Consider the following 288,358-nt stretch of genomic DNA (forward strand, 5'->3'; position numbering starts at 1 on the left):
CAAGTTCATTCACTGTAATTATTGTAACTTTATAGGTCAAGTTGTGATCTTTGCACAGAATATGCGAAGCATCATAAGATATATAATAGATGGCTTCATAGAAAGATTCGCTCATAGAATGCTTTACTGAAAATCCTAAATTGACCATCATACAAATGTTTCTTCTAATCTTGCTATAAGCCTCTCTGACACCTTTTCTTTAAACTAGCTACAATAAGTACTAACTAACCATAATCTCCCAAGCAATACTAGTTTCATAACAAGTTGGATATGATGTCATCGCCATCTTATGCAAGTAGAATTAATGACAACGAGCCGTTTGAATGGCCTCTCTGAAGTTGCCAAGACAAATGTGCAAGCAGTTATGCTAACCAGAGACTCGGCGTGTTCATTCCATCTTCAAATTCATTGCTAAAACAGAAGCTGCTAAATGGAATAGACTCTGGGAATACAAGCCGGTTAGTTGTCACTCGGCAATTGATTTTGCTGTTTACAGTCAATTCCTCAAGTATTTGCTAGTGTGATTATGATTAGATCCTTTTAGATAGTGGCTTAAAGAATTGTTGCCGATAACTAGGCAATGACTGTACATTCGAGATCATTGCTATGGGTCACTGCCAACGAGCCTATATAAAGGAAAATTGAAAAAGTCTCGGCTGGTGTGAAGGAGAGGCGATAGGAAGGTTAAACAAAACAAGAAGGCTGACTCTATAGTGCACCGGCAGCAAGCTGACAAATGCCTGAGAGTGAGAAACAGCCCCCTAGAATCATGGTGTAAGTTTGTAACTATCTTAACACTGTTAGCTTTGTTAACACACGTAATGTTATGTACATTAAAAATGTACATATATAAATTTATTCCAAGTTTGCTTCAAGCGGTAAGTACTTATCAAATACATAACTAATACATTGCATGTCGTAAGTTTTTAATGACTTGTATTTTTCGAGAAAAACATGAGGCTTATTCGGGCAAAATTTTGTATACATAACAACATCGAGGATATGATGAAACATGAAAAGCTACACCGTATATCTCACCCACTTGAAGTTTACTTTGAAAATCAAGACAGGCAAAACTACCAGTGTTAGACATTTCTACGAGACATTCCAACTCTACAATCTAGGTCAAGCTGGCATAGAAGAATTTCGCTAATCTCTTGAGCTCCTTATTCTTGCCAAACACTTTGTGTACAGAGCGATTGTGACCTCTCTAGGATTTGCTTTTATCACACGCATCTCTACCTTTGGATATCTGATAAGCCAAATACTCGTGGCCCTATAATCCGTAACGATAAGAACAATAAGATAGAAGGTTCCATCAAAGCGTAATCCGAGTCACACCTTGAACTGGACAGACAGTGTACACCGAAACCTGACCTTGTTATGTTTGCTTTTAGCTGATTCTTGTTAAAAGTTGGAAAGTTTTAATGATTATTTGTTTACTATGCCTGGGATGGCAGCGTTATACTCGGTAGATTTGTAAGCAGGCTTGTGCAAAGAAGAATGAGGAAGCTACAAAATAGTTCATCATACCAGCAATGCTATTTGGTCACTGTAGTTACTAGTAAGCAAATAACTAGCAGGTTCTACCCGCTCTCTCTGTATGCACAAGTCACATACTTGACTATACTAGCAATTTATTGATATCCTATAATTGTAGCTGCAGTATTCCAGAGTCATTTCGTGTCAAGTTTAAGTAAATGCCGGTGTTACTGGCCTTACTGGTCATACCGGTCTGACTGGTGCGACCAGTCTCGCTGGAATTACTGGTGTTGCCGGTGTTAAAGGTCTCACTGGTCTTACCGGTATTATTGGTCTCACTGGTGTTACTATATCTGTTGTTTGTGGGGAAGGTCAGTCGGTCTCTACTCGTCCTTATTAGCTTTGATCTGAAATGCAGCCTTGCCACATCTCAAAGAATGAAGAAATAGGAGACATTCGTAAATAAAGTTAGTTATTAATACGCAGTGACTCAAGATTGTTGGCTAGTATGTGGCTTCATTAACTACAGCTGTAATCAGAGGGTACTGATTTTTCTCTAGAACTTGATAAATCAACACTGCATTAGTGGCCATGTCTCTCAACACTCTAACCAAACAGCCGGGTGATTGATCGATCGCCATAATTCACCAACATTCAGAGCTATGCAAGCGCTCAAGCAGTAAGCCTAAATACGGCGACTACAAAGATAATGGAATGCTGTCCAACGCCAATTGAACTGAACTCGGTTCAAAATCTGTGTATAAACAAGCCATCCAACTTGACATCCTCATTCTATTGTCTGTCTGCTATACACAACCCATCCATATAGCATTGTAGCCAATCCATATAGTATTTAGCTGTTCTAACGTTATGTAACTAGATATAACACATGAGTGTGTTTACAGCACGGCAATTGCAGAGTTTGTTTTTCCGAGGAAAGGCAGTTTTTTCACTGCTTAAAAGATTTGCTAGTGTAAATGAAGAGAACTGCTTGCATCACTGAGGGTCAGCCAAACTGTGTGTGTCTCAAGAGAGCTATTGAGCAGTGGATAAATATAGATTCAAACTAGAGTATTTCAATAAAATATTTTGTCTGCGACTTAGTCAAATCTTATGAGACCAGGTCAGGCCCCTTCCTGACCAATCAGAAGCTTTTGTATGAGTTTACCAGTTTCATAAGACGGATATTTTTATTGATGCGAGCTTTCTATTTTGCTGATTTCGAACAATTTGAACCACTGCCATTTGGCAGAAGAGAAAACTTTTTTGCAGCGCAAACATGTATAGGGGGTGCTGCCTGATCTCTTGCATTCAATCAGAGCTATTTATATATTCTCCCACCCTATATCGATATGATAATAGCATAAAGTCATCGCCACCCAGGACATTGTTTTGATACGAGTGCAAACATGTTTACTACAGGACAACATAGATTCTCCCTACTGACCTTTATCAGGAACTTGTATTTTCATTAACAAATTCGTGTCACAATGGACGGAGGCCGCCTTATCTCACTTAGCTGTTATGATCGCCATTGCTATTGTTATATGCATTATAGACTTTATTTGCCAAAGCCAATTGCCTTCAAATTCTGATTCCATAACAATGAAGTGTTCCTTGCTAATTCAAGCGAGGTCATTTTTAACGGGAATGTGTCGCAACTCACCAGTCTTCTTAGGGTGAAGTATTTTCTGATAAACAGGATCTAGAGCATGGCTGTTTGGGCAAGCATTCCTCGTAAAGATATATTGTAAGCCTGCCTAGATAATGCGTAGTTTTTTGTGTTAAACTTTTGATGTTAGACTGGGGGATGTGTCATGCAAACTAACTGAGAACTTTCTCGCGGCATGACTACCATATTCTTTAGCTTGTCACTAACCTTTACCAAAAGGTTGGAAAAGTGAGCATCGCCACAATTAAGTTATTTGATGAAAAAGTGCCTCAGTTCTTTCATTGCCTTGTAGAGTTAAGACGGGTTTCCAGAGGAAGCCCAAACCATTGTCAGTCAACCTCAAACTACAGATGAACCAAAATGAACGACGCCAAAAGTCGCTGCTCAAACCGTTACCAGGTATCAGGACCTCTTCTACAGATATGGCCACTCCCCCGTCCATAACGACCTTCACCTCTGATTCTAGTAAGGTAAGAACCAAGAGAGTTAGTCCAACAAGTACTCATACTAATCGATACGTTGTACGGAGCAGTTTACTTGTCAGAGGAGTTTGTTTCTCTCCAAAAATCTTATCCAAATGAAATATAGCAGTTCTGACCATCATCATCATCTTAAAAACTAACAAACAGTGCATACAGTAAATAGGTTCAAACTAGAGCCCGTTTAAATAAATTAAGTTGTCTGGAACAAATACAAATCTTATTGGATCAGGCCAGGTTCCTTCTCAACCAAATAGAACGTCTAATAAATAGAGGATGGGTCATGAGCGATTGCCAAAACAACTATTATATTCACAACTCTACTAAAGGAAGAGGAATCAGGTTAGACATAGACTGAGATAGAAAGATGTAGCAAAGTGTAACATGAAGTTGAGGTAACTAGACACAAACAGATGACAAGAGAAGGCAGAAAACATAGCTGTATGGAAGTCAGCGATAAAGCCAAAACTATAACAGTCATTGTCGAAATGACTGACTGAAAAAGAGAGAGAGAGAGAATAGCTTAGTGATACACAACATAAAGATGCATAATAATTTATTATGAGAACTTATCAAGTATTCTATAAGTAGGCTATCAAACTATCTTATCAAAGATAGTCTTTAAGAGACGAGGTGGTCACAAAATGAAACTACTAGAACTGGCCTGACAACGGCTAACTTAATTCCTTAAAGGCGTTAATTTTCGATAATCTTTACTACAATAAGAGCGGTGTCTGTCTGTCTGTCTGAAGCCAGAATAAGAGGTTAGGAAAAAAGAAAGCTTTTAGCGGGATTTAAGCTCTCAACTTTCTGCTTGCTAAACCAACACTATCAACTTCACCAAATCAACCACTTTGAATAATTGTGCAGTTAGTTATTACACCTGCCGGTCTCTCACATCGCAATAGACTACCAGGGGGCTAGACTACCAGGGGGCTAGACTACCAGGGGGCTAGACTACCAGGGGGCTAGACTACCAGGGGGCTAGACTACCAGGGGGCTAGCTATTATAATTTTCAAAGTTTCCTTTCAAAGATGTCAGTTTTCTGTTCATCGACTGACCAAATCATAAACGGACCAGAATGCAACGAGGTGTATACGTAAAATGCAAGCAGTAAAAACATCTCATACTAGACTATTACTAACTCCTTCAGTACCAGGTGACTTTGCATCCGATGCTTTCATCAGGCAACCACTAGTATACATTTGCAGAGTGTCGTATCCTACTGCGTGATACGACATAATCATAATCATTTGCTAGCTGTGCACTTTCAGCTGAGAGGAAACACATCATTGTTTTTTTGGCATGTCCAAAATAACCCCCGGAGTCTTCACTTGAATGAGCACACATACCTAAACGTATGCATTTAAAAGATTTGTTTCATCTTCTCGGAAGTGGACCAAAGTGGACAGTAATGTCTACTCTAGCTCAGGTCGCCTACCAGAAACCTGGGAGTTTGAGCGCTCAAGTTTTTAGCCCTTCAATAGCATTTTTCTGCAACTCAAGTGCAGGTAAAACAAATAGCTTAGTTGCCAAGGTGTGTATGGTGATCATGAGGTCCCAGGTTCAACTCCTATTAACTGCATTTTTGCATGTCTATGGATCTGCTCTTCTCAGAGAGTGCAAATACTAATGCCGTATGTGATTGGACGCCATCGATCAAACAATGTCATTGCTGCCTGTAGCTGAACCAGGCAGCTACAAATGGGCTACTGGTTCAAAACTGTTTAATACTGCCGGTACATAGCATGAAATTATTCAAAAAATGGAGTTGAAACCCCTTTACACAGTAATTAGAGTTTCTACCCATTTACTTTGTTGACATGATAGCCCAACAGGCATTCAGTTTTTTCATCCATATTTCAAGAAATATTATTGATTGATTTGACAAACTCACCGCACCTTAATTACACGTAATTCATAAAATTAATAAAAAGCCTTACACAAGGTATCTTGGGAAAATAAAAATGGATTAATCACTAAAAAAAGATATATTTGCTAGATTTATAGACCTAACCCTAACCACTGTCATTGATTGCTTTCTCTCTACCCTACAGGCCCTTTACATGAGCATTCTTTGCTAATTAGTCAGGATTATTGGTTACGTCATGGCAGCTGCTGTCAGACTCACAGATATGATTTATTGCCCAGCAGATATTCTTTCTAAAACTATGAAAAACGTTCCATGAGTTTAACAGACTTATTTGTACAAACTCTCATAGAATGAACTTCGTTTTGTCAAATCTGTGAGTTATTTGTTCAATGCAGATTTATGCAACACATGGAAGATCTAGCTGCAAACGGATGGTAAAATAATCTTGCTGGTATGCGAAGTCTGAAGTCGTATATCTTATCAATGTGAAGGAATGTAGTAGCTGGTGATCCAAAGTCTGGTATTGCATCGTAATATAAAACATAAGAATAACTAAGTAAAATAACAATACATAAAATAAATATCTGTAAGCAATCTTTACTATAATTAGGAGCATGTTTGTCTGTCGAAAGCCACGATTGGCGATTGAAAAAAGGGTTGCATCATACAGGACTTGAACTCATGACATACTGCTTAGTAGACTGACACTCCCAAACCTGTGTGAATTGACCACCTCCCATTCTTGTATATTTTTGCTATAAAGAATTTCATACGGGATCATAAGGGATTTGAACCCGCGATAACTGGCTTAGAAGCCAGAGACACTACTCTCTACACTAATCGTTCATACACCATGATTGTGGAATAGTTATGGACATAATTATTCCTTGCGCTTTACCAACACACCTGAAGATCTCTCGAGGCACATCAGGCTGCCAGAGGATTAGCACAATTAATATGATTAGTATAATACATTGTATCACAGACTTTATTCTCAAGTAAAGATGTTTTGTGACAAGCCAAATGAGCCAGAATATATGTAAACGAATCCAATCTTTTATACAATAGTATTGAGCAAAAGTCCAACTAATTGTCCAAAACTCCCAAGTGTATACCAGCACTTTTTGTGTAGTTTTATGGGTCAATGGTATGATTTTAAGCAGGAATGACAAGTTATTAAGGAAACTCAGTTCTTGTGTACATGAGGTAAAGTGACACCCAAGCAGAGAGTTAATTAGAAACCTAAATACTAGACTCATTAGTTTAACTTTACGTACTGCTTGGGCTATTGAATATCAGACTAGAGATGCAAACGAGAACGGGTGAGGTTAGTCATAGAAATAGATTGGTTTGTTAAACAGATGTTCGATTTTTAGCATCTTTCCTCGTCTCGTATGAATAACTCCTTTTTATACTATAACTAACTGTACAGTCGACCTCCGCTTTGTCGTACTTCACTTCGGCAGACTTTCAATTGTCCGTATCTGAACGACATCGGAACGAAAATTGTTTGTCGGATCTGAACGATTTTCCGATGCAGCTGTGTCGATAGAATGACAACATTGATCGATAGGTGAAGATAAACGAGTGATTGAGTGCTGTCCTGTAATTTTCGTTTGTTATCATCGCTGTTATTATTATTATACTGTATCCTATTGCATGTATAGCCATATATTACTCTCTCACGTATACTGTATATGCATATTGTACCATATTGTAGTCTAGAAGTATATATGTGATACAGTATTCGCTGTTTAATGTACTGTACAGTACTCAATTTTCAATGTCCGATCTTTTTCAATGTCGGACGTTTTTCAGTCCGTATTAGTTTAACAACGAGGGCCGATTGTATATGTAAGGCAAGACTCGGCCTTGAATAACTGCTTGTGTTCTCTTTCATAATAAAAACGACAAGATACGAAGCACCAATGATAAATAAAGTTTGTTATTCATGCTTGAGATGCATATTTGGCAAGTCATTACCATTATGGTTTGATGTACAGCCTGCATCTTTCCAGAACGCTATAAAGATTTTGCTTCAATATTAGTATATGGCTGTATTTGAGTTGGTTTAAAAAGCGGACAACTGGTATAAATGATTATATAGTTGCTGACGGCTTACCTAACATATACTTGAAGGCTTCCTCTTTGCCCTGATACACCCAGAAAATAGCTTGTACAATAAAGATGGTCACATGTGATAACATCACTTTTGTGTGTGCTCTTATTGTGAGACAAGCTATCTACACATTGACACGCTGGCTTTAAAGAATGGTTAGTGATATGAGTTGTACAATCAACACATTTATCATAAGGTCAAAATTTAGCCGCTTTTTATATAGAGTATTAATCATCGTTTACTGACTTAGATGGAGTGCGCCACAATCAATTTGATAGATTGTACAATTTCCACAAGTTCCTGCGACTGAAGAATTAAAAGATTTTCATCTGTTCACCCCATTTATTTTGACACGAATTGAAAGTTCCACCGGTTGCTTAACCACACTAAAGGGCTGCAGATGTTATAATGTGTGTGGTCTGGCGATCAACAGCGGCAGCGATATGCACACTAAGATATGTTACCACACTCAGATATGACTGCTAAAGTCATTTGCCGTACTCGAATGCTTTTCTGTGATTCAATTAAATTTCGTCAAGATACTCAAAATCTTTTAAAACGCACCGGAAAGACTTCTGCTATTTGCAAGGCATATTGATCATCATAGCAAACGAAAATCGAAAATCGTGACTCTTATCGAACATAAACAGTTGCCAAAGTTAATATCTCACAATCAGGTGTCACTCCAACTGCTGACAGTGTCATACCACTGAGGCTTAATCCTTGATGAAGATGACACGACATCGCTGCCAGAATTATCAGGAATTGTCACTTTTTGCAGCGAATGGATTGTGACATTCAGCATGTCAGATTATTTATTTAGGAGACCTCATAAATTACTAGACTCTTTCTCAATAGACATTTCTTTTGTCCTCAGCTTCATTTCAACTAGCAGAGACTCTTTCTCAATAGACATCTCTTTTGTCCTCAGCTTCATTTCAACTGGCAGAGACTCTTTCTTAATAGACATCTCTTTTGGTCTTCATCTTCATTTCAACTAGCAGAGCAAATAAAAACAAAAAAATTGAGCATCACAAGAAATACGCAGGCAGCGTATCAGCTGACTTCCTCAAGGTCTGTGGACACAAAGCCATGGATCACATTGCTGATAAGTGTTGTTTTTATTAAGTTGATTTTAAGCAATTAATTAGCAAGTGCCTTAGTAATGGGAGACTTATGATTCATGCTTTGAGAGGGTCTCTAGTACAATACAGTCCAACTTTTAATCACGAATTATTTAACATCGATAAGCATTAATAATCCCCATTTTGTTATTGTGTGTTTGTATGTGTCTGTGTAAACTTTGTTTTTGTCCCCATTTTTGGGCCTTACGCCAGGTCGTCAAAAATATTTGGTTTCAAAATTCTGTCCGGCTAATATAGTTTAATTTTGTTTTGAGAGGCTTTGCTGTGTTTTGATGGTATCTTAAAATGAAAGTGCTGCATTTACTAGCATTGTATTCTAGTAGTTCAACAAACTATGCATACGAACAGCGAATGGCAGCTCATAACGACACCCGCTGATAAGATGACAAAGTGCAATAAATATTTGTTTAATATCAACCGACATATTGGCTTCTGAAAGCATGTAAACCCCATACATAACAACGGTTACAAAGAGTAGCTATTTATTCCCCCAAGCTTGTAACGTATTTATGGTGTTATAGAGGAGTACAAAGCTCACAGCCTCAACCTACCGAGAAGAACGCAAGCGGAATGACCAAATCAACGCCTACCTCAGTCAGTCAATCATAGAAACGAGAAATGCGATACGGAGCATTACAGAGGCGCAAGAGAGGAACAGCTCTGGTGAAAGCATTGGTAGTAGCAGCCCTACATCCCTCCTAAGCTTCTCATCAGACAGCTATACAAGCAGTAGTGAGGTAGGTAGACAACTCCTACTCAATATCTATTAGCGTGCTTGATTTGAATTGTTAGATTATAGCTGAGAACATATTTTTGCTATCAACTAGGCCAAAACAAATAGGTAGTCTTGTGAGGATCACGAGAGATGATGGTTTCATAATGAGCCAGTAAGCTTTACATAAGGCACCTTATGAAACTAGCGCAAGCCTCAAGGTGTGCTTATGTAATCAAAGACGTGTGACTCTATAATGCAGATAATGCGATTGGACAACTATTCACTGACATGAAAGCATTTCGATTGAAACATGTTGAAGCTCATGTGGCTGCGGAGATTTCCGTTTTAATAATATTCCATGATAAGTAACTGACAACTAAGTATACTAATAGAGTACTAATGGCTTTATCGTATCAGTATCAGTACGGGTGGACTCTGCGTTACCCTTCTTTTTGCTGTAGCACTAATGCTACAACCTCTGCAAAACAGTAAAATTTTGCCCTGTTGACAATTTACTTTATGTCATGTCTCGAGGCATAAATATGAGCATCACGACAAGACAAGGGAGAGGTGTATAGTATGCAGCAAAGGGGGATAATATGCAGGACTAACCATAAAACTAATAAGGAATAACCATAGAGCTAATAAGGAATAACCATAAAACTAATAAGGAATAACCATAGAACTAATAAGGAATAATCATAGAACTAATAAGGAATAACCATAGAACTAATAAGGAATAACCATAGAACTAATAAGGAATAGCCATAGAACTAATAAGGAATAACCATAGAACTAATAAGGAATAACCATAGAACTAATAAGGAATAGCCATAGAACTAATCAGGAATAACCATTGAACTAATAAGGAATAACCATAGAACTAATAAGGAATAACCATAGACAATCCTTAGAATTTTAGACATCAGTTTAGACACGTCTATCAATGCATGACGATATGTGGATGAATTAAGGATAGCTGGATGTATTATTAAGTGTGATATCTATACAATGCTGGAAACTGTATTTGAACTACGATGTCTATGGAATACTGAAGACTGGTAGGTATGATATATTAAAAATATGATGTCTATGAATTGGTGAAAATGGATTGATACGACATGCAGTATTTAAACTAACATTTATGGAATGCTGAAAACTGGTTAATATAATGCATTTCAACTTTGAAGTCTGTGAAATGCTGTGATCTATTAAAAATTTGATGTCTATGGAATGCTGGAAACTGATTGATGGAGTTTCCTAAAACTGCAACATTTGAGGAATGCTTGAAACTTGTTATGCAATCCATTTGAACCCGATGTCTATGGAAAGCTAAAATTAATGAGTGGCTAGTTTTTAAACTATGAGTTTTATGGAACCTTGGATATTGATTGATGCCAATTGTGTCGATTTAAATGTCTATGAATTATTAGAGAATGACTGATGCCTTGTATTTGAACTTTGATGCCTATGAAATTTTAGAGACTCAGTTTGATAATATTGAGTTTGTACTTTTGCCTTAATATAAAACTCTATAGTGTGAATGGGAATAATATGGGATAGAAGAGAACATCGAATTGCAAGTCAGAAAGAAAATGGGAATGATTAAAAGAATAAAGATATACCCATAGAGTTATCTCCCCCTAGAGTGATAACTGTGCATTCAACAACACTAGCGTTTCCGGTGCCAACAAGGAGCGTTTAGGCCACGCCCCTTTTTTGTGCTAGTCAATCGTAGTGATCGACAGAACAATAACGTCAGCCATGAGGATGATCATGAATTTCCAGTTAAGATAGTAATTATTGCTCATATTAAAGAAATGATGATTATAGTTTATTACTCTAATATATGCTTATTATTTAAAGAAATTCAATACCTACATGCATTGAAAAGGCACTGAATAGATGGTGTTAAGTAAGTGAGTTAATGCAATCAGTTACTCCAATGATATACAGCCCCCACACATGAGGGGCTGTATATCATTGGTTATTCATAGATAAGATAGATAGTCATACTGGGGTTGTATTACATTGGTGTGATGGGAAGCTAATCGACTGCCATCAACTGAAAGTATTGACATTGTATGGTGATAGAGTGATTCATTGTCACCTCAGTTCACAAACAGCCCTTGCATATAATCTTAGATTTCAATACATATCAATCAAATACATAGACTAGCTTGAAGCAATGATGTCCACTAGTTAGTGGACATCTTTGCTTGATGTAAGCAAGCAAAGAGTTTGAAAGTTAGAGTGGCAAATGTTGTTATATGTTGGATAAAAATAAATTATACTTAATTATACTAAATTATAATTATTTAAAAATAAAATAGACTTTTTATTACTTTATTTATTAAATAAAGTAATAAAAATTAGCTATGATTACAATAATTTTTTATTGTAATCATAGCTAAACAGACTATAATTAGCACTACTTGCTAATTAATTTACATTTAAACACATTTGCAGTTTCATTTTTTTTCCTAATTCATTTCAACAAAAAACTTCTTTCATGATATGAAATTTAAAAGTGGTAGTTGTTTGAATAAGCTTGAAAACATTTACAGTTGTTTTTATTTTCTCTCTTCTCTTCATTTATTTCAATTACACAAAACACTTTTCATGATATGTTGTTTGAAAGTTAAAGTGGCAAATGTTGTTATATATTAAATAAAAATAAATTATACTTAATTCTAATAACTATAATTATATAAAAATAAAATATACTGTTTTATTACCTTATTTATTAAATAATTTTTCATTGTAATCATAGGTAAACAGATTATATTTAGCCATTACTTACTAATTATTTTACATTTAAACACATTTACGGTTTTATTTTTTTCCTCATTTATTTCAACAAAACACTTCTTTCATGATATGAAATTTAAAAGTTGTAGTTGTTTGAATAAGCTTGAAAACATTTACAGTTGTTTTTATTTTCTCTCTTCTCTTCATTTATTTAAATTGCACAAAACTCTTCATAATATGTTGTTTGAAAGTTAAAGTGGCAAATGTTATATATTAAATAAAAATAAATTATACTTAATTCTACTAACTATAATTATATAAAAATAAAATATACTTTTTTATTACCTTATTGATTAAATAATTTTTCACTGTAATCATAGCTAAACAGATTATATTTAGCCATTACTTGCTAATTATTTTACATTTAAACACATTTACAGTTTTATTTTTTTTCCTAATTTATTTCAACAAAACACTTCTTTCATGATATGAAATTTAAAAGTTGTAGTTGTTTGAAAAAGCTTGCAAACCTTTAGAGTTGTTTTCCTTTTCCTCTTAATTCATTTAAACTGCTTAAAAATATTTTCTTATGATATGAAGTTTAAAAGTTAGAATAGTAAATGTTATATAAAAATAAATTTTCTGTCCAAATACTTTTTTATTACTCGGGCAACACCGGGTAGTACAGCTCATAGTTGAAGGCAGTTGATTAGCTTCCCATCACACCAGTGTAATACAACCCCAGTATGACTATATATGTTATCTATGAGTAACTGCTTGCATTACCTTCACTTTCACTCACTATCTATTCAGTGCCTTGGTGAGCCATGTAGGTATCAGGGATTACGTGTATGTCACTATTTCCATTTTCATAATTCATTTCCATATTATTTCCATTTCCATAATTCATTTCCATATTAATTCCATTTCCATAATTCATATCCATATTATTTCCATTTCCATCTTATTTCCATTTCCATAATTCATTTCCATATTAATTCCATTTCCCTACTTCATTTCCATAGTATTTCCATTTCCATATTATTTCCATTTCCATAATTCATTTCCATTTCCATAAAAGTTCCATAATTCATTTCCATATTAATTCCATTTCCATAATTCATTTCCATATTATTTCAATTTCCATAGCATTTCCATAATTCATTTCCATATTATTTCCATTTTCATACCATTTCCATACTTGTAAAATAAAATTTCCATATCCATTTCCCTAAAATTATGGAAATATTTATGTTTATGGAAATGAAAAAGTAAACATTTCCATAATATGTTTAGCAATCCCTGGTAGGTATTGAATTGCTTTAAATAATAAGCATATATTAGAGTAATAAACTATAATCATCATTTCTTTAATATGAGCATTAATTACTATCTCAACTGGAATTCATGATCCTTGTTTAACCCTTCTTATGGCTGATGTTATTGATCTAGTCAATCACTACGACTGACTAGCACAAAAAAGAGGCGTGGCCTAAACGCTCCTTGTTGGCACCGAAAACGCTCGAGTAGTTATCACTCTAGGGGGAGATAACTCTATGGATATACCTTACAAAATGAGTAGAGTGTAGCTGTGCAGAACTGGAGTTGTGCCCTCTCCTAACCTCAGCTAGTCTTTATTTAACCTCTGATAAACCTAGTAATACACACAATAGTACAATAGGGCAATATAATTTCTTGTCAGTCTGGTCTAATGTTCAGTTATTATTGTCTAAATTTTCAAGTATTATTATTGGTACTCAGCCTAACATGATGTTAGGATGGCGTTAGTATCAGATCAGGTCAGAACAACTAACTTGGTAGATCCAAAACCTTCCTTAGGATTCTAGCCAATCCCAGCAGTGCAGCAAGTTGCACTGCTGGAATTTCCTTCTTGTTAATATTCAGTTTGATCAACACCTGATGCCCCAATCTTTATAGGGGTGGGGCACCTGATGCCCCAATAGGGACAATAGTCACAGTTGCCTTCCAGATCTTCTTCAACTTTTTTGACAAATCCTGTCTCCAATCTCCAACTTTTCCGGATTATTGTTATTATTACTGTTGTTACTATTAATTTAAGAAGCTGATGAGATCAGACATGCTAATGAGGTAATATATATATATATATATAATGTGAATGTCAAGCAACAATTCACATAAATACTAGCTCTTATTAAATACATGGGACTACGTAATAAATTACCACTCGTTTAGATCTCTTGGAGAAGAGGTGAAACCATAGCCACGGTTCAATAGAATGTCAGGTACCACACTATCTGTTAAAGCTGTTAAGATTTAGGGGCGTGTTGTTGATATTGCAGTCTTCTTTTCTTTGATTAGCTGGTACTAATGCTGATCTTTGTATAGCGGAGAGGAAGCAGGAGATATTGAAAATGCTTAATAATTGATCAATATAATATCAGATGTTCGTGTAATCCTGCCAGTCTCTTTGATGTGTTAGACTCCTCTCCCTATGCTAGCTCATAATTATAAAACCTACTAGACATGCAGCATGAGGAAACATTGTTATCTAACTCGATCAATCTCTTTAGGTAGATGATCTATTAGGAGATATAATGCACTTGGACGAAGTTGAGCCCAAGCATGGAGAAACCGATTTCTCGAAAAAAGTCATAACTGTCACAAAAGTGGTGAGTAAAGGTTAATGCTTTTGTCACTAAGAAGAAAAACCTCATTGTAGTTATTCTCACACACTATGCTTTCATTGTGCGACTTGGAGTTGCGTGCACGTTGAGTTACCGTGTGATAGGTCTTTCAATGAACATTCGCGTATTGCGGATTAACGCGGGTGCTTTGTTAAAAAAGATAAAGAATTTTACTCTGAACGGCGTCATGTCGTAACGGTACACTCCTGTCTTGTCAAATAGGAATGACTAAAGTGTGTAAAATGCTTGAAATGGAATAGCTTGCGTGGCATTTTTTTGCGCATCATTCGCAAGACTAAAACATTTGGTAAAAATCTGTGAGTAACAAAACTCGCTTACTTGCGGGTTTTTGTCGTTTCTCTCTTGCAGATAATGTGAACTCACTGACTAACCGCATTATGGAAACATAATGATATAATATATTTATATAAACATGGTAATATAATAGCCCGAATGCTAAAGCGGAGGCTAGTTCTGCATCAAGACATGTTCAAGCTGAAATTTGCGGAGCTCCCGCTGAACGAGACGAAAGTCACAACTCTTACCATGTTATGGTTTACACAGAAATTATAACGAAAATTATAATGACACAACTATTCAAGTGAGAAGCGGAGAGTTCGCGGCCTACAATTATCTATCGACAGCAATAGGTGGTCCCTTATATGTCCTTTGACATGATGAGAATATCTGTGAGACTCGTAGACCCGGTAACGGACAATTACCATTTGGCAGCTGGCGCATGCTTGCGTCTGTAAAATTACTTGACGGACGCTATTGTCAAGTGTCACACCAGCTGAAGGGATTACTATACTTCCAACACATGTTTAGGGAGGCAGTTTTTGCTCAAAATGTCGTTTGCACTGGCGGGATGGCTGCAGACGTAGCCACGAGGCTGTGGTCAGATATATCATATTAATTGAACTAACAATGTCGTTAAGTTGAAACAGATTACAAACTAAATATCAAGATGATTTATAAGACAGAAGATAATCGATCAGAGTTAATCGCTTGAACAAGTGCGACAGCGTTTACTAGCCTCAGACCCTCCGCAAGTCTCACCAATATTTAACCAACATTGACAGCTTGATCGACAGCAACAGCGTGTCTGCTCTTCGAGCAGCCGGTAATGACAGAGTTCAAATAAACTTTACGGAGTTCCGATTTCAATCGCTTTCATTTGCTTTACGTTTATTGCAGGAGCCCCACAAGGTTGATGCAACAATAAACAGAAAGGTTGCTACGTCGCCTCATGCTTATATAGAGTTTGACGATGATGACGAAACTCCACCATATCATCTTTCCGAGTCAGAGCTAGTAACTTGGGCCAAAGATAGGCAGAAAAAAGATACTCACAATCAAGGTGAAAAATCGCTCTCGTGTTTTGAGTGGTTGTGCTCAATATAATAATATAATATAAAATATTATAATAAGGTACAACATAAATAATAATATTATTAATATTATTATTTATGTTGATATATAATAAATAATATAGCATAATATAGTATAACATAGTCTAATATTACGAAAGTCAATGGCTATGTAAAGCATATATATTTGTCAATGTCAAATTATATTGTCAATTAATGTCAATATTATATTATCATACAATATAGTAATAAAATCAAATAATAATGAAAGAAGGTGAACATTTAAAATCCTTCATCCTTAATTGTTGTTTCTGCAGTGGAACGAAGACGGAGGTTCAATATAAATGATCGAATTAAAGAATTGGGCAATATGCTTCCGAAACAGAGAGACCCGTAAGTACCCTTTGACCTTTAACCCCGAACTAAACAAATATTTCTATGAATATGATGATAGGTCTGTGTAAATATACAGTGATTTGACAAGCATCAGGCATCACTTGTGTGCGCCCCTTATTCACATTTAAAGGAAGACTATAAGAGCTCTAGAGAGGTTTTGTAAGCATATCAAACAGGATATAAAACAGAAGCATCTAAATAGGGCGGTAGCACGATTGCTACTGAAATAAAAGCGTGATCATGAGATCAGTAATTTAAGCTCTAGATTTATTTTGAGAACTCGTAAACCTGTCGGTCATTCTTGTGACATTTTATATTACTACAGTAGTAATAGTATATTACTAATATATCACTAGTAATAGTATATTACTACAGAGTTACTAAAGATGATGATCACATAAACAATGTTAAATTTACATTTTATTTTCATTGTTGAGAGAAAAAGTGCGTAGCTTTGGGCATCGCATTAAATGTTTTACCTGTGATGTTTAGCATACTCACCAGGTCTATGTCTATACTTTTATTGGGTAGTACATAATCATTATTATAGAAAAATGTTTTACATATGATGTCACAAAATAAAATAAGGTATAAAAAAGCTATGTCCATGTAGTGTCATAAATGCACAAACAAAATTTTATACAAGGAATACTTGAAACTACTAAGGCACTAAGGCTATGTATGTATACATCTTACCTCTTCTGACACAAGTTTAGAAGGCCTAGCGATACAATTGTTGAGTGTATTTTTGTTTAAGTACAAAATAAAACCTTCACGTTGTGGATATCTGGTATGTGAGAATTGAAGCATCAGTGATATATGAATGAGTTTATATGAATTCAGTTTTTTGAATGAACAGGAAATCCGACAACATATGCTGATACCAAATGAACGAAAAAAGTCCTGACAACGCAAAATAGAATTTCAGAATGTGGTATCGAGATGACCAGAGTAACCTTTTGACCTGGTACTTTAATTTGTTTTAATGTTGGTACTTAGTTCACCAAAGACATGATTATAATAGATAATGGATATTCCATGCCATGGAAAATATCCATTAAAATTTTCAGTCAATTTCTCCGTTAATAAAGCACTCTGTAAATATACATAATATATGTGGAGTAATTTATTTGATTCGATGTAATTGTTATTCGCTTAATTGATATAGCATAAGCCGCGTGCACTGACAGATGGGCTATGAAGTCATGAATGATGAAATAATACGGATGTGTATGCGGTACAAAGCCGCTTGGTTGTTACTCAATTTTTGATTGATTTTATTTTAGAGATTTTCGAAACAACAAGGGTTGCATTTTAAAAGCATCAGTAGATTATATTAGAGACTTGAAAAGGGACCAGCAGCAACTTAGAATGTTGGAGGACAAACTGAGACAGACAGAACGACAAAACAAACTGCTAATGTTGCGGTTGCAGGTATGACGTCCTAATAATAGTCATTTACATATGACTTTTATAGACTTGACATTGACCTTTGGCATTTGACATTGACCCGTAAATATGTTATCCTTTACAGAGCGAGTGACTTTCATAGTCCTCTATTGTTCACCTTTCCTTGACACTTACATGCATATATGCTATACTTTCCATGTCTATGAAATATCAAATCTATGAAAGTCACTGTAGAAAGAATATTTTTTTGTATAAAAATATTAATTACAAAAACTAATAAACAAATCATAATTATAGTAAATTATAAAATATTATTACTAGTAACTTCAACTATATATTTTTACTGCTATTTTGTTGCTATTTGGTGCTCATATCTACAAGTAATGTATAAATGAGTATATTATAATAATAAAATAAAGATATTACCTTATTGACAATAATTTCATTTCAAACAAAAATATTTTTTAAATTATGCCATACAAGAATCACAAACAAAATTAAGGCAACAGTTAGCCAATAAAATCAAATAGGTGGTTTTACATACAGCATTTAAAATACCTTTCTCTACTAAAAGAATGGGTATTAAGTAGAAGATTATTAAAGTAATGGATATAAAAATATGATATGAAGATAATGGATATTAAGTGGAAAATTGTTAAAGCAGCTAGCAATGATATTTTCAAAATAATTTCAAAAAAGAAACCTTCAGTTGTTGTCAAAGAACTATACTTTGTACATTATATTTCAGTTTAAAAACCTTCTGATACTACAACTTACAATTCCCTACCCCCCCCCTCCTCTGCTCAGCTGCCTCAACAATACTGTTAGATTACCAGCTTTTAATTGCCAACTGATTTTTGTCTTTTCATCTTTATTTCTTTTGGCATCAATTTGTTGCTAATTACCATTGATTATTCTTTGAATGGTAATGTTTACTTGAGCACCATAATATTTATGCTTATTTGTAATATATATGAACATTAAACGTATTCATTCAATATTTCAGCAATGCGAAATGGTTGTTAATCAGACCGGCCTTCCACAAGGATTGTTTTCCATGTCCCAGCCAGAAATTAGTGGCATCAAGTTGGAGAATGATGCATTGGATGACCTTGGATTTATCGGAGACCCGATGCTATGTGACGATTCACTAGATATGACTATAGAAGATATATTGAACACGATTAATTGTTAGTTTTGCCATCCCAGTCATTAATATTTTGTGTAGAGAAGTTATCAACCCATTTTGCAATAGCGGACAAATCCAATAGTGATCTTTAGTGCAATAGTATTGTTTCTTGCCAGAAATCATTAATATTAGTTGATTGCTCAGTATAAATGTTACGAATATTCCTGCAATAATAAGTTTTAAAAACTATTAGCAATTTTACGCGCACTTTATCATAGTTAACTTTCTTTTACAAACATCTCTAAGAGCTCAAGAAACAATATTCTATTTAAATTACTTTGAAGGCATCATTGATGATGACTGCTGAGTGTTACAGAGACTGGCTTTTTAGCTTATGAGGTGTACACTGTGTTACATGTATTGATTTAAAAACTTAGTTTAGAATCTGAAGCTATTCCAACCTTAGCCATCAAGATTTGCTATGCTAGTCAATCGATATATAATGCTGGTGTCTGTTGTTATATTTAATCTAGCAATGATATTGATTAGTGTGTTATAAACTGGTATTACTTTATCACATTCTGTTATTGTTATATATATAGTGTGTGCTTACTGATTACATATTTATATATATATTACATATTCATCAATGTAAATGACCTGCATTATCATTTGTTGTTATTATATATATGTTACGCATACATAGATAACCTTCAGTGAATGTCCCTACTGCCAAATACCGTGTATATAGATTCAGATGTATATGATATTATCTTTCTTAATATATTGACATAATAACGTATGAACACTGTACATGATCTATAATTAAATATACTCACTGATATTGACTCAATTCTGTAATTTTTTTATCACTTTTTGTTAGTTGTTTTACTGCACCTTACACAAATGACTAACATCTTCATCAATAGAATTGGCTGATTGATTTAAAACCTATAATTGCAGAGTGCTTAATGTTTTATTTCAAGTATATCATACAGGATTTGGTCAGATGCAAAAGCTTCTTCGCACTTCTAATACTCTATGGTTCTGGTCGAGGTGTTGTATGATATATTGAGGCACACTTTGCAGTAGCCCGTCTTCTTAATGCAGTTTGTTTAAAACATCAAACTACAGATATACGTAATATCTGTAATGAGATTGACGGATAACGTGTGAGCAGCGAAGGAAGTTATTTTAGGTGTCTACTGGGTAAAAACGTTTGAGTGAGGTTTTGAATACCAAAGCTGCCCCGGTCTCACTCATGGAAAATTGTTATTGCGGTTATTGCTAGGGTAATGGACCGGATTGTGGCAGTTTTTGAGCACTAGTTTGCTCTGAATGGGCTTATATCCTGAGATATAATGACTGAAATCAGTTGACACAAAGTTTCTGAACATTGCTGAGCAACAAGTACAGGCTTACAAAGTAGTACTCTCAGGACCTTACACCTAATTTACTGACCAGATGTATGCGACTAGGCAACATATTCTCAAGCCTAGAAAGCTAGTCACTCCAGCTGACTCGCCATTGTTGTGCAGCAAAGCAACTCAGCACCAGCAGGACTTTTGTGGAACAGTGATAATAGACAACTGGATTAAATATTTTTGACCACTAGAGTTGTCTGTCCTTTATTGCAGACCTAAAGGACAACTCCTTATAAACTAATCTTAGCAAATCTTGACATCATTTTCTACTATTTTAACATTAACTAAACACAAAAAGGTTGTGTGATGAATATTATTTAGGAATAATTGTAAACAGTTCAACATAAGTACAATGCGGGTTCTGTATCTGAAAGGAGGTTTTAATCAGCCTACCAATACTGTACCCATTAGAAGCCAATCAATCTGTAGAACTAACTTTTGTGAACCAATCTAAAAATTGACTCTTCTATTAGGAGCACTAGATTAAAAACTCTAGCATCAAACCATGTTTATAGTGCACAATTCCTGCTAACCACACTAAATATACTGCACCTTTCAAGAAATATTTTCAAATATTCTGTATGAGATGGATTTTTCGAAAGGGAAGTATATCTAAAACAAATATGATTTAACTAGATCAAAACTATATCACATTTCATATTAAGTTAGATTATAGACAGAAAATCAGTATTCAAATAGACACTAAGGTTTCAACAATTTAGAGTTACAAAGTTAAAATATAACCTTACATATCTGAACACTTGACAGCATTGAGCTGCAAAAAGAAAAACTAATGAAAGAAAATTAATCTAAGAACAAATACTATAAAAAATAATATGCTTGCTACTAGAGAGCGCATAATCGCATCCATTTTTATAATCATAACTATTTTACTAAATCAGCTTTGCAAAATTTAAGTCATTGTTTTCCAAAGCACTTTTTTGGCAGCGCACGTGTTTGCAGACTCGTCTATTGCCAGGTATAGGCTAAAATAAAGAGTTTTAGACAATCAATAGAGTGATCTAAACAAAAAATAGAGCGATCTAAACAAATCAATAGAGCCGTGCAAACAAAAAATGTAAAGTTAGCAGTTAAGTTCAGTTCATCCTGAAGAGTCGTAAATCACTAAACTAAGCAATTGAGACAAATACATGCAATTATTCATTAAAACTTTTATATCCTTCATTTATTGTTAAAAATATAATAAAAATTTTGAAACAAGCATTGTCTTTTTTGCAGAAAGCTTAGAGCAAATCATAAATTTGTGACAAAAATGATTATGTGAATCTTAATCACAGATATTGAGAAACAAATTTATTGCTGCCAGTTGACCTTGAATCTGTTCTTTGAACCTCACAATAGTTCAAAATGGTCAGTGAAGTTGAAAGTACAAAAATCAGGAGTTGGAATGCTATAAAATAAAAACCACTTTGAACCTGCTACTGATAAGCTAGAGTGATCTCAGCACAATACGAACTTATTAATACAGCTCTTTGGAGTCAGAATGAGTTTTCTATATAAGGTTATTTTCTTTAAAACTTCTGAGATCTTTATACGAACTTCTGTATATAGTATATAGTATATAGTATATAGTATATAGTATATAGTATATAGTATATAGTATATGATATAGTATATAGTATATGATATAGTATATAGTATATGATATAGTATATAGTATATGATATAGTATATAGTATATGATATAGTATATAGTATATAGTATATAGTATATAGTATATGATATAGTATATAGTATATAGTATATAGTGTATAGTATATAGTATATAGTATATAGTATATAGTATATAGTATATAGTATATACTATATAGTATATAGTATATAGTATATAATATATGATATAGTCAGTCAAAAATAATCGCTGTAGCTTTATGGCATTCATCTTCCAGTGATCTCTTTGGTAGGAAGTGTACATTTGACTAATTAAGAATTGTCTTACTTCTCCAGTATAATGTAATTGTAATGACAACCTATACGCTACTGAACCTTTTTTGCTGAAAAATGGTTTGCTGTAGTTTGAAATAAACTCTTAAAACTCAGTACTGAAAATCTTTTATGCAATGAATCAAGCCATAAAGATATTTCACTTCAATATTATCATATACACATGTAGGAAGGAAGTGTGGCCAAATTATAGCCTATGTTCTTCTCAACGTTTGGTTTTTTAACTTGTAATACTAGGTTCAACAACTTTTATTCAAATTTTTTTCTATCTCAATATTGAAAATTACAATAGGAATTTAAAAAATTTTTTGCAATTGTTTACGCTGTAGATTAACACATTGCAGCTAGCAATCGTCGACAAGTGCATATATGATCAAAGGAAATACTTAGTTATTCATTGGTATATGAATAGACAAGTAATTATATTCAATAACAAATCACTCACATCAAGGATGTCCGTGGAAAATGTGTAGGCTTTACTGCAACGTGCCAGATAGTCTACAAGGTCACTTGCAACCAGCAGACAGTCATAAATTGGTATGTAGCATTTCTGAGTCTACCGAGATCGACCATATATAACCAAGCACTTATGGCGTCATAAAGAGCTTATTTATCAATTACCGCTAGGTAAGTGCTCTGCTGCTCAGTGTTCCCTAGTTCCCAATCTTTACTATAATAAGAGCCATATCCGTCTGTTCGTTTCCCTGAAGTCACAATTGGATCTGACGACATTCAGCGACTCGGATACTGTAAAACATCCACCAATCAATCGCTTTGCCACACTGTAGAATAATTGTGCAGATAGTTATTACATCTGATGATCTCTCACGGCGCATGGACTGCCAAGGTAATCTATAATATCAACAGTGGTCTATAACCTCTATAATAATCTATAGGAAATATATTAATACATTAGTAAAGGTAAGAACAATTACAATTATATGCATAACCATGTTTAGAAATTAACAATAAAGTGTTTAGTATTTTACTGTTTAAATTTTGTTGACACTGTTTAGCATTTCCTGTTTAGCAGTTATCGTTGATGATATAATACTTAATGCCTTAATTTTAGCACATAGAGTTTAATGTATAACATATCGCCTTTAACGTACAGGTATATTATATAGCATTTACCTTGTACCCTTTAACGGTAAACATTAAATGTGTAGTATTTAGCATTTAACATTTAGCACTAGGCAGTTAACAGTTGGCATTCTGCATCTAACATTCAGCAATTGGTGTATAGCATTTAGCATTTTGCAAAGCAGAGGTGATCAAAAATCTGTATTTTCCTGCCTTGAGAGTACAAATAAATCTATCTATCATTCTGCTGCTGCCAATGATGTACATGCAAGTCGCATATACATCAGCCAGCAACAGCTAAATCTATATATGTAAATCTCAAAGTATGTGTGTATGTGTGGAGTTTGGTTTGTCCAGCTATAGCTATTAAAATTAAGGAATGAAATATCCGTTTCATGCTGGATTTGATCTCGTAACCTCCCTTCCGCCAGGCAGATTTCTTACCAATTCTTCAGCTACGCGAGATGCATTGAATTCTTAGGCAATATATGTCGCTATGTGGGTGAAAATACCTATACCGCTCTGCACAATGTCATTTTATGCTTGCTCTCACGGCTCTTGTTAGTAAGTACTCAAAGTACTAGCTTACTCAAATCAGCCATTGGCAATGTTCCAGGCTAATGGCAAGTGGCAGGCAACTACATTGCCTGTCACTGTTTATAAGCTGATTTTTAATACCCGTGCAACACCGGGAATTCTCCTAGTATACTATATATGCAAGTGTGAGTCCAACTCTGCCCTTCTGAGTTTTATAAACAATGACAATGTCAGCTCAGCCATGAAAATAATACACTTCACTTAAATAAACTATATATAACCTAAATATATAAAGAAGTTATTTCACAAAATAGTAACTAGATTTAATAGCATATGATTTGAAATATTTAGGAATATTTAAAAATATTTTATGAACAAAATACTGTCTTAAAAAGTTGAGTAGCTTATGTTGAAATTAAATGTTAAATTCTAACACTTCACGACAAGCATTTATTCCATTGGAAATAGATTGATCTCGTATTATGGTTTGTTCTGTACAATAACATAAAACTTTGCTTATTTCTAAGAAAGGTAGATTATTGGCTTATGTTGTCCTGTCTGGTCTGTGATTGGCTAAACTATCTTATGCTTCAGTTAACTGTGGACAGGCGAAATCAGGATATAAAGTGCTTATCAGACTCGATTCAATCACCATGGTGATGAATGGTTTACAGGCATTGCGGGAATGCAGACAGATCACAAGAAGTTGAGTTACTAGACCCGCTCACCTTCAGCCAACACCTATCATCAGTGGCTCTGTTAGATCAACTTGGATACAACTATAGAAAGATGAAAAGTTCTTTCTTTTCCTTTCTCCTCTTCTATATAACTATCTTTCACACCGCCGGTAAGTACAGATAATCTTGTCTTCAGTATATTTACTTACCGTAAATTTGTTTTTAGTCATGTATGTTCTGGGAATTGTAAGAGTGCTACTTTGAGAGAGCTTACATGGCCTCTTGGATAGAAAGTTTATTTTTATTGGCTTTATTTAAAAGCCCTTTTTGTTAGAAAAAAAGCGTGTTTGGACATGATGAGTCATGGCATGTTACATAATGTGTAATATTTCAAAGTCTGTGTTATAGGTACTGTAATAGTACGTGTAAACACGTATTATATAAATTTGTGTCATTATTTGTCATATTTTCACTCAAATATTGTCTTTCGTGACCTTGCTAGATGCATTTTGAAAAAATGAAATTCTTGTCAACCAAGTTTTACAACAAATTGCAATAAAACACTTTTTAAAGTAGATTCAGAATCCTAAAAGATTCACCTGAAGTTTACACAAGTCTGCATGTCGAATCCTTTAACAATGACCGTGTTGCTAGTCTTGTCTCAGCATCTGGTAACAGTAAACTTCTTACGAGTGTCTTGAAGAATAGAACCACCAGCAACAGAGACAAATACTAGACACTAATCAATTATTTGCTCCAGATTATTTTGATATTGATATATTTTGACAAATACTCAGTTATTTGCTGTTGGTGACATTACCTTACGTCCAGTAAATAAACAATCTAGCTAACACTGAACCAACATTATCAAACAGTCTAGCTTTATATGAGCATATTCAGCTTCAAACAACTCTAGTTAAAAGTGTACTTGATGCTTTTAATACATAGATTGTTACAAGTACACAATGCAGACTATCATATTATGTTGTACATTATTATAAGCTTTCTTACAAACATGTCAAGATTTTTTAGCTGTATTGATTAAAGACGAAATTGAACATAGACTTCTAAGTTAAAAAATAATTTTTACCATCAAACTTATTGTTATGGTCACCTAAACATACGAACTTTCCTGCATTTAATGTAATATTTGACAAAAGATTTGGTTCAACACCAAAATTATATATTTACTCGCTTGTGCAAAATCCTGCTCCAAATGATTAATTATAATAACAATAATAAGAAAAAACAATAGATAAAAATAGAGACCTACAGTTTTATAAAGTAACTATATATAAATAATTAAATAGTTTCATTTCTGAAAGTGTTTCTGACTAGAATCTTATAACATATTTACCAAATTGCGCTATTCATCAATATATATCACTGCTAAAAAGAGTCACTTTTTATCAAATGTAGCAGATAATGGCAGCCTATAGCAAACCATAATAAAATATCAGAAGAAATAAAAACAAAGACACTAAGTTCTTATCTGGATCAAAGTACAGGAAAGGTCAGCAATTTGGAAATAGCGGAAACACCAGCAAATATTAATAAATTCATCAACAACTTTCACAACAGAGTATGAACTCATAAAGGTCACTAACTAGGTCATAAAGGTCACTAACTAGGTCATAAAGGTCACTAACTAGCAACAATAGTTTTTATGTTTTATGCTGTGCTGTTTCATGTCAGTCATTGTTGACACGCTGTGCGATATAAACATGTTACTAACATTAGAGAAATTTTAAGGTTTAATTGTTTTTCAACTGATAAATTTATCATCTTTATATCATTATGTTATTAATATACTATAACCATAATTGCTTATTAAACTAAATTTCCATCCTAGTACATTTGTGACGGTATGCCACAAATCGCATAGAGCAAGGTGCAAAGGTCGGAAACCTTCATAAAATGTTAACATTAATAACAATAGTAAGTAACAAAGTAACATTAATAAATCTGTACATCCAGCAAACAGGAAACTAGTGTGCTGCCATATTATACTAATTAATAAACTTATAGAGTTTTAAGCGCTATTTGTAACAGACCCAGAGGATTCTTTGAAGGTCTGTAAAGCTTAGCCAATATGTAGTAGTATGTGATTACTATAATAAGGGAAGATAAATAATAATAAATAGTTATATTTAATAAATGAGTAAACATTAGTAATAAAAAACGACGATAATTTTAAGTGAAATTGTAGTAATAATAGCAATGCTGAGCAATAATAATAACAGTATTGAATAACAATAACTAGTAGCAGCTGTCAATAATAATAATGTTAATAATAATAATAATAATAACAAGCTACTCCTTGAAGTCAGCAGATATTATAGAAAAGAAGTTTAAGTTGAGTGGTTCGCATAGCGGAGTAGCATTCAGCAGAAGCTGTGAAATAACTCTATGATATTAATAACAGTGGTGGTAGTGATACAGCAGTGATCAATACATTCCCAACTCATGGTACCTCGAAAAACTTGACTGCGTTCAACCAAACATCACAGCTGGAAATGTGTGAGATCACCTAGAAAGTGCTGCAAATCTAAAGATTTCAGTGAAGGGCTGCTCTATGACCCAATACCATCATACCCAGTCTTTGGCTGTGCTCTGACAATAATAATAATACTAAATAAGTAATAATAATCAACAAGTATAGGACAATAATAAGTAATAATAACTGCAAATATACAATAATAATACCAAGTAATATTAAGAAATAATATTAGACAACATGTAATGAATTGTAATAAGTATTAATAGCTGTTGTTAATAATAATAGTACCAATAATGATAGTAATAACGGAAGAAATGTAAACTTATAGTAAGTTATAATAAACAGTAAATAATAGTAAGTAATAGGAGCCAATGATTCACCTAATTTTATAACAGGTAATAGACGCAAGTAGTAGGTACAGTGAAAGCCTTTAGTTGAGAGACTCAATAAGTTTGCTAATATAATTTAAGAGCCCCGCTGTAAAGTATACAGTGTTTGGTAGTCAACGTTTACAGCATTTGATTACCAGTAGACAGGCGGGTCTGGTAATATTGAAAAAAATGATGGTCAGGAGAGATTAAAACAAGTGCAAACTGCTTGAAGAATATCAATCCAGATTATAAATTTTAGTGGTTTATTTAGCTTCAGACAGGTAAGATAATGATTGTACATGTATTGTGTATATCTCACCATCGGGTGGGTCTGCGTGTTCTTTAATGTATTACCACATAATCCTGTTATTATTAGATAAGAAGGTATTGTTGAAACGTTTCAACATCTCTCTAAAATGTATGCTGTGAAATGTAATTATCTGCGTGTCTATAAACTCAAACCCAAACACAGACATCTATGATGAGCCTACTGCTAGTTCGTATGTTCTTACATTGAATTTTGACGTCATGATAGATAAATGTTATCATATCACTGGAATGTTTGGCTATTTGCACTTGAAATTGGTGAAACTGAATATGATTGATGCACGCTGGTTTCAAGATAACCTCATGCCGAGGTTTTAAGGCCTGTTAGCTAACCGTCATGAGAAATGAGTTGAGTGCTGGACAGGGTATGCTAGACAGCGTTAAATGTTAATGCTTGCCTGGAAATTTGTGTCAAAAGTGGCAGATATTGCTTGAGTTCGATGCTCCCACAGTTTCTGTATCAATAACTTTTTCAAAACTATTTTTTGTAAATTTAAGTTCTATTATCATTTTACATCCCAGATTCAAGAGAAAGATTATAAATTATTCATTAAACCGGCTTTATTAAATTTTAATATTTAGTTAGCAGTTTTAGCTTTGTGCTGACTTGCATGTTGGTAATGTCAGCGCAGAAGAATGAGATAGAACAGTACTTGTCTCTGATCTCATAAACGTGATTAAGTCTCATTGCAAAATTGTAAAAGCTCTCTTATCCTTTAAATATAAGATGAGCAAAAGAAACTTTATTGTTGGAACAACTTACATAATAAACAATAATATTAATTAATTATTTTAGTGTGTAAAACAGTTTCAAAATGAGAAGTTGTGTGCACAATAGCGTATTGATCAACAACTGACATTTGATAGCAGCTTGTTGCGCTACTTTTATTACAAATTAAAATAGACATTATTATTAGTTTTTCATTAAAATATAACTCTAACACCACAAAGTTAATATAGTTTCTACCAGTACAGGCAGTATAAACCCAAATACTTTGAAGCATTCAAGTCACGGAATCTTTATGAAGATAACCACACAATGAGTATTTTTGAAGCTGTAGCAGCCGTGTGCGAAACAACAGGAAGCAGTTGCGCGGAGCCCGGTCCCCAGGCACCTATCGGGTGCACAACTCCCAGCATATACTCCGCGCCAGATGATTGTGGCTGTCGGCACTGGCATTGTGCGGAGTTGCCTTCTACGAGTAAGTGATATTATCCTTGCAAACAGCTATAGTTTGGCGTTTAGATCCTTCAAGTATCGTTGTATCTGATACTTACTGTTGTCAGTAAAATAGCAATGACCAATAGGTCAATAGGATTAATAGGCTTATGATCAGTAGGTCGGTGGCTGAGTCATAGAGGGCCCATCGTTAGTGTTAGGAAAGTCTTCTAACCATAATTGCTTCTGTGCCGAAACTCATGGCAAACGATCACAATAAGTCCTCTATCATAAGGAAGATGATTTGGTGTTGACCCCTAACAGGCAAAGCCAAAAGAAGAAGACTCCAAAGTCAGATTTCTTTATCAAGCTAGGCCTATTGTTCATGCGTAACTTTGTATAAATGACCTAAATATTTTTATCAATAGTTTGTTTTAGGAATGTACAGCTGTAGATTTTTAGTTCAGCGAAGGTTTGACAGGAGTAAAGTTATAGTCACTTAGCAGCTGGGTGCTAGGACAAACGTGTAATTGGCCACTTGCAAACCAAAAATTTTTGTCGTAAAACTAAAAAATTTGAGATGGATAACATGCCTTATATGAAGGATTTTCTCCTGAACGCTTTTACATGTAAATCTCAAGGACCCCAGATGACAGAAAAAGTACTTAAAGACTAATATATACCTGAAGACTATGAAAGCAAGTTTATTATTTATCAATCAGTTTGAGTTAGCTTGTTTAGAGGCTTCAATATACAGGTACCTACTGCTTGACCATTTCTCTTGTCTGACTTTGGCGTGTCAACTGTTGGACCATTTCTATTGTTTGATTTTGGAATATCTACTGTTGGGCCAGTTCTCTTGTCTGACTTTGGCCTGTCTACTGTTGAACCATTTCTCTTGTCTGACTTTGGCATGTCTATCGTTGGACCAGTTCTTTTGCCTGACTTTGGCAACTCACAAAAAACAACTCACTCTATGATCTTTGACTAATTTCCTTCTTCTTCTCTGCTATTATCTTATCGAAACATGGATCCTCGTGGGTAAGTGAAATGCATGGATCATTTTCAGAATTGATGGCGTTAGGATATTTAGTCATGAATGAGTATATCACAGATCATAGATGAAAGTCTGAATGTACATAAGCAAGTTGTTGCAACAATAAATACACATTCTTCGTCTTCCTGCACCCCGCAATCGGCAGCTCACTCCCTTTAGGGGTGCAAGCACCTTAATCGGAAAGCCCTTTTTAACTTGAACACGCATGCTGGCGCATGCGTGTTCAAGTTAATAAAGGCTTTCCGATTAGGACAAGACAAACATTTGCAAACGTAGATCTGTCATCTCATAGATACATTTGAAACCATAAGCAAGATTGGTTGCTCACTCTATGTAAAAGATTTTATACAAAAGCTAGTTAAATTGCGGTAGTGTGTTGCGTGTTGGGATGAATAAAAGCAACATTATATTTTGTGAGTTGCAACACCTGTTGCTGTTGTCATTGGTCATTAAGATGAGCTAATAGCATTCTTTTAATAAAGGTAATTTTTGTTTGCTTCCCCTTTATGTTAAGTAAGGTGCACTGCGGGCCATGAATTACATACGGCCATCAAATGGTGCAGTACTTGATCAAAGAAACCTCAGAATAGAGAGGAAATTAATATACCTTGAAAGGTCTGTAAGTAGTTCTATGCAAATTTGTGTCTGGGGAGGATAGCGGCCTGTACAAAACGTAAATGGCTTAAACTTTTGACTTCTTACACCGCTGTTCCAATTACCAATAATATTTTGTACCTGGGGTCATTTCCCACAATAGGTAATTAGTAGCAGTCGACAGACCAGTTTTTCATTTGTATTCCGTAGAACTAAAAGGAACACGACAGATAGATAAGAGCCGCATTGTCATTGGTCAATGCTGATGCTGTTCAAAGCAAATTAGACCATAAGACAAAAATTAATCAAGAATACGAGAAAGACCTTGTATTGTATTTGAATGTAAAGATATAAGTAAGGAAAGCTTACTACAAAAGATGAACACTTCGTATATAATAAGACGTCAGCTATAGTCTGCAAACAAGTACTAAATTGTCTCCTTGTAGCTACTTGTCAACTTGTACTAGTCAGCAGTACGCTGCCTTTGAGCGAGCTATTCATAACTAATTTAAAGGAATAGCCATACAAGTTGATTGTACACACGGATGCTGCTATCGATGCTCTCGAAGCATGTTCTTGTTGGTCTTGCTTGTTTACAGCTCTTTTGTGGCACTCATTTCCCATTGGCTAATAGGTCTAGGCTAATTGGTTAATACATCTAGGCTTATTTCCCATTGGCTAATTCTGTTGGTACTTTTGGATTGTTACTAAAAATAATAAGCCTTTTATTACAATAATCCTTTTTTTGGCTGACCCCGATCACTAATGACAAAAATTCTTTGGCCAATGTGTGGCCTGAACAGGCTTGATTGTAAAATAGATATTCCGTAGAATGCAATATGAAGAAATGGCCAAACATAGAAGTTCAGCCTGATGTCCCTTAGAAAATGCACATACCCTAAGGAATCAATCTTTATAACCACTACTTTGAAAAAAGTTTTGTATCAAGCATCGTGAAAAATCCTGCTTTGTACGCTTGGTCAAATACCTTTGCTCAACATGTAGTAGGTTCCCGAAGATGCGGACCTTTCCAGCTTCAGTTAAGCATTAGTTCCCTGAGAACAATATACAATTCCTAAATTTGGTTGCGAAGTTTGAGCAAGTGTCTGTTCCTTCCAACTACTTTGGAGAAGTTGCTAAATTTATTGTTGTTCCAATGATGCTGTTACAACTAGCGTAGTGATAGCGCACCCTAACATTGCTCTCCAGCTAAAAATGACTGTCAATGCTACTTCACTTTTTTCACAGTTGACCAAGTACAATGCCCCACTGATTGGACTAGCTACAGAAACAGGTATGCATGAGTCACCCTGTTGTCATATTTTGTCATATCGATTCACATTACTGTCCTTGCTTGTCATAAACTGCTTGTCAAGGTAATTTATGACTGGTGTGATTGTCAGTTATTAACCTAATTCAAAAATACTTGTCACTCGGCTTAGAAATGCAAGTTGTGAAAATATCGACTACTAGAATCTTATGATGTTTAAGGGCTGGGGCAGCATTCTGCACAAAAGTCATAAATACGGAGGTGACATGGAGGAGAGCTAGTCTGTTATGCGATGGAGAGGGTAACTCCAACTTACTCAACTCTCGTCGACTAGAGTTGTTCACAGAAGGTGACAGCGTCCTCCTCGAGACGATATCGGATGATTTAGAGAGAGCCAGTATGTATTATGTACAGCCTCGCATGGGTTCCACATTTATCCTAGCTTGTGCTCCTCACACTTCCTAGTTTGTGTCCTACTTCCAGCTTAGCTTATGTTCCATATCTGTCTAGCTTGTTCCACACAGATCTTAGTTAGTATCCTACTTACAGCTTAGATTATGTTCCACACTCAATCACGCGTTTGCGTTCTGTATTCAGCCTAGCTTGTAATTCACATACAGTCTAGCTTGTGTTCCACATACAGCCTAATTTGTGTTCTACATATAACCTAATTGCGCTCCACTCACATTTTGGCTTGGGGTCTGCATGCAGCTTAGCTTATGTTCAACATAGAGCTTAGTTTGTGTTCCAATAATAGGAATGACTAGATATACTGAACATGTTTGCAACAGTTGTTGTCACTTGACTACTCATAACTAACCACTATTTGTACATGTTGTGTCAATTCCAAGGTAGAAGTTCCTATAAAAACATGTGGTATAGCTTATACTAGACCAAATGCAGTCCAACTTAATTTATACCTTTTCATATTTACTTTCCCTAGCTGTCCCACCTATACATATAAAACAGCCAGGTGTTGACAAACTTTGAATGTCGGATGTTGGAAGACTAATTTGGAAAAATATTTGCTCATATTTTTTACCGTGTTAGCAGATTCTTACTTAAAGGAATTGTAAGGTTTGATTGTGATTTTAAACTTACTAGTGGGACTCTTAGTAAAAATTTGAAACTATAATAATTTGTTTTTAAACATTTGCTGTTTAAAATACTAAAATCGTATGTCCAATCTGCCTGACTATCCATTACATTCCTACTTCCCAACAAGAATCACTACACCTTATACTAGACACCAACACCTTGCTCATTTACATTATAGAACAAACTTACGCAAAGAGAGCTTTTCTTTCAATAAACACAATTTTATTATTTTTATTTCACAGTCTAATTTGTTTTAAACAGCCTTGACCAGTGTAAATAAAGATAATACCTACCTACCTATATATCTATCTACCTATCCATTTATATACTTACCTATCTACCTGTCTATCTATGTACCTACCTATCCATTTACCTACCTACCTATCTAACTGTCTATCTATGTATTTACCTATCTATTTATCTACCTGTCTGTCTATGTACCTACCTATCCATTTACCTTCCTACCTATCTACCTGTCTGTTTATGTATTTACCTATCTATTTATCTACCTATCTATCTACCTGTCTATTTAATGTATTTACCTATCTATTTATCTATTTACCTATCTATCTTGGTGTCTATCTATGTATTTACCTATCTATCTATACATCTACTTACCTAACTATTTATCTACCTGTCTATCTATGTATCTACCTATCTATTTATCTACCTGTCTATCTATGTATCTACCTATCTATTTATCTACCTATCCGCATACCTTTCTATCTATGCATCTACCTACCTATCTATCTATATGATCACCAAACTGGTCCTTCTCTTACATATAAATGTCTTTTTACTCGCTAGCGAACCAACTACCTCATTGGAGTGGATTGCACATGATTCTTGACAAATTGTATTGGGACGACACAACACCGTTCCCTGACAGGGATTTAACAGCTGAAAGGTTGGTGAATGTAACACCAAGTCAATATTTCTAGAAAGAGAAGTATTTCATCAACCTGGCTGTGTGGGGGCACATTGTTTGGCGTTGGTTAGATGTACCACCAAATGCTTTGGCTTCCATCAGCACTATTTTTAGAGTGTGACAATATGAATAACTTTAGTCTGTATTACGTGCAGTAGATAATTTTGGTTCATAGCGGCTGGTTTGTTCCGGCTCTTTGATTCACCGTTGTAATAAACCAAATGATAAATAGCCGGTTAAACTGACTATCCCATAATACCACATAATTTATAAACAGTCAGAGATTTGCATCAGAAATCTCGCAAAAAAATATTGAATGCTGATAGTTTTATTGCTTGCAGAAGGCTAGAGGACTTATACAAATTAGATAAGTATGAAGAACTTGTACAGTTTATATGCTTCATTCTGTAAATGTTTTGTTTTAGAAATTTTGGCTACAGCAGCAGCAGGTATCACACTTCATAGCCACTAACTGTTTTTATTGACTGTGTAACTCCCCATTCCTGCAATTCTTTCTTTCCATCTTCCAAGCCTTACCTTGTTCACTTTCAACCGCCACTTTAATTAGTTCTCAATTATGCGCGCTGATTATATTTCTATGTATTGTTTATTATATAATTGGCAATTTCAGCAGATGGTACAAGTTTTTTTAAAAATATTTTATCAAACCTCAACAGAGAAAAGCCCATCGTGACCTAGGCAGTTTTTGGCACCTTAACTCCCAGGTGATGGTTTCCTTCTTTTAGCTAGAAAACAAAAACTTGAAGGTCATGGTATGAAAGCAATAAGATTAAATCCCTTCCAATGCGTATTGATTGGTGTGACATCACAACCTCATATCTGATTAAGTAATCAAATTTAACTTGCCATATGAAAGTGTCTACAATAGGCCTGCTTTTGAGGGTGGAGGAATCTCGACATATTCTAAAATAATTCCTATGCAGCTGCCACACATTACCATATATTGCATTTCACTACCATACATTGCCACGCACTACCACATATTGTCCACACACTATCATACATTGCCACACACTGCTATGGATTGCCATGCTCAGCTACGCATTGCCACACACTACCTTTCTCCCTTGGAAAGGTAGAGTGCGGTAATGTGTCCCAAAATGCACACAGTGCATATTGCACTGCCGTGTACTAACATATACACATATGCACCTAGTTACAAATGCTTGAACATATGCATAAAGAGTTGTGTGCTTATACAGCTTGCAGGAACTCCTACGTTTACAAATATGTATACACTCCGTACATAAGACCTACCGGTATATCCATACATTAGCCTACAATCATGCTCCTTCAGCTTGTCTGTATCTGAGATACGACTTTACTCTTGTGTTGCCTGGGTTACAGTCAGTCTATAGTACAGTTCAACTCAGCTCAGTGGATTGAGTTTCAAACCGGCCGATCTTGCGTAACTTACAAATCGCAACTCGCTGCTGGTGTCAGCAACAGAGTAACGCTACAACCTGAATACTGCTCCGGTGGTTTCCCTTTCATCTGTGCCAAGGAGTTGCCCACCAGCACCAATTCATTCTACAAAGCAACAGACAGTAAGTATATACCATTCGAGCTAATAATGATCTCCATAGCTCTTAGTCTAAGATACACTCTATAAATAATGATGATATAAATGTAACCTTAGCTCTCAATTCATAGCTCTGGCTTTCCAAGCCCCAAACCAGCTTATATTTCTAACTGATAAAATAGTTACCTCTTACCAGGCAGCCTTACCACTCGGATAGATGTCATAGACATAGATATTGGTTTCAAAGACACTTATTGAGAAGCCAAATAGAATCTTTACTACAATAAAAGCCAAGCCAGTCTGTTTGAAGCTGCGGTGGGCAGTTGGAAAAAGATTGCTTGGCACAGGGATTTGAACTCACGACACTCGCATTGGTAGACCGCATACTAACACCTGTACCAAACAACCACCTTTAAGTAGGCTAGAATAATTGTGCAGGTAGTTATTCTCTGTACAACCTGACTATCTCTCACGGCACACTAGACCGGTCAGAATACTAGTATATATGAAATAGAAATAAAGCAGAAATTAGCTTCAACTTACAACCTGACAGTTTATAGCGTATTGCTTACAAGGTGCAACGACACCTTAAAGATATATTCGGAGTAAGCAAAAATTTGTGGCTACTTTCACATTTGGTATTTTCATATACGTATTTCGTGAATACCAAAAGTATTCAACTTTTTGAGTTGGTTGATTAACAGTATGGTTGAGGGAGAGAAAAATGTCGATAAGGAATTAGTTGCAGATGAGATTCCCTAGAATTTTGCATTACTTCAACTCTCTGCTATGTTGCGTGCCAAGTAAATTCTGTTCCACAGCATCAGTTTTATTGCTTACTCAAATTGAGAATTGATTCTATGAATCAGGAATACAGGAAGTGGTTTTTATACAAAATCCTTAGAAGTACACAAGCATCTCTAAATAATGATTCAAATAAAAAAAAAGAAAAATTGTTTCTCCCCTGTCGCCAAAGCTGTAAGGTGTTTCAATATTAAAACACATAAATATACAGATGTTGGCTAAATGTCAGAATTCTTCCAGCTTCGGAACAAACTTTCTTGTCTGCAACAATAACAAACAGTACATGAACTCCGTAATATAAGAAACGAATAATTTGTAAAAATTTATGTATATTTTTCTAGATCTGCTCTGCGGTGGGCAAGAAGGCTGGTATGGCAGCGAGAACAGCGGTTTATGCTATAAATATTTCACAGACCTGGTATCCTTTGAAGAAGCACAGCAAGTGTGTCAGAGGAACAAGGCAGCCCTGGCTGACCCTCGCACCGCCATTAAACAGGTCAGTGCTTCGCTGCCGGGATTTTTTCATCAGGCGCCCAAGTCAGCAATGAATAAAAAATGATTAATTTGTGTAATATGTAGATGTTTGCGCCCTCTGGTCCATAACATATATACTGTATAAATACTGCTATGCTACTAACATGTAAAGAATTAAAAAAACAGTATTTAGATGTGCAAGAATGAAACGTCATTCATGACAGACAAGAAGGGTGTGGTTAGATTAAGTTTTGCTCGCGGATAACTAGGAGTTTTGCTGAAATGTCACAATAAGACAAACCATTAATACTCAGGATTAGTATTAAGAGAGACTTTTGCAATCGTCTCTAATAGTTTCGAGATAACCTAGATCATTACTTACCACAACCCTGAGAAAAAAGTACATTTTGCAGAGGTTTCTGATTGGCATGCTAGACGGGCTTCCCGACAGCATCGCTCCTCTGACGGTATATGTTGGCATGCAGCAGTTAACCAATCAGCAAGTGCAGTTTGGAACCGATGACATCATAGCTGTTAATCAGCTCTCCGATTTTGCTATATTGAGTCAGCCGACAGCAACGGGTAAATGCGGTGTCCTCAACAACCCCTTCTTCGCTGAGCAGAGGCTAGATTCTGGAGCAGTGCAATTTGGAGATTGCACTGGTCAACGACCTTTTATTTGTACCCGTGGATTCGACAGTCAGATAGTATCAGGTGAGTTGAGAGCTAATGACAGATCTTGTCATATTGCTTATTAGAGTGGAAACACAGGGTTGACTAATAGCATTTACTCTGACTCCGAGATAATACAGTCAATTATATATTTACCTCCTAAGGACTGTCTGCATGGTAGCCAAACCAGGACTCAAAAGGCAGCATATCTCATGTGAAGAACAAAGTGACCACATGGGTCAGAAACGATGTTCATTCTCAGCCATAGACCTATTAACTATACTATTAACTAACTATTAGTATAGTTAATAGGTCTATGTTCTCAGCAAATAAACAATAGTTAAAAGCGGCTAATAATCAGCAAATTAAACTCACTGAAAAGCATCGCTGTCTTAAAAAAGTAACATCATTCTCCAGTTACATCTTCACATTTCAGTTTTAAATAAGTAAACAATCTTAATAATTCATAGTGACGACATAGTGACTGAACATCTTCTTATCCACTCAACCTTCAGCTTTAGTTGTGTTAAAGACTGGTTCAAACTATATCCGCTGTATGTCGGCAGTAATCCCGCAATACTTCGGTGATCGTGTGTGATAATAATGTTCACATGATCACAACCCACCCTCGTTTACATCAGCGAATAGTAATGCGGCGTATTCATGCGGCTGCGGAAATGATGAAATACTAGTCCCGCAGTAACTGTCATGAAAGGAAATATGAATCAAGCCAATCCGCGTCAGCCAACCACTATCGCCAAAGTAGTACATTGTACATTGCACAGGCTGTCGAGGATGCTAGGCAAACTATCGGAAATGTTTGACAACTGCAATCTTTCCTGATGTATCCACACTGTCTTGGACTCTTGGTGATGTAATCGGTGTACTGTGCACATAGTTGACGAATAATCACTGAGAGGACAACTCCGACATATGGTGATGTAGGTGAACCAGCCTTTATTGAACCGAACTGAGCATTACTACGGTATTCAGTCTTAAGTGTTCGGAACTGAGATGCCAAAAGTTTTAGTTCGATTGTCATACGGCCATGTTTATTACTAAATCAGAGTTTTTAGTGACAAATATTCTGGATGTCTGAATAACAGTTGTCTATTATTGCCACAATGGATAGGTGCTGCTAGCTAGACTGCGGCAGTAATTCATGTCTTGTGAGTTTGTATCTTTGTTACAGAATTTTCAAGTTGGAATGTGACAGTGGTTAGAAACGGTTACCTCCTTACCTGTGAGATGGCAGGATTAGAAAATGTTCCCGGTGTTGTCATCTGGAAAAAGGATCACCAGTACTTTCCCAAACAGAACAACTCTCAAACACTTTCCCTGACTAGCCAAGAGTACAAGTACCTGATCGATGACAACACTGACAGGTAAGCGAGCTTAATTTTAGTCACTCTTTTATTTTACAACATTTGTTCAAGCAAAGGCTATGTGAGGGATGCTCACTCTTTTGCCAAAAGTGGTGCAATATTGAAAGGTTGATGTTTAATGAAATATCCAGAGCTGTTTAATGGCATAAGATGACAGTAAATGGCATGGTAAATGATTCATCAAGCGCAACCAGAATTAGCAAAGTCTTGGCACTTTACCTCTCAGTCCTTTGCAAAGATAAATCATAAGTGATAAAATGTATTAAGTCATACACATTGTGAGTTGTCATGGTACCGACATAACTCACTTCAACAAACATGCAAAATAAAGATTACTTACTGGTCCCCAAATTTTACTACCTTTTAATGTTACTATTACCAATCAGAATTTGGTTGGCTTGCTCTAGCCTTGGGTGGTGTAACACTATCAGACAAGCTTATCCAATCAAAGTGCACCATAAACAGACTGATTAGCTAGCTAACTGTCTAACTGACTCACTAGCTGATGATCTAACCGACGAACTGACTGACTAACTAATTTACTGTCTGACTCATTGGCTGACTAACCGACTCACTGACTAATAACTCACTGTCAGACTAACTAACTTACTGTCTGACTAACTGACTCACTGGCTGATGAACTTACTGTCTGACTCATTGGCTGACTAACCGACTCACTGACTAATAACTTACTGTCTGACTAACTAACTTACTGTCTGACTCATTGGCTGACTAACCGACTGACTAACAAAAAAGAATAATTATGCGCAGTGTTAGGAAGCATTATTTTATTAGCAAGACGAAAGTAGCATAACAAATACGTACTGATTTACAAACTGCGGTATTTTAAGAAACGTCAGATGTCACATGTTGGAAACTACATTGTAGTTTGAATGCTGAGACAAGTATTGCTCAAACTTTAATCTGATGTTATAAAACTCGTATGTTAAAATCTTCAGTTGAGATTTGACTGTATATTGTGTTTGTGGTTCGTTGATAAGAGTTTTAAGGCGTTTGTGAAAGGAGGTGAGAATAGACCGAGGAGTTTAACAAATTATAAAGTTGAGCTGTAAAGGTATGCTACTGATGCTTTGTACAGCTGTAAAATCTGGACTGCTGCATATGGCCTTTCTAAGAAGCATTAGTCAATATAACCAGTTGGTGAAAAACCTATGCCACGTAATCCTTGCCTTTTGCTTTTTCTTCCAAGCGTCAAATTTCTCTGTATGTGTCATGTGCAAACTAACCTATTGGCATACAGCGACTTCTCAATCTTTAGTGCTCTTATTCTTTTTATATATTTATCATTGTTCCTCTATTATGTTATCGACTCAAGTTGCTATTAAACATGAGTACATAATTCACAACTTTGCAAGTGTCATAGCATATATTTATTTCAAGATTATGCATTCCATTCCGTTTGAGAGTAATTGTCTTAGAAACAGCATTTTACAGACAGCGGTTTACCATTTTCAATCACCTTCCTTCAACTCTTTGCATCATGTATGACTGCATTTACATAGCAAGTAAGGCACCATAATTTTAGTTTTGTTTGATATGGCCGAAAAGATTCTGGAAAAACCACTCAACCTCCTAAAGGTGGTAAGCACTGAACGCGGAAAAATTATATTTATCTGGCTGTTAGAGGAATGATAGCCTATTAGGAATACAGGCTTTACTGCATTGCCCTGAACTTAATAGAAATCGTATGGCCATAAATCACTGCCGCGTCTCAATTTATAATTTCTTGGCCTTGAGAATACTTTGTATTTGTATTGCTGCAAAACATTTGGAACAATACAACCTTATGTGAGTGGATGTATCCTCAACAGAATACAATTTGTGTGCAGTTATGCTACTGTTGGCATCGTAGCAACGATTATAAAATTGTTTCAGGTGTTTATCAAAGTAAGTCAAAGAATGCATTATGATAAAATATTTATTTTCTTGTTAAATATGATAATCCATATTAGTATAATGTATATATATAATAATATGACAATTTTTTCTCTTTGTCAAATTTGTGACAATTTTTATTATATTTGTAGCCCTGTTTCAAACATAATTTGCATAATTCATTAGTATGTCACAATCTAATAAGTGTCATTTGATTATAACAGGTATGGTTTAATAATACTCAATGACACTGAATACATAGACTGTCTACCTAACCAACTGTTATCTTTTGTAGAGCCATTGGACATGGAGAGTTGGCAGGTCTGTACGCCTGCGAGTTTTGGCAGACCTTCCCAACAGGGCAATACAAGTCTTCAGACCTCGCTGTCACATTCAATGGTTAGTTTTTGTTGTCATCCACATTTGGTAAATTTTTTTCACTTACAATTTTTATCTTCGTTGTCTATTTGTGTTGTTTGTTGATATGTCTGTTTTTCTCTTTTTATTTTGGCCATAATTTCCTGTTTCAGTTCTTTCCTTCATGTTTCTATCACTTCTACTAATTCTTCTTTCTTATTGTTGTTTGCATAACTAGTGCAATCTGTTTTAAAATTTGATTGTAGTGAGTTTTGCTAAACTGAGCTAATTCTTTGGGTAGTTTGCAAAAAAATTGATAACAAGTAAACTACAAAGATATAGGTCCTAATGAATGCTTCATTATATCTTTGTGAAATTGCAACGAACTAATAAATGCGTATTCAGTCCAATCTTTTTCAAAAAACATGATTGTAGCGTAGGTGGTTATTCTATTTAAAAACTAAAGCATTTAATGTAACAAAAGAGAATTGACGTTCAGAGACAAAAACAAGGAGTATTTGAATTGCTAATGAAGGCAATTTCTGACTGCCTTATTTATTATGACTGACCATAAATTGCGTTGGCTTGTCAGCTCATAAAACTTGTTAAATGAGAATCAAATTAGGTTTTTAATTTACCTGGCATAGTTATTACACCACGTGAGATAGTCTACAATTACATGTCACTGAATGTGGTAGAAGCAACTCCGGGAGCGTCTCAAATCGGTGTCACTGCGGTAATGACCACAAGTACAATTATTTTGTGATTCCTTGACAAGTTGACATTTTCAGGACTACCTCTTTTTATCCTCATACCGTAAAATATACCACAAGGAGTGGCTACTAGGAAGGCTTGGTAGACTAACAGCCATAGTTTTCTATACATACAAATACATTAATTTTGTTTATCAGGCTAAGCTTTCAATATCTGTATACAATTGGTGGGCGTACTAAAGTTCCGGTACGAATGACAATCAGGCCTTTTGCTATTGGTTGATGTAAGAATCTATATCATCTTGAACGGGAGGTATCGATGTCGGCAAACAAAACAGAGATTAACTTGTATTAACGCAGGTAATCCTAGCTTTTTATACACTAACATATGTTTGAGAGACAAAAATAATTTTGAGATATAGATATTAAAAGGCTAAACCACTAGTAAACTTTATGATGCAAATGCTGAGCATGAGATATTGTTGCTTCTGCTAAACCGGAAGCGCGAGATCGACTTTACAAGCATCGGTACTAGCAGACGAGGCTGCGTTTGTGGTTACTCAAACGCATTGGATGGGTATGCGCTTTAAATTTAGCCATTGTTCCACCCTACTACTCTATTGCATTCCATAAACATTACATAGTGTTAAAAACCAGCTTTTTACAAATCTGATTCTTTATCGATAACTTTTATATTGCGAGCATTGCATTTTTAAACCTGCAAATTTTAAAGTTATGTTTGTACATGTAAAACAGTTACTTTAATTAAAAACAGGTGAGTGAATTGTATTGTCATCTTATACCATAGCTTATTAAAACCACACAATAATTCTGGATGATAAAAATACACACTGAGAGCTATTAAAAATTGTTATAATCCAGCATAAGCAAATTTAAAACACAGGAATGTCATTTCACAGTTGAACAGCATGGAGGTTGAAAAGTTCCATGTGAGACGATATTCATCTAATACTAATTAAAGTGGTGGGAGGATGTAGAATGGGGACCCAATGGGCTTAGTATCATTAGTCAAGTGGCGTTTACAAAGTTCATATAAATGCTTATAGAGTGTTGGCAAAATAAGAGCTGTCATGTCCTTGTTGTAGCTAGATTTTTAATATTTAAGAGACTACAATACTGTATTTTCTCCAAGTTTTTGGTAAGTTCATGTGCTACCTATACCCGTGCTATACAGGGTAACGCAAGGTGATTAATACCCAGGCATTCAAACGATATTAACAAAAAATGGTTTACTTCCTCTGGTGATAACATTTTTTTAACAAACCATATAAAATAAACAATAAGAAAACTTGTATCATAAACAATCGCAATCATAAACACATGTGCACAACAGCCTTTGATGTTGGCTAGTAAACAGGTGAATTGTAATAGATGTATGTAAACAGTTGTAACAACTTGTACGCTGTACAGATAGCACCAGCCTCAGGATGTCAACCGTGTTGAATGGTACTAACTGGAGCGCAGAGCTGGAGGCCTTCAACTATAGAGTCAGTCACAGGGATGAACTGAGTCCTGAAGTGCAAGCTGTCTATAATCTACTGCTGTCAATGGTGCAGGTGACTCTCACTCCATTTTCCCAGGCTTCATTGGAGTATGGCATCAACATTCTTTTTCTCAGGTTGGTAAATTGTGTGTGAATTTTACAGGTGCAATAACACATTAATTTTGAATAAATCTCAGATCTGGAGAGATGCCAACTGTGGTCGCTTTTATGGTCCTATTACATCTGCAAACACATAGGTGACTTTTTTAGCGATAACGCCAACTTGAAAAGTCCATCAGTAGGATGTATTCAGCTATATCAAACCAGTATGGAGCCAAACTGTGTCAACGGTTTAGCTTCCTAGTAGTTCATACTACTATTCTTGCCAACTACGCGAACAACAAAAAGCCAACTGTGTAGCCAAAGTATAACATGTTGTCTAAGTTACAATTGTTTACTTGATTTTGGTCTCAAAAATAAATGCTGATCTAACTGTATAAAATGGCAAAAAAATCTTGTAGTGAAGCCCGTGTGTATACTTGACTACCTTGATATGCTGGCCAACCATCCGCCTTTGGCTATAGCCAAAAGGTTTACATCAAAGAATCTATTTTTTTGTAACCACAAGACTTTTTGGTCTGTACTTTGCAATATAATATCCACTTATTACAACATACTGGCATTATATCAGCTAATTGATTTTACTGATACATGTGATATTCATCATGTCTATTGGAGTCTGGTGAATAAACATTTAAAAGTGTAAAGTGGAGCTTTTATTTAGAACAAGGGATTTTTGCGATTGACCAAATTGAACAGACATTTCTAATGTTAGCAGACAGGAAACCGATGTGCCATTTGCAAGCGCATACTAAACTAGCAGGTGTTCAACATAGCTTATTAAACCAGGCAACAGGTTAGAGAACATCAAATATTTTAAAGGAGATCATCCAATAACAAGGTTGAAGTCGACTACAGAATTACTGTAACCGGTGATGAAGTAGCCAGTTCTCAGTCAACTAATGCAACAAGTTCTGATGGAGGTCTGTTGGAAAGCATTCAGAGAACTCTTCTGGCTTCTGACCTGTCGTCAGATGCTGCACAGAATCAGTCTATAGATGGACAGTGTAAGTTTCCCTTATGGCCCTTATGGCACAGCTCCATAGTTAAAGTTATGATACTAGTCACCTACCATTATCTTGTACATGTATGTTGATGAATGGGTTGCAAACAAGTAAAAAGTTTTGAGCATGCCAAAGTGACGTGGCTAGAAGCATTCTCTGGAGGCAGTAGTACCCAATAGCAACATAACTAATATCGCTGTTTTACTAGTGGCAGCTGTTATTTTCAGACTATATAATTATGTACGGTCTTTGAATGGTTAAAAAAAGTTTTCAAAGTATACATATGAAACATATTAGACATAGAAATTATAAGTTGGGTTGTAACTTCAAGCAATTTAGTATGTTTGTGTGGTTGTCAATGCTTTCTGCTGCAATGGTATGAATATTGGTGCAGTTTTTACATGGCGAGTTTATACAGTACATGGTCAGTTTATACACGGTCAGTTTATTTATCTATGGTCAGTTTATACATGGTCATTTTATACATGGTCAGTTTATACATGGTCAGTTTATACATGGTCAGTTTGTATGTGCTACAGAGTACCAGAAACTATAATATTTTACTTTAAAAAATTGAGGCATCTGAACTTTAACAAATTTGGCTAGCCTGAAAATTATTCACTTTTGGGATGAACATCTCATAACAGCATAAGATAACAAGAAGTGCTAATACTACATAAATGTTTATTACATTTATATTTATTTACCAGAGATGTTTATTACATTTATATTTATTGCAGTTACATGCTTGAAGAAAACTCTGACACATCCCCAAACACTTGCCAACCTGACTTTACCCCGAACACCGGATGGTTTTCGTGTAATGATATCAGGTGGGTGCGGTGGACGTATGATAACTATGCTTACCGCAAAATGCCAATACAACAAAGACCTAAGGCTGTCTAGATGGTCTAGCATAGCATTCACCAACTGTTCCACAAGCTGCCAGGGAATGACTATAACACACTCGCTAACAAGAGAATCCTTTCAACTGCTTAGTGCTCAAAATGGTGTAACACAAACATTCACTGGAGTTTGTGGCCATCAGGAACAAACTATGTTTTCAGCGACATGTACAGACAATTCTTGGAATGTAGTAGAGCATCAGTGTGTGCTGATGTGCCCAGCAGGCCAGCTGCATCATCCACAATGGTCAGAACCGCTGCCTGAAAATGAAATAGCCATGAACAGCACATACCAAGTGGACATGCTGTGTGATTCTACAAACAAGACAATATTAACAGCCAGCTGTGAACCCAACGATCAGGGTACGAATGGAGTTTGGAAAAACATTAACATGGAAACATGTGAGGTGGAGTGCAATGCAAGAAGAATAGTTCATTCTGCTGGTACTATCTGGAACTTGAGTGAGACGCCTTTAGGACAAAAGGTAGAACTCACGGGACAGTGCAATGGCGTGACCACAAATATTGGTGCAGCTGCATGCATTGGAGATGTCGCTAATGGTGCTGCATGGAACATTTCACTGATTTCCTGTAGTGTCACGTGCCCACCTCAGACATTTATTCACCCTGATACCTTAGCTTCCATAGCGTTGAGCATGGGAGAGGTGAATGAAACTGTAGTAGTAGACCTCTCTTGTAGTGGTCAGGTCTTACCAGTGGAGGCCGAATGCCGTGGAAGTCTTGCTCTTGGCGCTAACTGGAGGCTGAAAAACATGCCTTCCTGTAAACCTGTGTGCCCGCAACATGAGTGGTTTGACCAGATAACCAACCATACCTACTCTATTCCGGAAACTGACTATTTGTCTCAGTCGGAGGTTGAGGGTTCGTGTGGAGGCATTGATATGACTCTCATGGTCGCCACTTGCACAGGTGACATTATTAATGGCGTCTCATGGGAGTATGAGATTTTTAACTGCACACCTTCGTGTGAGGCATCTGTGCTTTTACACCCAGACACCATGGCTAATCTTACTCTCCCTATAACGCGGCATGGTCAACTCGTCACACTCACAGGACGTTGTAGTGGTGAGAGCAATGTTCCTTTGATGACCGGTAGGTGTGGTGGAGATGTAACTGAGAATCCAGAGTGGGTCGATTTGCAGTTTACCCTATGCACAGGATATTGTTCCTCAAAGGTTATAGATTTACTTGATACTGACAGACATTCATATGTCCTTGCCAAAGGAGAGATTGGTGAAACTGTAACAGTCAATGGAACCTGCGCTTTATTGCCATTTATGGCAGCCACTGCGCAGTGTCTTGGCAATGCTGCTGATGGTGGAGAATGGAGCTACACAATCAATGAGTGAGTAAAGCATGATACTAGGATATTATATAATTTCAAGGTTCAACTAATAGTTAAAAAGTACTTGTCACAAAACATATGATTGATCTGACACACACCTTGAGCTCATTACTAGCACCAAACACCCAATCGATAATTCACAAAATCAGAGCTATTAAAATACATCAATATTAGAAAATGGTCTATCTAATGCTTATTTACAAAGTTCTTAGTGCAGACATGGATTTATTGAAATTTTACAATTGTGTGTATAAAAAATTTATTTCCTTGAACAGCTTTATGACACTAGCTAACAATGCAAATCCCAGGAAGAACAATGCAACTCTTTTAAAGAACTTAATAAAAAGTGCACTATCTTACAGCGAAATATTTATCCTATTCTAAGAATTCTACTACAGTAACATGTTAAGAATTCTACTACCGTGACATGCTAAGAATTCTACTACAGTAACATGTTAAGAATTCTACTACAGTAACATGTTAAGAATTCTACTACAGTAACATGTTAAGAATTTTACTACAATGACATGTTAAGAATTCTACTACAGTGACATGTTAAAAATTCTACTACAGTAACATGTTAAGAATTCTACTACAGTAACATGTTAAGAATTCTACTACAGTAACATGTTAAAAATTCTACTACAGTAGCATGTTAAGAATTCTACTACAGTAACATGTTAAGAATTCTACTACAATGACATGTTAAGAATTCTACTACAGTGACATGTTAAAAATTCTACTACAGCAACATGTTAAGAATTCTACTACAGTAACATGTTAAGAATTCTACTACAATGACATGTTAAGAATTCTACTACAGTGACATGCTAAGAATTCTACTACAGTAACATGTTAAGAATTCTACTACAGTAACATGTTAAGAATTCTACTACAGTAATATGTTAAGAATTCTACTACAGTGACATGTTAAGAATTCTACTACAATGACATGTTAAGAATTCTACTACAGTGACATGCTAAGAATTCTACTACAGTGACATGTTAAGAATTCTACTACAGTAACATTTTAAGAATTCTACTACAGTAACATGTTAAGAATTCTACTACAGTAACATGTTAAAAATTCTACTACAGTAACATGAAAAGAATTCTACTACAGTAACATGTTAAGAATTCTGCTACAGTAACATGTTAAGAATTCTACTACAGTAACATGTTAAGAATTCTACTACAGTAACATGTTAATTTTTTAGATGCTCTACCGATACCAGTTGTCCACGACAACATTTTGTACATCCTGATACCAAAGCCAAGCTGATTGTGGAGAGTTCCTTAACAGGAGCTACAGTCTCTGTGAGGGGCGAGTGTCATGGAGTTGAAGTCATACTGTTGAATGTCACATGTCAAGCGGTGGCTGGAAATCGAGGAGTTTGGACAGAAAAGTCTTATTCACCTTGTAAAACCAACTTGACGGACCAACTTACTAATTTATTAGACGTGAGAATGACTTTTCCTTCCTTACTGTACATACCCTGATAGACAATTCTGTGGTAGTATTTACCTAAAGGTAGTATTAATGCTATACAAGCTACAATTGGATTTCAGTATAATACAACCTCTTCTGATTGCAACTTTTGATTGAATGACCAAAGCTTTTCTGTAAGCAATGATCAATTGTACATCATCAACCGTAGTTAGATGTCTATGGGCAATGTTTGCTAAAGTCAATGTGGATTTTAGTTAAATAGCCCATACAGTCTAGAAATCACTAGGGCAGTACGATACTAAACCACTCAATTGTATCAGTGCGTGTGGCTAATCTCTCAGGTTTAGGTCTCCTTTGCTTACTGCAAGCAGAGGCTAGCCCTGTTTTAAGAGCATCGTTGCACAAATTGTCTGTGAATTTGTCTGGACATGTGTAAGCCCAGTAACAAGGGAACTTGACGACTGGAGACATGCCAGTTGCAGAGAGCAATTTAAGGATGGATGCCAGTCCTGTCAGCATTGGTGTCCTTTTTAGGGAATTGAACCCCAGCTCGCTGTGCCCAGGTCAGGCATTATAGACCAGTACGTCGTAGTAAGTCTGATGCAGCAGTATTAATCTACGCTGACTGATTGTAGAACTTCAAGGATAACCCATTGGAGCTCATGTCGCTAACCGCTTCCATATCAAAAGATCTTGACAACTCCACTGATGAAGCGATTAACTTATTGACGAATATAGTTGAGTTCGTGGCTAGTCCAAATACATCCAAGTCTGTGGAGGACGAGGGAACATTCTTCTTTGATATCATAGACAACATGTTGAATGTAGAGTTGAACGCGGAAGAGAAGCCTGACTCTACAGAGGATGAAAAAGGGTCTACAGGAAATAGGTAGATAATTATTCAAACTTTAAAAGCTCCTTAAACTCACTTTATAAAGCGGTATTGGATAAAATTCTAGTAACATATGCATGCTGTTCAAATTCTGGTCAAAGAATGCCGAAAACAATAAAAATTTTCCAATTGTAAATATTCTACATCTAATTTCCGAAGCTCAAACTTTATAGGAATGGAAATCAGTCTTGCGTATAGTTATATTAAACCCAATCAAATTGTTAAGAAATTTGTAAGATATTTCCTAGCTGGTGATTGTGGTGGTTATCCTTACCTGCCACTCATGACAAGCTGTAACAGGTGACAGTGGTGGTTATCCTTACCTGCCACTCCGTGGCAATTTTACAAGTACATACTGTAACGGGCACTAATTGAATTCCGCATGGTTGATTAGGGAAACACAATCTTCAATGACTCAGATCCAAGTCAACTCAGCATTGTCTCCTCCTTTGAATGCCAGATTGCTTTAACCACAAACTCATAATCACCAGAAACTAACTAATACTTAGTCTGCATCCTTTTCAACCCAAATGAATTATTATTCAAATTTGTGGATCCGTGGCTATAAAGGACATTTGTCTCACAAGACAATCATAAATTTTTAAGCGAAGGTAATCTTACCTACAACTTCACGCTGTCTAAATGTTTTTGCAGACTGGCTAAATCTGTTGAGGAATTTTTGGATTCAGCAAACTCCAACACATCTCAAATAAGTATAAACAAAAGCAACTTACTCATTGAGGTAAATAACCAATTATTGTATTCATATCTAACATCTCTCTCTTACAGTCAGTCAAGGCAGTTAAGACTGTCTATGACTTTGACTTATGGTAGCAGATCTTCACTCAGCTCTCAGTTACTAGTGATTGTCTGCCACAAGTTTATATTGATCTGGTTCCATTCTAAATCTTTAGCTACATAATTATAGCAGAGTCTAGAGACTCTAGACCTTCTTTGATTTCATTTACCATTACATAGTTGTGAGTATAATAGTTGACGCAGGAGCCTGTCTTATTTCACCTACTGTCAGCGTATCTTATCACTGACTAAAGTGTGAATTATTACCTTTCAGGTGATAGATACATCATTCCTTGACGATGAGGAAGACATAGCGCTCGCTACAGGCTCATTGAATCTCTCGCTGGCTCATAACGTTGTAAACGGTAAGCATAGCCTAATAATGTAAAAATGAAGTTGGCATCATTGTTAAACCTACCATTCTTGAACCTGAAGTATTTGAAGTGTATCATAGAGTTCCTCCAGGATTGTACAGGATGGATTAACAATTAATCTGCGGTATATGTTAGTCATTGGGCAAAGCATTGCTGGTTCAAATCTGTTGCTTAGTAGGATTATCCAAATTTCATTCATACCTCTTTCATGAGGTATATGACAACATGTTTCCCCACTTCTGTTGACACCGAGTTTTTTACCGATGGTGTCCTTGAGTATGTACTTATGCTCAGGAAATTAGTTTAATTATGTGGGCATCTGCCTGCATATGGTGAGAATCATTGGCTAGACAGTGAGCTGTGTGAAGGTGAGCTATTGTTAGAAAGCAAAGGTCTTTTACGTCATTATCCTTACAGTCTCTTCCAGAGCCTGCTCATTAGTATCCTGATTGACTGCTTAAATTGGGGTATACAATTATGATGCATATTATTGTTATTATTATGATGCGTATGGTTATGGGTATCGAGTAATACTAATAATGAGGCTGGTCAACTGTGCAGTAGGCCTACTAGCTTTTGAATTTTATTCCTAGTAAAGACTTCCTCCAGTCACTATAATTCCTGATCATATGTCGTATACCAATAAGAAACACTATCAAAGTTTGTTTTTGTTTTTGTATACTGTACCAAAATTAATGGTTAAGGAATATTTTTAATAATCTAAATTCTAGGTAAAAATGAATGTTGATTTTATCTACAAGCAAAAAATAATAATTTCACTGGTTGAAATAAACCTTTGTGAAAATTCTTATAGCATTAATCAAATGCCAGGAAAAGGTCTTTTCAGCTCTGCGGAGAATTGGCATTTTTGTAATGTTTTGCGGTTGAGGTCTGTGATAGAGCATTCATATGGCTTGAATATTTAAATATTCAACAAAGACATTTTCCAAAATTTAAATATGTTAATTAAAAATCATACTTTCTTTCCTTCATATCTCCTGCATATTCTAAAATCATGGTAGCTAGGCGCGAGTCATCCAGTCGGTTATATAGATGAACACTCAAACATGATAAACAAGAAAATGATAAATGGATATATGACGTGATAGAGTTATTTGCATTAAGAAAACAAACCATTTATTGAGTCTTATGGTTTGCCTGCGATTATTTCTACTGACTCGTATGATTGATGAGCATCGTACTTGGCAACTTTTGTAAAAAGTATATGGCCTTGGGGGATAAAGAATGAGTTTTCATGACATAATTTAATGGAATATAGACTAATTCTGAGCAAAGAAAATAAATTCACTCTCTGTCAGTTTTGTTCTGTTCATTTATATATATTTTTATATTTGATTGATTCCAAGCACAGTAAAAGATTTGTAAGAGAGAATGTGATTGGTCGTACAGTACGGCTACTTTGCGTTGATTGTAATGGGCTAGCAGCAAATGTTTAATTCTTTTCCTTGTTTATAAGTGCAGGTGTGAAGTATTAATACGGCTTTGGTAGCATGGGATCGTAAGTACTACGTTGTTTAGTAACGCTTTTACACTATATGACGCAGGTGTGAACCATGATACTAATTTTGTCCAAAGGGCTGTTTGAACAAATATTTGTGGTGATAATAATGATGCGTTGGCGTTACTATTGGGGTTAAATTGTAGGAGGCAGACTTTCGATAAGGAAGTAATTTGTGTATTTTAATAAGTAACTTAATTTTACTCGTCAATGATTCGCTAGTTTAGATATCTGTGGGTGTTGTACCGACACAAGTCAGGAAGCAAGGAAATAATAACGATTTATTCTAGCAATAAAAAGGGTGACGCCTTTATTCCGGCTAAGACATGCTATATGTTACATAGTTTGGATTACTATTTTAGGATCTAAACTAAACTTTGTCAAGTACAGTCGGACAGCCATGTTTTCTACAGCGGAACGTCTGCTAGGAGACACGGTGTTTAGCGCTTCAGTCTCGCATAGGACGGTTGAGGATTCCACTAACGCAATCACCTATGTCATGGAGGTAACAACCAACTCCCTAGGCACTTGCTTTCGGCTTATCGGATTATGACTGATGAGATTTCAATTACCATGATTCTTTAGAATGCTTACCATGAAGAATGTGAAATGTGCAAAAAATAACTAAAAAAACAAATGAAGATAAATAGGAATTGATTTGTTGAAATCCATCGAGCTTTATAATCATGCATTGCACACAACGGACATAACTCTAATGGGTATCATTTGATATTGTGTATGTATTCATGATCCTACCACTCCTTAAAATAATAAAAACGATAAAAATTGTATAATGTTTGATTAAGCTTAATTTTGGATTTTATATCTGTGCAAACAACTACCAGTGCTAATAACTTAAGCATGCATATTCACCTGTATTTAACAGAAATAAAAAAAACGCTTCTGAAGTCATATCACAGGCAAACAAAAAAAAACCTTTTACACAAAATGTTAACATCTTACTGATTTCAATCGGATTTGCTATTCATGGTTAGGATTTGCTACATCTGGAAGAGGCACGTATAGTTTTGTTAAGCTTACCTCCTTTTTATGTACATCCAGTTATACTAATAATTGTTTGTCAGATAACACCAAATGACACGCTTCTTGGGAAAGCGGTATGTGGATACTGGAACTTCTCAACATCAGCTTGGTCGACAGAAGGGTGTAGCGAGACAAAAGGAAATAATTCTGTCAAATGCACTTGCAACCATTTGACAAATTTTGCAATCATCATGGTAAGTTTGAATGGCTTTTATATAGCCACTGTGCTTGTCGAAAATTAGGTTGATATTTTAAAATAGGTTCTTGCTAAAATATAAAATGTACATTTGTCATTTGGTCTTCTGTCCGACCTCTCTAAATCAGTCTTATAGCATCTTGTTCTATGTTCTTGTTCTATGACCAACACAGAGTAAAGGCTATGTTAAACAATGTCAAGGTCAACAGCACAGACTGCATAATTTCAAACTTATTTGCGCTTTTGTGTTGCTGTTCTATCTTTTATCAAGTACGTTGGCATTCCCATGGGCCGTGCGTGATTGTCATGTGTAATCGCTTCGTGCAAAATTATTTTGCGAAGCTGCAGAGGGGTGTGGTGGTGTAGTTGATAGTTTACTTTGCTGCAAACACTTAGATATCCGAGTTCAATTTTGGGTCGAGGCAATTTTTTTCCTAACTCTTATAGTGGCTTTGGATAGACGGATGGACACAGCTCTTAGTACAGTGAAGACAAGCTGAATGCCTGGTGTTGCCCGGGTAATTAAAAGTCTTTGAACAGAAAATATATTTTTATTTGACAGTTACCGTTCTAACTTTTAAACTTCATACTATGAGAAAGGTGTTTTGCGCAGTTCAAATAAATTATAAAAAAAATAAAACAACTGTAAAGGTGTTTAAATGTAAAATAATTAGCAAGTAATGGCTAGGTAGTCTGTTTCGCTGCAATAAATACAAGGAAAAGTGATTTGACACTGATACAATTATTACGAGCTGAAAAAACCAAATAAAAATCATGAATATGTTGAATTAATAATAACAACGATTACATAGAAGTTTGTGTATAAAAAGGTTACTGTTGTAATCGAAGTTAGCTATCTGACCTTTACTGGTACTGGTACAAACGCAAAAATTAGATATCGGACTGTTTTTGTCTTATGTGTTGCCTGACCGAAGGGAGAGAGAATGTAAATGCTCGAGATACAAAAGTCCAGGTGTAAAAGCAATAAATTTATTAGTTCTTAGCGATTGTTAAGAACCGGAAATTGGAGCTGGTAAAAGGACATTTGAAATTGAACACATTTGAAAATTACAAATTAGAAAAGTAGGTAATGGATGTTGAAATGGCTTTTAAAGATTTTTAAAAAGCAAAACAAATGCAAAAGATAATATTAATGACAACCACCAGATTGACGTATCAGGACAGACTTGGTAATAGCTGTTGTAAAGCGATCCTTAATCCTTAACAACCCTTAACAGTCCTTAACAATGTATCGCAAAATTGCGCTGATCTTGCTATAATAGGTTTTAACTGATAAGGCGTCAGTCCATGGTTATATTTTTACCAATCTTCTAATAATTATTTTCACCTTTCAGTGATCAAATTTGGATCAAGAACAGAAGTTCATTGGTGACATCAACAATGTACATATTATTTTTTTGAATCAATATTTTTCAACCAGGAGGCTCATGCTAATCTCAGGCTATAGAGGCGCTATGCTTGTTACTAATGCCAGGAGACTTAAGGGATGATGTTCTATTTTTACTGATTCTAATCTTTTGACACTCCCGTGTTCTTTAATCTATTTCCTTGCAAAAAAACATAATCAGTTGCAGATGTTCGTTTATAAAAACAGATCAATAAAATGAAGCAAATTAACCTCTGCCCTTTAGAAAATCTTCAAAATACAACGCGGTGAATTTTGATTAACAATGTCGCTCCACTCGCCATAGCAAAAAGCTTTGATAGCTATGCGTAAAGCTGAAAAAGGTAACTTTCAATGCAGGCCTTTTTATATATAGCATTGCATGAAGGGCCAGTGGCTTTGCCACTTCAGTCTTTTCGGTATCGTGTAAGAAGCTTACATCTGGAGGTTAAAATTTGTATAATCTGAAGTTTTTAAACCGGAGCGTGTTTTAAAAACGTACCTCTAATGATTAAAGACCATATACTACATATTATTGTCTGAATATGACTAAAAAAAGTCATTTGCCTAAAAAATAAATCCCATAAAGAAATGCTAAAGTTTTTGATAACTGATTTTTGTTAACTTGGTTTATTATAGCCACAAATTATTTAAAAAACTTGTTGGCAGTAAATTTAGTATCCCGACTATCTTTAACATACATGTTATACAAACGTGAAGGTTGATTGAATGTCTTTGAGAGTTACTCTTTATTTAAAAACAAATACTACATTTCAGATTAATGAAGGAATAGTGTTTATTGTTTGCTATTCTAGGATACAGCGGGCCAGGATCGCTACATAGCAGACGAACATCACCTAGCTCTGACCATTATTACAATGACAGGACTTGGAATCTCAGTGGTTGCTTTGAGCCTACACCTCATATCCTTCTTGTTTATTGAGTAAGTACCCTGACCTATAAATGACCTTTGACAGCTCCTCTCCTTATCAAATAGTAACTACCTGAATATTATCGAAAGGCATCGCTAGGTGCCTGAGCAGTGACTGCGCGGTCAGAACAATTGCAAGATGTCGGCGTTTATATGAAGTCAGTGTTTGTCCTTCATCTTTAATTTGCAAAGACCATCTTTGCAACATAACATACAATGCATAGTATCAATACCAGTACCCTGGCAGACTAGTGGGCTGTGAGAGATTGTCAGGTGTGCCAATAAAGTACAGAGAATAAGTATGTACACAATAATTCTAATACCTGAAAGGTAAATGGTTGGTGCAGGTAGCGGGACGAGCTGGGAAGCGGTACGGCACAGGTTTGAATCCTGTATCATGTAATTTTTTTCCCCAACCAGCTGTGTCTTCAAATGGATGACCAGGGATCTTATTATAACAAAGAATATTCCATGTCATCACAGTATGTGCAAATGACGTGCTAAACACCGGGATTGATCATAACGCTGCACAGCTTCACACAAGGGGTTTATTTTTCGCTGATGATTCCCAGAAGTCTTTTAATTTTTTATTGTTATAAATAGATAGTCTTAGTATCATAAGTATTTTAATATCTTTACATTTTACTCCCGATGTCATGAGCAGCACACCTAAATGAATTTAACACCATTCTTCATCTTGTATAATACCTCATATAATGATTTAATTGAGCTAACTTGGTGCAGCCAAAGTTTTGTGTGGCTGACTTTTGTGTAAACCAAATCATCAAGTTCATCATCCCTCAGCTAACTTTGTGATCCCGGAAGGTAAATTTACAGCAGTTTCCAGGTTAAAATCCTGATAAAAATGCGTGTATGTATAGTAAAACCTACTTTCCTATTTCTCCTCAACAATCAGATGCTCTATTGCATGTGGTGTAAGCTAGTAGAACTCGGCCTACCTTAAGTTTGATCAAGCTTCCTTTATCCTCACACTAGACATAGTGTAACCATTGATGAAATTGAAAACTTCACTCGCAAAGTTATGCATTCGATGCAAGTTTCTTTTATGCTGATGATTAATAACAGTAACTTGTTAATAACTGTTAACAATAACATGTTGATAACTGTTAACAATAACATATTAATAACTGTTGACAATAACATGTTAATAACTGTTGACAATAACATGTTAATAACTGTTGACATTAGCTAAGTTATTACATTTATTGTCTCTTGTGAAAAATAATGTTTTTCATCAATGAGAATGCCAATATATTTGGGTCATGTGATAGTGTGGGTCATGTGATAGTGCTTTGATGTCTCAACAATCCATTGAGTGCTTAGATATGTAAAAACAGGCTTCACTAGCTTTTGCCATAACCGCTAGCTATTCAAATGTTTAGGATTGATATGATTATTGCAGGCCAGGTGTATTTGTTGTCATCATTCCTCATCGTTTAGTATTAATGACCGTATGACTATTTGTGTGTGCCAGTATTTGCTTTACTAATTATTCAATTTTAGATGAAAGCAGATATACCAATTATAATGTAAATAAATGGTGTAGATAAATTATATTTGTATTTCCAAACTCAAGGCAATTTTTAACTAACTTTAGCACCTTTGAGAAATTTCTGTTAGCAATAAAAGGAGGCTAAAAACTTAAACATAAATTTTGGGATCATTTGTAGATAAGCTACCGTTGTGTGTAACGCTTGCAGCTTAAAAATCAATGAAATAATCCTTAGAGTAGCCCAAAGATTCTGACTGCTCCGCGGTCTTAATCAATGATTTGTGAGAGAATTCATTTTGACATTTAAAAAAAATTAATTAAGATGCCAAAAGTAGAACGGTTGCCAACATGTCAGCTAGTTATGATATAAGATGACTACAATTGTGATATTAATACTGATCATAAAAGCTGTCTCCCCAAAATGACTCATTCATAGGAAGACTATGCCAATGTCATATATCATGCATATATTCATATATATTGTTGTAGCAAGATTTCAGACACCAACCTTAGTATCATTAACATTAGATGCATCCTTTTACTCAAAATTTTTTATCATATTGTTTAAAGCTGCAATCACAATAGCTAGCTTTTTAATTTGCCCAAACTATTGCATCTATCTTTCATTGGCAAATTAACAATATTTAGCTGATACCATAATTTGAACTTTTGACTGCTCTTGGTAAATCTTGCCAAAAATTACCTATAAGCAAACTTAACTCTGGCAATGTCAAGTTAAAAGGAATATATTAACTGTGACAGTTCTGTGAGGGCTTGAGAATCTGATTAAGTATGGTATGTTTATTTTATTGTATCTTGCTTAAAATATGTGGCATTAGAACCCATGCTTCAGCTTAGTGTTCGGTTGACCTTCTTTGGCAAAGAGCAACAAATAACAAACAGAAGCAGGGCCTCAACAATAAAGAAACATCAATAAGAAACAATAAAGGAGCATAATTTAGTACCTGCGTTAAACCTTTTATCTCTCGTGCTCATGCATTGCTTTCCTAGTCTCACCCATTCACAATGTTCAAATTTTTCAACACATTTTCTATCATGTTGATATGCCATCACATGCTTTGTAGATATGTTATTATTCAAGTTCACTCACTGTAACCATATTAAATACATGGTGGTACGACTTATTGTAGAAAGTTACGAAGAAATCAATTTCAGAAGGTGCTGGCGAACTTAGCATTTGCAATCCTTGCATCCAATTTGGTGTTTTTGGCTGGTATTGATAAAGTGACCAACCCGACAGCGTGTATAGCTGTGGCAGCTCTCCTTCACTACTTCATACTGGCATCATTTTGCTGGATGTTTGTTGAAGCTTTCATGCAATACAGAAGGTATGCACTAGTGTGTTGTTTATCATTAAACTTGAAGAGAAATGCAGACAAACCTTCACTTACAATAACTCTACATACAAATGCTTCGACATAAAATTTGAGCAAATATTGGTTTCAACATGCAAAGTGCTTCCATTTTATAAATCATAAAATTGGTTTCAATTAAAAATAATGATGAAAGAATGCATAAAATTTAAATTGTATCTATATTAATAATTCTTACTTTGGCGTTGTTTGTCTGTCTGCGTAAACGCTTTGCACTTTCACATTTTTTTGGCCAATTTCATCCAAACTTTCCACGTATGTGCTCCATGCCCTTCGTCAGATTGCTAAAAATATTTGATTTCAAAATTCTGTCTGGTTCCTGAAAACCAGCTTCTCAAACACCTACCTGCGGGCTGTCCTACCTGCGGGCTATCCGTCTGAGAATGAAGGAAATCCCTGGGCATCACCTGGCTTACTGATAATATGGTATACATTGGTGTGCACTAGATTGTGTATTTTAATCACTCCACCACTATTTGGGTATGGCCGAACCTATACTGTTGGTCACGTGTCTCTAATTTATGGTAACAAAATATCTTCTTATTGTATATTACTTTATTAATATAGTATGTACATATAATTCAGGTCTTCGCATGAAGTTCTTACCTAGTTTTATATCATATATTTGTTTTAATGCTACAAATGATTACTTGCAAAATTTATAGTTTTTTTAGCTCTCGAACAAATTAAACGCAATACCATGCACTGTTATAAAAATATTTGCTCCAGCATTCAACAGTTTTGATATATAAAGCAAATATCTGAACTAATCAACTTTGGTTTATCTGTAAAAATCATCACACTTCGCTAGGTTAGTAAGTGTTTACTAGTTGATACCAGTTGATATGTCCTTCAAGTGAATTATGTAGAGATCTACCTAATTTAGTCAGTGCAATACCCTGATTAATGTGTCATGAAATGTCCAAGTTGTGCCAAAAAGTGCAAGTTAATTTTCTACTCGAGCATAATTAACAAGTTTATTGAGTGATGTATCTGTTTTTGGTAGATTTGTGAAAGTTCTTGGAACACACGTGACACATGTTCTAGTGAAAGCAGGGTTACCGGCTTGGATTATTCCCACAGTTCCGGTGGCCATCGTCTTTATAGTGGATCCACAACTTTATAGAGGAGGTGCCAAATTGTGAGTCAGATATACATATTATTTTAATATAATCACTATTACTTTTACCTATGCATCTCTTTTAGTAAAAGGCTGTAAAGTAACTAAACGTAACATATACTCAAACTAAAAAAACTGATCCCTCCGTCTGCTAATAAATGTTTGATGAAAAACTTGTGTTCTAGTTTAGAGGTAAAAGCTAAAAAGATGGAATGGGATAAAATACACCACAAAATAAAAACAATTACATGATATGCAGCAATTGTTCTTATTGGCCATCCTGGAAACGGTACAGAAAAAATTCTTGGTTTATTATTAACAGTGACAGCATACATTTAGACCTTTAAAAATAAAAATTAATGAGTATGTTTGTCGCTCGGCCTAAAATATCAAAACACAACAAAGACTTGTTCTTGCTTGAAAGAAAGCTCAAAAGCTGAGGAAGGTAATGCTACCAACTGTACATGTATGCTTACCATATCCTATTACAAGCACCGAATCAGTTAAGAATAAAGTGATTAACAACATTCAGAAAGCATGTAATTTGGACTACTACTTTTGCAACTACTATCAAATCAATTAGTCCAGTGTATTCAACTTTTACTGAACAGCTCTACTGATTCTGGGATAGTTTTTGGTACGTAGGGAACAGCTCTAAAAATATAATAAAACAGTTATCTACCTATTATTTGGCAATATTTTTTTGTGTAAGAGAAATAGTCTTTGACTGTAGTAGTCAGCGTATGGTTTTTGTTGTATGCCCTTCGAGGACTGTTTATTTCTCAAATGTATCAAAATAGTAAATATTGTTACAAGGATGTTGATGAGTAATAGATGCTTATGTTAAAAAGCCGCCATACAAGCTACACCTACCTTATAGATCTTTCTAGAACCCATTGTTATGGCCCATACCCACTTCTTCACGTTCCTTATGATGGTCTCTTTAAATTACAATCTAGGCCTCACCTTATTGCGGTTTACAGTTTTCATTTGGAAGTAACAGTTCTTGAAGGAAGCAATTGTGCGCCATAATTAGTCATCTCAAATTCTATTCCATATGGATGGCTTTGAGTGATAGTGTATCTCCATTCGTTTGAGTGATGGCATTCCTGTTCATTTACTGCCTCAGTATTAGTGATCTTTTCTTCCATGAGGTACCCATCATCTCCCATTGTTGATGCGGCTCTCCATAAATGGTTTTTATACATGGTTGTGAGACGCCTCCAAGAAACTTTTTCAGCCTTTAAAGGCACTCTATTATTAATATTGAGATTGATTTGTTTTGTAGCAGTAGAGCATCTCCTTAGATAGCTCGTCAAAACACTAAGTCTTGCTAACACGCCTACATAGTATAAATAATTTCTTTTCTAGTTGCTGGATGAAACGAGAAGCTTTGTATTATTCCTTCCTCTTCCCTATCGGCGCTATAATTCTGGCCAACATAGTCCTGTTCACGCTAATACTGCGGGGCCTGACATGCGCCAGACCTAGCCAGCTTCGTACAAACAAGAGTGAAAATCATAGAAGAATGATGTATTTCAAAGCTGGTTTGGCAATTTTTACCCTTTTAGGTAAGTTCTTATCTGATGTAACCTCCAATCAAAGGGATAATTTTATCTTATGGCTTGCAGTTATTTCTTGATAAATATGCTGTAGCTGAAGTTTGTATTCTCAGTAAAGCCCAATCTATACACCATATACTGTATCACTTGCAAATTGATCCTACAAGGCTAAATAGTTGCGTGTCTACAAATCTTTTTTTTTTCTAATTTGAATGTGTACTGCTTGTAGGAATGACTTGGGTCTTTGGTTTCTTCGCCGTGAGTAGCGCAAGGCTGGCGTTTCAGTATCTCTTTTGTATAACTAACGCCTTTCAAGGATTGGTTATATTCCTCTTACACAACGTGCGAGATCCAAAAGTGATGGCGTGGTGGCGATCAGTACTTCATCTGAAACCTCTACCAGCATTTGGAACATCACGAGGAACGAGTGCGTCGACGTATCTTAGCAAGAAAACTGACTACTCGCGCTCAAGTAGCGGAGATGACTGGAACACTGAGAGGCAGCGAGCCTTCAAGATTAAGCCTGCTGAAAAGAATGAAAATAAATTCAACTTACCGTCATCTGCTGAAACGCCAGTTAAAAAGACTACTTTGAAACGCCAGCAGCTGGAACAGAGTAAGGTGATGCACAGCAGCACCGAGTCAGAAGAAAGCGGTACCACTCAAAGCAGCGGTGTCACTGAGCAAAGTGATTTATAAGTCATGTGTAGAAAACATACCATAGTTCAGCTCCGTCACATCATCAAGTATATGTGGCTTCAAGTAACTAACTTGGCTATTTGCATCCGATTATATTCTCATGCCTTCTGTATGCATATACTCTCTATTTTTGTACTGTAAAAACTAAAATACCAAAGATTATTTTACCACATCGCCCGCTGTTCACATTGTTACATAGTATTTATTTAATGCTACTTATAATATGAGTGCTTATTTTATCCAGTTTACCCCAACATGTTTGCAGATGCTGCTTTGTAGATGACACAAGAGATTCCCAGTTTTCCATTTTGAATCTCAAACTGTTAGACTTTAAAGTATTATTTTTATATCCTTTGCTTACAGATAATCTGTTTCATATTTTAAAATAAACGATTATTTATGCATTACCTAGAACACAAGAAGCATTTCACAATACAGCCATGGTTGCATTTGACAAACTTCATCTTACTACTGAATCGATAAGCCAGATCTAGTAAGGCACGTCCTATGATCAGACAAACTAACAAAATATATATTAGTCCTAATGATCTTGACATCAATTGAATGTAGCCAAGTAACAAAATTCATAATTTGAAACAAACTGATTCATTTTTGTTACAAAACTAAAACGCGACTCGCTTGGTAAACAAATTGACAAAGGAACTCGTAGGATGATTTTATCCACTCCTTTGACAGCAATTTTTGCCATGGTTTCACGTGGTGTAATTCATATCAATGCATTAGCACACATTTACATTAATGACACCCACTGCTGGAAAGTGCATTTATTTCAGTAAATAAATAAGCTAACAAAATTGCCTAGTACCAAATTCTGTCAGTTCAAACTGAACTTTAACCAATAAAAAATGAAAAGAACACAGAGATCAGCATTTTTGGAAAGAGGTGACTAGCGAGAGGTGACTCACGTGGCTACTTCTGCCGCAACACGTTTATTCAATACACACATATACTTCATACATACAAATAATATAAAAAAATTATGATACTTCGAGATTTAACCGCAGAATATATCTGCAAAAAATTAATCGAGCTGAACTCCAAAAAAGGATGCTAAATATCTGTTAATGTTTTTTTGTTATAACAAAAGCAGGGCATGTCAGTGATTTTATCTCCTAGGATAGCCATGCAAAATTAATCTCAAAAGATCATTCTACTAAAAAATTGAAGGTTATACAAATGACTTGAGGTGAAAATAAACTTTACACGCTGAAACAAGAGATAATGATGACAATGCAGACAAGGGAATGGATATCGTGCTACCGACTTCCAAATGTGCTCAAGTATAACTATATTATAGCTCACTTAAGTATAACTATATTATAGCTCACTCAAGTATAACTATATTATAGCTCACTCAAGTATAACTATATTATAGCTCACACAGTACCATGATTTCCTTTAAACTACATTTGTCTCCCCACCTAGCGAATCCATATCATCAGTTTCCAAAAATCTATCAAATGCAAAGGCATTAAGGTCCACTGTTCTGTACTCTTGGTAGTTAATAAGTTCTGTAATCGCTCTACCCATGGCTGGAGCGTGCTGGAGCCCGTGCCCACTAGATCCATTTGCGAAGTACATATTTTTAAAGTATGGATGTGCTCCTATAATTAGATTCTGATCGATGAAGTTATAGTCATAATAACCAGCCCAAGCCCCTACAACTTTTAATGCCTCAAATGCTGGCATTCTGTGTGCAAGCTTGGGCCAAATATGTTCATCAAAAAAGTTATAATCAACCGTGAGATCTGAATGATCATGCTCCATATCTGCTGGTGGAGACATTCCACATATATAGTTGTTACCAAGCCCCTCTCTTCTGAGATATACAAAGTTCTGGGAGCTGTCTGCGACAAGGGGACAGTCTAGGCCTGGACCATTGACGCAGTGTAATGTATAAACATATCTTTTGCGAGGCTCCACAGGCAAAGGAACGGCACAGACTGCGCTAATGTTTTCGTCTCCAATGCCAGCCATTTGCGCTACCTATTGCAAACCAATGTACATAAGAAACAGAAATTGTCATGAGAACCAATCTAAATAAACAAAAATGGCAGTGATTTTTATCTGAGAGAGGTTTGTGACGGAAAATCAAAAATTACATGAAACAAGGGAGAACACAGACCGCACTAATACTTTCGCCTCCAATGCCAGCCATTTGCGCTATCTATCGAAAACCAACATAAATACAAAATTTAAATTTTCATTACCTCAGAGCATTAAGTCATAAACTGAGTGTAAAACAATACAATTTAAAGATGTGGTAATACAGCAATACATTCAAACTTCTATTACAATTCCTTTAACAAACAAAATGTTCCACAAATAACTTAAGGAAATCTTTGTTTCTACACCTGAAGTAATTCTTAAAGGTTGACTTGCAACAAAATTCACATTACAGTTATTTGGTATCAAAAGATTCACCCTATCTTACTCTGTTGTGTTGTAGGTGCAAATATGTGAAAATGTGATTACAAGTTATTAAAAGCTCAAAAACGAAAAGCCGCCGTAGATTGGAATCAGTTTATTTCTCTGACGTTGTCATTACATTTGGTTATTGCTTTGTCACGTGATGTTCTCACGTGAATTGAAAGGCCAATAAAAGGCTCAATATAAAACTTCTCGTAGCACTTGTTTATGACAAACACTTTGAGTTTTACCAAAGACCCCGTATCAAATATAGATGCTCGCTACTTAACAGTTTTGTTTCGAATTGGTCTAATCGTATCCTGATCATGTGACCCAATACTTCGCGAATAATTTCTGCAGCGATTTTCGATTATCACAGGTGACCGACAGGCTCATCATGATTATCAGACAATGATATGTACTCCTTCGAGCTAAGATTAAAAAATTAAACGGATTTTTACGTTAAGTTATAAGATATCAGTGCTGAAAGTGACAGCATTACAATGACGACAAAACAGATGTGTAAGAACAATAAACATGGTTTTATTGAATGCGTGAAGTATATTTGTGAAAATATTTCGACGAATGAGGTTGCAAGAAAATGTAAACAGAAGCCATCTTGTACAACTACGTTCCATTTGAGCCGTTTTGGAAAAAGATTCTAATCTACAGCGGTTTTGTGATGGCGATGATTAACTGTTCATTTTTTAGCATTTAGGAGCTTGCAATCACATTTCCACATATTTTGGACCTACAGCACAACAGAGTGAGACATGGTGAATATTTTGATACAATAACTGTAATGTGAATTTTGTTGCAAGTCAACCTTTAACATGCAACTCTTGAAGTTTCTCGAAACATCACAGCTTTGCAAGTTAAACCCAAAGCCTGAAGAAGTATTAAATTATAAAAAGTAAATTGATGAACAATAAGATAAGTTGATTTAAACTTTACCTAGTCTTTGCCTCCAAACCTACACATCTCTGAGCTTCGAACTTTGTTCACCTACCTTTAAGGTAAAGTAACAACAATACCAAACCTTTTTATTGTTACTACAGTATTAATGTATTTTTACCTCTCCCATATATGCAACTTTTTATTTCCATCTATAATTATTTCAATTTATAATTATCTCCAATAATTATTGGATATTTATTGAGGATTTCGGGCCGCGGCATAGATCATTGTGAACTCTCAAGGACATATCTGCCCCAGAACACTATGGTTTTAACATACGAAGCAAACCCCCAGAATGGATTAAGGAGAATAAGATAACCACTATACCAAACTAAAATAGCAGTTATGCAGATGTCCACTTTGAAATCAATTACCTCTCCAGCGTGCGGACCAGTAGCGTTCACAAACAGCGCTGCCCTGACCGGTTGTACATCACCATTAGGAAGTTGTACCAAAGCAAAGTCCAACTTGTGATACCTTTTCTCGCCACTTAATCTAATCTACAAAACCAAGCAGCACCTTCGCAATGCAAGCCTTGGCAATGAACACTTTACATGTATGTGGTTATTCACCAAAATAAACTTTCTACCAAAGACACAAGAAGTGTTAGGAGCCTGCGACGCACATAGCCAGTCAACAAGTATCATAACAGCGGCACAACTAGTCCCTGTGAACCTATGAGTTTACAACAAGTAAGGTGCTAGAAACTAGTCAATCCATGCATAGTAACAAGTCAGACCATAATACAAACTAGTCAATCCATGCATAGTAACAGGTCAGACCATAATACAAACTATAGTCAATCCATGCATAGTAACAGGCCAGACCATAATAAAAACTATAGTCAATCCATGCATAGTAACAGGCCAGACCATAATACAAACTATAGTCAATCCATGCATAGTAACAGGCCAGACCATAATACAAACTATAGTCAATCCATGCATAGTAACAGGCCAGACCATAATACAAACTATAGTCAATCCATGCATAGTAACAGGCCAGACCATAATACAAACTATAGTCAATCCATGCATAGTAACAGGCCAGACCATAATACAAACTATAGTCAATCCATGCATAGTAACAGGCCAGACCATAATACAAACTATAGTCAATCCATGCATAGTAACAGGCCAGACCATAATACAAACTATAGTCAATCCATGCATAGTAACAGGTCAGACCATAATACCAACTAGTCAATCCATGCATAGTATGGTAACTACTAATAAGCCAAACCATAATACAAACTGCCACGCCAAAGGCGAACCGCTATAACCTACAAACCTTCTCATACTCAAACCCAATGACTTTTCCATTGACGTATGGCACATCTTGTGACCTGTTCTTTCCTCTAAGACCAGAAAGCAGAGCGGCAGGATCAAACCAGCCTTCACCTTGGCATCCAACTGTTGCTAGTTCTATACCATCAGTATTTATCCATGGATACTTCTTTTTGAGCATGTCAGCACTAAGTAGGGTACTGACAGCACCACATTCTGTCTGGATTTCATGATTTTTGAGCATTGTGTCGGCGTTATCTTTATCAGCTAATATCAAATAACCTGCGTGGTTGAACTGAACATCCGGAGGTGGCTCACCTCTAACTGCAAGCAATTGACTTGCTCTTCGTAAAAACTCGAATCCGAATTGAGACATTTCAATGTTTTCTCTGCGTGAAAACTGTTGTCTCATACCTGCAAATAGAAACTAAAACAGTCCAAAGTGAAAAATTTACTTATCTTACTTACTTATCTGACGAATAAACCATCAACATATAGCGTGAGAGAGTTTTCCCCTATCAAAATACGCGTGCTGAAGTAATAAAAAGGTTGCTCTCATTATATTGATATGGCTACTAACTAGGTAAACAGTTAGCTACATGAATATCCTATGACGTATGTACACCAGACAAAAGGATTGTAAAAAAGCACCTCCAACTGAAAGTAGAGCCGAGGCAGAGGAGTAGCTGCTGTCTGCCTCAACAACCATTACATTCAGCTTGTTTTGTTGTTCCTTGAGAAAGTAGGCAATGCTTGAGCCAACCACACTACCTAAAACGATGGAATTCGAGTTGCTTAATCTGTCAGCACCTTATCCAGTAACCAAATTAGTAACATAAATGTATTATTGAGCCATAAGAAACATACCGCCTATTATCAGAACATCACATTCCCGTGGACAGGGAAGAATTTTATCCAATCGACCATCCACCAAATCATGCTTTAAAATCTTTAATGGATCTTTAGCGTCTTCAACGGAAGGGAGTCTTACATAATGTCGGATGCTCATCCATGAGCGCCGTGGAAAATGTGAAAGCAATTTGCAGAACATTTCTTACCGCTTGATTGTCACAAAATGGCCAAGAGTTGCAAAGAACTATAGCAGCGTTTGCTACAATATCTGTAGTTCATCTAAAATAAACTAATGGTAGTTGCTTCAAGTTAGGGCAAAATCGAAAAGTCAAATAGACATTTAGTTACAATGCTAACAACGCAACTGTGTTGGATGTTGAGTGACAAGTTTCAAACCTATAAAAATTAACTCATCACTATCATTATATAGAGAGTTATATTTCCTTTAATATATTAATTATAATCACATATTATACTATAATTAACTATTGTTCATAGAGATGTCATCTATACCCAGCATTCCTTTTTTCTTTTCCTGTTCTTATGCCCCCATGAGTTGACAATACGATTTATTACTGCAATACAAATCTGATGGCATCTGCACCTTTAACAGGTTATGGGCAAATGTCTTGAGTTATATTTAATGAGCACATGGCTTCTTACAATATTTGGGAAACTAGATTTATTAACTACCTCTATACCTAAGTAAAGGTTAGTCGGATGAGGCGTTAGTAAAGGCTATTGAATCAAAACAATCAGATGCAGCTTTGATACAAAAAACAGGAGAGCGTACACCGAATTGACTAAAGTGCTTGAAGAACGAACATTGGAACTAATTATGACTGACTGCAAGAATGACAGCCGTTATTCACTAAAGGCATTTAAAAAGCAGCAACAGAATCTGGTGCCAATGCGGTATTCACCAGGAGTTGCAACACTATCCACCAAAAATACCCAATTTGACATCTCTGAGAGCAACAAACTATTTTACTTACCAACTGGCCGACTCTGACACTACCCACACTACCAGACATTACAAAGCTGGCCTACAGTGCTCGGCCACATGAATTATGAAGATATAAAAAAACTCCAAACTGTTACTAATGGAATGAGAATCTTTAAAAAGGAAATCAGAAAAGCTATGTAAGATATATAAAAAGAACAAGCTGAGCAGACTACCCAAATCCCATGACATACCAACCACCAAGGCTACAAAGTTGTTGGAGAGAGTACATAAAGCTATATGCGGACCAATCACACCAATTGCAAAAGAAGGCTACAAATATGTTATCAACTTTGTCGATGAATTCTCTAGCATGCTTTTTGTTCACTTTTAAAATTCAAGGACAAAGCCCACAATGTACTTCACGCATTTCTTGCAGATATTGCACCTATTGGTCAACCATTATCAATTCACAGCGACAACGGATGTGAATACACTAGACATTAATTGCAAGCTACCCTGCTAGATCATGGAGAAAGACATTAAACAGCTGCTTCATACCACCCATATCAAAATGAAAAATCTGAATGAGGATGGAGGAGCATAATGGAAATAGCTGGATGCCTTTTGGCTGAACTCTAATCTTTTTAAACTGTATTAGACATACGCCGTGAGACATGCACACTATCTAAGAAACAGAAGTTACGAATGAAGAACAGGCACTGCCGCCTTTAATCTGTTCACTGGTCATCAACCTGACATGAGAGCCATACATGCCTTGGGTTTACCTTGTACGTACTATGACAAAGGACCTAAAACTGAATTAGATAGGAGAAGACTCAAGGGAACCTATCCTGGAATTAACCCCAAAAACAAAGGTTACTACATTTTTACAAAGAGAGATCGTAGTGTCATTACAACACGCAACGTACGTGACGTAAATGACTTAAATGATATGACACCTACTATACAACCAAGAACACAGTCACTTACCAAGACTGAACCAAACGAAGACAGAGAAGAACCAAGTGAATGCCCTCAATGTGAGAGAAAAATGGCATCATACTTACTTGACTACTTGGTATTTACAACTACTGAATATGCTTACTTGTCTGTACCATTCGTACCCAACAAGTATAACCAGGCAATAAATTCGCATGAAGCTGAAATGTGGAAAAGAGCCATAGATGCCGAAATAAACACAAAAAAGAAAACATAGACAGTCAAACCACTTCCACCTGACAGAACAGAAACAAAGCGCAGGTGGGTATATACCATCAAACAAGGAAAGACAACTGATCAAATGGATTATTTTGGATTTGAGGATTTTCACAGATCCCTAGTTTAGACTTTGACAAAGCCCATTCACCTACAACTCGACTGACGTCCATACGTACACTCTTACAGAAGGCTGCTAATGAACAACTAGTATTACATCAACTAGACATAAAGAAAGCCTATTTAAATTCCTCCATTGACAAAGACATTTTTGTCAATGGAGGCACCAGACAATAAACCATTATCAGGCAATGCTGACACACGCCTGAATTACCATTTACATAAATCACTATACGACCTAAGACAAAGTGGTCACAACGGGCATGAGACCTTTACAACCTACTTTAAGGTACTTGGTTACTCACTTAACTTGGGTGACCCATGTATGTGTACACAAGGCAAACAGGTGATGGTGAAGTTATATTATTATTTTGGGTTGATGACATCCGAGTCGCAAGTAACAAATCAGAATTGTTACAAGTCAAAAATGAGCTAAATGATTGATTTAAGGTGATGACCGTGATTAGTTGGGGTAGTTCTTGGGAATAGACTTAAACAAGAAGGCTATCGAATGACGCAAAAGAGATATGTTGACACCCTAGTGAAATGGTTCGGCATGATGGATTGTTAGCCAGCTGCTACCCCAGCTAAAAAGGAGCTGCAATTACGAATTGCTACAAATGAGGAGAATAAGGTTAAAAATTAACCAAATCAAAAGGTCATTGGTAGCTTGCTATATCTACTACGGTCCAGTAGAGGACACGTTCAAAGGGTACACATCCTGTACTGGACCGTATCAAAATATTACAAAATCTGGGCAAACCTAGACCGTAGCAGATTTCAGCTAAACAACTGTTTTGCTACATCAAAAGAACAAAACCTTATAAACTGTTTTATACATCAGCCAACAGTCGATTTACAAGCTATACTGATTCTGACTGAGCAAGTAATGCAGAAAACAGGAGGTCGACTACTGGATACATAATGACATTAGGAGAAACTCCAATTAGCTGAAAAACCTGAAAGCAACCCACAGTAGCATTCTCATCACGCGAGGCAAAGTACATGGCCATGGAAAAGGGTAAAAGGAAGAGTTGTGTCTACAAGCATTATGCAAAGCTGTCAACATCAGCAATAGTTACAAGACTGTAATTTACGCGGAAAATGAGAGAACAATCACATGAGCTAGAGGTAACGCAAAGCATCATCAACAAACCAAACCTATTGATATCAGGTACAACTTTATCCATGAAAAGAAGAATATCTGCTATGACTATACACCGAGCTGTGACAATCCCGCCAACGTTTTTACGAAGCCGTTGAGAAGCTTGCAGCATAATGCCGCGAATGAGGTTCTCCACTTGAGGGACAAATTACACAGATCTATAAAAATTATTTTATCCTTTATTACTTACATTATATAGATTTATCTTTCCTTTAATCTATCAATTACTATTGCATATTAAAGTATAATTAACTATTGTTTACAGAGTTGTCACATATGTGTTGTCACATTATACTTATACTAGCGAAATGTCTGGCATTGCACGGGTATTAAAAATCAACTTAAAAACAGTGATAGCAACGCCACACTTATGAACTCAGCTTAAAAACAATGCCACTTGCCATTAGCCTGGCACATTGCCAATGGCTAATTATCTATGGCTCCTACTAATACATAGAATGGAGTTGCGCCATAACGGAGAGCGGTAGGTATTTCCACCCACATAGAGACATGTATCGCCCAATGAATCCATCAATCTCGCATAGCTAAATTAATAAGGCATTTGCCAGGCGAATGGGAGGTTCCGAGATCAAACCTTCTGCGATATGAATTCTTTATTCCAAGATTCTATTAGTTATAACTGGACATACTAGACTACTCAAGTACACACAGACCAACTTTGAGATTTGGATTTGGAGTTTGGAGCTTTCCTCTCATGTTGAGAAGACCGAGATTTGACCTCGGAGAACAGAGCGTTGTCATCTGCGCTTTCATTGAGAATTATAAAATAAATCTGTTGTTGATTAAACTTTAATTTTGAGCTATATATAGTTAAGAACGATCAAATACTACAACTTATACCCAGCATTTCTTTTTTCTTTCTTCCTGTTTTAATGCCTCTATGCGTTGATAATATGATTTATTACTGCAATACAAATTTGAGGGCATTAACACATTCAACATTGAACAAAGCGTAGATCATTTGATTTAGTATTTTCCAGGCCTGTATTGCCTGGTTGCAAGTTGGGGCGGCAAATGTTAGGCGACTAATTATGAACATCTGGGTGTCTGGAGGGGGCGGTGTAAGCCCCCTCCTCCAACAGGTTTCTTTCATGTAGGGCCTCAACTGGGCCTCTCAGGTAAAGTTCTAAAAAATTTTACCGGAAAGTATAAATATTTTTTAACCCTTTGCGATCCAAAACCGACATTTGTCGGTTTACGAGCAATGTCTCAGTGTACCAAAACCGAAAAACCCGACATTTTTCTGTTTTCGATAGATCTTTTTTAAAACGTTTTTTTTATTTTAAAAATAGCGTTAAAATTTAAAATTAATATTTTGAGCAATTTCAGTAGGTTTTTTACTGTTTTAAGGCTATAAATAATCTCTTATGCGCATGTGCAAAAAGAACATGTAAAGATTTGATCTTTTTTTATGGAAAGCTGATCAACAAAGACAGACGCGAATATTTGAGCTCTGCTAAAAAAAATCGTTTAGAGGAAGACATCGACTGGTTTAGAAGTTGAGAAGAGGATTTCAGGTCAGAAAAATATAGGGAAGACGATGGAAGTGAAAAAGAAGGTCAACAGAGTGAATTGGATTGCGAAAGTAGGATTGAAACGGCCGGCGTTGAAACAGGGAATAATGACGGATATCAAAGAGGAGCTGATTTAAAACCAAAATAATTACATTTTGATGACAGCTTGGCAGGAGATAAGTTCGAATTCTTAAACAGGTAAGTATTTTTTATTATTTGAAACTTTTTATAACATTGGTAATTATAAGTGTAATATTTAACGAAACGAATAAATATGGCTTTCAAAAACATTGCAATGCTTCGGAGCCTGTTGATGATAAATATGTATGGCGAGTTATTGGTTTAGTTTTACATATAGGTATTCTCAAAAAGCCTACTCTGTTGTCTTACTGGTCCACAATCCTTCATTATCTACGCTGATTTTTAATAAAATTGAAAGTAGAAAAAAATAGAAGCAAGTTTACCTTTTACTGACAATTTTGAAGACCCTGCTGGCAATAAATTGTTCAAGTTGGAAAATGTTTTTTCCATGATATGCGACCGGTTATATTCTGTTTGGCTGCCTGGTAAATTTATATCTATAGATAAAAGCTTGCTGGCATGGAAAGGACGGCTCAACTTCAGACAGTGTATTCCATCTAACAGATTTGGAATAAAGTTATTTGCTCTCCGATGCTGTCTCTGGCTATGCGCACAAGTTGTCCGTATACATGGGTGATGAGCAAGAGCAAGCTGAAGGTACCGGCAGCAGATTCTCTTGTGGAATATCTCTATGCGAGTCATAATTTGATCCCTACCATGCAAAATAAATTTATTTACAAATTGTATTTTATTAAGTTTCTGCAAATGCTTCCTTGCTTTGTATTGCTAGCTTTTGTACATACGTGCGCTGAAATGTCATTATCTATTGTATTTGTTGTGTATCGATATGTTGTATTTGTTACCCATTGCCCTTATCACCCACCTAATCAAAAGAGTTCAGTTCTCATATTGTTTTGCCATCTAGCAGAATTATTTCTCCATCATTTGCTGTATCTGCTCATAATAAATGTTGCTTCCTGTCTTTTGCTGCTTCACAAAATGTGTGAATACAGGCTCACCACTCAATTCTTCTTGTGCACAACCAGTTAATCTTTGCTGCAGCACACATGGATCTTAGCTGCAGCACACCTGAATCCGTGCAATGAGTTTATATGCAAAATTGTTACTTAAATCTATAATTTCAAGAAATGCACATAAATCTGCCAGTAAAAAATCATATCTGTGAATATATTGATGTCGAGTTGCAGTCTTGGCAAGCTGCTTGAAGGAAAATATCTCAGCTTTCAGATGCATATTCATCTGCAGTCTTATGCCAATTTGCACGAGAGTTATAGCAGAGTTTGAGAAGCCATGTCAGGTAACAGTTGCACTGCTTATCGCCATGGCGTCATGAGCATTTTGAAGGTCTGCTCCCGCAATGCACAGAAGCACCCAACTCAACTTTTGATGCGCTTGGATAACCCAATTTTTTTGCAGACTCTTGTAAACATATGACACTGTGCAGATGCTTATCATAAACCGGTTTTGGCAGAGATATTGCTTTTAAAAAATTTTTTGTAATCGATATTTCATGATAGAGAGGTGACAACTTTGTTGAATCAAAATTTTGACTAGTGTTCACAGTCGAGTTGCAGGGAACAAATGGCTGTCCGTTGAGAAATTTCTAAGCTTTCAAATGCATATTCATTTATAGCTCCATGCCAATTTGCATGCGAGTTATAGCCAATTTTAGTTGGCCATGTCAAACCTCCGTTTTTCGCAGGTCGCTTGGGTCACGCACTGAAAATTTTGAAAGGCGCTCCTGCATTGTAACGGAGCTCATAACTACACTTTCAATGCTCTTTGACGACCAGTTCTTTTTGCAAATTGTTGTGAAGATATGAATCTATGCAAGAATTATTTATACAACACTGTCAATTGCCTTTATTAATTAGAAAAATACAATTGAAAATGTCATACAAAAATAAAAAATTCATCGTTTCAACAAATTGAGACTTTTGTTGGTAAATATTTGAAAGCTATCTACATAGAAGAAACATCAGCTTGTAGAAAAATTTCTCAGCTTTCCTATACATGTCAATTTATGTAACTGCCACAATTTTGATGTAAGTTACTGCAGTTTTTATGCGGTCGTGTCGAAAGCTCAAATTGCGCAAGTTATTGCCTGGTACGCTAGTGGTTTTTCCATCGTAACCTCGCGGTCGCTAAAGGGTTAATTATTTGAGATTTGTTTGTTTTAGGTGATGTGACTGCCAGGACGTTTTCAGATTAAAATAGGCTTAACTTGATCGCAGTTAAAATGCTCAGAAAAAAGACATCCTTTTCTTTTGAGCATTTCAAAAAAGATCAATTTTACCGATTTTCTTCTAAGTTCATCCGAAGGTTTCCACGCTTTCGATGGGCCATTGCCAAGCGGATGTTTGGTAAAACTTGACCTTTTGCAAACTTTTATACAAGCCTCTAACAAGAATATTTTGCCGATGATGATAATAATGACGTCTAAAAACGACTAAAAGTTGATGTTTATCTCTATGGCTTGGAATAAAGTGATATTCTACAGCGATAAAAACCGTCCCCGTAGCCGTTGGGCAAATAACTGTTCGAGTTAATGATGTTGAGGTTGAGTTATTTAAAGCAATTTATCATTGTGTGGGAGCGGACCAAACAAATCCGTTCGAGTTAACCATGTGTTCGAGCTATCCGAGGGCAAGTTATCCGGGTTTGACTGCACTTACCCGCCGAAAATTTCTAAAAAGTTGGGGCGGCTCAGCCGGCCAGTAACCCCAGGGAATAAGGGCCTGGTATCTTCACATGGTTCACACTATCCTTAACTGAAAATCACAGTTATTGGTGTATAGGCTACAGTTTGCGAACTACATACTTTGGAATAGTGTGATACTGTAAAACTTATGTGCAAATATATTTCTGCCTTATGGTTATATTAGTCACATTAAATGCTGCTGTGAAATTTTGACTAAACATTAGATCAAGAATGGATTCAAGGCAACAAAATATTTTTTAGGGTAGCTGACTAAATATCTGTTAGGATGGCTTCACATCTTGTTTTTTTTTAATTTTTAGGTTTTAAATTAGGGAAATAGTAAAGTACCCCACATATATCGTAAAAACATGTTTCATCCAAGTTCCTGTTTTGCAAATCTGAGTTTTGAGGATATTGTCAATTTTGACTGGATAATTCATTTGAACACGACCAGAAAACATGTCATAGTTGAACATTCTGCCTTAGAAACTACTACTTTGTTGAAGCTTCTCATGCCTACAGCACTTTATAGCTTATTAACATCTAGAAGCAACTAACATCTTTTTGGAATGTACTTAATTTTACTGGAATTTTCGCTTTGTTCACACCAAACATATGTATAAAACTGTTATGTCGGCTATTGGCTATCACTTTCACCAAAATACAGCTAAATGACTAACAAAGCTGAAATGGTTCCAAAACTGAGAACATTAACATGTGTTACAGCCACAACCCAAAGATTGCAGTTGAAACACACAAACAAAATATTGTGTTGGATGTACTAAGCTGAGCTTCTTCAATTACTATAAGTGTTCAGCTATTCTCAGATTAGCCTTGCAATTCAAAATATAGCTTGCGTAGAAAGCCCATGGATGAACACTCAGCACTTGCTATATAAGCAAAGGTGCTCCATTGTTCAGGAGAGAGCAAAGAGCAATTAATACGGACTACGAGTTACAAAACTACAAGACTGAGAATTTTTATGCTTATAGAGATTGTGTAATAAAATGCCATACTCATTCACCAATCATCTTGCTTGCAACAATTATAGCTGTGCATGATAACTATTAATCATAACTTGTACGCAGAACCAACTGCAAGTGGCTAGTCGTCGCTGACTTCGACAACAATATTTACTATGAAAATTTTCAACTCGTAGCAGTATGTGTGCAAACGATTTAAAATCCATGAACTTTTTATAACAGTGTTACAAACATGTGCACGCTATGCGCAACAAAAATGGTTGAGGAAGATTGTTGTTCCTGGAGAAAAAGTTGGATTCGCGAGGATTTCACGTTTCTTGGTACGATTTAAAAAAGATTACTACGTATTTGAGCCTCGTGTAATCATTGACAAAATCTGAATCGCTACTCGATTACGAATACGTACCACTGCGACAAATATTATGCTCATAACGCCAGATAAACTATGATGTCTTTGAAAAACTAATCATTGCAGAAATATGTCAGTGTCTCGTCTATAATACGAATAACAGTCTTTAAGTCAATGGGCAATTCCGTTTCTAAGCAGCATGCGCACGCATAAAACCTGTTATAATCAGGTTTCCGGTTTAAAATGATTTGGAGAAAACTACCTGCTTTGTTTTACAGCGACATCGATGCAAGCTTTGTCTAAATCACCGTGGAAGCTATAGTTACATTGTAAACTTATAACAAAAAACATTTACTTTAAAACATAAGCAACAATGATTAGAACCACCCGTTCACCAGGAATCATCTCAGTGTCTCATACTGAAAAAAATGTATCCAGCCACAACAACGACGACGAAAGCCAGCTGCTTGCTTTGCAAAAAGGCATTAGTAAAAGACCTAGTGAAACTGATAGCCAAATTGAAAACGACTCTGAAATTTTAAAAGGTATTTTTACAGATTTAAATTGTCATTCTTGTCTTAACAATAATGGTTGTAACGTACCCTACATATTTTAATTTTATTACAAACCCGATCGATTGAGTTGTTATTTGTGTGTTGTTGTTATAGCTGCTTCTACTAAGAAGATGTTACTGCAAGTAGAAAAAAAACCTAGTTGCACACTTACAAATGTGGTCTCCACATGTGTAAATAAAGCCTCATCTCATCTGGAGCTTCTTCAAACACTCATTGAGGAATGGTTTGATCAAGCTTCTTTATCCAAGTGCTCTGGCCATAACAAAATCACAACAAAAGGTTAGCAAGTTATACATGATTATTAAAAATACAACTAACTGCTTACTAGAATATATTGAAATTGTATGCAATGAGTTATATGCTTTTCTGTTTTATTTGTATTCATGTAGATACTTCAGCTAGATCACAAGCGAGATTCAAAAATCAATCAGCACACTCTAACCGCCTTTCTATTGATGGCCAAGGTTTTCACTCAGGTAGTTTATCTACACTTTTATTATTGTCTCTGATTTCTGCAATAGTGCTCTTTAAACTAAACTCATTTTTAAAGATGTTTGAAAGCTCAAAACTTTTAGTCTTATATAAAGTAGGAAATTTTCAACTACACTGATTCATTTGCTTGTGAGCAACATTTCAAATTTATTGAACTAAATTGCTGTTACACTGTGGAGAAAAACGACCAGCTCACTATTAGTCCTTATTACATAAAAAAAACTTGTCAGACTGAAGCTCATATTGTTTAGCAGAGGCTTTGACCGCTATTTCTGGCACAGTTTTATAAGAATGTGGCTTTCATTCTTTTAAAAGATGTTTTACAAAACTATTAAGAGCTCTATAAAAAATAAAACCAACAAGAGAACTAAGATAACCAGGCTGATGTAACTAGGGATAAGCAATATTCAAAGTTTGGGAATTACATTTATTGAACACTTCTTTGTGTAGATAGTTGAAGTGGGAAAGACAGCTCAGTTGATAAAAAGCCTACCAAATATTTTTGTTTTGAAATAACGATTGACATTATATTATTTTTCGGATTTTTTTAAATACATATATATCAAAAGGTTTGTTCACTTAAACCCTGCAAGCCTGACCAGTAAGCAGGCTGAAAGAATCAAGCCAATCTGAGGCCAGTATTTTTTTTACTCGCCAGTAGTCTTAAAAAGACAAAAGCTGTTGCAAATACTTGTGTGTATTATTGGCTTCGTATTTGCATGGTTATCGGTACGGCAATCATTTTTAGCCAGCCAGGTTGTTTGGTCTGAACAGTTGCAGAATAAATCTTGTTGATACCCGTGGGTTTTGGATTGACCTTAAATTGGTATTGCCTGGTTGTTTGGCAATTCTTTTTTTTAAATGAATTAAAGTTCTCTGCCCTCTCTTAATGAGCACAAGTTAAAATAAAATGTCCAGTTTCTTTCTGGATGCTGTATCTAAATCAACGTCTGCTATTTCTTTAGCTGACTAGCAAGTCAAGCGCTCGCTCAGCACTACAAATCTAATGTTTGGTCACTTTGCTGTCTTGTTTCCTTTTAGCTTAACTGATATTTAAATATCTCCTTCGGTGTAACGGTTTATAGCACAGGTAATAGGTCGATTAAGTAAATGTATAGCTTACACCAAGCTATGTTTACTATAAAATTTATACATGAGTTCTTTTTTACAAAATATGCTATCAAGGATGGCAATGTTGTAACATCAAGAAAGTAATTTAGCCAATCAAAAGACATAACTTTATTCACCATGTCGTTTGATTGGCTAAGAATATTTGTTATTAGGTTGACCAAAATTATGTATTAGTTAACTTTGATGCGCAACAGCTATTGCTTCTTAACCTCTATGATAATCTTGTACTTTGTATTTTTTAGAAAGCCCTCATTCAATTGCAAAGGAGTTGCCTTATCTCGGAGGAATGGAAGTGATTGCTGAAGTGTTTGCATTGATTGAGAGGCTGGATAACGATGTTCAACAAACTCAAAAAGAGTTGCTACAAGAAAAGCACCGAGCTCGTTTTCTACAAAAGAAAACCAACTCTCTAGCACTGAGACGAGCTGTTGAGTTTCCGATAGCTGTTCAAACTGGTAAAACAAACTATTTGATAATATGTTAGTTTGATATGCTGTTTTTTAAAACACTTTACTGTGCCATAGATCTTCTGTAATGACCATTAATTATCCTTGTGCAATTAACTAGGTAAAAACCCAGCTCACTGCTAAATTGTAGAGCATGACGCTGCTGTGGAAGATCTGAGTGAACTGAACTGGCATGTGACCTACAAACTTCGAGCTGAACAAAAACTCAAAGATCGAGTTGAGCATTCGAACACTCTGAATAACCGACTTCTTGATGATATAGCGCATGTTGAAAAACACTGGTAGGTGTCACCATTCATTGTCGTTGTTTTTCTTATTATTTAACTTTGTATCTGACGATTTACATAAGTCAACAGTAAATAAGTGAACAGTAAAACTTCAGCAAGCGTTTTGCCAAATTTATTGTGTAATCTATAGATATATTTCCCAAAGTTTGTTGATATGTGTGTCATTCCAGCTCTGGCTATAGCTATTGAACACGCTGATTATTTTACCAATGCGGCCATGCGTTACGATAACCCTGTTCGAAAAACATTTTTCGTAAAGTTCAATTACTATATCTGGAGTCACGGCTAATTCATCTCACACAGACAATTATATTGTTTTTGTGGGAAGAGCCTTGACATTATCTCTTCGTTCGGTTAGACAGAGACAATACGATATCTCATTTTAAAATTTCAGTCCGGTATCGAGAGGTACTAGTATCGTCGTATTCAAAGTTTTGATGGATAGCTTCTGGTGGAACAGTAACCTTTTTTATACACACACTTCTATGCAAGAATTATTATTATTAATTCTACATATTCAGGATTTTTATTTTGTTTTCTCAGTTCATATTAATTTTATTATTACCGAATCAACTTTTATTGTAATCAGATCAAAACAGACTCAATTTAGCTATTACTTGCTAATTATTTCACATGTACATCTTAACCTTTTGATAGTCGTTTTATTTAAAAAAAATTTATTTGACCTGCACGAAACATTTTCCTCGTGATATAAAGTTTAAAAGTTGTTTGACAAAGTTTTGAAAACCTGTACAATTGTTTTTATTTTTTTTATTCAATGTATTTCAGTTACACAAAACACTTTTCTCTTGATATGTAGTTTGAAAGTTAGAATGGCAAATGTTGTCATATGTTAAATACAAATAAATTTTCTATCCAAAACTTTTTTATTACCCGTGCAACGCCGGGTTGTGCAGCTAGTTATTGTATAATTATAATAGTTAACGCTTTGACAAGCACAATGTTTTTCTGTTGGTTTGAAATATGTAAAAAGAGGTGTCACTTTGAATCCTGCACTTTTGTACAGACAACTGCATTTTAGCAGACAACTGTGATCTCAGGGTAAAAGGACTTTTTTAGCAAATTGAGTATGTTAAATCTGTTATAGCTTTTACACATGGCATTGACAGACAACTATTTTGATTTGCTTGTTAGTCCTTTGGTGAAAGAGAAACTCTCCCTAGAGCTACAAGCAATGGAAAAAATAAATGAAGCTCAAGATCTGACACAGACTGAGCTGGAGCAGACACTGGATAGACTTGCTAAGACAAAAATAAGAAATGAGGAAGCTCATATGAAGGCTGAAACTGAGCGAGAGAACATGGCGAAGGAGATAGAAGACATCAAAAAGGAACTTCAACTAGCGGTGTAAGGAGTTGCTTATCACATGGCGTGACAATTCCAAAATACAAAATATACTTAAACTGTTTGAAATATCTATACATTCTCAAGTAGATTTTACCACATTTGCTAAAAAAACTTTTAGTATAAAGCACATTCTGAAAAGACTTGTAAATTGCGAACTTGAGGCAGCTGATCTGAGACACTAATCTATCAAATGCACCGTGCTATGTTACAGGACAGAACTAGCAGATTCTCGGAGACTTTGTAACACGTACACCCATCAAACCAGTGAGACTCGCATACAGATATCTGAGAATGTAGAAGAGAAACAAGTACTGCTGGTTAAAGTTGATAATGCAAAAGTAAGGCTTATCACAAAGAGGTTGAGCAAAGCTTTCTCCGCATTGAATATTTAATTTTGTATAATATATGTTAAGTTTGGTAACCACAAACAATATTGTTGTAGATGGTAGAACAAATGCAAAATCGAAAGGTGGACGAGTTGACCAACAAAATACGAATGGTTGAATCTGAACATCACCGACTAGAAGAGGAGGCCTTTAAAAAAGAAGAGGAGCTGACAGTTACGGTGAGAACATGATTCATTGGAGTTGCTTTATCTCATCCGTTCTCTTCTAAGAACTCTGATTGAATAAATCTATGGGATAAAGAAATTCCATGCTTTTTAAGTTAGAAGAACCAATAATCTTTTTATATACTTGTATGAGGCGTTGTAGAAAACATACTTGCAATAACTTCCTACCATCAGAGCTAGAGGTTGAATCAAAAGAATCATTGCGTTTTTATACTTTGAATTGGTTAGGAGTTGCTTCTACTCCGATTCATAAAAATGGTCAAATTCGAGTGCATCTGACCCCATTTCGCGTCACTAAATTTGTGCAAAGGCATTCCTTGTAAAAAAGCGAGTGCACTTTAACCAGTTTTGTTTTTCAAGGATACATTGCAAATTTTGGAAAGATCTACATGTATAGTGAAACTCCGAATTGTTGAAATGGTAGGGCATGAATTCGTCGGCAACGGGCAACTCCAAATCCATTCAAGACATGGAAACAGTGGTTGATTTTTCATCAGTTCCACCACTTCTGTCCATAGCAGAGATTAATGACATAATTTTAACTGATGATATTTACTGTTACCTAATCATGAGTCAAGTATTTAGTGTACTTAATGTAACTATTTGTAGAGGAACACTATGGAATCTGAGTTCTCAGGTTTGAAAACAGCTTGTGAGCACGAGGAGGTCGCACTTAAAGCTATAACACAGGAAGTAGAGAACCTCCTTGTAGAAATTGATAACTTGACAAGAAAAATAGCCAAATGGTTAGTACTGCTTTTTCATACTGTTATAACGCTTAAAATTGTTAATTTGTTTTTTTTTTGGAAAAAATATTTGATATGGGAAGAACTTTCTTGGACTGGATGTTTGAGCTACTACGAAACTGTCTTGCAGTTAAAGAATACTTTGCTTTCAAACACAAACTATCGAAACTTTCAGTATTAAATAGTGCTGATGTCTGTACACAGACAGAATGATATTGTGTATACTAACTGTTAGTTTCACTTATAAAGTTTCTTTTTTGATCAAAATTAGCCTGTTATTATTTTTATCTAAAATTAGAGATTTTCAAGCATTTTTCGAAAATTTGTAGCTCTTTCAATTAAATAACTTACTTTTTTTTGCTGTTGTTATATTTGCTGGTTACTTAAATATTTTCATCCAGTAAGTTTTGAGAGCAAGTGAACCAAAGTATGTTCAAATGGCTAGTGCCATTGCGAAGAATTATGACTATTATTATTAATATCATTACTATTATTGTTGTTAGCGAAACTGGCATTGCTGAAGATGAAAAAGTGTTGAGACGTATGAACAACCAGATTCACAACACGGAGATGGCAATGAACCAAATGTTGGATGAATTTACCAAAGTGCAAGTTTTTAACTCCGTTATCAAAGACAAGCTGCAAGAGGAAAAAGAGAGAATATCTCAGATAGAGGAAGCATTGAGAGTAAGTAAGCTCTACACTGACTAAGTGTTTTCTAGCTAAGAATAGCCTCTGTTCTTTGGTAATATTGCAAAAGTTGGAAATCCAGTCTTACCCGTCTCTCAAAGGAACCATCAAATGGCTACTATTTACCAAATTTTTAAACATCTATTTTAGGAAGGGTTTCCAGTAAAAAGGTAGATGATCTAAATTTCTGCACAGCAATTTTTGGTGTCACTACATCCTACTCAATGTAAAAACAAGTTCAATGCAAAATAGTTGAAGTATATATTTATAAAAAAGGTTATGTTCATATTTCTATGATTATGGTGGTAAAGCAGCATACTAATCATCTCAATAGCTGTGAGTTTATAATATGGAGTGACATGTTAGTCATCATCTTATTTCCAAGTTTGTCATAGAATGTGGCACGTTGGTCATATTTTTATTTTCAATTTTGTAATATAAATTGGCACATTAGTTATCTTTATATTTATAAGATTAAGATATAAAGTACCATGTTAGTTAGCTTTATATCTCAAGTGCTTTGAAAGGATCTATTGATAAAATAGGCTTGAAAGATTTTGTTTTAAAGGTAATTTAGTAGTTACTGTTGATTTCATAAGAAGTAAAGTTTGCAGTGTTTGAGGATTTGAGATCAGAAAGTTCTTGGATATAAATGAATCTAGACCAACCACGTAATCTTCATTTATCATTTGTTGACAAATATTTGCCAAAAATTTACATATATGAGGTCTGATTCAAAAGTTCCAAAATGGCGACCTATCTGGTTAGTCCTCTTCAAAGTGCTTCCCTTGACCATCAGTCCCACCAATGCTGAAAGCTATCAATATCGATGCTGTTTAACTCTCTTGTTGTTGCACATTGAATCAACTCTACGCTGTCAAATCTGGTTCCTTTCATAGTACGTTCTAACTTAGAAAATAGCCGGATTTCACCTTGAGCCAGATCTGGTGAATATTAAGCGAATAAAAAGTGAAGTAAATAGAAAGTGATTAAAATGGTATATTGATATTAAATATGGTACATTTGTATACCATTTTTAATCCCTTTTTTTTGTTCAAGCTCGAAATAAAAATAGTCTAATCTCGGAGTTGTCAAAAGCTTTTACAAACATCATATATTAGCTGCAGATCTCCAAAACCTAAAGAAGCTTATATATGAGTATTCCCTTCTTCACCTAGTAAAGATTTTTTTCCTTATTTAGAAATCTATCGACCATGTGACAACCTTATTGCATATACTCTCTACAAACAAATCAATCTACGCATAATTACAGCTTACTCTTGAGACCCTGAGGAAGCAGTGTAAAGATGAAATACACACAAGAACAGTTCTGCACACTCGCATCACATCTGATGGCACAGAACTTGTCAAGTCTCAAGCTGAGGCTAAGCATAAGAAACAAAAGCTTTCGAAAACTGTCGTCGAAATTGAGGAACAGCTCAAGGTTGTTGGAGCAAAGGTTGAAAAGCTGCGAGATGTGTATGGCACTAAGCAACAGGTACTTATTTTGATAATGGTTTTTTTAATGTAGAAATCAGATGACAGAAAATCACATAAAAAGCTTTTGTAAGAACCCTTCAAAGATCTCTTTTTTTTAGTTGATTTTTTTGCTGGAATATTTTCTGCATTATATTTGCGTCATATTAAAATTACAGTTAAAATTATTTTTAAACAAATAGATAGGTTTGCTTATTATATTGTAGCAAATCACGTTGTTTTATTTTATCTTTTGAAAAGTGAACAAAACATTTCTCAATGTGAAATCTGAACACAGCACATTTCTATTAGCAATTCTCTATGCAGCATGTCATCAGCTCTGTTAACAATGCTATTCAAATATATCTCTCAGAAACAAGCATGGATGTGATACACCTAGATCTCTGTACAATATGGATGCAATACACCTAAAGATCTGACCAAATATATATTTGATACACCTAGTCATCTATAATAGCATCTATAGTTTATCTTGTCTACTAATATTTAACATTATTTCAGCAACTCGATGATCTATTGAGTGTTAAGAAGGAATTCAACGGGGTAATCTAGTTACTTTATACTAATAATTTATTCTGTTCTGCTTCTTTCTCCATGCTGCTAGTTGTATGAGACCTTGTAGAGAGATGACACTAAGCCACTGTGATGTTTACCCTGAAATTTTAGACAGTATTTGTCTAAAGTATTGAAATTCAACATTTATTTAATAAATGTTATTTATTGATTTTAGTATTGATAGCATATCAGCTGCACCATTTAGTAATTTTATTATTGTTGCACGTTTTTGTAATTAAAATACAGCTAATTTCTTTTATTTTTGTAATAAAATAAAATAAATACTTAAAGAGCATTGCCACCATAACAAACAGGTTCATGTAGCTAAAGGTAACACTGTGTTGTTTCATTTTTTCAAAAAATGATCATAGCAGTTATTAGACAAGTCAGACTAAAACCATAATTTTTTATTGTTTGCTAGTTTTGTTGAATGTACACAATTGAAATAATAGGTTTGCAATCCCTTGAAAATCTATAATTTTAGATACTTGATGAGCTGCTTACCGAAATAAAGGACACTCAAGAAGCAAAGGACACGGCAGAAAAAGAGTTTGTCGAAACCAAAGCAGAGCTCAACCCATATCTTAAAAAACTGAAGGTAATAACATTTATCTTGAGCAGGAACAACTTGACGGTTGCTGTCAATTGAAGAAACAACCTGTGGTTGGCTGTCAATTATAGGAAGTCTCGGTGGGTTGCTGTCAATTATAGAAACCTCTACGGGTTGCTGTCAATTATAGGAAACTCCGGTGGATTGCTGTCAATTGTAGGAACAACCTGCGGTTTGCTGTCAATTATAGAAATTCCCGATAGATTGTTGTCAATTGTAGAAACAACTGCGGGTTGCTGTCAATTGTAGAAACAACTGCGGGTTGCTGTCAGTTATAAAAAATCCCTGCGGATTGCTGCCAATTGTAGGAACAAGCTGCGGGTTGTTGTAAATTGTAGAAACAACCTGTGGGTTGCTTTTAATAGTCTCAAAACACTCAGTGCAAGCTTTTAAAACTGCAGAGGGTTTTTACTCAGAAAACGCGGCAGGGCTCACGTCATCAGGCGCATCATGTTTATTAAGTTATCCTGGAAGTGCTAGCTGTTGTATATCTTTAAATATTCTGGTTGATTAATTTCCAATTTTTCAAATTCTACAGCTTGGATTTGGTACACCTTCACATTTACCACCCGGGAATGATAACAGCTATAACAATACTAGCGACCAGTCAACTACACATAACCAGTACGGTTCCGCAGCTGCAATGCATAAAAACTCAAAAATTCCACCAAACTTTCTAAATACAGATTTTAGTCAGCATAAACAGTTTGGGTCATCAATGAGCAACCTTTCTCCAATGATCATGAAAAAGATTTTATCAGCGACATCTCTTGAAGCCGATATCTCTGACAAACAACAATCGGATGATATAGCGCTGTTTAATTCTAACACTCAATCTGGACATTTCTCTCCAACTTCTAGACACCCGAGTCATTCAACCAAAGCAGCGGATGAATCTGCAGCACCGCAACATTCAGATCAATTGATGCCTCAGGCTGGTCAGTTGTCGACAGGGACGGAAAGATTGTTAGCAAGAACTGGACAACTATCAACAGCAGTTGGCCAGTTGGTAGGAGCAGGCCACCAATCGGTAACCGACCAATCAGTATTTGGCCTATCAGCGGTTGATCAATCAGTATATGGTCAATCAGCTGACCGATCAGCAGCTGATTTCTTTAGGCAACAAATCGGATTCAACCAATTACACACACCACCAAGTCTACTCCATCAAAGAACTAACCAATGGTCAGCTGGAGCTGACCAAGCATCATTTTACTCCGGCCAGCCTCCAATCAGATTTGACCAATCAGGTTTATTATCTGGACAAACTAGTGGGCGGTCATATGGAACTGGCCAGCTGACTGATGCCGCTGGGCCACGTCTGCTGGAAAACTTTGTAATTGTGGCGCTTATCTGTGTTGCTCTCCTTTTGTTCAGTTAGTTCCGTTCTCTGTTCTGACTTCTTAATTTGATTGCTTGATTGTTGCTCATACTTGTTATTGCTATGAGATTTAGTATCTGACATAAGTTGGCTGTTTCCTGAATTTTGAAGTTGGATGTATGGAGAGATAACTCCATAAATATAATCACTTTTGTGATCACCAGTGCATGTTAACTCAGATGCTTTAGACAAAATAGCTATTTTAACTTGTTAGCAATTAACGAAGATGATGTAAGTATTTTTAGACTTACTGCGTTGCAGGAAGACAGCAATGATTTGAAGCAGCAGCTGGCCAAGTTAACGACACAAATGGAGATGATGGCCAGGAAGAAAGATGAAATGGATCACACAGCAAGGATTCTCACTAAGAGCATTAGGCACAATGAAACAGCCGTAGAGAGACTGAAGTAAGTGAAGACAGACATTACATCTCCAAAGGCTTTTGCTGAGGCAAAAGGTTAAATACTTGAAACATCTGCTGTAAGTCTAAAAGTTTACTGTTGTTAATTAGGGACTCTTTATATAGGTAAGTCATTTTTTTTTAAATAACAGAAAAGACCTGGAAGAAGCCAACATTCAGCTTGAAGCTAAAACCAATATTACCAACTCCCTGATCAGCTCAAGAGATGACGTCGTGAGGAGATTAGAGACTCGAAGTCGAGAACACCAACAGCTGATGACTGAACGATCTGTTACCATTCAAAGTCATACAGTAAGGACTAGCCTGAGCTCCTGATTTACACATTATCAGTAGTAGTAACAAGGCATTTAACGATAATAAAGCGTGTCTGATATTTGCCTTGCAAAACTCAATTACTAGATTACTAGCTAGCATCGAATTGCAGTGCTCAATTACTATGCTAGCATTATTGTTAATATTTGTACAATATGAATGTGATACACCCAGACATATCTTCACAATATGTGTGATACAGCATTTGCTAGCTAACACTATTGTTAGATAGCAAATGGTGTTTGCTAGCTAACACTATTGTTAGCTAGCAAACATCCCCAGAATTGTTCTCAGCTGTTTCTGATCAAATGAATACATTTTTTATTATATAAAATATTGTACAGATCAGGATGACTACCAGAAATAATACTGACTGCTGGCATATTTACATTCATCATTATAGTGGTACTCCTGACAAAATTAAGCCAGTTGTAATGTTATTTGTAAGCGTCGTCTACAAAAGCTGCCCAGTTTGTTATTCATTGAGCACATCTCCTTTAGAAAACATTACAAACTGAGCTGAGCTTGAACAAGGGACTCGCCATGCGCTACAGGCAGCTACAGGGTCAGCATGTGGACATGAAGAGTAAAGTGATGGATATGTTTGATGAAAGAAACAGACTAGAGGCTGGCATAAAAGATCTTAAACAACTCAAAGGTACCCGACTTTACAAGAAGCCCAAATCGTATGTTCTGTTGGGCCATTCTACAAAGTCTAAAATGTTAGGAGACTGTTCCTCGGCATAGCAAGATATATTTTACACTTTTATCATTGCAAGTTTGAAGCAGCATTATGCTCAGCTTGTTATATCATACACTGATTCCATGGCGGCATGATGCATGAATAGTAATTATTTGTAGTTGTTCCTTAACAACAAAATCGTTTACCATTGTTATACCATGTTAACTGCTTAGAATTTGGTGTGATATATTATTTTAGTATACTGCACCAAAACCTTCCTTTTTAATGCTATTATCTATTTATATATGGTTTTTTGCAAGTCTGTAATCACAAAAGATGTGATAACAGCAGCTGCTATGGACATTATTCACAATTACAAGTTGCTAGTGTTATGTTGGTAGGCTTGCAGAGCCGCATGCATAGGGCCCTGGAAACCTATTACAAGTTTCGAGGAATGTTTAACTCTGGTGAATTGGAAAGGGTGCAAGCTGAAAACCGAATTAGTGGTAAGAAACTCGCCAACCTCCAAGAACACTTCAACCAAGCTGTAGGGGGAATAACAGGTGACAAATAACACTCTTTTATTACAACTTTTTAAATAAAAGTGTAGGCCAAGCAAAAATATGGAGTTAATTATATATGACTCTTACTGACCACCTTGCATGAATGATATAAAAATGGCCCTTTGGTAGGCTAACCTCTATACTTTGGAAGCCCTGCTAACCGCTGAATACCATGTTTACTCTATTCACTCAGTCTTCTTTACAAAATTGATAGATGAAATGCAAAAACTTCATTTGCATATGTTAGCAAGTCGAGGGAAGCAGAGCGGTATGCCTTCAGGAAATATTTCACTGAGACTATTGCTTGTAGAATTCCTGCATATACAAATGAAGGTACTGGATAAGCGGGACGTAGTGCAAGAATTCCAAGCGGCCAGAGGACCACCAGCTTCAAGTTCCACATCACATACAACAGTGTCTATCGCTAGCTAAGCAGCAACCGTATGACCACCTTAATATCGATACTCATATGGACTCCATTATGATTTCATTATGCAAACTTCACTGTAGTCATCAATATGACAATAGTTACAAGCAAACTGATTGTATGCAGTGAAACTTGTCTTTCAAACAAAATTTATTTTAATATAAATCTTCATAAATACATGATGTAATGTCAGCCCTTTCCTCAACTCTTGTACATTGACACTCTCTGTATCTGTGTCCATGTTTTCTCACACAAGGCTCGTTATTGATCAAATCCCAAGCTCTACTCTGACAGCGATCATCGCTTTGCTGCCCGCTTTCCTTCTCCTTTTTTTGTTTTTACTTTTCCCCTCAGAGCACGCAGCCTCACCATCTCATCCTTGAAGTCTGCATGCTCATCCCTGGATAACACAGAAAACACTATTAAACTGTATTGTACGTTGAGCCATGAATAAGACTGGAGATACCCATGATGCACCAGCAGAGTTCTTGATAGATACTGGGTGTCTCCTTCAGTTGCTGACAGCCTGGAACAGGTTTAATCCTGCTGTTTACTGTCATGCTCAAAGTCATGACTTTATTTCGGGCTTTTATGTGCAATACCTCGACTCAGGACCCCTCTACGTGTAGCGTAATATTTGTCTAGGCATATGTATGTAATCTCCATAACAAAATATCTGAAATTTTCAAAATGTTTTGCAACAGTAAAAAAGCTGGTAAAACTACGCTACAAAAATTAAAAAAACTCTCACCCAAATTTAAACTATTATCTAGTACAAGATAAGTAACACCGCACATTTCTAGCACTGACTCGGCTACCAAACTTAAGCTATCCCTAGCTTACAATGTCACTCGCATATCTCTGAGGCAAAGTAATGACAAAACCACTTGACCGATTAGTACTTTATAAAGTTTTTGAATTTAGATTTATTACATAATTTTATAGAATGTATTCGTTTTAATATTTTGTTTTTTTGGCCTTTGAAATGATTTGAACAAAAAACAATGTGTACTTATAATAATATTTACTACGACATGCAACAGTTTCGACATGCGAAACAAATATCAGAACAGATTAGTGTCACAAGTCGAGGTTAGACTAACTATACATGCGCGGATGATCATATCATATCATGCTGCATGTCGTTACTAGTACTCAACAAATATGTGATGGTTTTTTCAACTGCATTAATAAAAGCTGACATTGAATTTTAGACATGGAACCATAAGTGCTAAGATAGAAGCAGAAGTCAGACTATCACATAGCAGTTAGAAGCTGTACACTAGAACACCAATTCGAACTCTGCTAGCAATAGAGCGTAGCTTGATGTAGGTTTGTTTGTAAGTAAAAACACAGCAACTCGGAATGACTCAATGAAAGCCGAACTAGCAACTCTACCACCTTGATACCCTACTCAGCTCTCCTCTTACTAGAAGTCCCTCACCAATACAAAACAGTCTATCCAATCGCATCGCAAACACTTCCATGGTGTTTAAACTGTATTAAGGCAGCTCTGAAGCCTCAGCCCCTACTTACCTAAACAGGCCAAGATATCTGAGACGCTCAAGGATGCCCGAGAGCTCAATGTGTCTTGGATAATACTCTACAATCTCTGGTCTTTTATCTAGCGGCTTTTCAGCGAATATTCTCACTACCTGTCATATAAACATTCACCGTACAATCACATTACTCCGTTTACTCATTCTATGAAATTTGTACAAAAGAGAATAACTCCTTATTGACAACTATAGATGGAGTGGAACTTAGTATGAAATTAATTATCACATAGAAAACATGAATTCAGTTGCAAATGCGTTAATAGGACTGGTTAGAGAGTTTGTCCAGGTATTAGATATATATCTTTTCAGATTATCCTTCATTGGTCCAGTGATCCCCAACAAGTTGTGCTTGTTGGTTGAAGTTGTAGAAATTCTCTTTATAGCAATGTATAAAAATCATGGAAACAAAAAGAGCACAGCAAAAGGTAAAAATGGACTTGTTGAGAGGTTTGTAAGTTATCTTGGCCCTAAAATCTCTATTATTACAAATCAACAACCAATTACATGTAGTTTCTGGTGAATGGCGGGACAATGGTACGATCCAAGCAACCACACCAAAACTAACTATGCCAGCAATATATTTTATATACATAACATGTACCAGATACGCACTACATGGTTACTAACAATCCAGAAACTACAAAATCTAGATTTCCTGTCCAACTACTGATAAAAAATTTTTTTAGTATAACAGATGGAATTCTACATTTTATTTTTCAAATCCGTGCAGTTTAATTATCGAAAAGCATGCAGATTAAAATTAATTAAAGCCTTTCGCAGCAGAGCTTCAAAGCTTGGCCAGTCTAACCAGTATAGAGTCAAACCTTCAATTTTAAATTTTCTTCAGCATACAACGTGAAATTTTAGCAATATTTGCCTGCACAGATGAAATCATATTCAACATTTTCGATGTTCAAAGTATCTTGAAACATTGCAGTTGTATAAATGCGTACATATGTACACCAGTCGACATTAAGTAATTTTATTCTATGAGGCTAGAATGAATAATGAGCTATACTATTAACTCCTTTTTCAAATTCATGGATCCCAAGATGACTGATGGAAGTAGTCATAGCTGTGATAAAAAGAAGGTAACGCTTTTTGTAACCTTGAAACGAAAAAATTAAAAAGAAAACAACGCAAAAATCTGTGGATAAACTCTAAAAAATCTCTGAAGCTGTCTAGTAGTCATCTCAAAGAAGAAACTGAAAGTGATTTGAAAAAAAAAGCCGGAACAAGTGGCAGTGGCAATCAAATATAAAAGATATCAAATATAAAACCAGAAGCATGAATACATAAATTATAAAGCTTATAACGTTCAGATATTCTAAATTAGACTAGTTTCATATCTGTACTGTGAACCCTATCTATGTACCCTCCGTTTGCTGTATGATTAAGGCTACACCTCAACTCGCATGCATTTTATGTTTTAGCAGTGTGGTAATAAAAATTTCCTTTTATTATTTACTAATTTAAGTCCTTGCAAATATAATATAGTCTTTTACATAATTCTATAACGCTTTATATGTGCAGCTACTGGAAGTATTTATTATTGCATTCGCTTGGGATATGGAATGAATTACATAAAATAAATTGTATTCTGATAAGAATCATAGCTTCAACATACGACGGTGTTGACATAGAAGAAAATGTAAAAATAAATTAACTTGTTATGTCGACATTCAACTGTACTTCCAGCTCGTCAAACAATTAATAATTATGTGCCGTTGGCCATCGGTATTGGATGAACATATATATTGGAAAGTGGTGGTTTGCATTGATGAAATACCTTTGGTTCCAGTCCAGACTTTTTGACCAATCGATTGGGAGGGACTTCTCCAAATATTCTCGCTGAGAGTCGAGCCATTCGCTGCGCATAGGCTGACTGCGCCATCATAAACAACCTGCATGAATACTAAATGGGTCAACCATCTAGACTGCTACTGGAGCTGCCAACACCATCCATTGTCACTATTAGTACTGTCAACACCATATATTGTCACTATTGGTACTGCCACAGCATACATTTTCCCTATTGGTGCTGCCAACACCATATATTGTCACTATTGGCGCTGCCAACACCCTGCATTGTCACTATTGGTACTGCCAACACCATGTATGTCACTATTGGTGCTGTCAACACCATGTATTGTCACTATTGGTACTGCCAACACCATGTATTGTCACTATTGGTACTGCCAACACCATGTATTGTCACTATTGGTACTGCCAACACCATGTATTGTCACTATTGGTACTGCCAACACCATGTATTGTCTCTATTGGTACTGCCAACACCATGTATTGTCACTATTGGTACTGCCAACACCGTGTATTGTCACTATTGGTACTGTTAACACCATGTATTGCTACTAATGGTACGTCATCAACACCATGTATTGTCACTATCGGTACTGTCAACACCAAGTATTGTCACTATTGGTACTGTCAACACCGTGTATTGTCACTATTGGTACTGTCAACACCATCTATTGTCACTATTGGTACTGTCAACACCATGTATTGTCACTATCGGTACTGCCAACACCATGTATGTCACTATTGGTGCTGCCAACACCATGTACTGTCACTATCAGTACTGTCAACACCATGTATTGTCACTATTGGTACTGCCAACAAAATATATTGTCACTATTGGCGTTGCCAACACCATGTATTGTCACTACTGGTACTGTCAACACCATGTATTGTCACTATTGGTACTGCCAATACCATGTATTGTCACTATTGGTACTGTCAACACCATGTATTGTCACTATCGGTACTGCCAACACCATGTATGTCACTATTGGTGCTGTCAACACCTGTATTGTCACTATTGGTACTGCCAACACCATGTATGTCACTATTGGTGCTGCCAACACCATGTATTGTCACTATCAGTACTGTCAACACCATATATTGTCACTATTGGTACTGCCAACACCATGTATTGTCACTATTGGTACTGCCAACATCGTGTATTGTCACTATTGGTACTGCCAACACCATGTATTGTCACTATTAGTACTGCCAACACCATATATTGTCACTATCGGTGCTGCCAACATCATGTATTGTCACTATTGGTGCTGCCAACACCATGCATTGTCACTATTGCTACTGCAAACATCATGTATTGTCACTATTGTACTGCCAACACCATGTATTGTCACTATTAGTACTGCCAACACCATGTATTGTAACTACTAATGCTGTCAACACCATGTATTGTCACTATTGGTTCTGTCAACACCCTATATTGTCACTATTGGTGCTGCCGACAAAATGTATTGTTACTATGGGTACTGCCAACACCATGCATTGTCACTATTGGTACTGCCAACATCATGTATTGTCACTATCGGTACTGCCAACATCGTGTATTGTCACTATCGATACTGTCAACACCATGTATTGTCACTATTGGTACTGTCAACACCATGTATTGTCACTATTGGTGCTGCCAACACCATGTATTGTCACTATCGGTACTGTCAACAATGTTTATTGTCAATATTAACCCTACCAACACCAAACATCATTAACCACTGTATTCTTATTTTCAAGGCTTGCAGCTAAAAAAGAATGGCGCAGGTTTTATGAAGCAGCAACCTTCTAAGTTCATGATTTACTCTGAAACTAAATTAGAGTAGCCCTTTTATGATAGCGAGTTGAGTAGCTGCCAACAGGCTTATTTATGGTAGCAACAGCTAATGCAGTTTCCATTTTCTTACTCTGCAGTCGGCAAAAATCTAAGTTTCCACATTTCTTACTGGTGCAATATTTAAATTGTTTTAATTAAAAATCATAAAGAATTAACGAGTGAATGTGGGTATTGATGTTCCCGGAATGCTAAAGGTAGAAATCAAATTTAATTTTAGTGAACACTACAACACATAATGATACTAGATAGTGCAGAAGGCCTTCTAAATGATCCAAGATAAAAATTAATAGTTCTGGAAATTTTATGATCTGAACTTTTGTTTGAAGTTGATCGTATGAATTTGAACTTTCCGATATTATGACATGCCATAACACAGCATATGGTCAACTACCGTTTACATATAAAGTATTTTATGAAATTTTATATTCTTGATCATCATCATTTTACATAATATTGTGATTATCTTTCTAATTCATCAAATGCTCCAAGTATAGGGTTTTGATTGCATTCTTTGACAAAAAACTTAGTTATTTTTTATTTATTGTCATATAACTTTTGAAGTATGCCAAAGAGCTTAGATTTATTAAGGGCTGTTGGGTAGCATAGTTATAATACGAGGTCATTATAGTTTTTCAAAGATGTTCTTGACACAAGTGATCTCTGAAAATTATTCTTCAAGTGATGAAAAGATCTTTGTTATATAACTTTGTATAATTTCTGATAATATATCCATAAGATCTTACAAAGATTGGGATAGTTTTTAGCACTTTTACAAAAATTGGTCTCTATTCGTGAACACAGCGTCAGATATGTTCATTTCTCTTTTTCGTTCTTGATAATTTTTAACTGACATAAAGTCAGGAAGAGTTTGTTTTAGCGATGAATACATAATCCATTCTAGAAAACTCCAACATTTGAAGTCATATTTGAAGGTATATTTGAAGTGCAATCTAGGCATTGTTAAGTTCAGTCTGCAAGTTTTTCAATAACTGTACAAGCCTTCAATTTCATCAACACATTCATCTCAATCTACTGGCAAGTTCAATCTAATGGCATCATTTCCATGCGAGTTTCACATCGACTTGCTAGACATCAAGTCAATTTAAATAATCGCATTCGTCCCAAATGGGGCATGTGAACGATATCTATATTTAAAACATGAGAATATAACTTTTAGTTTATATTATATATTGAGCTTTTGAATTTATATAATAAGTTGGTGGTAAAAAGTTTTGGGAAGGGATTAAATGAGAGAGTAGAGAAAATGTGAATTAATTGTTAAGGGTCGTCACAAAAAAGGAATGTTTTTTTATGTTTGTGTTTATTCTACCTCTGGTACTTTTTGTGGCGTGTATAGTGTAGGTATGCAATAGAGTAAAAATCTACAGAGATTGCAATTTCTTCAGTAATGATTTTATGTTTTAGGTTTTGGTCAGAAGTTCTTCGACACTCTGCAAGAGTGGCCCATGACCACTCAGACATGAAGTCAAAAATCATGTCATTTTTATTAAGGTCAAACGCCCACTTAAAAGCTTTCCTATTCACTGATTCGAGCGAGTTAATGTGCTTTGATAAAAATGGGGACCAGACAGTTGAGGCATACTCAAGGACTGGGAAGCATATGGTTCTAAAAGAAAGGGTTTTGTTTTGAGTGAGCAACTTCTTAGGGACCTCATCAGCATGTATAAGCTAGATAAAGACTTAGTTATGGTCTTTTCTAAGAGGAGGTTAAAGTTGAGTTTGTTGTCAATGATAACTCCAAGGTAATTAAAGTGAGTGACAAATGTTAGCTGTTGGTCTTTTATTGAGTATTTGTGAAAAAAAGGGCTCACGAAAGAGGATCTGGTATCTTGCAAAAGAAGATGTCTCACATTTAGTGATGTTAAACTCAATTTGCCATTTATCAGCCCAGTCTATGAGAGAATCAAGGTCTGATTAGAGGTTTGCACAGTCATTAGTTGACTCAATACGTGAATATAGGAGAGCATCGTCAGCAAAAAGTCTGAGTTTAAAGGTTTTTACGGCTGCTGACATATCATTTAAAAAAATCAGGAAGAGGAGGCCTAAAACAGATCCCTGGGGCACAACAGATGAGACCGGACATTATAGTTGACTATATATGCTATATATAACCCTGCTTTTAGTATGACTTACATTGAGAGTATGCGGTTTGGAGTATGTTTCATTGATAAAAATGGTTGGTGTACAGTTTTTAACCAGTTCTCGACCCAGGCGATAATTGAGCTATCTAGTTTGGTTTGCCTGAGTTTGACTATAAGTTTGTTATGGGACACTTTGTCAAAGGCCTTAGAAAAATCAAGCATAACTTCATCTGTTTGGACCCAGCATCAAAAGAGTCAATAAGGTCATGTGTTGTGAGGATCAGCTGGCTTTTACTGCTTCTTTTGGAGTGAAAACCATGCTGGCAATCATGGAAAAATCAATGGAGTCCAAAATGTTATGAATGGAATGTGCTACTATGTGTTCTGTGGTTTTCGATAAAACACATGTCAGAGAGATTGGGCGGTAGTTATATGGCAGGTGTCTGCTATTTTATTTTTAAAAATGGGTATGACAGTAGCAGTTTTCCAATTCTTCGAGAAACTAGCAACAATACTAAGGAAAGACCTATTTAACATGTAAATCATAAATCACACATTTTCAGGTCTTTAACGCTTGAAGGTTACCAGTGCACACATACAAAGCTACAGGTTTAACCTGAACGTGTACATTTATTCCGAATAGCCAGTGTGTTAGCCATAATTTTGCAACTCTCAACTACTTACGACTTACTCGTTTTACCTTATGCACTTTAGTAATTCAGCAATACTCCAGATGTCGTCTTGACTATATATTCTACAAATAAATTTCCCAACTAAGCAATGTGTGAAAAATGTAAAAAACCAGCTACTATCTATCTATCTCGATAAAATATCTCTTGTGGCCCGATAAGCCTTTAGAGATAAGATGCGACTATAACGATAAAAGAGATCAGATATTCTTGCAAAATCGAGAGCTAAATAAAATCTGCTATTGAGCTTGTTCCATATATATATCAAAACTTTATGACTCGGTTAAAAAATGAGAACTTCATGGCATCTGTATTAATAGTGTGCCTAATATTAGACCCACGAGTAAAATAGGCGGAGTTGCACAGTGTAAACTTTTTAAAATCGACCTTAAGGTCTTGATTTAAAATTTTCAGTAAAGTGTTTTTATCCTTAGTGCATCTTCTCTCTTCAAGAGTGTGCCAAGACATGTTTTCCATTGAAGATGTAATACTGTCATACTTTCTAAAACCGTTTGCCCATCTGAACGCTCTTCTGTTTATGGCTTCTAAATCCCTAATGATGTACATAAAATGTGGATTCCACACCTCTGAAGCATACTCCAGTAAAGGACGACATACACTAAAATAAGCCGTTCTCTTAACAGCATGGGAAGTTCCTTTGAGAGTTCGCATAAGCATGTAAAGGGTGGCATTAGCCTTACGCATAATAAAATTTATATGATCACTAAAATTGAGCGATTTAGAAACCTGTATGCCCAGGTATACAAAGGAATGGGATGAAATAAGCGGAGTGCCTCCATAACTGTATGTATGCAAAAATTTAACCGGCTCCATTGACGTGGATGTGCATTTAGCTACATTAAATTTTAGCTGCCAAGATCCGGCCCACGCAGCAACTCGGCTCAACTGGTCCTGCAATGCTTGGCTGTCGGACACGCAACTAACAGGCCTGTAAAGGATGGCATCATCGGCAAATAAGCGTATAGATGTTGATGGACAGTTTAAAGCATCTGGCAGGTCATTGATGTAAATGAGAAAAAGTAGTGGTCCGAGCACTGAACCCTGAGGCACACCCGAGGTCACCTGGGTCGGCTGAGAAAGACAACCATTAACGATGACCCTGAATGTACGACCCGAGAGCCAGTCTCGGATCCATGCCACTATGTTTGGATTTAGGCCATAGTACATAAGTTTATGCAATAATTTATTGTGAGGGACCGTATCAAAGGCTTTACTAAAATCTAGAACTAAAACGTCTACTTGAGTATTGTGATTGTTATAAGAAGCTAGGTCTGACATTGTATGAATAAGCTGTGAATCACAGCTGTGTTTTTTGCGGAAACCATGTTGAGTTTCACTTAGGATGTTGTTATGATCGAGAAAGTTGCATATGCTGTGAGCAATAATATGCTCAATTAACTTCGACGGGACGCTAGTCAGAGAAATTGGCCTGTAGTTAAGCGGTGCTTTTCTGTCGCCTTTTTTGAAAACAGGTACGATGTTTGCACATTTCCAGTCTCTTGGAACACACCCTGTATTTAGGGAATGTCTAAAAATTAGTGTCAAAGTAGGAGCTATGTCTGTAGCTAAAAAATTAAGTAGTGCAGGACTGAGATTATCCGGGCCTGAGCCTTTACGGCGGTTGAGAGATTTCAGGATGGCCAGAACACCTTCCTCACCAATATCAATATCTGCCTGCGAGTCAACAGCCCTATCAGACATAGTGGCCGAGACCTCAGAAGTGAGGCCGTCATCGACAGTGAAAACGGATTTAAAATTCTCTGCGAAGCACATTGCCATATCTGAATCAGTTACACAATTGTGTAAGTGATTTATGTTTGAGCTATTTCCCCCCTTTGCTGCCTTGGATACGAGTTGGAAAAGAGGCTTTGAGTCCCCATTATTAAGGCTTTCAGTAATGTGTGATTCTAAAAATTTGTTATAATCCCTTTTAATGAGGCGTTTGGATAAATTGCCAATCGCTTTTAGTTGTTGTAAATTGTGGGGGGTAGGGTACTTTTTGAAAGTGTGGAAGAGTCTTCTTTTCTTACGACTCACTGTCCTGGCCTCTCGTGACAGCCAAAATCTTTTAGTTTTTGGTTTCCGCTCTGGGATTAGTGAATTAGCTATGTTTAAAATGTTGTGCTTAAAAATGTTCCATAAAAAATCTGTTGTACTTGAACTCACTAGAGCTTGAAGATGGTTATAAAGATTTGCTGTTTGTTCCCTTATGCTAACTACTTGAGCCTTGCCAAAATCAAAAAGCGTTCTAGTCGTGCGGGAAACCTGAGGAACAGTTTGTGGCAAAAAACTAGAAAAATCATAGCACAAGGTTGTGTGGTCCGAGAGGCCAACATCGGCATCCTTAAAAATAGGGCAGGGTTTAAAATTCGAAAAAGTCAAGTATATTGCCTCTGCTATGGGTGGGAAAAGTTACGTGCTGCGCGAGATCATATTTTGAAACAAAAGATAAAAACTGTTTGGCTAGCCCTCGGCCACCTTGCGAAACGACCGGCTTATCAAGGGTCCATTGGATCTCGGGAAGATTAAAATCACCCAGTAAAACAAAATTACTATCTGTACTATCCTCAAAAAATTTAAAAAGCGAACTCATTTGAGTTGAGTTTGGAGGACGATAGTATGCCACGAAACAAACACGGATGCCGTAAATGATCAACTTGACAACAAGCATTTCCTCAAGGGGATCAACGAAGGAACTCAATACTTGGACATCTTTAGTTAATTTTATTGCGACTAAAATGCCATCGCCTTTTGCTGGCCGATCTCTGCGAAAAATTTCGTAATCCCCTAACTTTAGCTCATTGCTAGAAACCAGTGGATCCAAGCAAGTTTCAGTGAGTACGATGACAAGTGGACTGTAGTCTCGGACAAGGGTTTCCAAATAGTGTGTTTTATTTCGGATACTATTGCAGTTCCATAAAATCAATGTCATGGCTGAGTATTTCTAATGGTCTCCCTATTTGATAATTTTTGGAGAACCCTCTCAAACAAAGGGCAGTCACCGTGGCTCGTTGCATCATGATCCAACGACCCACAGTTACAGCACTTTAGAGGGTTAGTGCAATTTTTGTGGTCATTCTCTGGAGGGATTTCCTCACTGCAACGGCGACAAATTTTGTCAGAAGAGCATTTTGATGCGAGATGGCCATACCCCCAGCATTTGTAGCACTGAAGAGGCCTTGGCTTGGGTGGATGGGCCCTCTCGACATTTAGCTTTAAGCAAAGTTGCTGGATATAAATCCCATCCTCAATTGCATTGTGCAGATCATTCATTTCCTTAAAAATAAATTTTACGGTACCGGAAGCTGTTTTGTTCCTAGACATAAATCTGACAACCTTATCACAAGAAGGGTGAGTTAACTTAACATAATCGAGTAATTCATTTTCGGAAATATTTTCAGGGACCCCAAAGCAAATACCTTCCATGCGCGGTGAAGGTCTTTGAGGGCGTCTTAGCTTACAATTTTCAGTTGTGGGATTCCATTTTTCCAGTAGCTGATCAACAGATGAAGATTTCTCAAACTGTATCATTAGTTTAGGGTCGTTTTTGTCATGTTCAAACCGATTCAAAAACATAATAATCGGATTGTCTAACAGGTTGCTGATACTGTGCCTGATGGCCACATGATTGAGCGCCAGAGCTTTGTTGCCAAAGCTATGTACAACAACACATTTGCTGGGATCAAAATCCACTCTATTAGGATGAAGTTTAGCCGTTTTTGGATGGCTCACTAGTGTGGCATCAGGCTGATTTGGTGATTTGACTACTGAGCTAAAAGTTTTAATGTGAGCAGAGCCGGTGCCCATGGGCTGTTGTTCTGTCTGAGTAAGATCAATGTTATCATTAGTGCAGGAATTCTTTAGATGTTCTATGAGATTGTTTGTTGCATTTAATTGAACTCTGAACTCGGTTAGGGTAGTAGCAAGTTTTGTTTCTAATGTTTCAGTGATTTGTTCTTTAATTTCAATCAGAGAGGTACCAACTTTTTGTTCAAAATCCTTCAGCCCATCAACATCTATTAATGATTGGTCGTGCTGTTGGGAGCCAGCTACGATATTACTTTACACTGCACCAAATAAAAGCCAACGATATCTACTATGATGTCCTTACTATTGATTGAGGAATGGGCCAGGAATGAGCATTCGAAATGTAATTGAGCTTGTGGATTTGCCAATTCGAACACGTGAGAGCGCACAATTGCAGTAGCAAGGATCGAGCTCTAACCAGTACACAGTGTGTAATCTTAACATGAGAATTACCTCAGCTGCTTGACACAAATACAAATGATAATACTAGCGAATCTTTTGTCGTATACGTTATAACGAACGAAACCCTGCAGGCATCTCACACACACCATGCGACCACTTCAAGTGGATGGCTTTACCTAAATCTTGGAGCCAATAATCAGAAAAAACGTCTCGATAGGTTTGCACAACAACCGTACAAATGGCCTACGTTATGGCCTGCTGCTGTTATATGGAAAATAACTCAATTACGGTATTCAATTTTCTTTAGACTAATTTTTTGTGGAGCTCCACGTAATATACATTATAGACTTAACCATCTACGCTTTTCAAAAAGACTACTTTGAAATCGTCTAATAATCGAGAACTTCGATTTAATGTTCGAATCTAGACGATGCTGTTAACGTCTGAGTGTAAAAGTCTTCTCTTTCTTTTCGGTGCCTAAGATTCTGTTTTGGTGACTCACTGTCATAACCATAGTGAGCGCAGTTACACAGGTCTTACTGGCAGTTGGAGAGTCTTTCTTTCATCGAGCTTGCTGCAAAAACAAAAAGGCAGCCATGAAGTTCAAGTTTAAGCAGGAAAATACATTAGGTATGTTATCATTCAGTAAAGTGACACGGTTTATTTTTGTTACTCCGGTAAGAGAGAGGAAGCGTTCGTGTTGATTTAATCTATATGGCAATAAACTGTTTAAAACTATGTAAGCATACGTCTACTGTACGATTTAAATGAAACTGGTAGCTTAAATTTTTTTGGGTAGGGTTTCCAACCGACAGATGAATGGAAAGATTGTTAGAGGTTATGGTGTTAGGATAGTTTTGGCTTTTTGATAGACACCTTCAATGCTGATCAACTTAACATTATAAGAGGAAGCAGTAAGCTGGCCTTCTGTCTTAACGACTTTGGCAGAAGGTATAAGTTTATTTTAGTATTCATACCAAAGCTATTTGTCTGGATTGTTGCAGAGTTCAGGCCAAACCTTATACTAAGGGATTGGTATCTCTCAGATCACTGAGACGTAATTCGCATTGATTAAGGTCAGATCAAATGATTGAAGTCCAATGTTTTTTAATTCGCAAGTTTGAATGGTTTGACGCTTTGAGTACACACATTTTACAATACGTCGGTAAAAATATTTGTGAACAAACTTGATTGTATGAGGAGCCTGCACTATTTAGCACTAACCTCCATTAGGCCTAAGGCTTGACAAGCTCACTAACATCAACACAAGTCACATTTGTGTCAAATCTCACAAAAGATTTTGAGCAACCCATAGCACAAGGCATGTAAAGTTGATTCACTCACAGATCTGTTTCGTATGATATTAACGTCACATACTAGAGCAAAATTCTATTGAAATACACTAATTTGTTATCTTGTTTCATAAAGATATGATAACTCTTGACTAAATACATGTACTACAGATTATTACATATAGCATACATCACAAATAAATGCGTAATATAAAACCATGTAAACACATGGTATTTGTAAAATAAATTAACAAAGTAAACATGAAAAGAGAAAGATTAATGTGGTTACTTTACTTTAGAGATGCTTCAGTAAAAGTGTAAGCTCAGCGATAAGTAAGTTCAGAGGTAATGATAGAGATATGCAGTGTAATGTACTCTTGCCTAAACTCGGCGTAGTTTGTTGATTGCTTTGTTGCCGTTTCATGAATGTATCTTATTGTGACATTGCTGCATTGAAAGTAAATGTATCAAATAGACACAGATATTATATGTCAAGCAAAGGTTTGCTTTTGTGTTGCTTGTTACTTCAGGCGAGACTAGGAAAAACCAGGGTTGTGACAAAGATATTGTTGACTTATTGGTACTTTTGAATTAATGCTTTGAAACAAAGAGTTTTAAAAAGTAAGGCATCCTTTTGATAATTGCCTAAAAATTTTTGTAAGTTGTTGCACAGTAATATTTGATTATTATTTACAATATAACGGGTTTAAATATTCCAAATGCCGAGATACATTTGTGTGTTTTTACATTGTAGTGGAAATCCATTCCCTAACCATTTTCCAGTTAGCTTTTTCTTTGTTTCAGTCGAAATAAATCGTGTTTTTATAAGCATCTGCATTTTATTGATCTCTGATAATTAACAGTTTCAGCCTTTATAATTACTAACAATGAGCTCTGGTATGCGAGGGCTGGTGATATTCATCGAGCTGCATTTAACATTATTTAATTGGCATTCAAAAGGTCGCTTGACCAGGTCGAAGAAGCTGCAGTCCAGAGTTTTTTTCATGTCGGAAGTTAGTCGTTTTTGCATAATGGTGTGGTGACAGTTTTGTCCTATGTGCATTACTTCATCTTTTTCCATGAAGCCAATCCTGAGGTTTCCACTTATTCTCTTCTAAACTGCGCTTTCCAGCTATGGATTTATAGATGCTGGTTTAACAATGACTATTCTTTCTTCAGCTGATATTATCCTCAAAAGTTAGTAGCTATATAGCTACACAAACTAGATTAAGCCACATAAATCCTCTTTATTTGGAGTAAGAAAGAACTATAGGCTTTATCCTTTGTCAAAATTTTGGCATTCTATAGAATATTTCTGATGCATTACATAGGAATTGATGGATCAATAAGACCGTGTTAACTGAGGCACACTTTGCTAAACTGTTCTTGTCTGCGTATAAACATCTAATAATCATTGTATATGTCTAATCAAATAATTTGATGCACCAAAACCATAAGAACTATTAAACAGCAATAGATTTATGTTCACACATTGAAAATACATTCTAAATTCACACATTCTAAATTGGAAGCATTTTCGAGAACAAAGTCTCTGCTTGTTGTTTATCAGCCATAACAAATTAGTGCTTAAGGCAATCATCTCAGGAGTATGACCTTGGGTTAGATATATTCAAACAGAAATTGATAGCTATGATAGAAGAGTTTACTTGAGCTGAAAAGTTATATGAAGAAAACACCCTCCACAAAGAGCACTGCATGTGTTTACGGTTCATCATTCACTGTTTCCATAATGCGCAGTACTTCGGAGTTGCGCTCTCTCCGAATCATGGAAACGGCGTCTTCGCACTGATCAGTGCAAAGCCAGTGCAAATTCGCAGCAAAGAAACGGCAGTTGCGCAGTGGCTGCGCATAGCTCTCTTGTTGTGGAGGCAGATTCATTGAAGACCATAAACTAGTACAAAAGCTATCCCGCTTATCTTGTTTTTTTTTTCCATTCCGATTTTCTTTCACTTAAATTTAATTATAGTCTGCACCCATGAGGATCATGAGATGATTACATTCCTGGACTTTGTTATCGATGCCAACACTTTTCGAAAAATAAATGGCAAGTCCTATAGTAACATTTAAATAATATATTACTTAAAGATACCTATTAAAAATATATCACTTTGTAAAAATTGTGTTAAGGTTTGTAAAACCTTGTGAATGTGTATTGTAAATAAAAGTATTATGACGACAAAAGCATAAAAAGACCGTTTCTGACGTTCGGTATCCATGATCGATTCTACATGTATGTCTCCATCCGGTGATTCGATTTATACATATTCTCTTCTCTGGCTAATTTGCTGAAAACCACTGCGCAGCGTGTAAACGTACAATCCCCTCGACATCGGAGGGGGCTGCATCGAAGCACTGCGCATCATGGAAACATAGTGATTGAGATCCCATTTTATTTTAGAGTCTCATTTATCTATGCTTCCTTTCATTAGCAAACAACACATGAGTTTTTCTGTCTTGTAATGTAATCATTGGTTAAACACCTGTCTGTCATCATCAAGATTATTATGGAAAAAACTTGTGGTCTGTTACTTTGTGGTCTGTCTTTTACTGTAGAATGTTTTTCTTTAATTCTATTTCTGTAGCACAAAACTATATGATTGTATCAATAAGTCAATAATTGATTTCACACTGTAGGGATTTTGCTTCTACTCTAAAAGGTTGCATTCATGCAACAGTTTACATGTAGATACCTGACTTGCACAAGTTGCTTACCAGATTTTGAGTGTTGTAATACTACTCTTGAGGATTACTTTTCACAATTTCTAATAATCACTAGGGGATTTGATAGAATCACCAGACGATTTGATATTGCAAATTTGTAATATCGAATAGTGATATATCATGAATCTTCTATTTATAGACGATACGCAATATTACTATTATGTAAAAATAACTTGTAAATTTGTGTTAATATATATTTGTATATGTTAACTTTAAAAGAAACAGTTTTGTGTTTTCGATAATTAGAAACATTTATTTTATGAATGCCCGTGTGTATGGAAGGTCAAGGAATCAGTGTATTATAAGATTAGAAGGTCCGTGGGTTTTAGTTCGAGTACCACTCACTCTGAAAATTGTCAGGTGTGAGATAAATCGCCATTAAACGATTATGTCGTTTATCATGTTATCTTTTTAGATGCTTTTTAGATGGTGGCAGTTTTCAAATCCTCTACTTTTAAAACCTCACCAAACCATTAATTCGCCAAATTGTGAAGCTCTATTCTTGAGTTTAAACAGATGTACACCTTTTTGCATGTTGTTATATATGTATTGATTCAATGCATATATATATATATATATATATTATGCTTATGCATTCATGAAAATTGCAATTCTTAAAAAGCCTGCAACACAAAAGGGCTTCCTACTCTTTAGAGTCATCTAGATTGCAATTAAAAGTCATTAATTATAAGCTCATTTATTGAATGGCTAAAGGTGGCTGCATTCTGTTGCAAGACTATTTAACAAACAAAATTCTACACCATTTTAAATGCAAACAGCTCAAGGTTAAATTGAACGGTTCTGAGATAGTGCTGGGCATGAGTACTTCTTGGTCAACGAGTTTAGACTATATACTTGCCTATATTTCCGTTCGAGTATCGGGTAGCTTGTAGTGCTTGGCACGAGTGCTTCTTGGCCAACGGGTTTTTCAGGTATCGGGTTTGTTGATACGGGTTTTATGTCTAAAATTTCTAAAGATCTGACATCTTAAAATTTACAATGCAATTATAAATATATTCAGTTGATTTATTATTTTTTACTATTTCCTATCGACCGATATTCGTGCTCGCAGCCTTAACAGGCGGGTTGTTAAACAGTGCTTAGAGCTCATGTCACAATAGACCGAGTTTTAGTCCACTCTACTCAACGAATTCGTGTACCAAAACCCGAACTCGCAAATCAAAACCCGAACCTGCAAGACCGAAATACTCAAAATTTTGATTACCTGAGACTCGAAGATAAACCCTCAAGTTCAATGAGTTTTATTACCCATGCACAACAATATTCTGGGCGTCTACCTCCTACTATACCTACCATCTTTTCACTATGGCTAGTGTATTTTAGGACACTTGCGTTTGGTAAGGAACATCTTGTTGGGTGTGTTGGGAACTATGTTCGTTGTTTGACATTGCTTGACAAGAAATTGCTGTTTTTCACTGTTTGTATTGGCTGTATCTTGGCCGATGAAGTTATCAGCTCAAAAGTACCAATTTTCAAAAGGTTTTATTAGTTATGACCAGAGTTATCACAATGGCTTGTCGTTTGGTAACTGCACTTCTGCTATACAAGTAGTCAGTGAGACTGTGAGACACAAGCGATGCAAAAGCTCTGTGAACATGAAGAAACAGGCCGAGCATAGTAATATCATGCTATGGGAAACATGCTGAACACATTGGTGTTTGCATCAGTGCAAAGCAGCCTTTAGGACAACCAGTTTTGCATCGCTTGCACTGGTGGTTTCACAAACACTCATGGAAACTATTTATCTTAGTGTCTCGGCATGGTTACTGAGATGTTCTCTTTGCAGAATATATTTAGACCAGCTCACTGGACAAAAGTTACTGATAAGAAAGTTACTAGTTTGACCCAGTGTAGTCTAGCGCTGGCCTGACCTTCCATGTCTTGTTGACCTGTTTGCCTTTCTTGTTGCTGTTATGGATGACATTTGTTGCTATTTCTAACCAGGGACTCCAGACTGCCTCTTAGTAATTGTTCTTATAGCTAGCAACTAATGAGTCACAGGATTCCAAGTGTCTAATCGACAACTATGCAGTTACTTTCACTGGAAGTTCGAAGCAAGCCACTAGTGATAATGCAATAACACTGTTACTGATATAAACAATGACATCACACAACAGATTTCAGCCCTGGCAGTCTAAGGTGCGCCGTGTGTGCAAACTAACTTGAGCCGTCTCACGTATTTGGTAAAACTTGAAGTTAGTTATCAAGATGCATTGTATGCTTAATGCAATGCTTAAGTAAACAGCCCTTGATATCACTGCAATCTTATCAGCACATCCACTGATCGGTGCAGAGATACTAGTCAACCTGCCATATCACCGGCATGTTCATCAATCGGTGAATGATATACATGTACACAGAAGAGATTTTTTCGATGAAAAGCTCTGAATCACGGTGTTTCTTTAATGTTCCTGCAGTGTGTCAGTGCAAAACTATTTGAATGTGTTTTAAGTAAGCTAACAATTTTGAATCGATTCGACATTGATGTTATATCTATAAACGCTGAAGGCCTTATAATACTTTTCCTCAGTGATGTTCTACAACATACATGTATTTGATGGTTTGCATGTAGTGTGGTTGCTATGGTTAAGCTGTGATCTGCGATTCAATTTTTGGAATCACTGTATCGTTATTGTATTTTTACACATAGTTTATATTTTATAACTATATATATATCGTCATATATTCATGTAGTCACCATCTGGTATCTAAATTGTACTATATATGACCCTGCTTTTAGTATGACTTACATTGAGAGTATGCTGTTTGCAGCCTAGTGGTAGGATTTGATTATTTTTTAAGCATTAGAAATTGATTGTATGACAATGCTGATATTTTTGTAATCAGTGTTGTCTTTTTAGAGGACAGAATGAAGGAGTCTGCAAAGATTAAAAGTAAATATCCTGATCGAATACCAGTTGTGGTTGAAAAGGTTCCCAACTCTCAAATACAGGATATAGACAAACGCAAGTTTTTAGTTCCCAATGACATTTCAGTTGCACAATTTATGTGGATTATTCGACGACGTATTCAACTACCTGCTGAAAAAGCCATATTCCTGTTTTTGGGCAAAGTTCTTCCACAATCAAGGTATGCTGCTATTTTTATTAGGCTAGCTATCATAATTGCGATTAACGTATTGGTATACGCGCAGATTTAAAGGTATGCAATGATCTGTTCTTTGTTTGCACAGCACCAGCATGAGCCAAATCTATCAGGAGCACAAGGATGAAGATGGTTTTTTGTATATAGCCTACAGTGGAGAAAACACCTTTGGGGAGTAGTCTACCTTTTCATTATGCTAACTTTCCAGTCACAAGAGATGTTGTTTGAACCTTCTATCTGAACATGGGTTTAGTAGAAGTATTTATCAGTGATTTTATGTTAAAGTAAATTTGTGCATTATTTATAGTTTGTCATAAATATATATATATAAATAAATGAAACAGTTTGTAAATGTGACAGCTTTATTACAAAAATAGTTTTAATATGTACAGATGAAATTGGAGGCGTAAAGTGATTTCATGGTTTGTTGAATTGCTCGTTAGCAGATTGTGCAGCTATCGAAGAAACAACCCCCAAACCCATTCCTCTATGCGTATGTGTTGTAATTCTAGCTAATGCATATTCCTGGTCTAATTGATTGAATAGTTCGCTTTGCTTCCTTCTCTGTTCCTCAGACATTTCACCCACAGCAACTTCTCCTTTGATACCCATTAGTTTTCTATATTTCTCATCAGCAACCACTTCAGTGCCCTACAATAAAAAAACTGAACTGTGAAAACAAAGATTTTGAGATATTTCAATGGCATATGGGTCACGATCACAGAAACCATGGTTAAGTCGCAAATCACGAAGTTGAGTTATCCGACTTTAAAGTTGCACTAACTGAATTTATAATTTTGGTAAGGATTTTTGTAACACGTGCTTCTGGACCAATCAAAGAGTGATCTTTCTGAATCTGAAGTCAGTTTAGATAATAAATGTCTTAAAACCTCGGAAAACCCCTTAAAACCGTTGCTATGCTAAACAGGAAGTACTGAAAAATGGTGTCCGAAAAACGTAATCGTTTCTCTTTTGCCGATTTGAAAGATAATTCTGACATTTTGGACACTTATAATGAGTACTTTGGTATTCCAACTGATGCCAAAAGCAGTGTAAGTAAAGGGAATGACCATGATATATTCCTAACCATTCTTATAAGATTTTTACAATATTTAATTATAAGAATAATTATTCGATTTTATAAGATTTGATTATAAAAAAAATTATTCGAATTTGCAAGATCAAAGTATAGAGTGACCGATGATGTGCAATATGTTACTGTTATTATTTTGTTTAACATTTTGTTGATGATACTACGGTTGTGCTCAATATCGCGGCACTGCCAAGCCGTTTTTAATATCTCCAAAATTAGGTAATACATTTTCTTATAGATATACAGCCATTTCTATGACAACCAGCTAAAATCTGTTTAGATTTTTAAATTCAGCATAATGTTTTTGATATATAGACAGAAATCTAGATAAATATCACAACCTCTTAATATTGGTTGCCATGACGTTTTGAAATGTAAACAAAACTGTGCATCGGTTTTCGTTTCTCAGACTTTAACACCAGTTTTCTCGGAACTAGGTTTTCGCACCGATGGTAAACATGCATTCAGTTTATTGACCATAAAATCTGCTGTAATTAAGCTAGAATCAAAATTTTTTTGCAAAATAATTGTGAGAATTCTCTCCTTCTGTTAATGCAGATAACTCTAAATCTTATAATCCCGACTTAACCATGGTTTCTGTGATCATGACACATATCTCAAGCAGAGGAAACTCACAGATCCTCTCAAATAATTTTTTGACTGTATTAAAATATTTAGGCAGACCAATCGCAATCAAATGGCACCCAATCTGATCCATATTCCAACATGCTGTCTCACGATGGATGGTCAAATTATGACAACACAGTGCAATGTAAATAATGAATTCTTTGTTAGAGGAGTCTGCAATGCACCACTTGGTATGCTGTAAAATTACGTGAGACAAAAAATACTATTGAATATAGTAAATGCACCAACAAGTTAGCAAATAGAAAGCATTTACCTGAAACTTCTGTAAACTTTGCTCTTTGTTTTCAGCAGCTTTGCTCCATAATAGCTTCCTCTTTTGTTGCTGCTCTGCAAACTTAAGTGGGTTTATAGCTGCTGGATTGTAAAATTTAGGCACCTCTACTCCGGTAAGTTCCTGTGCTTTCGCATGCATGGCTGCCATTGTCTGTAGCAAAGCTTGCTGTGGTGTAGCTAAAATGTAAAGACAACCACATTTATGTCGACAACATGTCATTGACGGTACAAAGCAGTCAATGGCCTGAAGTTACAAGTTGTTGAAGAAATAGAGAAAACATTTTAGTGGCATATCATGTCAAATTCTACAGAGAAATTTAACATTGTCAATATTGACAAGGCTAAGCGATAGTTGTCTAACATTGAATTGTTGTTCCCTGCATATGTATACACTTGGAATTAGCTATTCTTTATATAAATCACATTTAAATGTAAATTGAATGCAATGGTACGCATTAACATAATAGCTCATTCATCAACTGGAGTTGTCATATCATATGACATCTTCCAAGACCTAAATGAAAGTTGAGGCAGTCAAAATTTTCTATCATAAGCAAATCTGCAGACAATAAGGACTTTGAAACAAATACACAGTACTACCCCAAAACTGACAGTTGCCGTTCAGCATTGTAGAGACAGCGTTTTGTAGATAGGTGATATTGTGTATAACCATCACTGTATAAAATTTTCATGATGCGGAGTTTTAGAATGTTTAAACATTGGACAGTCATTTAGAGCGCATAACTTACATAACTTTTTTATTATACATTTCAATACATCACAGTCTTGGCTTTCGAATGAGCCATTGTTTGACATGGTGAGACAGACGTTGGTTGGTGTTTATAGGTTTTCCCCAGAGCTCTACCGCAGAAATGTTCAATGGTAAAGGCTCGAAAATTGTGACATCACAATTTTCATATTCGGTGTTGCGTGCTCTTACTGCTTATTTTATCGCTTACCGCTTATATTTATCAACTACGATAATGACGCTAGTGGTAGGCGAAGGTAGGACAACTCCAGAAAACCAATGAAGATGACAAAGGAATCAGTGTCATTAGCTCTCTATGTACAGATATTTCTTTGATAAATAGCTCAGATTCCAAGCACCATACTATGTTTTCCCGATGATATTATGCACTAGCCCTCTCTTTTTATTGCGATGTTTAAGGGCGCGACTGAGACTAATTAATTTTAAGCATTGCTGATCTCGCGAAAGTGCGATTGACTTATAGTCCTAGGGCCACGCAACTGCAGGTCACAATTTAATCGATGTGATTTCATTACCTTTATCAACGACAGTATATTTACTGAAGCATAATTAATTAACTCAGAAAATGTGTTTGTATTGGTTAGTGCTGGATAACGATTCGAGTGCATTCGGTTTTTCGATAGTTGTTCTCTCTCGGTTCATCGATTCAGAAGGAGAAAACAACTGCGTATGAACCGAATTTTACATGACGATTCGATTTAGTGTTTGCGCATGCCCACGCAGCAGTTTCGTGAGAGCATTGTTCGGTCAGCAAATGTGTTTAGAGTTTTTTTTTTCATCCAAATAGTAGCAACAGTCTTGACTCTTGCCAAATGAACTCATGTGATGTTTTGTAGTTAAGAGACTCATATTTGTAATATCTTATTATAGTATTAATCTACATTGATCGTATTTGTCCTGAGCATATTGTAATTTTTTTATTTATATTTATTCAATTGTTTTTAAATTAATTTGATGTTGATTCATTAAATTTTAAAAAGGATAACATTTTTCCAATTGTATTGGTTAATTAATATAATAGAAAATGACACCATTAAACATTTTTTGCAAATATTAATTATTAGTTTACTATTTATTAATAAATAAACAAATCTCGGTTCGATTCGGTTCATAATGCCCATATGAGCAAACCGAAGTAACAAATGAAGATTCGGTTCCATTCAGTTTTCAGGAGAAAACAACTCTGAAATTGAATGCATAGTGCAGGTAGACATCGAACAGCTCTAGTATTGGTCGGGCGTTGGCATGATCTCCGGGCGTTGTTGATTATCTAGAATCCTAGTTTATTATTAGCGCTCTCTGGGTTTAACAGCACCGGTTGTCACAGAAAAGCGCAGCCTCAATGGCAGCGAAAGGGATCAACTAGCTAAGGCTAAAAAATAATTATGACATCACATTGTGGGAACCGCAGCCAAGCATTTTTTTTATTGCAGGACATACTTTTGACACCATGTTTTTCACAGTTCTATTATTCTTTGTGTATTGAATATAGGCTCATTCGAAAACCAAGACTGATGTATATTATATAATGATGTCATTATATAATTGATGTGCTTTAAAGCAGGTTAATAAGATCTTTTCACACAAAAAACTTCGCTTGGTTGACTAATGAAAGTTGTGTAAATTCAATGGCAAACAGATTTCACTATAAAAACAGCTTTTCCTGATAATTATAAAACAATCGCCTGATGTATAAATTACCCGCAATGGCGCCAAAACGATTTTTATAAAATTACAGAAATCTCATGCGAGTAACACTCAAGTATTTGCTAAATTCTAATTACCGCTGGTGACAGTTTTAAAAAAGTGCTAATTACCGCTGGTGATGTCGAGAAAGTTTGCAGCTGTCAAACTTTCCTGATATTTCGCCGAGCATCAACGACCGTCTTTTAAATGCGAACCATTTCGACAATGGTAACTCACGCTCGCGGATAGAGTGATTTATTCATATCCGTTTACGATAGTGGCGGCGAGACTAGTTTTTGATTCTAGCACACGAAAACAAAGAAGTTTCTTCACGAAAATTTAAAAAGATAAATGAAAACACTACGTCACGGAGCATTTCCAGATGCAAACGCGGATGGGTATGTGATAGTGTGAACATGGTTATCATCGACGATCACTGAACAATTGTGGCATCAACGCCGAAATATGGCGATAGTGTGAAATGGCCTTTAGGAAGAACCGGAAATGTGAGTGTGACGGCACATTTGAAATTGAAACATCGGAAAATTACAAATTAAAAAAACATGTAATGAGTTTTGAAATGGTTTAAAAACCTTTCAAAAGAAAAACCAACACAACAGGTAATATTAATCAATAAAAAGTACATATTTGGTGCATGCAATAGCGATAAAGATAGTTGGAGACAAAAAGAACGGCTTGGCCTAGTTTTTATGCGTGCTTATTTGTGAACATGAGAGTTAAATGCTGCGAGTTCAGTTCCAGGGAGGGATTTGTTTCATTGGTAAATTTTGATCGCTGTAGCTAGACATGGGGACAAACAGATAAACACATCAACAAAAGACAAACACAGATTTATAAAAGTAGATGAAATGTAGGAATGAGATGTGAGAGTGCTATATTACTTTATATATTGGTATACTTAGCATATAATAAATAATACAGGGGCCAGTAGAAAATTTAGTTGGCTTATAAAAAATTAGAAACATTCAGCACTTGACGGAGTTAGTTACTTTCATAATATCCCTAGCATCTGTCTACACGATTTTGTAACCCTATCCAACACTTGAGCCCACATATGTAACCACAATTTATGTGCAATTTTTTAATCACAAGAAAATAACTACAAAGGTTTAATGTGCTAAAGGACAGCTCAAATTATAAACAACTATACACGCTGTGTTAGACGCTAAATGTGAGAGTGCCTAGCGATAAGCTACAAATGGATGGAATTACAAATGAGTACATAAATAATTTAAATTTGTGATATAGAACAAAGCCAAGTAAAACTAAAACACCTTTATGAGAGTTGATCGGATCAAAAGGTTCGATTTTGCCACAAATTAACCAGAAACATGTAAAAAAGAGCATATTTAAAAAACTTCCTCATTTTAAAAACGTTAAATACACTAAATAATAGAAGCTTTGGGTCACACCGGCAACTCAAAATCCAGATAAAATTTCACAAAGATTTGTGTACACATTGGGTGATGTTAAGTACACACCAAATGGTGATTTTTAAAACATAATACCACATGCTGTCTCTCATAAAAAAACAGCTCCATGTTTTCAGACTCTGTAGTGTTGTCGGTAGATTTTGATTACCATTTATCGGAAAAAACACATGGTATATTTTGAATGTACAGTAAAACTCGGCTAACTCGACCTTCACGGGACCAAGAGAAAGTGTTCGAGTTATCAGAGCGTTCAAGTTATGAGAACACTGTCACAAGTGCATGTATTTATCAGTACATATACAAACTATATATAAACAAAAGCATAGATTTCTTGTTGCAAGTTAAGGGGCCTCTCATGTAATGTTTTAACAATTTTTGTTAGGAAGTATAAATATTTTCCTATTACTTGAGATTTGTTTGTTAGTTTTAAGTGATGTGACTGCAAGGACGTTTTCATGTTAAAATAGGCAAAACCTGATCGCGGTTGAAACTCTCAGAAAAAAAGACATATTTTTCCTTTGAGCGGTTTAACAAAAACCAGTTTTGCCGATTTTTCTTTAAGTTTATCTGAAGGTTACCTCGCTTCTCCTTGCTTGCGGAGAGCTATCCCCAAGCGAATGTTTGGTAAAAGTTGATTTTTTGCAAACCTTTAGGAGTCGTTAACGAAAATATTTTGCCGATATTGGTAATAATGACGCCTAAGAACTACTAAAAGTTGTTGTTTATCTCTATGGCTTGGAATAAAGTGATATTCTAAAGCGATAACAACTGTCTCGGTAGCAGCCGTTGGGCAAAAAACTGTTCGAGTTAACGAAGTTGAGGTGGAGTTATCTAAAGCAATTTATCATTGCGTGGGAACGGACCAAACAAATCTGTTCGAGTTAATCATGTGTTTGAGCTATCCGAGGGCGAGTTATCCGAGTTTCACTGTATTTTGAAAAGGTTATTCAAGCTAAGAGATTTTTCAACTGAATCGTTGGCACATTATTTGACTAGGACAAGGATAAATTAGACTTTCATATGCAACAAAGATATCTCTTGCAAGATAATATTAGATACGCTGAATATCAACAATTTCATGGACCGAATGACCCTTCAAAGAATCCGCTCAAGAAATGAAGCTCTTACAAATCTGTTTTCAAAGAATAAATAGAAACTATGAATTTTTAGTCAGATTCATTTAAAAACGATGTTGATGTTTGTAATCAAAATCAAGCTGATACCAAATAGCACAAGTTTACCTTGTCCTTTTCCGGCCATTGCATCTTTGGCTGCTTGCTGTAACTCTCTTTTCATCTTTGATTTGAAATCCTCAGTTTTTGATGGGAGAGCAGCATGCTGTTGTTGAAGAATGGCAGCATACTGAGCTTTCTTGAGTTCCTGCTTTCGCTCCCTACTATTGGACCTCCGCCGTGATCGCCTGCGTCTACTCCGCCGATCTGCCAACAGATACGTTTTGTTGAGTGGTAATGAAAAACAATTGAATAGTGGAAACATTTGGAATAAAGATTGCAAAACTAGTTAACAAAAGTAGTCATACCTGACTTACAACCACCTCGATGCATAATTTTTCTCAACAGACCATAAAACTTCTAATTAAATGCCATGGCACTGTATTTTTCAACCTTTCCCATACTACGGCATTTTACTAAAGATGACCTTTAAATAAAGGGTAACGTTATATTATTTGACAAGCTCTTCAGAATTTTGGGAAGATAAAATTAACCCTTTTACGAAGAGATGCTAAAGTCACCTATGTTTTGCGCTCTCCTTCAGGTGGAGCGACAATAACGCCAAGAGTCTCAACATTTTTGCTAAACCTTCTTTCCTATGAGTTGAAGTACTTGACTGAGTTAAACAAGGAACTACTTTGAGTAAAGATACTAGCCGGACACAGTTATTCATTATTTCAATGGTGTCGATTTCAAAGTTTTAAACAAAAACCATAAAGCTTTCAATTTCGATGTGCCATAGCAATGGCTGCCATTATGTCATACAGTGTTCCCGAAGAGTATTCTCACCATTCATCAAAACGCTTCGAAGCCTTCAGATCAGAATTTAAACAACATTATGGACAAATCTGAAGACAATGGATATGATTTAGACCTTAGTGACTTTGAATCAGAGTGCAGTTCTGATGATTGTGACGATCGATCTTCGAACTAAAACCCTAGCAACCACTATAGCAACAACAGAAATTAATTGTTATTGATGTAACTGAGTCACTATTAGTGTCGTTTTGTGAACACTTGTCTGACGATTTTCTATTATCGGCTCATATAGATCAAAGAATATGAAAGTGACGGTCAAATGGAGATGGCGTTCAATTGCAGGATAGCAATGTATTTTTCAACCCTTCTCCTATAATGGCGTTCTATTAGAGGCGGTGTTCAAATAAAGGTGGCTTTCAAATAAAGGTTTTATGATATGTAAAAATTGAAATCCAACCAGATATTTTACATTAGAACTGAAACAATATTCAACATGTGTCCAAAGTTTCTCGGAACATCGCAGATGACAGATCATCAAATCAGTGCACATGTAAGCAGTTTTCCTTCGCATAGTTCAGTGCTATGACATTCTAATGATATTAATCAGCGCTTCACACCTTCCTTTTTCAGTTTTCAAATCATGGATTAAAAGATGACTGTGTGAGTGGAGACAGCGATAAAAACAGGGAAGCAATACTTTCCTTAAAACTAAAACAAGAAATCATGGAGAAATGCGCAAATTATCTGGACGAATTAATTAAAAAACTTATAAAGTAATCTTAGCAGTTATTGTGATAAAAGTGAAGAAAAACAGCCTGAAATGAGAAAAGGGGGACAGACTTGATGAGTGCTAGGTTACACTAGCTTGGTACATTGGTCCTCGCCTCTACCTGCACACAGGCCATCTCCTGTATTGCCACGGTTACACTGTCACTTTTTTGTCTTAAACGACAAGCAAAAAAAAGTAAAAATCTATTTATTGTTTTTTATAACTTGTTAAGTTTTCTCCAATGCATGACAAAATGGATAAGCTTAATATTGTGGGGTTAGAATGTAAAAATGGTAGTATAAGACCCCAATGCTGCTGTATAAAAAGAAGATACACAGCACTTAAATAGTTGTATCTCCAACGTTTAGGTGCCATGTGCGTTGTGTGTCCAAATGTTTTGCGAATGGCAAATAATTAGCCAGCCTTTTTAGGTCATTCAATGATAGTACTAAACAAAAAGAAAAGCATTACACTTGCGTTTGATACATACTTCTGCCTGAGTCTCTCTCCCTAGCTCGGCGACGTCTTGGCGAGCGGGACCTGTGAGATCGTCTCCGATGTCTTGAGCCTATATACAAACAGATGATGTAAATTTCTGTGAATGCATCATACCCGCATACAATGACACATGAGCAGCTAGCTGAAATTCTGAAAAATTGACATTTGCTAACATTTATGTAACTGACACCAGTTTATATGCCAACCTGATCGACGATGATGACGTCTTCGCCTAGAATGAGATCCAGACCTACGCCGATGTCGCCTGCTTCGTGAATGAGATCGGGGGCTTCGTGATCTTGAGCGACGAGACTTTGATCGCGACCTGTGTGACCTAGACTGTCTTGAGCGAGAGCTAGACCTGCGCCGACTGCCTCGTCGATCAGGATTCATCTCTTCTAAACGTTTTATTGTTGCAGCTCTGCTCTCTTTACTTTCCACTTCCTTACTATCTTTATCTTTGTCTGCACAAGCATAGGTGTATGCAGTTTTAGCATAAATATTAACTGGAATCTTTAGATTTTGCAAAATACTTTCAAATAAGGAATTGAATCTAAAATGGAAAGCTAAGTTAATACTTGAAAAAAGTTTAGTAGGCAAGAGGAGATAGTAATAAATACTAACAGCTATGTTGTTTGGAACCTGCATTTTATAAAAAAAATTGTAATAGCATATAACACTGTAACTAACTCGAAGCGAACAAAATAAAGGGCTAATTAGGGAACCATAGAAAAATCCCTTGTTATAACTATCGTATATCCCTGCATATAAGCCAATTCTAGAACACAAAATCTTTTGATAGTCCGGCTAATACACACATAACTCTGATTGAAAGCAAATGAGAGGACATTATGTTAACTTAATTTTAACAACTACAACTCGAACCTTTATTGACTCAACTTGATTAATAAAAGTAAAACATAATAATGGTTATCACTATAATTAACTCTTTTGCTACCAAATACATTTTTACGAAGACAAATATTCGGTAAACCAAATATTTGACATTGGCGCATATAAGTTCTCATAACATTAGCCGAGATTAATTATTATAAAATTGTACATCATCTGATGCCATAAAAAAGCCACAAACGTGTTGCAGAATCAATTCGGCCACTTTTTTATCCTCTGCATACTATCAATGTGGACAAGCTGGGCATGCTCCAGGTCAGACGAGATACCACTATTACAAATGCTTACGGCCTTATTATTACTGTTGAAAATATATACTCCCTGTCACTACTACTATAGACCAATCGATAATCATTGGACGTCCATTGATCTACAATTTGTAAAATCTATGTGGCTGTAGCTTCTGATCATCGCGAAGAAATTATACTACTATACTACTATAGACCAATCGATAATCATTGGACGTCCATTGATCTACAATTTGTAAAATCTATGTGGCTGTAGCTTCTGATCATCGCGAAGAAATAGCTATAAAAATGTGCTTTTGCAAAGCGGAACTAAGATCGACGTGAGATGCAAACATGTTTTGCACTGATTCAACGCAGAGATGATTGTTTCTTTTCAATTAAGCGAAGACAATACACTAATTATACACAACTACTCGCCAATCAGAAACATTGTGTACTAAGCTTGCAAAAGCCGTTCCATTTCCACAACCTTCTGTTCTGATAGATCCGCACAGCGTGTTACGATTTACAGGGTTTGCTTATATGCGAGTTCTTATAAATTAATTGATTTCAGGACTGTTTTTGCTAGGGTTGGCTTATATGCGAAATATACGGTAGGTTAAAACAGACTAGTATTGACTAAAATACAATAAGAGAACGGCTACAATAAAAATATCAAACATGAAATTAAAATAGACCCCAAAATGGAATAAAAGATAACAAAAACCAGCACCACCGACAATGATGAACTGACCAACCTTGACTCTCTTTTTCATGAGATTCCTTATCGCGACTTTGAGACCGGGAATGACTAGAGCAACCACTGTGGCTTGCGGAATCTGAATCGGTGTGATCTGATGCGGAAAGATGCTCGGAAGCCATGGAGGCAATACCAGCAGCTTGGGCTGTCTTTTCTAAAAACTCTTCAAGTTGTTTCTCCATATCTTCGTGAGTGGACGTTCCACCTACAAGCAGGCTATACTAACAGTCTATTTCCCTGATGTCACTACTTATAAATCTAGCATCAGTTTGACGTGAACAATAACAAACGAAATAAGAAAAAATGAGAAGACTAATCCTAATTGATCTATCCCGTCGCCCATACAAAAAATGAAATCTTGCCAAATTAACAACTATTCGGATAATGGAAAAATAAATTTTAAACAATTTGCAACATTAAAACTTTTAAAGATCAATGATGAAAAGAGAAAATATTAAAATGTAGAATAGTTGTCACAAATGAACCCATAAGGCATTAATCAAACACAGAAAATATTTAGAGTAGGCCTAAACTCAGAGTTTAGCAAAGAGTAAATGAGATATAAGCATAGCTGGTATATTCTACTTCAGTTTTTCAGAACTTATAATTCCCATCTCTGCTGCGGTACTTTTTATATCAACTGTTGGCTATCTTGATTTTGAATAAGGAATACCTTATCCAAACTTTGTATTGTTTGCTTACATTTTGTACTATTTTAGTAAATTTTATACCATATTTGTTGGAGACAAATGTTGGGCAATTGACTGTTTAAGGTGCCTATTAAGACGCGACGTAAGCTGCAAATAGAGGGGACAATTTTCTAAAGTGCGCCGAAAATGAGCTAATATATGGTCATTCTGTTATGGTCAAACGAAATATATGCTGAAAATACACTGAGCTAAAATAAAAGTATACAGCAATTTTAATTTTTATAGATAACTATGTGTTGACTTGGTTGATCTTTTAAGTAATATACCTTGGCTTGTTTATTTTCTTAAACTTGGTGAACCACTATAAAGTTAATATGTATTCAAGCATGAAATAACATTGAACAGTCATAATATATTGTAATTTTATACACTGCTTGAATGATAGTCGCAAGGAAACTTGCTCTAAATGATATTGATCTATAGAAACTTACCAGGAAGTTGCACGTCTGTGAAACTGGACAGATATGCATAAGGGTTATTGGCAGCAGAAGGAGCAGCATTGGAAGCGATACTTGGAGAAATGTTATCACCATTTATATGTTCATTATAGTTGGCACTCTCAGTAACTGATGAGGCATTGACATCAATTGTAATCACATCATCTGACCCACTAGCTAACATTTTCTCAAAATTTTCATATTCCGACTCCAGATTTCCGGGCTGGGTGATAGCTTCATTCGTCGTCTGCAATAAAACTTTGCATGCACTAATGCTGCAAAACAAATGAAAAAGTTCATGTATATAGACCAAATTCATAATAGATATCAAGTGTGGGAAGCAATATCCAGTCTTGCAAGTCAGTTAACCACAATGGTGATAGATACTATTGTATATGCACTATAATTGACAATTTTGCATGGGTGAAACACTTGACAAAAATAAATAACATAATTATATTAACAATTCTATTGCATATAGCTACTTGCAAAAAGATGCCACATAACAAAGAAATACGACTTCAATTAGAGTTACAATAATTTACAAAATGAATCGGGTATATTCATCACTTTGGCTGCCTGACAATAATAATGCACTAATCCGTGCGTGGTAATAAACAAATTTTCCCTTAGAGTTCAGCAGAATCCATTTTCAACTCATTCCACATCTTGCCCAGCTAAACTCCACACTATACCTTTGCTCTGTCTTCTATACTTACGATCGGCACACAGGTCTTTTGGCAGGGTTGAGAGATGCCATGGGTGAAGTCTCAGTCACCATTGTCGTGATAGACACTTCAGAATTTAAAGTAAAAATATGCTATATTATCTTGTACAGCAGCGGTTGATTGAGAGCGCAGTTGATGGTCAAAATAAATATAAAGCAACCTAGCTACCCTAGATAAATACAACATTTTGGTTGCAATCCAACCAATTAATACACTGATAAAACTAAATCTCTCAAAAACAATAAACTTTTATTTTGAAACTTCACCTTAATGCGAGCTTTGTAAGATCAAACAGTCATACTATAATCCTTCATATTCCCATATGGAGTATCATAAAACGTGGGGTAATCTACACGTTTATAACACAAAAACCATCAACTGCGTCTCATACAAAAACGTATACATAATACCAAAATAATTAGCAGTACATAAAACAATCAGGTTCCCATTACCTCACTGACGGGAGGGTTGCTGTTCGACATTTCATCGTCACTATTGTATTTCCCTAGGAGATCCATTATGGCGCTTTGCGTACAATAATTTTGCGACGTGCCGTAACAGAGACCGCAGTATCAGTTTTCTATATTTTCGTAAAACTTTTAATATCTCCGATGAAGCTGGCGACCTCGTAAAAGTCGCCAGCATAAAACATAAAATTAACAAGTCCTTAAAGACAATTAGGTAACGTACATGTATCAAGTTATACACGAGAAGGTTCAGCATTATCTAGAACGATCATGGCTCTTTGGGTGCCAGCTATCGTGATGTTCGATTAATCCAACTCGGCAATTTGCTTACCAGTGTTTGTCTTAAGCTCACTGATAGGATAGCTTGCATTGTTTTTTAGATGCAAACAGTTGATTGCTTGTTGTGATCATCAGCATGAAAATGGTTAAATCAATTGCATCAATGATATACAGCCCCCATGGGGGGCTGTAAATCATTGATTGCATCTATGCGCTCATGTATCTCACTGAACTCTATTTGTATGCCAGTCTGTTGCATATAATTCACTAGACTCTATTTGTATACCAGTGTGTAGGTGCTTTGACACCTACACACTGGCATACAAATAGAGTCAGTACAGGAACATCAAGTGAAGGTATTTACAAACGAGAGAAGATAAATCCTAAAATACAAAATTACAGAGCACCTACATTCTAAATGGAATAAAGTTGCAACTATGTTTCAACTTGCAGCTATGAAAAAGCCGACGAGCAAAGAATATTAGTTAAAAACTCGGCTAAGTGGCACGTTTCTTGCGGCTCAACAACCAAAGCCTCAAACTCAAAACTGTACAGAATAGATGCTGAATGAACACCAGCTTGAAGGACAAAGAAGACTGTGAATACCCAGTGTCTGTCGCGTAAAACACCAGATTATTATGATGATTGTACATCAGAGAGCAGGTGTTATTACTGTAGCTCCTGTGGTCGCATGATATGTAGTTGTCCTCTCAGAGCTCACTAATGATTAGCCAGTTAAGTCAGAGGCCAAAATGCTCAAGGTCATGGAGGTAAACATACTCATAAAGATGCTGCAGATGAGAATGGTGATGGAGGGTGATGGAAGGGCAGCAAGGTATGAAAAAAAGAGTTACTAACAGGCAGCAGGGTGACTCATTTTATGGCTTCAAGTAAGATTATGTTCAGCAGCTACACAAGGTTTACTAACAATAATTGATAGTAAAAAGGTCACAGATGTTGCAAAAGGTTCTTTAAAATCAAAGAGTAGAAAGGAACGCTTCTTTGCATGCACCAGACTTCAAACAGTTGTTTCTTAATTAAACTGGATGCAGGTAAAACCTGATTACATGTATTCAATTTAGTCATGCTAGCACCTGGCTTAAAAATAAGCAAAATCAACTTTGCCTTATAGAGATGTTGGTGACCAAACTATAGTGTTTAGACCTAACTACCAGTTATCTCATAGCACATCTGCCTCATTTGATGTTACATATTTGGCAACGGAAGTTAGCTCACTTATGTTAACTATTATAAGGTGCACGGACAATGGAAGTTAGCTCACTTATGTTAACTATTATAAGATGCACGGACAATGGAAGTTAGCTCACTTATGTTAACTATTATAAGATGCACGGACAATGAATAGTGGGTAGCAGTTGCGAACTGTTCAAGCACCAATGTAAGGAAAAAGAACTCTTCGATAAAACGCATAGTTTAATGATAAAATCTTTAGTCTAAGGATTTTATGATAATCATTAGGCTAAAGATTTTAGTCTAATGGTTATCATAAAATCAGTCTTTAGTTTAACGATAAAATCATTACATACATATTTTTTATATATACATAAAATATATATATATACATACAAGATATATATATATATATGTATATATATATATACATGTATATCTTGTATGTATATGTATTACATATCTTTTATGTATATGTATATATATATATATATATATATAGAATAATTTTAAAAAAGATAAAAATTTTGACTATTATATTTACACTACTAATAGTTTCGTGTTAAAAACACTCATCAGGTGACATTCATTTATGCGCAGAAGCTTATATATACGTAGGAACCTACAAGCTAGGCAGTGATCTTATAATGAGGCATGCAAGCACTGTAAATTCCCAAATTGATGGCAGTAGTAAAAGTGCAAAGGCTAAGCAATAAAATTGTAAACAATAAATGGGATGAGAAAAGCTAATCTATTAACTGTTTATTAGCAAAAATTTACTTGAGTGTCTACACCCAGATACCATTTCAGATTTCTTATTCAGTGTCGCCATATGTGGCTTGTACATAATGTAGAAATTTTCCCACAGACATAGTTCGCACTTCTTGGCACGATTATTGTAAGCTGCTGATCTGTGGATAATATTCCATTTGATGGTATGCATGATGTTTTTCTCTTTGAGGGACCATACATGTATGGTCCCTCAAAGGAAAGATTTCCACTAGTTATATTAGTATATATATATGTATATGTGTATATGTGTATATGTATATATGTATATATGTATATATGTATATATATATATATATGTATACATAAAAGATATGTAAGAGCATCCACTTCCCGTCATCATCTTCTGTTGCCATAATATTGAACATCATTGAACCTGTACAGGCTTCAAACACATGGTCAATTTGAGGTAAAATATATGACAAGTTGATTGCCAGCATACTCTCTCACACTTTGTCAATCAAGACAACCACAAGGTTTCGCTTAAATACATAGCATTCCGCCAACTTCCTCACAACTCATCCAAACACACGACCATGCAATCATTATTCAGTTCATTATTAATGTACAGAAAGATGAGATAACTAAACCCTCAGGACCTATTATGGAAGACAATGGATCATGCAAGTCCAAATTAAAGAAACTGGTGCCATCCGTATGAGCAATAACCAGAGCCAGAGTACTGTACTCAGAAGGTTAACTTAGTTTCCTACAAGTTGGAGACTGCGTTTTACTATGATAAAAGTTACAAAAATAAAACTTCAAAACTGGTTAAAAGATGGAAAGATGCTTACATCATTAAAAGCTGTAGAGACACTACAGCAACTATTCAGCCATTCGATCGCTCAGAACAACTAGCCATTTGAGCACCTAAACACAGTAGCACCCCCACCTATGACCACTATAGTTAGAGAAGATCACTCAAGCATCGTTTTTGACTTGAGTCTCATAAATTTCTTGTTTTATTTGTACCATGCATTTGACCAAAGAAAGACTGTCACGTTATGATAGAATGAAACTATCATTCATTTTTATAAGATATAACTCTTACCTAAAATTATTATTCTGGTTTTCTTATTTATGGATTCTGACGTACATACTGTAGCAGCATAATACTACTATTGGTCATTCCACTGACTGAACTACTAGTTTAACTATTACTGATATTACTAATGGTACTACTAGTAGTACTACTAACAGTACCATTAGTGGTGGTACTAAAAATACTACTACCACTAATAATGCTATTAGTAATGCCATTGATAGTATTACTAGTGGTAATACAAGCAATTTACCAAGAGATTCAGAAAAGGAAGTTGAAAATAACAAACGGAAGAACATGAAACCTATTCAAGAAAAAATCAGCAAAAGTACACACAAAGAAACAGCTGCGTCAGATTCATGAGTCACAATCACATCACATCCACAATTCCCAATTTTCAGAATCTACACCCGACTTGGTAATGGATCAATCATCTGAAGTCCAGACACATAAACAGAACATCAGCTTTTAGAAAAAGAAGTGGATGAACATTACGAATATAGACCAAGAAGCGCAGCTGAACAGAGCACAAGCGAACAATGCCGCAGTCCATCACCTGGATACAACAGCGAACTAGGGAAAGATAAAAGCTTCGTACTCGGGAGGAAACTAAAACGAAAGCGGAGAAAAACAATTTTTCAGGATTATATTTAATTACTCAGACTAACCTAACATTGGGATGGCTGAGTTATCCGTTGAATTATGCCGGTGTCAAACGAATATCTCAATGTAGCCGATGTAGGATTACTGGCCCTGATGACCAGTATTCACTTACTAACAACAAGAAGGCCATTGTAATGACAAGGATTGGTTTATTGGAAAAACTAATTTCTTTCACTTCTTACATATGGCAATAATTGCAAAGACAACAATGCTCAGTACACCAATACCGGCGGCGGCGACACTACCAGCCATCTTGGGATCTAAAATAAAACAAAAACAATTGCTGAGTAACTGGGATATATGGAGTCTCATAGCTACAGAGAAAGGTAGAACACTACGCCTTACCTATCACTACAGGGAGATCAGCCATGAAAGGATGAGAAGTTGACCTGCTAGGAGTAGTATAGGCCGCTATGGAAACAGGTAGGGTCTAAAGAGGGACTGACTCAGTAGTCCTACACTGTACTACCATACGAAAACAAGTACATCTTTTAACATCACATTTCTAAAAGATTAAAAAATAGTGGCAAATAGGAAACAACTTCTCGACCTGATTATAATAAAGCTCAAGACATCCCGCAAGGAAAGACTCACCACTGTTGGAAGCCCTTGCGCAAGATTATCTAGCAGAAGCGGTAAGAATACACTATGAGTCAACATGCTGACAGTAGTCAGTGTGCGAGTTGTACTGAGAGAGAATTGCCAACATGGTCTATAAAAACAACCAATGTGACCACATTTGGGAGTGAAATGACCCTCTCATTCGCACATCAATATTTAATGAGTACACTTATAACAGTCTTGACTTGTATGCTACTGACCTATAAGATCAGCAATCACGGCAGCGCCACTTTTTACCCATAATATTATAGTCTTTTACACTTTCCAACCAGTAACTACAAAACAAGTTTTGACCATTACACTTTTCACCATTACACACCATTACAATCGCTGCTGGCAGCCAACATAATATATTTGAGCTACGATTACCAGATATTACCTGTCATCGTCTCAGCTTGCATTACTACCTCACCGCACCTTACATTCAATCTAACTGCATTCTGCTTTGTATATCTATCATTTGCCTTGCTTTACATGCCATAATGGCCAACCAACACGGCTGACGTACTGTAAATAAATTTAAACAAATCCGTGCCGAAGCTTACATATGGTAGATAAACTTAAACCAGCATAAATGAGATTTTGATAATGAATGTATAAGCTTTATCACAGCATATATTTATATATGTATACATATTGTTTTACATGTATATGTGTACATATTGTTTTACATGTATATGTATACATATTGTTTTACATGTATATGTGTACATATTGTTTTACATGTATATGTGTACATATTGTTTTACATGTATATGTGTACAAAATACAAACGCCTTAAACACTCAACATTCACAGCAAATGTTCTTGTTAATGAAACCGAGCAATTCCTACAATAGCATGTCCCATGGCTACACTTTCGACATTCTTTCCATAACCGTGCAGGAGCATTCGCTTTCGCACGGTTCAGTCTCCTCCCTGTCTTCGGCCCTTGCTGAGGCATACTTTACTGGTTTCCTAAAATGTACAATGACACCATTAATGCGGCCTAATGTCTTACATTGTCAAACTGTACCTACCTCTACAGCTGTACTAACCTGTACCTAACGTACCTACCAAGCAAATACATACATTTACATCCTTGCATACAACTAACCAAGCTTCACAATTACTAAGCCAGTTGCTTACACTTTAGCATGAGTTCTTCAACCGCCTAGAGTCTCATTTCCCTTTATTTTCTCTCTTTTTCTCCTTCCTGAGCTTACAAACCTTTTTGCGAGCTCAAGGATCTAAACTATAAAACGTGAAAAAGATAGCGGTGCATGAAGCTTATGCATTCATACATATAGACTACCTTAATTCCATGTTCTACAGGTATTTAAGTAACTGTGTTCCCATATTGTAAAGACGGCATAAGCCTGGCTGGTTGTTGAGTATGAGGTAAGAACACACATCAAGATGTCTATAGTGTCTGTTAAGCTGCTACTTAACCGCAGTTGATATGAAAATAGTGTCAGTTTAACCAATTGTTTTCCCGTGGCTGAAGCAACCAGGGCAGCATCCACCTGGAAGCAACCTATCGGTTACGAGGTCAACACGAGGTCAACACTAGCCTTCCCTATCTTATGGTGAAGTTTTAAAACATCAAAGGTAAAGAGGTGTCAACCAACTCCCACAATGATTTTCATATTTGTGTCAACCTAATAAGAACAAATAAGCATGTTTTGCCTAATAAGTAGGAAGTAGGTCTCTCTTTTTACTAATTGGCGACAATGAACATGGATTTTGTAATAGTGAGCTAACAAGCAGTGGCAAGCATAACATTTTATCACCTCAAAAAACAAAAAAATCTTCATGTGTCACAGTGAGTACTTGCAAAGAAAGTATGTAGTTAGTGACAGTGCCTCAGACACCAATGGCTGTAATGACTGTTTTCATTACCGTTTTGTTGAATAACTGAAACGAGTGAGAGGTAGTGGGCATAACTCGTATTTGACTTCCTGTGATAACTACATGTATATAAACTCTAGCTCTAGTATAGACGGCTCATGTTCAGATTGAAAGATTAGCTAACCGTGGCTAAATTTGCTGAAACAGTTGCCAACGAATTGGCAATTTTTCTACTGATGTAAGTTATGCTTCATGTCTGAAGGGTCTGGTTTATTGCTTTTAAATATGATTAAATAGGAATGAACAGTATTTTGAAGCTACCTTTAAATACTTTTGTTTTTTTTAAATTACTTATGAAAATTTCTCGTTCTAAAATTTCTTTAAAAATTTTTATTGTAATGTCCAATTCGAAATATTTTTAAAAATCTCTGAGTTAGAAAGGACTTACATAGCTTTGAAGAAGGTGTCAGTATAAAACAAAGGAGGATAAGAGATATATAAAAGGGATTAGCTGTAGGATTATCTGTACTCGGCAAGAGCTAGTCTACATCTATTGCTGGCCACTACCACCTACACCTGAATAATATCATCTAAACCCACAGCCTATAAGTTCTACCTATAGCTGACCAGCACAACCCCAGGCCATTAACAGATCAACACTCCACTGCCAGCCGACATCAACAGCAACCAGATGATGCTTACCTCTATTCAAAACAACACGGCTACACTAATGGAACACCAAACCTACACTTCTATAACAACTACACTAAACACATTGAGCAATAGGATACTCAGGAACTGCCGCTACTTCTATCATAACAAACTTTATCCTTCCACTATGGTAGATTTTTAATTATGTAAATCTAGTTTCATTTTATTACTAGCCGAACTGCACGGGTAATAGACTAACTGCCTAATGAACTGCACGGGTAATAGACTAACTGCCTAATGAATTTGAGTAACTTACCTAGAAAGCTAGGTCTTTACTAATTCTTTAATAAAAAAATACCCACATCTTGGGCCAGCTTAGCGATGCACGCGCATTAAGCCTGAGTTTCATAACCAATGTAATGATTATGTTCCCTTTGCATTCATCGTAAACTGTGTAGTTTAATGGTTAATTTGGCTGCCTTTGGATTTGGAGGTATTGAGATCAAATCCTGTTCAGTGTGGATTTTCATTGCTAAATTTTAATTGCTATAACTGGCCACAGTGTTTAACAAAAAGACAAACACTGAGATTTATATATAGAACTTACATATTTATTATTATTTATTTCATTGTTTAAAGCTTCCTACACTTGTTAAATATGCATTATACAGTATATATTAGTTAAAATCCTTGCAAAACTTCACTTAAGCCTACTGCTTTCCTGTTGTTTGATTTTTGTCATTTCACTTAAAATTTAGTTTTATTCCATTCAAGCTTATAGTAACTACCCTTATAGTAACTACCCTTATAGTAACTACCCTTATAGTAACTACCCTTATAGTAACTACCCTTATAGTAACTACCCTTATAGTAACTACCCTTATAGTAACTACCCTTATAGTAACTACCCGCCGTCTCGGCATTCAGATGAGGAGATCTAACTCAACCAAGCGATGAATGCTGTGACTAAAGCCAACATCAAATCGTTACTGGAGACAGCTATGGACACCATAGAGTTATCTCCCCCTAGGGGGAGATAACTCTATGATGGACACACACATACACTTGTAGACGTGAACACTACTATTACACAACCCTACATAGACACAGATCTGAGATGCTTTTAAGGAAAATTACATGTACAATATAGATTCCAATGCCTAATCTACACAGAAACCCTTAGCACCGTCCCTAGCACCGTCCAACGATACCATCAGCAAGCATGAGTCCCATGACTAAAGGCATCAGAAACCCTAGTCGAGGTCCTCTGCTGTAACCTACAGACTGTCACTGCGAGTTCACATCGGTTAACAGTTTAGAAGACCGGCAGACTAAACATCACAGATATATGTATAAGAACATCTGCTTCCTGCTATCACTTTCCTTCATCATAATATCAGTACCTACCAACTAGTGGAACTCTCCGTCGCAAGTCGTTGCAGTGTTTCACCTCTCAGAGACATTCTCCTCTTAGTGTAGGTCTACTTATACTGTTTATTTACTACTGTACTGTTTATTTACTACTGTACTGTTTATTTACTACTGTACTGTTTATTTACTACTATACTGTTTATTTACTACTGTTCTGCTTATTTACTACTGTACTGTTTATTTACTACTGTACTGTTTATTTACTACTATTGTACTGTTTATTTACTACTATTGTACTGTTTATTTACTACTATTGTACGGTTTATTTACTACTGTACTGTTTATTTACTACTGTACTGTTTATTTACTACTGTACTGTTTATTTACTACTGTTCTGTTTGTTTACTACTGTTCTGTTTATTTACTACTGTACTGTTTATTTGCTACTGTACTGCTTATTTACTACTATTGTACTGTTTATTTACTACTACTGTACTGTTTATTTACTACTATTGTACTGTTTATTTACTACTATTGTACGGTTTATTTACTACTGTACTGTTTATTTACTACTGTACTGTTTATTTACTACTGTACTGTTTATTTACTATTGTACGATTTATTTACTACTATGCTTCTATTGGTTTTTACATAACAAAGACAGGCATTAGAGTTATTTATAGAATCTGACTTGTCTCTTAGCATAGACACCCAAAATACAAATACCCTTATAGTTGATAATTATAAAACTTGGCAATATCAATTAGCACTCGATATCTAATAGGCTGATAACTTTCGAGTTAGCTATGCAGTGCAGACAACTACCGCTTGTACTCTGGGTAACCATAATTGAGTCTTACATACATGTATGCCAACTGAGCACTCGGAAGATTGTATCAATTTCATTGAAACACGAGTGACAATCCATTGCCTAAGATACAAATCTATCTGCTTGAATCGAATGCAATTTTCGACTCTATTACATCTTCTGGGGAGATTCTTTAGTAAACCCACACGAGGGTTGAATCATAAGATTGAGCTTGTCATCCTTGCAGGATCTACAGATCCCAGTGCCTCCATCCATCGATATAGCTTTACCACTTTTGTGATATGACTAGGGCGAAGGATTTTGCTGCATAGTAGTTTGATTATCATCTTTGGCATGAGTTTGATTTTATTAGCTAAATCGTCTGCTCTTTGCAAAATCATAATTTGGGTAGTTTAATTGGTCGAGATTCGTACCATCCTTGAGGTGCATATAATTTATGCATTTATGAACATGTTGGAAGACAATTTAATCCTCCAATAAACAAGAGCATGTAGGTGTATAGGTCTCTCCTAATTTGCACACAAGAGCCACAAGAGCTAGGAACTCATCATGACTAGTGGTCACTAGTGGGAAGGCTGCATACCGTGATCTACATTTTTATCCAAAATGCGTTTTGGCACTCGCTAACATAAAACACAAAAGTAGATTAATATAGTTTTTTCATAGAAAATAATTTTACTGCAACAAATAAATTATGCAATAACACAATTTGCTGAATGACAACCCGTTTGGCCGTAGTCGGTTTCGGCTGGGAAAGTGCTACTTGATTTAGTGCGACCCTATTAAATATGGCCGCACTCAGACTAGCTACATGTTTTTTAAAAATTTTCATTCAAATCAAGATTTATCCATAAAATATTCACAACTATAAACGAGTGTGGCATTTATTTAGTTATGAAAATTTAGTTCTACTTTATTATTTAGTCCTAAATTATTGTGCTTGCTAAATAGGCTGCATAAAGCATATGTATTACAGTATTAGTTAGTTGTAAATAGTATTTCTTCCCCTTGTAATCAATCGTGTTGTATAGGGGGCCTATGTACTTTATGAACTGTTACCACACCGTAAAATATATAAACAAGTTAATTTCATCGTTTCGTGATTGATTAGAGTTGCTTATTGAATCTGTATTTGTGGCAGTATTTAACAAGTACTTGTGAAGCGAACTATTACGACACTATTTGCAGGCTAGTACACCAAACTCAGGGGCTAGGTACAAATGTATTGGCTGGTGGTTGTGCTGTGGTAGTTCTCATACACATTTTTTTGTTATTTGTTACTTTATGAACTGTTGGATGCCCATTTGTTAATTATTATAATTTCCTTTTATACACAAAGGCATCACTTAAACCCTGGAACGACAAAAAACCATGTAGGGACTGCAAACAGAATTGTAGTTTAGTTTGTAGGTCACTCAATTAGTCAATACCATTTAGCAAACCAGTCAATTTTTTCTTTGCTCATTAAAGGTTGACTTGCAACAAAATTCACATTACAGTTATTTGGTATCAAAAGATTCACCATGTCTTACTCTGTTGTGTTGTAGGTGCCACATTTATGGAAATGTGATTACAAGCTTTTAAAAGCTCAAAAACTAAAAGCCGCCGTAGATTGGAATCTCTTTATTTCTCTGACGTAGCCATGAAATTTGGTTATTGTCTTGTCACGTGATGTTCTCCCGTGAATTAAAATGGCAATAAAAAGCTCAATATAAAACTTATCGTAGCACTAGTTTATTACAAACACTTCAAGTTTTACCGAAGACCCCGTATCAAATATAGATGCTCGCTACTTTACAGTTTTGTTTCGGTTTGATCTAATCCGCAAGTCGTAATCTGATCATGTGGCCCAATACTTCGCAAATAATTTCTGCAGCACTTTTCGATTATCACAGGTGACCAACGGGCTCGTCATGATTATCAGACAATGATATGTAATCCTTCAAGCTAAGGCTAAACAATTAAACAAATTTTTACGGTAAGTTATAAGATATCACTGCTAAAAGTGACAGCATTAAAATGACGATAAAACAAACGCGTAAGAACAATAGACATGGTTTTATTGAATGCGTAAAGTATATTTGTGAAATATTTCGATGAATAAGGTTGCATGAAAGTGTAAACAGAAACCATCTAACACAGCTACGTCACATTTGATCCGTTTTGGAAAGAGAATTCAAACTACGGCGGTCTCGTATGGCTGCGATTAACTGTTCGTTTTTGAGCTTTTAAAAGCTTGTAATCACATTCCCACATCTTTTGCACCTACAACACAACAGAGTAAGACATGGTGAATCTTTTCATATCAAATAATTGTAATGTGAATTTTGTTGCAAGTCAACCTTTAAATACTTTGTTCAAAGCAGCATTGCAAATGTAGCTCACATCTGTGACCCAGAGATGTGTGCCACAAAGATACATCATAATGCTTGTTTCCATCAAACAAGTCGATTCTATTAATGTTTTAGGTGAAACATTATTTTTAACACAGTATTGTTGATTAATGCTACGAATCATACTGAATTAGTGAGAAAACAATATTTAAAAACATTTGTGAGGTTGTTTGTCTCAACCAGATTTACTCTCAAACTCAGTCTCATTAGGCGTGTCTTCGTTGTTCTTCTGGTCTTGATATGCTTGTGAAATAAGGAATTCACTTCGATTTGGCCAATATTATAACCTGCTGCTTGCGCATTGTCTCCATCATCATCATGCAAGTCTGCCGTAAGTTAGACCAATGGCGATTGGTCCTATCAATCTTCATTGAAATGCTCAAGTTTGTCATTTTTTGGCATTCTCACTATCAATACATTTAGCAGCCTAAACATATGCTGTATGTTTGAAGTTTTGTGAATTGTGTTCACAATCTCCTCTACAATTTAGCCGATCATTTGGTCCAGCCAGTTGTGTTATTCTAGTTGTATTAGTGTATTATGTGTGCAGTGCTGTTACAAGGCCAACTCTGTTGACACTATAACTTGAGCTTTGTTATCAGTCCTTATTACCATTCTTTTGATTTTGTGTCTTGTAGTAGAGAAGCAAAAGGTTGCACACATTCCTTGAAAAAGCGCTAAAATTGAATGAATCGTGATCGATTAAGTATTGCATCAATTGTTATTCACAACCAATTTTCGAAGCGATAACAAACCTGGCCTCATAATAAATAATGAAATGTGTAGGTTCAGAAAAATAGTCTTTCAGATTTTATATTGTTAGTCACTCCTTATAATATTTCACTCCAGTTTAGTTATTTACGTTCTATTTACATTTCTAAAAGAATATCTACATGTATGTATACAATAATATTCTTAAAGAAAATCATCTGACTATAAATATTGAAGTTGGAGTTTTTAGTTTATGAAACATAAACATGTCATGGTCATAAAACTCAAGATGGCGAAATTCTGAGCATTGAAAACCAGATAGTCAATTACCGGTATTTATACAATGAATTTTAAAGAGGCTATTTTTTGTTATTAATGACTAACCTCACATTGAGTCGAGGAGTGCTGTAGGTGCTTGCATAATGTTAGGCCAATTTGCGAGCAATTTTATTTTCAAGGTTCCTCATTTCATTTACTTGATTATTATATCAGTTTAAAGTTATATAGAGCTATCCAGTTGGTGTCATTTAGTTCACATCAAATATAATTTTGTAAAAAGTTTGTTTAATTCTTTTTGGTGCTAATTTAGCTGATTGACACTCTCTGGGTTATTAGTGGAATGTGTCAACTGTTTGTGAAACTTTTGACAGATGGATGGTTTTTAGCCTTTGTATGAATCGATCTTGATTAATATATGCAATTGTTGGTTGCCGTCCATAAAATGCAAAGTTGTTTCCTCTTTCATTTACATCAACATAGAAAATGAACAGACAACTCTTTTTATACCATTGACATACTGTTCAACAGACATGTGTGGGTGCTTGTTTTAATTGGAAATATTGTTTGGTTTGAATGTTCTTTTTATTTTCAAAGCTGAATGCCTGGTGTTGCCTGGGTAATAAAAAGGTCTTTGCACAGAAAATTTGTTATTATGTACATGTAACATTAAAACAGTTACCATTCTAACTTTCAAACCTCATATCATGAGAAAAGTGTTATTTGCAGTTCAAATAAATTGAGAGAAACGATAAAACCGACTTTACAGTGATCAGTGTGATAAGAATGGCCTAGCCTTGTGGTTACGTGCGCTCGTTAGCAGATTGTGTAGTGAGATTTGAATGTCGCGAGTTCAAATCCAGTACATGGTGATTTTTCGTTGCTAAAACTTTATCACTATAGCTGGACAGACCGATAACAGACAAACATTGAGATTCATATATATATATATAGATTATTATATTGCCCTTTAGTAGTGGTAATAGGTTTTCAGTGTTTCCATGCTATACATAAGTTCATTGCATCTTTGAGATTTATCCTTATTCCTCAGTTGTCCGTGAAGGCTTTACACTTTGACTCATTTTTCTGCTGGTCTATCGTTACTTAACCCTTTACAGAGTCATGTTGATCTGAAATTCTAGGAAGGTCTCATTCAATTGCCGGTATTTAATGCATTATAAAAATACTTGTTTGTCATGGGTTTGCTGTAAAAATACAACGACCTGGTGAATAGGCACCAATTGAAAATTGCAATTACAACTAGTAGCAAGGCTAGTGGTAAATAATTGACAGATTAAAAATGTTTCAAAGCATATGGTAACACACATTGCACACAGCTTTAAAATCTACAAGCTTCATTTCTCCATTCTCAATAAGATTCTCGAATAAGATATGATTAACCTATTAGCTATGTGTCATCTGCATTCGACAAACTTCATCGCTTTTTTATTTACTAATGTGTGTCGAGGCATCACTTACATTTTATCTTTATGCAGTCAACTGAGCAAAGTAAATTCAACTTTTTAAAAGCTGCCTTTGAGCGTTTTATATTTTTTCCATAGATTCTGCAGAGAAACATAACCAAGCGTCAGTTTAGTGGAAGCAGTAAGGATGGATGATGAAGTAGTCAAAGAGGTAATGCATCATATCACCTACATACTTACCTTAACTTACACTTATTGCTTTTGTTTTCACCTGTACTCTAAGGCAATTTGGGAATTATTGCGTGCTTCCAATATTTATTTTTAGCATTAGTTACCTATATTTTGTGTACATATTTACAATTGTGTAATGCAGGTGGATGTCTTCCTCACTAAAGAACTAAAGGATCACTTGTGGTTGATGCAGGTTAGAATATTAGCTGCATTTCCTATATGCAAGCTTAAAGATGAGCTTACACCAAATTTTAGCAGATTTTATCAGAAAAGAAATTTTATCATTTTAACCGCGATCAAGTTTTGTAGGTTTTAATCTTGGAACATCCTGGCTGTCAGATCACCTCAAACATCAACAGTCGCAAATTATAGAAAAATACCACTATTTTCTGATAAAATCCACTAAAATGTTGTGCAATCTCATCTTGAACATAACCTAGGAAGTTTTTAAATTTGGGTCTTATCACTTCTATTATAATTTAAGTTTATTTTTCTATACAATTGTTCAAGAAGAGCAGTTTCATTGACTGTTTATCGCAAAATGTAATACACATTTGTTTAAATTAATGTGGCTAAATTGTGTTGCGTGAATTGAACGCACTTCGTAATGGTTGCCCATATCTGTCTGATATTGATTCAAGAGGATTTTTGCGATAGAGCTTATTTTGTAATTGTTACTTTTACTCATTGTACTTTGTTCATCATAGAATATTTACAGGACGTAAATGTTAATTTATTGATAATTGTTGATTATGTCTATTCTGGAATGTTCCATGTAGTACCCTGTTCGACCAGTGGACAGCAGCTATGACAATGAAACATTCCTTTCAACCCAAATCAAGCCACTCCAGAGGAAAGTAAGTAGCCTTTTACGCTAACAAAAACTCTCATAAATTTCTTGTGATATTTGTACCATGCATCTGACCAAGGAAAGAGTCACACTATGATAGGATAAAACTATCATTCATTTTATAAGATGTTGTAACTCTTACCTATAATTATTGTTCTGAATTCAGCATTTATGGATTCCTATGTGGATACTGTAGCAGCATAGTACTACAGTATCAAATAAGATATGATTAACCTATTAGCTTTGTGTCATCCGCATTCGACAAACTCCATCGCTTTTTTATTTACTAATGTGTGTTGAGGCATCACTAACATTTTATCTTTCCAGTAATGAGTAAGTCACTCTACTGACTGAACGACTAGTTGAACTATTACTGATACTACTAATGGTACTACTAGTAGGACTACTAACAGTACTATTAGTAGTAGTAGTACTAATAATAGTACCACCACTACCCTAGGACACTTATGTATTCGCGGCATCTAACTTTCGCGTTTTCGCGGTGTCATCCTCTCGCGAAAGTTTCATGTGCGAAACTAAACTATCATAACAAACGAGCGAAAAAGCGAAACTAAATAGCTTTGTTCATTGATACTGTAAAATGGAATTTTATAACGACATTTATTTTAACGTTTTTAACGACCACTATATCATCGTTAAAATATAAACCAACAAAATAATTTGACTGTCAAAATTTATTACGTTATTATTTTGCAATTAATTATGATTATTTTCCCATTAAGAATGATTTATAATGATAGGAATTTGATGTCAATGCACACGAATTAGTAGATTATCGTTTGCTGGGGACATCAATCAATGCAGTGAGCACCGTGTGTTGAAAGAAAATAAGACACATGCACTGACACTCGTAGTACTACACAAGCAGCATGGCTCTGGAAAGATTTGGAGTCACCACTGACACCTCTTCAATAACTTGTAATTTTTTGAGATTTGTTTTGTTTTAAGTGATGTGACTGGCGAGACGTTTTTAAATTAAAATAGGCCAAACATGACCGCAGTTGAAACGCTCAGAAAAAGACATCTTTTTCTTTTGAGCGTTTTAACAAAGATCAATTTTGCGGATTTTATTTTAAGTTCATTCGGAGGCTTTTACGTTTTCGATGGGACATGGCCAAGCGGGTGTTTGATAAAACTTAATCTTCTGCAAACCTTTATAAAAGTCGTTAACAAAAATATTTTGATGATAATAATGATGCCTAAGAACTACTAGAAGTTGATGTTTGTCTCTATGGCTTGGAATGAAGTGATATTCCACAGCGATAAAAACCGCGTCCATGGCCGTTGGACAAATAACTTTTCGAATAAATGATGTTGAGGTCGAGTTATCTGAAGGAATTTATCATTGCGTTGGAGCTGACCAAACAAATTCTATCGAGTTGACCTTGTGTTTGAGATGAAATGTTACATTTTATCTGAGGGCGAGTTATCCGAGTTGGACTGCACTTACCGTAAAAAATTCCCAAAAAGTTGGGGCGGCTCAGCCGGCCAGCTAGCTGCCCCAGTGAAAACGGGCCTGTTGATAGTCCAAGAAACAAATGGCAGCAAGCGATCAAATTGCATTATCGACCTTGCCCACACCATTCTACCTGCGGTTCATAAGTACAAACTAGTCGCAAATTGAAATTTTTTTTTGTCGGTGAACTGAACCTGAGGAATTTAATTATGTTTGTTCCACTGCATTTATTTTCACATCACTATATTTTCGCACTCATCAGAGCTGCGAAATTAAGTTGCTCCGAAATTTTACTCTGCGAGCTACTCATGAAACTAAATACTAGCGAAATATAAGTGTCCTAGGGTAGTAATGTTATTAGTAATACCACTGGTAGTATTACTAGCAGTAGTGCTAGCAGGTCTAGTAATGTTGCTACTAGGCCTGCTAGTTGCTGAAGCTGATGTGAAATGTCATGCTATATTGCTACACAGGTGAACATAGATGTTGCTATTGACACAAATGCGTCCTCCTACTTAACTAGTAAGGGAGAGTTTCTGGCCAGTAGTGTTGATGGTAGTATTCCCAAAGGCCCTCGAACATATCCAAGGTAAGGACTCTACAAGAAGTTGGCTTGGAATTATCTTCCAAGTATCTATACATTTTTACCAGCAGAAGGTAGGGTAGATATGACTATGATTGTTAGCTATCTAGCTGATGAGATTGTTAGCTATCTAACTGATGGGTTTGTTAGCTATCTAGCTGATGGGATTGTTAGCTATCTAGCTGATGGGATTGTTAGCTATCTAGCTGATGGGATTGTTAGCTTTTTAGCTGATGGGATTGTTAGCTATCTAGCTGATGGAATTGTTAGCTATCTAGCTGGTGGGTACATTATTTTTGTTCATGTTGACCAGGAGTACCTGAAGCATATCATGGCTATATAATTACCTTATCTATTCAAGTTCTTGAATTTGCAAAATCTTGTACATGTACTAGTTTTCAATCAAAAACTAACAATGCACATTATACATGAGTAAATACTGGCAGTTGCATAGTGCACTGTTGCCAGATTAATCCTTATCACAATGTAATCGATATCAAAACATGTACAAAAAAGTTTTTATGCAACTATACATACAGGTAATAAATACCATTAGTTTCTTTGAACACACATTTGTGCTATTGCTACACTGCCCATAGCAACATTTCACAATTTTTATACAGTGCTTAGATTCCTCAGATATGGCAAGTCACACTAAAAGGTTTATCACAAGATGCCTCATTTAAGCTGAACTTGTCGGCTAAAAAGTGAAAAAATAGTTTATGCTCATTTTCATTCGAAATTAGGAATGTGCCTTATACATGTTCATGTTATACTCGAATAAATATTGCAGTTGCAAACTGTTGTAGTGGGAAATTGGACAGAATTGAGCTGAAGTCAGCCCAGGGTATACCCAAGTCAGACAGATATGCTATAGGAGCTATTAAGAATGGGAGTGTGCACCTTACACCACTCTCTGCCATTGTGCAAATGAGACCCAGTCTAAGTTTCTTAGACAAGGCAGACGCGGCGTCTAAGGAGCGAGAAAAACTTTTAGACATAGATAAAGGTGAGCGGTGTTAGATCTATGCTTATCTATTGCATCATTGTTTTATCTCATGTTTATGTATCTAATGTATAAAATGTGCATACCATAAAACCTCTATTTGATCGCCATGGCACTGTATTCTTCAACCTTGTCTTATAGTAGCATTCTATTACAGGTGGCGTTTAAATAAAGGCGGCGTTCAAATAGAGGTTTTACGGTAAATGCTCTTGTCTTGTCACCAGTATTCTCACTGTTATTTATGCAGCTCGAAAATATCACAGGCGCACAATTTTGCATTTTTCAGGCATCAATTCAAATGCTCATATTTTAATGTCTGATTTATTTGGTCATCTGACTACCTAAGGCTGTTACTCGCATTTCTCGCCATAACTGGGTTTTTTCCGCATTTTGTAAATACTTGTTAAGCTCAAAAACAAAGAGTTTAGATACTGTTACATATTATAAGCAATTGATCAAATCCAATTAGTTTGTCGCCCACTCATCTCAGAGGACGTTGAGGTAGCGTATCATGGAATTAGCTGACAGCCTCACAAACTGACTCGGACTCCTTTAGTTGTAGTATTTTATTAAGATCGCTGTAGTTGCTGTGCAATAGTGTAGAAGCCACTAGTATTCCATCCAAAACCATTTACCTTCATCATAACTCGGTATCTTCTTTTTAACGAATGGTCATGCTCTATTGCAATGTCGCTAAAGAAACACATATTTTACGGAACATCATTAGAAAGTATGAGTTCTATTCGCAAGTGTATAAGGACATATCATATACAGAAAGGCATAAATATATATGAATATATGTATGAATACAGTATCCAGCTTTTTTGCTCACCACATAATAAACTAAGATCGATTACTTGCTGCTCAAAAGTAAAATTCATCATTTATCATAAAATGTTATTTCACTCTCAATGAAATATTAAAATAAAAACAAATAATCGACAGATTATTTGTTTTTAGTTTGAGTGGCCAGACTTGAGGCCTTTGAAAGTTACAGTACCAATATTTGTTGGTGCTTTCAGCTCTATCAATAATATAGGTAGATGCGCGATGCCCAGCCTACACAGATCACCTCTGTGTATATTTATGTTCTTCCTTCTGTCACAGACAATTCCCAAGATGAGGAGGAAGCTAAAACAGTAACTGTGAAGTTTGCTCGACAGGAGACATCAGAGCAAAAATCTAGAAGAATCAAATCTTATGATTATTTAAAGAAAAAAGAAAGTGAGGAGTCGTGGTCTCATTTTAGATACCATAAAACTCAGGTAGTTATGGTATCAGCATTCATTGATATGTAAAGTAGCTAATTAGTTTGGACTATTTATGGATAGTCTGCTTATCTAAATTTTTCCGTTTTCATATAAATAATGTCTGTTATCAAGAGCTATGCGCGATTTGTGGGATGAAAGTTAATGTACAGTAGACGCTCCTATAACATAAACCTGTTATAACGTAAATTTCACATGACGTAAATAATTTATGTAAAGCTTATGCTTTGTGCTAGGTAAAAGATTCCTTATAAAGTAAGGTGTGAAGCCGGTACAGTTCTCAAATTGGATTTGAATAACACGCATCTTGTGGTTAGCCTTACAAAATAGCATTCCCTCTTGCCACACTTGAGAGATAGAGAAACCAACGTGTATGCTTATCTATATATATACTGATACTCTGGCAGCCGAGTGAGAAATCGTGAGAATCCAGCTGTGAGAAATCGTCAAATGTGTTAATAAAGCACAGAAAAAAAGTAGTTGCGCAATTATTCAGAAATACCTGAAGGCAATCGATTGGTGCAGATGTTAGTGTCGGTTTACCGATTTCAATTTCACGAGTTGGAGTATCATCGAAAGCTATATTTTATCATAACTTTGAACCTTTTCGATGGATAGATGAACGGACAAGTAGCCCCCACATTCATTATACTCGTATTAAAGATACATTTTTGTTTTACTTTATTTTAGACATATAAAACATTTTTGTTATGTTACTTTTGCAAAATAGACCTTGCTGTCTAGAATAAAAGAAAAACTCAGATGTACGAGTATATCGACATTGAAGGTGTGCGTTCTCCTTGTTGTAAAATTATCGCATTTGTGAAAGTGGTAAGAAAAAGGAAAAAGGTTGTCGATATAAACCAATAATACTACAGTTGCGGTATAGTCATTAAATTAAAAAGTTAAGTCTAGTCTTTTCTTCTAGGCTAACGGGATGAATTTGGGAAGATCTTTGAACAGCTTTACAATTTACAGGCAATTTACATGTATTTTATTTTTTGTATAACGTAAAATCATAAACGTAACTAATGTAAACGTTATGTAACGGATTGTATGTTACGGAGCATCTACTGTATATGTAAAGGAGATGCGGCATGTGGATTTCACACACTTTATATAGTAACAGCAGATTCATACGCTAGTTGATGTTACAACCAATTTCAGATTAATCTCATGCTGTCTGTCCGTTATGAGATGCTACATTCTAAAGCTGCTGATTCTGCATTTCTGTATAGGCATATATAGCTAAAAGTTGAAAAACCTGGCTGTTTTTTTTTATTTTTTTTGGGTAATATTTGACAAGTTTGAGAAAAGCAACAAAATTTAAGGAATATTAAACCTTGCTAACCTTCAAGCTATCACAGTAGTGATATGACTTTGCACATGCATTGATACACCATGGCATGTGACACACTTAGGCCATAACTGCCACGTACAACTTTTATCATTTGTTTAATAGGTAAATCGGATACGCTGATTCCGATTTTGTACTCAAAATAAAGATTGATCCACTAACTTTCCGAGTAATGAAGGCTTTTTTACAGTGTTTTAATATCGGTCACGAAAATAACACGATCGGCATAACAAACTTCGCCCATAAATATGTGACGCACGCTGACTTTTTAAGAACGGCAGTTAGGAATGTTTATTCCAATTTAGAATGATAGAGATGGGTGTCATAAAACCCATTATTATCTAAATTCAGTTTTCAAAATAATCTCAGTATTTTCTGAAAGGTAGATAAGCTATTTAACATTGCATATTTAAGAATACGCTCAAACAGCGCGATAACAACACCAGCTTGTGATGAAATCGCGCTTTTTTGAACTCATTTTTCTTGGCGTTCAGCCTATTAAACATCCTGTAACAAGCTATGAGCAATTTTAAATAGTTTATCTACCGTTCATATAAGACTGAGATTATTTTACAGGCTGAATTTAGATAATAATAGGTTTTAAGACACCCATCTTTATTATTCTAAATCGGACTGAACATCCCTAACTTCCTTTCCTAAAAAGTCTAGCGTACGTCACATATTTATGGGCAGTGCTTGTTCTGCCAATTGTGTTGTTTTCGAGATGGATATTGAAACGCTTTAAAAAAGCCTTTATGGCTTTGAAAGTTAGTGTACCGATCTTTATTTTGAGTACAAAATCGAAATCAGCGTGTCTGGTTAACCTAGCAAAAATGATCAAAGTTGTACGTAGCAGTTACGGTTTAAATTTCTAGACAGTACATTACTAAACAATTAAGTGTGATAACCTATAACAATCTTTTTAGTATGATTTATTTTTAAGATTAAAATTGAGCTATCTTGAATAGAGTTCTATAAAATCCTTATACAAAAGAAAATTATGCAGTAATAATATGTCATCCTTAGCATTTCGCCCCTTTTGTTGGCCGACTAGATACAGATACTAGATAGACTAGATACTTGGATACATACAGCAACTAAAATGATAATTTATGTTTATCATTAGCCTGCATTCTTGCGCAGGCATAGAAGTGGAATGACGAATTATGATGTGTTGTTTTATGAGAAACTCACCCCTGATTAGAATAAGGCTGTTCTGTCTTCTAACGAGTTTGTGAAGATCATCAACTGTTTCCCCTTTGTCATGATTGAAAAACATAAAATATACCATACAACTATTAAAAGGAAATATTTTCAAATGGCTTGCCTTGAGATGGCTAGGATTATAGTTGTATACATGTAAGCAATATTTTATCCGTCTGCGGAAGTCAAAATCTTTTTAAAATAAATCTGTTTAAGCTCAAAGCCTGAAATGTACAACCAATGTTATTTTTTATATGAAAACCAGATTCTTCAGCCTTTTCAGTTTTAGTCTGTCTGTTTAATGATACGATCAGGTTTAAACAATGCGCATTGATCTCTACGCACAGCATGACATTTCTTTTCTATGCAGGACGAGATGTCGGGGAAGATTAGGCACCGTCTCCTAGCCACAAAACATGAAGCAGTGGTTGCGTACGCCAGCCCTTCCGAATACCTCTCCTCTCTAATCCCTAAGCCTACAGAAGACATTGTGTATGTATCTACAGCTGTTCTTCCACAGCGTGGGAATGTATTACTGCAAGTGATGAACTCATTTTCGCTAGCACTCACACGAGGTTCATATGACTTCATATTTCTATGTAATCGTCACTCTGAATGTTTCGTGAATCACCCATACAACAGCATACCATTCTGTCTTTGGAGCTTCAAGTTGTACCATACATACCAGAGTTGAGCCGGATCTTAGTTTGTTATCAGTTGTACTTACATCAGTTGTACTTATCAGTTGTAACTACATTCAAACATAAAATGTGCTGCCAAAGTTTTCCTTGATGGTGATTGAAGAGGTGTGAGGGTTTTTGAGCTGGTAATAAGAAGAGGGTTGTAAAACTTGGGATACGGCTGCTGAGGTACCTCGGTTTGTTTGGCAAGCTTCTGATGTCCAGTTTTAATTACTAATCATAGCATTTCGTTCTGTTCACGGTCGAAACAAGTTGTTATGTCATTTATTTTTGTGTTTTTAATATATTATTTTGAGTGTTGATACCCTGCAGCGACAACCCAGATATGCCATCCAATGTACTCTCAATGGCACAACTTCAGAGTATGTCCTTGAATGATCGGGTCAAGGCCATAGTAACCAATGGTAAGTATAGTGTTTTAAAAACTTTATTTTATGGTTGATTTTAGTGATAAGTCATCTCCTACACTGCTTGCTTGATATAACTTAATGCTTGATGAGATGTTCCGTACTTTCATTGTAATTGGCAATACAGTCTGTGGCTGAGTTGACAACTCCTTCAAGTCTTACGAAACTGTGTATGGTTCTGCTCTCTTTAAAGCTAAAGTAATTAGATGGAGTCAGCTGATCGCTTTGCTCGACAAGGATATAGACCAATCATTAGCGATGAAGGCTATCCAGCAGGTTGCGGTACTCGTGCAGGGATGCTGGGTTGTTAAGAGTGAGGTGCTGCATCCTAAGGACACTTTCAGTGCTCATAATCACAGTCCTGCTGAGGTCATATGCAGGGCGAGAGACTTCATGGTGCGTCTTTTTATTTGTTGTTTGCGTTATTTTGTTATATTCTTGTTTTACTTGTTTCAGCTGTATCCCCTTATTGTTGTTCAGTACATCTCTCCTTAATTTATTTACATTATAGTCATGACTCCTGTTATATTTCTCTACTGTATGGTGACATTGTTCTGTACCATACGATGGCATCTCTTGTCGTAGTGTATTTGTGCGCATTTTCTTTAGCTTTGGAAATTCACACAGTCCCCTTCACTAATCAGGAGGGACATTGCTCACATTGTCAAGATTCCTTCTGAAGAGCTCAAGGAAATGCTTGAGCAGATTGCAAAGCCTAAACCGAAACAGGGCTGGATTTTCAATTTTGAATTTGATCAGGATTTTGTACACAAGTAGGTTTCCTTGCAATGCCCTGTCGACTACATCTTGCTTAGCCAGCTTTCCTGCAATGCCCTGTCGACTACATCTTGCTTAGCCAGCTAATAGATACAATGGTCCAATTGCATTCTACATTAATATCACACTTTTATATAGTTTTTATACTGGTGAATTATAATGGTTCCATTAATGTTATAGACTTATAGGTTTATGTGTTTCCTTTTACAGTGTATCTCTTGCTCATCAAAAACTCTATGGAGTTACGATAATTGGTTAGTTCACGGGTTAAAGTTACAGTAACTGGTTAGTTCAGGGTTTAAAATCACAGTAACAGGTTAGTTCATGGGTTAAAATCACAGTAACAGGTTAGTTCACGGGTTAAAGTCACAGTAACAGGTTAGTTCACGGGTTAAAATCATAGTAACAGGTTAGTTCACGGGTTAAAGTCACAGTAACAGGTTAGTTCACGGGTTAAAATCACAGTAACAGGTTAGTTCACGGGTTAAAATCACAGTAACAGGTTAGTTCACGGGTTAAAGTCACAGTAACAGGTTAGTTCATGGGTTAAAGTCACAGTAACAGGTTAGCTCATGGTTTAAAGTCACAGTAACTGGTTAGTTCATGGTTTAAAGTCACAGTAACAGGTTAGTTCACGGGTTAAAGTCACAGTAACTGGTTAGTTCACGGGTTAAAGTTACAGTAACTGGTTAGTTCATGGGTTAAAATCACAGTAACAGGTTAGTTCATGGTTTAAAGTCACAGTAACTGGTTAGTTCATGGTTTAAAGTTACAGTAACTGGTTAGTTCACGGGTTAAAGTTACAGTAACTGGTTAGTTCACGGGTTAAAGTTACAGTAACTGGTTAGTTCATGGGTTAAAATCACAGTAACAGGTTAGTTCATGCTTTAAAGTTACAGTAACTGATAAGATTAAAGTCTGGTATATACGTTGTGAGTATTGTTAGCCTTTGGGGTTTATTTACTTCTTGAGCTGCTACTGTGTTATGAATAAGTCCCTGTGACTTTGGATGTGACTTATTACGCTGCCAATCATCATCCTGACTTTACTGCAACATGTGTAAATAGATGGCTGTTGTCTCCTTGTACTTTCCATTTGCAAATGACAACAGTGTCACTGATCATATCTCACCTACATTTAATATTAGTAATGATATAAGCTACGTAAAAAATGAGACAATGATGATCATAAATTTATCCTGCCATAACTGCTGTCAAAAAATTAACATAGTTGAATTTTCGTCAAGGTTTTACTTATTGATGCATAGGTTGCTAATTTGGTACCATCACATGCAATGTGTTGTTAGTCAAGATAAAGTATAGATAGGGCTGTCATTGTGGAATTCCATTTTTGACTATCTAAATATTTACATTTCTACTGATATGTACCCAATTTATCATATAGATATTATAACCTTTGCAAAAGTTAATTGTTTACCCGTGTCATTCGCATGCAGGAACAAGGAGGTTGTGCAGAGACAAAACATGGTCTGGGAGCACAAGTATCAACAGCTTAAAAAGCACTTTGAGCTGACGAAGGACTGCAAACCTGCAGGTCTATATTTTTCTATTGCTCTAGATTTCACCTTATTCATGAACTTATGGTGTGTACTCAATTTGTTAATAGTAGATAACATGAGCCTCCTAGTTGTTAGAAATTCATTCACAAGTAATAGCTTCTGAGTCAACTCACCCTGAAATAGCTTTCAAGTCAACTCACCCTAAAATGTCTTTCAAGCCAACTCATGATAGAATAGCTTTCAAGTCAACTCACCCTAGAATAGCTTTCAAGTCAACTCACCCTAGAATAGCTTTCAAGTCAATTCACGCTAGAATAGCTTTCAAATCAACTCACCCTAGAATAGGTTTCAAGTCAACTCACCCTAGAATATGTTTCAAGTCAACTCACCCTAGAATAGCTTTCAAGTCAACTCACCCTAGAATAGGTTTCAAGTCAACTCACCCTAGAATGGCTTTCAAGTCAAATCACTCTAGAATAGATTTCAAGTCAACTCAATTTAAAATGTCTTCTAAGTCAACTCACCCTAAAATGTCTTCCAAGTCAACTCACCCTGAAATAGCTTTCAAGTCAAATCACCCTAAATAGCTCTCAAATCAAATCATCCTAAATAGCTTTCAAGCCAACTCAACCTAAAATATCTTCCAAGTCAACGCATCCTAAAGTAGCTTTCAAGTCAACTCAAGGTAAAATAGCTTTCAAGTCAACTCACACAAAAATAGCTTTCAAGTCAACTCCCCCTAGAATAGCTTTCAAATCAACTCTTCCTAGAATAGCTTTCAAGTCAACTCACCTTAAAATGTCTTCCAAGTCAACTCACCTTAAAATGTCTTCCAAGTCAACTCACCTTAAAATGTCTTCCAAGTCAACTCACCCTAAAATAGCTTTCAAGTCAATAATAGACAACCTATTCTTGTTGTTGTAGCACTGAAGATTTTTATTACGGCTGGTAGATGTTGGTTTTACCTAAAGTGGTTCATTTGCTTTCCCTATTATGTCTCCATGGTAAGCCAAACATATTTTAATTGGTAAAAGGCGGTTGTCTAAATTTGACCTATCAAGTGTATTCTCCTGCAGAGTCAGCTAGAGAAAGAAGGAGAAGGCATTCGTCTCATTCCAAATCTCGTTCAGATGTTAATGATACAGATGGAGAACAGCCTGTGCCCATGGAGGTGAAGGAAGAATGTGTGGTCATTGACAGCCCCATTCACAACCCTGTCAGCAGCCCGGGGCAGGCCATTACAAATAACTTAAAGTAGGCGCTATCTATCTTGTTTAGGAGTATGTAATGTTAAGACTCACTTCATGGTTGGTTTTAAATAATGGAAAGATGTGAACGTTACTCTATGGTTAGCTTTAACAGGACAGCTTTATCAGGACACATTGTTAAAGCTAATCATAGGGTAAAATGGTTAAAAATGTGATTGCGTCAAATTTTAGTTGATTTTAAAAGAAAGTATTTTTTTGGTCTTTCAGTTGAGATGTTGTTTGTTGTGTTAGCAGATCTCATTGTCAAGATATTTGAAGATTAAAATCGACAAAAATTGATCGCGGTAAAAACGCTCAGGAAAAAATACATGCCCACACTTGCCCAAAATGATGTAACTAGTGGTACAACCTGTCTCTATCTCTCGTGTTTACATCGGCCATTGCGATAAAAGTCTAGTCCTACGCGGCTTTATAGGCATATATTTTATATTTGCTCATGTTGGCTAGAATAAAATTTTTAATCCAGCCACAGATATATTATTATAAATGCCTCAAACGACTCAAATAAAGGAAATTAATAACTTGTCATATTAGCTTTCCTCTAAATGCTGTGTAAACATCTGAGTACCGACTACCAATTTCACTGGTCTACGGTAATTATGTCAAGCAAACTAAGTAGAATAAGGTCTTTGTATCGGCGCAGTTCTGTTGCTACTCACACCAGAAACTAGTTACTAAATAAAATAAGCAAGCTGTGTCTTTGAAAAGATTATGTTCAGATATATGGCAAAACCAACTGCATCCCTAAAAAGTCATGTATAGTTAACATTTTCTAGTCATTATTGGTATCAATTTGTAGAAAAAAGTTCACTGGTCACATTTGCTTCGTTGATTCAAGTACTAAACAAATAGTCGAGCTATGCAAAAGTACCTGTCAATACAGCTCTGATTACACTTCATAAATCCATCTATCAGACAAGATTTCAGCACAGGTGGCAACGGGGCTATGATGTATTCAATGTTCTGCAAATCACGTTTTACATTATCTTCAACAGTATTATTTTATTATATAATTTTTACAAGCCAAAAAATTTTCATCTTGGCATAAAGCTTTTATTAAAAATATCCATCTAAGTCGTGGTCACTCACATAGTTTTAACTCATATAATAGGACAAATTTATCTACTGCAGCAAACAAAACATATCATGGTGTGTGCAGCACACATTCATGTCTCTCTTTCCCATTTATAGCAGTCTCCAGACTCACAGCTGCTCAGCTGGTGGCACCAGATAAACATCCTGCGATAAATAAAACAAATGTAAGAAATATATGTCGTTCATAGATATTTTGTTTTAATGCGTATCTACTAAAAGCTTTCAAATTGGGAGTTAGATAGATTGTGAGTGTAATATTAAAATTGAATAAACTTTTAATAAAAACATAAGTGCGCCAAGCCAACAATTCGAAGCTTTGTTTCTGGGAGCTAAAGATGAGCATTGATCAATCGATTTTCCTCACTTTCTACAAGTGAAAAGTGAACATAAATTCTAATCATGAATCTACTTTACCAGCTAAAACTGCCAAAGAAAATTTGAAGCAAATATTATAGTTAAGTGAAACCATAAAAAAGTTATGAAACGATGATTGATGATAGTAAAAAGTTATAATTTTATTAATTAGTAAATGTATTTATGAGTACTTAAATTATTACCTTAAGTATATTTAACACTTGTTCATCAACATAAGTCTTTATATTGCTAGCTGCTATAGATTAAAGCCATCTGTCAATTTAACAATCAACATCGTTTATTTTGTAGCAAGAACTCACTGCACAGAAAGTTACATTATAGTCTCAAACAGGGAAATATAATTTCAATGTAAACACAACAGAATATATCTATATATAGGAGACTCAAAGTTAAAGATAAATTTACCTCCATTCTCCTATCTTCCTCTGCAGCATAACACTGCTGACACCTGTCAACTCGAACCATACACTGTCTGCCCCAAACTTTAACTACCTGATGCTCAAAAAACTAGAGTCATCTTCGCAGGAGCGGGAAGCATTGTTATAATTCTGTTCTTTGTCAATAAAACGTGTTGACGCAGTAGTTCAGTAAATTAACGATGTCAATTAAGTCAGTGAATATCGATGTCTATGTGTGCTCTAATAATTGAGTGAAACCTCAACTTCGACATCACAGACAACATGTTTTACTAGCGATAACATTTATTACGACCTATATAAACATTTCGTGCTGATGATTGGCTAAAGAAGAGATCTTATAGGTATCTATCACTCGTGGACTTTTTTCATGTGTACCACTCATTACGTCACGAATGAAACACCCGCTTGAATCTGAGCATTTTAAAAGATGGCCCCATTCAAACGCTTATATCTCTGGACAGAGTTAGTCTACAATGACAAAAATGACATCAAATTGTAGCTGATGTTTTAGCCTTTTATTGGTCTTAATTTTATTTGATCGACCTTTTTGACGCAATCACATCTTTAAACATGGTTAAACAATAAGCTATTGCTAATGATCTGTATTAGATAGTAAATATGTGGAGGATACTTCAGTACTGGTAAATCTAGGGAGCGCGTCATGGCCTTCACTTGATTGAGACCAATTTTCATTGGTCAAACTATTTGTCAACGCGACGATCATTTAGTAGCTATATATTTCATCTGTGTGTAACCAGGCTTTTACTAGTAAGGTAAACATATTGAACACCTTCATACCATCCCTAGTCTTATACTTCAGCTGCTAGAATGCTGCATTTGCTAGTAGAAGTGTTCAATGATATCACTCTGTTTAATCCAGTGCAAATAGATAGTCCTTGAGATGCAATACGCTTTTGTACTACCTTATAATTTATAACGAACCTGCAATTTGAGCAAACAGCCTCACATGACCTGGGGAAAACTACTAAAGGCAGGCAGTGGATGAAGACCTGTCAATGACCCTAGTAGTGGTGGATATATTTAGCTTGTGATTCATTTGGTAGTTAGAGCTGTGATAGTGGGTCTTCTGGCTAACTGTTGTCTGAGTTAAGGATGCAACATTCACCATCCATAGACACATGTAACTGGGTTCTCTGGGTTGTAGAGTTTGACCGCATGATATAAATGTTTACTAATAGGTTAGATAACTCTGTAGTAGCTTTTGTGGTTCATGCCTGGCAGCAATGAGAAACTAAACCTTATGGGTATCTATACCATCTGTTGTGTATTCATGCACTAATAAATTTATATCACGCTGGTAATGTATTGACTCTGGTGCTAATGTTCTATTAAACGTTTCAGTGGAGACACGGATGGGCTCGTCGCAGAACTCTCACTGCTGCTACGAGAGAAACTCCTGACTGATTGTGTCTTCACTATGGCTGATATGAGGAGGATCTATCAGACAAAGCTGGCACAGTGTCCTGCAGGTCACATTCTTGCCACTGGGGTCTCTGAAAGCCTTCTTGAGAAAACTGTGCTCAATTCTGGTGCTATCAAAATACATTACATGGTTAGTACGTGCTTGACAGCGTGCAAAGTAGTATAATAGATGTATGCAGTATGCTACGTAGCTATGTATACTATGTAGCATACATAGTATACGTATTCTATGTAGCAGTATGCTATACTGGTAGCCCACTGCGCTTGAGCACTATGTATAGTCGGTTATCTTTCGTCTTTCCTGTTTCCATGAGTAAGGAGCCCTATTGCGCGCTGCCATAGACGAGATATTGTTTCAATGTGTTACACAATGTTGTTGCCTTTTAAACTTACATCTGACTATTTTATATTAAATTATACTGTGCACTTTCAATCAAGAGGTCGTTAGTTTGACTGGAACAGTTGATTGAAGTAGGTATCTGTGTACAATCGTCTATGGAAGGTGTTGTCAGTACAGTAGACCCTCCTATAACATAAACCTCCTATAACATACAGTAGACCCTCCTATAACATAAACCTCCTATAACATACAGTAGACACACCTATAACATACAGTAGACCCTCCTATAACATACAGTAGACCCTCCTATAACATAAACCTCCTAAGTAAATTCCTGTTAAGTAATAACTGTTAAGATTTTATGTAAAGTTTCTACTTCATATTACATAAAAGGTTTCATATAACGTAAAGCGTCAAGTTCGTGCAAATTCTCAAATTTGATCTTAATTACGAGATTCTCGTAGTTAGCCTAAAAATATCATTTTCTCTCTTGCCGCACTTGGCAGAAAAAACGATGTAGGTCTCTATTTTATATATAAGTACCAGGCAGTCGACTTGCCGTGGGTGATCGTCAGGTGTGTCGATTAAACACAGGTCATAAGTAGCTGCACAATTATTCAGAAATACTTAAAGGTTGACTTGCAACAAAATTCACATTACAGTTATTTGGTATCAAAAGGTTTACCATGTCTTACTCTGTTGTGTTGTAGGTGCAAAATATGTGAAAATGTGATTACCAGCTCTTAAAAGCTAAAAAAACGAACAGTTAATCGCAGCCATTACGAAAACACCGTAGTTTGGAATATGTTTATCTCGATGATGTACTCCAACAGTGTGGTTATTGTGTTGACACGTGATGTTATCATTAAAGGCCAATAAATGGCTCAATATAAAACGTCTCATAGCACTAGTTTATGACAAACACTTAGGGTTTTACTGAACAGCCCGTATCAAGTATAGATGCTCGCTACTTTACAGTTTCATTTCAGCATGGTCTAATCATCTAGTCGTAATCTGATTATGTGACCCATACTTTTTGCCAAATGGCGCGAACAATTTCGGCAGCATTTTTTGACTATCACAGGTGACCAACAGGCTCGTCATGTTTATCAGAGAATGATATGCACTTCGAGCTAAGCTTAAAAAGTTACACGAATTTTTACGGTAGGTTTTGAGATATCAGTGCTCAAAGTGACAGCATTACAATGACGATGAAATAGGCGCGTAAGGACAATAGACATGGTTTTATTGAATGCGTGAAGTATATTTGTGAAAATATTTTGACAAATGAAGTTGCATGAAAGTGTAAACAGAAGCCATCGTATTCAACTACGTCCCATTTGAGCTGTTTTGGAAAGGGATTCCAATCTGCAGCATTCTCGTGATGGATGCGATTAACTGTTCGTTTTTGAGCTTTTAAGAGCTTGTAATCACATTTTCACATATCTTGCACCTACAGCACAGCAGAGTAACACATGGTGAATCTTTTGATACCAAATAACTGTAATGTGAATTTTGTTGCAAGTCAACCTTTAACTTGATGTAAAATTACTGTAATCATGAACCCTAAACTAAGTGTAAGTGATAAGAAAAAAGAGAAATGTTATCCAGACAAGCCAATAATACCACTGTTACTCTACAGTCATTATACTAAAATTTTAAATTTTTCATTTGTGAAAGAACAAAGGTTTTGAGTTTAGGAACATCTTGGAACAGATTAGGCAATTTACATGTATTTTACTGTTTGTATAACATAAAATCACGATAACGTAAACATTCCTGGAATGGATTATTTGCATTGTAGGAGTGTCTCTTGTACATTATAATCTGGCTTTTAGAACCCTCCTGGCAGTACCAGCACCTTCTATGTTCTCATCGATGCTGGCAATGACCTTGACCCTGTCCGCACAATTATGGCTCAGTTGTTCCAAAAAAGTAATAGGATAAAGTCCAATACTCTCCGAGAAGAGCTGGAGCAACAGAAGGTGCAGCTTAATGAGGACAAAATCAAATCTCTTCTGAAGGTATATAAACTTACATGAAGTTATGTTAGAATTAAGGCCTGGCTACACCTACTTGCTAAACACACCATTCGCTTAGCCAATATGTCGTTGATGAGTTGTGTTGAAATAAGCATGTTGATCTGTCAGTGAAGCATCCGAGAATTACCGAAATCGATGGTGCCCATGAACAAAATCTTGATTTCGTGTAATTCATTTATAGCAACTGGTTTCATTTAAGATTGCCATTGGAATGATAGCAGCAGGGCTTCATACAAGCAACTATTTATAAATAGACAAAGGTGTTCTTATTTGTCAAATATTTGTACATTTGTATCCATGAAGGCCACAAGCGTAAGGTGGAACTGTTCATGCAACCTTTAGGTACTTGCATGTATGTGTTGAAAATCAGTTTTTCTCTATCGTTTGATTAATACATGGAAGTGTTTTTGTACTTCGCTATTTTCATCTTTAACATGTCATGTTTTTCCTTGGAGCAAAAATTAAGCAAATTTAGCAAAAATTGGAAGAGCTGCACAAATGCAACAACTGTCTCAAGTTGTTGATGATCCATATTATATGAGAACTCAGCGCAACAACTGTCTCAAGTTGTTGATGATCCATATTATATGAGAACTCAGCGCGACAACTGTCTCAAGTTGTTGATGATCCATATTATATGAGAACTCAGCGCAACAACTGTCTCAAGTTGTTGATGATCCATATTATATGAGAACTCAGCGTAACAACTGTCTCAAGTTGTTGATGATCCATATTATATGAGAACTCAGCGTAACAACTGTCTCAAGTTGTTGATGATCCATATTATATGAGAACTCAGCGCAACAACTGTCTCAAGTTGTTGATGATCCATATTATATGAGAACTCAGCGCAACAACTGTCTCAAGTTGTTGATGATCCATATTATATGAGAACTCAGCGCAACAACTGTCTCAAGTTGTTGATGATCCGTATTATATGAAAACTCAGCTAGGACATCATTGCCTTTATTTGACCAAATTTCTTAATGGTGAAACTTCGTCAATGAGATGCAACATTTGGTAGCTATATATTTCATCTTTGTAACCAGGCTTTTACTCGTAAGGTAAACATATTGAACACCTTCATACCATCCCTAGTCTTTTACTTCAGCTGCTAGAATGCTGCATTTGCTAGTAGTAGTGTTCAATGATATCACTCTGTTTAATCCGGTGCAACCAGATGGTACTTGAGATTATAGTTGCATGAGTCCTGCTATCATATATTTTGAAAGCTGATTACGTAACTATTTATATACAGTTGACTTATTATTATTGTAGGATTATTGCACATTTCGTGCTGGTTTTTGGTTCTTGAAGGGCTCGATGGAAACGTAGCGACGGCACCATGTTCAGACGTCTGTTAAATCTTACACACTGCTGATTTTGTATTAATTGTTATATTGGCAATAGACAATTGTTGCCAAATATTATTCACTTATTCACATACTAGTCAATGAGCCAGTTGATATTTTTTCTAAAGAGCTCTCAGCTAACATTCGTTAGCTATTGCAATCAAAGTCATTTTATAGATTATTACCTTTCTTGGCTGTTTTATATTAACAGCGGTGTCATTTGACTCCGACACTTTCAAACAAGCATTTTTTGAATTTGTCAATACAGCGGAGAGTAACAACGTTGCCATAGAAAACAGTTCCCTTATTATTTTAAATATTACCAACAAAGGTAGATACAAATATATCGAGATAGCGATTGAAAAAGACACTTCAATCCGGGTCATGATACACAAGATCCATTATAGTTCTTATTTTTATGTTTAGCCTTTCTAGAGCTCTTCACTTGTTCATATAAGTCAGGTGGTACATATTCCTGTGCGTAGTGGTAGAAACTGATGTCACCATTGTCAGAGACTGCATGGTATACAGGGACTCCTCCAGATTCTGTCTCTAATGCTATGAGATCTAAAAGAGAGGGAGGTGAACTCTCTGGCCTGTAAAAATAATAAGATAATTGTTAGTGCAAGCTGATTTATTATGCCCACAATTAGCCAAAATGTGATACTCGGGTGAATCTTAAACAAGCGGTGAATCTTAAACAAGCGGGACAAGTCTGTACTAAGTCTATAACCGAGAGTTCCTAAAAGGGAGCTCACTGAAGCCAAAAATTCCAAAGAACAACAGCCCATTATTCGATAATTACTAAATTATATGTTAATAACATGCACCTCAAGAAGCTTTTAGCAAAATGTTGACTCAAAAAGTCCATTATGAACTCCCTGAATTAATAGTCGACAAACGTACTACATAAAAACCCTATGTACCTATAGGCGATAATTCCAAACAGAAAATGCGCATTCCTATGCAGGTCAACTCTTATTTTGGGTTTGCTTAGGTAGTTGCGATTATTGCTTAGGTAGTTGCGATTATTGCTTAGGTAGTTGCGATTGTTGCTTAGGTAGTTGTGATTATTGCTTAGGTAGTTGCGATTGTTGCTTAGGTAGTTGTGATTATTGCTCTTACGTAGTAACCACGAGTCTGTGATTAGGCATGGATGGATCAGTCTTCCTGAAGCTGGGACTGGGTTGGTGGACATCATACATCAAACCTGCTCCAGACATATTACTGCTGAAACATGTATGTGATGTAAAGGGTACAATAACTTCGTTGAGTATCAGGTGTTAATATTAATTCTCTAATGAGGTGTGCTGGCGATGAGAGTTTAATGTTTCATTGATTAAAGTTCATACAGTTTGCCACTTCTGCGGTCAAAGAAGGTAAAAAACTTGACATGCTATTAATGCATAATTATTTTATTAAGGTACAAGCTGAAGTTGCACCTTAATAAAATGGCTACTGGAGGTGCGAAGAACAGCATTTAATCTTAACTAAACACTGACAAGCTACAAACCAAATTTGAACCTAACAGGACTTGACCCGAGAAAAGCACCCCAAACATCGATGAACCCAAATACAACCTTTACAATGGTGTCAAATACCAACCAAGTTTACTGGTCGGCATGCCGAACAATGAAATCTACAAAAAAAACCCGCCGAAGGATTCCGCTGCATCCAATTAGGAGCCACTGCAGCCTTCTTGTTAAATTTAGATATTATGAATAGAATAATGTAATGAATCATCCAATCATGAACAGCCACTGGAACTGTTGGTATCAACTAGAGTAATGATACAACTGGATGTGCTTGTGAACATTATAAATAAACCTAACACAGTCCTACACTGGCAATGCATGAACTAGAACAAGTAATACTAGTAAAGGAGTGCGGATGCATACAGACTGCAACATACCTCTTCATTTCCTGTAAGCTTGTGGTCTTACTGAGTTTCAGTTTAGAAAGCAGCTGTGATATGTTACTTTCTGACATATCAAGATCACTAACTAAAGGAATGTGCCGATCTTTTAAAGGAATTACCTCCTCCTGCCCGGATAACAGTCTAAGCGCGTGTTCTTCTTTAAACTCAGCCCATGTTTCAGCCTTGGATACTTGCTTGGTGCTTTGATAATCCAGAAAAGAAAAATATCCGCTATTATTATCCGCTTCAACTGCTTCGACGTTTGGCGAATCAGAAGGCTTCGGAGATGCCAACTCGAGCAGTTTTAAACCCAACTCTTCAGATGATATTGGTCTCATGCCACCCTCTTGCGGAAAAACTATTTGAGAAAAATCAAATTTGGTATATTTCAAAGTAGTATCCTTTGAATTGTTATACTGCCTGGTGCTGCTACTAGAGATTGGACTGATCTCTCTACAAAAATGTTTGTTATGATCTTCCATAACTTCAGACTCACTGCCCCCAGCATCATGTTTTTGTGTGTTGCTGCCAATTTCCGAAGAATATTTTAAAGATTTTTCTAATTTTATAAGTTCTGAGCTGATCTTTCTTTTCTTTGCTGATTGACTTGATTTGGATGAGCACTTTTTATGATTCTTTGACTGTCTACAATGTACATATAAGCATGTCATAGATAATCTCATTCTGACCAATAAGAGCAATGACAAACAATAGCATGGAAACATACAAGTGGGCACTTTCCAACCGCTTAATTATTTAGAGTCAAACAGCTAAATTGAAAATTCAATGAACAACTTTTGAGCTTCCTCATGTATTGTTTTAATATTTTACATTAACTTACTGTGTGTGCTACTACAATGACTAAAAGCTCAGCAAAATGTTTACAAGATAGTTTTGAGAACAGTAAGTTGAAATAAACCATATAGCGCATATCCTACATAGCATTAGGGTGAGTGGTGATAACACAGGAATGGTCTTGGAAGATACGAGAGTAAGGCCAGCATAGACCTATTGACTATACTTATAGTAATACGTATAGTTAATAGGTCTATGAAGGGCAGTATGACTCAAAAAGAGACATGTAATTGTTACCATAAGAAATGATGAGACAACCCAATAACTCGCGCCTTGGTTCATCTTGACACCCAAGCTAGAGCCATGTTAAACCACTGAATTACCACATATTGCTTGTCATTAGATGCAGAAATAACTTCTTGTTCTAGTAAAATCTTAGTAGTCTCATTTTATAGCAAAGGTAATGGATTTAGTGTCATCTCATTTACCAAATATTAATGATAATCCGGCCATTCTACACACCCTGATGGCCCTTTTAACGGACACCAATTATTACAAGGAGTTGTTCAAATTATGTTATAATAATATCAATAAAAAGTGAATTGGTTGAAAATGCAATAAGCGTATAACTAGGCTATCTTTTGAATTTTGTCAAGGTCAGTTGTTTAATCATTTCATTGAAAAAAATTACTTGCCAATTGCTGCTTAATGGAAACTCATTCAATATTAATCGATAGAAAAATCTGCATCTAATCGTATATGGTTTCTAGCAAAAGGCAGTAAATCATCGATACTAGCAAATGTCTCTTAAAATGTAGGTGGTCTCATAATATCTGATGACACTGGCATTCCACATGAAATGTATTAAAAAACTGAAGAGCCATCCATAGAGCAGTTCGAAATGCCAAAAAGCATCAGATTATCCAACATTTAATCTATGATCAACCTTATAACCCAATATAATCTATACATAGAATGACCAAAAGAATACAAATCAGAAAGAACCTTAATCAGACATAAAGCATCATCAAGAAGCACTACCTGCGGATGATGTACCCAAGCCTGTTGAGGTAATTATAGACAAGATAATGCTCCATAGTTGCAAGAGGATCAGACTTGAGAAACAAGAACAGAGCTTCCTGCATGCTCAAAGGGACACCATGCCTGCTGACCCGTAGTGTCCCCACATCCATGAGAAATAAGGCTTCCTCTGGGTATAATTTCATGATACCTTGGTCAGTGTAGCCGAAATGGGACCAAATTCTGCCCTGCATTATCCAGATTAAGAGTTCATACAAGAGAACAGAAACTGTATCTGCATTGATTAGCCAATATATGAATTATGAATGCAATATATGAATTTTGAAAAGAGAACTTCAAGAATATAAAAAAATAAATACAAAAAAGAATATAATACATCTAAGGGACTATGTAACCTATTTATTATAGCCTCCAGTAATTCATCACACTTATCTAGTTTATCAACAAGCCTTGTTATAACAACATATATCTCATACCATAAGAAATAACATATAACATAAGAGGTAATGGTTGCTAAACGCTTATAAACACATTTAGTATTTGTTCCAGTAACTGATAAATAAGAGTTTCTTCTTTACAGATCACATATCCACATGCTTAATAGGCGTACATCATTAAAATATATCAACCCTATATTTGGTGACCTATGAACTCCTTCAGAGAAGATACACTATCCAAACATCTATGATCGCAGTCAATGTACACAAATAAGTATATTTAAGTGCTTGCATACCTTCACTACCTTCACGACAACTCTCTTACATTCATCATCATATTCCCCAATGCACAGAGAGCCCCTGTAAGCGCAGAGAATGAACTTTTGTAATATTTATACAATTTGACAGTTTCCAGAGAAACCAATAATAATATTAGTAAAATTACTTTGATAAAATTCTGCTTGTATAAAAGACAGTGTGGTCTCAACAATTTAGAAATATATACAGCAACTGTGGCAGTCAGCAATCGTAGTAAGTTAGAGACTATCAACAAAACCTAGCAATATTAGAGTTCACTTAGAAAGCAGTTGACCTTACAACTTGCTTATCTTTTCTTGTGAGATTTTACGGTGTAAACTTTTTAATGAATATTCAAGCTGCTTGGATTGCAGAAATGATCCATCTCTGTCCTCATATTTCATTTGTACGCCAAATTCATTGTTTGCCTCAGTGCCTTCCTCTTGATTCCGCCTCCACAGCTCTGCAGGGCTTGAAAATAAAGGTCTGATTGCATTAATATCATAAGCAGTTTACTAAGAACTGCGAATGCTGAAAATATTGGTATAAATTTGGCATGATTAGTACCTGAGCATTGCAACTCCATTCAATATGGTAACAGACCCTGTCTCCCTAGCCCTGCAAAAAATGATAACATTGAATCTCTCAAACTTACAATTCGTTTTTATTGTGAACCAGTTGATAGAGCATATGAGATAATTAATCTACACTACACAAACAACTTATTAGATCCACCATTCTCATCTAAACAGCAAAACCTTTATTTTTTATTTCGTAGAGCTGGCTATTTGTTTTCTTAGCCTATATCCAAATTAAGAGTTATTATGGAAAGGCACCAAGTATTCCTAGAAGGAAGCCTACCCTAAGAGTTACACTGTTGACAGCTTAGGTTTTTTAAAAGTTACACGACAACATTGATGAGCATTTTCGACAGCAAGTTAGGGAGAAAACCGACAAAAAATTATGAAAATGGCACACGAAAATATAAATGTTTTTTATAAAAGTTCTACAGTAGAAAGTACAGCAACAACAATGTGAAGCTTATAGATTTATGAGTTGAGATCTACCCAGAAAAAGGTATACGTATAAAAAACAATGAATATATTGTTAAAGTGGTCAAACAAATAGTTGTTTTATTGATTGGGCAATGTAGAAAAATATCGAAAAGAAGGCCTGAATACGTTGAACGCACGGGTACTCCGAGTGTTGCGATAGGCGACGGTGGGAAAAAAGAAAAGAGTCTTTTTTTTCTCACCGTCGCCTATCGCAACGCTCGGAGTACCCGTGGTTGAACGTCTATACATATTAGGCCTATATTAGCAATACATTACGATATGGCTTGTTGTAAGCAGTTCCCCATTCTTGATCGTTTGGCAACATCGCAATACCTTTTTGATAATAATAGCTGTAGAAACTAAGATCACTGTATTTATGGGCATAACCTAAGGGTTACGTACCCCAGTCAGCTAATGATGGCAAGAATATACTTCAAAATAGATGTGCTTGTGAAAAGTCGAGTAAATATAGCACATACAGTTAAACACTGCAACCTAAAACTACATTAGACCTTATCAAATTACGGCAAATTTAATTGATCGATTTGGTTTCGTGTCCGTTCAATCGCAGCCCAATTTCCAAAAGCGTGTACTTGTACAGTATTGCACTAGCTAGACACCTTCACACCAGCGTGAAAAAGACAGCCTTGGTTGCTTACAACCATCTCTTCTCCTCTTCGCTTACAACATCTCTGGCACCCCTTACAACTAATCAGCTTTAGCGGTAGTTTGCGCTAAGGCCACTTGCACAACTGTTTCGGTTTATTACTTTTCTTGTAAAACTCCGTAAGCGTGGAAACTAGTCTAGAAAATGTTATTCCGTATACCTATATATAATAATAGGCCTACATCTTTGCCGATTACATTATTAATGAACTGAAATTGATGTGTTATAAAATAACGACTATTAGAATAAAACTGATTTTTTGTTCTGATGCTGCAGCTACACAATCCATACTGGTATACTTTTCTGGAAGTTATTGGATAAGGTGCATGTTTGGTAGATATCAAAAAGTTCTTTCATTTATTAGCAAAACAATATTTCTCTTTTTATGTAGTTTTAATACCTTTTTGTTTCTAGTTCTAAGACTGAAAAGAAAAGTGATCAAGATCGCATAGAAGTAATAAGCATGCACTATATTGAATCTTTGATTTGCTTTAAATTTTTTGCTAATTTTGGAGCACTAAAAGTATGCAGAGTGTCTCACTTAGATGCAGTGTGATTATTCAGCATCATACCTGCCAGCTCTCACGCATTGGGCGTGAGACTCACGCAATGACCCCAAAGAAAAAATGAAAATATGTGAGAAATGCGTGAGATTTTTGCCCCAATTTCCACAATTTTACATATAGTATCATTGATACATTAATTGCCCCAAAACCAAACCTCACGCATTGCCTCACTCTTGGGTTGGCAGGTCTGTTCAGCATTGTCACAGAGATTACGGCAGCCTGATGCAATTTGTAGTGACATAATTACTATTTGTCATTTAATGAAATGATCGTTAATGAAATGATCGTTAATGAAATGATCACAAATTGTTTAGGCAAACGAGAATAAGCATAAACCAGAATAACCTCCAACAATCGTTTTGATCATATGTTAGCGTAGTTTGGCATGAAGTTCAAAATAGTTTATATTTATAGATGAAGACACTTTACTTAACATCATAAGTTCAATTTCTATCTCTCCTACTACTGCAAACTGTAGGAACGGTAGGTAACCTACCCAGAGATTATCCCTACAAGACAGAGTGCCTATGAGAGGTTACACATACTAGTGATCTTGCTTACAAAAGATTTTACCTACAAGCTGAGAGACTATGCCTACGATCTAGGATGTTACACCTACTCTAATTATTTGATGTATAAAGTAATAAAGAAGAATTACAGTTGATTACTAAGCAATTTATTAGCAATTTGTCTTCAGTATGAATTTGGAAATTTTTGGCATCTCTAAATGTGTATATATCTATAGACAAATGAAATACATAGATGTAGACACACATGCATACATAAATGTATACATCTGTATTACATAAATATACATACAAGAATATTACCACATTTCTTTAATGTTGGGATGGGTGAGCAAAAGTTCTATATAGTTTTATTGATTTCATCAAAATAACTGTTTTTGCTAGTTTAAATAAATATATTATAATCAAATAACAGATTTGTTTTTATAAAACAATAAATAACCTTATTGTTACCTACATACAATATATATAAAGATAATACAATAATTATACAAATATATACATTTACGTAGTTTCAATGATATTTGTGTTTGCTCTATCTTCTAAAACCATTTTTACAACAAAAAATATGTAAAAAGTTTGCACCAGAAATGCATTGGTTACTTCAAATGCATTAGTTTACAGCAGGACTATAGTTTACCGCATTTACAATCACACACTGCATATGGACTGTAGGTCATGGCCGAAGTCTAAATTCCTTGATATAGGAGGGCAAACCTTAAGTAAGCTTTTGGCTGAGCGACAGTAACATAGCCTGTGATCATCACAGTTGCACAGTTTATCAATGCAGTGAGTGTGATAGGCTGTAAGGTCTTCCATGGTTCTACACTGCGAGGCAATATATAAATTCAAGGTTGCACACCTATCTCCTATCCAATTTAAAGTTGCATAATCGACTCCTGAGCAGCTCAAAGGAGGAATTTCGTTTGAAATATGTCCGATATCACATGTTGACTGATCTCTTTGCCAGCTATTGGCGAACGCCACAGCTGTTGAATAGTTAGTTTTAGAGCGACCAATAAAATCGTCTTCTGAGATTCCATTATAGTTTCCACATAACCCGCACATTTTGTTTTTGTATCTCTGAGGAACGGATACCTGTAAATAAACAAAGCAAAATTTGAACAAACATTCATTTGGTAGTCGAAATGTATTTATTCAGGAAATAGTTTTTTCAGCTGCGTTTATCAAAACCTTGTAGCTAACATAGTAAGAATTAAAGATATGTTTAAAAATTAAAATCAAATCTACGATACGGATTTGTCATTGCTAGATACAAATCGCTATAGCTGGATAGACCGAACGACAGACGGCAAACTTTGAGATTTATAAATAGCCAGTTGTTATTGACAGTAGGTATTAGTTTTTAGTATAATGTTATATTTTGTTATTGCTACACAATTAATTGTCTCATAAAGCTATAAAATGGATAACTGCTACTAATGTCTTATAGATGAAGCCAGTAAATTCTATATTAACCTATAGATCAGCTGGTAACCTAAGTCGGTAAACTTATAGATAATGTATGTATGCACGCTGGAAACTAAGTTTTACGATAATTCAAACCGTGATGAAACAATAGTTGATATGGTTATAGTCTCACAATTTGTCATCTAGTAAAAGATTGTTATTGCATTTTTTTTCTGAAGAGTCTTCTGGATTTTCTATTGGTACATACCTCTACATAACTGTGTCCATCCCACACTACTGTTACACCAAGGTGTGTAGAAACCACCACCATGTGTCCTCTTTTTAAAATTGAGATATGACCCAGTTTTATGAATGGTAGCTTCACATGGTGGTTGTTTACCTGCACGTCCAACTGCTGCTCCAGTTTCACCTGTCAAATTATATTGACGTTGGTTCATACGTCAAACCTTTATTCATACAATAGTGCAAGACTTTCCAATTAGGGGTGCATGCACCCTTAATCGGTGCGAATGTTGTTTGTTGGGGTGCAAAAGTCAATCGTAAAGACCGGTTATCCAACTCTCTCGAAAAGTCCATTGAAAAGTCTTGTACTGTTTGCAACAACTTGCCTAAGTAAATCTGGATTTTCATCTCTTCTATACACCAAAAATAAATATCATAACACCATCAATTCTGAAAATGGTCTGTGTGTTTCACTTACGCACAAGGAACCACACTTCAATCAGATAATAGCAGGGAAGAGGCAGTAAAAATGTCAAATATCATACATTGATTTGTTTTTATATGTTGCTGCTGTGTGAGAGTGTTAGACCCTTTGTGGAATGGCCTTCCAACAACGTAATGTTTTTATATACATGTATTCCAAATGTCATTTTTCAGATTGAGACTTTTTTGCTTTGTTTAAACCAATGAGGTGTGAAATTGCCCTCGTCAGGGGGTTTGGCGATGAAAATGAATAGGGAAGCGCTGCTATAGTCTTACACAAGAAGCATCTAAACATCAAGTTATCACGTTAATTCAACTGCAGTTGTAATCAGTTGGACCCAGAAATACTTTAAAAAACGCCATATTTAGGATAGCTTGTGTCACCATTATGCCAAATCTCTAACCAGAAAGTATCGGTGTTTTCCTATTATTAGCCATTGTTTTTGGTGTTTGAGGTGGTATGATTGTCAGAATGTTTCAAGAGTAAAATCGATAAAACTTGATCACGATTCAACGCTCAGATCAATAGAAAGTGCAATAATGAGGTTTATAGTAGCAAAGAGACCAACAGGGTAGAGATGCGTAACGCTGCAACTTAAACACAATAGTGGATATCAACTATCGCAACGATATTGACTAGTGATGTCATCTCACATGTATTTTTCTTCTAAGCGCTTTAATCACGATGAAGTTGTGTTGATTTTAATCTTAAAGCATCTTGGCAGTCAGATCACCCCAAACATCAAAAACAATCACAAATGATAGAAAAATACGGATACTTTTTGATAAAATTTACTAAAAGGTTGTGGAAGTTCATCTTTTAAAAAACAACTTGAATATTCAAAGTACAATTGTATACATGTAATATATTTATCTGTCCTAAAACAAGAATATAGTTTGGTAATGGAACCCTCAGTGCCACTTACCGACAGGTACTTGGTCTTTACATACACGGAGTGTGTGTAGGCATATTGTGTCTTGTCGTGCCACACAGCATTTTTCACTTGAATGCTGAATGTACGCTTGGAGCTACTACATTGTTGCGCTAATGTGTACTGACAGCTGCCTTGAAATGTGTACAAAATGCCATCAAATGTTCTGTAGTGGGGGTCCCCAAAGACAAAACATGTGGCAGAAACTAAAAACAACAAGCATGTTAATTATCTATTAGTCTCTTTCATCCATACAATTCTAACATATCTGTACAGCACCACTAGTACAGTTACAGTCAAGCATCTTTTTATAGAGGCTTTGACTGTAGTCGATAACCACGACTGATTATGTGATCTGTTGCTGTTTCATTTACACGTATACTTATTTTCTACCAATAGTACAGTTACAGCCAAGCATCTTATATAGAGGTTTGACTGTAGTTGATAGCTGCACACTAATTATTTTATGTTATTTGCAGAAGTTTCATATATACTTACTTTCTATGCACTGGGGGCAGCATGATCCAGAGATATATTGTAGCTCGTGTGTCTATAAATGTATATAAGAATATTTCATTTATTGAGATATTTCTCTAGTTTTCATGCTCTCAGGCTAGAATTAGAAGTACAAAAGCTAGAGCATGCAATCTCTCATGCTCATTGTACATTGTCATAGAAAAAGTAATAAAAGGCCTAATATATTGTATTTATAGTGAGTTCCAGCAGTAGGAAATTTACATCATCACAAATTGAATATTAACTTTCAGGATTACACATTGTGTGCTTAAAAGAAATGCATTCAAAAGCTGTGCATGGTGAGCTCTATTCTGTAAGAGCAGTCGTATTCTTATAACTCTGTCAACTCCATTATTAACTTAGTCAAAAAAAGTTTGGTTACTATCTGAGTACTACCAACAACGTACATACCGTAAAACCTTTAATTGAACGTCATGGCACTCTATTTTTCAACCTTTCCTCTATAGTGGCGGTCAAATAAAGGTGGCATTCAAATAGAGGCTGGTGTTCAATTTAAGGTTTTACGGTACAGTAAATACTAAAGTAAACTTCAATTTATTAAACTTGCTGTACAAAAGTTCTCTCTTACAATCATTTTATTGAAACAGTGTATCCCTTGGCACGTGAACAAGGATTGATTACCAAATGGTTTTTTAAGTTTCTAACAAGTCAAGCTGTATTCTGAAACTAACTGTGAATGAACTCGCAGTAGTGCTGCGCATTAGAAAGGCTAAAGATAAAATGACACAACCATCTTTTTATATAATAAATATTGTGACAGTTCATAACAAGGATGCAACGTGCAAAGTCTAATACGTACACGCACTGGGCATCCAGATACTACGGCAGAGCAATCTTCCTGCCAACAGTGACTCACACCATCTTCACAGTTGCACTGAGTGCACTGGTTTTCAAACCATGTTACTCCATGCTGCAATGCATAGTAAAGTTATTTTCAGGGTTGTGATCATTACGAAAAAATCATAACTGCGCATTGATACGTACACACTGATGCCGAGATGTAAAATGCATTACAGTAAAATTTTGCCTGGATATCTACATGTATGTAGTTACATTAGCAGTGCAGTAGCTGGCATGCCACAGCTATTCAGTGTAATTGCATTACATACTACTGCACAGTACGCAGTGTACAAGCAGTCCAGCTATTTTTTAATACGCAGTAGGCAGTGTTGGTACAGTGGAAGTAGTTGTTTACTAGTGCCTATTGCACAGTGTGCTGCGCAGATGCAGAGGGAGTGTGGCTCATGCGCCTTTCACGGTGCTGAATGTAGTGGAAACTTTTTCATTACACTCTCCATACATGCACTGCTCAGTTTCGAGAAAATCCGTCACAGAATCAAGTTGAGTGAACTTGGTTGCAGCCAAAACAAAATTGCAAGGTATGAATGCTACTCAAACTATAGTATGAGGAGGCAAACAAATTGAACACAATCAGCAATCTGTATATTTAAGGTTAATAAAAATACAAAAGAAAGACGCCAATTTCGTAAATCAAAATTGCAATAATACCTGACTTCCTATTCCGAAATAATATGGATGTCAAAGTGCAAAGGCATGAGCTTGTTGAACATAACATCTGACACTGTTGATCAATGCGATACAGATACTTAGAAAGCCAGCAGTGTCAGTTGATCCACAGTATCAACTTTATACCAATGCGCAGTTGCAGTACACATTCAGTGTCAAGTTTTGAAGAATGCGCATTCGCGATATGTATGAATTGCCGGGTTCCGGTTAAGAAGTCATAGAGGTAAATGCGCAGTAGATCACAACAGGCAATTTGCAGTAGAAGCGCAGTTGCAGTAGCAGTAAGTTTCTACTGCCTTAGAAATTTATAATACACTGCAAAATTACTGCGTACTGCATTACTACACAGTACAGTTGCCTCACAACCCTGCATATTTCTAAACACAAAGGCCATGAATGTTGTGAAGAATTTAGTGGATTTTCCCATTACATTTAGCAGCTAAGTGTTCTAATTAATAGTGCATTTTACTTCTCAGGATATTAACTCAATTTTGTCTGTTACGCATGTAGTAACTGGCTCGTCTATGCTACTAGGGTGAAAAATTTTTGGGCGACACTCTTAAACCTGGTTTCCGTATACGCCACAATCACCGATGGCAGGATTGCAGGGCTATCGGCAGTGAAATGGAAACTATGCACCGAGTACTGCTGGTAGTTGCCTACAGTCAATGCACGAGCTCAGCAGTGTTCAACTTTCGAAAGGTGCTGCACGCAAAATATTCCTGACATGCACTGTACAGGTAAAGGTCAGCACTTTCGAAACGGCATAGCGCGAGTGGCCATTTTTATGCAATAATCAGCGATGCACTTTTATGCCAACATAAGCCACCGAGCCTAGCACCGCAAGTGTTTTGCTGCTCGAGATTACCGCCAGAGTGTCGCAGCCGATTTGATGAACCGCACTTTAGCAATCAGTGCAGTTGTTACAGATCTTAAAGTTTACATTGATGATCCAGTCAGATAGACCTAGAAGACTTGTATGATCACTAGCATCCAAAGTCTAATTTTTTTTATAATATCATGATATTTATTTTCAACTGTTTTTCCACGGTTCAACTCTGTTCAAGATGAAATATAAACTTACTTTTCTTTTTTTACCATCGACTTTACATTTTCGTTTGGGTGGTGGACATCGTGGGCAGCATTCTCCGGCAGCTGGCGGCAGCCATTTGTTAAAGGTGCACTTTAGACGAGGACAAGTTCGTTTGAGGCATATGACAGTACCTCTCTAACAAAAGAATGATGTTAGAAAATGAAATCTTTATCAAATAAAACTTCTGCTGAAGTGATTACTTTATCGAATTGATTTTTATCATCTTTTTTAATGTAATGTAAAGATTGATAATTCCCTTCTATAACACTTTAAAGCAAAAGCCTGCAGCAGCGAAGTTGAGTACAGTGGAAAATCTGACAGGGCCTACCTCGCATCTGCATTTTTCACATCCATCAGTTGGTATAATCTCTCCATCTAAGTAGAGCTTGTTATTTGGATGATAAAGGCATGTGTCTTTTATATACAGTAGGTCTCTCTTGCCTTAAAAATTATCATGCATGTTCAATTTTATAGATATACACAAACTAGCGGAATGCCCAGCATTGCGCAGGTGTTAAAAATCAGCTTACAAACAGTGACGGGTTATGTAGTTGCCTGCCAGTTGTCATTAGCCTGGCACATTGCCAATGGCTAATTTGAGTAAGCTAGTAACTTACTAATAAGAGCCGTGAGAACAAACTTTTATGTTTTGCATAACGCATTGCGCTATGCATATTTTCACCCAGATATCGACTCATATCGCCCCGTTAATCCATCAATCTTGCGTAGCTCAATGGTTTAGCATATCCTTTGGGAAGAGGGAGGTTCTGAGATCAAATCTTCTGCGATATGAAATCTTCATTTCAATATTTTACTAGCTATAGCTGAACAAACCGAATTACACACATACACACAAACATACAGATACATTCACATCTGTACTTATGGTCACCTCAACATACAAGTATATGACTAGCGGTAAGCCTGGTGATGCCTGGACTTGTTTTCATTTTTTACCAGGCTGGTTCTCAGGAGCCAAACAAAGTTTTGAAAATTCTTTTTAGTGAGTTGGTAGAGGGCACGGAGCATATGCGTGTGAGGTTTGGATGAAATTGACCAACAGATGAGGTAAAGCATAGCGTCTACGCAGACTGACAGGCAAAATAAATTGAAGTATTAATATAGAAGTGCAATATAAACAGACGCAACATTTTGTTATGGAGTCAAAGTTATATTATATCATTTCCTTTGAACTAATGCTGTTTTCAATAAGATATTAGCATTGGGTGGTGCCAACAAACTGGAAAACGGCTAAAAGAGAAATTTAGCCCTGACCCTTTTGGTATCCATAGGCCAATCATAACTTAATATTTCTCACAAGTGCACATGTCTGACATGCCAGGCGTGTTACCATGAAACTGTTGTATTTCCTACCAGAGCACGTCGGGCAGCACCTGCTGTTCTCTGGGGCTATTAGATACTGTTTGGGACAGTTGAGCTGTGCGCATGCCTTCTTAGAGCATTGTATATTCCCGCCTGAACATTTACAGAAGATGCATGGGTCTTTGTTGTCAGTGAAGAGAATTCCATCCGCATAGGTCTTGCCTTTATAAGCGCAACCTAATAACATAATTATGAGTTTTGTTGTTGATTATCTCCCCTGTCAAGCCACCTAAAAATCTATCACCAAGCTATTTTTTATCATTTTATGAAAAACATGGAGAGTGTTCCAAAATATTTCTGTTAATGACTGTTGGTTTTGAAGAATGCAGATACACTTCACATAGCCATACACAAGCAGTGTTACGTGTAGGTTTGACCACGTCTCATACCGACATGATTTGGAGTAATCCTATCCTGTAACATAGCCAATTTAAAATAAGTAGTCAAAAGAAATCAACATTCTGCATAGACATCAAGTCTGGAAAGGATGAATAAATTTTCCTAATCTAACTGGGTTCACCAACCTTTGCAAACCGGGCAACATTGTCCTGGAATGTAAACTGGTTCCTTACATGTAGTGGTGCACATTATCGTGGAATGTGTCAAGACACCACCCTGTAAAAGTTAGTTTAATGCGAAAACTAGCAAGCTATGAGCAAGCAGGTAGTGTTTACTATTCTAATAGAAGCTTTAAATATTGGAGTCGAACTACTTATAAATTCATTCTTTAATTATAAATATGTGATGAGACAACTCCCATTTAACCATTAGAATAATTTGCTTACATGACATACATGCATGAATATGTTTATGAATTTTCATGAGTGGGCACATGCAGATGCTGAGAAAATTATCATACCATATTATCTGTTTGCCGCTCATAATCTATCAGCAGTTACTTACAGTTGACCTTGCTAAAAGTTATAAGTAGTATAATAATAGGGATATTTGATGTAACAAGCTCAAGTCTTAGCACTGTGTGTTCTCAGCTAAAGATGGGATAGCTGTGTTCCACTAATTATTTAATGTTGCAAAGTTCATAATGAACTATTAGAGTAAATAAATTATTTAAATTTACCAACAGAACAAAAAGAGTGGCAGGCTATTTTAGATTTCTTGCTCTCTGCCACCAGCTAAAAATAATATATGAGTAATACTAACATCACAATAATGACAGAGAGTGCTGTTACCTGACATTCCAAAGCAATACATGGGTCAGTACTGTCTTTAACCATATCTCCACTTTTTATCGTCATGTTTTTATAAGTACAGCCTGCAGCAACAAAAAGAAGACAACTACCACTCTGTAGCCAATAAGCATTATACAAGACACCAACATCTTTTCAATTTATATTATAGAACAGCGTTATGCAGAAAACCTTTTTTTTTCAATACACATAATTTACTTTATTAGTTTTTGTCTCATGGTCTACTTTGTTTTAAATGGCATTGACCGGTGTAAATAAAATTAATATGTATCTATCTATAAAAACCTTAGCTACTGAATAACTAGTACTGCTAATAGCAAGATTAAATTAGAGTGCATGTTGATTTGCTAAACAATGTAGGTAATTTAGAAGTCTTGAGCCTATTCAAGTTATTACATAACTTATACTATTGATCGTTGCAAAATAAACTAGGTTCTACAGTCTAAGCGATTCTAGTAAACAAATCTTCATATAGTAGGAATTTTTAATCCAGCTTGTCTATTAACTAGTTGGTTGAAAAACAAATATTCAGACACGAGTCTCGTGGTATTTAGATGTAGTCTATGCAATATAGTAAACCACCGCATTCCATGAATAAAAAGTATAAAAGTTGGCAAAAATCCGAGTCCAACAAGTCAAATGACCACATCAAATACGTATAAAAATTACATTTATTGTGATACGGTACTTGTACTACTCTTCACACAACTACTGAGATTCTTGACATTAAATATGTTTGATCGTGCGTGCATGATAATTCAGTTCACCTCCACATGTAGTCTTGCTGAAGGTCAGCAACGATTATCATGAATTTTGCAGTTAAATGTGACGCGGTAAACATCAAATTGGTAACTACATTGAATTTTTCACTTTACAAGAAAAATTGTACGGGAATAATTAGGAATGATGTTAAAAATTCTCAGTACTTGTGGAGTGTGCAAAGGTAATCGGCACTCACCTAAACAAACCTCCTTACAACAAGAGTCAGCGGGAGGCTTTTTCAGGATATTGTGGCAGCCGTATGAACTAGGACAGTCCTCTTGCAGGACACAGTCAGTTATGCCACTCTATATGCAAAGAGTATAGTGTACAGTTATGTCAACAAACTAAAGCAAGGGGTTGTAACTCCTGACTAGATGCTGAAGTCAGATTAGCTTTGAGGTAAAAGAAGAAGCCGATCTAGTCACCGTTTCCTTTCTAGTGTGTTGCAACAAAACATTTTGTTAGTGGATTGTTTTCATTGAGAAACCGTGTGGTTCCTTAGAAAAACATGATTATGAATCTCCTTCCTTGAACTAACTATCTGCCACCTCCATACCTTACAGAAGGCCAATAGGATATTTCATAATGACCTTCTTTTTTTGTGAATCTCAATATAACACGATAACAACATAAAATAAAATTTTTAATGGTATACATTCGTCATAGTATTTCTATTACATGTTATTATTCTCCAAAGTACAATGAGAATTGACGTGAAGAGAAACATCTCAAAAGATCTAAAATAGCTGACATGTATTATATTATATACATATTGTCCACAGCTTTTATTAGTATATAAATATAGTGTTTTATATTGTAGTTAGCTATTAGTACACATAATATATGGTACATATATATTGTAGACAGCGACTAGTATATACATGTATAATATAAAGTACAAATATATATTGTATTAATAGCATATATATATATATTGTATATAGCTATTAATGTATATAATACATATAGTATATATATTACATATATATGTAGTATACAGCTATAATGAGAATATATAAAATAAAGTATATATACTGTCAACATAGCACATACACGTACAATGCTACATTTAATACAGTGATCAACTCATGACATCCTCTTTATATTCCTCTAAAACTTGGAAACAGCAAGTAAATATAAACAACAATAGTTGACATCTCTAGCTTTTTGTGCAAATATAAAAAAGCCAGTGTGTAGGAATTTTTAGCGTAGCTCATGGAAAATCGCAGAAGTTAGCGTGGCAGCGCAATGCAATACTGTAGTGTATATTACATTGTGCATCACACATATACACAATGTTTCTTTTCCTTCACCATAGTTAAAATAAATACATATACTACGGTTAAAGCAATGGTAATAGTCAGAAGAGGTTGACATGTATTTATGGTGTTAAGTTGTGTCAAAGATTCAGTTCTAACAAAAAAGATAATTTAAACTATACATACTGGTTAACAGTATAAATTGATTGCACACGATAGAAGAGTGTCGCGTTTAATTATACAATGATGCGCGACAAGTGCAGTTTCTTATTGCAAAAACTTAAGTTTGCTAAAACAGACATAATCATGTTCCGATATGACAAACAATAGTACAGCCTTTGTTGACGATACTTCTATTTTGTGTGACTGTTTGGAATGTAGCAGATGACTTTGTGATATTTCAGTTTAGATCTAAAACACTAAAGTTCCCATTTGAAAGGTAGTGAGAGGTGCTGTTTTTGGTAAATTATGCATGTTTAAACAACGTCAAAAATTGTAAAAAAAGAATTTTGGTAGAAAATTTTGTTTAAACCTTCACATACATTATTTTAACATTTTTCTAAACGAAATCTTGCTTATTTACTTATTACAAAAAAGAACAAGGGAGATAATAACTACTTGAGTGCAGTTAGAACAAAGTAAAAATAGTGTGATGCAATGTTTTAGGTTATACAACATTTTGCATCTAACTACATATGAAAATGCATTGTTGTGGTCACCAGACTTCAGGGTTTGTAAACGAAAGTGTGATTTATCAGACAAATGTGGAAAGTATAAAACGGAATGTTTAGAAATATAAATTGATTTTATGAACCAGGGCTGACTTTCAGATTCTTGAAAGGCACCCAGATAAAACGGGGATGAAACTAACCTAGTCCTGCAGTAAGCAAGCGCTGCAACACCATATGACACAAACGTCCCGTTGTATTATAAGACGTTTGTTTGTTTAGCTGTTCATAGAGTGTACAGCAAAATCACTAGCGTGATAAATCACTTTTTTGTAGCTTTCCCCTCACATTTTTCCTGTTTTGCTCTATTATATTTTCTCTCTCTTTTTTCTCTCTCTCACTCTCTTTTCCTCTCCCAACAATTAATAACGCTTACTGTGTATATTATGATATACCAATATATATCGTTTAAAAGTTAGAGACAATCACGCTGTTAGGAACAGCCTTGTAGCATTTAACAATCTCCTAGCATCTAAGATAAACTTGCGACTTGACTTATAGAAGATCAATTAGTGTCACAAAAAAGCAGATGTTATTAAGGTCCAAGAGCTTGACATTACGCACTGGTTTCTTAATAATTCAACAAATTCGTAGGAGGTCTCTCAATACAAATGTTATTGCGGTCGGGGATGAGTGCTCATACATGCACGCTAGTGTTTGCTAGCTTAAGCATGCCTTTGTCATCTCGTATACTCACACCCAATTCGTCTACTTTCTGACAAATCGCTATGCATATATTTTTTATCCTATTGTTTGGCGGAAAGATGCAAACATTTCTTAACAATGTTCGATGGAATTTTCGGTTTATTGTTGGTTTCAGCTTTATCTGTTGGAATAGTCTATTATATGACTAGTTACTTATCCCTGTTAAAATAGTCTATTATATGACTAGTTACTTATCCCTGTTAGAATAGTCTATTATATGACTAGTTACTTATCTCTGTTAGAATATTCTATTATATGACTAGTTACTAATCTCTGTTAGAATAGTCTATTATATGACTAGTTACTTATCTTTGTTAGAATAGTCTATTATATGACTAGTTACTTATCTCTGTTAGAATAGACTATTATATGACTAGTTACTTATCCCTGGTAGAATAGTCTATTATATGACTAGTTACTTATCCCTGGTAGAATATTCTATTATATGACTAGTTACTTATCTCTGTTAGAATAGTCTATTATATGACTAGTTACTAATCTCTGTTAGAATAGTCTAATATATGACTAGTTACTTATCTCTGTTAGAATAGTCTATTATATGACTAGTTACTTATCTCTGTTAGAATAGTCTATTATATGACTAGTTACTTATCTCTGTTAGAATAGTCTATTATATGACTAGTTACTTATCTCTGTTAGAATAGTCTATTATATGACTAGTTACTTATCTCTATTAGAATAGTCTATTATATGACTAGTTACTTATTCCTGTTAGAATAGTCTATTATATGACTAGTTACTTATCTCTATTAGAATAGTCTATTATATGACTAGTTACTTATTCCTGTTAGAATAGTCTATTATATGACTAGTTACTTATCTCTGTTAGAATAGTCTATTATATGACTAGTTACTTATTGCTGTTAGAATAGTCTATTATATGACTAGTTACTTATCTCCCTTCAAAGTAGTACGACTCCAATATCTGTTGTTTCGCAAAAACTTATTGTGTCCATTAGATTAAAAAACGAATTACCACAATTTGGCAACTTTTTGCTGAACACAGACTTTCACATCACTTTCCAGTAATATAGCATTCTGTTTTATAAGTAAGGGGAAATTTATTTAATTACGGTGTATGTGTGTTAAATAGTTTTTATTTTCTTTACATACCCGACAGTAGCACTTGATACAAGGATTATCAGCAATCAAGTCTATGTTCAGCGGTTCTCCTTCTTCCTCTTCACATGTCACAAAAGTACCTGCATCAGAAACTTTGTGAATGAATCCATGTAAAAACATCTGCTTACTAATTGTCATCTTACAAATTTATTCATAATTATGGTATACTAATATTTGGTCATAAATATACGCATGAAATGAAGCATAGAGTATCGTCTTAGTGTTATGCATAGAGTATGCAAGTGCTTCTATGAATACAGTATCAATGTGCAGTTAGTAGTGCATTAAGTGTTAAATGTGCTAAAAATAGCAGAGTATAACCATACATGCAACGATTTAGCTTGTAAAATTGCAGTTTACACAGTTCGCGCAGGTAATATATAGTCATAAATATCTGAATACATAAGATATGTATAGTCATAAACCTCTGACTACATGACGTAAAGGTCATGTATATATGGTTATAAACCTCAGAATACATGATGTAGAGGTCACGTATATATGGTTATAATCATCTGAATACATGACATAGAAGTCATGTATATATGATTTTAATTATCTGAATACATGACATAGAGGTCACATATACATGTATATGGTTATAATCATCTGAATGCATGACATAGAAGTCACGTATATATGGTTTTAATAATTTGAATACATGTCAAGAAGCCTTGAAAATACACCAGAGCTCTTCCGCATAGTTGATAATTGAGTTTTGAATAAAAGTTTAGGTCAGCCAATAAGATTTGTTTTGCTTTTTGTGTCAATGTATCTGTATAGTCAGCAACTCGTATATACTGAAGAATAGCTCACCTCTTGCAGTCATTATACAAAGGCTTCAGCAAACCATGGATTTAGGTAACAATTATTCCATATAGTCACACTAGAACTAAATATCCATAGAACTGAGTAATAGAAAACTATACATTTTATCCATTTTGAAAATAGTTTCACAAACACTTATCTAAAGATCAAGGTCAAAACACCGAAATCTAAAAGTGGGCTGGCCTCCCATCCATGGTGGACATCTCAATAAAAAAAGGCCTAAGATGCTGTGACTTGTGCACCGGATGGGTTATGAGCAGTCGCCAAGACAACAATTATATTCACAACTGTACGAAGGAAGGAGGAACCAGGCTAGACTTAGACTGAGATACAAAGATGTAGCTAAGCTGCCTAAGCATAACATGAAGTTGTGGAAACTAGAGACAAACAGATGGCAAGAGAAGGTGGGAAACAAAGCTATTTGGAAGTAAACGATAAAGCCTGAACAATAAGACAGTCATTATCAAAATGACAGACTGCGAGAGATATCAATTCTTATATTTGCTGAGTGTCTAGGATTTTCCTTTAGAGAGTATTCAAGATTACCAGTAACTAATGATACACATCTCGGTTATGGTCCTGAGAATGGAAGGATCCGGTGATATTAGTCAAACCGCCGCGATAAGGAGTCAGCGCTGTTACTCATTTCAATTCATCCTAACCTTACCTATTTTCATGTCAAGGTCAAGTGTCAAAGACTTAGCACCTGTCTACATTATCATTTTCTATCACATCTCTCTAGCGACTTTCTAGCCTCGTGCAGTTGATGAGCGCTTTGTTATTTTGGTCAAATATCTACACGCCTGTGTCATTAGTTGTGAGATTGCGATACGAGTTTAATTAGTCGTCCATAAAGCAATCGCGAGTCGAATGCATTATCTGAGCATCCCCAATTTATCTCAATGAATATCCGTGCATTTATAGCAATGAGAATAATTACACCCGAGCACCTATGTGTCAGCTATTGTATTATGACCTTAAACATCTTTTGTTCTTAGAAAAATGGCTTCGTTTTAGATTCCAATCTGCTTTCATGTCAAAGAAACAAAAAATAATCAGATGTTTCTTATATTTGCATTAAGTCAATTTATGCAGCTTGATTTATGGCTCTGTCATATCAGGCAAATTGGCTGTAACGTGACTCACGATGAGACGCGCGTCGCATACCTTGTGTTTTCTGTAGTCGTTACTCAATAAACTTTGGAGAAGTTTATTTTAAATGCTTGTATAATTTCAAATCGATATCACATGCCATCGGAAAATAACATATGACAGTCCAAAGTTACATACAAACTCAAATTATCTTTACCAGCTTGTACATTTAGCAACCAAAATGAAGTATTCTGCTGTGGTTACTGCAGCATATCCTGCTCAAACCTGCCGATGTCGTTTGCAGATACGATGTTGTACGAAAAATGGCCTTCTTTAAAAACAACCAAAACATGGTTACTTACTGTTGCCGAGTAGTCCATTGGTTGCAGAAGTTAACTGGAGGTACAGCGAAGCGAGTATATTAACTGTGCAGTATGTAGAGAGAATAGGTGTCAAGCGTGGAAACATATCTCCCACATGACTCAAGTCCTGACGGCATGTGTCTCCCACACTACAACCTTCCTGCACGTGCGTGTACTGGTCTTTACTCTTTCTTACATATTGCACTGAGAAGATGTGAGAAGCGTGCCATGATCTTATGCTATTGGTCCTCACACGGCTGATTCTGAGCCTTCTGATTGGTCCAAATTTTTCCTATATAAGAAAATGTAAATACAACACAGCGAATATTTTTACACGTTTTTGCATGACAAAGATAAAACATAAAATTAGGTTAATATTATATTAAAAGTTTTTAAATATTAGCGTTAAAGAACTAATTAAGTTTTGCTCATGACGTGATGGCAGAGTAGAATTTTTTAGATTGAAAAGCAGATAATCTTTGTTTCTATAGCCTTGAATACCTTTAGTCAATCCATTCTGTGAGGCATTCTTGTAAAAATAGTAAAGCGCGGCCAATGTGTGCTTTATCTCTCTAAGCCCTTAAATTGCTTAACTGCAAACAAAATAATTTTAGCATGAGGCCTTATCTTTATACAAATGATAGTCTGCCCGCGAAGTAGTCCGTGATGCGCTTGTATTTACTACGAAGGTGAAATTGGATGTAGACCAGTTTTGATCCACTATAATCTCTGCATACTCAAGTATATTTCACCTCAAGCAGTGCTATCTACAAATGCGCTAACAAATATGATGCGGTGAGATAAGACCCTGGCCCTAGCCTGAGTCAATCAAATTAGTGAAATGGCTAGACAAACAGTAAATTATAGCTGCTCACTGCCACTTTTACTCATACATGTTATGTTGAAATTCCCCATCTGTGTAAAATTATGAGCTGTGTTTTGCATCATTTTCCCATATGTTGCCACACTCATTTTTTTTCTTTTTTCAAATTATTTTAAAATAATTTACCCAGTGACGTGCATAATTTGGTGTACAAAGTTTAACGTCGAGCTGTGAAAGAAAATGGCGGAGTAATCCGCACGTGTTTAAGCGTAAAATATGGAATCCTTTGTCTTTGTGAACATGCAGTTTGTTACCGATGTACAGGTAGTAAGTGAAAATTTTAAGTACCAGATAAAATCTTGAAATATTCATAGAGCAGTGACAGGACTTATCACAGTATTGTGCTTGAGGATAACTCTATCAATTATTCCTAGCATGTGAATTGGGATTAAACTGAAATTGCCAATAAAAGTTTGAGATATTTCTGATACACTTCATGAAAGAACTTCTTTTGCTATAGAAACAGACAGTATAATTACGGTCGTCGAACATATTGTTCGAGAGCTGATTTTATTTGCGTCGAACATATTGTTTGAGAGATGATCTACTGAGCATTTTAGTTTTTTCAAAGTATGGGGCCGTTATGCCCAAAATATTTACAGCAATTACAACGGTTGAAAAGTTTTGCGAAGCATTTAACAAACAAGAGTTTTATTGAAGAAATGGTATCCATCTTCCAAGATCAAATATGACGTGACTGTCATCACTCTCTATCACCCACTTGAGCTGTGCTCACCAAATAATTATGTAAGGGTCACCTTGACATAATTTGGTTACTTTGAGATGGATTTCATTAATTTAGTAGCTATATCAGTGAGCTCTCCCTCCGCACTTACTGTTTTCCATTGTTTGCTATTGGCGAGCGGAAGCAATAGGAATGTAGTGAAGGTGGTGTGGAAGCACCTCTGACTCGGCTGATCAAGGGCAGCACTTGAGCGTCAAGCTCACGGACACGATTGTGTTGTTAGATCCGAGAGGATATGTTGACTCTGCGGATTAAGAGGGCGACGAGGCAATGTGAGCATGCTCACTCGTATCAATGTAGGCCAGGAAGGATTATCCACACGGGTCTCTTTGCATTTGTTGCCACTTTGCCAGCGCACAAAAGGGCAGTTAGAACTTGTTTTTTTATTTTAAAAAGCCTGTGAAAGAAATGTTATGATTTTGTAGAACAGCATCCAAAATAGAACCCAAAAGAAAAGAGATTATTTCTAAATTGAACATTTTAAAAGAGAACGATGTTTTAAACTCCGTTACAACGTAAAGCATAGAAACCTTGGCGCGCAGTTTCTAGGTCACACAGCATTTTATACACGTCACTATGTTACCAACAACATATAACGCGCAATACTACATTTGCAGCATCTCATAGGGTTGCGGATTTGCTTGTCATTTTTCACTGAAGTAAGGAAATTTGAAATTTGCCATTTTGCTGCATTATGTAAGTCAAAGCCGACCTTCAACTGTTTGAGACGCATCTGATAACATCTGCTAGTTTCACAGCATCAGGTGATGCCAACTTTTCTTTTTAGATGGCATGTGTTTGACTAGCTACCCCATAGGGTAAACAGCTTACAAGTCATTCCAATAACACAACTGTGGCTAGTACAGGAAATTGTTGGTTAGTACATGCAGCAATGATAGCTTTACAAGTATGAGTTTCGTAAGGGGTGACTTTACGAGCCAGAGTAAGGTTATCTCTTAGCATACATTCTGAGCACAGGCTTGCGAACCCTCGGTCCCTCAGTCACTACATTATGAGCGTACTTGACTGAATTCTTTGCAACCGTGCTAAGCATAGAACAGCATCAGTAACTTGATGATCCCACTACAACCCCAGTAACTAGTGTGCAATTGGTCAATCAGATCTTTTCTGATCAGGTAAGAACTTTGATACACTCAAGTGGTTTTACAAGATACATAGCAATTTACATTCTACTCAAAGCGAATTCTCAAGTTTACACCTAGCGAGAGCAGATCTATGTCTGTTTGAAACAAATTGGTAGTGATTGATCAACAGCTACGTAGTCTTTATTTTTTATATTATAGTACATGTTTCTTTAAAAATTTTATTATTATTTTATTTGTTTGTAAACATGTACTCTTATGCAATATGGTATAGATATAAATATACATATATATAGGACAGATGGTGCAGTTGGTAAGGTATTGGAGCTGTGATCATTAGGTCCTCGGTTCAAACCCCAACAACTGCGTTTTTCTGGTGGTCCTTAGACAAGACCCTTGCTTGTATAATGTCTACAATGAGTGCAATAACCAAAACCATATATATATAGTATGAGTATATATATATATACTCGTGCTACAGACAGTACTGTTTTGGCTATTGGAGCCTCATCGGTGCGGCTCAGAGCAGACAAGGGAGACAAGTCCCATTGTCAATGAGAGTTGGCAATGGGATTTGTCATGAGAAACATATAAATACAAAGTGTATAAATATAAAGTATATATATACTTTATATTTGTATATACACTTTATATAAATACTTTATAATTATATATATGTACTTTATATTACTTTATACTAATATAACCTAATATATAATCTATTATACTATATTATGTACATATTATATACTATGCTGTTAGGAGTAACAATGTAATGAAACCCCTTACTGTGCAATCCTCTGAAAGGTCTGCTCAAACAGGCTGAACTAGCCTGCACTAACTAAACTAACGCCATAACGCACCAGAAATGAGGTCATGACACCCACTCAAAGTATTGCAAACTACTTGCTGTGGCCAAAGTATATACTTTGTCTTTAAACATAACTGAATATACTTGAAGGCATTTATGTTTGAGTCTAGTCTCACTGCAAACATGTAAGACTAGAGACCAATAGCAGCGCCAGTCACAGTCTGTAGTTTCCTTTGTATACTTTGCGCTGGGTTCTGAGATGGAAGTAATATGCTCGCAGACAGAAGCCCAAACAGGAAGCTAGCAAGGAAAGAGAGGAAGGCGTAGCTGATACAATTGAGCCCTGACAGGAATCCAGGCTGTCACTCTTATCTCCAGTGAGCAATTATGGTAAAGATTTTTATCACTTGGCTGCAGGGTAATTATGGCATAATCATTGCTATAAAATTGCTACCTGCGACAGCGAAATAAACCTATTTTGTTCAATGATTTATGTACTTGAATGACTTCTAGATCTAGCAAATTCATTACAAACAGCATAAAGATTAAACTTGGAGTTATCATCTCTTATATCATTTCATTGTAATGATGACTGGCTGAAAGTGAAAATATTAACTGAGGTTTTTAATTGCTTTATTTTAACTAACATTACCAAGTATTTATTTAACAGTGTGTCTGTCTAGACTCTAACACACCTTGATTCAACTTCCTCATTATAAAGTAAATTCCTCACAATTTTTTTCAACTAGCAACCTGGTATAATATGTACTATGTACTCATTTTAGATGTGAATAAACTGCCACTATTCGAAAGAGACCTGGTAAGAAATGGGTTTCTATGTTCTATTATTTTGCTATCTCATTGTACATATCATCAAGAAAAAGCCTCAGGTTTTTATTATGTTAGGTGTCTCATGAACGAAAGGTAATGGAATAAACATGCATAAAATAAAATTGACACCAGCTTCCATAAATAAAATTGCTGATACCAAACAACATTTATACTTCAATGGCATAACTGAAAACCTGTGCATGCATTAATACTTGCGCATCAAATTAATTAACATGTTCAATGTTGTTCAACTTTGAGTACTCAAAATATGAGTCAATTGTTAAAGATATTGCATCTAACACTTTTATGCAGTTGTTCAGACATAGATGTAGAGGAGCAACATCTCTAATTGTGTGTTTGAACAATTGTGTAGGAGTCTTAGAGACCTGAAAACCAAATTTACCAACTTATTCCAACTGACCTACAAATCTAAATAGAAGTTGTCTTTTCTATTTTTTGTTTTAATTTAGGAGAAGACAAGTCATAGAGGGTTTTGTTGAAAACAATTATTTTTTACTAATGAAATAGTGACATTTTTAGCCGATTTATTTTCATTGATAAAGAAACTATTTGCTACATAATATAAGATAATTTTTAGTGGAGAGTTTCGCATCGGTAAAAAAGTTTGCTTGATTCAACATTTTTCAGGGTTCAGCCAATGAGACTATCTGTAGGAGCCATCTAAATATTTTCAACTAGTAATTATTATTACCAGGTATTTATTTTTAATAGTTTATACTCTACATCTTAACCTCTACATACAGTGCACACCATGCACAAGTAGTCAATCACAAAACACTTAGTCAGAGAGTTGTCTCCTAGCACCGTTTTGCCAAGAACAGTTGTAGTTGGACTGTACTGAGCCAAATTGAACCGCTAGCTTTTGTTTAGAATCTATCTGCTTAACATGAGAATGTTCACAGAAAGGTTTGAGCATTACCAAACAGAAATATTTCAGCAAAAATCCTCGCAGAGGGTTAGCCAACAAATAGTTGTGAGCTAAGCATAGTTTATTTTGGCAACAGGAGGTCGTCTTTGCAACTCGTATTGGAGAAGGGAGGGAGGGGGGGGCTCACCAGCATTGATTAAAATTATCGCATAGCTTAATAGCATCTATCACGTCCATTTTTGTCTTCTATTCTGTTGTTTTCAAGGGCACACACACAACATATTCATTCCAATATCCATTAATACTAAGTGGAAGGGGCGGAGCCTGTTCATTTCATTATTGAATTTGAAAATGTAAACACGAGGCTTAGCAATAAATTCTAACGCTGACATGAACAATGCAGATACTTGTGTAGGCTCGAGCTAATGTGCTGCTTTGTGCTGACCCGTCGAGGCTAGAAATCCATCACATGGCGACCACATACAGACTTCTTCAATGTGAGTAGCATTGTAAACAGTTGACTAGCTACTACTTTACCTTCTTTTTCAGAGAGCTACTGCTTATTTTGGCTAAAGATGCTCTAGCTTTTTGCTAACTGAATTCTGTGAATATTAGTTTTAATTCCTAGATATAATCTTATGTAGCACGGTCATAACATTAAATTCCTTAGATACTGCCTTAGCAATAGGCTAGGGAGAAGCAATGGATAAGAGACAGAGTAAGACAACTGTAAAAGTTACTGATAACTTAGCTGACAGCATTTGCCGGGTTGCAAGAGCGTGAGTTCAGCTTGGATAAATCAGACTAAATGAAATTATTTTCTGTTTAAAAAGTTGCCTCACAAATTGAACAGGAGACATATATATATATATAATATATGAGTAGAGATTGTAGCACGAGTGTAGGTTTGATGTTTATGGCGCAGACATAGAAGACGTGAGGCGAGTGTAACTCAGTCGACAGGTAGCCAGAGTGAAGTCATTCTGAGAATAACGCTTACAAGTTACAGTTACAAGAAATGTCAGTAACATGAGGGTATAGAGTGAGCATGTGACAAGAACAGCTGCAATCTGAATAAACACTTACATCCTAGCATGGCATGTTATATTTAGAAAGTCTGGTGTACATCAGGGTCGTGGTACTTGACCAGTACATGAAATACAGCGCTTACCTATTTGTTTTCATCGCTGAATTTCCTACAACTGACAAGGAAAATCACGCATCTCCTTGTTTTGAATGAAACAGAAAAGGCAGAAAAATAATAAAAAACAGACATATTTGGAAATATACGAAAACGATATGTTATTAGGTCATTTTAGAATGAGTCTAACATTTTTACTCAGCAGCAAAACATTAAAAACAACTCACTTTATGGTCTTTGACTGTTTTCCACCCTCTTCTCTGCTATTACCTGATCGTAATGTGGTTGTTTGTTAGTAAGTGAAATGCATAGAATGTTTTCAGACCTAGTAGCGCTGCAATATATATTTTGGAAGTATAGAAAAGATGAAAATCCAGATTCATATAGCTGAGTTGTTGCAAATGGAACAAGAATTTTCAACATTTTTTTGAGAGAGTTGAATCATAAGTCTTCACGAATGACTCTTGCACCTCCTTTTTCTATTAACTTGCAACCCCTTTGCAACTGTTGTCACAAGAGGTGTGAGCAACAGAATGGCAACAGCAACAGATAACAAACAACAGACTCTTGCACAACAACCACACCCCTTAGGGGTGCGAGTGTTGTTTTCAGGGGTGTGAGAGTAAATCTCATCCCTAATCGGGAAGCCTTGGTTTAATAAAAAAACGCGACAATCCAAGATAGCAACTGAAGGTTAATCTACCATCTACAGGATTTCAAACTTACATCTACTCAGCTGCACCAAGGCAGTCTTGTGCTGCACTCACGAATTACCTGGCGCATGAATGATTTGCACCTGCCATTTTCAAAACAAACTTTCTCAAATTTTCTCGGGTCCAATGTTTCGTTTTGAAAAGTCTGCATAGAGAGCCCGACATCGACGGGCAAAGGCAAACAATGTCCATTCACAATTTAGGAGCGTTTAAAATCAATGCCTTTATTGATTAGGTAAGTTGTAGCTTTGTCAGCACTATCAGTACACAGTCAGCCACGGCTCCTGGAATGCTTCAACAGGCTACTGGAATGTTAAAATTTTTGATCTTTATCGCCGGGGATAAACAACGGCTGCACTAGAATGTGAATACATGTGAACAGATGTGATTATATAATACTAAACAACAGCATTTATAAAAATGGGTAAAGATTCAAAGGCTCTAAAATAATCAGCACTGCATCCAGGTGTGTTTATTCGCTGCCAGGCAAAGCTGCAACCTAGCAATGCGTGGAGCTTTTCCGTGAGTGTAGGAGAAAAGCGTGAATCATATCTGCAAAAATTTTTACAAACCAATGCATACTGCATGCAGATAGGATGCAGATACAGCCTATAATGAGATTTGACAAGGTAGCAAGAAATCCGCATTTCAATTACACAGATCGTTCTTATTTGCTCATCAATCTCACAAGCTGTAAAAACTGCTACGCTTTATGTTCGGCCTCTCCTGTCGTGACACTCAACAAAACTATTTTCATGTATATATCTATTTATTACTACTTATTGAATTAAGGACAAAGATTCACATAAGCTGATATAGAATTAGAATGGCGCAAAATAAACACATGCTTTTACCTAGCTGACATAGCAGATAGTATATAATATACTTTACATGATGGTGGTATTCCCGTAGCTCAGGGCCTGGCATGGTCCGCTGGTCTGACATGAAAGTATGACATCTTGTACAGGTAGGAAGAGGTGAATGTCATTACACTAGTAACTAGTCTGTCTTCTAAATCAACCATAATGGTAAATCCTTTGCTTTTTGGACCCCAAAATCAGGTAGAATGTTGTTAACCATCATTAATATTAGAAATTACTGAGTGTCACCTTTAGATTCAACTCTGACATGTTAAGACGATTCCATTCTGTATTCTTGATCAGTTTTTGGGCTGCACTTACTGTTGCTACAATCAGGTTCTTTTGTGATTCACAGAAGCTGTGTCCTCGGGAGGGTATCTAAACAACGACTAGGTTGTTTACTTGAACACACACACTGGGTACAAATAAATTAGCTTTCTATAGAGATATTGAATAGCTATTGATCTCGCATAACTTAGCTGATGGCGTATGTTTCCTGTCTGACTTCGTAAGGTGAAATGGGCATTTGCTCAACATATGCTCCACCAGCGAAGAATTGAAACTAAATTTGATAAGGAGGATAATGAGAAAGACTGGAGTTGTCTGTACACTAGCTGATAATCGCAAAGGCTTTACTGAAGATAGACTGACCAATCATTCAGCGCCATTTTTGTTTATTGGCTGATCAGAAACTGGCCAGAAAAATTATTTTGTTATGAAAATTGAACTACGAAAACCAAAACCGTAAAAGTATTCAAAACTCAATTAAACATCACAATGTGAAGTATTTGGCTTCTATAACCAATCAGATTAAAAGAAAACTAAAATACCGAGGTACCTCAAGTAGGCCTATATCATTTATATTGCTGGCTAAAAGTATTGGCTACACTGAGAAATGACTGAACCAGAGCTAGAGCGAAACCTAACATGTAGCTTTAGCACAGACAACTGTCATTTGTTCAGACTAATACAGCCTGAGCCATGTCCAGACATCGAAAAAATCTGTACATTAGAAATTGAGTACTGCACTGTACATTAAACAGCCGATACTGTATCACATATATATTTCTAGACTACAATATTGTACAATATGCATATACAGTATACATGAGTGACTAAAATATTGTTATACCTGCAATAGGATACAGTATAATATTAATAGCAGTGATAACAACAAATGAAAATTACAGTACAATACTCTGACAAGAAATTGACAGGAAACTCACGCGTACATGTTGTTTGCGTTGTTTGTCGAGAGAGCCACTTATCGGTCAAAGTTGTCATTCTTCAGACAAACACAGACACTTTGGACAATCGTCCAAAAGCCGAACATTGTCCAGACAATTAAAAATACAAAAAGGTGAAGTTTGAAAAAGGGGATGGGGTCAACTGTATTCTATTTACAGTAGGCTACTTAGTTGTGTTTGGTACGAGCATTGCCTATCTCTCCTGCTCAATTATCACTCTCAACATCTATACATTTAACTGGAGTGATTATATTACACTGCCAATTATAATGACAATAACCAACATACTGCTGTGAGTTATGTCTGGCAATGCTTTCATTCAGCGAGCTGCTGATATAATATTGATTTTGAATAGTTTATTTGACAAACCAATACTTATGCTGTAGCAAATGCATATTTGATATCCTGTATTGGGGTACTTATATGAGAGTGGCGGCTAGTTCTTAGAATTTGGTTTATGTGAGCAGTTCTCAATAGATCCAGGCCCCATCTATGAACATATTCTGGTTTTGACTAGAATGGGATTCGATGTCGAGCGATTTGTGAAGCCCGTGAACGAAGGTTTACTATGCTGCGTGTGCCGAGATGTCCTAGAGGATCCGTTGCAGGCACCCTGCGAGCATGCCTACTGCTCTACATGCATCAATGGCTGGCTCGTTCATGAGAATTGCTGTCCAGAGGATAGACGACTTCTTTTCTCTTCTCAACTCAAACCACCTTTCAGGTCTGAGCTGTTTGCTATCTTTCCATAAGAGTAGATGTTAATAATCACTAACATCCAGCACTTATTAATTATGACTTATAACATATCAAATAAGCTTAAAGTTTACCAATTTCATTTAGGTCAAAATATAAAATGCATCATTATACTTTTACTATGCACATCATATAACATGGGTGTGTGATTACTTGTGGTCCCGCTTGTTTGTCATTGTCGGTTTTTCCAACTACCTCTAGCTCTTGCTGTTTATATAGACAGCACTTCTTAACCCTGTGTGCTTACTAGAGTAGCTTAGCATGCAATGCAACAGACCGACCTGAAAATATAACCATACTAGCTGTGCCACCCGGCGGTGCCCGTGTAATAGAAGAGTATTTGGACAAAAAATTGACTTGTATTTAACGTATAACAACATTTGCCATTCTAACTTTCAAACTACATATCATGAGAAAAGTTTTTTGTCTTATAAACAATGAGAAGTAGTGAGAGTTTTGCTATTAGCAAGTTCTAGCAAATTGTATTGCTATTGTATTATTAACAGTTGTATAACTAAATTTCTAGCAATTACAAGTTTATTTACTATATTTCTGAAGATAATATTATATAACAAACAATATTTTAGTGCTTGCGTAAGCTATCTTTTATTTTATTGTGTATTTCTTAGGTATATGAAAAATGATCTAAACAGTCTCTCAATACGATGCCAAAACAGTGATGCAGGATGTGATGTTATTTGCAACCTAGAGTTCGTTCAGTCACACGAAGAAGAGTGTGGGTGAGTTGGACATCATATCAAAATAGTTCCATAGATGTGGCACAACTCTCTAGTAAACTTTAAATCTTTCATAGTCTAGTCTCGAAGTGCTCATAAGTTTGCGATGCAGTTACAAAGAGCTTTCTTAAGCATACTGGTTACCATTCTACAAGCTGACAGGAAACTGATGACACATGTCTGTGAACATTGTCATAAAATACATGATGCAAACAGAACTATTTGGTTTGGTTAACTTTTATTTCTCTGTTTGGCTGATCTGAACCAAAACAGCGTGTGGTATGCAATGTGAACTAAGACATCGTGTTGGTATCCAATGTGAACCGAGACATTGTGTTAGTATCATATGAGAACCGAGACAGTGTGTTGGTATACAATAAGAACCAAAACAGCGTTTAGTATTCAATGTTAACTGAGACAGCGGGTGGGTACTCGAAGTAAACTGAAACAGAGTGCAGTATCCAATGTGAACCAGGCTTTTGAGTATAATTTTGATGAATTACAAAAAGCTTCTTTAAAAGACATCTGCTTGTCACTTTTACATTCTAGTTTACAATAATCTTAGCCTGGATAAATTCGAAGCAAGCAAATGCGTGTCAATAAAATTGACGACGTTGAAGGAATTCAAGGCTGTTCCTGGTGCTCAGATTGATTATCAATACGCTGGTCATAGCAGCGCTGCCAGAGTTGTGTCAGCGGTGGTGTAGTAGTCATCAAAATCTCTGACTACCACTTGTCATCCACACACCTAGTTGAGCTAAAACAGTATATGTTGTGGTTATCTAATCCATGTCACCTGTTCATGCAGCTATTGTAGTGATCATGCACTATGTTCTACCACTCTTTAGCTATGAAGTGTTTGCTGCTATATTACATAAAGTAGACCCTTCACTCTAGAAGAATATAGCTCTTTTCAACCATTGAGAGCGGTTTTGCTCTAGTGTTTGCTTTGCGTGTCATAAACTAAACTCGTTTTGCTGCGTAATAAAGTTTCTCCGCTGACTTTATAATTCCCTTGTACAACGGTGTTGCTAGTATGTCGTGTCGAATGTTATCATTTTTGATAAAAACTCTAGTTTGACTGCAAATTTGTTTTGCCTCATTGATGCCCTTGTTCATTAGACAGTAGTTGGAAGTTCTCAACTTTTAATTAATGTTTAATTAGTTCTTAGTTTATACGTAATTGTTATTTGTTAGTTATTAGTTAATAGCTGGTAGTTCATAGTTGTTAGTTATTACTTGGTAGTTAGTAGTTGTTAGTTATCAGTTGGTAGTTTTTACTTGGTAGTTATCAGTTGGTAGTTCATAGTTGTTAGTTATTACTTGGTAGTTAGTAGTTGTTAGTTATTAGTTGGTAGTTATCAGTTGGTAGTTCATAGTTGTTAGTTATTACTTGGTAGTTAGTAGTTGTTAGTTATTAGTTGTTAGCTGGTAGTTATTACTTGGTAGTTATTAGTTATTAGTTATTTACATGTAATTTGTTAGTTCTTACTATTCACCACAACCATGAAAAACCTCTGCAGTAATCAATTACCAATATTTAGTATTGAACATGTAAGGAACGTGTAATTAAAAATCTAAAACATTGACATCTATGTTACCATACAATATATCTATACACAAGAATCTTTTAAAAATCAATCTTATATTAAACACTACAAAGTGAGAGATCAATGTAATGAGTGTGACAGCTATCGACAGTTTTGGCATCTGCCATATGTTCGGAGTCATCTGATCTCTAGAGGAATAACCAACAATCTAGATACATGTAGAGTTATTTCATTATAACGCTTTGAAAGCAGACTATATAAAGCTCATATTTATAGATTTGTAAGTGTGCCATGTCCGAGCCCTGGCTGCACGAGTATGGTACCGAGGAGAATGATAGACGAGCACCTGGCACAGTGTGAACATCGACTAAAAGAGTGTCCCAAGGGCTGTGGTGAGTCATCTAAGACTTTCTGATTTTTAATTCATCGCCACCTGTATTTCTACTCACTATTCATTCAATACAAGCTGCCGCCGCCAAAATCAATAAGCAACTTTTTGTTTGCTATTTTTAATTACCTGCTTCATATTTTACATATATAATTATACTCTAACAGATGTTCAACAAGCAAGCCCTGTTTTATTTCTATTCTCTGAGGCTTATCCTAGGTCTTTGTTAGACTCTAATTCTTTTCCGTAGATTTTAATTAAAATTGTAGCATCTTTTATTTTCTATCTTTGATTATAATTGAAAACGATGAAAATAGATTGGTCTAGTACGTTGCCTAAGTGGGTTTGTAAAACAATTGTAAAACACGTAACATTTGTATTAAAAATGCTTTCACTGTCAAACTGTTTTGCGCCAATATCTAAAATAAAAAACAGCAAACAAGGCCATTCAACTAGGGTATAGCTGCAAGTATGTGATACTGAAGCTAACTAGAGATCAGCATAAGGCATGCAAAATTAAGTATGAAATTGGAAAACAGCCTTCGTTACAATGTGTCTGCCTCTTTGCTGAATTATATATATATATTAGTAAAAAAAGGAAAAACTATTTGCCAGTATATGATGTATGATAGTGACTCGCAAATAAAATTTTACCAATAGTTATCTAATTATTGGTAATTGACCCAATGACTTAAAAGCTAGGAAGTTATTCTATAGACGTTGGAACAATGTATTCAGGCCATAGTATACGGTCATATATATTTTTATTTAGTGGAATTAAATGTGGTTTTTGTGTGGAGCTTGTGGCGACCAACATTATATTTGAACTAGCAATTTGAACTATCAGTTATCTAGTTTTACTGCTAGCTATGCAGGTGGCAGCAGTTTGAAGAGAGGCGTGGTATGGGAAGTAGAACCGTCTCCTCAAAAGTCTTCTATCCCAACTCTTTTTTTGACTTATCTCTCTTAAATTGTTGTTAATACTTACTGTATAGTGTAAATACTTACTGCTTAGTGCTAATACTTACTGTATAATGCTAATACTTACTGTATAGTGTAAATGCTTACTGTATAATGCTAATACTGTGTAGTGCTAGCTCTTACTGTATAGTGCTAATACTCACTGTATGTGTTGTCACTTTCTGTATAGTGCAAATACTTACTGTATAGTGCTAATACTTACTGCACAAAGCTAATACTTACTGTATAGGCCTAATGCTAATACTTACTGTATAATGCTAATACTTACTGTATAGTGCTAGCTCTTACTGTATAGTGCTAATACTTACTGCACAAAGCTAATACTTACTGTATAGTGCTAATACTTACTTTATAGAAGTGATACTTACTGTATAGTCCTAATATTTACTGTCTAGTGCAAATACTGTATAGTGCTAATACTTACTTTATAGAAGTGATACTTACTGTATAGTCCTAATATTTACTGTCTAGTGCAAATACTGTATAGTGCTAATACTTACTGTATAAACCTAATACTTACTGTATAGTTTTAATACTTACTGCATAGTGCTAATACTTACTGTATAGTGCTAATACTTGCTGTATAGTGCTAATACTTACTGTATAGTGCTAATACTTACTGTGAAGTGTTGTTACTTACTGTGTAGTGCTCCTGATAAATGAGCCAGATCAGTCCTAAGTCTCAAGTTCATGCAGGTATTTAAAATGACAGGAATGCCCATGCTAGACGATGAGGATCAAAGTCATAGCTGTGTTGCCGAACTGAGGACGTCCCTTGAGTTGCTCCGATCTGAGATGATATGTAAGATGGAAGATCAGAAGAATGAGTATGAGTTGCGATTGGATGCTCAGAGAAGTCACATGGTACAGAAGGAAGCGGAAAGGAGGGCTGAGATGGATGACTTGACATCACAGGTAGTCAGTCCTGCCTAGTTAAGACTTTACAGTAGAAAGGTTGACATCTTGAAAGAGTTAATTGTAAGCCATGGGATGAGAAGGCATAATGGTTTAAACTCTTTTACTCATAGCACTTCTCAATAGCTTTTTATGCACTAGTTTCTCCTAGATGTTCACCCTGCATGTGTCTGCATCGATATGCATATCATGCCTGTATGATCTTGTAGCATATTCATAAACATATCCATAAGTGTGCATGCATTTGTGTACAGATTTTTGTATGTGGATGTGCAAACAGATGAGTATATATACATATGCATTGTGTATACATTCATCTGTATATAGCATCTCGGTATGCATACACCATGTATGTGTATGCATCCATTTGCGCAAAACTTTTCATTCAAGTATTTGTATGCTACTGCATATTATGTATGCCAGACCATATATTTGGGTTAATATATAGGTGTAGGTAAAAGCCTGTACAAGCTTAATAATTAAACAAACATTAATACATTTAAACTTATATTAAATATAAGATTTATATTTATACTTTAATAAACTATAAATTTGTTTAAACCTTTTGATTGACAGAAACTAGTCAAGGTAGCTAGCTTTTTTGTTAAAGAATCTAAAACCGTTTTTATTTTTGTTTGGGTTTTTCCAATTGAACTACATGCTTCAGAGAAAGTTGCATTACTAAAAACTCTTCTTAACTAGAAGGAAAGTAACCCTATACAAGCATTTAAAAAGCATTAGCAGCATTTCCAAAGTTCTAACAGCAAAGCTGATATTAGAGTGAATCACATATTATCTATGTGTCTAGGTCAATCGACTGATGTCAAATGCCAAGCTCCTGATGGAAACGCTGAACGAAAGACAGAAAGACATTGATCGGCTTGAGGAGAATCGAACAGAAATGATGAATCTCATACAATCACTGCAGGAAGAAAATTGCAACACACTCAAAGTCACATGCATCAAGTGTCACAAGTCTGACAAGGTTACTGTACTGTAGTTAGCGTTATCAACCATAGACCTCAATATGCTTCTTCACCTCTTTATCGAGTTACGCATGACATTTTTATTGTGACGAGCTTGCTAATAAGCCACAGGCTATATACAGTAAATCTCTAGTTGGAAAAATATATATATTTTTATTGTTTGGCCCAGTAGCTAGAAATTACTAGAATTACTTTCTGAATGTGTGAAAATATCTAGACTTATGTGAATTGATATAAATCGTATGCTAGTGTTGCATAACTAATGATTATAGCATCAAATGAACATGTATATCGCGCACATCAGCGTGTTACAGATCTGTAAATTCTCTTGATTGGTTCCTGTTTGGTACGGCTTAGTTGAATCAGCATTTCTGATATAGGCGTTAGACTACGCAAGGGCCCATCCTTGTGTTTAATAGAAAAGAAACAAAATAGATTCACTCAACCCGAGGACCTCAATACTGTACGTTTGTCTCCTGATCAATATTCTCACCCTCAACCTTTTTTATCACAAGAATGCCACAAACATGAATGGATTCTTATTGTCCTATTGTTCTAACTGACTCATTCACCAGTGGAAAAGATTATCACCTCTTTATATCTTCAGAAACCTTTTGCTCTAGACAGCAATGTTTGTATATGTTTCCTTAACTTTTTAGAATGGCATTAAATTTATGCATTGGATGCTGTTTGATAGAAATTTTTGAAAATGGTTAATTTTTTATGGTATTTTGTGCAAGACTGTTTCTATAGTGGGTCAATTTATAGTAAACAATTTATATTGTTTTCTAATCAATAGATTGGTACTCTTATCTGACTGACAATTCAATAAAAACAAAGTATATTCTGTTTACACATTCTTTCTTTCACCGCATACCAGACGATAATTCAGCCCTCGCGGTTCACACAGTTAGACAAATCACCTGTCTAAACCTTACACAAAGCTCATAGAAATCTCTAGACGCGAAAGAGTGTTATTGAAAATGTATTTTCTATAACCTTATAAGATTATTATGACAAGATATCAAGGTCTTATGTAATATACCAACTATACACAGAAAATAGATTCATTGCAGCATTTTACAAATACATGTAGGTTTATTAGTTTCATTTACGATGACCTTTGAGTTGTCAAAGTACGAGTACAGTAACTGATGTGTGATGAAGTTGTTATCTGTCTACTTGGGCTAACCTCTGGGCTACCTGACAGTCAGTTAGCCCTAGTACACGTACAACACTAATCGCTTAAGTATTTGCTTAAATATGTCGACTTTTTCTGCTGACGGACACATTCCGAACTGTAATAAATAATCTGAAAAGTAGCCCTCAAACCTTAGGTGACAATCAATCTGCTAAAATCGGGTACGATACAATCCTGCCGTTGTCCAAGACCATGATATTGGGGGTGTTGGAGAAGTCATAAGCGAGCATTCTGTTTTTCCCAAAGACATTGGTGAAAGGAATGGAGGCCTGAAGCACACTGTTCGAATAAAGGTCGTAAATGAATGAGAGCTGTGCATTTCTGTCGGTGGCGCTGTCGAGAAGATATAAAATACCGTGGGCTATAAACGAGTTAGCGTAGTCACCCCTCATCACCGTAACATTCCATGTTTTCTCAATATCCAAATAGTTGGGTTCGAGTTTAGCCACTAAGAGAGAGTTCGGGTACGCTTCTTCTAGCTCCCTCTCTTTAAAAGCGTAAGCCACCCACAGTCCGTTTTCATCCACTGCCAAGTCAAAATAGTTGTAGTCAGTGCTGAAGAGACTTTGAGAGCTTCGATGTAATGCATCGTCGATGGTAAGCTGCGCTGTCACAGCCAGCGTCTTCAGGTCATACCTCGCAATCATACTCAATCCAGCCCTGTAAAGTTTAATAGATAACTACAACCCCAGGTACAACTTGTAGAACATTTCTACGTTCAATCTGCTAATGCGACCTCCAAAGTTTTTGCACCAGTTAAAAATAAATATCACTTTTAATTTTATCCATTAAATTATGATTGTCGTCTTATATCAAGGTTGTGCTCAGGTCACCTCTAATAAGATTCCTTAGCACAGCAAAATGCCTGTAGCGCTCTGCAACAGCCAACTACTTTTGCTGAAGCAGCGGCTAAACTTGTTACCTATTTGTTAGACGCTAGCAGCAGTTGCCGCTAAAGGCTAAGATTCAAGTTCGACCTTGACATGAGCTGTTTATGAATCTGAAAGTGATTGCCAGGATGTTAGTAAAATGTAAGTTTGGTAGTCCTGTTAAAATTACTATGACTGTCACTGCTATTACTAGCACGCTGGTAGTCTCACGTGCTATAAGAGGTAGTCCGTTGTAATAGCTATGCACACAATTATTCTCAAATTTGGAAAGGTGCCATGTTTTTTCCTAATACGTGGCTAACCTACTGCTTAACATGGCTTCCAACAGACCAACAAACAGACAGATGGATGGACTCTTATTATAGTAAAGATTCTTATTGCTTCTATTATCGTTATTACCATTATTTTTTTCATTTCTAAGAATAATCATATTGAGTTAGTGATTGCAAGCATTGCATACATCACCGCTGTTAATTAGCTATAGAATTTTCATCAATTGTTTTATTAAAAAAAGGCAGAGGATTTCTGAGATGTGGAAAAAAGCTCTTCATGTTGTGTTGATGACTCAAGCTGGTGACCTTGGAGGCAGTAAAGGATGTAACAAGTTGTGCAGTAGTTTGACCTCTAACCAACTCAGTAACGTACACAAAATATCAGCACTCACAAATATTAGTGTTTTAATAGAAAAAACAACCTTAAAGTTTTAGTTGTAGTTAGCGTGTCTCCTAGCAACCCTCATAAGCGTCAAGCCTTAATTATATCACACATTGTGTGCTTGATAGGTGCTCTATGCTGCAAGTACGGCGCAGATTGAAAAGAGGGTGTTATCCAAGTTTCTAAATAAAGCTTAGTTTCACGCGTTGAGAAAGCAAATGCTATTCAGGTGCAAATGTAAAAGATTAGAGTGCAGGTATGTCAATATTTACACTCATTAATTTAAGAGGCACTTACTTGTAAATCAATTTTTCAGTGGCTAGCAACTCTACAAACAGATCCTGCCATTTAAACCTCAAAACTTAACTTATAGCACAAGTACCTTTTATAGACACCGCTCTGTTGTAATTATTTAAAACTGCCAATGATTTTATACTAACTCACGATTTTTAAGTTGAATTAGGAGTTGTCTAATATTGTACACATTGATGATCATGAACAGACAACTTTTAATATGAGCATACATGGCCCTTTAAAGCGCCAATTGGTTCATGCGCTGATATCAATATAGCTAAAAGTCACCTGTGGAAATAGAAGCCTCCTCTGTAGACAACCCCACCAGTGCCGTAATACTGGTCTTGCATAACGTACTGCTTGCTGTAGTTGCCACTTGTCGATATGAGTGTTGCAATCGAGCTGTACTCATACAGGATGCGCCCAGTAAAGTGTGTCGTTATGTAGACTTTTCCCTGTGTACATCACATATTAAAGTAAAGTTATAAAAATTGAAAAGGCAATTATAAGCTGGAATTAAAATTATTGTAGACATCGCAAACTTGTAAATTATGTATGCATGTTTTTTGCACGAATGTTTGTAAATAGATATTAGCAAAATATTTTGCTATATTTGTAACTCTAAAATTTTTTATTATTCTTGTCAAAAAAATTCAAATGTGTCAACAATAGTTTTTAAAATTCTGGTAAAATCATTTAGAAACCAAATGTAATTAAAATTTCGTTTTTAGGAGAAAATTTTATCGAAGCCTTGATTCTAAATATATAATTGAGTAAATTTTATGTTAAAATTTTTATATAAATATTCATTATTAGTAAAAGAAGTTTACACATGGCTATTTTGGGAATAAAATCTGTCTCAATAGGATAGAATCAGACAACATATCTAAGTGAAATAAACTATTACATTTGTTACATCTGTTGGGTCACTGTCTACCATCCAGGCTCCCCACTCAGAATCAAGCTTTCTGTACAGCACTGGCTTGCCTATCTTCTTTATAGTTAGGTCTACAATAAAAATGTATGCCGAAATAGAGTAAAAATAGAAATTGAATTTTTAAAATAAAATTTTTTGGTTTCTGTATATCGACACTCAATGGTCACAGTAGTCAACAAACTCTGCAAATTCTCTCTGACACCTTTGAGTTTAGAAAAACTGATTTGTTTTTACATGCAGCTCAAAAATACCGATTTTAATTTATGTGTCGACAGCTTAAAAATAACATTTCTAACTTGAAACACAAATTTGTGACACAATCTTCTCTCCAATGTTGAAAAGTAACAGTCTATTACTTGTACAGTTTATCATTTACACCGGGTGTATGATTTTCCTACCTTCCTTCTTTTCAGGGATCGTACTATTCTGAAACAACAGATGGATGGGTGTAGGCCCTGCCAAATATAACACATATTTTTCACATCAACACACAAGACAGACTTGAATGTCCTAAAGACAGAAAGGAAACAGAAAATCACACCGCTGAGTCACAGGTCAAAGTTAGTTCTAATAATAAATCTATTGTTAGATTATAGGCTATAAAATTTAACTAATGTAAAGCCGTAAAATTGGTTTAAAGCAGTTTTTTGCCTATAAAACTTTTCAAATTCTATAGGCAAAAACTAAATTGAAATTTTTTTTAGTTATCTTCTATAAAATGTTATGAATTTTATCACATCGTCTATTTATCTCAAAATGGCGACTCAGAAGTGAGATGGCAGATTGATACCTCTATGGAAACTAAAGGTAAGAGACAGAGAATGGGTAGAAATTGACAAGCAATAGAGTATTCACAACAATTATATTCGTACAACATGTATGTTGTTAGATTTAATAGACATCAACATAATACGGTACCAGTAGATGGATCTGTGTGGATAAACAAAAGAAGAGTTTTGCAATAGAAATATGTACATAGTTGAGGTAGCTTTCTATGTAATGGAGTCTAGTACTACTAACTCAACAGGAAGGCAGAGAGTAATGAATATATATATGTGTGCGTATGGATAGTGTCTAGTGCTGTGCTGACAAAGAAGCTCTTATGTTATACATGTATATACCTGGTTGATCACTCTGCATTGCATCATAGTTACAAGAATCAGCATCTATTGAACAAGACAGCGCACAGTTGATAATCAATAATAACAAATCACGCATAAAAAAGCTAGGTAAATGGTATTGCTTAGAGCTTATTTGAGTTTTACACGGTTGACAGGCTTTTTGGTGTCTTATCAACAAAACTAGTTAAAAAGGCAGTATTTGTGCAACTAATGAGCAAACAGTCAGTCAACATTTTTGCTAGTGAGATGAATATGTTCTGTTCAGATTGGGACTTCTTGGCACAGACGTTCTGGGGCAGTACTTTTTGGCCTGATGATTTCTGGCACAGGATTTTTTGGCACAGGTTACAAGTTCAGAATTTATCCATCTTTCATTTTGAATTATGAGTCGACAAATTTTAAGTAAAAGTTGAAGTGAAAGATTTGTACATAACCACTACATTTGCATATTTAACAGATGTAGTTCACAAAATCCTTTTATCAAATTTGGGCGATATGAATGTAAAAAATCATACAAAGAAAGAATTCACACTAAAGATGGTAAAGTGATTAACAAAATAAACTAGCATGACAAAGGATTAGCTGCTGCATCAGTTGAAGCTGATAAAAGTCTGGCGTCAGGAAGTCTGGTGTCAGAATGTCTGGTGTCAGAAAGTCTGGGTGTCAGAAAGTCTGGCATCAGAAAGTCTGGCGTCAAAAAGTCTGGTGTCAGGAAGTCTGTCATCAGGAAGTCTGGTGTCAGGAAGTCTGGCGTCAGGAAGTCTGGCGTCAGGAAGTATGACGTCAGGAAGTCTGGTGTCAGAAAGTCTGGCGTCAGGAAGTCTGGTGTCAGGAAGTCTGGCGTCAGAAAGTTTGGCGTCAGAAAGTCTGGTGTCAGGAAGTCTGGCGTCAGGAAGTCTGGTGTCAGGAAGTCTGGTGTCAGAAAGTCTGGTGTCAGAAAGTCTTTGATCGTATTCTGTTGTACATGCTTAAGGATTTTATTCAAAAGAGCTGACTCGAGTTGCAGTTGTAATTTTGCAACTAGATTCTATTTGATCACTGATATGACAGTCTTATAAAATCAATATAAAATCAATATAAAATCAATATAAAATCAATATAAAATCAATATAAAATCAATATAAAATCAATATAAAATCAATATAAAATCAATATAAAATCAATATAAAATCAATATAAAACTTCTTCAAAAATGTTCATACAGTCGGACCCATACATATACAATGAGTTTGTTCTGAAATCTTTTTTGTATATTAAAACTGTTGTATGTTGGATGAAATATTGAAATAAGAACACATGGTTAATCGTCTAATTCGTTCCAGAGCTTAAAACTTAGAACTTAGGACAACTCCTTAATAAATACTGCAAATAGTTGCACATGGAAAAAACAATTCTTTGCATGAAGATACGTAAAAAGTTCAAACAAATGAATTTCATAAAACTAAAATTTATGCACACAAAAGGAATTCGTAAAGTAATATTCAATAAAAAGGTGTGGACTTATACTTTGGTGATATGTGAACACCGGTGTAGGTTTGACAATGAATAGGTTTGGAGGCATAACATTATCTAACTCTAACGCAGCTAAGTTAACCATTAAGTTAAGTTAAGCTAAGTTTAAACCATTTAAAAGAATATTTTTATCATTTTTATTGTTTAACATGCTTTTTTAATTTCTACTAACCTCTTAACTTGGTTTACAAAACTGCAACTCTTTATTAACTTTTAAGCATCGTCTGTTAGACTTAACTTTGTGTAAAATATTTCCTGTAATTTTAAGCAATTTGTAAAACATTTGTATGTAAGCTTTTGTAAATAAAAACTTAGCTTTTATACACATAAATATTTATGAAACTAGTGTACTGGGTACTTACTAGGGCAGACTCCGGGATCACCTTTTTCTCCACGTGGCCCTTCAAGACCTAGAACATAGGCAATTATTTGCTGAGACAGGGGAAACAGGAAGGGATGAAAAGGCTGCCTTCATGCGTAAGCAAATTTTTAATTCCAACTTTGAGGCTAACTTACATTCACACTGAATAACTTCACCTGGCTCTCCCTTATGTCCTGCAAAAGATTGAAAATTTTGTTAAAGAACACATCAGAGAAAAAGGAAGAGAGAGAAATGCCTTTTGTCTTTCTCTATAGAAACTTGCAGCATATATGTGAGTAATAAAACAAATAATAAGAAGAAAACTAGAATTACCGTAAAAGTGTTTTAATTAATCTGAACAAAATCATTTAAGCAATAAATACTGTGAGCCTAGTTTTTGTTGGAATAGTTCAAAATGTATCGTGGGAGTTACCTGCTCTCTCAAGTAATTTATATACATATCCTCTTTTGTAGAAATTCTGAGGTACTGACTTGGCTTTGTAACAAATATATACAATGTATACAATACGAAGTGTGTTTCATGCAGGGAGTAATAAATCTACGCTACCCATGAAAAAGCTAAACAGCACTCATAAACATCTATGTACATAACAAACTATCAAAGCATGCTCCATGTAAGGAGTGAGAGCTCTACACTACTTCTAAAACAGCTACATGGCACTCATAGACATCTATGTACATAACAAACTCTCATAACATGCTCTATGCAAGCATTAAAAGCTTTACACTATTGATGCAGCAGGTGAATAATACCCATAGACATCTAAGTACATAAGAAGCTGTCAATGTATGAAGTATAGGAAGAATTCATAGCGGGTTAGGTCTGACCAACCTCGTTTGCCTCTACGACCAGCCTCACCGGGAGGCCCAACTACACCCTTATCTCCAGGCTCTCCTACAATATGCATTGCTAAAGTGCGCACCAAGCATCTAGAGAAAGATGGAATAAAAAGAAGTAGGAAAGAGTGGTGACAAGTATGGCAGGTTAGTGGAACAGAAAAATGTAGGAAGTGAATGTACTGCTGCAGGATATTAGTACGCTATTCAACAGGTGACTTTTCTATCCCTTCTATACGCTCCCTTCCATTGCTTCATGCTATTGCTCCCTTCTATTACTCTCTTCAATCCACTCCCTTTTATCAGCTTCCTTCTATCGCTTCCTTTTATCTGCTCTCTTCTATCGCTCCCTTCTATCGCTCCATTCTATCACTCCATTCTATCGTTCCCATCTATCGCTCCATTCTATCGCTCCATTCTACTGCTCCCTTCTATCGCTCCATTCTTTGTTCCCATCTATCACTCTCTTCTATCACTCCATTCTATCGCTCCATTCTATTGCTCCCTTCTATCGCTCCATTCTATCGTTCCTTCTATCGCTCCATTCTATCGTTCCCATCTATCACTCCCTTCTATCACTCCATTCTATCACTCCATTCTATCACTCCATTCTATCACTCCATTCTATCGCTCCCTTCTATCGCTCCATTCTATCGTTCCTTCTATCGCTCCATTCTATCGTTCCCATCTATCACTCCCTTCTATCACTCCATTCTATCGCTCCATTCTATCACTCCATTCTATCACTCCATTCTATCGCTCCATTCTATCGTTCCCATCTATCACTGCCTTCTATTGCTCCATTCTATCACTCCAATCTATCCCTTTTATTCGCTCCCTTCCATCGATCCCTTCTATCACTTCATTTTATCGCTCTCTTTTATTGCTCCCTACTATCGCTCTCTTTTATCTGCTCCCTTCTATTGCTCCATTCTATCGCTCCATTCTATCACTCCATTCTATCTCTCCATTCTATCACCATTGCTAGTATCGCTATCGCTATTCTTTTGTTTTCTAGTAATTATTCTTCTCCCAACAATTATTATTGTTGATAATATGTTTTCATATTATTATTAACTGTAAATATTATTATTTACTTTGTTGTACTATTATTATTATTAGTGTCGTCTGAGCACAGCCAAAGACTGAATATGATGGTATTGGGGGGGTCATAGCACTCTCCCTTACTAAAAGGCTAAGCATTTCAGCTTCTTACAGGTGATGTGACATGTTCCAACCAGTGATGATTTTTGTATGATGAAGCTATTCAAGTCTTTTAAGACACAATTATTTGAAAATGCCTTGTTCACCAGCCCCAGAGCTCTCACCATTTAAGTACCATTAAGTATCAAAGCCTTGAACTTCAATATATAAATAAGTAGTCTTTATGCTAAAGATTTTCATAAAAATAGTCATTATTTGTAGGAAAATAAGAAACACATGGTTAATCATGTGTTATTTTCAGGCGCAAAATAACACATGGTTATTTTGCGCCTGAAATCTGTCTTGCTAAGATAGAATCATAGATCCCACAATTTCCCACGCCTCAATTTCCATTTTGAGGGAATGAACTTTTATGACTTTTCTGGTTCTTTGTTGCTGTCATTTGCACTCATGGCGCAGGTTACATTGACAACGGTGGCTTGCTTTTTTATCATGAGTAATTACGCATCTCTGTGTGGTCTTGCAAAAGTTTTCTCATCAGCGTAAACATTGCGAAACAGCATATAGTAGCCTGATATGCTCATTTTCAGTGACAAGTTGCAGATTGTGCTTTCAAGTTATCTTCAAATCTTGCTACTGTTCCTAGTTTTTTCACAGCAACCGGCACTACACCAGCTGATGTTGACAGCTGTCTTCATACTTCTCTTACTAGATTATAGTACTTGTTTATCTTTTAATCTTATTACCCTCTACTCAGCGTTTCCAGGTATCCAAGTATGGTATACACCTTTGTATTTGCAAGCAGGCCATCTTTATTTAAAAAAAAACAAATTATTATTATTATAATTGTTGTAAAAGTTTTTCTTCACAGTCGTGTGGTGGTAGGTGACTGGTTTTAGTCCGTGTTGAGTCCGGGTCTTAACAAAAGGCCAAAGGATCCAACATCTTCCTCAATTCCACTAAGAGAGGACCTTCCTCAAAATGTGAGCTGTTCCTAAGATGGCTGTTTTCTGTATAGTCTCAAAAGACATGTTCACTCCCACCTCGGCCAAGTATGCTATATGCCTCATTGATATTGTTCTGAGTGCACCAATTACTATTGGTATCACTTCGGTCTTCACCTTTCACAGTCTGTTTATCTCGAACCCAAGCTCTTTGTATTTGCCAATCTTCTCATCTTCCTTCTATACTACTCTTGTGTCTCCAGGTATTGCTATGTCTATGACCTGACACTGTTTGATTTCTTTGTTTATTAGTATCAAGTCTGGTTTTCTAGTTTCGATAACCTTGTCTGTCTGCACGTTGAAGTCCCATAGCAGCTTCACTTTCTCATTCTCCAATACAGCTTCTGCATGGTGGTCGTACCATTTTTCTGTGTAGGGCAACTCATGTTTCTTGCATATGCTCCAGTGCACTGCACTTGCCACTTTGTCATGCCGCCCTTTATATTCTGTCTGTGCGATCTTAATGCATTCGCTGACTATGTGGGACACTGTTTCATCTTTCTGCTTGTACAATCTGCATTTCGGATCGTTTGTTGACTTTTCTATCTTGGCCTTCCTATAGTTGGTTCTTAATGCTTGACCCTGGGCAGCAATGATCAGGCTTTCAGTCTTTCGTTTGAGACATCTCCTCTTCATCCATTGCCATGTTTCCTTTGCCGCTTGATCCTCTGTCTGTCTTAGATGTTGTCCATTCATTGGCTTATCATGCCAGTTTTGCTTTCGTTCAGTTTTTTGATGGTTTCTATACTCTTGTCTTCCATCTTCACTGTTGGTATTTATGATCTTACCCGCTGTTCTTATAAATTTGACTGGGCTGCCTTCTGCGTACTTTTTCAGACTGACTTTCATAATTCACAGTTTCCTCAACACTCATTAATCCTCTTCCTCCTTGGTCCCTTTCAACATATACTCTATCTACATCAGATCTTGGATAAAGACTTTTGTGCGTTTTCATCAGTTTCCGCGTCCTTCTGTCTAGTTGCTGTAACTCAGCCTTCATCTACTGAATAATCCCTACTCCGTATCTGTACAAGGACACAGCCCATGTAATGATAGCGGTAATGAGATTTCCAGCAGTCAGCTTTGATTTCAGCACTTTCATGAGCTTGTGAATGTATTCCTTCTTGATCTTAGCTTTTATTTCAGATTGTTTTATGTCGTCTGCCTCCATAACTCCTATTATTATTATTATTATTGTAAAAGTTTTTCTTCACAGTCGTGTGGTGGTAGGTGACTGGTTTCAGTCCGTGTTGAGTCCGGGTCTTAACAAAAGGCCAAAGGATCCAACATCTTCCTCAATTCCACTAAGAGAGAACCTTCCTCAAAATGTGAGCTGTTCTTAAAATGGCTGTCTTCTGTAGTCTCAAAAGACATGTTCACTCCCACCTCGGCCAAGTATGCTATATGCCTCATTGATATTGTTTCGAGTGCACAAATTACTATTGGTATCACTTCGGTCTTCACCTTCCACAGTCTGTTTATCTCGAACCGAAGATAATTTAATAATAATAATAAATTAATAATAATAATTATTATTATTATAGTACAGTTTTATTTCAGTCATTGGCTAGTTTCAAGATGAGCCCAGGCCCTATTCAATGTTCAAACATTTCTCATATGGCTAGAACTATTATTGTTATCTTAGCATCATTGTTAGTATTATTATTATTAGTACCACTATTAGTTTTATCTTTGAAAACTGCATGAGCAAATTCTTTTAAATATTTTAGCTGAAGGTAGTTTTGTGTATAAAATACTCAAGGTATCAGACTCCTATCAGTTGCCTTCTCAGCAAAGAATGAGTAAATAACTCCGACTTTTCAGACGACACCATGCACCCAATTTTTACTTTGATTTCATTGGCTGTCCCAGATACTATAGTTTGTGTTTATGAAACATATTATTACACTAAGGAGGCTAATCTACCACCACAACACACCGCTACCTTTTAACACCCATGTCAGATTACGATGAATAATACTCTCAACCAAGACTTCTTCCGTCATGTCTGCTCCAGCCTCCCCCTTGTCACCCTTGAAGCCATCTATGCCTAATGCAAGCAAATTCAAGCAATAATCATCTACTTGCTAACCAAAGCACAGCAAACACAAAAGATAAAATCAGTCAGCAATAGTTGGATATTTGCATGCATTAAGATTGTTACACTTTGCTTTCGACTGCTATTCGAGCAAAGCCTGCTGCCGGCATTGAAATCACAAAACAAAGCAGATCATAATTAGTAGTAGAGCAAGTAATGATGCAAGTGCATGAGAAGATAAGTCTTCTCTTCATCAGTAAATCTATTAATCAACTGAACTGAAGTGCTCAAACTATAAAATACCCCACTGAAGATCAACAGAGTGCGAAACTGATTATAAATCATAAGGACTGATAGCTGCTGACACGCTGCCAAATCATGTGCTGCTACTTAAAACCGACCTGGTGGTCCAGCAATTCCTTCTGAACCATTTAGACCAGGAACGCCTGGCAAACCAGGAGAACCAGTGTTTCCAGCTATACCAGGATCTCCTTTAGCACCCTTAAGACCATCGACACCATCGACACCGGGCAAGCCCATTAGGCCATTCTTACCCGCCACCCCAGGTATTCCTGGTGACCCTTTTTGGCCTAGAACACATTCGACATTAAAATTGAGACTAGCTAAAGAAATAAATTATATCATACTTTGAACAGCTTTAATGCAGGCTTCTCACTGCCCTCAAGAAATGTAACACAAATGTTACTTTACAAATATGCAGTATTTTGTTTGTCTTTATCAAAGGTTTGTCACTAGTCAAACCAACCTTTAAGACCAAATCCAGAACTCATTGCACCAGGTTCTCCCTTTTCTCCTTTTTCACCTGCAAATTGTTCAACTCTAACATGTAGAACATGAATGACCACGTCTCGTGGTGCAGTATGGTGAAACCACGCATGCTCAGCCTGTGCAAAACTTCCTGTGTTGTTTTCTTTTCTAAACTTATTATCAAACTAGGTGTTGGGAAATCCTACTATAATCTGATGCTCAGCATATCAAGTACAAAGCACACCCAGTTGACACAGCACTCTTCTAGTCAGGTGCCGACAACTCCAGTAATTAAAACTGTTGCACTCATAGCTTGAAGATACCAGGTTTGCTCATACCAATTGGCCCCGACAAACGACCACAAGAAGATGAACACGGATTATAGAGGCTGAGCCATCCCTTTTCCCCTTTTTGGCCTTTACAGCCAGGCACACCGGGTAGACCAGCTTGCCCTGAATAATTGACCGACCCAGCAAGGTCAAAGAGAGGTCAGACTGATGAAAATAAAATCAGCAATAGCTAGTTAGTAAAGCTAGGCACAGACCTGTTTTGACTGATACCATACAATCAAGTGAATGACTACTGCTATAAGAGTAGTCTGCTCATGGTACTCTTCTGTACCATGAGTAGGCAATTACCCAAACTTTATGACTTGCATATCCTTTATTCAAGTAATATTTTGCAATTGAAGATTTATTTACTGAAAATTTCTTATCTACTACTAATAAAGCACAATAATTTAAAATATGTCAATATTTCAGCTACCTGGAAGACCTTGAGGACCCGCAACTCCCGGCTCACCCGTATCACCAGGGATGCCTGGGTTTCCCATTTCTCCTTTTTCTGCTTTCATGCTAAGCCCTGGACGGCCTGTTTGTGACACAACACATGCAGCACTGTAGCAAAGTAGAAGCAACTAATATGGGGAAGGAACCAGTCAGTAGTTAATGCCAATAAGCAGAGGTTAAATTAAAAGCACAGCGAAGAGAGGTCGTGGCAGCAAAGAATGAGGGAGAGAAACAGAAGTATAGACATAAAACAACTTGTATAGGCAGCTGGTACAAGGCTTAAAGTACAAAAGCTCAAGTAGTGAGTGCTCGTTTGTTAAAACTATATAAATATCAGATACTGTCCATGTAGTGGAAAGTATTCACCATTTTAAAGTATTTTGATATTTCTATTCAATTTATAAAGATTCTAAAATTGTGGCACAAAATTATAGTGAAATAAGCAGATAACATTGTAGTTAAAAACTCTTGATTTAGTTGACTAAATACATTGTATGTATGTCTTACATTGGTTATCAAACAATAACACTAATAATAGTTCCAAACAATTGTGATAATGATAGTGTTAACATTCATAATGATAGTGTTAACATTCATAATGATAGCGTTAACATTCATAATGATAGTGTTAACATTCATAATGATAGTGTTAACATTCATAATGATAGTGTTAACATTCATAAAGGTAGGGGTAATATTTATGTTGAGAATGTTATCAACGTTAATAACAATATTAATAACAATATGTTGAGAATGTACTCACATTAATAACAATAATGAAAATAAAATTTTGAACTTCTTCAAGAATAGAATGTATAACTTAGCCTTCAACAGCTCTACAACGACTGGTCAAAACACCTCAGGCTGAGTAACCTAATTGTTTTCACTTTATAAAGAAGGTACTTTTATCATAGTTGGAACTCTATTGACTGTCAGAAGAATTCAAGGCTAGGTGTCAGCTCTATATTCAATCATTGCTGTTTGGCCAGAATAGGCAGCGTGCTATTAAGTAACTTGTAAAATACTGGCATAAAAACATTTCTAACCTGGTTGTCCATTGTCTCCTTTTGCTCCAGGTAATCCATCTCGACCATCGTGTCCAGGCAAGCCAGTGTCTCCTTTAACTCCAATTTCACCTTTCTGCCCTTCAATGCTCAATCCTGCGAGACCTCTAGGGCCTTGACTCCCTCTCTCACCTTGGTCACCTTTGCTGCCACGACTTCCTATATCAGACAGCAGAAAATGTCTAGCGCATACATCCAAAACATGAGAAATCTCTATACAGCACCTACCCATGATGCACCTGGCCGGTGTTAGTTTAGTTTACAGCATTCATATTTGATTAGGGCTTAGCAGTATAAACCATAAAATTTCAAGTTGTTAACGGATAGGAAATAAGACACATACGAGCTTATCATGTATAAAATGATAAGCTTTCTGACACCACCAATAACAATTTTGTGAGACTTCCATTTTACCTGTTGTCTGCAAGCTGAGGCTCTGATCTCCATAATCTTGATAGTTTTTTAAAAGGCAGCGAATAAGTTATGATAGCACATTAATACAAGCCCATGTTTTAGAAAAAATTCACTTATAAAACTTTATGCATATGACATGCATTACAAAGTACTTTTTACTCATGCTGATTATCACTCAGCCAAAGGTAACGATGAGAATAATTACCTACTCCATATTTTAGGTTGTTTAAAACTATGCAAAAGGAACTGAAACAACAAAATATGTTAAGGAGATTTACCTGCTGGAAAAAACACTCCAAGGTAGTAGACTTTGTACAGGATGGTATTACAAGGTTTTACATTATATGAATTTACAACAAACAGACCTGAGTCAGCTGAACAAACAAACATTTTATTAGTTTTATTTTTTATATAAAATCCTACAAGTTGATTACCTTTTTAAGTACGTTGCGATAAAAATAAAAAAGATGGCGAGTGGGTAATCCTTCAAAGATGGAGTATGGCATCTGCTCAGCTTACTGTAAGCAGAAGCTGTGCGTGTTTCTAAGAGCTATGGCATATAAACAATGGCTCTGTGATTTTGGCTGGACATGTCTGAGTAGTAGCAAGGGAACTTCAAGGACTAGAGAAATGCCCAGTTGCAGAGAGGAATTTAAGGCTGGATGCCAGTCCTGTTATCATCAGTGGCCTTTTTTAAAATTGAGCCCCAGCCTGTTGTTTGCAGGGCAGGCACTCTAAGCAATTAAACTCATAGAGACGAGGCCAGTTTTGTCATCAAAGAAGCGCATCACCACCCACTCAGGGCGTTATTATTACTAAAGACTTACCTCGGTCTCCTTTGACTCCTCTCTCACCTACAGAACATATATATAAACCTCCATAAATACTTGTCCTCTTTCCAACAATACAATGCTCAATTCCATGCCAAACAATGACATCAAAGACATAATATATTTAGTGTTTTTATACTGTGGGTTTAATTGAGTCATTTTAGGCAGGCTGCACTAAATGGAATGCATATAACAGCCAAGCAACTTATTCAACCAATCATGCGCTGTTTTCTATATTTAGTTCCTCCACACTAGCGAATCTCAGCCAGAGCTGGCTTGTACTTGTATACATGTATGTAGTTAGCTAGTCAAACAGTGGCATAAGACAACCATGGGCTCTATAGATACAAGGTTCCTGTGCGCTGATGTTCAGCATTATCTAGTGTGAATGTACATGTATATCAACTAGACTAGTGTGCATTCAGATCTCTAACTGGCAAAATAAAAAAGAAGAAATATTCACTCTGGATTTAGGCTTGAAGGAAGTGCCTTGAGACCACCCACATATGGGACGCCTTGAAACCACCCACATATGGGACACCTTGAGACCACCCATGTATAAGATACCTTCAGACCACCCGTGTATGGACACCTTCAGACCACCCGTGTATGGGACAACTTCAGACTACCCATGTATGAGAGCTGAATGCTATATTTTTTGTAATGTAACTTGCTAAATTTACTTCAATTTATTATTGTTTACTCATAAACATAAGTTAATTTTTACCAAAGTGTTGAATTTTTAAGTTTTAAATTTATTATTTGCCTTAGAGAGGCCAGGAAAGCTGTTTCGGATAATGTTCACACTTTATGAAATAGTCAGCGGTGCAGAAGGATGCTGCTAAAGCAGGTGCTAGGATCTAATTTCCGAGGGTTCACACCACATCACCAGAACAGCGTTACCTCTGAGGCCCATTAGGCCAAAGCCAGGAGCCCCTATGTTTCCTTTAGGCCCAACAAGACCAGGAACGCCTTGTGGACCAGGATATCCTCGCACTCCGATTGTACCACGATCACCTTTAATTGACTCACCAGGCATTCCTGTTTGAAGTTTTTTAGAGAAGTGGATTACATCACGCACTTGCTAAAAGCTATTATATACGGAAGGTTGTCCTATCTTAGCGAGCTTGATGTAAGCTTTTCTCACAGAAACCTTACATAGCTGTATTACTTTATGTAAACACATTAATGAAATTTATTAGTTGGTAAATTAGCAGGAAATATTTATATGAATGCCTGTGGGATGCAAAAAGCCAAGCAATCATTAATTTACAGAAAGTGAATTACAAATGAAATCCCTAAGTAAATGGGCCTTTGCAGACCATCAATAACTGTCTAATCAGCAGATAGATTCTATCAGACTCACTTAGTATAATAACAGTAATTTAAATTTAGGCCTCAGGGCCTTCCTCCAATTTTTAGACAATTCAATCACATTGCAAAAGTTACAACAGACTAACCAACGGCAAATGATGCGCCTACATGAGCAGACAATTCTCATATTCTTCTCATATGATGCACATCAAAGCTACTGCCACCCGATTTTCAAATTGGGATGTAAAAACAGCACATATAAGATCATCCAAATACACAAACAGGATTTATTTTAGATTTCTCGCACGTTGGGTCAGAAGTTGGAAGGCTAGCAAGGAGCATGCAAGAGAGACATTGTATGACTAATAAGTTGCTGTGAGCTATTGGCTAGATATGACAGCAGGCTAATAGCATAAACAACCGAGTCTAATGCCTCCGCTGCTATTTTATTGCACAATAAAGGGGGTGTATAAAAACTTCCAGATCAAAGAGTACTTCTTCCTGTCATCTACATTCTTCCCACATATGGATTCGAATGATTCAAGTGACCAAAGTGTTAGTCTGTATTTAATCAGCTGACAGGAGGCAAAACTAAATGATCAGTTTGTAGAAATGACCTAATTCAAGATAGGTCACTCTTTAATGAGGGCCCGACTTCGATGGGTGAATCTGTGGCTTGAACAGGTTGCATTGCTTATTGCAAGAAATAACAATTACTGCATTTGCAAAGTTCAAACTATGCTATCTGTAAATAATTGTAACATGTTCAACCAATAGCATAGCTTCACTAGCAGACTATGTAGACAGAGAGCTAAACCAACAGTAACATTGGATATTAAAACTTAAAATGGGTGAGACAGTGTAAAATTGTGTACCTTGGTTTCCAGGAGGACCTCTGAGTGGACAGTGGGCGTGAATAGAAACACAGAACTCTGTTAGCGTAGATGCCTGTAACGACGCATGCATACAATTGTTTGTATATTTAGAACAATGCATGCTTGATTGAATATTATTGAAATGCTATTATTTAAAAATTAAAGTTTGGCTGATGTGGAAAACCCAGCTCGGATAACCATAATCTCATTATTTCATGAGCAATGCCATAGAAACTCTTGCGCTTAAGGGCTCAAACCCCTGCTACCTTTTTAAGCACTAGAGATATCCTTTTGTAAATTGCGCTGTTTGGTTTTAAATGACATTTTTGACATATATATATATATATATATATATATATATATATACAGTGTATATATACAGTATATATATATATATATTTGCTTTATTAGCATATATTGTAATATTGATAATAGAGATAATAAATATTCATTAAATAATAAATATTATATATTTACTTGCATATTTGACATTAGTCAAAATAGATGAACTTACCGGTAGGTTTGTATTAAATTTTTCTTTAATATTTGTTGGTGGACTTTGAATTCATGAGGCTTTTTTATTAATATATTTCTGATTCATACATTTTTTCCAAGCAGCATATAAGAGTATATGAAATCAGGGTTGTATTTAGACACCGAGCATCATGAGTGATTTGAGAAAGGTCGTTTGAAATTAAGTCGACTTTCTAGAAACTCTTAAATATCGTCCAAGTTTTTATAGATAAATTAATACAAAACTCATAGTTTCTCTTCTACAGCCAAATAGCTTCAAATATTTTGAATAGATGTTTTACAAGGGAAAGACAACTTCCATATATATGAGTTGGCATTAGAATTGACTCCTCCGCAGGTATGCTGTCTAAGAATGCTATTATCCAGCACGCAAAGCCTTATGTAAAGGCATCAGTCAATAGGTGTTTGCCTGCTAAACTAATATAACTAATTGCCGCTGCCATCCGATAGCTAGGATCCCTATTCGAGTCACAATCGTAACATGCCCTCCACAAATTAGTGGACAGTCAATATTCGTTATGCAATCCGCCGATGGCTGAGCAACTTGCCATTGATTGGCAGCATCACAGAAAAATAATTGCACTGAGACGTGAGCGAGAGATGCACTTTGGTTTATCTCTCGGCGTTGTCTTCGAGACAAACAAAAGGTTTGTGACATCAGTAAGCGATTGAGCTACTCTCCCTCCAGTATCATATTATTGACTGTCTGTAGCCTCCTCTAACCTCATCAATTTTATTATTGACTCAAAGTATAAGTTTATAGCTGGTGCTGAACATCTTTGAGAAGTCCTGATGAACTAATTGTATTTCTTTTTTTCTTTTTCTTTGTCTTTCGGCATTTTCTCTTTATTGGTTGCCACCCATAGTTACATTTTTATCCGCTGTTCCCAGAGATCTGACAGCCTTTCTCTTGAGCTCATCTTTTTCATTGCTATAGCTGTGGCAAGTTCAACATTTTTGGCCTATTTTCTCACCTCCTCAATTTATGTTCACGTTTTTCTAGACTCCAAAATGATATTTCTAACCATTTTATCACGTACCATATCATAGATAAATAAATTCCAGATTTCATCCATCTTATGAGTATGTAATCATACATTGCAAGTTTTTTAGAGAATTGGACACTGAAATCTGCGTTCTTCGATGAATTGTTGTGAATACACTTCAAAGGTGATTTTGAATTCCCTACACATAGGTTAGGCATTTGGGGTAAGCGTGAGGAGTTGTGTACACTTCACAAGTTTAGGAAAATCACAGTACATGAAGATTTTGCCTTGATTTGGGTACACAATGACGTGCAAAGATCAGTCTAGTAAGATTTATTGAAAGTTGATAATCATCAGTGAAAGCCATAGACATCAGTAAAAGCCATAGACATCGGTAAAAGCCATAGACATCGGTAAAAGCCATAGACATCGGTAAAAGCTATAGACATCGGTAAAAGCCATAGACATCGGTAAAAGCCATAGACATCGGTAAAAGCCATAGACATCGGTAAAAGCCATAGACATCGGTAAAAGCCATAGACATCGGTAAAAGCCATAGACATCGGTAAAAGCCATAGACATCGGTAAAAGCCATAGACATCGGTAAAAGCCATAGACATCGGTAAAAGCCATAGACATCGGTAAAAGCCATAGACATCGGTAAAAGCCATAGACATCGGTAAAAGCCATAGACATCGGTAAAAGCCATAGACATCGGTAAAAGCCATAGACATCAGTAAAAGCCATAGATAGAGATCATTTTTGACTTTTTAGGGTTTTTGTAGGCTTCGATAACTGAACGCTTTCGAATGGTTTGAGATGAAAATGTTTTATTGAATTCATTCACTGATCATCAATAAAGTATTTACTCTGCTGATAAAAAGTTGCAGTAAATAGCATATGGAGGACAACTCTAAGTATACGGATACAAGAAGGGCTAAACAAACGCGTGTCTCACTCAATGATAGCTTACGTACTTTTGATATTTTATCTACCGTACCATTCTAGATTATGAGAAGAGAATTGAAAATCATTCTAATAATTGAGTCTCAAAATAAAAGCAGCTTCTTGTTTAGCTGCACTCATAAGGCTTATCCCCCAGATAGTTTGGGCAGTAAGAAAAAATGCTTCAACAAGATAAATCTTAAGTCATCATCAGTCATTGAACTGATGACCTTTCAGTTGCACAGAAAAGTGTTTAATGCCCTGTTGCCAGACTATTCAGGCTAGTGTTCTAAACCACTTGGCTACCAAAGCACTCAGACATCAATAATTGCCTTTTTATTAGTTTTTTATATTATTTTTATCAAGTGACAATAAAATTGGTAGCAATTAATCCAAATTTAAAACAATTTTTTAATTATATGTATAAATCAAACTCATTTCTTGCAAGCGAGTACGCTACTTGAGGTATTTGCCTTTTGTTGAATATATTATACATGTATGTTAAACTAACACTGCCCATTGTCTCCCAGAATAGTCTTGTAATAAGAAGCAATGTTACCAAGCTCATGCTTTCATATAGATGGGTGTTTAATAGTGGAGGATCTAAGTCTAAGATACAGTTAGGCTGAGCTTTTAGAATCTTACACTAATAGTACACTTTTGTACCCTTTCACATTTTTCTTTAGAACAGCTGGTGTTCTCCCGCTGCCCGATTTGGTGACTTATTTTACTAACATTGATGGATTTAAATTACCGAATGGTTCAACTCCTTCATATATCATTGATATGTTTTAATATTCAAGTACCAGATGATTTTAGTTTGTTCTTACCAAAATATTTATTCAAAAATCTTAATGCTGATTTTTTTAAACTTTTGTCAAAAGAGATAAGATGTATACGTACATAGCCTTAGTAGTTCCAAGTTTTCCTTATATATATTTTTTGCACTTATGTCATCACATGACAATACCTTCTTTTCATTTTATTGAGACCAAATGTAAAACTCTTTTTTTATAAAAATGATTATGAACTGCCCAATAAAAATATAAACAGATATAAAAAAGATTAATCACAGTTTTGATGCCTGCATGGGTGATAACTAGTGTAAGTAATCCCTTCAAGATCCAGTGTGACATCTGCTTAGCTTATTGCAAGCAGAGGCTGTGCGTATTTTAAAGAGTATTGCCACACAAGAGATAGCTTTAGGATGTTAGCTGAACATGTTGCGGTCTAGTGACAAGGGAACCTCTATGACTGGAGACATGCCCAGTTGCGGAGAGCGATTTAAAGTTGGATGTCATTTCTGTCACGACCACTGGCTTTTTTAGGAATTGAACTCCCAACTTGCTGCTTGTAGTCAGGCATTCCAGACCGCTAGTTCACACCACTAATAACTAGTGCTAACCGGGTCATTGTTGTGCATTCCTACTTTTGTAAAAGCACCTACATCGGGTACACTCCATAAAAGATTAAGCTGCTCTCTGAGTTAAATAAATAATATTTAATTTAATTAATGGGATATATGTATATTTTACAAAAATAAAAAACTTATTTTATTATAATCCATAAACCAGATGAGTTTAAAAATCCATAATTAATTCCCTTATAATGAATAATAAATGTCTTGCTGAGTCTGTTATGCAAATATGCTGCTTTTGACATGCCTGATATTCCATATTTTTTCAAATGTGCAAGCAAAAGCTTTGAAAAGATATTATTTGATAATTTTCTGTTTGTTATTTCTTGATAACAACTCCGTGTTATTGTATATATGAAATTCAGTGTGTGGATATCTAGGTGAGACAGTTCAGAGTTTTAGAGTGAGGCAACAAGCCAACCTGAACAAATGGAAGCCTGAGCTTTTAGAACGGCAGCTAAAAAATTGCAACGAGTATTGCTCACCCCTCCCTTCCTGCCTGCTAACATAAAAATGTCTGCCAACATTTTCATGCCTGCAATGCGAGATATAAAGTATTTACTTTTGATTCGCTCTAAATATAGAGCATGTCCACCCAGATTCAGTCGAGTACCAACTAGACTCAACAACACATTAGGCTAAGTGTATACTTGTAGGAGCTAAGCTTGTTTTGGCATTAGGAGCTGCACCGCCGACACATATCCTGAGAGTTCATTAACACCCAGGTGCGTGCGAATAAATAGCATCCACTCCTGCTTATAGCCAGAGTAGAGATAAACACAACTCAGCACTTCAAATAAACGCTGACTATCACTACATATTGTGAAATTGAAAACTGAGATGTTGAGCTTCTGACCTTTGACCTTCCGATCAAAAAGCTATGTAGGTGGGCTGCCTAATTCTAAGACTATTGTTTCAAGTCATTTTGACAGCTCGCCTTGATTTAGCTTTCTTTTTGCAGTCAAGTATTTATGGTCTTGTGTGAGTTCCTATGCTGTTATGGGCTGACTAAAATTATTTTAGGTCAAACATCGCTGTTAACAACAGAATAAAGGCTGAGACAACAGTTTTTATAATCACAGAAAGCCATTCATAGCCAATCGTATGCCCTTTCACGTCAAACTGTCACATTTCACCATCACTTCTCCTCACCTGTATAGAGTGTCACTTCGTCTCAAACTCTCATATTTCACCATCACTATCTCACACCTGCATGCAGCACCCTTTCACTCCAAGCTGTCATATCTCACCATCACTACTTCCGCACCTGTATAAAGTGCCACCTGCTGTAAGCTGTCAAATCTCACTGTCACTTTACCACTCTTGCTTGCAGTTATAAGTTAAAACAAGACATACACTTACGCTCAGTTGGATGCCTTCATCTATGGCTATGAGCTTCTCAGAGTTGATATCTATAGTGGTGAGAATATTTGCTCCTTCACTGCTCTGGCTGCTTACCTTCCCAGCATACACATCGCTCACAAACCGATCCTCTCTCTCCTGTAAAGACAGCAATCATCGCTGACTATGATAAACAGACGCATGAGTCAGAATATGTGAATATGGCAAAAGAGAAACAAAAACCATGGCAAAGAACATGGCAAAGGATATGGCATGGATGTTTTTGCTTTTAGAAATAGAATAAAGTGTAAGATACCTCTAGTAGTGAAACTTAACAAGGCTAGAAGTACTGACATATAACTATAGCTGAAGTGTATAGACAATATTTTATGGATATGTTGCGAGGACTAATGTCAAGGGCAACAAACCTATAAGCAAGTCTCTCTGGTAAAACCACATTACTTAAATATATACAACGATAATTCCTGCTTCTGTCTTCTCATTTCGTTTTGGTGTGTAATGACAAACACCCACAACAAAAAACCTATTTTGTATCATACAGTCGAGCCTCTATATCCGATCACATGAGTGATGATTTTTGTAACAAACGAGGCCAAATTTGAGCAGATGTTTGATTCAACACACAAAATAATTCCAACATAGAACATTCGAGAAATTCTTAAAAAACTTAAAGCTTTGTTGGTGAAAGTGAGAAGGCTAGGAAAAATTAGCCATAAATGTAAGAGAATATATTTAAATGAAAATATATAGGCCACGTTTAATTTTCATTTAATATAAATCAATATATCTCAATACTTCTGCTTTTTGTTCTTGTGTTCCAAAGCTAGAGCAACAATAACAGCCTCTTTGTGTCTATTATGAGTTTAACAATTTAATTTTTCATACCATTTTATATAATTTATTTTATTGCTATGTATAATTGCTTGCAATATATATTAAGTAGATATCAGAAATATTTGGTCGATGTAAGGAGCTAAACTAATCACGGTGTATTCTTATGGGATCTTGTGCACCAACATATGATAGATTTACTTTACAAAGTAAGTTTTGGAACAAATTAACTTTGTCTAGGCGAAACAAATATAGTTCTTCTGACACCTCAAGGCCTTGGTTTGGTCACATATTAAATAGAGCTTGAAATTTATATAAGTTTTTTAAGTTTGACTGATTATAATTAGAGCAAAATGTTTTTGTTAATCTTCAGAAAAGCAGACCAATGGCAAACATGGCATTATAATATATTTATAGGATGGACATCGGTTACTTCTATTCTATGAAATTAAAATACACATATTATATATCCACACATTTAATATGACTAAAACGCTTTCTAAAGAGAACTGTACATTAAAAAAATAATTTTCATGGACTAAAATAATAATAACATGGATAAGGTGAAAAACTTAGCTAAAGTTCACTATAAATCTATTTTACACAACCACGCTACTCAGGTGACAAGCGGTAGCATTCACTGCTTGTTACCTGGAAAGAGGGTTGCGCAAAACAGATTAGTAGTGAACGTTAGCTAAGTTTTTTCTTCCCTTACCTATTATTATTATTAGTTTAATCCACGAAATATCTAATTATTAATATTATTATTATTTTAAACCATGGAAGATTCAATTATTAAAATTATTGTTAAAGTTTTTCTTCACAGTCGTGGGGTGGTAGGTGACTAGTTTTAGTCCGTGTTGAGTCCGGGTCTTAATGAAAGACCAAAGGATCCAACATCTTCCTCAATTCCACTAAGAGAGGACCTTCCTCAAAATGTGAGCTGTTCCTAAGATGGCTGTCTTCTGTATAGTCTCAAAAGACATGTTCACTCCCGCCTCGGCCAAATATGCTACAGTATATGCCTCATTGATATTGTTCCGAGTGCACCAATTACTATTGGTATCACTTCGGTCTTCACCTTCCACAGTCTGTTTATCTCGAGCCCAAGCTCTTTGTATTTAGCAATCTTCTCATCTTCCTTCTGTACTACCCTTATGTCTCTAGGTATTGCTATGTCTATGACCCGACACTGTTTGATTTCTTTGTTTATTAGTATCAGGTCTGGTCTTTTAGCTTCAATAACCTTGTCTGTCTGCACGTTGAAGTCCCATAGCGGCTTCATTTTCTTATTCTCCAATACAGCTTCTGCACGGTGGTCGTACCATTTTTCTGTGTAGGGCAACTCATGTTTCTTGCATACACTCCAGTGCACTGCACTTGCCACTTTGTCATGCCGCCCTTTATATTCTGTCTGTGCGATCTAACTGCATTCGCTGACTATGCGGGACACTGTTTCATCTTTCTGCTTGTACAATCTGCATTTTGGATCGTTTGTTGACTTTTCTATCTTGGCCTTCCTATAGTTGGTTCTCAATGCTTGATCCTGGGCAGCAATGATCAGGCTTTCAGTCTCTCGCTTGAGACATCCCCTCTTCATCCATTGCCATGTTTCCTTTGCTGCTTGATCCTCTGTCTGTCTTAGATGTTGTTCATTCATTGGCTTATCATGCCAGTTTTGCTTTCGTTCAGTTTTCTGATGGTTTCTATACTCTTGTCTTCCATCTTCACTGTTGGTATTATTATTATTATTATTATTATTATTATTATTATTATTATTATTATAGTATGCATAAATATTTACCCCTTTTCTTATTTCTAACATTAGCAATTTTTTAACATCATGTTTCAATATAAATGTCTCCAAGTTAGAGTAAAGTTATTTTTATGTTCATAGAGTCATGGCAGCAAGTTTGTTCTTACTTGACAATGGACAAAGGTTAACATTTACAACGTCTATGAATTACCTATTTCTCTGCTATGGAAAGAATTACTTCTTAAAAGCATGCATGAATGTCTTTACAATTTTTTGCGCCAAAACACCGCTTATGAGTTTTAGTAAACTTTTTACTCTCATTTTTCCATATAACTACACTAGAGATATTTAAATAGTTGCGAGTGTGACCATTTCCATTGGCCAATCAAAAGCCTAGGTGGTATAAGACTCAGCGGTTTCTGATGTGACAAGCTTTGCTCACGGGCTCAGACTCAGCCAATTTAGCAAAAACTATTTATAGTGCCTTCTGCTGCTTGTTCAAGGTATTTGCCTGCTAATGACCATTCCTCTGATCATAAGATCTCTAACAAGCTGCATATGCGGTTATGGGCTTACTCTCTGATAGCCTGTGTTTATTTACATTGTGTTATGGCCATAAAAGCTTGTTGTAAAAGCATTTGTGAGAAGGGAGAGGAATGATGCTACAAAACTTTTTTTTGTAAAATAATATTTTCAGCCTTGCACAATATTGTCTTGTTTATGCAAAACATTGGCTTTCTATAAAAATTGATTCAAACCATCTGGCAACATGTATTGTAAAATATATGGAAAACAATCTGAGAATTGTGCTCGGAGTTGTTTTTCCTCATCTGTATGAGTCTCTCGAAAATTTATTGTAGTTTTCGCTGGGTAAAAGTATAAAATAATAATATAATACAATAATATAGTAATATGATATAAAAATATAATAATATAATTATGTTAAATTATGCATTTAGCAAGTAAGAATTTATGGGAGATCATAGAAATTAACTGAACTTTAACAAAAAATATACATTTTGGTCAAGCGTTTGGATGATTTCATGTGTTCTACATGTAGGTTTTACACGATGGGTACAGGTGTGGTGTTTAGAACCCATTGCTTTCCGATAACAATTGCAAGAGTATTGTGATAGTACTTGCACTAATGAGGTATATAAGAGTATACGATAGCCGATTCGATTAAGGTATGTCGACAGTTGATAAGTGCAGACCTGTTGATGCAACGTTTAAAAGCAGTGGCCTGAGGTCTATTAATTGCTCAATGTTTTAAGCTATGATAACAAAATATTTTGAGGCAATGGTAACCAAATTGTGGCCTTAAAACGAGCGTGTTCAAATTGTACTAAAACGGTTTTGATGAACTCATTTGTATGTCATCAATAGAGTAGTTACCATATGACAGATCTCTAAAAGTGATGTGAAGAGGACAACTCCAAGTAGTAAGCGTAGTAATGCATTACTAAGTTTTCATACAGAGATAGTGTAAGGATACCTGGTTGTACCAGTGCTGAAGCGCTACGTTGGACAGACAAACAGATCACGTTTCAATAGGGCGCTATAGTAAAGTGATGGCTGTGCGACATTTTATGTCAAGGTTGTATCTTAATGGCGCGACCTATGCGGACACGGAAGTGCGGCGCCATTGGTCGATAAGGCCGTTTTAATGGCACAAAGATGGCACATTGCAAAGATGTTTTGCTTCCAAACAGTGACACTGAATCACGACAGAATGAGACTGACACTGCTGATTCCATGATAGTATTGCAGCGTTGTATGGGGACATGTCACTCCGCTGTCGCTGTATGAAAACTTGGTAATTATTACGCAGCCAGTCAATGTATATATTTTGGGATATTTCGTCACGTGTACCTCTCTAGGGTAAGTATAAGAAATTCTAAAGCGGTTTTTGTAATTGTTGAGGCCCTGTGTTTATTTACGCTAGTAGTAAATAGTAAGCAGGCATTGTGCAGAATTTTTTTCATTTTCAACCCGCTAGCTCCCAGCATGCGTGTAAATTGTCAACACAAATAGCTACACTGCTTTTGCGGCAATAATCCATGAACGCTTTAATTGAAGAATATTGTCCTTAATGTCTTCGAGTCTCTAATCAGATGGGTGTTTAAAAGGCAGCTTCTCAGGAACCAGTTGGAGGTTTAAAACCAAATATTTTGGAAGACCAGGCAGAAGGGCGAAGAGCAAATGCATGTGAACTTGGGACAAAATGTGGAAATGTATAGCGTTTACTCAGACTAACAGACAGACACACACAATGACTAAGTAGGATTTATTGATACATGTATCGATTTTAAAACTCTCCAGCTCGTAGTAGTTGGAGAAATTGTAGATTTTGTTTTTGGCTCAGAACTTTCGGTTCAGTGGCAGTTAAAAAGTCGTAAAGTTAACACATTTAATGTCTTACCTGCCTCACTGTTATCTCATTCTCTATGCTCTCTCGCACTTCCAGCAGCATCATGAAGCAGACAACGAAAAGGGCAAGAGTGACAGCGGATAAAAGACACACAAGTGTATACAAGACCTTTATGTGTGTCCACGTCCTGGTTGTGATGTCATTGTGTGATGAGATACTTGACATAGTCATCTTGTACCTACAAAGTTTTCCTCAAACTTCAGAAGGGTGTAAGTAACTGCAAAACACTTTCTTTCCAGCACAATGTGCCGAGATTGGATATTTGCATAATTCGCTTAGTGAATTAGGTGTCGGATGAAGTGGCAAGGGAGATCATGGACAGGCAGGCCTTTAAATAACATTAGGAAAGATATGGAATCAGCAATAAAATTACGTTAGAAGATTGGATTGAGGAAAACTTGAGCTGAAGAGTTGAAGAATAGAAAATGGCATTAGTAGCTCATGCCCTGGTTTTTAACCTTATGCAAATAGGTCAACTGTAAATAGGTTAAAGGTCAAAAGGTCGAAGGTAAATAGGTTATTGCTAGATGAGTTAATTAGAAAGTTACATAAGTGTGATTGTACAGATCAATTAACTAACAGATGACCTCGACATGCTAGTAAATTTCTAGAATACATTATTTCATCATTAGTAACCAGTCGAGTATGTAGGCTCTCTTGTTGCTCTCAACTCAAATCTTACTATCGTCGACCGAAGATAAATTATGCATTATATTATTCTTGAGAATAATTAGTGACATATATTTTATTACATAATTTTATTATAAAATGAGTGTTTTAAATTAAAAAAAGCTTTGTTGTTCATCTGCATTCTAGACCTAGCCATTTGGTCAGCTATATGTATACAATTATTGCTGCCTTCAATTTTAGTGATGCTTTTAGATTCTCTATGGGTAGAGAGAGAGAGAAAAAAAGAGAAAGAGAGGGAGGGGGAGGGAGGGAGGAAGAGAAAGAGAGAAGAGAGAGAGAGAAAGAGAGAGAGAGGGAGGGAGGGAGAAAGAGAGGGAGGGAGGGAGAGAGGGAGGGAGAGAGGGAGAGATGGGGAGAGTGATAGAGGGAGGGAGAGAGTGAGGGAGGGAGGGAGAGAGGGAGGGAGAGAGTGAGGGAGAGAGGGAGGGAGGGATAGAGAGAGGGAGAGATGGAGAGAGTGCGGATTTTAATCGCGCATCCTTCACAATTGTAATGGAATTAGGATAGTTTTGTCTTAATTGGCAACACAAATATACCTACATGATAACCAAGATGTGTAGGATACATTCATAGTCTATAAGGTTATGTATGTCATTGCATCTGTAGTACAAGTACATGTACATGTACATCGAGTAGTAGTTTGAGTTCTTTACAAATATTTTACTGTTTATAATCAAACTCTTGCTTTATAATAAGCATGTTCAGTGTTTCTTGGAATAGTAACCGTTCTGGCCGCATGCATGATGCTGAAAACAGTAAGTAGAGTATAACTTATGGGCATGCAGCGGACTAAATGATTGCCGTTTATGTACTCTATTGAAAAAGAATCATTGCTAATTATTCTGTCTATCTTGTCTCTTGGATGCACACCTTTTGAAATATAAAAATACCAGAAGCCTAAACAGCATTCACATTTGGCTTCCTGGCACTTGAAAAAGAGCCAGCACCAGGCTTTGAACCTGGTTGTCTAGCTCCATTAACAGAGATACTACCTCTGAACTACATCGAACCACTTGACACACTAGGTGTTACAGGCATACAGCTATATAAGTTAACATACTGCTCTCACCTTTGTGTTTTAGATGGCGCTTCTTAAGTTTCCATCCAGTCAACACCTGTTTGCAAAAATAGAACAGCCAAGTAGTAACAGAGGCCATCTTACCAGACCTATTTACAATAATATATTTACATAGAGCAATAAGCACGCAAAGGTTAATACAAATTGATACACTTTTGTTGCTACGGGTAAAGAAATTTAAACAGAGTTTCTATTGAACATAAATAGCTCTCACCTATATCTAATGGTTTTCCATAAAAACCTGGATGCCAATTAAAATAAAAAAGAATTTGAAGCTGTTATAACCTGCTCAGTGCGAGGAAGCAGCGTGTGTGCCCCTTCATACTGCTTTCAGTATATTAATATGCTGTCAGTCTGTCAGCTAGCTAATAAACTACCATATATCTCCAATAATAGCCAAGGAAAGGCATACAAGGCCATAAACAAGCGACGCGACTGCATTCTTAACAATAGCAAGTTGTTTGATTAAAAATTACTAACGCAGTACTAATTCTCAAATTCGGCATTAAAAACTAGAAATGATATATTGATTATGCAATGTTATATAAGCTAAAATGTGTTATGAATTCAAAAACTTGTCACGAAATCAATATTGACAAGCAAGGCTTCGGTGACTACAAACATTTATTTGTGTAAAATGATATTTGAGTTCTAGCAGATCTTAAGATAACGTTGTCATGTCCTTAAATATTCATAAATACTTGATGAGTAAGTTGACTCCCCTCTTTAAACATCAACTACTTTAATCTATAATTTGTATAATATGGATTGACAATAACAAATAGAATTACTTTTTCTAATAAATTGTTTTTAAAGACTTATCAACTTATGGGGAGTCATACACAAACTTCCTGTCATATCTTGCTGCCTGATAATTGTCTTATGACCAGTGAAAGCAGTGCAAGCTCAATGCAAAGTTCACAATTGGAATAGTCAACTTCATAAAATATTTTCTAGATGGAGTTGTCATCTCATTATAGTTTTACAGATTTTTATGGCAAGAATACCCAGTTCATTCTAAAAGTTTTTTTGATGTTCAGGAAAAGTTGTAAATATGCGAACATATTGCAAAAGAACTGTTTAAACTCAATTTGGGTTTTAGGGTTGACCAGACCTTATCTAGCAGATAAGACACTTCAGCATCCCATTAAATTAGCCAGATAGGTTCTATAGGCAAAGCCATCATGTCATGTGTCAGCTTACAGTAAACTGTACAAAAATGGAAAGATAACTCCGTCTCAACAAGAAACAAGAGTGGGACCTATGTAGAATGAGACCTTACATCAGTACTGAATCAACATGTTCTGTTTCGGTGTTTTTCAATTAATATCTAAAAGCAAACCATACATAAGAATAAAATGTTATTATTTTTTGGAGTTTAGCCAAAATTATACGTACTTTAGTTTCAAAATGTTCTTATCATATGGGATAAAATGCCTGTTCAAGATCAAACAGAGAGAGATGAAAACAGATAAAACTTTTTTGTGATAAACAAATTTATTTTGACCAGAGCCAGGAACTAATATTAGAACATTTTAAAGTTGACACACACTCCTTCGTTACACAAGCATTTAGTTCAAATTTAGCCTGGAGCTGATGGGAAGGCTGTAGAGAAACACTGATGATTGAAAGAGATGACAAAAATGGTTAGCAACAGTCATGTGACAATCACTCAGAGAATATTTAAACTACTAACAGCATTTATTGACAAAGATACCCATATATTTCATTTCAATTAATGTAAAAATTTATATATATTTGTCACAAAAAACATCTTCAAGGTTTGAAGATAACAAACCAAATCATGGTGCATAGTCACTAGTAATGCTTATACCTAATTGACAGTCACTAGTAATGCTTATACCTAATTGACAGTCACTAGTACTGCTTATACCTAGTTGACAGTCACTGGTACTGCTTATACCTAGTTGACAGTCACTAGTAATGTTTATACCTAATTGACAGTGACTAGTACTGCTTATACCTATTTGACAGTCACTACTACTGCTTATACCTAGTTGACAGTCACTAGTACTGCTTATATCTAGTTGACAGTCACTAGTACTGCTTATACCTAGTTGACAGTCACTAGTACTGCTTATACCTAGTTGACAGTCACTAGTAATGCTTATACCTAGTTGACAGTCACTAGTACTGAAAATAGGAGTTTGTTCTTATTAGATGATCTTATTGCAATATATTTATTCACAAGAATAGTTGGCAGAGGCAGCAGACAAGGTTTTATCCTCTGTGTCCTTTACAGCAACCGACTACGAATTCAGTACTAGCACTAAATAAAGCGGTGGATAGTAAAACAGAGGCTCAGAAAATTGAATAAGTAAAAAAGAGAGAGAGCCTTTTCAGCCAATGAGATTAATCAGATCATGGGATTTAAAGGTGGAAACCTTACATCGACTTGTAACTGTGTCACAAAAAACATTTTGAGCAAATTCTCAGATGTATGTAAATAATAGGTTTTGCGAAAGATTATATCTCTAAAAAAGATGTCATAATCAGCTTCACGACATCGCGTAGTCAGCGGCTGCAGGCTGAAACGAAAAGGATCTATGACTTATAAAAATCTCAAAGTATATAAGTACAGAGTTTCACTTGTAATCAACTCACCATTAGATTCAAAATCAAAAATAAATCAAAAATATAAACGAAATTGTATTTTAGACAAGATGTAGTACAAGGGGGTCAATTTTTTATTTCGAGGGAGAGAGGAAGAAAGGGGGAGAGAGGGAGAGAGGAAAGGAGGAGAGCAGAAGAGGAGGAGAGGGAGAGAGGGGGAGAAGGAGAGAGGGAGAGAGGAGGAAGAGAGAGGAGAGAGGAAAAAGGGAGAGGAAGAGAGAGGAAAGAGGAAAAAGGGAGAGAGGGAAATAAGGAGAGTGGGAGAGGGTGAGAGAGGGAGAGAAGGAGAGAAGGGGAGAGAGGGAGAGAGAGAGAGGGAGAGAGAGAGAAAGAGGGAAAGAGAGGGAGAGAAACAAAAAGAGGAGGAAGAGTCTCTATTTTATAACAGCTGCTCTATCATGCTGTTCTATTTTATTAATACAATTAGTAGAAAAAAAGTTCAAAAAAGTTTAGATGGTGAGTTCTTTAGCAATGGCTAGTCAGCCCGAAACAACAAGAAAGTGTAGCAGTTACTTGAAGCTTCCAGAAAACATGGCTGTTACATAGCCATACACGTTTTGAAAGCCTACAAAAGGCACAGACTTAGGACAAAATGGATAAGTACACACGTTTCTCAAAAAACGGAGAAATTCACTCGCTTATTGCAAAACGGAAAATGCCCATGCTTGGCAAACAACACTTTGCTTTCAAACAAGCACACAAGTTCAACATACTTCCGTTCCCAGGGAATGTGTCTGCGTTCAATAGCTCCTATTTTGAGAGTGGCACACGTTAAATATTAACTTTGTGTGCCAACACAAAATTTACAAGAATGACATTTTTCTGCCGGTTTTGAAAATAATGCTTTGTTTTGTCACGAGTTTAATTATGTAGCGACAACGCTACGGAATGCGTGAAGGCGTGTTACATTGGTGTTTGCGCTTGGCACGAGCAAACCAAATCTGTTTAGAATCTTCCATGCCTCTCACATGATGTAGTCTGACATATGACAGATGAGCGAATTAACATAAATTAAAGTAGATGTGAAAGGGTGTAATTAAAAATATTGGGTTCAAACTGGCTTTGATGCAGATGTGATGCTATCAAACTGCGATGATTGAATAACCAGGGCTAATAATAGAACCGTATCTCTAAAGATTTTTTGGACGCACTACTTTTTCATTTCCTACTTAAAGCATGACGATGCATGATGGGAAACTAAATATCGACGGAGCATACACGGTATTCTTCATGACACTCAAGTGTTGAGGAGAGTTAACAATGACAATTTTTCAGTAGGTCTCACCCAACTGTTGTTGTCTGGATACAAAGTTTGCAAATAGCATTTCTCAGATGGTAGTTATTTAAAAGTAGTATTCTGGCAGTTTTGTGTGCCGTTACAGATCATCAGGGGCGCCGATCAAGCACAAAGGATAAGTATCAAAGCAATCGTTCCTAATTATCTAAAAGGGGTTGGTTGGTGAGAGTGTTAGGAAGTTGGTCCACATAGTTGGGAGGAGAGAGTTCAAATCCTGTTGTAAGCAATCTTTTTCTTAACTTGTAAGCATGGTCTCGGACAGACAGACAGACAAACAGACTTTGCTCTTATTATAGCAAAGTCTAGTTCCCTGATCATCTTGTGTGTCGATAAAGCGCAGAGAGTAAGTCACAACTATTGTGATTTGCTTGGAGGCGGGTAATTAGTCCAGGTGTTATAATAATGGACTGCTATACCGAATATCATGAGTTCAAGTCTTGTATGAAACTATCTTTTTTTAATCTGTAAGTGTGGCTTTCGATGGGTGGGTGAACACAACTTTAATTATAGTAAAGATTATCGTGCATGAGCAACAGTCACTGAATGAATAAATACCTCTTTTTATTCACCTGAGATTAGGTAGGGCGGATGCGTTTGTGTAACTTCTTTCACCTAAGCTCACTTTACTCAACCTTATAGAAACTGTTTGCAGAATAATATTTTGACTCATACCTGACTTAAAATAAATTCTTTAATATCTTGAACGACAGCTTCTGACATAAAAACACTTTGCTGTTAGTTGTAAGTTTAACTCAAGCAGAAAATAGACTTGTAAGAGCTCAAATAATGTAAAGAAACAGACGGACAGTTCAATATACTGAAGGGTCATTTAATACAAATATTTACTTTTGCTCTGATTTGACAAGATGATGATTTTGAGTTTTAAAGCATAGAGAGCACATGTTCTTAAAGGCGTGACGAACTGCATGAGTAAGAGTTGAATGTGCCAGCAAACACCTACGCTAATGGCTATGCACACCTAACCACAGATATATTGCGTGGGAGCCATGTGTATTTGCTGTCTGACATGCAGATATCTGCAAAAAACTCTTTCATCTCCAAAAATGAAGTAAACCTACAAATAGGTTGAGCTTCATATAGACAGAGCGTTGCAAGCACACACATTGAGTCACCGACACCAAATTTGGGAGTTGTCTACCTGTGAACTTGTCATCTAAGCCACCATTTTTGTCGCAACGGTTATGGCGTGTATTCATATAATTAGTTATAAGATTCTAGAGAAAAATTGTAATCAATGTGATCTTCAAAACGAGTTGTCTACTCTTGTCAAAAGCATCAAATAGATACAACTGCAGGGTGTAAGCCGGATCCCTCTGTACAGAAGCAGGACTAGGGAACTTACCATAAAAAATCTGTAAAAGAAGACTGACTGCCAACACGTGTTCAGCCAGCAACAAGGCATCCTGCTCACCACAATGTCTGACCTTCCAGCAATCTTTGCAGATATTACAACACGCCATGCAAAAAACTTCAATTTTATTAAAAGTTTTGCCAAATTTTCATTTCTAGAGATTGATTTGCCCATCTTGATCACGAACATACATCACTCAGCATCTGTTGCCATAGTAACTAACCGATGCTAAATAAAGCTGATACAGTTGGCACTCATAGCACTTTTCAGAAATTCCTACGCCTGTCATAAACAGTTGCGTGCCAGGACGACACACTTGTCTTTAGTGAGATGTCTGATTCATGTTGCCTCCTTAGGCGATTATGGTTTGATAACAGTCGAAAATCCTTTTCAATAGCTTTGGAATTGAGACAATTTCAAATATGCCATCTTTTTCAGTGCTGCTTTTAGATGTGCCACCTGCAGTTCAGGGTGCTTGGAACTAAGAGATGTTGTGTTAACCTTACGGTATTACACGCAGCTGCGGTAGACCGCCTCCACCTTTTCAAGGATGTTTTGTGAAATAAGTTGGGTGTGTCAGATGGAGAAATGTACAAAAAACTAGATAAAATGTACAAATTCTGTAGCTTTCACAGGATAAATGGTTTTTGCCTGATAGGTGAATGTGGGTGTGTAGGTCAATGTCTCTTTCTCTAATAACTTAAAAATGTGTTGAACAATTTTAGTATTCATGGTAGTAGCCATATGTGTTCTTTCCTTTTGTCACTATTATCAGCGCAGCTACGGTATTATGGACTATTCTTACTGAGGTATTGATATCATCATCAGCATAGCTATCTGAACAAGAAAACATTGTCTGCACATGTAATAGCTTTAATACTAGATTGGAAGTAGTCTCCTCTCTACTGTTTTCAAACTTTCTTTGTTTTATTGGTTGTTATTCAAACAAAATATGAGTATTTGTATATTAGAAGTAGTCTTCTCCTAAGTTGTTTTAAACATCCATCGATGCAATCGTTCGTGCACACTTGGCTTTAGAATTGTTGCACTGACAAACCTAAAAAAAGTCGATGCTCGATTATCTCTTACCTTTGTTTGCTACCAGCTACGGTACAACATCTGCGACAATCTACTATGACCTCATCACGTGCTATCATATTTTTAATAAAATGCAAAAAATTTTAATTTGTGTTTTACAACTGTATTTGTAAAAAAATTAAGACTGTGAAAATATAAGCTCTAGAATAATTTCAAACGTAACAAAATTCTGATATAAAAACTATGGTAGAAGCGAGAATTAATTGTACCAGTAAGCCTGGCTGTGCCCAATAATTTTTTCATTTTCAATCAGATAGCCTGAGTTTCAAAGGTTCGCAGGAACCAGACTGAGTTTTAAAACCAAATATTGTAGCAACTTGGCAGCAGGCATGAAGCCTAGGCGTGTTAAGTTTGGAAAAAATTGGCTAAAAATGAGGAAATACCTAGCATTTACATGGACTAACAGACAGACACACACAATGACAAAGTGGAATTTATTTATATATGTAGATAATCTGCAGCCTTTAACAGGACTTGTTGATGGTAGATGGTTACAAGCTATATGTTTGTTACACAGCTAACATAGGCTTTGCCAACTCTGCTGAAGGCTGCTCAGCAACCTTTGATATCGAGACTCTTCCAGGTGTGAAATGAGTGAAACAACATAGAGAGACTGCAGCCAATTATTTTCAAAGCAATTTTATTAACTACCAAAAAAAAAAAAAAGTTGTCAAGGAGACCCCCCAATTTATGACAACCTCTGTGGTTGCCCAATAAAGAATATTACATGCGTATATGAGAAGACTTAAACAGTGTTACATGGGAGATGAACTGTTTTTCCTGCCTTAACATTTACAAAATCCAAATCACCTCACAAATAGCCTGGTAGACTACCCTGTTTTACCAATTGTTAAAAACCTTTCCAATTGAATGCCACTAGCTCATATCCTAAAATCGTATATGGTTATAAGTAAAAGCGATATCAACCACTCGTTACCAATGCATCCTACACAGCAATTTCCGTTCTAATTATGTCAGGAATTTTATGCAAATTGGGTCAATTGTGGCAGTTGCAATTATTTGTGACGGGAATAAAGAGCTATATTTCTTATGTTCGGGTCTCGTGGGTGAGTGCCACACTTGAATCATATCTTCTCAATTAATGCCTCTTTACGATGCTAATCTTGTCTTGCGAGGGGATGTCCTTAAATACATCCTATTAATGTGACGTCTTGTGTTGAGTCACTTCTGGTGAACTTTTTTTGAGTAAACTATCTTATATAATTTCTGTTTTCTGTATGATAACTCATATATACCAGCATTTTTAGTTTCAAGGCTCAAATATAATTGCGCAAATGATAAAAACTAGCAACAGGTACTATACAGCTTACACAAAGGTGATTCAGTTATGAACCAAAATTTATCTTGTAAATACTTGAGAAAAAAGTTTGGTGGTTAAAAGTTTCAAAATTAGACCAGTTTTTTAAAGCACATGAAGATCACTTACATAAATGTCAATTACATAATCAAATATAAACTTCCAACATCAAAATTGGTGTACCAGCCTTTTACAGACGTGCAGACAGACAGACAAGCAGACAAAAAGACAAACAGACAAACAGACAAACAGACAAACAGACAAACAGACAAACAGACAAACAGACAAACAGATAAACAGACAAGCAGACAAAAAGACAAACAGACAAACAGACAAACAGGCATACATATAGATAAGGCAACAATATCTGAAACATGTATATTTGTCAGATTGACTAAGCAGCACATAACCGCTATCTGTAAGGATATGTTTGCTAATGTAAACAAAACAAGTGTGACACTAACTAAATTGATGCAAACAATTTTTAGTTTTAAAAGGCCAGTGACTATAGCAAAAATATTTTGTTCCCACGCACTCCTTACAATAGTAATAAAAAATAGTTTATTGAATAATATACATCCTACCGCAACAATTTGGTTCATAACTTGAAGTTTGCAATACAGAGATTATTATTGTCAAATGGAAAATCAGCCTTTACTTGGAGAGGCTTCTATTGTGCAAAAGTAGCCTTTTTATCTATAGATATAAAAGCGGCACTGTTTATTTGGATAGCCTATAGGCACTACTGCATATATTGAGGCTGAAGTGGATAGATTCAATTCTGGCTCATCATCAGGGATGCGATACCTTTAAGTGATGTGATATTTCCTGCTGGGTTGATCAAAGCACTGATATCTCATTTTTTATAAGATTTCAATGGACTGAGATCAGATCTAGGCCAACCTTCTTAGAGCAGAGACTCTCTCTGACTCACTGCTGCGTGCAATCATTTTTACTTTATAGTGCTGTCTGTTGGTCAGCGTCTCTGAGATCATTGAATTGAATTTGTTACAGTTTCCGATTTCAAGATTTCCTAAAAAGGCAAATGGTGCAAGGATGCACAGAAAGCTACTTTGAAGCAGAATCAACCAGTTTGTGCGTAATAATACCAAAATATATGTGTTAGCTATGTTCTTATTTAAGTTTTATAAAAAAAACTTTTTAAAGACAGCTAACAATTCTGGTATCTATTAATATAAAAATGGTTGTTTTATCATATTTCGTACACTGTAGAAGTTAGATTCTTTAATGTTTTATTTATGTATAAAAGAAAACCAATCAGTGCTATTATTGTGTTTATATCTCAGTTATTCAAAGATCAGATCAGTTATCAAATCTTAAGTTTTATCTTAAGAAAATAACTAAAAACCTAATAAATGTAACAATATTCATGATTGTTTCTTCATGCTGAAACATGGAAAAAGTCTTTGAAATGGTGATACAAAGGTATTTTGTGCCCTCCACATATGTACTGGTAGTGTAATAGTAACAAGTAAACCAGGTGAATCTGGAAACTGCCATAGAAAAGTAATTTGCTCTCATTGACTTTAGTATTAAGACAATAGAAAAAAGTACATAAATTATCAGGCCTTTAAAAGACAAAGAATATTAAAACAAAATAACTGTGAGTAATTTACACAGCGATTGGCTCTCTTGGAGCTAAATGCTGACTCGCTGACTTGCTCATGTTAATGAAAGTGTATGTAAAAACGCAAACAGCCGTTAGAATCAGCTCACATACTAAAGAAGGAAATGAGAATACCTGTCTAAAGACTGGCTGTGATGCTGCCTGCTTCATGCTGCCATGATAGATAACATAGGAGCACTATGGCATCTCATAGACCAATATATTATGTTACATGACTGCCTTGCAACGGAGCCCATGAAAAGGCTAAAGTATGACGAGATCCAGTTCTAACAGGTTGCCCTAATGTCTTTTATAGCTGATATGTAATGTGCTACAATTCTGTTGTTAAATAGCTACTAAAAACAACACCAAAGTGCGTCTATATTATAACCCTTATAACCCTGGTTGTCCAACAATTTCACTATAATCATAGTCAGCACTAGCTAAGGCTTACTATTGGCTGGTTCACTATAGCAATAGTTCACTATAGCTATATGGTTCACTATAGCCATAGTTCACTATAGCGACGGCTCACTATAGCTAACATTCACTATAGCCATGGTTCACTATAGCCATGGTTCACTATAGCCATGGTTCACTATAGCCATATTTCACCATATCGACAGCTCACTATAGCTAACATTCACTATAGCCATTGATCACTATACTGCCTATAGCCATGGTTCTTTATAGCCATGGATCCCTATAGCCATGGATCCCTATAGCCATAGTTTACTATAGCCATAGTTCACTAACCTCTGGCAGATGTGACAATATGTGAGATTTAAACCGGTAAATATTCCAAGTTATTAAATCTATTTTATAATTTGAATAACACAGAAACACGTGAATGTCAGGCGAAGGTGAGAGAGTGGATAGATTGTGTCATGATTTATAGACTCTCAAAAGATTAGTGAATCAATAGAGAATGTTGTCCACAACTGATCATATTTTTAAAACATCATCAAAATTTGGCAAAAAACGCTGAATAATTCAAAAGCTTCCAAAAATACTGACAGGAGTGTTCGGAGTCGTTGTTGGAATAGAGATTAGTGTGATGAGACAGTAGCGATGCTACAAGAATAATTGGCTGGTGTAAAGAAGAGAAGTCTTTGAAGTTGATTTTGAGTAATCGCTAATGAGTTCGGCTTCCACTTGAGTGCACAATTTTGCCTCTCACCATGCAAATTTCCTCAAATCGCCCACAAGGCACAATGCGAGCAGAATGCATCATTTCACCCTTTTCTACGCACCCACACATGCTCTACGTTTGCTATCTGATCAGGAGCAAGCTAGTTTGGTACTGCTGTTAAATATTCATAGACACGAATCTTTGAGGGCAGCTATTCCAATTACTATTTCAATTATAATATGGAGTTGTCTGTCCAATAGTGCTGCTGTAATCGGCGAAGGTTATGTAAGTACATACGTGAAAAGAACTGAGAGTTTTTATTTTGCTGCATTTCACTTGACAAATAAACATATGGAAGAAGGTTTTGAGAGAGTACAATTATTTCCAAGTCAATTTTAATTATTCACCAAAACCCGTTTACGAAGGAGTCATCCTTATCTATAACAACCTCAGCGGTTAAACGCAGAGAGTGTTCTATGCGTATATGTAAAGACTGAAACAGTGTGACATAAACTATTGGATAAGACAAACTAGAAATGTTAAATACCTACCGGTATTTAAATACCTGTAGATATTTAACATTGTTAAATATGACAACTACCTACCGGTAGTTGTCATAGCTTGAAGAACCTAAATGTTTGTTTCTTGTCTTCTTCTGATAACGAAATCTATTTTAATTCAGCATTCATGTTCACATTAGAGTATCAAAATAAGGTGATAATTGAACATCGTTATTGTCATGCCACAACATGTCTTCATCTAATATACAGTCTCTATGCACAATCACAGAGTTCAAGTCAAAAGCTCATAACCATACATACGGATGTTAACTTGGTGTGCCAACATATCATCTGATGTTAACAACATGATTATATAGTTTGTTTACCACTATATCTGCATTACTAAGCTTCCAAAGGATAACATAGTGATACACTATGCGTGCTGTTGCAATGCCGTCATAGAAACAGCCGTGTTGCTCTCCTTCCGTCAGGATTCAGTTTCTCTGTTTAGAAGTGAAACACCCGTGCGGTGCGCCATCTTTATGCCATGGAAACAGTCTAATAGACCAACGGTCTTGCTATTGTGCATGTACATAGGTCTTGCTTTTCTGTTGCGTCATATGTGCTGCACAACCATCCCTCTACTGTAGAACCATTTGGAAACATTACCTGCTTGTCGGCCCAGCACGGCGCTTCGGCGCTGGTGCACCCAGATGGCGCTGCGCTATCGCTGTCTGTAAACTAAGTATATGTCTATATGCTATGCTATGTTAGTCAGTCTGCTAAATTGTGTTTTAAGTGTTTCTCTTTGTGGTCTTATCATTGCATAACATTGAGTTATGCAGAGCTGATGATACGGGAACACAGAAATGTCTAAGCTAGTAATAGCTAAGGCATGTTATTCACTTTCAATTATGTTTGTAGAATAATTCATCCATTAAAAAAGAAAGCTAAAGAGCAACGATATTCTAGACGGGTGCGGTAGCCTTCAAACATTTACATAATTATCTTTTGCGTGCGTGCCTGGCAGGTAAAAACCATTCTCGATGAAAAAGTTTTTTCAACTTAATCTAATTTTTTCTACGCAGATTGGAATTTGGACAGGAATAATTTTAGCAAATAATAATTGAAAAACTTACCTCTAGCCTTTCCATAAATTATTTATTGTAGCCTTAGGTGCCTTGTTCTGACACCTGGCACTGACAGAACCAAATATGCTACCTTCTTGCGTCATGCCTTTAGCATACTTTCACCTCTGTTAATGTCCTTCACCGCAATGTCTTTATTATAGCTCAAGTGTCAGTATGTAGGCACAGGGTTCATGTGATACTTAGGTCTACATGTACTGTCAGCCTATAAATGTAAAACTGATTTTAGAAACAAGGCTAAATAGAATTACATATAGTAATCTTTTTACGGAATGTTTATGGCATGGCAGCCGGATTCGACATTGTGTAAAATTTGAAAGTTTCCAATATGCTTTTAAATGGTGAAACTGAACCTGCCATGAGTGAGAAGGTGGGCTTTTTCACCCCTTGTTATAACGATAAGTTTCAGCTTTTAATATTCGTATTAATGAGCGTATGTTTGTATTCATTACCAGCTCTCATAACTGACTATAGAATGGTTTAGGCTTGATTAAAAGGGAATCATATTCAACTTGGTTTCAACTCACAACTAATGGACCGCAGAGCAATTGCAATGTGATTTCATTAACACTCTGCGATTTGAGATACATCCGGCTACCTAGCAGAAGTTAAATTCTCACCACAGTAAAATAATGTTATCTTATACTCAACAACGTGACACCAAACTATATTTAACACTGGCCTTTGACTCAATGTTGAAAATTTGCATAATGCTGACAGCGACGAGCTAAATATGTTGGACTGTGTCACAACTTTATTCCGAAAATCACAATGTATAACTTTGACTGCCAACGGTTACTTTGCATAGAGGCTGTCACATCCATCACCTTGTTCAATATTGTCTGATAAAGAGATCACTGAGAATGCATGGTAGCGGGCTTGCCAAAAGTGCTGTATAATGCATGACAACGCGACTTTATTGAAAAAGTTAAAGTGCACATTATGTAAAAGCCATTTGAGTTCACGTTGAATTAAAACAAGCTATTTTATCACAGATCCGTTTAAGTGTTCACAAGCAGTTTATATCAGATTTTTCCTAAAAGCCGTTTGAAATTTTTCCGGTCAACAAAAATACTCCTTTTCCACATGTTTTACTCGTCAATTAACTTTGCTTGTATTTCTAGTTTGTAGTTGCAGCTATGAGTATCAACCAATCAAAAAGAAGTTAAAATATTTTTACATACAAACAGTTGTAGATAAATTCTCCAATGACAACTTCATCAGATATGAACAGAAGCATTCGTTTCCCTTACGCTATTGCCATTATTTACTACCATAAATATTATTATTGATGGCAAATCAGAGACTGCCATGTCATGGAGCTAAAAATAGACAATCTCCTTATCAATTTCAACAGAAGTGCAACCATGCTGATAAAATAAAGAACCTGCTCTGCCTGTCAGAGCTCGGAGAAGTGTCAATATGGCACTTTTGGCCAAGCTTGAAACAACAATCTTACTCTGAACACTTCAAGCAGGTTTGATTACAAACCATAGCTATAGATGCATTGATGTGGTTCATAAACAAACCAATGCAATACAACTTTAAGTTATATTGCATTCATACATCTATTGAAAAATGCAGGATCAAATATCCCACATTTTGGTTACCCTTTCATGTGGTCTCCGTTATTGTATTAGCAGATTATTGTCTTGGTATTTCACCTGATTCGCGAAATATGTCTAGGTAATTAAAATTTCAATTTTATCAATACTTATCAGACATCAATCAAACCAAAAAGGCACTCATGGTTTATTCTGTAAGCTTATTGTTAGCGATCAGTTTATGTTTCCTAATTTGTTCATATGATAATAGTGGAAGCTGGTGTGATTTAGGAGGCATACTTTTGGTTGCGTTGTCATCATTAATAAGCATTTATGCGAGTGTCTATGAAAATAGTCTGCTGAACATAAATTATACATTACTCATAAATTATGGTTGTCGTGTGCCTGCCTGTGCCATTATTGACAGCTTCAAGTGTTACACGAAGAATTATGGCTGTCGATCAAAGGGGCATGGGCAATGGAGTTGTGTCCTTGTTTCAGCTTGATTACCATTTGCTTAGACGAGCTTGTACAAAACTTTAGTAGATTTTATTACAAAACATCGGCATTTTTCTATCATTTGTGATTGTTTTTGATGTTTGAGGTGGTCTAACTGCCAGGATGTTTTAAAATTAAAATTGTGAAAACCTGACTGCTGTTAAAACGCTCAGATCATGTGAATGTGCTATTATGACAACTATAGTTGCAATAGCCGATACCAACTATAGCAATTATAGCAACCAGTGACGTCATCTGTCACGTATTTTTTTCCAAGCGTTTTAACCGAGATCAAGTTTTTTCATTTTTAATGTTAAAACTTCTTAGCAGCCAGATCACTTCAAACATCAAAAACAATCGCAGATGGTAGAAAAATACCGATACTTTCTGATAAAATACAATAACATTTTGAGTGAGTTCATCTATGAAAAGAAATAATTGCCTCAATGTTTTGCAGAACACGACAGAGTTATGAGAATATTCAGTTGTACAAAAATGTGTATAGACATGTGATGCAGAAAAACAGAACTCCAGTGCTATGCCTTTGTGTCATGGAAACGACCTTATCAACCAATGACGTCGCACTTATGCAGAAAAATAGGTCTTGCTTTCCAGTTGCTTCATATGCAGAAGTTTTTGTAGTTGAAATGCTATAATCTATCGCTCTACTATAGCGCCCTACTCTATGGAAACCAAATATGCTTGTAGGTCCAGCGTAGCGCTTTGGCAGCGGTGCACCCAGGAGCCACTCTACTATCGCTGTATGGAAACCTAGTAATACAGAGGGCCTGCTAGCTAGTGCTGTATAACCAAAATAAAGGAAAGCACGAGTCTTCCTGCTTGCCTGTACGCAGCTGGATAGTTAGTAGTACGTGTACTAGAATTTGATTAAACACACGAATAAGTCGTTCAATGGCTCTGCTTCATTTACCTGATCCTTATAAAATGTGTTGCATTTTGGCACTTTGATATCTGCAGTAAAATCTTTGAGATTTCTCCTCAGTCGAATGAGGTATGTACCCAGCCCTTGGTTACTGGAAATTCTTCTGAATGCTAGCAATGCTGGATTCATTAGTCACGCCTGCTATGTACCGTTACTAATGTACCAGCATACTTCACCACTGGTCAGTGAGCTTCTTTAAAAGCTAAGGAAAGCTGGTATCAGTAAGAATGTTTGCTGGAAAAACACGAAGCTGGATATTCAGCTACATAACCATGCTTTTTTCGTTTTTGTTTTATGGTCTAATTTGCTTTAAAATATAGTTGATATCTATCATCATCTATCTCCTGGTTTTACCGACAGCTCAACTAAAACAATTATCAACCGCCATTCTATTGCTGATCCACGTGAAATGCCTCGGACTCATAAAAATAACAAAAGTTCAGTTATAAAAGTTAAACACCGTTTTAGACATTAGTAAGTTGTTTTCCATACAATATTTCATTTTAGTAGTGCCAAGTCTATGAAATAGTTTTATGATAAAATATGTTTATGTTCTGATAGGGAGATGCTCGTATAGGGTAATAAAGGCCACAAGTCATCATTTGTTCCAAAACTGGCACATTTAGTTCAACTATTACTGTTATTCATAAATATTACAGTTTTTGCTATATGGATGGAGTGCATATACGAGGCATAGTTCATGCCAAGTGTCCATCTTTAACACGACACTTTGCATTCTTAAAGATCCTGTTGGGCCGTGTTCAGGTAAAACCATCTGTTAACACCATGTTGTTAAGCAGAGTCCTTCACGTGAAATTCCTAAATTTCAGGACATTCGTATCCTCAGCCCTCTTGTAACTTACTAAAATGTACATGCATATTTTATGTTAATAACATCTTAACATAAACTAATTAACATATGTTAACAACATATGTTAACAACATATGTTAACAACATAAATTAACAGTGAACATAATAAACAAGTTAACATCTATTGTTAGCCTAAGTTAACTACATAATTATGTTAACATGTTGTTACATACAACATGCTTTGACTTATCATGATCTATTCTCAGTAATATTGCTAGATGTATGTACGGTACATATCAGTGATACATTCATGCATGCACCGATAACGTTTAGTGGAACTCGCACAGTATTTGACCTTGAACGATAAACTCCACCCTCACATTGCTAGAATATTTTACTTTTTAGAAGTCTAGAGACACATTGAAAGAGAGATATTATCAGAAACAATCATGGTAGGTAGAAGAGAAGGCAGTCCTTTACCTGCCGCGACGATGATTTAGCTTTTTGTAATAGGATAACTGAGAAACTTAGATATTAGTTTTTTGCCCAATCATTTAATAAGTAAGATTGGAATACCATTAATTCACTGGTCAGCCGCCTTAAACCGTAACGCACAATTGCTTTTATGCTTGTCAAATGGCTGCTTAAAACCATACGATTTTAAGCCCTGGCCAAATGTGTATGTACTGTATATTTCAGCTAGTTACTAGAGGTCTTATGTTTCAAAAGACCTTAACTTATAATTCCACATAAATGACAGGGTACATATGTACAAGTGTACAAATGTACAGTGTTAACAGTTTGTTTCACCTGACCTAACATGACCTTTACACTATCAAAGCTTTTCCATAGAAAATTGGTAGAATAGCTTTGCCACACTCCTTTCAGGTTCCAATCTAACTCGCTAAGTCACTTTTAGAGAGTTGTTTAACATGACGCAGAGGTTTGGTTTATATTGTTGCTATGCAACAATTGATCCATAAAACAACTACATGTTAATGTATCCTTAATTTAGAGTCAGTCTTAGTAATAACTTGTCTCTAACTCCTGTATATATAAACAATTGGGTTATGGTAAAAGTGAATGACAAGGTCAAGGATATATTATTCACATGTAAAAGCGTCAGTTATATAGATGCAACTCTAGTTAGACTTTTAAAATTATAAAGAACAAAAGATGACTGTATTCAATTATTATTACCTTAACAGTTTTAGTTTAGCTTGACACTTACTTACTTACCTTTGTAAGTGAGTGGCTTGTGTTTAACTTTACACTTACCTGCTTAATTCTGAAATTGGATGGCTTGTGTTTGATGTGACTCTCACTTACTTACCTCTCTAAGTGAGTGGCTTGTGTTTAACTTTACACTTACCTACTTACTTCTGAAATTGAATGGCTTGTGTTTGACATGACTCTTACTTACTTACCTCTGTAAGTGAGTGGCTTGTGTTTAACTTTACACTTACCTACTTACTTCTGGAATTGAATGGTTTGTGTTTGACATGACTCTTACTTACTTACCTCTGTAAGTGAGTGGCTTGTGTTTAACTTTACACTTATGTACTTACTTCTGGAATTGAATGGCTTGTTTTTAATGTGACACTTACCTACTTACCTCTGTAATTGATGATTTGTTTTTAACGTGACACTTACCTACTTACCTCTGTAATTGAATAGTATGTGTTATACTTTACGCTTACCTACTTTCCTTTGTAGTATGTTAGTTTGTGTCTAATTTGACATACTTACCTACTTCTGTAATAAAAAAACCTGCATGCCAGAACACCTTCATTGTCCGCTGTTGCTGCTAGCTAAACAAGGTTTGAAGGAGCTTCTGACAGCACTAATGTCATACATTGTTTTAGAATCCTCATTTTTTACATAGATAAAACACAATATTAAAAACTGGCTTCTAACCTAGCACCGCTAACATAGCAGGACATGAATCCAAACCCACATCATGACAGCTGAGGAAAAAATAAAACAAAATCCTTATGCAATCAACAGCAGTCTCCTGGTAATAAATAACCACCTGTCATTTTTTGTCTACGTATGCGGTGTGTCATCTCTTGGGACGGTTATGAAACTTCACTGCGCTCTCCATGAGAACATTAATGTTTCTGATAAAACAGGAGCTTTGATGTATAGCTTCCTAAGATTAGTCGAGCAACGCTTACAGTTCGCCAGCATTTCATAAACCTGTCAAAGACAAGAGCAGGTGTCGTTGTTCTTCCTCATCTCTGCTGTGTTATCTTTAGTCTTTCATGAGAGCTGCTGTGACGAATGGCTTACTTGGTAACCATGATGTGCTGGAACTATCCATGTTCCCATTACGGATTGCCCATCATGTATTGCGAATTGTCCATCATGTATTGCATATTATACATTATGTATTGCGTATTGTACATTATGTATTGCATATTATACATTATGTATTGCGTATTGTACATTATATTATGTATTGTATATTGTTCATCATGTATTGCATATTGTGCATTGTATATTGTATATTGTACATTGTACATAGTGTATTGTATCTTATGTATCATTCATTATGTAGGGGCCTATTGTATATTGTCTATCATTTACGTATTACGTTTTGCACATTGTGCATTATACATTAGGTATTGTACATTAAGTACTAAATGTTGCACATTTTGTATTGTGTACTGTACATTGTGTATTGTACATTTTGCGTTGTACTTCATGTATTGTGTATTGTACATTTTGCATTGTACACCGTGTATTGTGTATTGTACATTTTGTATTGTACATTGTGTATTGTGTTTTGTACATTATGTATTGGATATGGTACATTGTGTGTTGTACATTGTACATCATACATTGTGTGCTGTGCTATTTACAATGTGCAATGTACAATATAAAATACACAGTGCATGATTTAGAATACACGAAATATGATGTACAATATATAATACAAGGTGTACAATGCACAATATACATAATGTACTATCAGATATACTGAATGCAATATACTACGTTTAATGAACCATGTAGAGTGTACGAAAGGCAGTATACAATATATACTGGTCTATATGCATTGTACAAGATTGTATTGATAACAACTCAAGATCGTTTCATGTCTTTGTCCCAGTTTGTAACACAAAATTAGCTCTTTTAGATCCTCTTACTAAATATTTCGCACCACTTCGGGAAATTTTAACAAAGTGGTCATTCACGAAATGGTGGCCACATAAGTCTGCATGCGGTTTGTTTCCACACATCACTCGCTTCTAATTGCCTGAGTTGCAAATTCTCAAAACCAGTTTTTTTGCGGAAGTATAGTTTTTTGCTCATGCACTCCATCATAATCTCTTAAACCACTTTATTTTTTGCAAGATTTTTTCATCAAGTAAGATTATCTGATCTAACTTATGCTATACATAATTCTATACAAAAGGTAATACTTCCGACTAACCAAAATACGCAACATACAATCATAAATAATCACTTTACGTAGTTTTATATTCTTATAAACAGATGACTTCTCTTTCCCAAAGAGTAGCATCTTTGCCGAAAATAGGTTGTTAATTGAAATTATGCTAATCTTCAAATAAGTGCAGTGGCGAAAGAAAGATTACTTAAAAAGTGTCTAAAATGAGAAATGTCTGAGGTATTAAAATGACATTCGATTGGTAAAAGGAAGGCAAAAGGAAGGTAAAAACATATAAATAATGACTCTCCAGTCAAACGCAGATCTTGCTCTTAAGAAATTAATGTTTTAATGAAGGTACACAACTCTATCCTCAGCTAATAGTTCTAAAGAATTCCGGAAGCAGTTGATTTCATGACACGAGTTTACTATCTTAGCATTTGTATACCGGCAATTGAAATAACTTTGTAATGAAGCGAGACTTATTCTCTGGACACTCGTTTTCTTTATGGAATGAACAGCATCTATAAGATTAATGATCAATTTTGATGGAAGTGCCCAGTTTTGGAAATATAACTGTCGGCGTAAAACACCGCCATTAGAATTTCTTAACCAGGATGTGCGTGTACATACGAAAATATTTAAAGTTCAAACAAGAATTGTTGTTTCCTGAAGTGAATTGGCATTTGCATGAAATAATTGGAAAACTCGCCATGTACAATCGGTTTAAACCAAATTTATCCTCAGGAAACCTCTCTGAAAACTGCATTTGACCAAAATATTTGCGAACTCAGTTCCAGCCCGAATAGCTGGCAGTGTGAATTTTAGGTCAAATCTATTTATATTGGCTCATTAAACTTTTGCATAATTAATTGTATTTGCCATTTGATATCTGCACATCTGGCCATGCTTTGTGGTTACTAATATCTGAATCATCCAGTGAGTTTAAATTCTGGGAAGACGCCTAAAAAACGCTCATTTTTTACTTCCTTCAAGGGTTACTTTGTAAAACCTTTAAGAAGCAAAACCTTGCAATACAAGTGGAAAATTGTCATGCATTCACAAGTGAAACCTTGTAAAACCTTTAGGAGGCAAAACCTTGTAATACAAGTGAAACTTTATCATGCATTCACAAGTGAAACCTTGTGAAATCTTTAAGAAGCAAGACTTTGTAAAACCTTTTGCAAACGACACCCTGTAATAGTTTTACTACTAAAGCCTACAAGTGAGGTAAGCTCCATCGAATAAGCAGACCTCTGAGCGGCTCTGAATCAACAGCGTACAGTAAGCGTTATTTCCTAAACTGCTTGCCAATACATTGCTCAAGGAAATGGACACTTGAGATCCTGAAGAAGATTAGACTTGCAAATATTATACAATAAATGCACTTGCAGTTGTGATGATACAAACTGATAACTTCTTATAAATATTCACTGTAGCCTATCATTGTTACAGTGAATTTAAAGTAAAAACTGTTAGACATCTTTGTATGTATATACATGTACATATATGTATATACAAATATACATGTATTCAGTATATATACATTACATATACAAATTTATATACATGTATTTACAAGTAAATACATTTATGTATATATTTGTTATATACATGTATAATAAATATATATATACATTTATTATATATATATATTTATATAGCTATATATAAATATATATATATATTTATTATTTTATACACATATATAGTAGATGAGTAGTCAGACCTACTGCTAACAGCACTCTACGCTCTGAAAAATGCGGAGTGTTATAACTAACTAGAGTGTTGGAATAGGTTAATGTTACTTATCTTAAAATCCAGGTAATTGTTTCTCTCTGGGGTCACGACAAGTCTGTTTTGTATTTTTGCGTTCGTCAGGTGTCTCACGTTGAAATTTTAACACAAGTCACCTGATGAGTGCGGAAGCAAGCAACAGACCTGTCGTGACCCCAGGGAGAAACAACGACCGGCATTTTAAGACCAGTCACCTTAACCTATTCCAACACTTTAGTTAGTTATATACATTTATATGTATATACATGTATATGCAAGTATATACATTTATGTATATATATTTGTATATTCATGTACACGTATATGCAAGTATATATAGGTATATATACATGTATATACATTAGGCCCTATATATACATATACAAATTAATTTACTTGTATATACGTGTAGATACATGTAAATACTGTATAGATATCGAATATTTCTGTCCAGTCAAGAGCTGGTGATAAAGTCTGCATCTTTGTGTTGTGTTTACTTAAAAAGTGGGCTACTATGAATACAGAACTAATGTCAGCCAATATAAAACTAGAGACTTATTGATAAACAAAAATATTGAATAAGATATCGACAATTTGGCATGCATACCTAGCCTGTGCTACCGGTAATGTATTGACACAATGTCCCTTGCTTAACCTGTGCGCTCTAAACCATCAACCTATGTACAGTAGTTAGTTTCTGAGCTCGTGGCTCACAGGATTCCAACAAAGCCCAAAGTCTTATATGCTCTCTAATTCTTTCAGGTTTTAGTTGAATCAAAGTGACAGCCAATTTACGGATTCTCTGAGGCAGACATTTAAAATAGATTTTAAATTTTACCTACAAATAGTATCAGTCATAAAAATATTCTCATAACATTTATATTTACAAAATATGTATTTATATAGAATAAAAATAATATTGAAAACAATATAAGCTATTGAGTCAATGATTGCTTGCAATCAAGGTTTTAAAAGTTTTCCTTATTTAGACACCATAACAGGTTGGTTAAACATGTGATCACATCAAGTTCTACTGGATCTTATGAAAAGGATTGAAATGTTTTCCACCATTTGAGATTTTGTTTGTTTTCGATGATTTGACTGCCAGGACTTTTCAAGATTAAAAAACCAGCAAAGCTCATTTGTAGTTATAACGCTCCAAAAAAAAATAAGTGCCCAGACTTCGTACAAAATGGCATTTGTAGTCGCGATTCCTGCAAAAAAAGCTGGAAAACCCCTAATGAGAATCCATAAAATGCAAATGTATTACATTGCTGGAAACTATTAAAATTAACATTCTGCAATTAAAATGTATTTTTGTGTCATTCTACATTTGTTAAAATTCCCAACAAGATTTTTATTGCCAGCGAACTATTTTTTTACTTTCACTTTATCTGTGAGCAAGAAGCGGCTAAGAATTGATATATAATCTTTGTGGATCTAGCAGTCTCCTTGTAGACATCCTTGTGTTTGCTTTTGCAAAAATTTGCTATATTTGTTACTCTTTCCTCATTTATGATTTGTTGAAACAGTATACCAAATCTGTTGGTATGATGCGATTGTTAGCGTGAACCCAGCGGTTTAAGCAACAGATGAAAACATCAATTTGGATGGTAATATAGAATGTGAATATAGAATGTGAATAGCCTATCTATTGTCAACATACAAATCAATGTTAATATATTAGCATTAGTTTCAATGTTAAGAAGCAAAGCTAATCTGTATGTAATTTTTTATCATTAAATGTACTTTTTATGAACTGTCCTAAAAATCTTTGTCTGCCATTTTGGTGGTTATATTTTGCCATATACAGTTTTTTGGAAATAAGTAGAACCGGCCAGGATATGAAAGCTACTTTGTCAATCTGAAAAACAGTATCATAATTATTCTCGGTTGACAACAAACTCAGCCCTATCTTGGTTGGCAATGTGTTGCTAACTGCTCCCATGGTTTCAGCAACCATTGCAATACCATTTCTCGCTGCCAGCTGAAGAAATATCATTCATGTCTAGTAATATCTACCATGAATAAGGAAGAATCATATTTCATACAGACAAGAGTCTCTTGAAGACGTCTATATCTTGGCTAACAATCAAAGGCCTTCCTAAAAATTTATGACAGGCATAAATTTTCTCAAGACCCAAGACAAGTGGAATATTTTGTGGATATAAGATAATTTTGATAATAAAATCACTTATCAGCATAACTTCATGCTAGGTGGAACAGAGACAGAGAGTTGACCGTAAAGCAGCAGGTGAATTTTTAAGTGATTGCTAGCTTTGGCTGGGCCAGAGTCACTCTCTCGACAAGAAGGATGCGGTGTCCGGCAGGCAAGAACAGGTTGAGACATGCTAGCATTTTCATTCCGTTGCAGTGACTGGCCGATAAATGGGTTTGTTTATTCTCCCTCCCAAGATGCTGCCGCGGCACATCACTGAAATAGAGCAACGCTTCTATAGATGATGTTTTGGTTCTGTAAGGGTGTCCAGTGAACTCTCCCCTTTTGTATGGGGGCTGATGGTTTATTCGCCGTCAGCCCCATCTATGCCCAGATTGTACCGGATCACATGTATTACCGGTAGTAGGTTTATATAGCCTGAGCTAATGGAACAGAAATCTTTCAATAAATAGAACAACACTAATTTAGAGACATTAAAAGTGCTGGCAAATCGTGAGACAACTCAACTGAATAAAGTGTTGACACTATCAGAGTGGAATCTCCCAGTTAATGTATAGATACCACTCTGTTTATTCTGTTGACGCTGCTCTGCGACTGTTATTTAAACAGATCAAGATAAAAATACAGGAAAAAAAATGTACTTAATGTCAAGGGCGCGAGGTTAACCACCTCGGCGGAACCACCGATAAACACCTTGCTTGGCGTCATCACTCACTCACTTTGATGATATGATAGATCCATGTCCAAGTTCTATTAATATCTTTCGATACGAATTGTTTCTTTTATGCTGCAACTTTAATGGGTTTCCTATATGTAACATGGGTGCCGCTTTATGTTTTGCGTCGCTTCTGCTGTGCAAGCACGAACTGTAGGCATGTCCTGCTCCAAATTCACTAGCGCATGCATACATAAGACTTTGGTTTCCCTTTCGAAACCATTAACATTTCCGATTTTCATGACAGTCATGTGCGTCATCCACATGTAAGTTAGTTTTTTTACCTTCTAATGGATTATTTAAATGAAATAGTTGCGTGTGCCAGTATGAATGATGGTTGTATTTATTAGTCTTATCAACTCAGGTGCCCACACATAGAAGTTAATTAATTCATTGTTTATGCGGTGCAGTGAGGTTGCCAATGGAGAGAGCCGATTTGATATAATGATAAATTTTCTCTTGAATATTTTGGACAAGACCAAAAAGTATTTATAGAAGTCGGATGTATCAAAGAACGTGACCCTTGTTTTTATCTAGTAATAATATATTTTGTAGCCCAACCACCAGGTGTGTGTCAAGGTTGATGATGCCGCAAGCATAGTATAATTTGAAGAAACTTTTGATGCCAAACATATGTTCACACTAAGTGATTGTGGCAGGTGACATTAGCATTCACATTTTCTGAAAGAGTCGCTATAGAAGTCGGAGTAGAATCTCCCTACATCTATCAGCAGTTTGATTGCTTTCACCATTAGCCAATAGCATTCATCACGAAACAGTCAATCACAACCTATAAACACAGAAATATACGACTCCTGACATTGGATAATTATCAGTAAGCCAAGATATGCTTGAAAGGGAGCTGTCGCATGGAAAAAACCTACTTTAGTGGACTTCCACAATATCGTATGTCGCTGCCAGGCAAACAAGATAGCAGAGGAGTTTCTGACAGCACTATTGCAATACACCATTTAGAATTCTCATATGTTACATAGATCATAGCAGGTATGATAAAGATTAGCTTCTGGTATCCCAAAAGTAGCAGGGCATGAACGTAGTTGCTGAAACACAATAGCTATTTGCTAATCTCTATTCTTCTAACCAAGTGGAGTTAGATTGCTGACTATTGTCGCAGGTGTCAAGTGTCGTAGGTGTCAAGTGTCGTAGGTGTCAAGGTGATAAATAAATAGGATTCATCACACGTAATTTCAATCATATGAAATTTGAAATAGCCCACTCTCATAAAGAAGTCAAGAGCAGGCACAGCTCACCGTTGGCTAAGGTTTAGCACAAAGTGTTGAGAGCATTAATTAGACATAACTTAGGTACTGTGTGAGTACAGGCCGCCTGGCAGCATTGCTAAGGTAGCAACAATGTAACAAGGTTGCTAACAGAGAATGAACTGATATGCATCTTATTAATCTAACAGACTCTGTGATAAACGACTCAATTATCTTAGAACTTTCTAAAAATAACCTTTTTTTACAGATCTCGCTACACAAAGCCTCCCTAACCATATTCGACATCAAGTCATCAGTCAGCAAGTAGTTAGTTGCTCAATAAACTAAACATTCTGCAAGTAATGGTCTTTAGAGTAAATGTGTCAATGAGATGTGAAAGCAGTGCATCGAGGATAGCAGTATCTTCCTTAAGTTTCTCCCATTTAGGGGTCCCACTGCAAATGGTGTACAGAGTACACCATTTGCAGTGTACAGATCCTGGTATAGAATATATTGTGACCATTTGCTCAGGAGAAATGGTGCAGGAGTAATAGTGGTTGGATGCCCTTCCTAGCATCCCAATGGTCCTTCTGGGATTTGAACCGCTGACCTATGGATTATATGCCAGCGCACTAACCACTAAACTACAGCTCCGAGGATAGCAATATATGTGTACATGATTGTACACCCTCAGCATTGAAGCACCACTCTATTGCCTCCTTTTTTTGCAACAAATCAACTCTGACTCTGCACACTTTTTGTGTTTTAATCTTACTCCTTCTATGTTAAATTCTGAACGTTTGTTCACTATTCGTCTCATATTGAGACAACCAATGTAACATACATGTAGAGGAATATATATAACATCCTTTATGCTGACCGATAACATATTTAAATGTTGTGTGATTGTAAAGGGTTGAACTTCTAGGAATGTCGCCATTGCATACAAAGTCTAGAAGTTGTCATGACTTATCGTTTTAAACCACCAATTTTTTATGAGACCTCCTTAAAGGTTGACTTGCAACAAAATTCACATTACAGTTATTTGGTATCAAAAAATTCACCATGTTTTACTCTGCTGTATTGTAAGTGCAAAATATGTGGAAATGTGATTACAAGCTCTTAAAAGCTCAAAAACGAACAGTTAATCGCAGCCTTGGAAGCATGGGCATGGATAGTTTAGGGAATCGTTTATTCACAAGATCCTTCGTATGTAAAACAGTCGGTTGCACAGTTTTGCTTCTGTTCTTACTCTCAGCTCAGTCAGGATTATGAAATTACTCTCCTTTAGTCTTTAATACCTTTTAGTATAATTCTAAAGTTCCAAGTTGATTGGACTGCTAGTTTATAAAATATCGCCAAAATACCAAAAACTCTCAACAAAATGAAATGAAAACTGGCTACTGACCTGACATTAAGTTCTAATGACACACTGACTAAAATTTTTATGAAGGCTCAAAAATAGAAGCTAAAAACATTTTCTCTTTATCACGATAAGTTTTACACTAAAACTATCTGTTTTTTTATTCCTAACAAATATAATACCTACATCAGACCCGGCGTACTGCGATCATTATGTTTTTCCGGTTTCCTCTAAAACATCACTTTCTTGAGGTGGAAAAGAAAATTATCCTCTCTATCTGATCTTTGTTTTTTGTAGAATTCTGAAAGCTTAGGGCTTTGAAATATCATTCAGTTCAAAAGGAGTTGTACAACTCCAAGTGTTTTCACAGTCAATGGAAAGCCATTAATACGGTCTAGGATGAGGGGACCCGCTTTCATGTACATGACTAGGCTTGACAGCGTTAAGGAAATTTACATTATACAATTTTTGAAGCAGGTTTGCGATTAAAAATCTCTTGCTTTAAAAATATACTAGGAAAAAATTAAATTGTAAGGTGCGGTGAGTGTGATTTTAATACTCGTCAGCATTCCTCTGCGCAAGTTTCATGGAATTTACAACAGTTGTCTGACAAATAGGAGATCATGATAATTTTTATTGGGTGAGTGCTACTAATTGGTAACGTAGGCTGACAGGCTTTATGGGCTAGCTTACGATTGGTTCGTAAAAATACATTAGTATACAGGTCACATGTTACATCTTGCTCATTTAAACAAATAAATTTTATATCAATTTTGTTGTTGTATATATAACCTTGTTTTGGCATGGGTAATCATCAACTAAGTGGTGTTTTCCGTTGCATGCTAAAAAAAAGAAAAAAGTGAAAAGACAGAAATCAGGAATTACTGAGTGAGTTGAACAAACATGCTTTAAAAGTTGATAATCTAACAGTATTGCGGAGGAGTTGGGATAGTGAGTTGTAGGTTGTTCATAAACTATAAACCTAAAGTTCATATACTGAAGTGTAAGACGGTGAATGTAGTACATGTATGTTGGTGTCACAAAAGAATGAAAGGTTGTTTGTCATATGTGTAGAACGATAAATATAAATATTCTGGCCATAGTTTACACAGAATTTTGAAACCTGTAACGTAAAGCGGAAACGAGCAAGTTTGGAATAATGCGATGTGTTCAAAGATTTTGTGATGGGATGGGTAGAATTGTGGTGAGTTGACAAGGGATATTTTTATGTCCTTTGGAATATGTGATTGGTAGGTAGTACACAAGTTTTAGTGTAGGTTTCTGTAACAGAAATGTTTTCCAAATCATGCCTTGGCGGGATTTGAGTATTAAATTATTATATTATATAATAATATAATATTTCTATACTCAAATATTATATTTGAGTATAAAAATTTTATTTCAAATCATCTCGAGAAAACTTGTTTTTGACTATTTAGATATTCGCTAGTCTAATCTTGTTTCAGTGAAAAAATAATGTTTCATTTTATATTGATTGATAAACAATGTTCCCTAAACGCCATGAATATTCAATTTTTTTCACACACGCTCTGAAGCGCATGAGCTTGCACGTCATTGGTTGAATGCAGCAGGATATATATGCCCACGTAATTATTCTGCCGTTAGCTGGGAGGATGTTATGCAGTGTTGGCAGGAGGGTTGACAGAGCTACTGGTTATTTACCCGTCAGTTTAAAATTGCCTGTCATCCTTTTAAATAACAGCTCTGCAAATCCGGTAACAAAGCTTGAAAAATACAGCTTGAAAGGTTCTCAAACATGTCGTCTAAAAGACCGGCTAGTCTATAACTTTCAAAGTTGCTGTGTTTTGCTCAAAAAGTTAGCTATTATGCCACCCATTCTTTCCTTGAAGCTCCTGTCAGATCGATATAATTATTAATCTCAGAAGGTAACGCTTGATGTTTCTAACATCCCAGCAGTCGAAGCACTCTTATATACATGTACATTGCCTGTGTTCTAGCAAATATAAGAATAGCCTTAGTTTCTGTCACTAAAGACTGGTACACACTACATCGCAGTATGTAGTGGTTGTCCATTCAGCGATTATTCATAGACCATGTGAACTGAGGCAATGCATATACTGTATGATGGAAAATATTGCAGCCATCAAAGTTTGCCGATATATTGCAGTGCTTCAACGTCAATGCATGCAATGTGCACTACTTTGGTGATGTTGATTGACTGTCGCAGATTATGTGACCTATATTTCCCTTCATGATAGACTGCGGGACTGCGGGAACGCAGATGGGTTTATAATATCGTGAACACTTATTACAGACTATCACCTATGTAGTGTGGGATTACTACTGATATAGTGCAATACAGTTTGTGCCAGTTTTTATACTATATTTTTGTACCAAGTCTTGTGGACTACTCCATTCTTGCTTTGCCTTTATTTTGATTTGAGGTAGATATTTGGCACCATTCCTAATCCGCCACTATCGCATAGCATAACGGCTAAACCCATTGAAAGGATCGAAAGCCCATTGAGAATGTTACTCAGAAGCTGGTTGTTGTGGTCAGGCATATTGACGCTCACGCCATAAAGTGGGTAGAATGGTGAGCAAGATTGTCTTCATGTCCCTTCATTGTCACTTCTTGAGGAGATTATGGATGAACATATGTCTTACATTACTCATTTCCTGTTCAATAAAAAGCGACTGATGACGAAAACCTTTGAAAGAAGTTCTATATTTGAGCTCTTGTCTGCTAGGAAGAGCAAAAAATGGCAACATTCAGAACGCATTTTGGTTATATTTTCACAACTCTTTGCTATTGAACTGGTCTGAACTATGTTGATGTTCCATAGCTTCTACAGCTGGTATGACTAGAATTGTTGTAAGCAGATTAGAAAGCTGAAATGTTTGAATTATAACAACTTCTGCTACCAAATCTTGTGTAATTGCTAACACCGATTTTTTGCTGCCACAGATTTTTTAGTTGATTAAAGGTGAACTTCCACCAAATTTTAGTAGATTTTATCAGAAAGTATCAGTATTTTTCTATTCAGGCTGCTTTTCATCTTCGAGGTGATCTGACTGTCAAGTGACTTTAAGATTAAAATCAATAAAACTTTATCGCGATTAAAACACTCAAAATAAAGTATGCGCCAAAATGGCATAACTATTTGCGCGGCTGCCTGTTTCTATTGTTACTGATATCGGCTATTGGATTCAAGTTGCAGCGTTATGAGTTTTTATTCTGTCTCTCTCTCTCTCTCTCTCCCTCTCTCTCTCCCTCTCTCCCTCCCTCTCTCTCTCTCCCTCTCTCTCTCCCTCTCTCTCTCCCTCTCTCTCTCCCTCTCTCTCTCCCTCTCTCTCTCCCTCTCTCTCTCCCTCTCTCTCTCCCTCTCTCTCTCCCTCTCTCTCTCCCTCTCTCTCTCCCTCTCTCTCTCCCTCTCTCTCTCCCTCTCTCTCTCTCTCTCTCTCTCTCTCTCTCTCTCTCTTTGCCGAAGGGCGACTATAGACAATCGTACTTTCGCTTGAATCTGAGCGATCCAAACAAGGATCCCATTCAAACTTTTATATCTCTAGACTGGGTCTACAGGGACAAAATTTATATCAAGTTTAAGCTTGGTATCTTAGCTTTATATTGCTATTATTTTCATATGCATCACTTCAATCGTATAAGTTCACCTTCAATAGCAATTTTGTAAATGAAAACAGAATGCTGAGCATTAATTCTTCGTCTAGGATATAAAATACTATTGGCTAATCTCAAAAGAAAACTACATATGTAACTGCGTATAATGAGAGGCATGTTCTGAATCACATGATGGCTTACATTGTAAACTTTCAAAAGGTTCAACTGCATATCCAGACCACCTGTGACCAACCAAACAGTGCTCTATAATGTCTGTTGAACATTTTACAATACCTAAGGCAGCTCCTATGAATTTTCAAAATAGAGCAGCGCAGACTCTAGTCTACGTCTCTAGTATAGACTAGCATAAACTAATACACGGCCACGCTTTCTTATTTCTCCTAGTTTTCTGACGCATTTCTTTGGTATTCTGAGTCAGTGAAGCGCAGCCCGTTCTGGTCCTATATTATATGCTATATATGAATGTTTGCTAGCTGTGCAGTGCCACCAGCTGGTTACCAGGACAAACATGTAGATAAAGATTGATTTTGCATACAGCTGCATAATAAATTGGAAGAGCGGTAGGCAGCCATGCCAATATTGACAAAAGGGTTGGCAAATCTCTGACGCAATCATTTCACTTTATGCAGTGAGAGTAATCATTGTAATGCTTTCTTGCCAAAATTTAGTCAAGCCGCTACATGATATCGTCTGTGCCGTACAGCTGTCAGGTGTCGAGCGAGCGCTGCGCTTATTGTTAAAATGTAAGGCCAAAAGATGGTTCCTCTATTTTTATCTATTTCAATTATACAAAGTCGATTAAATTGACAGCTCTTTGCTGAAGTGGTGGTCGTGGATAGAGCGAAGAGAAACTGGATATGGCAGATGAAATATTTGTGTGGGATGATGAGATCAAGCCCAATCAAATAATATTGAAGTCGATGCATTTGTGAAAGGAGATTGAGGCTCTGCCAATTTATGTTATTCCCTTACTAGGTCCGTATTCAGTTTCTGGTCGCTGGCCCAATGAGTAACCTTGGCTCATTTGGAGAATAAAATGGCAGCATCGTGCCTGGCAGTATCTTCAAAGGGTAGAATTACTAAATGGGAACAACATTCAATGAACACAAGTGTGAAACTTCATAAAAAAAATTGTTCAAACTGTATGAACTGTATGAATATTTATCTCTTCTAACTTCTACTCAATGTTTAGCGATTACTTGAAAATATTTGACATATATAGGTTTGAGAAACAAACAACTGAGCTGTACTTACATATGAACTGAACCTTTTTATTATTGAAAAAAAGAAATCGCTAAACCACTACTTGCATATAGACTGTCATTTTACATTGACCTTCTAATTGTGTACTCATCTGGCAGCACTAATAAGTAGGCCTATAACTGTTACATTGCCAGGTTATTACCATTGTCGATGTAAAACTCTATTCTTGGTCAAACGAGTATTTATTTATCTGTTCTGTGAACCTGATGGTAAATATTTAGGAAATTAAATTGGTCAAACCTATTTGATGACAACCTTTTGGCCTGAATTAGTTAAATACCACACACCGGCATGAGTGAAGTAATCACAAAACCCTCCTGAGATGTTTAGCTATACCTGCACACAGCCAAACTGAGCAGAGACATTACCCAGAATCCTGTTCTAAGTTTTGTAATGGCAAAAATTGCTTTTTCACTAAGCAAAATTGGTATCTATGGTCATATATTTACACAAAGTATTGAGAATGGGATCTTGAGAAAGAGTGTTGGTCTATCCTAACTCTAATAATGTATTTCAGTTTTTTGTTTCCAAAACTTAAAAAAAAGTTTTTTTTTTAATAACTAACACTTTCAAAAGAAAGAACGAAAGAGTAGAAGTAAATGGGATATCGTCCTAATGTGACCAGATATTGATCCCTGAAAATGGAGAAACGAAGCTCTGCCAGTATCATTGTCATAACTAATACCTTCAGCATATACATATTTATTATTAGTAACAATCATACTATTCCCAATAATAAGTTCTTACCACCAATTAATTCCAGTCTTGCTAATTAAAATCTAAATTTATAAGAGAGGCAACATTCTAATCAACATGGACCGGCAAACACCCCCACATTTTCATTCTTCCTGTCACCGTAACAGACACGAATCACAATAAGGTTTGATGATGTCATTCTCTCCAGACAAATTGATTGTTGAGTAGTTCACCTTCAGTTGTTTATCAATAATTGTCATGACTAGTCACTAACCTGAAAAGGCACGATAGCAATCTGACATAGCAAGAGTCTCATTATTAAGCTAGTATCAAAATCCTTGATTTGGCAATAGTTATGGATGGGATTAAACGCAGCATTGCGCTGAATCAAGCTCCATGCAAGCAGAACTGACCAACTCTGATATGTAGTTTTACTAGGTTATATCGCTGCCCATCTTGTAAGTTCTAGATAAATGTAGAAACTTCGACTATGCTTGTGAACTTTAACAAGTTTACAAGGAATTTGAAGGCTAACTAACTATTATAAAGTTGTGTAATGTTATTATCTTTTCATTCACGTATTAAACCATCAGTCACGTGAAATCACAATATTCTTGACTGGCATCATCGAGTTTCAACTCTAAAATGAACCTATGTTGACAAATTTCATAGTCTCTGGGAGCAGCAAGGTCGGAATCCAACAATGTCAGCAGATTTTTAGACATATCAAAAAGATTAGAATGACTAAAAATTAAAAATAAAATTAATTAAATTGTTAAAAAAGAAAATCTCTTTTTTAAAAAGCACTTTTGAAATCTGATGATAAAACAATTTATTGTTATAATTTCTTAAAAATTTCTTGTTAAATGATTTTTACTCTTTTAAGCATTTGCAACTGTTTAAGTTGTGGCGTGAATACAGGGATTTTTTTCTAAAAGGGCAGCTAGTCAACCATTACATAATCAACAGGCTCATTTGCAGTTTTCTTAAGAAACTAGTTTGGCTTCAAATGCAGTTTGGTGGTTGTGGAAATCACAAACTCAAGAATTGTTCCGGCTGCTGAGTTGTTTTATAATATGCCATTTTGAACTATATTAGTGAAATCAACACTAATTTTACTGAATGATACATTCAAGCCGTTAAAAAAGTCTATAGAATCTCTTGCACCAATTAGATTATCTCCAACTTTCTTTCCATGATAAAAGTACGCGTTTTTATACCCTGCATATAACAGCTGTGACTATGTCTTTTACTTCTTATTTAATTATTTACAATGACATGATTTCCATGGAAACTTTTAACGTCTTGCTTCAAATTTTGCTCATAAAAGTTTAAAAGATAGGAGTTGTCTTTCTTGCATTTTTAATAATTTCACACTATTAATATTCCTCTGTTATCATAACCTTGATGTAGAGAGCATTTACAGGAAACAGGCGGAATATTAATGCTTGATATGCAATCTCGATACAGCAGGTATGCTCCTACCAACATTGCTATGGCCGGAACCTGGAATATATTTTCTTCACGCTATGAGAAGCTCCATCCTAGCATGCGATTTCAAGGACGTTTGATTGTACGAACCAGCAATTGTTTCATTGTCATTAGAATCTTTTTAGCAGTAAAAGCAAACTATCTTTCATTAATCACACATAAAAATCGAAACTACACTTTCTCTATGCAAGCCACACCCTAAAGGCTTTTGAACGTTAAGCATTATGGCTCATTAGACACTTGTACCAGCTCCCGACTCTGCTGGGTATGGAATGGTGGAATGCACCATAGCATCGCCTGATGAGGTACTAATGAGATCAAAAGGTGGCCAGCTAAAGGAGGCGAGTAAGACCAGCCAACATATGAATTTCTACAAATATGTTAGCCATATCTTCAGACATAGACCTTGGTTGTAGAATTCAGACAAAGTGGCTACAAATCACTTCTGCATCTTTCTGATTCTGGAATATTCTGCAATATTGAACACTTCCAAATCGTCTCATCTTTTACCACTGCTATAACATCACCGTTATCTTATACCGTGATAGTACAAACAACGGCTATGTTTGAACTATCATGATGGCATCAGAGTAAATTTGGTGGAAAAGGCCTCAAGAGAATATAAAAGAAATAATTTTGTGTGTTACTTTTTAAAGAGTGAAAATATCTCTGTTTAAAATCATATCTGATCATATGTTGCTTTGATGGTTGCAGATGATAGGAGCACAGGCTAAGGAGCAAATAGGGCTTAGAGCGCTCAGCCCGCAATCAAGAGATGCAGGTATTACAAGATGTTAGTCCTGCTATAGCGACTAACATGTCATGTTACTAGCATGGAGAGTGCACCTTATATGGTGACGTTGTGGCTGATATGAGTTTCTCTGATACTGGCCTTTAAAATGTAATATCAATGGTGGATGTACATGTACATAATCAAATACATGTAATATACTGACATTATCTTATACTTATATACTTATATGGCAGTCCCTTATACCATGAGAGATTGTCTGCTGTAATAAGTATGCGCACAATTGTTCTTGGATTTGAACGGGTGGTTGAGTGGTGCAATTGGTAGCATGCTTGGCTGGGAATCTGAATATGCGGTTCGAGTACTTGTGTGGTGTAATCCTTTTTCTAACACGCTCTTGGCTGGCTTTAAATGGATGGACACGGCTCTTATTGTTGTAGAGATTTCTCAAGTGTGTTCACTAAGCTAATGTTTCAGATTGATAGAGCTGAAGAAAACATAAAAGTGATGTCAGTATTCATATAGGCTATAGTCCACTAAACTTATGCCTAGTACATCTACATATAGGCTATTATAGTCCACCAAACTTATGCCTAGTACATCTACATATAGGCTATTATAGTCCACCAAACTTATGCCTAGTACATCTACATATAGGCTATAGGCCACCAAACTTATGCCTAGTACATCTACATATATATTTAAAACAAATACAATTTGTGAAAGTTGTATCAATGCACTAGATAGAGCTTATATTTAATAAACTATGCATGGTTTAAGGCAAATTTATCTCATCAGACTTTGAATAATGACCTTGATGATTGCAGAAAAGTTAATTGACTCAGCCGGTGATACTCATGAAAACTTTAAACCCAGACTATCTCTCTTCAAACAAGCTATCGTTGTGAGCCCTTTCCGGTGTATTTTTCATGGCATGCCGTTGGTTAGTCGAGCACTGTTAGTCGCGCTGCACACGCGTTGTGAGGGATGCTGCCATGGTGATGCATATTTTTTAAATGCTGATCATCTTTCACCAGGTAACTATCAATCAATCTGTGCGGAAATTTGACTGCAAAGGCAAATGTGTGAGCTACGAGAAGCAGATGCTAGAATTTAGTTTATCGTAACAAGAATCAACAGAGGTATGCTCCCACGCTGACTACACCAGTAACCAAAAGTTAATATGAAAAAGTGGGTTGAAGGATAGGCCAAGTCAATAGTTCTGCAGCATTTTTTATGTTACCTGCTATAGTCATGCTAAAACTATTTAATGCCAATGACAGTTATGGTTAGAGACTTTCTCGTGATTTGCTGTATTGTTTCATCTATTATTTATATATAATGTACATATATACATTATTATATTCTGTATATAATATATCTATATATTACAGTACATACATTGTAGTAGTGAAGTACGTATATCGTAGTAGTGAAAAAGGAAAGCAATAGGTCTACTGTAATATATATATCAGTACTCAATGACTACAACATAGCCAGCAAAGAAAAGTAAAAAGTGGAGAGATATCTCCCACTCGGAGAGGAGATGGAACAGTTCTGGCATGTAAGTACAACTGTGATTACGATATTCATTGGGTGCAATAACACTTGCACATCAAATGTGGATTACTTAAATATCGGCAACAATCTACACAAGGGAGTTGTTGAAAAGCGTACTAATGGGAACAGCTAAGATCTTGAGACGAGTGCGCAAACTCCCAGGTCTCTGGTTGGAGATCCGAGCTTGAGTAAACATGGCCACTCACTTGGGCTAACCAGGGTAGAAAAACATTTATATATATAAACATATACATATATAATTGTATATATAGTACATATATATAGGTATTACATGATACAAAAGTTGAGCTTTGCAAGCTTGGTAAAATTTTTCATGACAAATTTGTATTTATGCAAATATACACTGGAAACAATTAATCTTTCAGTGAATCGTACAAGTCTGTTGCAAACCACGAAAGTCTGGAGGAGGATACATGATATCTAATCACCTGTACTGCCTGTCATTCTGGTGACATGCTTCAGTTATTATTCTTCACTGACTGTACCATAGCAACCGACCGATTCAACCAATCACTTCCAATATCTGAAGTTTGGGAGCCAACTCTTATAAAATGGTGAGACAAGCATGAGCAAGCCAGATTCAGTCGTTGGCTTCTCCTTGAAAGTTCACGTTTAACTGGAGAACAACGGGCGGTCTTGGCACTGTTAGAGCACCGAAAGAGTGGTAAGCAACTGCTTATGAAAAATATAAACACATCTAAAATTTAGAATATTAATGATAACTTTTTATCTGTACGACGAGGTTTTTTGTAATAGTTTGCACCCACATATGTCAGGTTAGATGAATGGTAGATGTTAAATGTGCAATCAAAGGGAGTGTCTATAATTTTATAAAAAGTAAGCTTATAACGTTAAAGATTTATAAAAAAATATTTTGGAAGTTGATAATGACTGCCACCTGGGAGTGCAAATTCATCGGTACAGCTCGCTTATTGGGTGAACTTTTTTATAAATCATTGACAGATATTTCTTTAAAACATTGATCTTTGTTTGAATGATGACATATGCTCTGGGATGCTCTGAATAACTTGGAATAAGCACAAAAGACATCCCATAAAGTTACATAATTTAAAAAAATTGTAATTTTGGCAATCTGAGTAGAGTTTTTAGGGAAAATGTTAGCTTTGTAATTACACTATTAATTCTCTTAGTCAGCCTGATCAACAAGTTTGCTGTCTGATGAATATTAAGGAATGTCTCTTTTTATGGAGTATACTTACATGCCATGTAAAACCTTTAGCAAAAGATGAAGGGGGATCTAGAGTATGCTGGGCATTCTCATCCCACGAAGGAATCAACACGCAGGTCACCTGTAATATCTGGAGCAGGCGTCCTTGTTATCACCGGACTACTTATTACAATAACTACAGCTGGAACAATCTTTGGAGTACATCTACTCAACAGAATTGATAATCTACAGGTAAATCAAACATCTAATATAATAAACCCCAATCCACCATTGAGTATTATTTTCTATGTCTTGTAAATATTTTAAGTGCAGCCGCTTTCTGCAGACAGACCTCTGTAACTAACAAATAAGAGTCTATAGTAAATAAATTTTTATTTTCGAATGAGCTTCGGTATATCATCTAAATTTCTTGACTTGATGATGAATTTTGAATTTGTCTTCTCTTTAATTTGAGCAGAGCTCCTAAATGAATAGAAAAAGAACTTAAACATTTTTTTGCAATCTCTGTTAATAATTATAATTGTAGACAAAAAACAATGACTTAGAACTGGCTGTTGCTGCTGCCAATAAAGAAGTAGCTGCGGTTGAGGCAAGGGTATCGAAAATAGAAGAAAACCCAAATGCTCTATACGTTCCTCTTGATAATCAGTTAAAGAGAAGGAAAAGACAAGCTGGGGATCCAAATGCTTATGGTCGAACTGGAGATAGATATGGCTATGGTACCACCGGTATGATGTTCTTTAGTGTTAAACTTTAACCTCACTATACTGTATATACTTATATGATTACTTTACCGAAATTGTTTCCTCGCCTTGGAATGGATTAAAATTTACTTACATTCATTCTAATGAGAAAAATTGTTTCAGATCTTGAACAACCTTCTGGAACAGATTATGTTCAAGAACCGAGGTTCCACATTGCGTTATTAAAATATATACGTCTCTGAAAGTTATGAAATTTTAAATTTACTTTGGTTTGCAAACCCTTACAGTTTTATTTATTTTTAATTTAGTTGTCCTGCACAAAACCTTTAGTTGCAGTTGTTTGACAAAGTTTGAAAAGCTTTACAGTTGTTTTTATTTTCTCTTTTAATTTATTTCAACTACACAAAACACTTCTCTCATGATATGTAGTTTGAAAATTAGAATGGCAAATGTTATTATATGTTAAATACCAATCAATTTTCTGTCCAAAGAATTCTTTATTACCCGGGCAACACTGGGTAGCACAGCTAGTTAATCTATATGACCAATGGAGAAGAACATTGTTTCATAGCCAAATGCTTGCATCATTTTGTAGGAACATGCAACTGCCCCGAAGGTCCTCGAGGTCCACCTGGTCTGCCCGGACCCAAAGGTGATCGTGGAGATGCTGGTAGGCCTGGCTATGATGGCCGTCCTGGAAGTGTTGGTGCTACAGGTGTTGCTGGCTTTGCAACTAAAGGAGAGAGAGGATCCACTGGTTCTACTGGTGTTAGAGGTCCAACAGTTCAAGGAGTACCTGGTTCAGATGGTAGAGACGGTGCACCGGGAGCTCCAGGTAGAGATGGAGAAACTGGTCCAGCTGGATCTCCGGGTATACCAGGATTTGATGGCAGAGATGGTGCACCAGGGCCCGCAGGTAGAGATGGAGAAGATGGAGCGGACGGTAGACCTGGACGCAATGGAGTGGATGGCCAGCCAGGAGATACTGGAGCAATGGGACTTCGCGGTTTTGATGGAGCAGATGGCCAGCCTGGACTTCCAGGTGCTACTGGTGCACCAGGACCACAGGGCAGGGCTGGATTTCCGGGCCCAGCAGGACAAGATGGTTTGCCAGGTGCACCTGGAGCGCCTGGGCAGGATGGTGATGATGGTCGACATGGTAGAGATGGAAACCATGGTACCGATGGAGACGATGGTCTTCCAGGTTCTCCAGGTTTGCCAGGCCAACCAGGAGAACCAGGTGATCGTGGATTTCCAGGAGATCCAGGTAGAGCTGGACAAGACGGTAGTCCAGGAGCACCTGGAGTGCCAGGTGCTGATGGTAGACCAGGAGACAGAGGATTTGCTGGTGTTGCTGGTCAACCAGGAGTGCCAGGTCCTGCAGGCGCATCAGGTCAACCAGGTACACCAGGTGAACAAGGCCAACCCGGTATACCAGGGCAAGACGGGCAACCAGGTGAACGAGGATCTGATGGTGTGCCAGGTAGACCTGGACAAGATGGCCGAGCTGGAGAACGCGGACTGCCAGGTTCACCAGGACAAGATGGCTTGCCAGGAAGAGATGGATTCGATGGACAAGATGGACAGCCAGGAGCACCAGGTACAGTTGGTCAGACAGGAGCTCCAGGAGAACGGGGACAAGCTGGTTCAAATGGAAGAGATGGTAATGATGGTGCTCAAGGTGTACCTGGTCGACCAGGGGCAACTGGTGCAAGAGGAGAACCAGGCGTATCAGGGTTGCCAGGACGTGATGGTATTGATGGAGCACCAGGTGTTCCAGGACAACAAGGAGCAAATGGCTTTGATGGACAAGATGGCAGACCAGGAGCTCCGGGTGAACGTGGTGAGCCAGGTGTACCAGGTCAGTCTGGTATCCCAGGAGGACAAGGAAGCCCAGGCTTTGATGGCCTCATTGGAGAACCAGGCGCCCCTGGACAAACTGGTGCTCCAGGTCAACGAGGAGAGAATGGACAACCTGGAACAAATGGTAGAGATGGTTTTGATGGCGCTCCAGGAACTCCAGGCAATGATGGAGCTCGAGGTTTGCCAGGAACTCCAGGTAGAGATGGTCAGACAGGACAAAAAGGAGAAGCTGGTGATCGAGGATTTCAAGGTCTACCAGGAACACCAGGGCAAGCTGGGGCACCAGGTGAACGAGGTCAACCAGGGTCACCAGGAGCCGCAGGAAGAAATGGCTTTGATGGTCGACCTGGTGATAGAGGATTTCCAGGGGAGCCTGGCCAAGCAGGTGCTGCAGGACAAACAGGAGCACCTGGACAGGCTGGTGCACCTGGGCAACCAGGTGCTGCAGGACAGCCAGGACTTATTGGCCAAACGGGATCTCCTGGAGAGCGTGGTCTCCCTGGAACTCCAGGAGCTCGCGGAGAACCAGGTGCCTCAGGTAGAGATGGAAGCAATGGGCAAGCAGGAGAACCAGGAAGTCAGGGACAACCAGGAACACCAGGTCAACAAGGAGCACCCGGACAACCAGGCACCCCTGGAGAGCGAGGTCAGATGGGTCTTCCTGGAACGCCAGGTCAGCCAGGTAGTCAAGGGCAACGAGGAGAACCTGGACAAACTGGCAGTCCAGGACTGCAAGGATCACCCGGACAAAGAGGTTTCCCTGGTGTCGCTGGCCAAGCAGGTGCTACTGGACAAACTGGTGCACCAGGAAGAGATGGCCTTGATGGGACATCTGGATTCCCTGGAAGAGATGGTAATGATGGAACACCAGGGCAAAGAGGTGCTCCTGGTGAACGAGGTCAAGATGGAGCTAATGGGCAGCCTGGACAGGCTGGACAACAAGGAGCCCCTGGAACACCGGGACGAGATGGATTTGATGGCCAACCTGGACAGCCAGGAGCTGTGGGCCAACCTGGAGCTAGAGGTGAGAAGGGTGCATCAGGTGACAGAGGTTTAGCAGGAGTACCCGGAAGAGACGGTTTTGATGGTCAACCAGGAACACCAGGAAGTCAGGGACAACCAGGAACACCAGGTCAACAAGGAGCAGTAGGTCAACCAGGATCTCCTGGACAGCGAGGAGAGCCAGGTTTCCCAGGTCAAACTGGAGCCACTGGACAAAGAGGTATTGCTGGAACATCTGGTCGTGATGGATTTGATGGTTTACCTGGTCAACCCGGCTCTCAAGGCCAGCCTGGATCACCAGGCCAACAAGGAGCTCCTGGAACACAAGGAGCACCAGGAGAGCAGGGACAAATGGGTACACCAGGACTACCTGGAAGAGATGGCAATGATGGCCAGCCAGGCCAACAAGGTGCGCCTGGTTTACGAGGCCAGCCAGGTTCACCTGGGCAACCTGGTAGCCCTGGCCAAACTGGAGCAACAGGACAAACTGGAGCTGCTGGTCAGCGAGGTTTCTCTGGATCGAGAGGAAGTGTGGGTGCACCTGGCAGAGATGGTATTGATGGATCACCTGGACAGAATGGTGCTCCTGGAGAGCGAGGACAATCTGGAGCTCCTGGTCAGCAAGGTGCTCCAGGAAGATCTGGTTCGGATGGTACACCAGGAAGAGATGGTTTTGATGGACAACCTGGAGCCCAAGGTCAACCAGGAACTCCAGGCCAGCAAGGACAGCCAGGAGAGCCAGGTGTTGATGGGCAACCAGGACAACCTGGTACAGCAGGTCAGCAAGGGGCCCCTGGACAACAAGGAGCACCTGGTACTCCAGGCAGAGATGGTTTTGATGGCCAACCTGGACAGCCTGGAGGACAAGGACAACCAGGAGAAAGAGGTCAAACAGGATCACCTGGAGAACGTGGTTTGCCAGGTGCTTCTGGTCAACCAGGATTTCCAGGACGGGATGGCACTGATGGCCAACCTGGAAGGAATGGTTTTGATGGGCAGCCAGGCCAACCCGGAACTCCTGGGCAACAAGGAGCACCAGGAGAACGTGGAGAAGCAGGCACTCCTGGTAGAGCCGGAGCACCAGGAAGAGATGGTAATGATGGTCAGCCAGGAAACCAAGGGGCTCCAGGTGAACGTGGACAACCAGGAGCTGCTGGACAGCGTGGTAATGATGGAAACCCAGGAAGAGATGGGTTTGATGGTCAGCCAGGTCAACCTGGAGGTCAAGGGCAACCAGGAGAGCGAGGACAGCAAGGAAATACTGGAGCTGCAGGACGTGATGGAAATGATGGTGAGCCAGGCCGACCTGGAACACCAGGACAGAGAGGCAATACCGGGCTTCAAGGAGCACCGGGCCAGGATGGAACACCAGGAACTGATGGCATACCAGGAAGAGATGGATTTGATGGCCAACCAGGACAACCTGGGTCGCAAGGAGAACCAGGCACACCTGGACAAGCAGGCAGCCAAGGACTGCGAGGTGAACCTGGACAGAGAGGTTTACCTGGAACACCAGGAAGAAATGGATTTGATGGCCAACCTGGTCAGCCGGGCAGCACAGGACAAACAGGAGCGACTGGTCTACAAGGTGCTTCTGGCACTCCAGGTAGAGATGGCTTTGATGGTCAGCCAGGTCAAGCAGGGTCTCCAGGACGAGATGGTCAACCAGGATCTCGAGGAACGCCCGGAGAGAGAGGAGAGCAAGGCACACCAGGACAACGCGGAGAACCTGGCCAGCGAGGCAATGATGGAAGGTCAGGTTTTGATGGTGCTGATGGACAACCTGGTGCGCCAGGTCAGCCCGGACAACAAGGACAACAGGGAGTTCAAGGAGAAAGAGGAGTGCCCGGTGAACGTGGACAAGCAGGAACTCCAGGGCAATCAGGAGCTCCTGGGCTGCCAGGAACTCCAGGTCGTGATGGCTTTGATGGCAGTGATGGTCGACCAGGTGAACCTGGAACACAAGGACAGCCTGGAGAGCCTGGACAGCCTGGACAGTCTGGAACACCAGGGCGCGATGGATTTGATGGACAACCAGGTCAGCAAGGTCTTCCTGGACCGGCAGGGGCACCAGGACAACGTGGAACACCAGGTCAGCAAGGTACTCCCGGAGAAAGAGGTCAGCCAGGTTCTCCTGGAGCCTCTGGTAATGATGGAAGCCCAGGACAACCTGGATTTCCTGGACAGCGAGGAGAAAGTGGGTCACCTGGTCTGCAAGGAGCAACTGGAGCAGCCGGAAGAGATGGTGTTGATGGACAACCAGGACAACCAGGAGAACGAGGGCAACCTGGAAGTTCAGGTAGAAATGGAGTTGATGGTCGACCAGGCTCAAATGGTTTGGATGGCAATGATGGAGCCCCTGGACAACCCGGGTCTGATGGACGACCAGGTCAACCAGGAACTCCAGGAATGGTTGGAGCAACCGGTCAAATGGGTGAGCGAGGTTTGCCTGGTTCTCCAGGTGCAGCTGGACAACGAGGAACACCTGGACAGAGGGGTGAACCAGGACAGCCAGGAAACAATGGTCTGCCTGGTTTTGATGGCGCTGATGGACAACCAGGTCAACCAGGAGAGCGTGGACAAAATGGAGCGCCTGGGTCTCCTGGAGCTAATGGGCGTGATGGTCAACGAGGAGAGCCTGGTGCAACTGGAGCACGAGGGTTATCTGGGTCCAATGGCAACCCAGGTAGAGATGGATTTGATGGGCAGCCAGGCCAACCTGGAGGTCAAGGTGGACCTGGTAGTCCAGGACAGACAGGAGCACCAGGGGCCCCTGGTCAGAATGGCATTGATGGACAGCCTGGTCAACGAGGATTTGATGGTGCGGATGGATTACCAGGAACTCCAGGTCAAGCTGGTATGAAAGGTGAGCGTGGAACACCAGGCCGTGATGGCAATACTGGAGCCCCAGGAGCACCTGGGCGAGATGGCCAGGTTGGGTCACCCGGTCAAGCTGGTTCGCCTGGTCAACAAGGAGCACCAGGTTCACAAGGACAACCTGGAGCTCCAGGTCAGAGAGGAGAATCTGGCCAACGTGGTACACCAGGATTTGATGGCACACCTGGTTCACCAGGCCAGACTGGCGCAACAGGACCTGCCGGCGCACCAGGACCAGCTGGCTCTCCCGGGCTTCAAGGTCAAGCAGGCACACCTGGCCAACCAGGTGGAATGGGCCAACCAGGCACACCAGGAGCACCAGGCCGAGATGGTAATGATGGTCAACAAGGCCAGCCTGGAAATCCAGGATTTGATGGTACTGATGGAAGACCTGGAACTCCAGGCAGAGATGGCAATGATGGCCAACCTGGTCAAAGAGGCTCACCAGGAGAAAGAGGTCAAGCTGGAGCACCTGGTCAATCAGGAGCGCGAGGATTTGATGGAAGGGATGGACAGCCAGGGGCACCAGGTATTCCTGGAAATGATGGGCAGCCTGGTACACCTGGATCTCCCGGTGAACAAGGTCGACAAGGTTTCCGCGGAACTGATGGACAACCTGGTCAACCTGGCCAGCAAGGATCACCTGGTGAACGAGGTCAACCTGGAACTCCTGGACAGCAAGGTGTGCCTGGTCAATCAGGCGCACCTGGTGCAGATGGGCAAAATGGTTTTGATGGCCAGCCAGGACAACCAGGAAGTCAAGGTGAAACTGGTGCTCCAGGATTTCCAGGAGCTACAGGCCAATCAGGCTCTCCAGGCAGAGATGGTCAGCCTGGCCAACCGGGTAGAGATGGAATTGATGGTACAGATGGATTCCCGGGACGTGCAGGAGAGCGAGGTTTCCCTGGACAACAAGGAGCAACGGGAGCACCAGGACGAGATGGAAATGATGGTCAACCTGGCCAGCCAGGAGTTCCAGGCTTTGATGGTGCAGATGGGAGACCAGGATCTCCTGGACGAGATGGAAATGATGGTCAGGCAGGCCAGCGAGGAGCACCTGGTGAAAGAGGACAACCTGGAACACCTGGACAATCAGGAGCTCGAGGTTTTGATGGACAAAATGGTCTGCCAGGGCAGCCAGGAAATGACGGGCAACCGGGTACACCTGGATTGCCTGGTCAATCGGGTGCTGCTGGTCGAGATGGATTTGATGGGCAACCAGGACAACCTGGACAACAAGGAGCACAAGGTGAGCGAGGGTTACCTGGATCTCCTGGACAGCGAGGTATACCAGGAGCCGCAGGAGCTAATGGATTTGATGGTCAACCTGGTGCTAAAGGCGAGCAAGGAGCTCCAGGTCTAACTGGTGCACCTGGCCGTGATGGTTTTGATGGGCAACCAGGAAGAAATGGACTCGATGGCAATGATGGAAGACCAGGCGCTCCTGGAACCCAAGGACAACCTGGAGAGCGAGGTTTACCTGGCCAAAATGGAAACTCTGGGGCACGGGGCAGTCCTGGAGCATCAGGCGCCCCAGGAACACCAGGAAGAGATGGTCAAGATGGTCAACCTGGAGGAAGAGGTGAGACAGGACTTCCAGGCCAAGATGGATTACCTGGACGGGATGGAGCAAATGGCCAACCTGGCACAGCAGGCCAAGATGGAAACCCTGGAGTGCCTGGAAATGATGGATTTGATGGTCAACCAGGATCTCCCGGACGTGATGGCCAAAATGGAGTTGATGGCTTTCCTGGCCAAGATGGCAGCCCAGGAACACCAGGCAGAGACGGCAGACCAGGTGAAATGGGGGCACCAGGTAGAGATGGAGTCAATGGATTTGATGGAGCTCCCGGCGAGCCTGGAAGAGATGGCCTACCTGGTCAAAGAGGCTTCCCTGGAGATCGAGGGGTACCAGGAGAAAGTGGAGCACCAGGCATACCAGGACAAGATGGTCAACCAGGACAAACAGGAAGTCCTGGATTTGATGGTCAAGATGGGTCACCAGGGAGAGATGGAAATCCTGGTAGTAATGGAGCACCAGGGCAAGATGGTGCTCCAGGACGCCCAGGAAATGATGGCCTGCCTGGTGCACCTGGACGGGATGGTCAAGATGGATTCCCTGGAGCAGCCGGCAGACCCGGCAATGATGGGGCACCGGGTAATCCTGGAAGTGATGGCAATCCTGGAACAGATGGACGAAATGGCTTCGATGGAGCTCCTGGACCAAGAGGTGCCACAGGACCAGCTGGTAGAGATGGAAATCCTGGCCCAGCTGGAAATACTGGCGCACCAGGTGCACCAGGAGAACGAGGCTCAGATGGTTTTGACGGAAGAAATGGCGCACCTGGAGCTTCCGGTGCACCTGGTCAAGATGGTGAGCCTGGAATTCCTGGACGAGATGGAGTCAATGGTCAAGATGGTAGACCCGGAGAAGCAGGACATTCAGGTGTTCCAGGAAGAGTTGGAGCTACTGGGGCTCCGGGTCGACCAGGTAACGACGGTCAACCTGGATTTGATGGCCGAAATGGAGTAGATGGCGCTCCTGGAGAGCGTGGAACCGCTGGAGCACCAGGAAGGGTAGGCGCAACCGGAGCACCAGGAAGAGATGGATCCAACGGTAATGATGGAGTACGCGGTAGACCTGGCGCCGATGGACAACCAGGACAAAATGGCTTGCCCGGTCAAACAGGACGTCAAGGTGAAACTGGAGCAACTGGTCCTATTCGCATAATTGGCAACAGCAATCCAGGATCAGGTGGTTATCAAACAAGGCCTCCAGTATATTGATAAACTTGAACTTTTACAAGTTCCTGCAAAGGAAACTCTCAATATTTCCAGGCTTTGTAGATTACTTATCAACATGATGGTATATTTTTAGAACATTTTTTACGGATACTGTTTGTATATACTTGTACTTGTACGGTTGATTGCAAGGATCAAACCTAAAATGAAATAGAAGTAGCTATAGAAACACCATTATAATTCTCACATGCGACTTGCACAAATTTCATTGTTGAATGATAGCCTATGTTAGTCCAGAACTGCTCAAACCTCTTATGTTATTTCTCTAATAAATATTAATCGGTTTTTACCTGTTGCAACCTTACCCTCTGGAATTTTTGCTAAGTTGTACCAAATCCAAAGTCACAAAGCATCTTAACGAAAAATTCAGTTCATCTTTCAAAATACACCAAAGTTTAGTTTTTTCATGCAACGGTTCAGCAAAGGCCATAACAACATTTAATAAAAATTTAAACAGCCAAAATTGTACTTGTCAATTGCTATTTATTTATGAGTTGACATTCATGATAATAGTTTCAAAAACAGCTAACCACTGAGGCTTTCTGATTGTGTACTATCACACAACACTGGATAAGTTAGTCTGTAAAAATAACAAAAACCTCTTCAGCATGTGTTCCTATACTAAGGTTAATATCAGCATGTGTTCCTATACCAAGGTTAATAATAAGCATGTGTTCCTATACTAAGGTTAATAATAAGCAAGAGACCATTTTGAGCAACTCAGCAAATGTAGCTGAACTGCAATTTGCAGTTCAAATATTATTAAAACTCTACAGACTACATGTACATGTACATGTACATGTTTAATATTATAAAAAACATGCAGTCAAATCATGAAATATAACTCGAATCATTCTTACAGATACATGTAGTATGTATGTAGAAACTGGCGCGCGTTTGAGCAAATATTCTTTCATAGATTGATTTATTCAATTTATTCTGTAACCCAAAACAATGATAAATACTTCTTTACTTATAGCATTAAAGCATACAATTTATATAAAGTTACACAAAAAGACAAAATGTAAAAACCTAAATCAAACACAAAACTGAATTAACAAAGTAATAATCAGTAAAAAGGGGTTCGCTGTTACTTTATCTTAGCATAGGTTCTTGATTGGTAGTGGAGTGTAGATTTGTTAATGCAATAGTTTAATGATAGAGTTAGCGATAAAAATATGCAGCCAACTCTCTCTAACTCAACTCTCTCTAACTTATTATCTAACTAAATTAATTTATGTATTTTTTATTCATACATTTCTTTTAATTTTTACGAGCTTTTATGACATTTATCAACGGAACTGTTTTGTTTCAAACAATTCAAATTTCCTAGCTTAAAAATTACATAGCGCATTGAGATTAACATTTGCTCAAATTCTAGGATGTTCAAAAAACTTATATGTAGAGATGATTATATGTCAAAACTTGATTGTATAATTATAAGCATTTTATCACCATTTTAAAAGTGAACTGCTTAGTTACAGTCCTTTTCAAAAAAATTGTATATACTTCTTAGTCAATTGGTGAATGCTGAATTGTAAGTGAGATTAGCAGCTTACAAAAAGGCTTAAATTTAATACAAGTGTAAGAAAAAGTACGGGAATTTTTAAAAGAGCCTGCATTGCAGGCTGATTGTACGATTAGCGTGCGCTATAAAATTTGTTGACTCAGATGACCACAACTTTAAATATTTCAACAACTAAAAGCTTAGTCACTGATTTTTAACCGATATTAATGTCGATGACCATAGAGTTGTTCACTCTTTGGCCTGACAACTCAGATTCAATTTGCTTGATTACTGTTTTCTGTAAACATCTATTTACTACAGTATATTTTTTGCCTCCATTCCTCATTTCAATATTTAAAAACGCAGCAAGCACTACTGCACTTTTTTGTCTAACAATAAAAAATATGATATGTTTTTCAAATTAAGATATTACCAAAATCAAACTAATAAAAAGTGAACATAATCAGAAACAGAAATTAAAATTGAACAGTACAAGACTTGTGCACTCCTTCAAATAAAGATGAACAGGGTAGCATAAATCTCAGCTTACTGTTCCACTATTCACATGGTTTACTATTAATATAGTCTGTTAATTGGTTGGAGTGTTTTTGCATAATTTACATAGTTCAATAGCCTAAACAAATTCAAATGTGTTTAACAAAATAATTTATTCAATTGAGAAAGTTTGAAGTTGTCTTTTCAACTGGTGATAATAAGCATGCTCTTAACATCTTTTGACTTGATGTACCGCAAGTGTAAGTTTCTAGGCAACATTCACCTTTAATAAAATACTTGTTAAATATTCAATACAAACAATTTTGATGGAAAAAATAATTTGTTCAGTCTCAGACAAAAAAATTATGTTTAATCCGCCTAGTTTAGATTCAGTCCAGTTACATAGGAAAGACACAAAATAAATACTCAAACAGTAAGTAAGGTATAGTGAATCAGAGGTGAGAATAGGGTACATATTTTGGCACTATTTTAATAAGGATGATCTGTACCAGGAGGTGATTGCGTTAAATAATAACTATGGGTTTCTATATCACTCTATGTACATCTATAGCCTACAATATTTTTGCATGCCAACACTGAAACGAACTGAAATCATATAATTGTATACCAAATAGTTTTTGATTGTAATCGTAACGAAATAGACTATATTTAGCCATTACTTGCTAATGATTTTACATTTAAATGTCTTTACATTTTTTTTTTTAATTTGTTTCAACAAAACACTTTTTAAAGTTATGAAGTTTTAAACTTAGAGTTGTTTAAAAACCTTTATAGTTGTTTTATTTATTTTTAGTTTACATATAGTTGTCCTGCACAAACCCTTTTCTCATGATGTGAAGTTTTAAAGTTACAGTTGTTTGACAAAGTTTGAAAACCTTTACAGCTGTTTTTAATTTCTCTCTTAATTTGTTTTGACTACACTTCTCTCGTGATATGTAGTTTGAAAGTGTCAAATGCTGTTATATATGTTAAATACATATCGATTGCTGTCCAAGGAGTTTTTATTACCCAGCCTGGTAGCACAGCTAGTCATAGATAAAACAAAATAAAATATCATAAAAATAGGCTTTTAGTCTTTCTCTGTTTTATATTTAAATGTTATGATTAGATTTTTCTGGGAAATTTTTTTTAAAAAAACCACCGGTTTTCTTAAACTTCTAATTCTTTCACCAGCAGCAGAACTATGAAACAATCGATGTAATTCAAGGATGACTATTATAGACTTTACGAAAGTATTGCCAAAATTAACGCGCATGTATAGACTCGTATGTTGTCACCAAGCTAGTTTCATAATACTAATAACAGCAGCGACCAATCAGAAGATTTAGTGCTCAAATGGGAAGTGAGCCTCAGCTGTTGTCTACGGTCTCGGAGTATATTAATAACTATAATGATAGGATTCAAACTTATATGGTTGTATTAGACTTGGCCAAAGTCTTTGATGCAGTCCGTTATCTAAGAGTAGGATTTGGCTACATCTGGTAAAACTGATGTTTAATTGGTTCAGGGGAAACAATGCCAAATGTAATTAGCACAACATTTCATAAGTGGTAATGGTGGCACTTCAGCTTTACATTGGGTAACGTCAGGGGTGCCCCAAGATTCAGTGCTGAAGCCATTTTTTTGCCTTATTTACATAAATAACATGCCAGATGTAGGAAAAAACTCAAAGCTGAAGTTTTTTGCTGATGAGTTGTTGTTTCGTTTTGTTGAGAGCCTTGAGGACGGCGTTGCTATACAGCAAGACCTGGACAATCTAGTAAAAGGGCTGATGGTTGGCAAATATGTTTCAACACAAGTTAATGTGAAACTACATGTATGTCAATTGTTAGATCAAACTTTACATTCTCATTCTAATGGAATTGCATTGATAAGCAGAGGCTGGTAAGTTTAGACATAGCTTATTGCTTATCAGCTTAGTTATAAACAATCAAACTGTTTTATGTACAAGTATTTAAGTTAATATACTACTCGCTGTGTTTTGTGAGAGCGCATACCAGTAGATGAGCTTAGTAATTTGGGTATCTAAACTTGCCATAGTATTGGACATCTCTTCATCTCATATAGTAGGTAAACAGTTGATGCAGGCGTTACTCGATAGGTATGATAGGGTAAAAAGAGTTGTTTCCTCTTTGGCTATGTGCTGATAACTATTAAAATACACAAAAAGCAAAACAAATTATTTATATGCAGATAATATATATTTATATTATCTACGACACCTGAAGAGCTTTAGACGCTGACAGGTAGTATGACAATAAAGCTTGGCCAACCAAATATTGATCATCTTAAAGACCAAAACATTTCTTTTCAAGGCCACCAAAACATGTCAACAGTTTCGTTCACAATAAATGTCAAAGATAAGAAAAATGTTTATTTAGGAATTTTGTTCAGACACTATTTAATAGAAATCACAACTGTTCAGTAATTCTCTAACAGCCTTAATTAAACCTCCAATAATATTTTTATAGAAAATAAAATAGGGTTTAAATTAATGTTGTCAGAAAGCCAGCGTTCTGACAATTCAAATGATGCATAATTCCGTATAATTATGTAAACTGTTGATTATAGCAAAAAACAAATACAGCTCTCAAATTTTTATGTTACATAATGTTACATAATTTTTATTTTTGTTATGTAACAAGTTTTTTGTTACATAACAATTTTTTGTTATGTAACAAAAAATTGAGGCGGTTCCATATTTTGTATCACCACTGTATGTGTGCATCCTTTTAACAGCTAAAGCAGCAGGCAGCAGTAGCAAATCTATTAAAGCATTGTCTAACAATGTGTAAAAGAACTGCTGTCAAATAGAGTGGAATTAAAATATTGAGCTCTCTCTTTTCAGCTTTTTACACCGACAGCTGAAGTTGTATATTGGCATCCTTGATCTGTTAGATATGCATTGCTAAACACAAAGAATTGCATCTGGTTCAGTGACAATGTTAGCCAAAACCCAATGATTCAACCTGTCCGTAACATTTTGTTGGCCAGCAACTCACAGGCTATCATGAAAGTGCACAACTCTCTTACAAGTAGATCAACTACTGAGGCTCTATGACACACGCATCTAAACGTTCCACAGTAATTGCTATTATGCTTATTCAGCTTTATGTGGCTTTATGTATAGTTTTGACCTTATATATTAAATGCTTAATTTATGAGCAATCAGTCTGTTTCCTGTAACTATGCGGTGAAGGCATTCAAAGGTTGACTAGCAACAAAATTTACATTACAGTTATTTGGTATCAAAAGATTCACCATGTCTTACTTTTGCTCTGCTGCTTTGTAGGTGCAAAATATGTGGAAATGTGATTACAAGCTCTTAAAAGCTCAAAAACGAACAGTTAATCGCCGCCATCACAAAACTGCCGTAGATTAGACAGACATACACACTAGTATATTCTCTCGAAGAACAGGCCAAAGATATTAATCTATCTAAAGGCATTCCTGAAAATACCCATAATTAAGTGTTAACAGCATTTAATGAATATTTTGGAGTACAAACCAACATTGTTGTTGAAAGAGCCTAGTTCAACAAACTGGTTCAAAATGGAGAAGAAATGGATATATTTACAAATAGACTATATCAACAAGCAAAATGCTGTGATTATGGTGCCTGACTTGACAAACTTATCAGAGACAGAATAGTCATTGAAGTAAATGGTGAGCAGCTTAGTGCTAAATTACAGTCTGAAGCAGATCTTACATTGGCAAATGCAGTTCACATCAGATGCAGGTATAAAGTTGTTAAACAGGCTAAGACTATTGTACGTCCAACTACTACAGGTACGGTGGAAAGCATGAAGTCATATCACAGCAGACCTAAACCAAGTAACAGTCATGACAAAACAATGTCCAAGTTTGAAAGCAACCAAAGCAAATGCAACAGACGTGGAAGTATAAACCCTCACAACAAATCAAAGTGTCCAGCAAGTAAATCAAAATGCAGATTCTGTAATAAAATTAGACATTGGCAGATAGTATGCTATAAAAAACCAGCTCATATCACAGAAATTGCAGAGGTTGACAGTAATACAATGTTTCTTGGTTAAATAAATCCCCAGACGAAGAATGACAAACCATGGAAGGTAAATCTACTAGTCAGATTTAGCAAGAAACCAGAGCGTGAAGTGCAGTTCAAACTTGATTCTGGTGCAGAGGTAACAGTATGTTGTGTACAGACTTGCAAAAGTGACCAGAAAAGTTCCAGCCATCAGATAAAAAACTGTTTGGTCCAGGTGGTATAAGTTTACCTGTGATAGGTCAGATAGAGGCACAATTGCGAGTTGACAATTGGACTATATTAATAAAAAAAATCTATGTAGTAGATAACCAGAATTCAGGCTTATTGAGTAAATATGCTTGCATATCTCCAGGTCTCATACAGTGTGATACTAAATATGGGTATAATATTGATACTAATGTGGATAAATCTGCTAAGGTTATTAATTTTTTTTTTGATGTATTTTCAGGCTTAGGCAAAATTAATGTTACAGAATTCAGCTAAGGGAAGATGTGAAACCCACTGCGTTGCAAGTGTCGTACGAAGTGTCTCAACTGCGACTACCGATAGTCAAAAAACAACTAGATGAAATGGAAATTAAGGGTATAATACCTAAACTAACTGCTCCTATAGACTGGTGCTCCGGTATAGTGCAAGTACCTAAAGAAGATCCTACTCAAATTCATCTATGTGCAGACTTGACTATACTGGATAGCACAGTAAAATGTGACACTCATCCCAGCAGTTCTGTAAACAACACTTGAGCAAAAATATCGGGAGCTAAATTCATGACCAAACTAAATTCAAATTCTGGAATTATCAGATACCATTGGACAAAAACTCTCGACTACTAACCCCATTCATAACTTCATTTGGGCGTTTCTGCTACAATCGAGTACCTTTTGGCCTCATCAGTTCAGGAGATATATTTTAACGATGCATGTTTGATATTTTCAATAGATTCGACAATGTTGTATGCCATATGGACGAGTTGTTAGTTTACAGTACTATTATTGAGGGGAAACACGACAACAGTGTACGCAAAGTGCTGAACTGTCTCAAAGATGCCAGAATGACATTAAACCCTAAGAAGTGTTTGTTCAGTAAGAATTATGTAAAATTCTTAGGTTATGTCATCAGAGAGCTAAGTGTGCAGCCAGACTCAAACCGCATACAAAACATGTTGGAGTTGCCTGACCCTTCATGTATTAAAGTTCTACAGTCATTTCTTGGATGCGTAAACCAACTAGGTAAATTTTCTTGTAGAATTTTTGAGCTTACTAAGCCCCTTAGAATATTATTGAGCCAAGAAAAATGGACATGGGATATCAACATGACCCAAGCTATAAAAGATGTCAAATCAGAACTTTCCAAAGCTCCTTGTCGTGGATGGTATGATGTGCAGAAACCTATCATCATTATGAGTAATGCGTCAACCCAAGGATTAAGATGTGTGCTGTTTCAAGTACAGTCAGATGGATCACGCCGCCTCATAGCCTCAAAGTCAAGAAATCTAACTGATACTGAATCCAGATGGTCGCCTATTGAGTTTGAAGCGCTAGGAATAGCGTGGGCAGGTTTAAAGTTCGAGATGTATATCCTAGGACATACGGATATAACAACTGAAGCAGACCACAAACTGCTCGTACCTATCTACAACTCTAAAGCTGTCAACGACCTTACAATTAGAATTCAGAGACAAAAACTTCGAACACTGAAATACACATTTACTGTCACACACATCCCTGGAAAACGCAACGATATAGCTGATCTTTCTTCGCAACAACCCTTATTGAAATCAGATGCCAAAGATAAACGGCTTGCCGGAGAGATTGAAATTGCAGCTATCTCTGCAGTCCCAACACTTCCCGCCCGGGAAAATCGCCTACATGAGCTCAAAATCAAACAGCAGAAAGACGCAACTCTATGACAGGTGATAAACTTCCTTAACTATGATGGCCAGAATATCTCTTTGATGTCGAAACATATCAAACCATACTGGCAAGGGTAGAATGATCTTACTCTTGTTGACAATCTATTGCTCTACAATCAAAGGATAGTGATACCGATCAGTGAGAGAACTAAAATTCTAAAGCGCATTCACACAGGTCATCTAGAAATACAAAAGTGTAGAGAAAGAGCTCGTCAGCCTGTGTAGTGGCCCGGAATATTGCAAGAAGTAGCTGAGATGGTGAAAAACTCTAAAATCTGTCAGATGCACCAGCCAGAATGTCGTGAGCCTCTCAAACAAACGGTGCTTCTAGACAGACTGAGGCTACGAGTAGCTACTGATCCCTTCCATTATACGAATCAAGACTACATTCTTGTCGTAGATTACTACTCCCAATATACAGAATTCTCTTGTCTCTCCAGCATAAAAAGCACCGCTATTATCAACTCACTGAAATCCATATTCGCTAGACACGGAATGCCGGAAACCGTCATGTCAGATAATGGATCTCGTTATGCTAGCCAAGAATAACAAAGGTTTGCAGCAGAATATTGCTTGAAAGTATAACCAGTTCTCTACGATATCCTCAGGCTAACGGAGAAGCGGAAAGGTCTGTGCAAACACTGAGAAATCTTCTCAGGAAAGCTGCTGGCCCGTATCTTGCTTTACTCTTCTACTGCAACGCTCCTATACACAACGGCTACTCTGTAGCAGAGATGTTCATGGGTAGACAACTCCGAACTGATTTACCTGCAGATTCAAATCCTCTCGTGCCCAACACACTAGACCACCATATCATCGCTGGTAAAGAACAGGATATCAAAACTAAGATGAAAAACTCTTATGACAGTCGCCACAATACCAAGGAGCTTCCGAAACTGATTACAGGCAATCCAGTATATATACGTGACCTTGACAGACCTGGTACAGTTACACAAAATCTACCTGGCAGATCACATAAAATCACTACTGGTAAGGAAATGATTTTGCAGAAATAGACTCTCTCTATCTTCTTTCCCAAGTTCAGAATAAGTCCACAGTCATCAGTTCAGCTACCTGGTGAAGCAGCAGCTCCAGAGTCAACATCATCGGGAACTCCGATTGTTACACCAACCGGCACACGTAGAACGTCATCTCGGGTCTCACATCATTCTGAACGCTTGAATTATGAGCGGTTAAGTGGTTAACTTCAAATGTGATAACATGCATTGTTAATTTTTTGAAGATTGTTTTGTGTAACCTTTCGAGACTATATTGTGAAAGTTTTTGAAAACATATTCAAGAATTGATTTTGCAAAGTTTGTAATAAGGAAGATGTGCTAATATGCTTATTCTATATGCTTATAGCTATATGTATAGCTTTGATCTTATAAATTGAATGCTTAATTTAGGAGTAATCAGTCTGTTTCCTGTAACTATGTAGTGAAGGCATACACTCATTAAAATGTCTACTAATTAAAGCCTTATCTTATTAATCAGCATATTATAATAACAGAGCAACTTATTTATTTGCAAAGCTCTGTAGACAGCAGCGAATGAGATACCTGTAATAGGGCTATTTGTTTCAAAAAGAGCTTGCTTGAACTTATATCACTTGGCTTTTTTAATGTCACGGAATCAGCTATCACAGTTATCATTTATCACCAGCATCAAATGAGACTAAAGCTATTAGCATACCTAATCATTAGTCAGGTTGCAACAATGTATACTAGCCTCAGCACCCAAGATGGAGCATGTGGGTCGTTATTAGTAACCATCTAAAAATCTAACAATAGATTTGCATATCATAATTAAGGCTAAGTTTATTTTGCTGCTACCATGCATGTGCCTTTAAATACTAAGTCTTGGAGCAAAACATTGGCTACAAAGGTGTAAAGGCGTAAAGGTGTACATTAATTTTTCGCAGAGACATAATTGTTGACCTAAATACTCCTCTATGTATTTAAATTTATATTTTAATGTCTGAACGAAAAAGTGCAATAATGGTATGTAATCACATGTCTAATGCTTATGTTGATGTAAACATCAAGTTTTCGTTATTACTGTGACCCGCGGACATTTCACCTAAAATGTAAGATTCTTGTATAAAGACTGTATGTGTAAGCATAAAACGAACCATTCAGATTATTGTTTCAGCACAACAAACAAACAGTCATTTTGCAAAAGTACTATTTACTTTATACATTGCATGTGTAGGAACAGTCAATGACAAAGAAGTTTGCAGAAATACATGTATCTCAGTTGTAAATTGTGCAATTGAACACATATTGTATTTGTTCCGAAATCAAAAACAACTACTGTAGATTAAGTACAAACATTAAGACGGTGAGTATTGGCCAGTGCAAGTTTGATTGTTTAGGCTGTTGATCATTAAATTTTCTCTATCTCAAATACTTGTATCAGTATTATAACATAATAGCCTACTTGAACGATTTAGCTGTGGTGAAACTGTTTTAATATGTTGCCTATGAAATAAATGTACTCATGATGTCATCTTAGTCATTTCTATTTCAAACCAAGTGGTATGTTTTGTATTTAAACTCATTTGAAGTAGAAACAAAAGTCTGAAAATAGCTGTCCTTTGCCCATGCAATTGCCCTCACACATATTAAAAGTTATCTTTTATTGATTGATGCAAGAGAAGATAAGTCTAACAAAGTTTTATATTTATGCAGTAGACGCTCCTACAAAGTAAAGTCTCACAACGTAAATTCCAGATAGCGTAAAGAATTCCCCGTAAAATCTTTAATTAAGCGTCGCCTCTATTTGAACGCCACCTCTATTTGACTACCACTATGAGAGAAGTGTTAAAAATATTTATATTTATATCTATTTGACCGCCATTTTGACATTCTTTGATCTTTACAAACGCATAATAGAAAGTGATCAGTACAAAAGTGTCCACAAAATTGTATTAATAATGAACCGTTTACATCAATAACAATTCTCTTGTTGTTCAACTCGAAAGCTTTTCGTTTTTTTGCATTAAAACATTGAAAGCAACACCATAGAAATAATTAATAACTGTAGCAGGCTAATGGTAGTTCCTTGTTTAATGCTGTCTTGATACTTCAACGTATGTAAAAAACATTTACATTATCAATGGCATTTGAATGACTAGTTTTAGGCTAAAAGTTATGCTTAGCGAGCCCAACTTTCTCGTTGCGGTTATGCGAAATGCAACGCGTAAGAGTTTTGTTCTGCAAAAAAATTGTTTTGACGTTAATATCGACTAGTTCAGCATTGCAGAAAAAAAGTTGAGGTCAGAAGACACTGTAGAAGGTGTTGAATAACCATAATATGTTTGTTCCATCGAAAGCAACAATCAGAACACAGCTAGCCGATGGAAACGATGCAAATAATTTTGTTTTAAAAATCTCAACTTCCATTTTTGCAAGTAATATAAGTATGGTTCATTTATGTCACTTTTTCATAAATATATATTTGTAGCATTTGATAGATTATCATTATATAACTTATAATTTTGCAGATTTATAGCAAATTATTTTATAGTATCTTTGCGGTAATTTGATCTTACAATGGATTGACTCTCATAACTCCTCTTCTATTGTACATAAAAAGCTAGTTTTATCTGCAAACTGTAGCAAACATATCAATGACTGCAATGAGCTTTTAAGCAACATTTTTAAATACAGATGTTAAATTAAACTATGTCTTCAAATTTAGAATAAAATAAAAATTAAAAGCTTTAGCAAATGGCAAAGCAGGACACAGGCTATAATATCATTGCAGGTTAAATGCAAGCAATAGATATCAACAGGTAGAAATATATATAGGCTTCTTAATGTTTATTTATTAACAGATCTTTAAGTTAGAAATAAGTTAGCAGATTTATTGCATCCAAAAAAGTTAATATCGCTCAACCAGAAAAAGAAAGCAAAGTATAGGCAACATTTGCTTCATTCGTCAAAGGCTAAATTTATCTTCCCAACATTCTGAAGAGCCATTTAACAAATACAATGTCAGCCTCTATTTGAATGCCACCTCTTTTTGACCGACACTATAGATGAAGGGTTGAAAAATAAAGCGCCATGGCATTCACTTAGAGGTTTTACATTGTGTGATGTTTTTTCTTCATACCACTTAAACATTTCATATAACGTAAAGTATCAAGTCGGGCAAGTCTTCAAATTAAATTTGAATGTTAATCTATCTCGCTGCACTTGCGGAAGAAAAATGATGTGTGTATAGTATTATATCTATTTTATATAAAACTTTCATGAAATTCTAGTTCGTCGTGATAGATCGTCGATGTGCCAACAAAACAGAGAATAGGTAGCAATTGTTCATAAATACTTGAAGGCAGTCGATTGGTGCAGGTGTTACAATGTCGGTCCACCAATTTGAATGTCACAGGTTGGAGGGTCATTAAAAGTTTTCTGTTATCCTAACCTTGACCCCTAGATAAAGATAGATGACAAGCCATTGGTACCACTTTTTATAGTAAAAATATTTTGTTGTTTTGCTTTATTGTAGACGTATAAAATAATTGTTACTAGTTTTACATTGCAGAATAGACTTTGCTGTTGAGAAAAAATAAACAAATCATTGTAGATGAACGTCGAAGATGTGCACTCCTCATTAACTTATTGTAAAATTACACCAATCATGGTCTATAAAATCAGTGAAATCGATCAGAAAAAAGATTAAAGATTTTAATGCAAACCAATAATATTGCAGTTACGTTACAGCCAACAAATTAAAAAAGTTATGCCAAGTTTTTCCTTTTTGTATGACTAGAGTTTGGAAAGATCTTGAAACGGGATAAACAATATACGTGTATTTTACTGTTAACATAGCGTAAAATCGTTATAACGTAAACGTTCCCGGAACAGATTATCTATGTTGTAGGAATGCCTACTGTATATTCAATCCACTATCTTTTGGTAACCATTTTATAAACTCTCCATATATCAATTGGAAAACAAGCCATAAAGTGCTGTTTAATAACAACTCAGTTTAAATTTTGTATGGTGTATATCAGAGAGAGATTTTACGCTTGTTACTCAGTATAAGTATATAATATATATAGTATGTTATGTAATATATATAATTACTGTTACTCAGTAAGATAACAGGTGAGAGTTTTGAAATGTAAGAAAGCGCATAGGGGTTGTAATAATGTCATTAAGTTGTGTCATTATACTTTCCCTTTATTAACTAAACAAACCTTACATAATAACGAGAGAAGTCGGTAAGAATGTGAAAAATTATATACCATATTTTAGCTAATAGATATCGTGTACGTTGTTCTTAAAACATCTTTTGTCAGTGGTTCTTGACAATCAAAAAATTTAATTACCAAAGTAAATAGTGTCATTGTAACTTTTGATTTTGACAGCAAAATAATTAGATTTAAAAATGTGCAATGTGTATTCAATGTGTAAGTATTGCAGACCTACATAAACCCTGTGCTTACTAGTGATAATGAAATTTTCAAAGGCTGTGCTTCACTCAGGTGCATTTCCTATTGTGATATCCCACAGTGATATAAAACTGTATTTCCTATGTTGATATCCCACAGTGATATAAAACTGTATTTCCTATTGTGATATCCCACAGTGATATAAAACTGAATTTTTCATTGATATAGAGCTCATAGCTTACAAGCCTTCCTTGCCAGTTTGGATAAACTCTAGTTTGTGAACCAGCAATGGCACACATCATGATATAAAACTCCCAAATACCTGCGCACTTGTCACCCTTTTTTTAAACTTTTAAATATCTTGATGAATTAACAAGTGAATAACATAAAAGAACAGTGATAAATGCCTAACAACAAAATAATGAAGTGTGTCTCTATCTAGTGCAGCTCAGCACATATTTTAAAATAATCAAAATATATGGAATTCGGCAAGTTATCAATTAATGCTGAATAAAAATCCAAGCGAAAACATTTTATGTTTATTTGAAATTAATAATAATAATTATTGGATCTTCCAAACAAATATCAGAATCTGCTAAAAACATCTTAGCCAAAAAGTCAACATTTTTACCAGCAGTAAAGTCAATATTCAACAAAATCGGTTTTGATAAAATCATATAGATTACTATTGATAACATCATATAAATGATTACAACTGATTAAAATTGATCATACATTAGTTCATCAATCACTGAAGGATTGATTTTGACCAACTCCTATGATGATGAACTTTTTGAGGTTTCAAATGTTGTCATTTTTGTCCAGTGCTGCCTATATTTGTGAGGTCTCAAATAATTTTACTTTTGTCCATCGCTGCCTAAATTTTTAGTAAAATTATGCGGAAGCTATCTACTCTCGGCTATAATTTATTAATGACAAGTTGTTAACGGCGATCGTCTGTTTCATATAATGAAAATGCCGACATTTACATGGAAGCTGATGCACAAACACCATAAAAATGTCTTTTTAGGTGATAAAATATGATGAAATGATAGTAAATGCATTCACAAAAGATGGAAAGGCTCAAAAATGAAGTAAAACAATGCGCCTGGGAAGTCGTACTCATCTCACAGCCCTCTTTTGTGTGACAGTGGAAATGCAATAAATAAAAAATATAGCTTTTTTATAGCTTTTTGTCAGACATGTTTCTGAGCAGCCTTCTGAGGAACAGTTCTACGGCATTAAACAATGGTCAGACACAGACATTGTCCAAACATGTAAGCTGCGTTCTAATTAAGCGTTCCTGTTTTTTTTAAACAGTAGAAAACTAAATTTAATAGTATATACCCAAATAACCTTCAGTCACGCAACTGTTGGACGTTTTAAGTAAGATTTTAGTTATTGATTGTGTGGTTAATGGTTGCTCACTTAATTGATGTCGACGACAGGCTTCCTTGGCCAAATGAAATAAAAAAATTTTAGAGTCATCCTCTCTTTTAAAAAATGTTGAAATATTTTTTATAATGATTTATCTTTTTAAATGTAGCATAGTTTAAAGCTTTCTGGAAACTATTAACTATATATTTAAAGTGAAAAGTGGAAGTAGAGAAGTAATGTGTGCTTGTCTCACACAATTGAGTTATTGGAATCAATTCACTCCAAGTGACTTTGGCAACGATTTCAAGGCTACTGTGGGTTGCAGTTGTTGTATCACTACTAAATGTATAGCTGGTCTTCTCAGCTTTCTTTAGTAAAACCATAACATTATATTTTAGTGTCTTGCAGCAGGGTGTAGTGACTCTTCCATAGTATCCCTAAGCTATCAGACCAAATAAACAAAGTCAACACTTTTTGAGATTTAAGGTTAACATGTCGGTGCAGTCTTTAGTTGTGACAGCTAAGTTTAGCATGTAAACCTCTGACAAGTCATTTTCTTTTTACTCTGTAGACTCTGACTACAGAATTTGCAGTGATAAAAAGATTTTTCAGCATAGTCAAAAATTTGCTAACTTATATGGAGAAATGTTTGGAAATACTTTAACCTCTCTTATGACTAAGTTTTTACAGTTTTTTAAAAATTGCGGCGATCTAAATTAGGCGGTAGAAAATTGGAGTTATTCTACCAATCATTTTTAGAGCATGCCTGTGAAAAAGCAAACATTGCTTTGGAGAAGCTGAGAATGGCAATTAATTTTGTTCATTCTAAAAGGAATCTAGTTGGATTATAAAAAAAAAGTTCAACCTAAACTTTTTAAAAGCTGGTTAAGCTAGAAATAAAATTTCATCTCACTCTATTTTTGGCTGATATTTGGCAGTTTATAATAAGAAAAACTTCTCAAGAGATTAGCATACGTGGTGCAAAGACAACACCTGGAATTTACTGATCAAATGAAAATCAGAGCTAAAGTTATATTTATATTTATATATATGTTTTGGTGGTTATGAAACTCATGAGGCTAAACCAGGTGTACTGCTGACCTATCACAGGTAAGATAGAAAAGTACCAACAATTCAAAGCTAAATTTGCGCATTTTTTGACCAAAAGTGAAAGCCAAAAAACCCTTTAATAAAAGTGCTTTTTTCACTTTTTCTTTTTTAACGTTGATTGAGATATACACAACACATATTCATGACTTAAGCAAAAAAGGACAATTTGAAAGTTGTCCTTAGCAATCTTCCATAACATATTAAAGCCGTGAATACTTTTATGGAACAGAGTGATTGGCATAAACTTAATAATAAAGCATTTTATTCAGTTTGAAGGTGACTTTCAAATTCTTGGAACTCAGGAGCCATTTTAAATTTATTCATGTTTTCTCTTGAGTAAAAAACAGAGTAATTACATTCGTGGTTGTGAATGGAGTGCAAATATTAGCTGACAAGATAAGAAGTTTAAAACTGAGGCTCAAGAACTCCAAGAGGTTCTCATTAAAGAAAAGGCATCACACGGTGTTACTGGATTAATTTGATTATCGCGATTATACAGAGTGAAATCTCAAGAGCCCCTTGTAGATACCACAAAGGCATCCCATCAAACAGATAAATACGAGAAATTGTAGGCACAATTACATCCATTTGCTCTTAGTTAGCGCTATAAGGCGATTAGTCAGCATTTACTGATATCATTTCTCAAATATTATATCCCCATTTTTCATTTTGAGCTCAGACGTCGCGCTATCCTTTCATAACCAACTACATGTTGTTCGCGTATAACCCCATCTATCACTGTTTATTTCTAGGTAACCACGGCAACCAGATTAAGTAGCACGCGTGTTATCGGGTATCCACCCTGCTCCTTCTTTTGAAATACTGATTTATGATAAGATAAACATTTCAGTAGAAATTAATTAAACTTGTTTTGCTCTCTTGATTGCTATTTGAGCCCCCTCTCACACCCACCGCATCACCAAATCATCATACTGCTCTTTAAGGTGAAATTGGTAATAGTGTATTAGTGTGGTTTCTTTCAATCACGAGTCAATACGTCTGTAGTTCACAGTGCAGCAGACCAAAGTATGTTAGTATGCTAATGTGGTTGTTTTCAAAAGCTAGTCGATATGTGTGAAGTTCAGTAGAGGGTAATTGGAAATTACTCTACCCACAGTAAAACTTTCAATAGAACAATTGGTTATTGCATAGCGATTTAGGAATCTCTATGCATTAATTCTATGCAATCAAAAATAGTTTTTACACTTTTTCGTTCTGAATGTCTGATCTGATTAAATTTTGAATTGGTTTAAAAAGTAAGTAATTTTTTCTACAGAGTTCATTAAGCCATTGGTACCAACTTTGACTAAAATGGAAGCTAGTCTAATTTGGTTCTCTGACCAAACTTCCACAATCTTGGCTACAATAGAAGCCAGGTTCATTTGTCTGCCCAAACCCACACTTAGAGCTTTAGAAAAAAATTTCTCATACCAGGATTGGAACTCAGGACATTCAGCATGGTAGACTGATACTCTACTACCTGCACCAATCACCCACCTATGCAATGGTGGAATAAATGTGCAATTAATTGTTATACCTGACAGTCTCTCATAGCGCAGTGGACTGCCAAGGCACTA

General features: G+C 36.3%; 13 protein-coding genes and 1 pseudogene across 21 annotated transcripts; 8 read left to right on the plus strand and 6 right to left on the minus strand.

Annotated features, from left to right (window-relative positions):
- Nucleotides 1-651: 651 nt before the first annotated feature.
- Nucleotides 652-20,054, plus strand: LOC137391376 (transcription factor E3-like). Of its 2 annotated transcripts, none has more exons than XM_068077830.1 (8): nucleotides 652-774; nucleotides 3,447-3,624; nucleotides 9,293-9,508; nucleotides 14,790-14,888; nucleotides 16,101-16,263; nucleotides 16,591-16,666; nucleotides 17,956-18,103; nucleotides 19,086-20,054. In XM_068077830.1, the coding sequence occupies exons 1-8, from the start codon at nucleotides 737-739 to the stop codon at nucleotides 19,272-19,274; spliced, it is 1,107 nt and encodes a 368-aa protein (XP_067933931.1). In that variant the 5' UTR covers nucleotides 652-736; the 3' UTR covers nucleotides 19,275-20,054. The 2 variants fall into 2 exon arrangements, with proteins under 2 accessions (XP_067933931.1, XP_067933932.1); XM_068077831.1 differs by lacking the exon at nucleotides 652-774 and adding an exon at nucleotides 3,130-3,232.
- A 10,225-nt stretch (nucleotides 20,055-30,279) lies between these two features.
- Nucleotides 30,280-34,100, plus strand: LOC137390668 (guanine nucleotide exchange factor subunit RIC1-like; annotated as a pseudogene).
- Nucleotides 32,450-62,297, plus strand: LOC137389813 (uncharacterized). Its single transcript, XM_068075927.1, has 21 exons — nucleotides 32,450-32,570; nucleotides 34,079-34,178; nucleotides 35,568-35,767; nucleotides 36,888-37,042; nucleotides 37,434-37,734; nucleotides 38,885-39,077; nucleotides 41,269-41,372; nucleotides 43,475-43,682; nucleotides 44,490-44,674; nucleotides 45,412-46,942; nucleotides 48,160-48,403; nucleotides 49,028-49,281; nucleotides 49,939-50,026; nucleotides 50,357-50,447; nucleotides 52,338-52,480; nucleotides 53,061-53,213; nucleotides 55,436-55,563; nucleotides 58,216-58,413; nucleotides 59,465-59,599; nucleotides 60,950-61,149; nucleotides 61,370-62,297. Exons 2-21 carry the CDS (start codon nucleotides 34,111-34,113, stop codon nucleotides 61,837-61,839), a joined length of 5,049 nt encoding a protein of 1,682 aa, XP_067932028.1. The 5' UTR covers nucleotides 32,450-32,570; nucleotides 34,079-34,110; the 3' UTR covers nucleotides 61,840-62,297.
- A 464-nt stretch (nucleotides 62,298-62,761) lies between these two features.
- LOC137389532 (FAD-dependent oxidoreductase domain-containing protein 1-like) lies at nucleotides 62,762-69,538 on the minus strand. The gene is made up of 5 exons (XM_068075566.1): nucleotides 67,380-69,538; nucleotides 67,164-67,283; nucleotides 66,517-66,926; nucleotides 65,601-65,726; nucleotides 62,762-63,846 (listed from the first exon to the last, which is right to left on the minus strand). Exons 1-5 carry the CDS (start codon nucleotides 67,561-67,563, stop codon nucleotides 63,259-63,261), a joined length of 1,428 nt encoding a protein of 475 aa, XP_067931667.1. The 5' UTR covers nucleotides 67,564-69,538; the 3' UTR covers nucleotides 62,762-63,258.
- Nucleotides 69,539-76,853: 7,315 nt separating this feature from the next.
- Nucleotides 76,854-89,281, plus strand: LOC137390669 (coiled-coil domain-containing protein 178-like). Its single transcript, XM_068076994.1, has 17 exons — nucleotides 76,854-77,025; nucleotides 77,149-77,334; nucleotides 77,445-77,531; nucleotides 78,921-79,133; nucleotides 79,276-79,426; nucleotides 80,588-80,800; nucleotides 81,012-81,138; nucleotides 81,243-81,365; nucleotides 81,981-82,117; nucleotides 82,621-82,804; nucleotides 84,081-84,305; nucleotides 85,344-85,457; nucleotides 87,112-87,257; nucleotides 87,403-87,562; nucleotides 88,085-88,241; nucleotides 88,667-88,828; nucleotides 89,139-89,281. Exons 1-17 carry the CDS (start codon nucleotides 76,854-76,856, stop codon nucleotides 89,258-89,260), a joined length of 2,679 nt encoding a protein of 892 aa, XP_067933095.1. The 3' UTR covers nucleotides 89,261-89,281.
- Nucleotides 89,282-89,364: 83 nt separating this feature from the next.
- Nucleotides 89,365-101,857, minus strand: LOC137390235 (small ribosomal subunit protein mS33-like). Of its 4 annotated transcripts, XM_068076553.1 has the most exons (5): nucleotides 101,679-101,857; nucleotides 97,284-97,337; nucleotides 92,604-92,718; nucleotides 90,792-90,910; nucleotides 89,374-89,655 (listed from the first exon to the last, which is right to left on the minus strand). In XM_068076553.1, the coding sequence occupies exons 3-5, from the start codon at nucleotides 92,709-92,711 to the stop codon at nucleotides 89,553-89,555; spliced, it is 330 nt and encodes a 109-aa protein (XP_067932654.1). In that variant the 5' UTR covers nucleotides 92,712-92,718; nucleotides 97,284-97,337; nucleotides 101,679-101,857; the 3' UTR covers nucleotides 89,374-89,552. The 4 variants fall into 4 exon arrangements, with proteins under 4 accessions (XP_067932652.1, XP_067932654.1, XP_067932655.1 ...); XM_068076551.1 differs by lacking the exon at nucleotides 97,284-97,337 and having other exon boundaries at nucleotides 89,365-89,655; nucleotides 101,554-101,684; XM_068076554.1 differs by lacking the exons at nucleotides 97,284-97,337; nucleotides 101,679-101,857 and adding an exon at nucleotides 101,405-101,513.
- Nucleotides 101,858-101,971: 114 nt separating this feature from the next.
- Nucleotides 101,972-109,014, plus strand: LOC137390084 (gamma-aminobutyric acid receptor-associated protein-like 2). Its single transcript, XM_068076332.1, has 3 exons — nucleotides 101,972-102,132; nucleotides 108,419-108,647; nucleotides 108,751-109,014. Exons 1-3 carry the CDS (start codon nucleotides 102,099-102,101, stop codon nucleotides 108,839-108,841), a joined length of 354 nt encoding a protein of 117 aa, XP_067932433.1. The 5' UTR covers nucleotides 101,972-102,098; the 3' UTR covers nucleotides 108,842-109,014.
- On the minus strand, nucleotides 109,007-122,144 carry LOC137391947 (arginine/serine-rich coiled-coil protein 2-like). Of its 4 annotated transcripts, XM_068078514.1 has the most exons (9): nucleotides 122,070-122,144; nucleotides 121,609-121,684; nucleotides 120,884-121,136; nucleotides 119,741-119,947; nucleotides 118,050-118,307; nucleotides 117,836-117,913; nucleotides 115,827-116,024; nucleotides 110,657-110,853; nucleotides 109,007-109,313 (listed from the first exon to the last, which is right to left on the minus strand). In XM_068078514.1, the coding sequence occupies exons 3-9, from the start codon at nucleotides 121,071-121,073 to the stop codon at nucleotides 109,080-109,082; spliced, it is 1,362 nt and encodes a 453-aa protein (XP_067934615.1). In that variant the 5' UTR covers nucleotides 121,074-121,136; nucleotides 121,609-121,684; nucleotides 122,070-122,144; the 3' UTR covers nucleotides 109,007-109,079. The 4 variants fall into 4 exon arrangements, with proteins under 4 accessions (XP_067934615.1, XP_067934617.1, XP_067934618.1 ...); XM_068078516.1 differs by having other exon boundaries at nucleotides 120,884-121,684; XM_068078517.1 differs by lacking the exon at nucleotides 121,609-121,684 and having other exon boundaries at nucleotides 122,070-122,142.
- A 14,146-nt stretch (nucleotides 122,145-136,290) lies between these two features.
- Nucleotides 136,291-155,928, plus strand: LOC137389666 (DNA-directed RNA polymerase III subunit RPC5-like). The gene is made up of 15 exons (XM_068075737.1): nucleotides 136,291-136,365; nucleotides 136,528-136,578; nucleotides 137,165-137,242; nucleotides 139,186-139,301; nucleotides 140,105-140,304; nucleotides 141,409-141,566; nucleotides 144,500-144,621; nucleotides 145,143-145,234; nucleotides 145,431-145,633; nucleotides 145,847-146,010; nucleotides 147,471-147,568; nucleotides 148,610-148,787; nucleotides 152,053-152,263; nucleotides 154,312-154,497; nucleotides 155,794-155,928. The coding sequence occupies exons 1-15, from the start codon at nucleotides 136,342-136,344 to the stop codon at nucleotides 155,848-155,850; spliced, it is 1,938 nt and encodes a 645-aa protein (XP_067931838.1). The 5' UTR covers nucleotides 136,291-136,341; the 3' UTR covers nucleotides 155,851-155,928.
- Nucleotides 155,929-156,205: 277 nt separating this feature from the next.
- On the minus strand, nucleotides 156,206-162,030 carry LOC137389667 (tRNA-splicing endonuclease subunit Sen54-like). 2 transcript variants are annotated; one of them, XM_068075739.1, is made up of 8 exons: nucleotides 161,813-162,030; nucleotides 160,923-160,973; nucleotides 160,656-160,826; nucleotides 160,355-160,418; nucleotides 159,622-159,848; nucleotides 157,780-158,430; nucleotides 156,993-157,094; nucleotides 156,206-156,463 (listed from the first exon to the last, which is right to left on the minus strand). In XM_068075739.1, the coding sequence occupies exons 2-8, from the start codon at nucleotides 160,928-160,930 to the stop codon at nucleotides 156,250-156,252; spliced, it is 1,437 nt and encodes a 478-aa protein (XP_067931840.1). In that variant the 5' UTR covers nucleotides 160,931-160,973; nucleotides 161,813-162,030; the 3' UTR covers nucleotides 156,206-156,249. The 2 variants fall into 2 exon arrangements, with proteins under 2 accessions (XP_067931840.1, XP_067931839.1); XM_068075738.1 differs by having other exon boundaries at nucleotides 156,993-157,097.
- Nucleotides 162,031-163,821: 1,791 nt separating this feature from the next.
- Nucleotides 163,822-176,721, minus strand: LOC137390670 (BMP-binding endothelial regulator protein-like). Its single transcript, XM_068076995.1, has 11 exons — nucleotides 176,575-176,721; nucleotides 172,945-173,053; nucleotides 171,969-172,051; nucleotides 171,303-171,393; nucleotides 170,747-170,955; nucleotides 169,387-169,530; nucleotides 167,575-167,685; nucleotides 166,737-166,788; nucleotides 166,233-166,444; nucleotides 164,849-165,010; nucleotides 163,822-164,268 (listed from the first exon to the last, which is right to left on the minus strand). The coding sequence occupies exons 1-11, from the start codon at nucleotides 176,719-176,721 to the stop codon at nucleotides 163,822-163,824; spliced, it is 1,767 nt and encodes a 588-aa protein (XP_067933096.1).
- A 7,821-nt stretch (nucleotides 176,722-184,542) lies between these two features.
- On the plus strand, nucleotides 184,543-195,216 carry LOC137391368 (RING finger protein 151-like). Its single transcript, XM_068077821.1, has 6 exons — nucleotides 184,543-184,624; nucleotides 188,606-188,812; nucleotides 189,474-189,584; nucleotides 191,408-191,523; nucleotides 193,213-193,415; nucleotides 194,224-195,216. The coding sequence occupies exons 2-6, from the start codon at nucleotides 188,607-188,609 to the stop codon at nucleotides 194,413-194,415; spliced, it is 828 nt and encodes a 275-aa protein (XP_067933922.1). The 5' UTR covers nucleotides 184,543-184,624; nucleotide 188,606; the 3' UTR covers nucleotides 194,416-195,216.
- Nucleotides 195,217-195,485: 269 nt separating this feature from the next.
- On the minus strand, nucleotides 195,486-222,921 carry LOC137390672 (uncharacterized). Its single transcript, XM_068076996.1, has 17 exons — nucleotides 222,742-222,921; nucleotides 217,733-217,870; nucleotides 212,489-212,561; nucleotides 210,297-210,323; nucleotides 209,038-209,214; nucleotides 207,969-208,073; nucleotides 207,527-207,655; nucleotides 207,202-207,258; nucleotides 206,837-207,025; nucleotides 206,343-206,447; nucleotides 202,225-202,287; nucleotides 201,527-201,565; nucleotides 201,373-201,420; nucleotides 198,776-198,832; nucleotides 198,348-198,448; nucleotides 197,729-197,895; nucleotides 195,486-196,262 (listed from the first exon to the last, which is right to left on the minus strand). The coding sequence occupies exons 1-17, from the start codon at nucleotides 222,919-222,921 to the stop codon at nucleotides 195,746-195,748; spliced, it is 2,172 nt and encodes a 723-aa protein (XP_067933097.1). The 3' UTR covers nucleotides 195,486-195,745.
- Nucleotides 222,922-261,085: 38,164 nt separating this feature from the next.
- On the plus strand, nucleotides 261,086-271,217 carry LOC137391792 (collagen alpha-2(IV) chain-like). Its single transcript, XM_068078325.1, has 4 exons — nucleotides 261,086-261,155; nucleotides 261,732-261,911; nucleotides 262,207-262,408; nucleotides 262,980-271,217. Exons 2-4 carry the CDS (start codon nucleotides 261,738-261,740, stop codon nucleotides 270,911-270,913), a joined length of 8,310 nt encoding a protein of 2,769 aa, XP_067934426.1. The 5' UTR covers nucleotides 261,086-261,155; nucleotides 261,732-261,737; the 3' UTR covers nucleotides 270,914-271,217.
- Nucleotides 271,218-288,358: the final 17,141 nt, after the last annotated feature.

The sequence above is a fragment of the Watersipora subatra genome, chromosome 3 (assembly GCF_963576615.1).
Source record: "Watersipora subatra chromosome 3, tzWatSuba1.1, whole genome shotgun sequence".
NCBI lineage: Eukaryota > Metazoa > Bryozoa > Gymnolaemata > Cheilostomatida > Watersiporidae > Watersipora > Watersipora subatra.

Coding starts and splice junctions, on each gene's coding strand:
- LOC137390235 (XM_068076551.1), bottom strand. CDS start 101,651: ATGGTGTGTGTGAGATGCCTGCAGGGTTTCGTTCGTTATAACGTATAC. Junction 92,719..101,553: donor ATTTGTGTCAAGCAGCTGAG/GTAATTCTCATG, acceptor GTATTCATGCAG/GTTGTTTATGATGGCGCAGT. Junction 90,911..92,603: donor AGTCTGGACTGGAACCAAAG/GTATTTCATCAA, acceptor TTTATATGACAG/GTAGTGAGAATATTCGCTGA.
- LOC137389532 (XM_068075566.1), bottom strand. CDS start 67,563: ATGTTCTGCAAATTGCTTTCACATTTTCCACGGCGCTCATGGATGAGC. Junction 67,284..67,379: donor TGATGTTCTGATAATAGGCG/GTATGTTTCTTA, acceptor CCATCGTTTTAG/GTAGTGTGGTTGGCTCAAGC. Junction 63,847..65,600: donor CTGGTCCGCACGCTGGAGAG/GTAATTGATTTC, acceptor GGTTTGCAATAG/GTAGCGCAAATGGCTGGCAT.
- LOC137391792 (XM_068078325.1), top strand. CDS start 261,738: ATGAAGGGGGATCTAGAGTATGCTGGGCATTCTCATCCCACGAAGGAA. Junction 261,912..262,206: donor ACAGAATTGATAATCTACAG/GTAAATCAAACA, acceptor TTATAATTGTAG/ACAAAAAACAATGACTTAGA. Junction 262,409..262,979: donor ATATGGCTATGGTACCACCG/GTATGATGTTCT, acceptor ATCATTTTGTAG/GAACATGCAACTGCCCCGAA.
- LOC137391368 (XM_068077821.1), top strand. CDS start 188,607: ATGGGATTCGATGTCGAGCGATTTGTGAAGCCCGTGAACGAAGGTTTA. Junction 188,813..189,473: donor CAACTCAAACCACCTTTCAG/GTCTGAGCTGTT, acceptor TGTATTTCTTAG/GTATATGAAAAATGATCTAA. Junction 193,416..194,223: donor TGGATGACTTGACATCACAG/GTAGTCAGTCCT, acceptor CTATGTGTCTAG/GTCAATCGACTGATGTCAAA.
- LOC137389666 (XM_068075737.1), top strand. CDS start 136,342: ATGGATGATGAAGTAGTCAAAGAG. Junction 137,243..139,185: donor TCAAGCCACTCCAGAGGAAA/GTAAGTAGCCTT, acceptor ATTGCTACACAG/GTGAACATAGATGTTGCTAT. Junction 146,011..147,470: donor GATCAGGATTTTGTACACAA/GTAGGTTTCCTT, acceptor ATTCGCATGCAG/GAACAAGGAGGTTGTGCAGA.
- LOC137390084 (XM_068076332.1), top strand. CDS start 102,099: ATGAAGTTCAAGTTTAAGCAGGAAAATACATTAG. Junction 102,133..108,418: donor TAAGCAGGAAAATACATTAG/GTATGTTATCAT, acceptor TTGTCTTTTTAG/AGGACAGAATGAAGGAGTCT. Junction 108,648..108,750: donor AAAGTTCTTCCACAATCAAG/GTATGCTGCTAT, acceptor TTGTTTGCACAG/CACCAGCATGAGCCAAATCT.
- LOC137390669 (XM_068076994.1), top strand. CDS start 76,854: ATGATTAGAACCACCCGTTCACCAGGAATCATCTCAGTGTCTCATACT. Junction 82,118..82,620: donor ACAAGAAAAATAGCCAAATG/GTTAGTACTGCT, acceptor TATTGTTGTTAG/CGAAACTGGCATTGCTGAAG. Junction 88,829..89,138: donor AGCTGTAGGGGGAATAACAG/GTGACAAATAAC, acceptor TATTGCTTGTAG/AATTCCTGCATATACAAATG.
- LOC137389667 (XM_068075738.1), bottom strand. Junction 158,431..159,621: donor CTTGGGTACATCATCCGCAG/GTAGTGCTTCTT, acceptor TGTACATTGTAG/ACAGTCAAAGAATCATAAAA. Junction 156,464..156,992: donor CACAGACTCGTGGTTACTAC/GTAAGAGCAATA, acceptor TTATTTTTACAG/GCCAGAGAGTTCACCTCCCT.
- LOC137389813 (XM_068075927.1), top strand. CDS start 34,111: ATGATTCTTGACAAATTGTATTGGGACGACACAACACCGTTCCCTGAC. Junction 50,027..50,356: donor AAAGCAACTTACTCATTGAG/GTAAATAACCAA, acceptor ATTACCTTTCAG/GTGATAGATACATCATTCCT. Junction 52,481..53,060: donor CAATCACCTATGTCATGGAG/GTAACAACCAAC, acceptor ATTGTTTGTCAG/ATAACACCAAATGACACGCT.
- LOC137390670 (XM_068076995.1), bottom strand. CDS start 176,721: ATGACAATTAGTAAGCAGATGTTTTTACATGGATTCATTCACAAAGTT. Junction 171,394..171,968: donor GTATTGCTTTGGAATGTCAG/GTAACAGCACTC, acceptor TAACTTTTACAG/GGTGGTGTCTTGACACATTC. Junction 170,956..171,302: donor ATGTTGCCCGGTTTGCAAAG/GTTGGTGAACCC, acceptor TTATGTTATTAG/GTTGCGCTTATAAAGGCAAG.
- LOC137391947 (XM_068078516.1), bottom strand. CDS start 121,208: ATGAATTTGGTCTATATACATGAACTTTTTCATTTGTTTTGCAGCATT. Junction 116,025..117,835: donor GGAGAGAGACTCAGGCAGAA/GTATGTATCAAA, acceptor ATCTGTTGGCAG/ATCGGCGGAGTAGACGCAGG. Junction 110,854..115,826: donor AATGGCCGGAAAAGGACAAG/GTAAACTTGTGC, acceptor TTTACATTTTAG/CTACACCACAGCAAGCTTTG.
- LOC137390672 (XM_068076996.1), bottom strand. CDS start 222,921: ATGACTATGTCAAGTATCTCATCACACAATGACATCACAACCAGGACG. Junction 207,259..207,526: donor AATTGGTATGAGCAAACCTG/GTATCTTCAAGC, acceptor AACAATTTGCAG/GTGAAAAAGGAGAAAAGGGA. Junction 206,448..206,836: donor AGGAATTGCTGGACCACCAG/GTCGGTTTTAAG, acceptor TGCTTGCATTAG/GCATAGATGGCTTCAAGGGT.
- LOC137391376 (XM_068077830.1), top strand. CDS start 737: ATGCCTGAGAGTGAGAAACAGCCCCCTAGAATCATGGT. Junction 775..3,446: donor CAGCCCCCTAGAATCATGGT/GTAAGTTTGTAA, acceptor ATTGCCTTGTAG/AGTTAAGACGGGTTTCCAGA. Junction 16,667..17,955: donor CTTCCGAAACAGAGAGACCC/GTAAGTACCCTT, acceptor ATTTTATTTTAG/AGATTTTCGAAACAACAAGG.